This window comes from Serinus canaria, chromosome 24 (genome assembly GCF_022539315.1).
Source record: "Serinus canaria isolate serCan28SL12 chromosome 24, serCan2020, whole genome shotgun sequence".
NCBI classification, from domain to species: Eukaryota; Metazoa; Chordata; class Aves; order Passeriformes; family Fringillidae; genus Serinus; species Serinus canaria.
In genome coordinates this window covers 5,502,917-5,775,366 of record NC_066337.1, presented here as the reverse complement: position 1 = coordinate 5,775,366, position 272,450 = coordinate 5,502,917, and the positions used below count along the sequence as shown (strand labels likewise).

Below are 272,450 nucleotides of genomic sequence, written 5' to 3'. Positions count from 1 at the left end.
GAACCTCAATGAATTGAAATGGGGCTTTAAATCTGTATTTCTAGTGGAAATCTTGTTGTAGTATTACATTTACTCTGGTGGGAACTCATCTGACCAAGGCAAAAAACACCCTGGAAAAGACAGGAAAGCTGTAACTGGTTTTTTTTTTGTTTGTTTGTTTTGTTTTTAAACACTGAATGTTTGCTTAATACTGGAAATTAATCTTGGGATTAGAGAGTGCCTGTGTGAAGCAGCCCCAGTTACCTCCTGCCTGTGTGAAGCAGCCCCAGTTACCTCCTGAGGAACATCCTGTGCCTGGGGTTGATGAGTCTGCAGCAAACTCATGAGCTCTGTGTTCTCCTCCAGCTTCAGGCAGGGGGTGGAGGCTCCACACGAGTTCAGAACCTGCAGATGACAGCAAATCCTGGGCTTGCACAGGGACAGGGACACCTAAGCCAGGCTGGAGATCTGCTGGGCTTGATGCTGACCTGCAGCTGGGGCTTTGCTCCCATCTGGAGCAGGCACAGGATTCCCTCCAGGATCTGGGCTCTGCGCAGCCTCAGGAGCCTCCCGGTGCTGCTGTCCCTGGCAGAGCTCTGGGATTCTGCCACCAGCACGGTGTGGGCAAGGGCAGCACAGTGCAGGGGGGTCAGACCTGTGGGGGACAGCCAGGCAAAGTCAAAGCCAGGGCCTGAGCCCTGCCTGGAGCAAATGTCATTTTGGGCTTTGGGATCTGAGCCCAGCCTGTGCTTGGGCTGTCCCTCTCACCGTGGTGGTCAGGCAGATCCACCTCCACACACAGCCCGTGGCTCTTGCAGCTTTTCAGGACCTGAAATGAGGAATAGCCAGGTGATTCCTGACCTTTGGTGTCACCCACATGTGCCATGAAAAATCCTTTCCTCGGGATTTGTCCCTCCTGAGGAGCTGAGAGGGCTCAGGAACAAACTGCAAACAATTCTTCTCTGCTGCTGTGGGTGCAGCAGGTGGGGCTGGGATTGGTCTCTGGGGTTGTTTCTGATCAATGGCCAATCCCAGCCCAGCTGTCCAGACTGGCTGGGGCACAGACAAACCTTTGTCATTCATTCCTTTGCTATTCTCAGCCAGCCTTCTGCTGGAACCCTTCCTTCTGCTCTTTTAGTATAGTTTTAATATCATAGATATCATAAAATAATAAATCAAACCTTCTGGCCATGGAGTCACCTTTCTCCTCTCTTCCCTCATCCCTGCAAACACCACCCCACCCTGGCAGTGCCCAAAACACCCTTTCCTCCCCCAAATCCCCCTGTAACCACACCTAAAGATTCTTAAGAAATAGAAGTAAAATATCTTTAAAATGTAATTTGGGGAAAAAAAAATAAGAATAAAGCAACAATTGTAGAATACCTCTGGCTTTCTAAAAGGACAGGGTGTGAAAGGACATCCCAGAAAAGCCCTAGGTGGAGAAATATGAAGATGGACAGACAGAGGCTGGGGTAGGGAGAGTGAATTGGAGACTTTTCTTCTTCAACATCGTGTTAATTGTTCACCTAGACTCACCTTTTCACTAATACCCTTTAAAAAAAGAAGGTGAGCTTCTTGGCTCCATAAGCCCCGGGTTATTCCCAACTCCAGGAGGTGCAGGAGCTGCCTTTAGTCCACCTTGGCCCCCCCAAACCCCCAATTTACCTGCAGAACCCTCAGGTAGCCGTCCTCTGCACTCAGGTGCAGGGCAGTTTTCCCAAAATAACCCCAAATTTACCTGCAGAACTCTCAGGTAGCTGTGCTCTGCACTCAGGTGCAGGGCAGTTTTCCCAAAAAAAACCCCAAATTTACCTGCAGAACCCTCAGGTAGCCGTGCTCTGCACTCAGGTGCAGGGCAGTTTTCCCCCAAAAATCCCAATTTTACCTGCAGAACTCTCAGGTAGCCGTGCTCTGCACTCAGGTGCAGGGCAGTTTTCCCAAAAAAAACCCCAAATTTACCTGCAGAACCCTCAGGTAGCCGTGCTCTGCACTCAGGTGCAGGGCAGTTTTCCCAGAGCTGTCCTGCTGGTTGACGTTGGCTCCCAGGGAGATCAGGTCACTCACCATCAGGTGCTGGTTCTTTTCTGCAGCAAGATGTAAAGCAGTCTGAGAAGGGAAGAAGGGCACAGAGTTGCAGTGAAAGGCAAAAATAGTTTTAAAAACAACCCCAAGATTTTTTAGATAATGAAGGAGGGAGTTGGGATTTTGGGGTTCCGTTCCCACCTGTGCTCCATCACTCCCTCCCCATTCCCGTTTTCCCTTCTTTCCCAGGACAGTCAGAGGATTCTTGGGGCTTGGCTGGGGTTTCAAAGAGGGTTGCAGGTGATAAAAAATGATTTTTTTTTTTTTTTTTTTGTGGCAAATCAGCCTCCTACCCTTTTCTCTGCATCCTTCTCGTCGATCTTGTTGAGGGATGCAAACCTCTGGGCCAGGGCAAAAGTCAGAGCCCTCCTTCCCTGGGCAACAGCCTTGTGCAGCAGCCTGGAAGAGAACTCAGTTGGGAACACTCAGAAGGGAAAGAGAGAGGGTGAAAACCCCCCAAAAGAGAGGCTGAAACACCCCAAAGAAGTGGTGAAAACCCACCAAAGGAGGAGGTGAAAACACCCCAAAGAAGTGGTGAAAATACCCCAAAAGGAGGGATTAAAAACCCCCAAAGTGGTTAAAACATTCTAAAGGAGGGGTTTAAAACCCCCCCAAAGGAGGAGGTAAAGACACCCCAAAGGAGAGGCTGAAACCCCCCCAAAGGGAGGGGTAAAAACACTCTAAAAGAGGGGTTAAAAACCCCCCAAATGAGTGGTTAAAACACCCCAAAGGAGGAAGAAAAAAACCCCAAAGAAGTGGTTAAAACACTCTAAAGGAAGGGGTAAAAACACCCCAAAGGAGTGGAGAAAACACCCCAAAGGAGGAGGTAAAAACACTCTAAAGGAGGGATTAAAAACACCCCAAAAAAGTGGTGAAAACACCCCAAAGGGAGGTGTAAAAACACTCTAAAGGAGGGGTTAAAACCACCCCAAATAAGTGGTTAAAACACCCCAAAGGAGGAAGAAAAAACCCCCCAAGAAGTGGTTAAAAACCCCCCAAAGGATGAATTAAAATATCCCAAAGGAAGAGGGAGAGTGCATTTTGAAGCATGAAACAGTGGTGCAGGAAAATGCTGAAGTTTTGGGATGTTTGGGTTATTTCTCTCTGCAGTAACAGTTCTGATGCTGATTTTGTCTGCAGGATTTCCTGCTCCTCCCTCCTTGCTGTGCTCCCGTTCCTCCCCAGGAGCAATCCAGGGTCCCTGGCTGCCCACAGTCCCTGTTTCTGCAGGGAAGAGGGTGCAAGATCCCTCAAAACTGAGGGAAAGGAAAATCACTCGTAAAAGGAACAATTCCCATTTCCCAAAGAGAAATTCCCCCCTGGAATCGAGTCCTGGGGAGGAGCAGAGCTCCATTTCCTCTCTGTGCTCAGTCTCACTCCACTGCTGAAAACAAAACTTTCAAAGCTGTAATTCCATTTACAAAATTCACTTTTCTACTGAATTTTATCCAAAAAGACTCTTTGTTTATTGTTTTTTTTTTTTCCTTGTGAATTTGGGTGTGCCTTCCTTTCCCCAGGGAGGAAAAATTAATGCAGGCATTGATTGTATTTATTTATTTGTTGTAAATTTTACTTATTTATTTGTTCTTGTAGAAAAATATCCTTAAATATGGCAGAACTACTCTGACACTTCTTGCTGTATTTGGGGTTTTTTGGGGTGGTTTTTCCTTTGGTTTTGGGTTTTTTTAGGTTTTTAAATGGATTTTTGACCCTATTTTTCACCGTTCAGTAGAACTCAGAATGATTTTATTTATTGGAGTCTTCTTTTGAGTGTAGAATCTTTATAAAAGTGATTTTAGGAGCCAGGAAATTTTTGCTTGTGAATGATTATGGATTTCTTAATTGTGATCAATTTCGTTCCTGCGTGAGAAATTTTTGTGTATATTTTAAAAAATGTCAGGAAGTTCGTAAATAGGTGGATTATTTGTTATTTTCTGAGTGACATAACTGCTGAAAAGTGAAGTTTGATTTTATTCTGGCACTGGAAATCGTGGTTCTGAGTGGAATGTGGCACTGCAGGGAAGAGCCCAGGGCTGTGCTTGGTTTTCCCTGTGTGAAATTTTCAATATTTTCAGTCTGGGACAGGAATTTAACTCTTTCTCCCCAAGATAATGAATAAATCACACCATGCTTTCTGTCAATCTGATTTACTGCCAGCTATCCCAATTGACTTAAACTGCAGGGACATTAATTAGATAATTTAATTTTCTCTTTTCTCCAATGCTGGTTTTTACTGGAAAATCTTTGTTTTCCTTTCCAGCCACTCTCAGTTCTTTGGGAGTCTGTGCTCCACTTGGTGTTTTTGGCCAATCCTCCCATTATTAGCAGCTAATAATACAAATAATTACCCTGAGAGTGTTTTTGGCATATATTTTTTTCAATTTCCCCCAGTTTTTGGGTTTTTTTTTTTGCTTGATTTTAATTTTCCTGTGAATCCCCACCCACCCCTTCACCCTTAAATATTTGAACCCCCTGAATTTATGCTGCTCTCAGCTGTAGCTCAGGAACATCACTGCAGACATGGATTATTTCTATTTTTGATATCTGCCTCAAATTCCGTGTGTTGAGTCGAGCTTGAGCAGAGCAGCTTTAGGTCAGAGGTCAGAGCAAAGTGATGTCCCAGGGGACAGAAATCCAAGGATTTGGACAGGAAAACCAAGGACCTGTTGCCATTTTCATCAGGAGCCAGCAGCTTTTCCTCTGGGATGTTCCTCAGCAGATTTTCCTCCCTGCGCAGCTGGAACTGGAAGAAGGAGAGGGCAGAGAGGTCCTGCCTGGGGAAGGAGTTTGGGGTCAGCCTCGAGTGTCCCCCCACATCTGGAGAGCCCCTGGGAGCTCCCGGCAGCATCTCTGCCAGCCTGGGGAGTGCAGGTGTGTCCTGGGATGGAGAATTCCTCAGGGGACATTCCTGGGATGGAGAGTTCCTCAGGAGACATTCCTGGGATGGAGAATTCCTCAGGGGACATTCCTGGGATGGAGAATTCCTCAGGAGACATTCCTGGGATGGAGAGTTCCTCGGGAAATCTTTGTGGGGTGCAGAATTCCTCAGGGGATCTTCCTGTGGTGCAGAATTCCTCAGGAGGCATTCCTGGGGTGCAGAATTCCTCAAGAAACATTCCTTGGATGGAGAGTTCCTCAAGAAACCTTCCTGGAGTGCAGAATTCCTCAGGAGGCATTCCTGGGGTGCAGAATTCCTCAAGAAACATTCCTGGGGTGCAGAATTCCTCAGGAGACATTCCTGGGATGGAGAATTCCTCAGGGGACATTCCTGGGATGGAGAGTTCCTCAGCAAACCTTTGTGGGATGGAGAATTCCTCAGGAAACATCCCTGGGATGGAGAATTCCTCGGAAAACCTTCCTGTGGTGCAGAATTCCTCGAGGAGCCTTCCTGGGAGCTCAAGGGACCATCCTGCACCCACCAGCTGCTCCCTCCCTCGCCCGTGCTGGAGAACATTCCGGAGCTCTGGATGCTCTCCTGCCGGCCGTGGAAGGGAGGCTCTGCCTGTGCCCGCGGGATGGGGTGGAAATGTCTCCCCCAGGGCTGGGGCTGAGGCTCTGCTGGGCCCTGCAGGTCCCCAGCTGCCTCCTTGCTCTGCCAGCGGCAGCTCTGCAGCTCCCGGGAGAATCCCTGCCCAAACCCGTCTGGCCCGGGCTGCCGGGGCTCCTCCCCGAGCTGGCTCTGGTTCAGATCCTCCTGCAGCACCTCCACCAGGATGTCGAGGTCCTCCAAGCCTCTGGGGCTTTGCCCAGCGCTCTGCTTGCTCTGAAACAGCAGCAGGGAGGAGGGGAGGGGAGGGAGGGGAGGGAGGCAGACATGAAGTGTCCTGTTCTCCCTGGGTGATAGAACAGGAATTCTGCCCCAGGAGCCTGGCACAGAGGGGTTCAGGGTGTTCTGCATACCTGTCTAAGCTGTTTCTCTGTATAAGGGTGAGATCTCCTCTTCTCTGCTGGAAACAAAAAGGGAAGGAAAGGTTCAGGGCTGAGGAGGGGCACAGGCAGAGCAGAGATTCCCATCAGTCCTGCCCCAGAGAGGAGCCAGGTCAGCCAGGCAGGGCGGTGATGCCCAGCTGGCATGGAGGGGACCAGCAGGGAGCCCTGGCCATGGCCAGGAAGGGCTCTGGCTCTCTGGGAACCTCCCAGGGATGGTCCCACTGGAAAAGGAGGCTCTGTTACCAAGGGAGGCGTTTCCAAACCTGTTTTTCCTGAGGATCCTTTGGCTGCCATCTTCACTGACGAGGCTTCCTGAGGAGACAAAACCAGCCAGCTTCAGTGTGAGGCTCTCAGGGAGGAGAGGATGAGACAGTGGCAAGGATGGTGACCTGAGCAGAGAGCCAATGCCTCCTGGGCTGTGGGCTCTGCCCAGCAGGGGCTGCAGGCAGAGAGAACTCCATAGGTGGGGAATTCATGGCACCTTCATGAAGATCTTTCCAGCAGCCTGGGGGTTAATCAGCTCCTTGGGCTGTTTTTGCAGGTTCTGGAGCAATATTTTTACTGTTTATTGGGCCATCTTTGCCTTGATTGAAGGATGTACAGCCCCCTTGGCATGGAGGGGCTCCTGCTGTCCCTGCCTTGGAACTGTCCCTGCCTTGGAACTGTCCCCAGCCCAGCCCTCGCTCTGTTTGAAATTTGCTTTATTCTCCCCTTTGAAAAGCACTGATGGCTGGAAGAGGCAGCAGCTGCAGTGTGACCCCTCCAGGGTGTGGCTGTGTGCCCCAGGGTGCCCCAGGAGCCTTCCCAGCCCCGGGGGATTTCTCACCTTGCCTGGAGCTGGGTCCAAGCCTTTGGAAAGTCGGATTTTCCTCAGCAATTCCCGCACTGGCATCTTCACTCTCACGCCCATGTAGCGCTTCTGAGGGGGATCAGAGCTAAGTTCAGAGTCTGGAAAAGTCACAACACGGTGCTGAAAGTACCAGGATTGTCTGGGCTGTTGGGGAAGGGTGGGAGGGCGAGGTCAGCCTGGGGAGTGGGCTCTGATTCCCACCTTCATCATCACTTCTGGGAAATTTCCACATCTCCCATTTCCATTCATTCCCTTAATGAATCCCTGCTCAGTGTTCCTGGGTGCCACAGAGTGTGGATTTGCTTTTGGGGAATGTGTCAGCAGTGTTTAGGTCTCTGCCCCTCTCACACTCTGGTTTTTCTGTGATCAATCTGCCTTTGCACTTTCCTGTGCTGTGGTTTGTGAAATTGTTATCAGTGCAACAACAAGGAGCAGAATTTGTTCAAAATCAAGGCAGGGATGCTCTGTCCAGTGGCTCTCAGTGTGCCTGGGAGTTTTTGTGTGTTTCAAAGAGAAACAATGATTTTCTGGGCTGAAATGGAACAGTTATTTGAGAATATCCCTCGCTGTCCAAACAGGCTCTCTCTTTGTCAAAACAAGCTGCTCTGTGATTGTTTGTGTTAGTTCTCCTTGCATCCGTGCCTGCATCCCCAAACTTGAAAGACTTGCCCAGATTAGGAGCTTAAATCCAGTGGCTTTTGAAATAGCTTTTATGTAACTCTGGCACTCACCTCCTTGCTGTGTGGGTCCCCCTGCCTGGAGAAACCTCTATGGAAAATTCATTCAGCAACAGGTATTACATTAAAAATCACAAATTTCATGCACCAGACCAGGCTTTTCCCAATGAAACAGACCCTGGAGGGAGCCCCAGCTCCAAGGGAGGCAGAGAGAGCAGGGAGAAGCTCTCTGCTCCCACTGCAGCTCGTGGCAGGAGGAATGAAATATTCCTTGGGGATTAAACACAATTCAGGATTGAACAGCACAGCAGCCTGAAATGAAGGAGGTGCATTGGGCCAGCAGCTCCTGGGGCTGGGAAATGAACCAGGAGGGGGCTGAGCCAAATTCCTGACCAAAATCTGCGTGTGGGATCTGGCTGGGCCCAGGAGGGGAAGCAGGGGAGCTCAGCAGTGGGAATGGGGCAGCTCCTGGTGAGAGGAATGGGGGATTTGTCTGTACAAAGCAGCTCTGGGGGATCAAACCAGCACTGGGAGGGAAAAGGAACAGTGGGAAGGATTCCACTGAGTGATGAATGGAAAAAGAGATTTGCTGTTACAAACAAACTGTAGGTTTGCTGAGAAATGAAATGAGACATTGAGAGATGAAAGAAACAATGGGGAAGGAAAACCCCTAAATTCCATAAGAATTAAAAATGAAAAGGGAGGGTTGTACATTGGAGGGGAATCTCTGGGATCAGGTGTTCTGGGGAGTCTGAACCTCTCAGGTACCTCAGAAATGGGGAAGAAAAACCCCTAAATTCTGTAAGAATTTAAAATGAAAGAGGAGGGCTGTACATTAGAGGGGAATCTTTGGGATCAGGTGTTCTGAGTCTGAACCTCTCAAGTGCCTCAGAAATGGGGAAAGAGAGAAGGGAAATGTGGCTGGAAATTGGGATAAAAAGGAGGCTGCATCCTCCAGAAATGGGAGAGACCCCAGGGGATGCCCCATGGCCTCTGCCTTGATTGGAATAAACCAAAGGACTCCTCTGTCTCCTGTTTGGACACAAACCTCTGGTGTTTGTGGGTGAATTTTCCTGACTCTGGGATGGCTGAGAGCAGCAATCCTGGCAGGGGAACCAGCCCCACAAGATGTGGTTTCTTGTTGCGTGATTTTGTTTCCCAGCCCTCCAGCAGGAGGGAGCAGTCCCGAGCAGCAAATGGTGCCTTTGGAATGGAGATGGGGCTGTTGTTTTGTGCTGAGATTTCTGGCACCTCTCACTGAATAATCAAAACACTGAGCCCTCGAAAAGCAGAGTTTGTATCTCAGACTGTTCTAGAAATTATCCTTTTTTTCATAGATTGGTGTTTTGGCAAGGAGTTATTTACTGTTTGAGAGTATTTTAGGGGTTTCTTTGAGAAGCTTTATAGCGAGGCAGTGAGGTTGCTGATGTGTTGATATCTGGGAAGAGTTTCCAGTGGCAGATCAGGCATTTCCTAGGAACTGAAGGACTCTGAAAAGGCTGTGATTCACCAGCCACACTCTGCTGTGACTTTGAACTGCTCATAACCCAGAAGGTCACATCTGTTCCCCTGAAACTTGCCATTCAGAATGGAAACGAGCAGCAAAGCTGGAGATGGGCAGAAACGATGGGATCTTGGGCATCCTTTGGAAAGCAGGGGCAATTTCTGCCCTCAGCAGCAAAACCCAGCAAAACCCAGCCCAGCCTGAGAGGGGGAATGTGCTGAACATCCCTGGGATTGCTGGGCTTGGTGCTGCTCAGAGCCCCTGGGCTGCACCAGCGGGGCCAGGAGCACAAAGCAGGAAATGGGAATAAAGGTTTTTCTCTTACCAGCAGCAGCAGGCATCCCTGGAGGGTTGCAGGGAGGAGGAGGAGGGTGGTAGATCTTGGGACTCGCCACGTTCAGCTCGGTTAATCCAGAGTCTGGCAGAGAAGGGCTCTGCTGGAAGCAGCTCTTGGGGCTGGCAGTCTCTGCAGGCAGGGGAGATCCCTGGCCTGGGCTGTAGCCACAGATTTCACTCTCGCCCATGCTTTGGCTGACAAGCAGCTCGGGGCTCATGCAGACTGTTTGCAGCATCTCCCCTGTGCGTGTGTGCAGGAAAAGGTGAAAGGGGGGAGGAAAAAACCCTGTTCAGTTTGCTTAAAAAAAAAAAAAATTAAAAATCAATCCAGTATCACATGGAGACCGTGGCAATGTAATTAATCCTCCAGAGTAATTAGCTGAGTCCAGCTTCCCCCTTGTCTTTGGAGCAGCAAGTTCCAGCAGGGGAAGAACAAAACCAGAATGGAATCCCAGCAGGCACTGGAAGCAGCTTTTGAGAGTTTCTTGGCTGCAGTTCTGCTCTGCTCTTTATACTCAGGTATGGTTTGGAGGATGGCAGCCTGGGAAGGCTCCACCCTCTTTCCTTACAACCCTGAGCAGCTGATGAGGAAATGAGTTTTCCCAAGAAAAAGCTTCACTTCAAGTTGATTTTTTTTTTTCCCCTGCTGTGTGAAACAGGAAAAAAAAAAAAATCTGATTTACTGGGAAGGGAAAAGCAACCTCTGAGTCAGGGTTGTGCAAGTGAGTAAGGGAGCAGGAGATCCTTAATTAAACGTTTTGGGAATTCTCAGAAGTGCTTTTCTGGGAGAGGCTGAGTTGTGTTCCCAGGAGCTGGTGCAGTGCTGGGGTTTGGCTTTGGCAGGAGAATGCTTTTGATACTGAAGTGATGCTGCAGTGAGGGCTCAGCTGTGCTGCCCCAAATGAAGGGATTTTCCAGGCAGGAGGTGCAGAAGGAGCCCCGAGGGAGCAGGGCCAGGACAGCTGCCCGTGGCCACAGGGACATCCCATCCTGCAGGAAGATGTGCCCAGGATTTAAACTGAGAGGCACCAATTTCAGGGCAGCAGCTGGAGGGAGACCTCGTGTTTATAGTTTTAATTGGAGTTTATTTTTTTATCTCTCTCTCCTTTCATTCCATTATTTCCTTTATTGAGCTGTTCTTATCCCCACCATGGTGTTTTACCTGCTCCCAGCCCTGTCCCCATCCTAGCAGGGACTGGGGTGAGCTGCAGGCTGAGGGGGGTGTGGTGCCACAGGGGTTAAGCCGTGACAAATGGGGACACTTCCTAGAGGAAATCTATTTCCTTGTCACCAGATCTAACCTCCATTGCCGTGTCCCTGGGAAATGTATTTCAGCCTGTGGGCTGTGCCAATTCAACTGAACAAGCAGAGATTTCTCCTAAGCACCTCGATTGGAAAAAGGATTACGATGTTATCAGCGGCATCTCCTTCCCTGGCTGTGTCCTGGAAAGCATTTCAGATTTAATCCCAAACAATGCCATCTTTCCATCTTTGCCCTCAGCCTGGGCACAGAGCAGCCAGACTTTGTGGGGCAGGTTGGGGAGAACATGAGATTTGTGCTGTGGTTTGGAGTGGGCAGTGACTCCTCTCCCTGGCCTGAGCAATCCCAGCTCTCTCTGCCCCGGGAGCAGCAACCGCAGCTCAGGGATGTTGAAAGGATTATTCAGGTATTGATCAAAGGAGATTTGGTGCTTGTAGAACAAGCAGGGAATCAGGAGCTGATCTGCATTGCAGTGGCTCTGCCCTGGCTGCCTGCCCCACAGATTATTGCTGCCTTTAATTGGTGGAGCTGGGAGCAGGGATGGGTGAGGGAGAGGCACGGCTGGGACGGGCTCTGCCACCCTCATCTCCTCTGAAAAATCCTCTTTGCCCAGGATTCTTCTCCTGGGAAGCTGAGAAGGGTCAGAGAAAAAGAAAAACAATTTTATCTCATTGCTTCTCCTGTGTTTGGCTGCTTTGGGATGTGGTTTGGACTCTGCTTACCAACTGGTCGTTGATTGGTTTTGTGTTAATTGTTTTAACTTAATGGCTAATCAGGGTCAGGCTGTGTCAGACTCTGGAAGGAGTCACAAGTTTTTCATTATTATCTTTTAACCTTCTGTCTCTATCCTTTCTGTTTCTTTAGTATAGTTAATATCGCATTCTTTAATATAATAAAATATGAAATAATAAATCAGCCATTGAGCACAGGTTGATCACAAGGCTGCACCTCCAAGGGCAGCAATCCCTCAGCTCTCCCTGTGCCCCCAGGCAGCCAGCAGTGACATTCCTCCAGGGTTTGTCCCAGGGGAAGGGATTCCTCAGACAAACTTCCACTTTTGGGCTGTTTGTCTGTCTGACACAGAGCCAGCCCCAAGGTGTCTCTGAGGTGCTTCTCTGAGGGCACTGTGGGACATGACATAAAACAATGGGGGATGCTGCTGCTCTCGAGGTTAAAAGGGAAGTTTAATTTCTGACTCCAGCATTTATGGATTCCCAAAAGTGACAGTGCCACCTCTCCAATGACCCTGGACAATCCAACAGTCCAATTTCTCCTCCTCCAGAAAAGAATATAAAACAATCAGTTATTTACACCCCATGGACACGCAGCTCTCTCGAGGTAAAAAAGAGAGTTTTTAATTTCTGACTCCAGCATTTATAGATTTATAGGTAACATTTATAGATTTATAGATAACGTTTATAGATTTATAGATAACGTTTATAGATTTATAGATAACATTTATGGATTTCCAGAAGTGGCAGTGGATTGGAGGGTGACAGTGGACAAACCAACAGCCCATCCAATTTCTCCTCCTTCATAAAAGAATGCAAACCAATCAGTTATTTACAGAAAATGTGTGAGAAAGTTCCTTACAAGAATGCAAACATCAGAAGGCTCAGAAAAACTTTAAAAATCTGGGTGACAGGACACCTCCTGCTCTCTTTGGGGAAATATTTCCCTTCCATTTCCCCTGTTTTGTGCCAACTGCGTGAGTCCAGGGGGAGCTGGAGCCAGGATGCCACAAATCCCTGTGATATCCTGAAAACATTCTGAAAACATTCTGAAAACATTCTGAAAACATTCTGAAAACATTCTGAAAACATTCTGAAAACATTCTGAAAACATTCTGAAAATATTCTGAAAATACCCTGAAAATGTCCTGAAAATACTGTGAAAATATCCCGTGCAAGTCTCTGGGATGAGGCACCAGCTCAGGAGCTCCTCCAGCTCGCAGAGGGGGGAGAATTTGGCCTCCTGCAAACAGGAAATTGCTGCAGTGACTCACTGCATTTATTGGCCAGTAAATCACATCAGGGACTGCTCCTCTTTCTCTTCTCCTCCACGCTCCAGCCCTTGTGCTGGGTAGTTTTATCTTCTTTATAACTCGTGATTACATCCACAGTAAAGCAAGAATTGGCCTGGGTTTGGTGCAGGGGTTGGTGAGGAATTCGCCTTTCCATGGCACAGAAAGGGCCAAAAATGCAATTTTCAGCCATGAGAGGAGTGGATTTTCAAATCTAGTGAGGAATTCACTTTTCTATGGCACAGAAAGGGCCAAAAATGCAATTTTCAGCCATGAGAAGTAGATTTTCAAATCTGGTGAGGAATTGACCTTTCTATGGCACAGAAAGGGCCAAAATGCAATTTTCAGCCATCAGAGGAGAAGTGGATTTTCAAATCTACCAACAAAACCCCTTGGAATGTGGACACTGCAAGGTCTCCAAGGCTTTGTGTTTGTTTTCCTGGGAATTTTGTGGTTCTGCTCCCAACCTCAGCAGGCACCTGACACTTTCAGGGAATCCTTTGTTGCCCTAATTTCAAAGAGCTCTCGTGAGTCTCTCTCTGCCACCAGGCACTGCTGGCCATGAGCTGTCCACCTCCAGCCCCAGCCCTGGCTGGACAATGGCAATTTTCACTTTGGACCCTCTAATAATGCTGCAGAGTCCTCTTTTATCCTCTGAGGCAGGGCAGGCTCCAGCTTGCCCAGGGAGATCCCAAAAATGACTTTCTAGGATTTGGGGATGCTGTTTCAGTCTGGGCCTCCTGATTCCCACAGGAAGTTCCCTGTGGGCTGAACCATTTCATTTCTTACCCAGTGAAACCTGGGCAAAGTGCTTTTTACTCAAGAGTGCGTGGAATATTTTCATTTTCTTCCCCAGTTTTTGTGATTTCTGTGGTTTTTTTAACACTCTCTGTGCTTCTATTCTGAAAAATGGAGGGAATTTCAAGTTGAAGGTGTAAGAAAAGAGGATGTGGCTGGGGGAGTGCCAGGGGTGAGGGTCAGGCTGGGTTTGGGCAGACACAGAGCTGAGCTTTGAGCAAAGACAGGTTTGACCTGCAGGAAAAAAAAATCAATTCACTTTTGTTCTGGGGGGGGATTTTTTTTTTTTCTCCTCCTTTGTACATTCCTGATTAATTCGTGATTAATTCGTGATTAATTCCTGATCAATTCCTGATCAATTCGTGATCAATTCGTGATCAATTCCTGATTAATTCCTGATTAATTCCTGACATCCTGGTGCAGGGATTCAGGGTCCTGCTGTCACGTTTCCAGCACAAACAGCCAGCACCCTCTGGGGTGCCCAGTGAGAAATGAGAAGGCTGCAGAGCAGTGATGGGTGCTGGCAGCTCTGCCAGAGCTCCGTGCACCTTCAGGCCCCTGGGCTGAGCTCCTGCTCCACCTCTGGATGGAGGGAGAATCCTCTCCCTTCCCTCCTCCCTTGTCCCTGCACCTTCCCGGGCACACACCCGCTGGGACAGCCCCTGCTGGGGTGGCTGTTTGTCTGTCTGTCCCTCTGGATGCCAGCCCTGATCCCACCTGGCCCCTCTGGGGTGGCTGTTTGTCTGTCTGTCCCTCTGGATGCCAGCTCTGATCCCCCCTGGCCCCTCTGGGGTGGCTGTTTGTCTGTCTGTCCCTCTGGATGCCAGCCCTGATCCCACCTGGCCCCTCTGGGGTGGCTGTTTGTCTGTCTGTCCCTCTGGATGCCAGCCCTGATCCCACCTGGCCCCTCTGGGGTGGCTGTTTGTCTGTCTGTCCCTCTGGATGCCAGCCCTGATTCCCCCTGGCTGAAAAGCTTTCCTTGCACAAGGTTTCCTTGACCAAAATCCTCTTTTGCATATTTGGGTTTGGCTGGCGCTGATGGAGAAAGGCAGGAGGAGGCTTTGCAGAGCCTGGGCAGGTGACAAACAAAACATCAGCAGGGATTTTAAAGCTCCTCTTGGAGGAGAATTGTGCCTCTCCAGAGGTGAACAGGATCCCTGTGAATGTGTCCCGAGCCGAGCGGGTGGGGAGGGTTGGAAAGGATACAAAAATAAATAATGGGGATATTTGATATTTGCAATGAGGAGCTGGAGCGGGGCACGGGTGGATTTTCCCCTGGGAAGCAGCGCGGGGATCTGGAGGCTCCATTTGCATGGCAAGCTGCAACTGAGATGTGACAATTCCGGCGGTGGCGGTGCCAGGGGGTTGTGACATCGCTGCGGGGTTTGTCACACGCTTTCGGAGTAAACATCCACCCGATTAATTACCTGATTAATTAATTACCCACGCCGGGCCTGGCTCGGGGTCACCTGGGGTGGCTGGGAGCGGTGTCCTGAGCGGGGTGAGGCTTCCCAAAGCAGCAAAACCTGCACTGGGGGGGCTGAAAATCCCTGCTGGAGGCAGGAGGGCACAGGGGGGCACAGCTGGGACAAATCCCAGCATCACTGAGGCTGGAAAAACCCCCCGAGGTCACCGAGTCCAAGCTGTGACCCTTCCCCACCCGGAGCACTCAGTGCCACCTCCAGCCCTTCCTCGGCCACCTCCAGGAATTTTAAATATCTTCTTCTTCTAGATATTATATTTTATTCTATGCATTTGTATTTTAAATATAATCATTATATCTTCACTATTCGGCCTTTTAAACTCTCCTCATCCAGTCAGCTCGGGACACATTTACACAGATTCTGTTCACCTCCGGAGATGCACAATTCTCTTCAAAGACGAGCTTTAAAATCCCCCCTGATGTTTTGTTTGTCACCTCACCAGGTGACACCTCCTTGGGCAGCTCCTTCCAGTGCCTGACCGCCCTTTCCATGGGGAAATTCCTGCTGATGTCCACCCTGACCCTGCCCTGCTGGAATTTGGGGCTGCTCCCTCTCCCCCCTGTCCCTGGGATGAGACCCCAAATCCTCCTCTCCTGGCAGGGAGTTTGCAGAGCCACAAGGTCCCTCCTGAGCTTCCTTTGCTCCAGGTGAGCCAGGAGGTCCCTCCTGAGCTTCCTTTGCTCCAGGTGAGCCAGGAGGTCCCTCCTGAGCTTCCTTTCCTCCAGGTGAGCCAGGAGGTCCCTCCTGAGCTTCCTTTGCTCCAGGTGAGCCAGGAGGTCCCTCCTGAGCTTCCTTTCCTCCAGGTGAGCCAGGAGGTCCCTCCTGAGCTTCCTTTCCTCCAGGTGAGCCAGGAGGTCCCTCCTGAGCTTCCTTTGCTCCAGGTGAGCCAGGAGGTCCCTCCTGAGCCTCCTTTGATCCAGACTGAACCACAAGGTCCCTCCTGAGCCTCTTTTTCCCCAAGCAGAGCCACAAGGAACCTCCTGAACCTCCTTTGATCCAGACTGAACCTCAAGGTCCCTCCTGAGGCTCCTTCTCTCCAGCTGAGCCCCTTCCCAGCTCCCCAGGGCTTCTCCAGCCCCTCCACCCCCCAGGTGAGGCTGACCCTGGCCCTGTCCCCTCCTGTGTCATCCCCATTGTTTCATTTCCAAGAATTCCCTGCCCCTGACTCATCCTCCTGCTGCTCCATGGTTACCTCCAAATGTTTGCCTTGGATCCAGAGCTCCCTGGCCATGGCAGGGCTGGCGTGTTCAGACTGTTTTCACCTCCCTGAAATGTTGCACCGGGAGGGAATTCCTCCTCCGTGGGGCTGCTGGGCTGGCTCTGTCCCCCTCAGAGGGGGATCAGGACATTTTCCTGAGTTTTCACCTCTTCAGGACAAGCAGAGCTCTTCTCCCCTGGGCTGTAATTTCCCAATTTTAATGTGCTGATCAGATGCAGGTAATTGCTGATGACTTCTCAGCTCTGAGGTCTGGAGCTGCAGGTGATTAAAGGCGAAGGAATTATTTTAATCTGCCCGGTTTTGATGCCTTGAGGCAGCTGGGGATGGGATTCGGTGCAGCCCTGAGAATCACCGGTCTCCCTGGGAACGATGCAGCTGAGGGCTTGAATTTTGGTGGATTTCTGGGAAGGTGAGGAAGGGAAGGAGCCCTGAGCTGCTGCGGGAGGGGTTTGCTGTGTTCCACCCTGAAACTGCCCCGCCTGAGGCGATCAGTGCAGCAACAGTGACCTCCCCTGGGCAGGGGGAGCGGCCGGCCGGGGATCCTGGTCCGCTGACCCCGCTGAGCCAGGAGGGAACGGTCACCCCATCCCAAATGGAATTATCACCCCCTCCCAAATGGAATTGGTCACCCCATCCCAAATGGAATTATCACCCCCTCCCAAATGGAATTATCACCCCATCCCAAATGGAATTGGTCACCCCATCCCAAATGGAATTGGTCACCCCATCCCAAATGGAATTATCACCCCATCCCAAGTGGAATTATCACCCCTCCCAAGTGGAATTATCACCCCTCCCAAGTGGAATTGGTCTCTCCAAACCAGATGGAATTGGTCACCCCATCCCAAATGGAATTATCCTCCCTCCCAAGTGGAATTGGTCTCCCAATCCTAAATGGAGTTTGTCACCCAATCCCAAATGGAATTGGTCACTTAATCACCAATGGAATTGATCCCCTCATCCCAACTGGAATTAGTCCCCCCAGTCCCAACTGGAATTGATCCCCCAGTCCCAACTGGAATCGGTCACCCAATCCTAAGTGGAATTATGACTTCATCCCAACTGGAATCGTTCCCCCCAGTCCCAACTGGAATCGTTCCCCCCAGTCCCAACTGGAATCGTTCCCCCCAGTCCCAACTGGAATCGTTCCCCCCAGTCCCAACTGGAATCGTTCCCCCCAGTCCCAACTGGAATCGTTCCCCCCAGTCCCAACTGGAATCGTTCCCCCCAGTCCCAACTGGAATTGGTCCCCCCAGTCCCAACTGGAATCGTCCCCCCAGTCCCAACTGGAATTGGTCCCCCCAGTCCCAACTGGAATTGTTTCCCCAGTCCCAATTGGAATCGTTCCCCCCAGTCCCAACTGGAATCGTTCCCCCCAGTCCCAACTGGAATTGGTTTCCCCAATCCCAAGGAATTTGCAGCATTTCCCAGCTTTCCACATAACTCAGGATCAACTTTTTTATTCATCACTTTTCTGACAGAGATTTTCACTGGTCTGTACAGCACAAACATCCGGATAAAAGTTGGGATTTGGAGGCCTAGAAGGCGTGGAATGACAAAAGGAATTAATCTCATTATTACTGGAGCATTTTGATGGCTTTTCCTTCGGTTGCTCCTCATTTGATCCATTTTTCACTAAGGAAGTTTTTATTCAGACAACAAAAAGAATTCAGACGTTTCCCTGATTTTGGATTGGTTTTTTTTCTCCTCCTGATTTCCGTGCCAAGCAAACCTGTGGGAATCATCAGCTGTGGTTTCAAAGGCAGCCTGTGAGCGCTCCCTCAGCCTGTGAGCGCTCCCTCAGCCTGTGAGCGCTCCCTCAGCCTCTGAGCGCTCCCTCAGCCTGTGAGCGCTCCCTCAGCCTGTGAGCGCTCCCTCAGCCTCTGAGCGCTCCCTCAGCCTCTGAGCGCTCCCTCACCCTGTGAGAGCTCCCTCAGCCTCTGAGAGCTCCCTCAGCCTCTGAGCGCTCCCTCAGCCTGTGAGAGCTCCCTCAGCCTCTGAGAGCTCCCTCAGCCTGTGAGAGCTCCCTCAGCCTGTGAGCGCTCCCTCAGTCTGTGAGCGCTCCCTCAGCCTGTGAGCGCTCCCTCACCCTGTGAGCGCTCCCTCAGCCTGTGAGAGCTCCCTCACCCTGTGAGAGCTCCCTCAGCCTGTGAGAGCTCCCTCAGCCTGTGAGCGCTCCCTCAGTCTGTGAGCGCTCCCTCAGCCTGTGAGCGCTCCCTCACCCTGTGAGCGCTCCCTCAGTCTGTGAGTGCTCCCTCACCCTGTGAGAGCTCCCTCACCCTGTGAGCGCTCCCTCAGCCTGTGAGAGCTCCCTCAGCCTGTGAGCGCTCCCTCAGTCTGTGAGCGCTCCCTCAGCCTGTGAGCGCTCCCTCAGCCTCTGAGCGCTCCCTCAGCCTGTGAGCGCTCCCTCAGTCTGTGAGCGCTCCCTCACCCTGTGAGCGCTCCCTCAGCCTGTGAGCGCTCCCTCACCCTGTGAGCGCTCCCTCAGCCTGTGAGCGCTCCCTCAGCCTGTGAGCGCTCCCTCACCCTGTGAGCGCTCCCTCACCCTGTGAGAGCTCCCTCACCCTGTGAGAGCTCCCTCAGCCTCTGAGAGCTCCCTCAGCCTGTGAGAGCTCCCTCAGCCTGTGAGAGCTCCCTCAGCCTGTGAGAGCTCCCTCAGCCTGTGAGAGCTCCCTCAGCCTCTGAGCGCTCCCTCAGCCTGTGAGAGCTCCCTCAGCCTCTGAGCGCTCCCTCAGCCTGTGAGCGCTCCCTCACCCTGTGAGTGCTCCCTCACCCTGTGAGCGCTCCCTCAGTCTGTGAGAGCTCCCTCACCCTGTGAGAGCTCCCTCACCCTGTGAGTGCTCCCTCAGCCTCTGAGAGCTCCCTCACCCTGTGAGCGCTCCCTCAGCCTGTGAGCGCTCCCTCAGCTGATCAGGGCTGGGTTCTGCTCCCTAAAATGGGAGATGGAGAGAAAATTCAGAGGAAAATTCCTCCCTGAACCCACCCTGCTGTTGGTGATGAAGCCAAACCTGCTGGTGGCTGCGTGGGGACTCTGCTGAGCTCTGAGAGGAAAGATTTTGATTTTGTGGTGCTGCAGGGGCTGAGTGACAGGAATTGCTCTGCACTTGCAGCGTTGGGGGCTCAGAGAGTGGGTGGCTGGATCTGATGGGTTTGGATCAGGGAATCCTCTTTCATTTTTCTTGAGCTTTTCCTCCTTCCCCAGCTGAGTCCCCCTGGCTGCAGAGGGGAGATTTCCTGCTTCCTGCAGAGGCTGGGATGAGAATTCCACGATCCAAGTGCCCTTCCTGCAGGGCTGGAAATGGCACCGTCTGCCTCTCCACACCAGTTACCTCCCTGCCCCTTGGAAATCAGAGTATTTTTATTTTTAGCAGCCAAGGGAAGGAGCTGAGTGGTTTCAGATGTTTCACTCTGCCGAGTCCTGGGGCCTTGTTCCTGTTAAATTTTAATGGGAGTGCTCAGAGTTCCACCTCCCCAGGACAGGGCTCAGGGATCTTTGTTCTTGGCTTTATTTTCCATCCCTTCCTCCCGACGCCTCTGGGAACAAAGTGCACTCATCCCTGAGCTCAGGAATGAGAGGAGATGCAGGAACAGAGGTTCTGATCCTCAGGCTGCACTGGCTGCGCGGAGGCAGACAGAAAAAAAATGGGAATTAAACCCATGGGGCTTCCTGGGGTTTTGGACCTTGGTGCAGAGGAATTGGCCACATCCATTTGTGTGGGCACTGCAGAGATCTGAGATAAATGTTAATTTACAATTGCAAGCTCTGAAAGGCACTGATAGTTCATCCTGCAAACAAATAACCTTCAGCTGGGCAGTGCTGGCATCAGCTGCAGCTCCAGGGGGAAACATTTCCAAGCTCAGCACTTTCCTTTCCTTCTGAAATGCAGATTTTTTATTTTTTTTTTAGCCTACCTGAATGGTTTGGGAATTTCTGTGCTGTTATTTGGGTTGAGGGAGATTGGAGCAGAAAGCACAGGGAAAAATGGCAATAATTAGGTTTGGTTTTTGAGAGGTGTTGTGAAATATTTTTGTGCAAATGGAACTGGATTTTAATTTGCGATGGGTGAAAAGCAAAAGCAGGTCAAGAAAATTGAGAGGAAGATAAAATAGAAATGTAAAATGTTTTTCTATCCCGGGTTGTGTCACTAGGTGGTGCTGGGAATCAGACCAAAAAAAAAACCCTCGGCAGCAAAAAACCCTCATCAGATTCCAAACAAGGCCAGCAAAGAGGGAAACGGAGGGGAGGGAGTGGGAATTTAATGTTGGAACAAACCTGGTGTCTGAGGATGGTGTGAGAGGGCTTCCCTGGGGTTTAACAGGTGCAGAACACGGCAGAAATTCCATTTCCAGCGCTTTTCCCTCCTTGCAAAGCTGATGGCTCAAACACTGAGTTGGATTCTGGCGGCTCCACTGGGAGCTGGCACAGAGAGGGGCTGGAAGGACAGGGCAGAAGATGGAGCTGGGCTTAGCAAGGCTCAGGTGAGGGCTCAAGGGACTCACAGAAGGTGGGATTTAAATGAGAGAACTGCAGAACACCCCAGGGCCACAGGAAATGTCCCTCTGTGTCCCTGCAGCTCACTGGTTTGTTTAAATCTCATTCAATTTCCATCTACCCACACCAAAACCCAGTTTCAGCAAAGCTGAGGCCAATTCCTGGCCCAGCAGAAGACAAACTCAAATTTAGGATGCTCAGGGTTAACATTTTGGGAGCTGAAGCCACAAACCCACATCTTTTTTGGAGTCTGGGTGTTGGAGCTGCTCCATTTCCAGCTGGGTGTTTTGTAGGATCATTTCTGGGTGTTGGAGCTGCTCCATTTCCAGCTGGGTGTTTTTTACAGGATCATTTCTGGGTGTTGGAGCTGCCCCATTTCCAGCTGGGTGTTTTACAGGATCATTTCTGGGTGTTTGAGATGCTCCATTTCCAGCTGGGTGTTTTTTACAGGATCATTTCTGGGTGCTGGAGCTGCTCCATTTCCAGCTGGGTGTTTTTTACAGGATCATTTCTGGGTGCTGGAGCTGCTCCATTTCCAGCTGGGTGTTTTTTACAGGATCATTTCTGGGTGTTGGAGCTGCCCCATTTCCAGCTGGGTGTTTTACAGGATCATTTCTGGGTGTTGGAGCTGCTCCATTTCCAGCTGGGTGTTTTTTACAGGATCATTTCTGGGTGTTGGAGCTGCCCCATTTCCAGCTGGGTGTTTTACAGGATCATTTCTGGGTGTTGGAGCTGCTCCATTTCCAGCTGGGTGTTTTTTACAGGATCATTTCTGGGTGTTGGAGCTGCTCCATTTCCAGCTGGGTGTTTTTTACAGGATCATTTCTGGGTGTTGGAGCTGCCCCATTTCCAGCTGGGTGTTTTACAGGATCATTTCTGGGTGTTTGAGATGCTCCATTTCCAGCTGGGTGTTTTTTACAGGATCATTTCTGGGTGCTGGAGCTGCTCCATTTCCAGCTGGGTGTTTTTTACAGGATCATTTCTGGGTGCTGGAGCTGCTCCATTTCCAGCTGGGTGTTTTTTACAGGATCATTTCTGGGTGTTGGAGCTGCCCCATTTCCAGCTGGGTGTTTTACAGGATCATTTCTGGGTGTTGGAGCTGCTCCATTTCCAGCTGGGTGTTTTTTACAGGATCATTTCTGGGTGTTGGAGCTGCTCCATTTCCAGCTGGGTGTTTTGCAGGATCATTTCTCTGCTGCTACACAATGCCCAGGCCTGCAGCCAGGCCCTGCAGGCTCCTTCCAGCTCTTGCACAAGAATTGTCTCCCTCACCTGGCAATTCCTGCCCCTGGCAGCCTCCAGCTCTCGGGAGCTGCTCCTCTCTTCAGCCCCTCAAAGAGTTCTTCTTGCTTTAGCTGAGCTTTTGCACGTGGGCAAAACGGGGAGTTTGGGCCCTAAACTCCTGGATTTTCACACTATTATTATTATTATTATTGTTGTTGTTATTATTATTGTTATTATTATTATTGTTATTGTTTTTTGCAATGCCCTCCCTTCATTCATGTTGAGGTGGTGTTTGCCAGAAACTTTCTGTTTCTACAGCCAAACCCTCAGCAGAGCTCTCATCCCAAAGCAGAAATCCATGGAAGCAATGCTCCTAAAGCCCTGCAGTGCTCCTAAAACCCTGCCATGTTCTTAATTACCTGCCACACTCCTAAAGCCTTGCAGTGTCCCTAAAGCCCTGCAGTGTTCTTAATTACCTCCACGTTCCTAAAGCCCTGCAGTGTCCCTAAAGCCCTGCAGTGTCCCTAAAACCCTGAAGTGTCCCTAAAGCCCTGCAGTGTTCTTAATTACCTCCACGTTCCTAAAGCCCTGTAGTGTTCCTAAATGCCTGCCACGCTCCTAAAGCCCTGCCACATTCCCAAATACCTGCAGTGTCCCTAAATACCTGCAGTGCTCCCAAAGCCCTGCCACATTCCCAAACCCCTGCAGTGTCCCCAAACCCCTGCAGTGTTCCCAAACCCCTGCAGTGTCCCCAAACACCTACAGTGTCCCCAAACCCCTGCAGTGTCCCCAAACCCCTGCAGTGTTCCCAAACCCCTGCAGTGTCCCCAAACCCCTGCAGTGTCCCCAAACCCCTGCAGTGTCCCCAAACCCCTGCAGTGTCCCCAAACACCTACAGTGTCCCCAAACCCCTGCAGTGTCCCCAAACCCCTGCAGTGTCCCCAAACCCCTGCAGTGTCCCCAAACCCCTGCAGTGTCCCCAAACCCCTGCAGTGTCCCCAAACCCCTGCAGTGTCCCCAAACCCCTGCCTGTCAGGGGCTCTGGAGCCTGGTCCCCAGCCAGGGCAGCTGAATCAAACCAGAACCAAGAAGGGCCAAATTGCACCTGCAGCAGGAAAATTCGCTGATTTGGGGTTAATAATTAAAGCCATACCCAAGTGGGGAGAAGAAAATGAAGGCCCTAAATCCATTTTAGCCCTCTGAAAGTCACAAACAACAATGGGGTTTAATCTGGGGTCAGGTTTCAGAGCCCTTTCCCATCCACCCAGATTCTGTTTCACTGCCCGTGGCCTCCGTCCAAATTCCTTCAGCATCAGGGAAACAGCTCCCAGCGAGGTCACTCCATCCATGGCTGCAGAAAAATGGGGGAAATTGTTTGATTGAGGCATAAAAATGCTGCTTATTCTGGGTGGGGTTGGACAGAGGGACAGAAAAAAGCCACAGGAAAGAAGATTTGGAGATTTGTGGGGAAAAGCAGGTGAGGGCTCCCCAGAGCTGCTCCTGCAGGGATGGGAAAGGTCAGGGTTGTTGTCATTGCTTGGAAAGTTCTTGCACTTTGCCTGAAAAAGGAGTAAAAATATTGTTTATTTTTTATTTTATTCTTTATCCTCAACCTCAAAGAGTCGCTTGGAATGGAGAAATCATTTTGATTTCAAGGGAAACACAAAGCAAACCCCCCAAAAAATGTTCTGTAGAAATGGAATTTATTGGGATTCTGGCTGAGTCTGAGAGGATGCAGCGAAGAAAAGAAATCCCTGCTCTTATGGTCAATATTCAAATTATTGATACCCCAAATTAATTCTGAAATTTGATCTTTGCATAATAACTCTGAGAGCAGAGCCCTGCAAAGCAACCCTGTGACACTCCTGAGCTTGCTGAGCTCTTTGGTTGGTGGAATTCTGTGGATTTTAGTGCCTTTTTGGTTTTCTTTGGGAATTGTGACAGCTGATATTTCCCTCAAAATAAGGAAGTACATCCTGTTAATCAGCAGGGCTGAGAAATCCACTCAGAGGCATCCAATTCCTTCGGGGGGGGGATCCCAATCCCCAAAGTTCTGCTGGGACAGAACTTTGAGAGCCAGGCCTTTGTTCCATTGAGGCCCAAAATTTAAGGAGAAACCCCTCCCCAGAGCCAGACTGCTGCCCTTAACTCCATCTGTTCCTCAGAAATGTGGTGATTTCTGGAGAGGTTTCCTTGGGATTATTCTTGCTTTCATTTGCCTGAGCCATGAACAAATAAATGAAGGCTCTGCCAGAGGATCAGCCTCTCTGCCCAAACCAGTCCAGCCTGGGCATTGCTTGGGTTGGGTTCTTGCCACGTGTTTGTTTTTTTTATTATTATTATTATTATTATTGTTTTTATTCTTCTGGAGCACTCAGTTCCCATGAAAGTGCCAACAGCTTCCCCTCCTTGCTGGGAGTTAATATTTCATTTATTAATATTTCATTAGCATAAATCTTTCTGGGTCCTCTGCAGTCTGACCTAATTTCTCCTGGCTACAAAGCTGCATCTCATCCTTCCTTGCTGGGGAAATGCAGCACCACTTCCTCCTGCTAAATCCCTAAAATCCCTGCCTCTAACAGATTTAACTCTTTAACTTCAGAGATTTTACCTTTTTTTTTTAGCCAAATCCTTTTACCTGAGGCACAGGAAAATGGGAACAGGCTCCTGAAAACCTGAGGGGTTTTTGGGCTGTGCTGGCCAGAGGATGGAAATACTCATTTAAAAAAGTATGGATGGGAAAAGAGGGTGGAAATACCCATAAAAAATATCTCCCAAACAAAAGTTTCGTTCTCATAAAAACAAAAAGTTCCTAACTCTCCCTTCACACCCCAGGCTGAGCTGGTGAAATGAAGGAATCACTGATTCCAGCAGGGCTTTGCAAACGGAGCCTGAGCATGGACTGAGTGCTGAATTCCTGCAGGAAGCAGCTCCTTGCTCCCAAAAAATGGCATTTCTCACCCAGCTGAGGTGAGGGGGGATGCACTTCTCTGGGATGTGCAGCTGGCAGGGGCTGAGTTTGGGTAGGGAAATGAGAGAAATGCAAAAATGCAAAAATAGAGGTGTTGCTTGGAATTTGCTCCTCTCTGTTCAGGGTGAAGAGGCTGAAGGAAAACAAAGCTCACACGAGGGGGATCTTGGCTAAAAAAAAAAAAATAAATAAAATAATAAAGGCAAAGAATTCAATATTTACCCAGTGAGGGAAATGCCAATTGCCAGATTAAATATGCAGTTCTTTGTTATCATTCCTGTGATTCCAGGATAAAAAATCAGAGCTGAAGGAGGAGCAAATACCTGGGAGAGAGCCAGGAGGGATTTGCCCACCTGGAGAGCAGCGACCCCAGGAGCACTGGGCTTCTTTCACCAATTGTTAAGGATCAGATTGAGGATTTTTTAAATCATTCAGTTGCCTTGAATTGCCCATTTTGATTCCAATTATTGAATTTATTGGCAGGGATGGTCAGACGGAAAAATCCAAAAGCTCCTTCATTTTCTGAGCATTGAATGGCAGGATGGGATTTACTGCTGGGCAAAATCTGAAATGTTCCACTCGCTGTGGCTGCTGAGAAAACCCACCCAGGGCTGGGAGGGAAACTGAAAAACAACAATCCTCCTCAGATGCAAACACTCAGCTCGTTTGTCTGCTGGCTCCTGGAGTTTCATTTGCAAGCTGCAAAGCCAGAGGGAAGATCAGAATAAATGAGTCACAATATTTTTACAATATCGAGAGGTTTGGAGGGGAAATTCCACCTTTGCCTCTCCCACAGCAGCTGCTGGTTGGAGCAGCACAATCTGAGTCGGTTTGGGTTTGGTTTGTGTTGGTTTTTATTTCTTTTTTTTCCCTCTGATGTGATCAGAACTGAAAGCTCCATGCAGGTATCAGTGCCCTGACCCTGCACCTTCCAAAGCATGATTAATGAATTAATTACTGCTGAAAACTGGAAACAGGGGCAGTTCCTTTGGCTGCCTGTCAGGATTTCTGGGATTTTCCCCTTTTCCATGGGCTGCTCTGCCCCAGCCTCTCTGCAGGCATGGAAAATTGGTGTTCTTGGCAAATTCTCCCCCAAAAATCTGATTTTTTTACCTGGATTTATGCACTTGTGATGCACTGAGCTCCCTGCCTGCAACTGGGAGGGAATAAATGATTTTGACATTGTTCAAGGTGTGATCCAACCATGGAAAATCCTGCCCTTCTGTAAAGAGAAAAACACCTTAAAATGTAATTTTTAGAACTCACCTGGCTTTGTTTAATAGGAAAAGCAAAATACTCCAAAAACCAGCCACAAATATGGCTTAATATTTGGGTTTAGGTCTCCCAAAATGTGACATTTGCAGTTACAATCAGTGCTGGTGGGAAAGTGTTTAGGTCACAGCATCACCCACAGAGAATCCGGGTTCCAGGGGAAATCTGGGATTTTTATTGGCTGTTGACAATTTTCAGTGACTGAATTACAAGGAAAAAAAATCTCATTTTTAATGCCTGCAGAGTTTATTTCCCCTTTTGCCCAGGTGCTTTTTGATTTCCCCTCATTTTCTGGCATCCCTGTAAATCTGACACGTTCTAGAGCCTGGAAAAGCAGAAGGGATTCCTGCAATTTGGGGTTTTTTGGTTAGAAATGCTGTTTTCTAGTGAGGGGGAAAAAAAAAAGCAATCATTTCAACCAGTCTCGTTTAATTGGGTTCTAATTTAGTTCCAGTCTTGTTTAATTGGGTTTTTTCCTTATTCAGCATTTTGTGTGAAGGGAAATCCCCAAATTCTCCTTGCAGAACCAAAAATCCACCTGAGAGTGCAAAGGAGCCTTTAACCCTGACAGCCACAGTCCAGCCCTCATTTATGCCTCCCAATGAGTGCAATAATTGAATTTATTCTGGTTTTTTTTTGGAGATTTGGGTCAGCCAGGGTTGCAGGAAGGCAGAGCAGGAGCTGGGTGAATTCTGCAGCCCCAGCTCAGGTTGCAGGTGAGGATTCCCTGGCAGGGCAAACTTCCCTCATTAGCCTTTCCCTGGCTCAAAGCACCTTCAGAGGTGAAATTGTGTGGAAAATAAATACCTGCAGAGCGTGCAGAGCTGCTGACAGGTGAACAAAGGGGAGAATTAAATGGAAAATTAAATGCCTTCGTTGGTTCTCGCAGCAGAATCACCAAGTCCAGCTCTGGCTGGTTTCTCTACCTCGATTAAACACAATTAAAAGTCACCCAGTGAGAGCTCCAGACACTGAGAGAGGGGAATTTTCACAGCTGAGTCCTCCAGAGGGAAAACCTTTCTTTTTTTCCCTTTTATTTTTATCATTTTTGTGCATCTGGGGTAGAAGAAAACTCCTTTATCTCTGTCTGCACTGCAGGAGAGGAGGGAGATTATCCAAAAATCTCTGGGATGGTTAGGGAGCAATCAGAATTGGAAGTGGGAATGTGTGGTTTGAATGTTTTTTTCTCAAATCCATTCTTTGCTGCTGATGTTTCTGCCATGACAATGAAACTTTCAAACATCTGTGGTTTAGATCTTTCTTTTTTTTTTTTTTTTTTTTAAGAAAATTTGGGTTCAAGAAAAAGTTTGCAGGCAGATCTGGCTAACAGAAAATTCATCTGCAAATGGAATTTCTGCTTTATGGGGTGTTTTATACAAAGAGTGATAAATCTGTGAGTCCTGAGCAGGATTCTCTGCTTGCCCCAGGGTGCTGCTCTTCCATCACATCTTCCCCCTTCCTGCACTTTCCTTTTTTAAAACCGGGATTTGCTGGGTGGAATGAGAGGCAGCGAGGTTGGTTCTGATTTTTTTTTTTTTTTTTTTAGCTTTTTTCCCTGATTTTACCACTTGAAATCAGGGCGGGAGCAGGGAGGGCACCAGCAGGTGGCAGCTTCACCCCAGGAATGCACTTCTGGTCAGCTAAATAAATTTATCGATCGATAGAGAAATGCTGGCTGCAAAACTGCTGGTTTTAGCTAAATCTTGGCTTTTGCTTGAGCTTTGGGGTTTGGTATTTGTCGTTTGGAGTTTTTGTTGTTTGTGCTGGAGTTTGTTCTTAAATATTTCTATGTTCTTAAGCATTCTATGTTCTTAAATCTTTAGGAAGTGCTGGGGTGGTTCTGTGTCTGTCTGGATGTTTTTGGAGGGGGTGAAGCAGCCACCCTCTTAATATTTAAATATGCTTAAATATTTCCATGTTCTTAAATTTTTAGGAAGTGCTGGGGTGGTTCTGTGTGTGTCTGGGCTCTTTTGGAGGGGGTGAAGCAGCCACCCCCTTAATATTGAAATATTCTTAAATATTTTTATGTTCTTAAATCTCTAAGAAGTGCTGGGGTGGTTCTGTGTCCATCTGGGTTTTTTTGGAGGGGGTGAGCTGGTGGCATCTTGGAGCTCAGGGATGGACCAGACCATTCCCTAAGGATAAAAAATCCTGGGAAAAGCTCTTCTGGTTCTTGGGGTGTGTTAAAAACCCCTCAAGAACTTGCTGGTGGGAAATTCTCACCTCTCTAAGTGCAGACAAATATGGTTCAGTTGGATATTTTTTATTTTCTCTTTACTCCAAAACTCCAGAATTTTCTTGAGGAAAATCTCACTTCTCTTTACTCCAGAATTTTCTTGAGGATTAGAGATATCTTTCTTGAGGTTTAGAGATATCTTCACTCGGGCAGAGTTCTGAAGGGTTTCCCCCTTAAAAATTCATATTATTTCCTTTGTGCCTGATGTGAGGGATAATTAATTGTGTGAAAAGATCCCTGGATGTGGAATGGGCCAGGCTCAGCTCTGGTGGTTTATTCCACCCCAGGATTTCATCTCCAGGGCCGAGCACACCCCGGGGCTGCATCATTTGTTCCTTATCAGAGCTGAGGAATGAATCAGAGCTCCTTGCAGAGGGTGCAGTGGGAGGTGTGAGCCTGATATCGATATCAAAAAACGAAACAAGAAGAAGGGAAAAAAAACCCAACAAAATTGAGTTTGTTGCAGCATGCTGGTTTTGATGTTGATTGTGGGGCTGGGAAAAGGGTGAAGCTCCTCTTGGGAAGCTCAGGATCAGCAGGACCTGGCTCACAAGGCTCCTGGCCCTGGGACAGATTTCTGGGGTGACTTTGAGCACAGCAGTTTTGCTGTCTGATCTCCTCAGCTCCAGAGTGGTTCAGCCCCACTCTGAGTCCTGCCAGGAGAGCTGAGGGGTGGGATTTGGGTTTTGGGAATCCAGCAGGGCACAGGGATGTTCCTGAATCAGGGATTTACGTGGAGCACACCCAGCCTCTCTGAGCTCTGCCTCTGGCTGGCTCCCTGCAAGATTTTCCCTTTCAATATCAAGCTACAAAGTAAAGACACAGATTGTAGAATTTGTGATCTGAAATAACAAATCCTTCCCAGTCTCACGTCAGATTTGGTTGCCTTAAATGTGACTCAGATTTCCATTTCCTCCATTCTCTCTCTTGATTAGGAAGGGACTATGAGAACCTGCTCTAGGCATGGCTGTCCTCTAAACCCATCCAAAGATCAATTTAGCTTTTGTGCTCTCAAAGGTAAATGTTTGTGCGTGCAGACCACAAAGCTCTCTGAAATACCAAACTACTCCTCGTGTACTCCTACCTCTCAGGAGGATTGAAATGTTAATATTGACTTGCTCAAAAACAAAGGAGAATAAACCCCACGCCCCACAACAACAACAGAACCCAACACTTCTGTCAACAGCATTAATCCACCTTGGGGAGAAAATCACAGATTCCCTGGAGCTGGGCTGGTGAGACAGCATCAGAGAGGTGAATTAAAGCTCAGACTGACAGAAAATCACTGGGATATTTCTGTTTGTCACTCAAAATTCCTGCAGGGCCAGACCAGACCCAGCAGGGCCAGCTCTTGGTTTTAGTTCCCCTTCAGAGCAGCATCAGCTCAGAGAATAAACACGTTTTCTGCAGAGAGCCTGGCTGCAAGATCACCAGAAATCTGCTTTTTCTCCATGACTTCACCCTCCATCTGCACTGCTGTGCTGAGGAGAGAGAGGGGCAGGAGGGAGGGTTTGCCATGGAAAAAAGGGAAGGATGGATGGGCTGCAAGAGTTTTGAGGCTCCAGACTTATTTATAGACCTAAAGCTGGTAGTTTAGAATCATTCACCTTCACATTTACAAACCTGAATCATGAATTGCAGACTTTTCAGGGGAAGAGGCAAAAATGATGGTTTTGATCTTTCTCTCTGCTTTTGTCTCTTCCTTTGCACCTCGTCAATAAATGGTGCTTAACTAAATTGCATTTATAAAGTGCATTAGAGGAGGAAAAATTCCTGTTTTTCCTTTGCTTGGTATGAGGTGATGTGGCCCTTCATATCTTAATGCACAATTGAAGTTACTTTTGGGAGAGCGATTCTTTGTTAAGCACTTCAAAAGTTAATCTAGAAACCATGTGTAAAATATGGAAATGGAGGATTATCAGCCACCAAAACAGTTTTATCTGAGGAAAACATGCCCCTTTTCTGCAACTTCCTCATTTGAGGTGTTTATTACAATAAGACTTTATCTGCCTGGCTCTGGATTTTTAAAGTATCGATGTAAAGCTCTGAAAACCGGTTTAATCCTGAGTTATTGAATGTTAGCCACAGCTTTTCTAAGCTGAGTTAAAGCCCAGTTAAGGGCAGGATGATAAGCTGATATAGATTCTTTTGCTATGAGTCTGTGTATTTGCTCTGGGCTCTGAAGAGCCAGTTGTGCTGCACTCAGAGCCAGTGTGCAAAGCCCAGGTGTGCTGCTGCTGCTCTGCAGAGCCCAGGTGAGACTGAGGGGGGAAAACCAGCCCAGAGTCCTGCCCCAGCCCTGGAACTCAGGCTCTGGCCAGCCAGGAGGAAAAGAAAGGGATCTGGAAAATAGAAAAAGCAATAAATGGGCTGTGACAGTGTTCACTGGGGTCCCAGGGTGAGGGAAGAGATGAGAAAGGTCACTCCATGTTCAGAAGGTTTGATTTATTATTTTATGATATCTATGACATTAAAACTACACTAAAAGAGCAGAAGGAAGGGTTCCAGCAGAAGGCTGGCTGGGAATAGCAAAGGAATGAATGACAAAGGTTTGTCTGTGCCCCAGCCAGTCTGGACAGCTGGGCTGGGATTGGCCATTGATCAGAAACAACCCCAGAGACCAATCCCAGCCCCACCTGCTGCACCCACAGCAGCAGAGAAGAATTGTTTGCAGTTTGTTCCTGAGCCCTCTCAGCGTCCAGGAGGAACAAATCCCAAGGAAAGGATTGTTCATGGAACATGTGGGTGGCAGTGGAGCAGTGTGAGAGGGAGCAGTTCTGCCTGGCCAGACCCTGCTGGCTGGTGAGTGCCTTGTGCTCCTTGCAGTGAGTGTTGCAGGCACACAGAGCTCAGCACTGACAAACTCTGCCTCCGAGATCCTCCTCCCCACACAAGCCCTCCAACAAGCACAGAGGATTTCACTGAAATCTCTAATGCAGCCAGGGAACAGGAAAAGCAAAAGGAAAGGGGGACAAAGATGTTCTTGCATCTGTGCTAAGGCTTCCATCCTGGGCTTTGCTCTGTCCCAGTAGCTCTGGGCTGCCCGAATCCAGGGCTTTCCACAAGGAAATTCCAGCAGAGAACACTTCAAACCCCCCTAAGTTTTGCTCCAGCCAAGCTCCAGAAGTGCCCCCAGTGCTCCCTGGCACTGCCCTGCCCTTCAGGGCCCTGGCTTGCAGCTTGAATTTGCCAGGAGGGGAGGAGATTGTGCTGCTGCATTATCTTAATTTTACACGTGCAGGAGCTTTCTGGAACGGAGTTTCCTTAGGCTGGGGAGAAACACAACGTGGAAATCTCACAGGTAGGAGAGCCCACGGCTCCTCTGTGCCCTGGAGTGGCTGAAATGCCAGAGGAACCAAGCTCAAGGTTTTCCTGGCTGTGCTGGGAGCTGAGGCCCAGCCTGGCTGTCTGGTTTTGCAGTCTCAGCTGTTAGTAAGCACTTCAGCAGCAGGGAGGATGTCCCAGCCTGCCGGGGCTGGTGCTCAGCAATAATTCAGATATGCAAAACGTGCCTGAACAATGCCCTGGTGCCCGAGCAGCTCGGGGCTGCCTGGAGGGCAGACGTGCACATCCCTCCATTCTTTCCACTCCACTTGCTCTGGGGTTTGCTTCTTGGTTGGGTTTTGGACAAGACTTTGAAGTAGAGTGGGTGCAATTGAGTGTTCATCTGATTAATCTGTGTAAATGCAGTTTGGTGTGTGGTGGGGTGGTTCACAGAAGGGATCTGCTCCCCAGAGCTGCCTGAAACACCTGGAAACATCAAATTCCTTCAGCCAAAAACCCCACCAGACCCTGTCTTGCTCTTTTTATGGGAAGGGAAATTTGGGAGAGCAAATTTTTGGGAATGATTTAAAAACTGAACAGCAAGGTGGAAATGCCAAGAGCCTGACCTGACTGTGCAACTCCAACAAATATTTCTCTGGGAATGAAGCTCCAAAATCAATGTTAATTGTGAAATTGGTCCCAGGGAGCTGATTTTTAGGGAGAAGAGGGTTGTGTTCATGGTGTCATTAATGCCAAGAAGTTCTCCAGGCTCCCGTGGCCTTCCTCCAGCTTTGCAGGCTCTTTTGGAAGGGCTGCTTCTCCCTGGGTAGGAAGAGTTGTATTTTGATAAAAACAAAACAGGAAAAAAACAAAACAAAAAAAAGGGGGTTTCTTTTTTAAATGAAGGACGCCCTGGCTTAATGGGGCTTGAAGTGTTTACAGGTGTTTCCTCACAAGTTCAAATTTAGTGGCCCCAGGGAGTTGAGATTCTCACAAGGCAGGAGCAAACACTCCAGCTCTGGGGTTTAGAAGGGCTGCACATTTAAAGGGCCAGGCTGGCACGGCCTGGGGGCTGCTTTGGCTGGGTGAAAACCAGAGTTTGTGGCACCCAGAGCAGCAGAACGTGAGCAAAAACCATCCTCAGTGCCACGAGAGGTCAAAACCTTCCTGAAAGAGCCTTTGCTGCTGCCCAGCCTTTTGCCCCGAGTTTGTGGTGAAAATCCCAGGAGAGGCAGGTTCCACCTTTGGCCCTTCAAACCCATCTTGGTGACACCTTTTTGATGCAGAACATTCCTCAGAGGAGCTGCTGAGCGTGGGGAAGGAGGAGGAGGAGGAGAAGAAGAAGCAGAGAGCAAAGGGAAAATGTAGAAGTGGCTGTGGTCGGAGGGGTGATGATGTCACCGGGCTCAGCGGGAACTCTGAGCTTTTAAAAAGCTGAAAGAAACATCCTGACCCTCACTTGTCACATCCCCACCCAGGAGCCACACACACACACACACACAGAGCAGAGCCATCCTCAGCCAGGAAGGGGGAAAAGCTCCATCCCACCACAGAATGCACTGGCAAAAATGTAAGTGAGCTCTGGTTTGCTTCTCCTACCTCTGGTGGCAGCTGAGGGTGGTGAGGGATAAATCAGCAGAGAGGCAGGGGAGGGGATGCTCAGGAGTGGCTCCAGGGAGGCCAGAGCTGAGGTGTGATGCTCATTTTCCAGCAGGGACACGAGCTCAGGGCTGCTTTGTTGGCTTTCATCACTCTGAACCAAGTGGAAGACTATGATTCATAAAAACAATAACAGGATGCAGGTATTCTATCAAAGGTTGCGGTGGTTACGAAGCAGAAAATTTTCCTTTTGAAAAGTGAAACCTGTGAGAAATCTTATTTCTGTGCCTTTTTTTTTTTATTTTTGATACGTACTTCTTTCAGCTAATTAAAAAAGATAAGGAACAAAGCAGTTGAGGGCAATACAGTTATGACTTGACAGGAAATCAGTTTTCTTGTTTTCAAGATAATTTCACTCCTCTGGGCCCACCTTTGCTGGAGTAGTTTACTGATCCTGCTCCAGGTAGGTGTTTGCTTCTTGCAAGGTTTTCATTCTCACTCTTATCACCACCATATCTCCCTTGTCATCAGCAGGGGATGCTCATTTTGGCACCTGTGCTGCCACCCTTTGCCTCTCACCCTGCTGCTCCAGTGGCACAGAGTGGCACAGCACACCTGAGTGGAAAAATTAATTTCTCAGACCCTTCCAGTGACTTATCTGGCATTGCTCATCTCTTATCTCAGCTTGTAGGTTGTTGTGCTGCGTGGAGTAAACCAGCCATGTGCCTTTGTGGGCTTTGAAATCCGTTTCCTCTGGTTTTTTTCCTGCCTTCTTTCTTTTCAGCTGAACATTTTGGAAGCTCGAATGTGCATTTGAGAAGTTTTATTTGTATTTCCCCCTTCACCTTGAGCAGTTTTCAGGAGAGGACATGGAAAAAACAAGATGATCACATCCAAATCCTGATTCTAATCTTCCATCTCAATGGTTTATTTGGGCTGGTTTTTTTTTATTCCTGCAGTGATAAAGCAATGCTTTGGGTAGGAGGAAATTGGGAACTGAATTGGTGGTTTTATTTTGCTTTTTGCCTTTGACACTTGCAGGAATTACAAGTCAAATTGTGTCAGTCGTTCCCTGATGATAATTTGTACACAACTCCTGGCCAGTGTCCCCTGAGCTTCTTCATCCTTGGATCTCCCTCCTTTTGCAGTTTTGTCAGAATTCCCTTTTCTAACACGGAACTCTTGGAACTCTGATTGATGCTGCTGCTTTTCCATCTTGGAATCTTGCTTGGATCTCCCTCCTCTTGCAGTTTTGTCAGAATTCCCTTTTCCAGCATGGAACTGCTGGAACTCTGACTGATGCTGCTGCTTTTCCGTGCCCCTGCAGGGTGCTGGCTTGGAGGGCAGGCGGGGGGGAGACCCCTGGGTGCCCCCTGAGCCCAGGGCGGGTTCCCAGGTGCCAGGTCCCGCCGGTCTCAGTGGGAGCTGCAGTCCCCAGCAGCTCTGTGAGCCCCCCCAGAGGTGTCACCTCTGTTTCCTGGCAGTGGGACCAGCTGGCAGCTCACGTTTCCTGCCTCAGGCCACCTGTGACCCCAGGGATGTCCCCACCCCTGGCCTTGCTCTGGGACAGAAATGGAGGCAGAGGCAGCTCAGGTGACCTGGGAACTTTCCAGACTGAAACCCTGAGATTTGACTCATCTGGGGCTGACAGCACCGAGGTTTTGGGTTCAATCCCTGTGTGGGCCACTCACCTGAGAGTGGGGGATTGGCTGTGGGAATGTTCCTCACTCGGGGTCACCAAACGTGGTTGTGTTCCAGGGTCCCAGGACAAGGGAAGGGATGAGGATCCTGACTCCATGTTCCAGCAGGCTGATTTATTCTGTTATGATCTAGATTATATTAAAAGAAAATTATATGCTAAGACTAGACTAAAAGAATAGAAGAAAGGATTTGATCAGAAGGCTGGCAAGGAAAGAATGGAATGAGAATAAAATCTTGTGAGTGACCAGAGAGTCCCAGCCAGCCAGACTGGGATTGGCCATTAATTAAAAACAACCACAGAGACCAATCAAAGATTCACCTGCTGCATCCCACAGCAGCAGATCATCATTGCTTGCATTTCATTTCTGGGGCCTCTCAGCTTCTCAGGCAAAAAGATCCTAGCAGAAGGATTTTTCATAAATATGTCTGTGCCAGGTGACCCTGGAGGGTCCTTCCCAGCTGAGAACATTCTCTGAAATCCCAGGAGGGACACAAGAACTCCCTCCAGCAGCAGGTGACCTCACCTGAGGCCATTCTCAGGGCACCTCAGGGTGGTTTCCTGCTCCCTCAGGGTCATTTTGCAGGACCACAAGTCCAGCTGGGTCCCTTTGCTGGGCAGGGAGCCTGGCCAGGCTGGCCCTGCAGGCTGGGGACGTTCCCAGGACAGGGCACAGGGACTCCCCTGCAGGACTGGGGCCCTGGTTCTGCTCAGCTCCCCAGGGTGGCTCAGCCCGAAAGCCTCCCCTCCCACGGCCCTGGAGAAGTGACTGGTGGGGCTCCCCAGGATTCTGCTGCACAGGAGCAGCCCCAGCAGCCCCTCAGGGATGGGGAATTCAAGGGCAGCTCCAGCTTTTCCCTCTTGATTTGCTTTTGTTGTCACCTCTGCAGTGAATTTTTTAAACCCACCCGAACGTTCCTTCCATACAAATGATTTCTGTCCTGCAAAGTGTGGAACCAGCCTGGGCTTGGGGATCTCAAAGCTCCTTTCCAGCCTAATCAATTCCAATTCTGCAGGAATCTCCTGCTGAATTTGCCTGTGTCTGAGTTTTTGGGGTGCTCAGCTCCCGTTGCAGTCCCTGGCAGAGATGGAGCTGCTCAGATTCCCTTTCCCACCGAGAGATGTGAATTCCCACCTCTGCCAATCCCTTCCCAAACGCTTTTCAAGTGGATAAAAACCCTTTTCTGCCCACAACAGCTGTGGGGCTGCACAGAGCCACCCTGAAAGTATCAGCTAATGAGACTGAGAGGTGAAACTGCGACGTTCTGTCCCTTGTGAGTGCTAATTTTGGTCAAACCCAGCAGGAAAGAGGGATAGCACCAGAGCTGAGCCCATCCATGCTTGGCAGAGCAGGTGTCCAACTCTACGAATGACCACAGCAGCAATTCAATGGAAAGCTTGCATTACTAAAATGGAAAGAGCATTATGGGCTGGGAGGAATCAGGAGCTGAGGGTGAGATTTAAGGTTAAAGGCACTTTCTGTCTATCTCAGCTTCCCCTTTGCACCAGGGCTCCTCTTATTCTGAAACAGAGAAGTTTTAGTGGCCCTCACCACTGCATGGCCAAAGCATCCAACTCTCATTTGGCACTTGAAAGCTTTTAGGTTTTTTTTTTAATTAGAATAATCAGAGCAGCGGGGATTAGCCAGCATTTTGTGTCTCCCCTTGATTTTGGTTTCCATCCAAGGGGAAAAATCTGAAATCCACTCTCTGCTTGTTCATCTGCAATCCCTTCCTTGTGCAGGAGCACTCTGCACAGTGCCCTCCACTCACTTAGATCCTTTCAGGTGTGAAGGAAATGATTTTTAAAGGACTTTTTAAAGTTACCAAAAGCATTCCTCAGGAACAGCATGGGGAATGGATTTGCCTGAATCCAAGGCCACTTTGATTCCTGGAAAATCTTCCAACACCTGAGGATGAAGATATTGGGCATTAATATCTAAAATATTCTTCTGTCAAATGAAGAATGGACTGACCACAAAGATAAAGATCACCCTGGGGTTTTCTTGAGGGAAACTTTAATTAGCCAGGAAATAAGGACAGGATCATGACCAGTGTTGATTCCCTTGCAATGGGCTTGGAGGTAAAAAGGTTTTGGTTTGACTCTAAGCACACAAGCCCATGAAATGCAGCCTCTTTCTTCTTTTAATTAGCCAAAGTTCACCATGTCTGATAAAAAATGTGATTTGGTCTCCAATATCCAAGCCATTAACTCAGGGCTTTCCTAACTGAAATCTAAATCTCTCTCATTTGCAGTCAGTGATTGCTTTTTGGTGTTACTGCAAACAAGAGAAACTGTTGGGCTTCTTTTCAATTATTTATTACACTGGAGGGTGAGAGGAGGAAAACAAGGGAAAACTGTTTGCAGGGTTAGCACTGACCAATTGATTATTTCATCAGGTGGTTGTGAGCACAGAAATCTGTGAGAGGGAGCAGTGCTGTGGTGGTCACAGGCCCTCTGAACAGAGATTTCGTTTTCTCAGGATTCTCCTGAGAAAGGCTGGGAGAGAAGCAGAGAAAAGAGTGATCAGACCAATTCTTATCTCATTTGCTGCTGCTGTGCTTGTGCTCACGTGTGTGGTGGTGTTCACAGGGGTCCCAGGGTGAGGGAAGAGAGGGGAAAGGTGACTCCATGTTCAGAAGGTTTGGTTTATTATTTTATGCTAGATATGACATTAAAACTACACTAAAAGAACAGAAGGAAGGGTTCCAGCAGAAGGCTGGCTGAGAATAGCAAAGGAATGAATGACAAAGGTTTGTCTGTGCCCCAGCCAGTCTGGACAGCTGGGCTGGGATTGGCCATTGATCAGAAACAACCCCAGAGACCAATCCCAGCCCCACCTGCTGCACCCACAGCAGCAGAGAAGAATTGTTTGCAGTTTGTTCCTGAGCCCTCTCAGCTCCTCAGGAGGGACAAATCCCAAGGAAAGGATTTTTCATGGCACATGTGGGTGACAGATGTGGAATGAGTTCTGGGGATTGTTTACCTGAGGTGATTGATTGGATTTGGTGATGGGGGTTTGGATTCACTGACCAAAATTCGATCCACGTGTGTGTCAGGACTCTGGGGCGGGAGCCACGGGTTTTCTAGTGAGTTATGATAGCTCTTGTTGGTGTAATAGAGTTTAATAGAGTATAATCAAGTCATTAATTAGCTTTTTGATGTCATGGAGCTCTGCAGAGATGTCGGGTGTCACAGCACCGACCCAGCAGGACGCTGCTGCAGGCAGGGCTGGGGCAGGAGCAGTGGGGGCTTCCAAGGGAAATCTGCCTGCTGGGACAGGGCAGTGCTTGGCTGGGGGGCTGAGAGGGAGCTGCAGCTCCTCTGTGAGTGTGAGTGTGAGTGTGAGTGTGAGTGTGAGTGTGAGGGCAGTGCTGGGGGGAGGCTCAGTGATCTGGAACTCGCCGCGCTTCGCTGCCCGCACCCTTCCAGCAGCTGCTCTGCCTCCCTTCCCTCCCCTTTCTGCAATGCTTGAACCAAAATGCAGCAGAGAACAGAGCCTCAGGTTTTGGTGATGCCTTGGCATGATTTCCCTCCTGGCCTTCTGCTGAGATCTGTGCCAGTCCCAGATCCTCTGAACAGAGAGAGCCCTGCTTCTCCCAGGGTGTTCCTGGGGAGCTGTGAGGAAGCTCAGAGAAAGAATCCAAGGAATGCTCAGCTCTCTTTCTGTAACTGTTGGTTGTAGATGTGGTTCCCCAGAGTGTGCTGTTCATACCCACCCATGGTGAGAGAGGAGATTCCCACAGGGCAGTCAGGTCTGTGGTGCACCGTGGTTTCTGTAAGAATTGCAGATTTCCAAATAAAGTGCTTTTTGTGCCTTCTGATGATGGAGTCTCTGTCTCACCTTTGGCTGTCCCTGACACCCCTTTGGTGACACAGATCAATATTTTTGAGGTATTTATTCAGTCTGTACCTGCATAAATTGAATGTGGCAGATCCCATGGAACATTTTTTGGAGGCTTCCAGGCTGAGCTGCAGCGTGGTCTGGAATCCAGCATCTTCCTGCTGCTCTCACTTGGTGTTTTGAGCCATTTGGTGCCTTTCCAGCAGCTCTGGTGTTCAGCAGCAGCTTTTAAAGGTTGCCCACAAGAATTCAAGGCTTTTTGTGGACTTTTAGCAAATACATCAGGTGATAACATTGATGGAGGGAGCCTGGGGCTGAGCACACAGCAGGGCTGGGGCAGCCTGGCCAAAGCTTTGAAATGGGCCCCAGTGAAATGTGGGAACCATTGCAGAGGGCTTGGGCTGGGATTCCTTCTCTTCCTCCTCCACTGGAGACGTCTCAGACTGCCCCAGCTTCACAGAGCAGGTGAAAATCAAAATCTGCCCCCAGCATGTGAGTGTTCTGTGGTCCTGGAATTGCAGGAGCCAACCAGGACACTGCTGCTATTCCTCAATCTCCTCTAGTTCCATTTTATTGAATGGAACTTGGCATCTCATGACTAAAATTAAAATAAAATGGAAACTTGGTCCAAGACAGCTCCATGGTTTGTTAAAACCTTCAAATAAGGATGACTAAACCCAGGCTCTTCCTTTACAGAGGAAGAGTACAAAGATTATATCACAAAGATTATATCACAAAGATATTTTAATTGTCATTATTCCTCCGAATGCTGATATTTGTGACTGGCCAGGTGTCGATGAGGAATTGCACCCTGAAGCCCCAAAGCCCTTTTGCTGTGGTCTGGCTGTGATGCTCAGACCCCACAGGCCCCTGAGCAGTGGAAAAGCAGCTGTGCTCGCATTATTTTTATTTCTGGAGGTCAGCTTGGGGGAACCGAAATATCATCTGCAGACTTTGGTTTTTAAAAATTTTTTTTCTCTTAATTTTTTTTTTCTTTTTTGGTTACTCTGCTTACTTACACCGGAAACTCTGAATAGGTATATTTGTCAGCTTTTACAGTAAATTTCTTCTTTCCCATCCCCCAAACCTGGAGCCAGAAACCACCATCCTTCCCCACCCTAATTCTTCAGGGAGGCCCTTTATGAGCTGGGGATGAGAAACCCCCAAAATGTTCATTTCTGCCACTCCAGCAGCTCTGGCAGAGCTCAGATTGGTGGAGCTGATGTTTTCAGGCAGCACCAAGAACACCAGATCTCTTTATTATTTGCACTCAAATAAATTAATACCAACTAAATTGAAAAAGCAAAACCTGAATGGTGTTAAAAGCCCTTGTGGATGTTTGTATGGAGACTTGAAGGACCTTTATTCTCTTTTAAAATTTCATTTTGAAAGCCACAGGATCCAGGGTAGTGCAAGAAACCTGATTTAAAGAGCCACAAAAGATGTCCACAGAAAGCAAAGGCAGATCTGGCAAAGGCTGGAAAATCATCTTTGCTTCAACCACCGTTTAAAAGTAAAATATCTCCTTAATGTGCATAACAAAGGCAACGTTCAGTGCATAAATGGAGTTCTGGCTGGTCCTAAAAGGATTCACAGTGGCCAATCAAGATTTCATAATTAAATTATGTATAATGAGTTAATAGAAGAGCCAAGCTGAAGGGAAAAAAGCACTTTTGAAAAGAACTCAGAGCAGAAAGGTTTATTCTGTTGGGTAATTTTTGTGGTGGATTTGTGATCTCTTGTTCAGAACTCCATTTTTCTCCTCCCTGGAAGGTGCAACAGAAACATCTCAGTGTGCTCAGAATTCAGAGTAGCTGGGAGAGACATCTGAGGTGCAAGGATTCATTCCTGTAGGATGTGAATCTAAATAAATCCTCCTGGGCTGGAGCAAGAGTTAAAAATCCAGATTGGAGCTGGACACCCACCTGCACCTCAAGGCCAGTTCCAGTTGTTAAAAGTGGCAAACTTATCAATTTCTGTATTTGCACATCAAAGAGCAGGGGAAGGGGCAGGCAGCCACCTCTGCTATCGGTGCCTTTACAAACAGCAGCCTCTGATATCCCTGCTTTCCTTCTGCTATCAATTCCCTCCAACACCCCAGGAAAATATGGGCTGTTAATTCTGGCAGAAATGTGCTTCCCCTGCTTGTGCTGCTCACATGGCTTTGGGAGAGCCTTTTGGAGCTGTAAACTTAATTTTTCAAATTAATTCTGAATTAAATTCAAAACTTCATTCTTCCAAATGGAGCAGAATTTATGGGTGGGAGCTGGGAGGTTTTTGGGTGTGAGATCTGGGATGTGTTGTCTCCTGCTCATCAACTTCCTGGCCAGGCTATGAGCAACATTTGTCCAGAACTGGACTAAAACTCTGGTCCAGTTGGGATTTCAGCACCTGTCTGATCTCAAAATGAGAAATTTAATCCAATTAATGAAGTTTAAATATTTTTTCAAGTGAGGATGTTTTCCTGATTTGGGTTGTTTTGATACCTTCTACCTAAACAGTCAATCTAATTCTTTTAAAAATCTAATCTCTGCTTTTTCCTGTCCCTGCCTGACCAACAATTCTGGTGTGTCACCTTGGGGTGTATTTGGTCTGATTTTCCTTTTGGCAGTGTGTGAAGCTGCTCTGCAGGTCAGAGGCACCCAGGGACACAAAGGAAAGGAAGAAGAAAATAAATGTGTTCAGGCACAGCCCCCAGGCTGCCGTGGGGATTTGGGGTCCCTGAGAGGAAAATAAACATTACCTACATCTTTAATTCCTTTTTTTTCCCCCTCAGCTTCTGCCCCAGAGCAGCAGCCACAGCCTCGCCCCTACCAAGGCGTCCGAGTGAAGGAGCCAGTGAAGGAGCTGCTGAAGAGGAAAAGGGGGAACGTCCAGAATTCCAGTGCAACTGCAGCTACAACGGTAGGGAAACACCCAGGAGGGAAAATCCTGCCTCAGGAGCTCAGAGCTTGCCCAGCCCCAGCACTGCTGTGCCAATGGAAGAAACCTTTACCTTGCTGGAGCTTTCTGAAGGCCCTGCAGCCTGGGGCTACCTGAAAGGGCACTGAGATCTCCTCACCTGGGCTGCTCTCAGTGAGCTGAGCACCTTCCACCGCTCCCTGGAAGGGAAATGCTTTCACTTGGCAGGACCTGATTGCTGGGGAGGGAGGCAGCTTGTCCAGGAGCCATCCCTGGCTGCTTGTCCCCAGCCATCCCTGGCTGCTTGTCCAGGAGCCATCCCTGGCTGCTTGTCCCCAGCCATCCCTGGCTGCTTGTCCCCAGCCATCCCTGGCTGCTTGTCCCCAGCCAGCCCTGGCTGCTTGTCCAGGAGCCATCCCTGGCTGCTTGTCCCCAGCCAGCCCTGGCTGCTTGTCCCCAGCCATCCCTGGCTGCTTGTCCCCAGCCATCCCTGGCTGCTTGTCCCCAGCCAGCCCTGGCTGCTTGTCCAGGAGCCATCCCTGGCTGCTTGTCCCCAGCCAGCCCTGGCTGCTTGTCCCCAGCCAGCCCTGGCTGTTTGTCCCCAGCCAGCCCTGGCTGCTTGCTGCTTCTGTCCAGCCTGGATGTGCCCTCCCAGCAGGCTGCAGCTTGGCTGGCTCCTCTCTGGAGGAGAATTCTCTCTGCTGCAGGAAATCTAAACACACTTTAAGGTCCCCTTGAGCTGAGGGTGTTTGGGGTGGTGTTTGGTCCTGGCTGTTGGTTCAGCTGGCAGTGATAACCAGCTGATGATGCCTGGTCTGCCCTGTGCTTCTCTGGGGGGTTGAATTTAATGCTGATGGGCTTCACCTCTGATTTTTATTTTTTCTCTCTGCTACACGAGATTTAAACACGCTTTAAGGTCCCCTTGAGCTGAGAGGACATTGTGGGTGTTTGGTGTGTTGGTTCAGCTCTTCTGGCCCTGGTGTGGGCTGGGAGAGTTCAGACCCTGGCACTGATAACCAGCTGATGATGCCTGGTCTGCCCTGTGCTTCTCTGAGGGGTTGAATTTAATGCTGATGGGCTTCACCTCTGATTTTCAGTTTTTCTTCTCTCTTCCAGGTCGTTCTGCCCCATCAGCCAGTCCCTTCCTACTCACCCATGGGTAAGGTATCCCTGACTCCCAGGGCTCTCCAGAGAGGACTGTGCTGAGCTGGGCTTTAATCCTGTCCTGTTTTCCAGGCCAGCCTTGCCTTGACATGGACGCTGCTGCCCCTGCTCTGCCTGGCCCAGAGGAAGGAGCTGTGGCCTCTGGGTGGGTGCCCCAGGCCCCTGGCACCCCCCTGCAGCCCCTGGCTCAGTGGAGCCCTTACCCTGACTACGTGTCCCACGAGGCTGGCAGCTGTCCCTACTCAGCAGATATGTACGTCCAGCCCGTGTGTCCCAGCTACACCCTGGTGGGACCCTCCTCTGTCCTCACTTACACTTCCCAGCCTCTCATCACCAATTTTGCAGTAAGTCAAAAGCACCAAGCTGGAAATGATGTGAATTCTCACCTTCTAGCAAGGGCTGTGGGGTGGAGTCAGGCTAATTTATTTGATTGCTGTTGTGTTGGGTGACTTTGCATCCGTGCCACATATATTCCAGGACAGGAATGTGGTTGGAGCAGGGAAAAAGTTGTGGTTTTACTGGAATCAGGCAAAATTCACAACCTTTTCCCAGCTCTCTTCACTCTTCCAGACTGAGCAGGGATTTTCACTCTTTATTTCCAAGTTTAAGATAAATTTAAAAAAAAGTTGATAGTGTTCCAGGAAAGATATTGATCAGGTGAACAGGAAGGATGACTTGGCAATAAATTTAAAGGATAAAACAGCAAGGTCAAAATACATAAAGATAGCAAAATATTTGGCCTCAGGCCAGACCAAACCTGCTTGGCTGACACAAGATGAAGCGGTTCCCTTTAGAGGGGAGCAGGGAACTCTGTTCCAATGGACCTCAGGTAAAGAGGATGAGAGAGAGAGAGGATGAGAGGGTAAGAGGGTAAAAGGGTGAGGTTACAATACCCTAAATCTTCTTCTGTGCTGAATATTTCAATTCTCACCAACCAATCCAGTCCAAGATACAAATCCTGGAGCATTTACACACAGCCTGTAAGGATCATTCCATCACCATGCTGTGTTCCATTTTAAACCCTACAAACTCCTCTCTGGGCCCCTCTGCCAGGCCAGCAGGGTCTGCTCTGCCCCTGGAGCTGCCTGCAGGCACAGGGTGCTGTTCCATCCGAGGGGATTCCCTCCAGCCAGCCCTGCCATTGTTTCCAGCTGTGCAGTGACTGAGGGGTCTCAGAGCTGCTTCCATTTCCATCTCACCCATGGGTTCCATGCTCTCAGAACCCTCTGCCAGGCACTGACATTGCTCAGGCTCTGCTGTTCCATCTCCCCCAGCAGTGAGTCTCACCCTGCCTGTCTCCCTTTGCTGTGTTTCTGTGCCCTCCCCAGCCCCGCAGCAGCGCCCCGGCCGCGGTGCCACCGCTGGAGGTGACGGAGCAGCAGCCGCCCCTGCCCTACTTCCCGTGGGCACAGCCCCTGCCTGCCCTGCCAGCCTCCAGCCTGCAGTACCCTGCAGCCTCCTCCTCCTTCCCCGGGCCCCAGCTGGTGCCCGTGCCCATCTCCATGCCCGAGCCAGCCCCGCAGGAGCTGGAGGATGCCCGGCGAGCCATCGGCGCCCTGCCCGTGGAGAAGCTGCTGCTGGAGGATGAGGACAATGACACGTACGTGTTGAGCCATGCTCTCTCTGTTGAAGGGCTTTAGGTGGCACCTCTGCCTGCTCCTCAGCTGCTCCCCCCAGCAGCTCCGTGGGGTTCGAGGCAGGCAGGGTGGGGTGGGGGTTTTAGCGGGCTGTGATTTGTGGGGTGAGGGAAATTGGCTTTGTCCTGGTGCCCAGCACGAGGTTCCTCTGCTGTTCCAGCTCCTGCTGCCTGTCCCAGGCAGGTTTGGATGCTGCACACTTGTGCTCAGCACCAGCACAAGGTGATTTTCACCCCAATGGCCTCAAAATGACAGATTGCAGTGTAGCCACGGCCAGCTGTAGCGTTTGGTGAGGGCACAAGAGTCTCTAAATATTGGCAAACCCAATTCAGTAGGGTTGCTTTTGTGTAAATGCATTGTTTGTGTGTCTTTGAGCTGTGCAGGGAGGAGCTCAGCAGATTTAGAAAACATTGGGTTGGGCCTAAATTTGCATTTTTCTCTCCTAAATTTTACTATTCCTTTGGAAATCAGGAAAACATGAAGCTGTGTTCTGCTGGTGCAGGCAGGTGCAGCAGTGTGAACACAAAGCTGAGCTAAAGGCCAGAGCAGTCAGAGGTGCCTGTTTGCAGAGCAGGAATTCACACCAAGCTGTACCTGGAAGCTCTCTGCCCCTTGGCTGCCCCTGGGCCCAGCCCTGCAGAGCCTTGGGGTCGTGTTCTTCCAGCTGCAGAGGCTGTGGGGCTCTGGAATACCCAGATTGGAGCTGTGGGGCTGATTTGGTGGCTGCCTGGGAACGCTGCCAGTGGCAGATCCTGTCCCTGTGAAGTCTCTGGAGCTTTGTCTGAGTCAGGACTGAATTCATGGCCCAAATCAGGGGATCCTTGACAAGACAGGACCTTCCAAACCTGGACTGCAGCCCAACAAGGGCTCCATGGCATTGCTGTTGTCTGCCAATGTTTTTGCTTTTCTGTAGCTTTGGGTGCGATGTGCTGAGCCAGGGAACCTCAGTGACCTCTCCTTGGGAAGCTCCCCAGGCCCAGAGGTGCAGATGATTCCTTTATGGCTCGCTGATTCCCTTCCCTGGAGAATGAGTAGCTTCACTTTTCCCTCTGATGTGAGTGCCAATATTTTGGTTGAGGCTCAGGGGTGCCGGCACAGGCAAATACATTGATTTATTTCAGGAGATACATCCCCTTTGAACCCTGTTTATTCCTGGCAAACAAGAGGCTCTTGGCTGGTGAACACAATTTCTCTGGGTTTTTCTGCTTTCTAAAGCCCAGGATTGCTGGATGGTTTTATGATTTGCAAGACTAACTGCAAAATTATTTCTTGTGCTCTTTATTACCTGGAGTCCAGCTGCCACCCAGGCAATATTTCAGGTGGCCTTAGAGTTCATGCCTGAGTGAGGTTTGAAAACCCAGGCTGAAAGTCTTAAAGACTTTCCAAGAGTATTTTTTTATTGACCATTGACCAACGTGGAAGACACGAGCCCTAGATCATGTGAGTGATCATAAAGGTGTTGGAAAAGAGCAGCAGTTGAGGTTTGCACTGAAATTAGTGGCTTTTATTTGCAGAAAAACCCAGCAAAGAAATTCATTCAAAGGAGCTTAATTCACCACTGCTTCCTCCAGTTTTATGAAATTCAGAGATATTCCCTAGGTAAAACTGGGATAAAGCAGTTGTGGATCAAGCCTGTCGTTGCTCTCATTGCTTTTCAATTCCTTTCACTCCAGTGTATGTCAATTCTGTGTGTGGACATAAAACAAAGATGAAACTGTTTCATCATTTCTTTCTGGGTTGTTCTGGTTAGAAAAAAAAGACAATTTAATTTTTTTTTTTTCAATAAAGATCTACAGTAACTTTGCTCTGCCTAGAGTGTTTTATTTCCTATCCACAAGCGTTGGTTTAGCAATCAATTAGTCCAATAATATATGTACAGGCTAGAACCAGAGATTAGCTGTCAGAGTTTGTGCTGATTTTACACAGAAGGAATTCCTTGATCCAGCTGTGGCCTGGAGGCATTTCCTGCAGCAGTCCTGCTCCTGCAGCTCAGCTTCAATCACTTTTATCCTCTCCTGGCACCCTTGGGGATGTGTGGGTGTGCAGCCACAGCTAATGCTGAGCTTGACTGAAAATCAGATTAGCCAGAAAATTGTATTTCCACTTCCTGAGATCGTGAGGGTGGCTCTGGAGAGAAACTACCCGAGGAGAGAAACCACTGCCCACCACCTTCTGCCTGAAAAGCAGCAAATATTTCTGTCTGGTGTGACTGTGTGTGGGGTGGGCTCCTCCTGCTTTAGGGGGTCGGAATTTCCTTCAGGGAGGAGCTGGGGGAATGGGAGTGGCTCCAGCCAGAGCCAGCTGACCCAAGTGAAGCAGAGAAGTGTTCTCCCCATCACTAAGGGCCACTGGCCACTCCCTGGACTGGGCCAACTCTTTGTCTGGTGCAAAATAGAAGGACAGTAAATAAATAATAAATAAATAAATAAATAAAACTCCTTTCACCAGGAGTTTTGATAGAAATTAGAGTTTAACAGGTTGATATATTACAAATACATCAATAGAGAGTTTAACAGGTTGTTATATTACAAATACATCAATTAGGGAATTTAAGGGGTTGATTTATTACAAATGCATCAATTAGGGAATTTAAGAGGTTGATTTATTACAAATATATCAATAGAGAGTTTAACAGGTTGATATACTACAAATATATCAATAGAGAGTTTAACAGGTTGATATATTACAAATGTATCAATTAGGGAATTTAGTAGATTGATATATTACACATGCATCAATTAAGGAATTTAAGAGGTTGATTTATTACAAATGCATCAATTAAGGAATTTAAAGGGTTGATTTATTACAAATGCCTCAATTAGGGAGAGGTTGTTACCCCTGATGGTGATGTGTCACCCACACACCCAGGGCTGTATCACCCCAAAAAGGGATTTATACACCCAATTCCCCAAGCTGGGAATGGTGGAGGGCTTTGACAGCTCCCAGTGGTGAATCTCAGCTGCGAGAAGGTGCTGGAGTGGGAAGGAGGCAGCAGGCAAAGCTCAGGAGCACTGAGGGCTCCTGGACTCTGCAGCTGCTGGAGGTGCAAAGCCCTTCCCGTGAAAATGGGAATTTTTGGGGCTCATGGCAAGGATTTGTGAAACCCTGGGTGTAAAACCCCGAAAAGTGGCAGTGCTACCCTGTGAAAGTGTTTGCTCCCAGCGTGGTCTGTGGTCCATCAGTGATGGGTGTCTTTGTTTATTTGCTGTCTTAGAATTCTGCATATTTATGCAGCTAAAGGCCTGCGGGCGCACACGCTGGCAGCCGCAGAGCGCCTGAGAGCCCTGAGGAGACTCGATGCCAAGGAGCACAGAGGAAAGGTAAAAAGGGAAAAAAAGGGAAAAAAGGGGGCACTTTCTGCTGCAGACAGCAGGCTTTGGGATGGGAGCAGCCTTGGCATGACAGACAGCAAGGTACCCCCAAAATCCAGCTCTGCCCCTCTGCTTCCTGCTGCAAGGAAGGCTTGGCACTGATGGGCCTCACTCGGGGGCAGGGTTGGAAAATTTGGTGCCAGGATTGGAAAATTCAGGGGCAGGATTGGAAAATTCGGTGCCAGGATTGGAAAATTCAGTGGCGGGATTGGAAAGTTCGTGCCAGGATTGGAAAATTCAGTGCCAGGATTGGAAAATTCAGTGCCAGGATTGGAAAGTTCAGTGCCAGGATTGGAAAGTTGGGAGGCGGGATTGGAAAGTTCAGTGCCAGGATTGGAAAGTTCAGTGCCAGGATTGGAAAGTTCAGTGCCAGGATTGGAAAGTTCGGTGCCAGGATTGGAAAATTGGGAGGTGGGATTGGAAAATTCAGTGCCAGGATTGGAAAGTTCAGTGCCAGGATTGGAAAATTGGGAGGTGGGATTGGAAAGTTCAGTGCCAGGATTGGAAAATTCAGTGCCAGGATTGGAAAATTTGGGGGCACGATTGGAAAGTTCTGTGCCAGGATTGGAAAGTTCAGTGCCAGGATTGGTAAATTTGGTGGCAGGATTGGAAAATTCGGTGGCATGGTCATAAAACAGGTGGGGTGAGAATGAGCCCATTCCTTTTTCAGCCCATGGGTGATGTGAGAAAACCCTGGTCCAGTGAAATATTTGTGTGTTGGCATCAGTCCCCCAGGCTGAAGGGTTTGCAGCCAACCGACTTGTGCTGTACCTGAGGCAATTTCAAAAATGCTGTCAAATTTAAGGGCTGAGGAACAGCAGAGGGAGTCGAGCAAGAGCTGGAAATCCCCATCTCAAGTGGGATTCCAAAGCATCCTGTGAGCCGTGCTCATTCCTGGCACCACAGCCCTTGGGATTTCAGCCAGCACTTTCTCCACTCCTTGTTTTACACCAGCAGCTGCTTTCAGATTTTAGCTTTTATATCTTTCATATTTATAATCCTGCAATTCTTCAGTGTGTAACTCTAAAGCTCCATAGCCTGTCAGCTTCTGTTCTCACATTTTAGTCAGACAAAATAATTCCTCTCCAGGGTTGGAACTCAAGGACACTTCACTGTCTCAGCCCTAAAAAGTATAACAAAAGTGAGGTGGGGGGAGCAAATTGAGTGTAAATTACTTCATTACCTACAGCTGTAATTGGAGGATTAACCCCTGATGTGACCAAGCTTATAAATGTCTGAAAAACTCGTGGCCACCTTGGCTGTAGCCTCAGGGAGGCTTTGACTGCCCAGGCTGCACCTTTTGAGGGGCTTCACCAAAAACCCATTTTATTCTGGTGATCTTGTCCAGCCTCTGTTCCAGGCAGCCCCTCCAAGGTGTCCCTGGCAGGCTCTGGAGGCAGCCTGAGCTCTCACCGCTGTCTGTGCTGCTGTTGCAGACTCCCCTGCTGGTGGCTGTCACCGCCAGGCAGGCTGCCATCGTCCACGACCTCATCCAGGCGGGAGCAGATGTCAATGCTGTGGACAACAAGGGGCAGTCAGCCGCGCACCTGGCTGCCACCTACGGCTACAGCCACGTCCTCCAGGTAGGGGGGATGGTGGCTTCAGCTGCTGAGGAATAATATAATATAAATTGTATATATAATATATATGTACTTCTCCAGGTAGGGGGGCTGGGTGGTTTGAATTGCTGAGGAATAAAATAATATAAAGTGTATATATAATATATATGTAATTCTCCAAGTAAGGGGGCTGGGTAGTCTGAATTGCTGAGGAATAATATAATATAATATAATATAATATAATATAATATAATATAATATAATATAATATAATATAATATAATATAATATAATATAATATAATATAATATAATATAATATAATATAATATAATATAATATAATATAATTTTCTCCAGGTAGGAGGAGCTGGGTGGCTTGAATTGCTGATGAAAATATAATATAAAGTCTATATACAATATATATGTAATTCTCCAGGTAGGGGAAGCTAGGTGGTTTGAATTGCTGATGAATAATATAATATAATATAATATAATATAATATAATATAATATAATATAATATAATATAATATAATATAATATAATAATATAATCATTCTCCAGGTAGGGGAAGCTGGGTGGTTTGAATTGCTGAGGAATAATAACATAACAGGGATGAAGTGTCTAGAAAATGAAATTAATTTAAAAAATCCTGCCTTGAGCCATGCCAGGGCTGAGCACAGGCAGAGTTTGGTGGCTCTGCTGAGCTCCCCGAGGGCAGGGGACAGGGCTGAGGTGCCAGGGGACAGGGGTCAGGTGCCAGGGGGTGCCTGTGGTGCTGGCACCGGGTCCAGCATTCGTTGGCTGTGCCCAGGCTGAGCCCGGGGCAGGCAGTTAATGTGTAACACAGCCAGTTCTCTGGAAAACAGGTGTTTCCTTAAGTAGGAAAAAAGGGTTTCATCCAGATGATGCCAACAAAGCCTCTCAGAGTGCCTCGTGCTGTGGATTGCAAGGTTCCTTTGTTTGGCTTTTCTTTTGTGGGTTTCTTTGTTGGTTTTTTTTTGCCTTGACATGAAAAGGGACAGCGGGCAGAGACTCGCTCCTGGCTGTGGTCAGAGCCAGGAAAGGCTTCATGGTTTGTTTGTTTATTTGATTGGGTTTTTTCCCTAATGGATTAACTATCTAATCTCTAATAAGCACCTCAGTGCTAGGTGTCAATATTTGATCTGGAGATATTTTATTTTTGTTAGAAGATGATAAGTCGAGCCCTAACCGTTCTGGGGGATCTTTCAGTGGGAGGATTCTGTCCTGAGCCTTGTCTGGTTTGACAAAGATGAGTCACTGCAAAAATTCTCAGCCACTGATGTGAACAACTTGCTTTATTTAATCAAAAGAAATAAATAAATTATCTGTAATCACATAGACAAGGAGTTACTTAACTCCATCGTGTTAAATCTATCATTTTCTTATAGTAAAGAGTTTTAAAGCTTTGATTCTCTGCCAAATCCAAGAAATTCTCATCTCCAGATCACAATTCCTGCTGTTTCCGTGGCCTCATTGCCACAAGCTGGGGCTTTAACTTCTCACACTGCTGCACACTGAAAACAAAAAGCAAATCACTCCAGCCTGAGAACTGTCAGCGCTGGCAAACCTTTGGGCCATAAACCTTGGCTACACCTGTCAAGGAGAGATTTTTACATTTCCTTGTCAAGGATCACTCAGAATCAGCAGGTCCTGGGGTCACTGGTGGCTCTGCCTGACCCAGGGTGGCAGTGAGGAGTCTGGCACTCCTGAGCTGGGGCAGAGACTGAATTTGGCTGTCCTGAACTGAGAACTGAAAGGAAAATTAGGTGGGAGTTAGGAAACCAGGGAATGTGATCACCTTGGGAGCATTCACAGCACTGGAATCCAGTGGCAAATAATGGTTTGGTTTGTAATTAAATTCTCATTATCTGATGGTGTTTGGTTTCACGTTTTGTTGGTTTTGGCTGATTTGGGGTTGCCCAGTGTTCTGCAGAACTAAAATTCTGCATTTCCCTGTTGCCTCCAGGTTATCCTGTCACTGGGTTTCCCTCTGAACCTGGAAATGAAGGATTTTGAAGGTAAAACCTTTGTAGAAGTGGTGAGAAAACCTGAATTGGGTATTTCATTGCCTGGTGCTCGTTGGGCTTTGGGGCTGTGCTGGGAGACCAGAGCAGGCTCAGAAAATTCCTGGGGGAGAGAGAGATCTGTCTGTGCACCCAAATGCCACAAAAGTCAAAGGAGCTGATGGCCCTGGGGGGATTCAATGGGAGCTAGAAACGTGCTGGAATGCCCCAAAAAGTGTCCAGAGAGGCAGAGAAGAAACCTGAGAAGGGTTTGGGCCTCGACAACACCTGCACAGATTTGCAATGAATGGTTGGATAAATTATTGAATGAATGGTGGAATGAATTATTGGATAAATTATTGGACAAATTATTGAATGAATGGTGGAATGAATTATTGGATAAATTATTGAATTAATGATGGAATTAATGATGGAATTAATGATGGAATTAATGATGGAATTAATGATGGAATTAATGATGGAATTAATGATGGAATTAATGATGGAATTAATGATGGATAATTATTGGAAATTGGCAAATTGAATGATGGAATGAATGGTGGAATGAATGATTAGATAAATTATTGGATAAATTATTGGACAAATTATTGGACAAATTATTGAATGAATGGTGGAATGAATGATGGAATGAATGATTGGATAAATTATTGAATGAATGGTGGAATGAATGGTGGAATGAATGGTGGAATGAACGGTGGGATGAACGGTGGGATGAACGGTGGGATGAACGGTGGGATGAACGGTGGGATGAATGATGGGATGAATGCTTTCTGTGCCAGCCCTGCCCCCTCTCTGCACATCAGTGTTTTCCTGGCACTGTCCTCACCTCCATCCCACGCTGCTTTTCCAGGCCATACCCCTCTGCACTGTGCTGTCCTGGCCCACAACGCCCTGCTGAGGGAGCAGGGCAGCCAGGCAGGGCCAGAGGAGCAGCACAGGGAGCTGCAGCAGCAGAGCAGGGAGCTGGAATCCTGCATCCATCTCCTGGTGCAGACCGGAGCCTCCATCTACAGCCGGGTGAGGAGGGGCTCAGTTATCCCTGGGCTTGTCTGGGAATTCTCCCCCAGTTCTCCTGCAAAAACACAGCATTGGAGAAGGAATGAGCTGCTGGCATGAGGGCCAGGCCTGTTCTCCTTCCAAGGGACTGCTGGCAGGGTTAGGTGCTTGTTACGTGATTATTGTCACTATTATAATAGAATATTATAATTAAAATAATTAACTTCTAATTGTAATAACATAAATTGTAACATGTAAGTTAACTTCTAGTTACAATTAAAATAGTTACCTTCTAATTGTAATAACATACATTGTAACATCTGGGTTATCTCACCCTTCTCATAAGAATAAAAATCAAATCAAAGTTTTTAAAACACCTCTCAATTACCCCACCACTAAGTCAAGAAAAAACTGTGATCCAAGAGGTGCTGCCTTTTGGGTTCCTGAAGCAGACACTGGACACTCCGAGGGTCCCTGGAGGAGGGAGATCCTTGATGCAGTGTTCACTGGGGTCCCAGGATGAGGGAAGAGAGGAGAAAGGTCACTCCATGTTCAGAAAGTTTGATTTATTATTTTATGATATCTATTGTATTAAAACTACACTAAAAGAGCAGAAGGAAGGGTTCCAGCAGAAGGCTGGCTGAGAATAGCAAAGGAATGAATGACAAAGGTTTGTCTGTGCCCCAGCCAGTCTGGACAGCTGGGCTGGGATTGGCCATTGATCAGAAACAACCCCAGAGACCAATCCCAGCCCCACCTGCTGCACCCACAGCAGCAGAGAAGAATTGTTTGCAGTTTGTTCCTGAGCCCTCTCAGCTCCTCAGGAGGGACAAATCCCAAGGAAAGGATTTTTCATGGAACATGTGGGTGACAGATGCTCCCCATCAGCTGCAGAGCTGGCTGGGTTTCCTCTGATGGCTTTAAGGCATCTCCCCAGCTTGTCCTGCTGAACATTTCTTATTTGGTTTGGGTTTTTTATATTCTTTTTCTCTGTTTTGAAATAGGATGTGAAAAGCAACAAGACAGTTCTTCATTACACCGTGCAGGATGGGAACGTCTCCCTGCTCAGGTACTTCCTGGAGCTGAACGCTTTCAAGTGCAAGGATTTTGTCAACAACAAGGTGATTTTTATCAACAACTGGGCTTTTTTTTTACAGAGGGAAAGGGCAGGAGTTGTTAATCTGAACTTCTGCTCAACCCCAAACTGCATTTTCCAGTAAACAGGCAGCTCACAGGAAAACAGCACCTGGCTTGAACTCTGGGATGAAAAGCAGGAGAGGAGAGGATGAGGAGATAAGCAGGGAGGAGGAAGGACAGGGGAAGTGGTTGCTTGAGGAGGAACATGAACTTTAGGTTAGGCTGAGGATTGAGCAAACAGCCCTGCAGTGATGCAAGGTTTGATTTGACAGCAGCATGACACGGAGAGGTGGCACCTCAGGGCAGCCAGGTGTCAACCCATCTCTGCTGCCAGATGTGGCACCTCAGGAAGGACAAAGTCCCTGCTTCTGTCAAGGGACATGAGGATTCTTTCTGCCTGAAACCTTATTTGCAGATTTGCTGGCACAGCCATCCCTAGGTTGGGTAAAGCAAGCTGGAAACCTCCCCAGTGCTCACCTGGGAGCAGATCCCCAGCACTGATCATCTCAGCTCCTCCCTCCTCCCAGACAAAAATCCTGACATTCCTGGGAGCCTCAGCTGAGCCACCACTGCCCAGCAGGCAGAGTTTTGGGCTAATCCTTAGCAGGGCTGAGGGGTGATTCTGGCTGCTTCCCCTCTGTCCCTCTCCTTTGAGGAGTGGGACAAGGCTGGGGGTCCCTATTTCTTTTTGGGACAGGCAGGGACAGGGGTGATTCTGGCTGCTTCCCCTCTGTCCCTCTCCTTTGAGGAGGGGGACAAGGCTGGTGGTCCCTGTTTCATTTTGGGACAGGCTGTCCCTCTCAGCAGGGACAGGGGTGATTCTGGCTGCTTCCCCTCTGTCCCTCTCCTTTGAGGAGGGGGACAAACCTGGGGGTCTCTGTTTCATTGCAGCACCTGCAGTCTCAGCCTTGCTTGTGCTCCCCAGAGTTTGTGTCCCTCAGGAAGGAACTGAATTCCTCTGTCAATCCATTGCTCACTGAGGCTGACAAAGGGCAGCTCTGCTTTATTTACCCCTCCAGATTTCTGGAGAAAACCTGTTTGGGGCTGTGTTTGTGGGTAATGGCACCGAGCTGGTGTTTTTCTGTCCAGTGCAGGGCTTTTCACTGCATTCCTTCTGTATCTCCAGAGACCCTCAGGCAGGTGAGAGCCTGTCCAGGGCAGTGATGTTGTCTCTTGATCACAATCCTGGAGAGCTTCCTCCTGTGATAGGATCACTCAGAGCCTTCAGTCTTGTTGCTGAGCAGTCTGGGGCGGGGAGATATCCTGGATTTTTAGCTCTTCAAAGCATGGAGAAGCCAAGGAAACTGCCATGTTTAGGTTCCCCTGGCACACCCACTGCTTGTGCTTGTCTCACTCCAAGTCTGTCTCCATGGCATTTTCACAGTGAGGAGAATATTGAAGCCTTGGAGGTGTTTTTCATCTGGAGGATTCCTGGAGCCCACTTTGTCTCACATGAGACCTACCAGAGTCAGCCTGAGGCTTCAAGGTCAGGCCTTGTCAGGTTGCCTCATTATCTTAGCCCATGCCTGGATTTGGAATCTCTCAAATGCAGAACTTTCCATTTTAACAAGAAATCCTGTAAAGGCCTTGTAACCACCCCTTGATTTTCTGGGATAATAAACCTGACAAGGATCTGCTTGTTCAGGGCTTGTAAAACATTCTTGTCTGAGGAAAACTGCTAAAATGCTGCAAATTTATTTTCCATTTCAGTTCTCCCTGATGTCTCAGTGGTTAACAGGAGCTGAAAATCACATTTTTCATTTCCCATTTGAACAACTGGAATATTAACACAGGCTGCAGTTTGTGCCCCACCATTCCAATGCCATGGCAAACCCATGATTGTTTCTGAGAGGAAAAAAAACCCCAAACCCAAGCAGCTGCCTCAATGAGACTCTTACAGACTAAAAATACCTCACCTTGTGCTTTTGTTTATCAGCTTTTTCTCATTCACAACCGTTACCAGTCATACCTGACCAGACAGGGCACAGATTTCTTCATGGTCTGGTGGCACCAGAGCTTCTGCAGCCCCTCCATCCATGCCTGGCTTCACAGCCAGCTCTGTCCCTCCTGTGCCATGCCTGACCTCGGGAACTGGAATCTTCCTGGCACTTGGAGGTTTTGGGAAAGGGGGAATGTGTGGAGCAGGGATGGGGCTGGTGCTGTGGAGCTTTGTGTGGGGGGCAGCAGGGGGATGAGTTTGGTGTCTGTAATCCAATGTTATATTGCTACCATTTAATGCTTCCCTGTGAAATATTTCCATGCCTGTCACAGCCTTCTCTTTTTCCAGTAACTCCCAGGTTCTGTTTCCATGAGGGTGGCATTTAGGGGGTGATTTCAGAGCAGTTTTAGGGGGTGATTTCAGAGCAATCACACATGAGGCTGTGATTTTAGGGGTGATTTCAGAGCAGTTTTAGGGGGTGATTTCAGAGCAATCACACATGAGGCTGTGATTTTAGGGGTGATTTCAGAGCAGTTTTAGGGGGGTTTCAGTGCAATCACACATGAGGCTGTGATTTAGGGGTGATTTCAGGCAGTTTAGGGGGTTTCAGTGCAATCACACATGAGGCTGTGATTTAGGGGTGATTTCAAGCAGTTTAGGGGTTTCAGTGCAATCACACATGAGGCTGTGATTTAGGGGGTGATTTCAGAGCAGTTTTAAAGGGGGGATTTCAGAGCAATCACTCATGAGGCTGTGATTTAGGGGGTGGTTTCAGAGCAGTTTTAAGGGGTATTTCAGAACAACCAGGGTATGATTTAGGGGGAATTTCAGCAGTCAGGGAATGTTCCTGCTTCAGGGCTATTAATTACCTACACCCAAAGGATCAAAGCCCCCCCAGTTTGTGGTGCTCTGGCAAAGAACAAATTTCTGAATCCACAAACCTCCTGCCTGGAAGAAACAGAGCAGAGATCTTCCCTCAGATGACAAATCCCATGAGGATTCTTCTCTCATTTCACATCTCCCTTTTGAGAGATGTGGGGAGATGGCAAAGCTCACCAGGGAGATTATCTGGGTTTTTGACTCCTTTTTTTAGCCCTTCTCCCTGCTTTAGGCCCATGGCAACACAGCCCTGCACATGGCAGCTGCTTTGCCTGGGGACAAGAACCAGAAGGAAATCATCCAGCTGCTCCTGGAGCACGGGGCAGACCCCAGCATCAGGAATTTGGACAATGACCAGCCAATCCACATGGCCCCTGCTGGCAAAGCTGGGGAGCAGGTATGGGATCCACACTGCTGCTCTCCCCTAACTCACCTGCACGCTCCAGGGGGGGTGGGTTTGTGTTTGTGAACATAAAACTGTTCCTGATGTATTTGGGTGTTTATTTAGTTGCACATGTACACGTAAATAATCATGTGTGTGAGGGGTTTGGCTCAGATGGTGCTTCCTGAAATTCCACATTTTTTGGCAGGTCAGGAATTTGCTGAAGAGAGGGAAAGTCACACCTGCATTCAACTCCTGCCACAGAAGTGCCAGATCCTGATTTATCTGCAATTTATGGAACAGCTTCAACTCTGGCTTGTGCCTCCTATAAAAGCTGTGAGGGTGTTCTGCAGCACATCCCTGCTCCTGCAGGCTGGGCTGGGAGTGTTCCTCAACCTGTGGCCACCAGCAGCACACCAGACAGCAGAGCCTTCAAAGGGTTGAAAACTCAATTTTGGTAACAGAAAATGAGAATAAATCTCCAGCAAGGAGGTGAGCAAACCAAGGAGCTGCTGCATAAATAAGTAAATATTCTGAGTGAGTCAAAGCACAGCCAAGCTTTGAAACCCTTGGGGCTGACAGAGCACAAGGTGACAGTTTGGCTGTAAAAGGTTGAGCAATGCTGCTCTGAGACACCCCAAACTGGGCCTGTGCACTGGGACTGCTGGAAATGCTGCAGCCTCTGGGATGAGCAGCTCCCACTGCCCCTGCTCCCCTGGGAATGCAGGATCCTGAGGGGGGAAAGCCTGGATGGAGAACTGGAGACAGCCCTGGCTGGATTTCACCCCAGGGGATGGACATCCAAAGGCAGAGCCCCACAGGAGGGTCCTGCAAGCTGGAATTCCCATTCTCAGCACTCTGGGAAGGCTCTGGAGCAGCTCCCCATGGCCAGCCCAGGGGAGGAAATAGCTGCTGTGAGAACAAGGACACGGGGAGGGTTTGTGTGGCTGCTGAGGGGAGACTTCCAATGCAATGCAATCCAAATCCCATCCCATCCAAATCCCATCCCATCCAATCCAATCCAAATCCCATCCCATCCAATCCAATCCAATCCAAATCCCATCCAAATCCCATCCCATCCCACCCAAGTCCCAGCTCTGGTGACACAGAACAGCTCTGGAAGCCCCTCAGGTGGGAGCTCACCTCACCTGGATGGGAGACAGAGAATCCCTCTGGGTTTCCAAGAGCTTTTAGGGCACCAAACTCGTGTGGGTGTGTGCCAGGAGTGCTCCCCTGCTCCCTTTCCCACCTGGCAGGGGTCTGGCAGATTCTTTTGGGCCTTTCTGTGCAATGATTTGTGGATTGCTGTGCAATCAGTGGCTCTGCAAGGCTGGGTTTGGGCAGAGGCTGGCCTGTGCCAGGGCTCACTCTCAGCTGGATTTTGGATTTTGGATTTTGGATTTTGGATTTTGGATTTTGCTGGCTCCTCGCTGTGCACAGGTGCTGCTCTCCTGAGCAGAGAGATGAAGGGCAGAGCTCTAAAATCACTGCAGCCACTTCCTTGAGCACCCACTGGCTGTGGCCTTACTGGGATTTCCCGAGGCACTGGCAGGCCTGGAGTGTTTGAACAAGTGACAGGAACAAAAGCTCTTAAGAAATGCAGATATCTCGATTTTCCAGCCCTCCTCTCTGCTGTTGGGCCATTGCCTCTCACTACACGTACCTGCACTCTGCTGACAGAGAAGCAGACGTGGATTTGCATGTGTTTGCATAAATTTTCATGTATCTGAGCACAGGCCAGCAAGAACCAGTGCTGTCTCACTTGGAAGGATGTTACAAGGAGCCCTGAACGGAGTGAGAAGTGAATCAGGGGGGCAGTACTGTGTGCCAAGGCAAAATGATGGATAAAATATCAATTTCTGGAAGCTGCAGCAGCAGAACTGTCAAACTGTGAGCAGCACCTGGCAGGTGAAAACTTAAAAAGCTTTTTGCCACCTTGAAATGTCTGTGAGGTGACTGAAGTCCTTTGGCAGGATGAAAAAATACAGGAGCTTTCTTTCCTCGAGTGGCTTTTCTCCTTATTGTGTCATCTCTTGGGTGTTTCATGCAAAGCAGTGTCAGTGGGAGTCTGGAATCACCACCATCTGCAGATTATCAGGGAAAATATCCTTTCAGGGGAGGAATTAAAGCATCCCCCTGGCAGCTGGGAGCTGATGGATGAGGTTTGCAACCCCAGGATTCCTCCTTTCCATGCTCAGCTCCCCAAAGCTCAGCCAGCACAGGCCTGCTCTGAAAGCAGCCACAATCCACAAGCTGCTCCTCTGGACTGGAGCCACCAGACTGCTGGAAGCTGCTGCTTCCCCCTCTGGGTAACACCATTTCCCCTTTCCCTTTCCCAGTTCCTGGCCTGGCTGTGACGATAATCACTGTTCAATCTCAAACCTGAGTGTCTCCTCTACTTCTCTCGCTGATGTAAGCAGTTCACAGCTCACCCCTCAATTTTCTATTGCTCTTTCAGGGGAAATGTGACTTCTCAAAGCTCAGCCTTGCTGGCAGTGGGTGATAGCCCTTTATTTGCACAGTTTATCTCTTCCTACCTGTGGCTTTGGATAAGTTGCTAATAACAAAGGCTCCTTATCACCCAACAAACGTTCTGAAGTGGCACCATAGAAAAGCTGTCAGTCGGTTGGCAAGAGAAGCTTTTAGATCAAATTCTCAGGTAGAGGAGCTGAAAATAAGAACCTTTTCTTTTCTCTTTAACTGTGGGTGACTTCTGGAGTTATTCATGGCTTTGTAAGCACGAGATGATCCCTGGGTTTGTGTTTATAGAGCAGTCAAGGCTTCACCTGGCAGGGATGATGAAATGCCAGGCTTTCAGCAGAGCCAGCTCTGGTTTAGGTGCTTCCTTTAACTCCTTTTTACTTTTGGGAGGGATAAAGGAGGGAAATAATACATTTCTCACAGCCAGAAATCGCACAATCAACCTTTGAATGGCTCCTCTGTTGTGTTTTTCCCCTTTCTTGTGTCAACAAGGCCTTGTGTCAACAGCCAGCAAGCTTCTACTTGTCCTGAGTGTGTCCCTGGGGCTGTTGGCAGCGAGGTGGGGACAGCATCTCAAACTGTTTCCAGTCTGGCACAGGTGGGATTGCACAACCCCTGGAGAAGGAGCAGCAGGGACAGAGGAAGAGCTGCAGGGGATGGAAGTGGTGCTGCTGATGTGGTGGAAGCTGGCACAGCTGGGAGGTTTGGGTGTGTAGGAATGTTTTGCTGGAAATGCCTCGGTGTCCTCACTGAGGAGGGGTTTTTACCTGGATCAGCCATCATCCAAGGATCAGGAGGGGATTGAGGCTGGTTTTGGTGCTGGTGCTGATACCTGGCTGTGCCCAGCAGTGGGCACAAGCACAGCCCTTGCCCAGAGCAGTCCTGGGGAGGATCCACTCCACAGAGAGTGATAGGAGTGCAATCTGTGACCTGTCAGAATGGCACCCCCACCTCAGCTGGAGGTCAGAGACCTTGTCAGGCTCCAGCACTCGCCCTCCTTGCTGTGCACACTGAGGCTGCTGCTGTAAATGATAATTATTTATCATTTCATGGTGCCCTTTCACTCCCTGAGAGCGTCTCCCTGGCTCTGCTAAGCTCAGGCCAACCTGGCCAAGCCATGGGGAGGATGTGGGCACCCCATTTCCTCTAGAAGCCTCCAGTTTCTTGCCTCAGCCTTATTTTCTGGCTTTTTCTTGTTGCTGATAAGGGGTTCTGAGGTATGGCTCAGGTGTGCCTGCTCCTGAGGCAGCAGGCAGGAGTAGCTGGCACTGAGTGAGCTCTGGGGCAGAATTTCAGCCCTTCAGTGCCCCAAAAGATCACTCAGGGGCTGAAGCAGCTGCCAGCACTGCTGAAATGACACTTGCTGGGGTGTTCCTGCACAGGGGTGATCACACCTTTAACTGCTGCAAAGTTACAGCTCTCTAGAATTTATATCACAATAATAATTATATATAGATTTTTTTTTTTTGCTGTGACCTCATGAATTCATCACTTGGGCCAATGCTGAGGTTAATCAGGAGAGAAGGGGAGATATTACTTGAATATTTTTAGAACATGTTTGGGTAAAAAAAAACCCAGTACCTTACATAAGGTAAAGGAACTGGAAAGGTTTTCAGTGCAGCGTGGAAGTGTCTGGATGAGGTGAGCAAATGGATGGAAATCATATTTCTCTTCACAGGTGTAGTTATTTTCTCTTTTTTGGTAGAATTCAATATGGAGAGATGCTTCTTTCTTTTCTTTCTTTTCTTTCTGTCTTCTTTCTGTCTCTTCTGTCTTTCGTTCTGTCTTTCGTTTTCTGTCTTTCTCTTCTGTCTTTCGTTTCTTTCTTGCTTCTGCTTCTTCTGCTGTCTTTCTTCTGTCTCTTGGTCTTCTGTCTTTCTTTCTGTCTTTCTTTCTGTGTCTTTCTTCGTGCTTCTGTCTTTCTTTCTGTCTTTCTGTCTTTCTTTCCAGTTTGCCTCACCAAGAGGAGGCAAGACAAAATGTTGGGAAGCTCTGGGTTTATGCAAGAAGCAGGAAATCCTCAGGTATTACAATTTTCCTATGATCTACTTAAAAAAAATCATTTAGTTCCTGTTCAGCTGATTATGCTGAAAACCTTTTATCACCAGCCCAAACCTGACCAAGAGCTGCTGAGTAACATCAGCCTCTCCCTGAGCCTCTGCCTCCCCAGGGGAGCTGGTGCTGAGCAGCAGCCAGAGAAGTTTGGCTCTGGATTTTACCTCTGAGGGCTAAACCCTGGCGTGGCAAACAGCAGCTTTCCTTTTCTGCCAGAACCACTGGGAAAGGTCACCAGGACAGCCTGAGCTGCAGATCCAGCTCAGAGCTGGGTGAGGCACAGCGTTCTCTGGGAAAAGCTGGGTGCTGGATTAAATATGGACCTTTCATCTGCTGGAAGGGTGAGTGAGAGCTTTTGTGTCACTGAATAGGCTGCTCAAAAGCTCATCCTCACCTCTGTGAGGGCAGGGTCAGCAGCAGAAGAGAAAAGCATTGACCTTTAGCACATGAAAAATGACCAGGCTTCAGCATTTACACCAAATGATTTATTTGTATCAAAAAGAGCTGGTTTAAGAACAAGTGTTTGGATAAGGCAGCTTCAGATTTATTTTAAAAAACAGCAACAATGAAAAAAAAACAGGGAAAAAAACCCCACCAGACCACCAACAAAACCCCCCAATGTAGTGACAGCATCGTGTAAAAAAGGGTGAGTAGTGAAGAATAAACTGGGCTGTGTTAGGCAGCACAACTTTGCATAGTTCATGGGCAATTTAATCTGATTTGGATAGAGTGGATGTGTGAAACCACAGCCCCCATTAGCTGTAGCAAATGTCACAGCTCCTGTCCCTCCTGAAGAAGTCCTCGGCCAGGGCCAGGGGTGGCAGCAGCTCCAGGCAGTCCGTGCTGGGGCAGGGGCAGCACTGCAGGCCCCTGCTGTCCCTGCCCTGCGAGCCACAGGCCGGGCAGCAGCACACGGGGCTGGGCAAGGGACACGGCGGGTGGCAGGGCCACTCCTCCATGGGGCAGCTGTAGGGTGGGCTGGGGGTCAGCGGGGTGAGGGGAGAGAGCTGGGGGGGAGAGCAGCTGGAGCTCCACGGGCTGGGCAGGTCGGCTGAGCTGGGAGAGCTGGCAGCCTGGATATTGAGAGAGAGAGAAAAAGGGAAAAAAGGGGGAGAACATGAGATTTCAGGGGAATGTGGCCAGCAGCCAGAATTCCTGTGCTGTTGCCTTTCTCATCTGGCTGCCCAGGGAGGTCCTGGAGGTGCAAACCCAAAGGCAGATGTGTCAGTAGGGACAGACAATCCTGCCCAGGGAGGTCCTGGAGGTGCAAACCCAAAGGCAGATGTGTCAGTAGGGACAGACAATCCTGGAGTGCACCCAAGGCAGATGTGTCGGGAGACAATCCTCAGGAGGCCTGAGTGCAAACCCAAAGGCAGAGTGTCATAGGGATAGACAATCTGCCAGGGAGTCTGGAGGGTGCAAACCCAAGGCGTTTGTGCCAGTGGGAGCGGTGTGCTGCTGTTTGCACAAAATCTACAGGACCTCTAGAAGGGACATTCCCCATCCTGCAGCCTCTCCCAGTTTATCTGGGGCTCCCCATGGGAAAGCACTCAGAGCCCATGAGCACCCCAGGCTCCTGAAAGCAGCCAGATTCCCACACTGCTGCTGCTCTGCCCCAGCAGGTGACTCCCTCTGCCCCTGGGGACACCTCTGGCTGCTCCCCTGGGTCCCAAAGCTCACCAGGCCCTGGTTGAAGCAGAGCTGGAGTGGCTGGAAGGTGTCTGGGGTGTAGTGTGGGGATGGCTGGAAGGCACTGAAGGCTGGCTCAGAGGGTGCATCCGACTGCAGGCAGGAATCTATCAGCTGCTCCAGGTATCCAGGGCTTTCCTCACAGGACAGGCAGCTGGAAAACTGCCAGGAGGGGCAGCAGCTGGGCACAGGAGGGATGGCTTCTGCTTCAAAAGGCTCTAGGAGAGAAAGGAAAGCAGACAGCAGCAAATGAATCCGTGTCTGTCTTCTCCAAGGGCAGGTTTCAGTGCTCTCCCAGGCTCAGTAACCTTGTGAATTTAGACATTAAACAGGCCTCTCATGGGCAAGGTGGATTTTGTAGGAAAGCAGAAACTCCCACGAGGGAGATGCTCAAAAGCATGTGAATAACTCAGGGAAGGCGGCCCCCTCAGCTATAAAGCTCTTTAACTGCTGGAAACTCTTCTGCCCCCAGGCATTTTGGGCAGGGATCCAGCTGGACACTCCCTCAGACTCTGACCCTCTGGCCTCCCTTCTGTGCCCTGTCTGCAGCCCCAGAAGGTGCCAGGCAGTGATTTGTGCTTCCCAGATGTGCCTCTGCCTCATCTCCAGACCTGGGGTAGCTACACCTGCAGGAAAAAGGGGATAACAGGAGGATAATTTGCTTTTTTATCCTCCAAACAGCCAGACAGGAGCAGAAGAAATGGAGCAAGGCAGGGCTGCTGAGGCACTGTGACCACGTAGTGCTGCTGGCCCAAGGGTGAGTTCCTGGAAAGCTGACAGCAGATCTGGCTTTTCAGAATTATTATCTTTTCACACCAAGCTCAAACATGGTTTCAGCCCTGTCCACGTGAAGGGCACAGGTCTGGAATGCACATTGCAGGGTCAAGGGTGGCAGTGCTTAGCTGGCTGTGGGGAGTGAGAAACACCCAAAATACATAAACTGATGGAGGCCTTCCAGCCTGAAAAGGCTTTGGCATGCCAGCTTTGGCGTGTCTCACGTTTCTTTATTAACATAAGCAAATGGATTCCCAGCTATCGATGATTTAACAATTTCCTTGTCCCTGCAATGTGTGCTCTCACACCTGCCCAGCCTCTCCTCTGTGCTCTGGCTGGGGATAACTGAAGGATCTGTGAGCCCAAAGTGCCCCTCCCCTCACCCCTTCCCCCTTTTCCTTGGATATGCACAGGCAGGAGGAGGTAACTCTTGGTGGTGTTGAAAATCTGGCATTTCTCTCACTCCTGTGGATGCTGGCAGGAGAGGGAGGAGAGAACAGAACCCAGCCAGGGGCTCCAGGGCACTCTGACCCTCAGAGCCTGGGGAAGGTGATGCTGTTCCCTGGGGATGAGCATCCCTTCCCGAGGGGATGGAATTCCCTGCGGTGGGAAGGACAAGCTCGGAAAGGAGAGCACGGTGTGCTCTGAGCCCCTCACCCGCATCCCGCGGGCTCCCTGCAGGGGCTGATTGGCCGCACCCCGAGTGCTGCCGGCCCCAAACACGGGCTGGGAAGGCTCGGGGCTGTGGGGAAAATTGGGAATGGGGCGGGAAGGGCCGTGTGGATGGGCTTTGTACCAACCTGGGTGAGGCGGAGACACAGACTCTGCAAACTGGATGCTGCTGCTGCTGCTGCTGCTGCTGCTGTCCCAAGGAACCTGAGCAAGGAGAAGGGAAGAAGAGGAGCTGCGGCACAGAGCGAGGTGAGTCTGGATTTCAGAGAAAACTCTGGAAATAAACTTTATTTCCCTCCTAGCCGTGGCTGGGAAAGCCTCCCTGGCTCTGGCAGAACATTAGATGAATGGGCATAACAGGATTTCTGCTGGGCACAGCACCCACCCGGGGTGAAGCCCCTGGGTCAGCTCCGGGCTGAGGGGCTCTTTCTGCTGCATTCCCGATTCTACAGAGCCGTCTCTGAAACTGACGTGTTTTAATTTCCAGGAGAATGAATTCCACAGTGGAGGGAATCCCAAGGAATTCCTAGGGATGGATATTGCTGGGAATGGGTAATTAACTAAAGACCACTGCAAGTGTCCCGTCACACTGGATTGATGCTGTTTGAGAAGCAGCTCTGGCCGTGCTCCTTGAAAAGGGACAGCCTCGTTTTTTATGGAATTTTGGAAGCTGAAACAAGACAGACCAACCACTTCTAGGAACCTGACCTGCTGGAAGGCAGAAATCCACCCCAAAAGCAATGGGAGTTTTGCTGCTTGGGGGCCAGGATTTTACTCTGCAAGCACTGGTGGGGTTTCCCCCTCAGATTTAATTCATACAGCCCTCCACTTCATCTCCTTTATTCAAGATGCCCTCGAGTGAGCAGCTCATTTCCCTGGCAACAACTTCCTGGCACATGCCGTGCATTTAATTCCTGAAGCAGTGACTCTTCTGGGCTGAGGGTGCCTTTTGTCCCTGGTGCAGACGTGACAAGGCAGAGATGGAGTCCCCGCGTTGAGCTTTTCTCAGCGCACATCCTGCCAGCCCAAAGCCTCGGGGCTTTTGGGGCGGGCCATACCTTGTGCAGGTCACAGAGGTGACTTCCCTCACCGCCACTTTTCACTTTTTCCTGTGTGGGCACCACCGGGGTTGTGTGAAGTGCTGGTGGGAAGTGAAAACCGGTTCCACGCAGCCCTGGGACACCTGGCTGTGATGAAGAGGCTGCTGCTGCAGGGGAACAGTGACCCAGCGTTTCCAAAACCTGACAATTCTCTGCACCCAGAGCTCTCTGCCCTCTCTGGATCTCAGGCTGACTTTTGTGCACTCAGCTGCAACAAAGTGCAGAAGCTGAAATCTGAAAGGCTCCAAGAGCTGCAGTGTCATGAACCAGGAAGAAATAATGATTTGCCAAGCTCTTTATGCAAATCCCCTGAGTGGCTGGAGCTGGAGGAATCCTACAGAGGCTGGAAGAGGGAATGAGAGGGAATGTGCAGGTGTGTGTGTGCACATAGAGCTCCAGCCCCTCCTCCAGAAGGGATGGGGTTGCCCAGGTGTGCTTCCATCCTGGAGGGAGTGACTTTTCTGGAGCAGCAGCAGCTCTGCTTTCTCCCTGTACTCCTCAGATCCTCACTCCTTTAGGTCACTGCTGCAGCTACTCTGACTGAATGTTCCTTTTCCCCATCCTCACCAGCCTGTTACACTCAGATTTTAGTCCTGAGATTACAGTCCTGGCAAAAAAAACCATTAAAAGAGAAGGTACCAAGCCAACACCACAGCATTTTTACTCACTGCTGAACCAGCAGCTGCCTGCCGTGCTCTCCTCTGCTGCAGCAACTCCTTGACTGTCATCTTCACCCTCACACCTTGGTACACCTTGGGCTTTCCTGGAAGAATTTGGGGAAAAACACTTTGCAAGGAGGGAGAATCTCAGAACAAACAGCAAATCCAGCAGTTTTCAGGTGTGCTCTACGTGGAGAGCAGTTTTAGACTTAACATGACTATTTTTTTAGTGTCTCTTTGTAGCCACACTCACAGCCCTCTCTAACACCTGCTATTGCAGCTTGGGACAAGCAGGCACTCATGAAAATCTCGCTGTTGATAATATTTAAAAAGCACATGTTTATTATCTCTCTCCTTCTTCCCCTGCCCCTCGTCCAGCTTTCCCAATACCCAGCTCCATCTGGTGCTGCTGTTGGACTCATTTAAATTCCTGACATATTTGCCTCTCTCAGGACCTGAAAATAAATGTGGGAAGCGTTTCATCTGGCAGATGAAGCCCAGGAATAAAACAATGGAAATGTGTGGGTGGTTATTCAGAGAGCTCAACAAAACACCAATAAAATGACTGTTTTCTTGCAAAGCCTAGATTATCTCTTTATTCTGCTCATGTACAGCCCCTATTTATTTCAAACAAGAATTTAGGGTGTGTTTAATCCAGCCAAAACTAGCCAGCACTCACCAGTCACTACCTCATGAGGGATTTTTAGGACAGGAAATGATGAAGAATTTATTTCTTCTGAAAAACCACTTTCACTTGTTGCACTCTTGGTAAAACACTCAGCTCCTTGGCAGTCGTTCCTGTCCTTTCTGCTGGTGTTATAATTGAAATCACACAGTAGAAGGAAACACTCCCAGACTGGTCTCTACTCTCAAAAAATGCCAGAGCAGGGAGCAGACAGCCCTGAAGGAGGCAGCAAAAATAAACTCCCAGCAGGAGAGCAGCAGTGCCAGGGCTAAACCCCGCCTTCCAGTGCCACCTCTGGGCACGGAACACCTTCTCCAAGGCAGCTGCACGGTGCCAGGAGATCCTGGCACAGAAACAACGCTGGGCTTGCAGGTTCTGCCCACACAGCCAGGGAATCCTGCACTGCAGGCACTGTCCTCTTGTGCTGGAACCTCTGCCAGCCCTGCCAGCACCCCCAGGCTGCTCTGGGGGAGAACAAGCTGGGACAGGCACCTGGGGCCCTCCAGAGAGTGACAGGGCTGCCCTCAGGGTGGTTTACTGAGCTGGGCTCAGCTGGGGATTATTCAGCTCGTGTTCTGGTGTTTTGTGTCTATTCAACAAGCTAAAGCTGGGGAAAATGAGGGGAGGGAAGGGTGGGATTTAAGGAGAACTTGCCGGTTAGCAGAGCTCCCTGCAGCCAGGGAGGGCCCTGAGGTGGCAGGGCTAAGGGTGGGATGGTGAGGGTGGGCAGGGAGTAGAGTGATGGGGCTGGGGGCAAGGGCAGGGTGGCAAGGGTGGGCACAGGGTGGGGAATCAGGAGCAGGGTGACAAGGACAGGCTGGGGTGGGGTTGGGGTCGAGAAGCAGGGTGATGGATTTAGGAGGCAGGGGCAAAGTGATGGACTGGGGGTCAGGGAGGAGGGTGGCCAGGGTGGATTGGGGCTCAAGGGGCAGAGTGATGATTCTGGGGTGCAGAGAGCAGGGGGATGGGGCTGGGGGTCCAGGGGCACAGTGATGGTGCTGGGCATCGAGGGAAAGGCTGCTGAGGTTGGGCTGGGAGTAGGGTGACAAGGACGGGGAGTGCACTCGGGGTCGGGGAGCGGGGCTGGTATTTAGGGGTAGCGTGGCTGGGGTGGAGTGTGAGGGGAGAGCACAGAGAGATGCAGGGAGGGCACACAGGGATGCGGGGTGGGCACACAGAGAGAGGCAGGGAGGGCACACAGGGATGCGGGGTGGGCACACAGAGAGGCAGGGAGGGCACCCAGGGATGCGGGGTGGGCACACAGAGAGGCAGGGAGGGCACACAGGGATGCGGGGTGGGCACACAGAGAGGCAGGGAGGGCACCCAGGGATGCGGGGTGGGCACACAGAGAGGCAGGGAGGGCACACAGGGATGCGGGGTGGGCACAAAGGGATGGAGGGTGGGCACACAGAGATGCGGGGTGGGCACAGCTGCAGAGAGGGCACCCAGGGGTGCGGGGTGGGCACAGATGCAGAGAGGGCACACAGATGTGCGGGGTGGGCACAAAGAGATGCGGGGAGGGCACAGATGCAGAGAGGGCACACAGACGTGTGGGGTGGGCACAAAGGGATGCGGGGAGGGCACCCAGATATGCGGGGTCCCCTGTGCCCCCCCGGCCGGGGGTTGCAGCGCAGCCAGCCCGGCAGAAGCCCGGCTCGGTGCCCGCGGAGCCCCGTGCCGAGCCGGCCGCGCTGGCACCCGGCGGGCAGCAGCCGATCCTGCCGTGCCTCCTCCCTCCCTCCTCCCCGCCCTCCCCGCTCCCTCCTGCCTTGGCAGGCGGCATCGCCTCGCTGGCGGAGTGACCCCGGCGAACCCCGAAACGGCCCCAAAGCGGGGCGCGGGGGCGGGCGGGGGCACGGAGCGGGGCTTACCGGACATGCCGAGCCGGAGCGGGCAGCGCCTCGCCAGGTGCCCGGTGCAGCAGCAGAGGTGGCCCCGGCCCCGGCCCCACAAGCTGGCCAAGGGGGCAAGAGGAGTCAGGCTTGAAATTTGGGGGTGAAGGGACCTGCCTGCCCGGTGCCAATGGCAGGTGGATCCCGACAATATTATTGTTTTATCCCTACGGGTATAAGTTTGAGTTTTTCTCTCCTAATGCCAAGTATTTAAAACCTCTAGAAACCAATGATTTGACAATCAATGATTGCGCGATACTTTCAATTTGAATATTCAAAGGCTCCACAAAATGGGCTATCTTTTTGTGAAACCGAGCACATCCCCATCTAGCAGAGGGTCTGGGGGAATAGGATTTGGTGGGCTCACCCTCCCCACCCTTTGCTTTTGGGACATTTGCAGGGTTTTATCCATCTTTCCCTGAATGAAGCAGATGCCTCCAAAGCAGCTCAGTGTTTTCCCCTCAGATGCACAGGCTGGGCTCCAGCCCTCTCAGATTTCATTTGCTACCTGCACTGAGCACTCTGCAAGGGACCGACTTGCTTTTTGCACATTTATTCACTTTTTAGGGCTAAATTCTGAGGTTTTGGGGCCAAAATGGCAGCGGGCAGGCGTGGCCTAACAAAGAGGCTGCCCTGGGCACCTGGGTGGCTGAAGTTAGCTGAGCCCCACTTCTGCCCACAGCATTCCCTCCCTCTGCCTGGATGCTGGGCTCACACTGGAGTTTATTTGCACTTTCCCCAGTTCAGGCTGTTTTCCTGTGCTGCACAAATCAGCCTTTTCCTCACAAGGCTCAGTGCTGGGAGCTGCAGTGTGGGGTTCAGTGTGTGGCTCAGACTTTGGGGATGGCCATCCCTTCTAGCACTGCTGGAACTGGGTTTTTAGGCTGCCTTTAAGCTTTTTCCTGGGGACCACAGCCTGAGCCATGGGCAGGAGTGAGGCAGAGAGCAGGCCAGGCTGTTAATCATCTACCAGCAGCTCAGGCTGGCTGTCGTCACGGCCGAATCTTTTTTTTTTTTCCCTTTAAGTTGAACAAATAACACTTGATTTCTGTGGGGAGTGAGGCCATTCCTGGCTCTGAAATGTGCCCCTGCAGCTCCTGGTAGGCCAAGCCTTGCCTGGGACAGCTTTATAGGGACACATCCCACCGGGAGAGGAGCCCACCTGCCCTGAGCACAAAGGAACGTGCTCTGCAGGGAGGGGAGGGGGTGTCACTGAGGAATTTGGGATCTGAAACCCTTCCCTTAGTGGGGCTGCTCCCTCCTGGAGCTGCTGTGGGTGGGTGTAGGCTGCAGGGAGCTGGGGTGATGGTTGTTTACCTCTGTAAGCAGAGAGCAGAGCCTGCAGGCTGCCCAGCTCCTGCTGGGTGCCCTCAGGAACCAGGAGGCAGCAGAGTTCTGGCTGTTCCTGGGCTGCAGAGCCTTTCCAGGCTGAGGAAAACCCTGCCTGGCTTAGGACTGGGTCAAACCCCTTAAAGACAGCTCCAAACCCTGTCCCTGCTTCTCCCCCAGGGCCTGAGGGCAGCACAGCCCCCCTGGCCTGGTTCAGGGCCTGACCTTCAGCCCCTGGCAGAAGGAGCAGCTGAGATGGCCTCAGCCCAGCAGTGCCACCTCCACAGGTGCCTGATTCAACATTTTCCAGCCCAAGCTGAGAGCTGAAGCAGGATGGAAGGGCAGCTCTGGCTGCTCCTGGGCTGCAGAGCCTTTCCAGGCTGAGGAATCCCTGCTGAACGCTTGGGCCAAACCCATCAAAGACAGCTCCAAACCCTGTCCCTGCTGCTCAAACCCCCAGGAAACCCTGCCTGCCTTAGGAGGGAATGCCTGAGTGGGTCAAACCCCTTAAAGACAGCTCCAAACCCTGTCCCTGCTTCTCCCCAGGGCCTGAGGGCAGCACAGCCCCCCTGGCCTGGTGGCCCTGCTCGCCTGGCAGAAGGAGCAGCTCAGGTAGCCCTGGGGCTCAGCCCAGCAGTGCTATCAGCTGTGGGGTGGAAAAGGCTCAGACTGGGCTCAGGTTTGGGGCAGCAGGGCTGGTGTGGGGCCAGGAGAGCTGCACACACCTGAGGTGAGTGGGGAACAGGCCTGGCTGGGCAGGGCCACCCCTGGAGGCTCCGCAGCTGCCGCTGTGGGAGTGGAAGGGGCTGGGAAGGCTTCAAATGCCCCGGGATTAGAGGAGGAAAGGTAAGGAGGGACTGAAGGGCCGCATCCCTTCCCATTCCCTGGGGCTGGAATGTTCTAGAACCTCCTGCTGCTGCTGGGGGTGCCGGGCTCGGGGGCGAGCCGGGCCAAAGGGGGTGACCCCTCCGGGGACAGAGCAGGGTGCGCTGCTCTGGGAGGGCTGCACGGCGGTGTTCGTGGGTGCAGAGCTACCTCTAGTGGCCACGGGGCTGGCGACCGCTCCTGCTGGCACTGCCAGCCCACCTGGGTTCCCCCGGGGCTGGGTATAGGTGCCATTGGCACTGCCAGCCCACCTGGGTTCCCCCGGGGCTGGGTACCGGTGCCATTGGCACTGCCAGCCCACCTGGGTTCCCCTGGGGCTGGGTATAGGTGCCATGGGCACTGCCAGCCCACCTGGGTTCCCCTGGGGCTGGGTACCGGTGCCATTGGCACTGCCAGCCCACCTGGGTTCCCCTGGGGCTGGGTATAGGTGCCATGGGCACTGCCAGCCCACCTGGATGTCCCCGGGGCTGGGTACCGGTCCCATTGGCACTGCCAGCCCACCTGGATATCTCCTGGGCTGGCTACCAGTGCCATTGGCACTGCCAGCCCACCTGGATCTCCCCAAAGCTGGGTACCTGTCCCATTCTCACCTGGGTGCCCCCCGAGCAGCCCACCAGGTGGGTGAGGATCTGCTGTGGGCTCATTCAGGGTAAAAGGGGTGTCAGGGAGGGGTTTTTGGTGCCCTGCAGGTGCCAGGGGTGGTGTGGCTTCCTCGGGCACAGGGCGGCAGGCAAGGCAGTGCCCACACCCTGCAGAGCCCCCAGACCATTTAGGCTGGAAAAGCCCCCTGATCCTTGCTGGTAGGGAAATCCTGCAGAGCACAGAGGTGTTTCAGGCTGAGCATTTTACTTGTGGGGCTGGGAGGAATCCCTTTCTTGAGGCACCAGAAGGCAGCACCCTGAGCTAAGTGTGGTGTCCGGGGTTTGTGTTTCTAACCAGAGCACAAAGCATCTCGCCTGAAGGAGCAGATTTGGGAAGGTGTTACAGACATATTTTCTGAAATCTTTTCTTCTGAGAAGCTGGGAAGCTTCAGCTTCTCCATGTTTTGCTGCTTTGGAATGTGATTTGGAGAATTGTTTACTTAGCATGTGTAATGGTTTTTACTTGATGACCAATGACAGCCACCTGTGTCAAGGCTGTGAGCAGTCACAAGATTTTATCATTCTTTTCTAGCTTTTTGATGAGATATTTTCTTCTATTCTTTTAGTTTAGCTTTAATATATCATTTTCTTTTAATATAATCTATATCATAAAAGATAAATCAGCCTTCTGGAACGTGGAGTCAGGATTCTCATCTCTTCCCTCGTCCTGGGACCACTGCGAACACCACCACAGGAAGGAGCATAAAATTTGCTTTATAATGGTCAATTTCTCTTTCCTCCAGCTCTTCTCTCTCCTCAATAAGTTCTCCTGCCTTCGTAAGTCCCCCAGAGGGCACTTCCATCCTCTTTGGCCCAGGCAGAGTGCTCGGGAAGGTGTGGTGGCTCCAAGGGTGGCTCTGGGCACAGGTGGCTCATCCTGGAGGGCTCGCTGGCCACCAATGGGGACAGGCTGTAGGGCGAGGTGGCAGCGTAGCTGGGGGAGTAGTGGGTGTCTTCAAGGGGGTGCAGAGGGTAGGGCTGGGCTCCAGGGAGGGCTGGGGTCCAACCTGAGCCTCGGAATGGGGAAGCAGCTCCGGGTTCGGGCAGGGAGAGGCAGCTGGAGCTGGCAGGGAGCGCCTGCAGAGGCTCTGAGCAGGCACTGTCAGGCTGGCCAAGGCTCTCGGGTGAGGGCTGCTCCCAGGGCTCTCTCTGCAGGGAAACAGGGAGAGAAGGCAAGGAAAAGGCTTAGGAACAAAAGCCTGTCCTGGAGGTAATGGAATATCTATCCCTGGGAATGCCCAAAGGGTTTCTGTGGCTCTGGAGCAGAGTTTGGGGTTTGAACTGTGAAAGAGTGAACCCATCCTCTCAGCAGAGTTTGGGGTTTGAACTGTGAAAGGGAGCACCCATCCTCTCAGCAGAGTTTGGGGTTTGAACTGTGAAAGGGAGCACCCATCCTCTCAGCAGAGTTTGGGGTTTGAACTGTGAAAGGGTGAACCCATCCTCTCAGCAGAGTTTGGGGTTTGAACTGTGAAAGGGAGCACCCATCCTCTCAGCAGAGTTTGGGGTTTGAACTATGAAAGGGAGAACCCATCCTCTCAGCAGAGTTTGGGGTTTGAACTGTGAAAGGGAGAACCCATCCTCTCAGCAGAGTTTGGGGTTTGAACTGTGAAAGGGAACATCCATCCTCTCAGCAGAGTTTGGGGTTTGAACTGTGAAAGGGTGAACCCATCCTCTCAGCAGAGTTTGGGGTTTGAACTGTGAAAGGGAGAACCCATCCTCTCAGCAGAGTTTGGGGTTTGAACTGTGAAAGGGGACATCCATCCTCTCAGCAGAGTTTGGGGTTTGAACTGTGAAAGGGAATGTCCATCCTGGAGCAGGGCCTGGAGCAGGGTCCCAGTAGGACTGACCAGCCCTGGTCCTACAGGATCCAGGGGCTCTGTGGTGGGGCTGTGAGTGGAGCTGGGATAGGGAACCTGGAGTCACCAAGGGATGTTTCTAGAAACTCAGGGAGGGAGGTTTTCATAAAACCATAGAATCACAGAGTTATCCTGAGTTGGAAGGGACACAGCAGGGTCATCAAATCCTGCTCCTGGCCCTGCAGGGGCCACCCCAGCAATCCCACCCTGACCTGAGAGCAGAGCAGGAGTCTCCAGGGATGTCTCCAACAGGCACAGGGGACATTTAGATGGAACCAAAGAGTAAAAACCCTCCCCATAGAGCCCTGCCCCACCTGCCATGCCTGCTCCTGCAGCAGCCACATCCTTCCCCCACGAGCCCCCCTGACTGAACCCCACATTTAGAGGGGGTGAGCCTGCCCTGGGGACAGAGCCACGGAGAGGCACTCACGAGCAGGAAGTGCCCCGTGTCACTGGGGAAGGATGGCAGCAGAGGGGGCACGGCTGGGGCGCTGAAGAAGGAGCTGGTGGGAGCTGGCAGAGGAGGAGCAGCAGCACGGTGATCCCCAAACTCGCTGAGATAGGGCTCCAGGCGGGCTGGGTGGCCCTGGGGGACAGAGGAGTCACAGGAGAAGGGCCTGGAGCCCAGAGGGGAGGGGTAGGCATCGCTGACAAACTGCTTGGTGCCGTGGAAATCCAGCTCGGCCGGGAAGGATCTGCGGACGCCGTAGTACCCAGACATGGGGGGGGAGCCTGGGGACAGAAAAAAGGTGGGAAAGTGTAAAGAAAATTCTAACAGCTGCCACAGAACGATGGACACCTCTGTGGGTGCACAACAGAGCCCTCTTCTCTCCAGCATGGCCCAGGAACCCACCCTGCCTTGACACAGGTGTGTGAGCCCAGAGGTGCTTTGGTTCCACCTGGTGACTCCATCTGCAGCAAACCAAGAGTGCTGGGGAAGCTTTAAATAGGAGGGCAGGGAGATGAAGGTCAGCTCAGCCAGGCTGTGCTCCCTCCTCGCTCTGCTACAGCCCCTGGGAAGGAGGTTCCAGCCTCACTCGGCTTTCCCTGAGCCAAGGGATAAAACAGGTCAGCTCTTGGTTTTGTGCTTACTCTCTCCAGCTCCAGGGAAAATGGGAAAACACAGGAGGGAAAGGAGGGATTCTGTACAGCTCCTTTGCTAAAGGAGGTGGAAACTGCTTTAATTACTCAGTTTGAGGATTTTATACAAATTATTGATGTTCTTTTTTATTATTATTCTTTTAATTGCTTTCCTCCTGGGCTCCCTCTGAAGGGTGGCTCTGCTCTGGGGCTTGTTTCACATCCTCTGGAGGAGAGCAGAAGGGCTGTGCCAACCTTCCCACCTGCATGGAAGGTGTTTAGCAGTGCAGGGAAAACCTCACCTGGTATTTGGCCAAAGGGTGACTGTGCTGTGCTGGTGCTGCCCTGCAAAAGATAAAGAGATGTTTGAAAGAATGACTTTTCAAAGCAAGGCAGCTCACTGAGTGGAATTCACACATGTTATTTGAGCCTGGGAGCTGTGGGGGTTTAACTCCATGATTTCCTCACAGGAATTAACAGATGTAGGCTAAGCAGAGACTGTAAGGGTCTTGTGCAGGGCTGCTAAGAGGAGGAGTATCAAGATAACTGGCTTCTTCCTCCTGTCCCACAGGGTCCCTCAAGGCAGGCAGAATGCTGAGGAGTCCTTTGGGTGTTGGCACAAGCCAGGCAAGGTGAGATCTGAGCCCTTGAGTGGCCAAAAAGGGCAGAGCCAGCCCATGCTCCAGCTCAGCTGGGATGGCTCTGCTGCCCCAGGGCTGCTTTACCTGTCCCTTCCAGGCAGCACAAGCAGGCTGGGTGGAAAGAGAGTTCCTAAATCCTATTTGGGTCCTACAGCAATGGTTATGATAATAATAATGATATTAATCATCATCCTCTCCTCTTGGTCCCCAGGTAAAGGAGAACTACCCCTGGAGTGACCCTGGTGTTCCCAGTGCCTGATTCCTCACAAAGCACCCTGGCACAGGTATCTGCTCCTCTGGAACGCCCCTGAGCTCTGGTTTGGGGGGCTCCAGGCCCCCAGAGCAGGAACAGAGAGCCCCCAGCTGCCCTGCTGTCACTCTGCTGTCCCTGGCCGTGCTGGTGGCAGGCTCTGTCCAGTTTGCATAGTGCAAACAGGAGGTTCCTGCCTCAGCAGGCAACCAAATTTAGAGGTTTAGATTTGAATTAAATTTGCCAGCTCTGAGGACTTCCTTCTGCTGCAAGGGAAGGTTTGCAGCTGCTCCCTGCTCCACCATGGAAATGAGCTCTGAGCCTGCACAGGCCCCACGGGCTGCAGAGGTGGCAGGAGGTGGCAGGAAGGAGCCCCTGGGCTTGTGGACAGAGGAGTGTCCTTGTCACACGGGCAGGGCTTGCACCTGTCCCCAGCTGAAGCCATCACATGCAAATCCAGGTCCTCTCTCAGCATCCAGGTCACTTTTAGAGGAAAAAGCCAAGCTGGGAGGGTCAGGCAGCACAGGGGATGGGGGACTGCAGGAGTGGGAGCTGGGATGCTCTGCCCAGCTCCCTGGGCATGGCTGGCAGCCTCCAGCAGGGATCATTTCCAGTTACCAGAGCATTTAATCTTTGATCCTGTCTGTTCAACAGCCCCTGGAGCTGCCTGGCTGTGTGTACACACCTGTGGTGAGGAGCCCCAGAGGTGCCAGGAGCTACCAGGGCTTTGCCTGCCTGAATTCAGTGCAGGAGCCTCTGCTGCAGCCCATCCTTGGCCTCATCAGAGCAGAGCCCTGCATTTCATTCCCCTCCTTGCTCCTTATCAGCCTTAATTGAGAGCCATTAGTTCATTTCCTCCCTGCAGTGCTTCCTTTCCCTGCCATGGCCATGGGGAGCCTGGATCTCCTGCAGCTCTGCTCAGCCTCCCTGGGGTCCAGAGAGTGTCCAGCTGCTGATAAGCTGGGCTCAGCCTGCCCTGCCCATGGCCAGGCACAGATCCTGCCTGGGATTGCTCCAGAGAGCTCTGCTGCCTCACTGCCTGCTGACTCCCCTACAAATCTGCCTAAATTTGAGGATCCAGCTCCAAATGATGACCTGGCCCTGCCCTGTGGCGATGCTTTGGCATCAGGGCATCCCCTCTCTGGGCCCAGTCTGTAATGGAGCAGCTGAAGGAACAAAAATCCTCTTTCAGAGCAAAGGTGAGCCTGGGCAGGGCAGGGTTGGCAGTGTGTCCCTGCCCTGGGAGTGCTGCTGGGCAATCAGCAAGGAATCCTCTTAAACCACAGCACTGCACTGCTTCACCTGTGCAGGTGCCCCCTTCCACACCTCAGAGAAGACAGGAATCCTCTCACCCTGCAGAGGACACCTACAAAGGAAAAGCCAGAGCCTCCCCAAAGCCCAGCCCTGAGCCCTGGTTTTGGGTGGGTTTCCTCACAGCACAGCCTGATTTCCATCACTCTGTGTGTGCAGGGCCTGGCTGCCAGGAGATTGCTGAAACCTCATCCCAAAGCTCTGCTTTGCTCAGCCCTGACCTCCCCAGCTCAGCACAGCCTCTTCCAGAGGCCTGGCACCAACAACTGCCCAGGGCTGGTTTGTTTCTGGAGCAAAGATCACCCTCAAACAAAAGATGCAGCTAAATTACCCTGCATCACCAACAGCCAGAGGGGTGTTCAGTTATCTGCTCCTGGCTTTGGTTCTGGCTTGTTCTCTGGGTTATGTTCTGCCAGACAAACAGAGCTGCACTTCCAGCTGCTCTTTTCATGATATGTCCGAGCAAATACGGATGTTTGCCCTGCACAATCACTTTTTGTCTCTCGAGGGAATGAGCAGCAGGGCTGGTTTTGCATCAGGCAGACACACACACAACTGCTGGGCTCTGCAAAGCCCAGGGCAATAAAGTCAGGAGGGTTTTACAGTCCTGGGGCTGTTGAAGCTGCCGCCTCCACAGAGGGAGCGGGACACTGGTGATAGCACCAACAGGAGCTGTTTTCTCAGCTGCTCCCCAAGAACTCTTCCTAAATATCTGCCTGCTGGGAGTGTGCCCTCCCCAGGGACTCTCCATGGCTCAGGGGGCTTCTGCCTCCCTGCAGCAGCTGAAGCCTGTGGGGATGGATGAGTGCCTGGATTTTGCTGGGTTTGGGGATGCCCAATCCTCTTTTGTTTTGTTTTTATCTCCCTGCCTGTTTTGTTGCAGAGTTAATGGGCCTGAAAGTCACAAGTACGTCCCTGTGAGGCCTCTTCAGCATAAAAGAAAAGCTAGAGGTGAATGGTTTTTGGGGAAAATCCATCAGAACTCCCAGTTTCTGTGTTCTACTGTCAGTGACCCCAGTGATCCTTCTCTGTCCCTGCAGGACACAGCTCCTGCTCCCCTCCTCTGCCTGTGTCCCAGCTGGAGGTGAGGAGCTGCTGCCCAGCACAGGTGAGTCCAAGGAGCACCCAGGGAAGGGTTCCTCACACCACTGGATGCCACCGCATCCTGCCATCACAGCATTGTGTCCCCTTGTGGGGACACCTTCCCTTTCTGGCTGGCAATTGAGAACCAAAACCCAATGGAGTGCAGCAGGACTTGGGTTTCCTGTTGCCATAGGAGCCCTTTAAGAGGAAATCATCTCTTCCAAGCTGATGCTTGGCCTCTTTCCAGCCCATCACATCCCTGCAGCTCCCCTGGCACCCTGAGAGGAGCTGGAAGGAGCTCAGCATTCGGGGAGGAACAGATATTTTCGGGGCACTGACTTGTCCAAGTGCTGCTGCTGCAAAAGGAAGCTGACTTGGGAAGGTGGCACATGTAGGATGTGAAAGGAAAGAGGAATTTAACATCACTGCCATGCTTGAAAAAGGGGAAAAAAAGGGCTTTGAGGCATTTAAGGTTGAGAGATATGAAAAACAAGGAACCATCAGTGATGCTGAGGCATGCATTATAATAATTCTATTAATACTGGCAGTGCCCCAAAGTGTCTTTGAAGCAGAGGGTGGGATGAGGGACGTTATGGGGTTAAAAAGGGGGTGGAGGACGGGACGGGACGGGACTCACGCTGAAGCGGGAGCCGCTGCTCTGCCGGGATCGCTTTTCAGCCAGGAGATCCTTGACCGTGTGCTTCACTCGCACCCCTTGGTACACGCGTTTGCCAAAATCTGCAGGGACTGAGCGAATGCAGAGTTCAGGGAGAGCACAGAGCAGCTGGGAGAAGCAAATTCATCCTCTCTGTGCACCGGGTTGGGAGGGAAAAATACAGATCTGCAATTCTTAGATCTAGAAATATAGAAGTATTTGTAATCTAGAAATAGACATCTTTCTAAGTATATAAACTATTATTATTATATTATGTTATTTATATATATAATATATATAGAAATACATAGAGAGAAAAATATTTATTTAATATATAAATATATACAATATTAATAAGATATTGTGTGTTGATATTAATAGACTATTGTGTTGGGAAGGCACAAAGGGTCCCTGCCCTGGCACCTGCAAGGTCTGGCCCTGTTTTTTGCCTTGGAGCACAGCACAGCCTAAACCAGCTCTGGTGGCTTTGGCACGAGGCATCTGCCCTCCCCCCGAGCCTGGGGTGAATTTTGGGGTTTGCACAGAGGTGGTGGCACAGGTGACAGCTGAGGGACAATGCAGGGACAGCTCTTTTATCCTGCCTGAGCCCAGCTCGCACCTGTGGAGCCAGGGAGGAGCTTCCACGGGGGCTTTTATTGAATTATCCCGGAAAAAACCTCCCTGCCTTTGAAGCTAATCCCTTGGAAAACACACAGGCACGCTCTCCGGAGGGAGAGCAAACTGCCAGGGCACAGCTGAGGTGTTTGATCTCCAGGATTTATCATTTGGCTCTTCTGCCCCTCAGGATGTGTCCCTTGGCTCCGTTTCTGGTGGCATTGTGGCCCCAGGTGCACACACACACACCAGGGGAGGTGAGAGGGTTCCAACAACACTCTGCTGGCTTGGCTTTGCCCCAGATGGGTTTTTTTTAATTATTTTTGGGGTCGTAGCAGCTGCAAATTTGGGCAAGTGGAATTTTATGTTGGTGTTTGAGTGCTGGCCAGAGAGCTTTAGCCAAGGCCAGGCACAAAGCAAACACAGAGCAAGGGACAGATTCCCAAAAATGAGGTGAAGATGAGACTACAGAAAAAAAAAAAAAAAAAACCAAAACAAAACAGAAAAGTGTCCAGAAATGGACATGAGCTCTCACAGGTGGAGGAATTCCAGCAGGTCTGGTTCTCTGCAGGTTTCCTGACACCTTTGCTGTGCTCTGAAGGCATTAGGAAATCCCTGCCACACCCCTCTGCTGGTCTGGGCTGTTGAGGTCACTTCTCTCACATCCTCACTTATCCCTCTGCCCAAACTGTTTCCATTCAGCATCACCCAGCCCTCTGACCCAGGGCTGAACCTGTTGCTGCCACTGGATTATCCAGAGGGATCTGATGCTGAGCTGTCAAAACTTCAGATAACTCTGCCACTGGGGAAGAAAGTGCTAATTCAGGTCTGAGTTTAAATCATTTCCAAGCAAATTGAATCCAATTTCACATCACTTTGATCTAACTGCCTTTTGAAACAAAAATAATAAAGCACTCTGAAGGAATATAAACTCAAATTCAGTCTGGAGAAGGCAGAATGTTAATTGATTCTATTAAATTCTTGGGACATTTCAGATGCCACATGTCTATTCTAGACAAATTTCTGTGGTTTTTTTTTTCCAATAGGAGCCCAAGGACAGCACAGTTTGTTCCTTCCCTGATATTGCCATAAAGATGCCTCAGCTTGGGAAGATTTGAGCTGCTGGAACTCACCTGCTTCCATTGTTGGTGCTGCTGACGAGTCCCAGCTCCCAGATCCTGCAGGAATTTGGGGCAGATCTGTCCCTCATCAGCTTCCCAGAGCAGAGTGGAGCCTGTGCTCATCATTCCCTGGGAAGGTTCCAGCTGAGCCTGGCGGAAATGGGGTTTTGGAATTTAGGGATGTCTCCAGCACCATTCCGTGCTGGGGATTTGCTTAAATGCAAATCCCTGGATCTGTGTTTCACTCCACTTTGCATGGTCAGTGAGGGTCCTTCCCCAGGAGCCTCCTTCCTGCCTGAGCTGGCATTTCATGGGGGAAAAGGGGAAAGGGAAAAGGGGAAAGGGAAAAGGGGAAAGGGAAAAGGGGAAAGGGAAAAGGGGAAAGGGAAAAGGGGAAAGGGAAAAGGGGAAAGGAAAAGGGGAAAGGAAAAGGGAAAGGGAAAGGGAAAGGGAAAGGGGAAAGGGAAAAGGGAAGAAAGGGGAAAGGAAAGGAAAGGAAGGAAGGAAAGAAGGAAAGGAAAGGAAGGAAAGGGAAGAAAGGGAGGAAAGGGAAAGGAAAGGGGAAAGGAAAGGGGAAGGAAAGGAAAGGAAAGGAAGGAAAAAGGGGAAAGGACATTTTTATAACCATTTTATTACTATTAGACTTTTTAAATGTTGAAAACAAGTGAGTGGCGTTTCTCACAAGGTTAAATCCCCATCCTGTGGCTGCTCAGTGCAGGTGTTTTCTGTGCTGGCTGCAGTTCAATTCCATTGAAAACAGAGAGAGAACAAAAGCTCAGCCAGGCTTCTTTGAGATGGAAACCTCTAAGCTGGTGTTTTCTTTTCAAAAATCATCCCACCACATTTTCTGGGTACTTTGGTGGAGTTGGGCACATGTTTGCCATTCACATCAGGGCTGGGGGCTGTGGTGGGGTCTGCAGGAGCTGCTGTGACACTCTGGGTGTCACAGACAGATTTAATGAAAAACACTTTTGCTAGGATGATCTTTTCTCCTGAGAGGCTGAGAAGCCTCAGAAATGAAATGTAAAGAATAAAAAAAATGGGCATTTTATGATTGGCTTTTCACAAATATTCAATTGAATATTACATGTGTTGTGTTAGAGAGTCATGTGCTGTGTTAATTTTCTTAGGTAGTGTGTTAAATGTAGTTTTAGGCTATAACATAAGGTTAAAATAGAAACTGTGCTGTGTGAGATACTTTTTAAAAGACAGGACTCGAAGTGAGATAGCAGCCACAGGACACCTGAATCTTTGAGAGAAAAAGAATTGATTGCCCCATTATCAGAAGAATCGAACTCCTTCCTGCCTCGCTCAGGTAAGATGACGCTGTCAGGATTCAGAGGAAGAAGCTGACCCTGCCCAGACAGAGTCCCGTGTGTGACTGGAATTGATGCATCATGGATGAGAGGTATGAATATGCAACAGGCTGTTGCTTTTAAGGGTTAATCCTCTGTTTACGTGGGGCTTTTTGGGCTTGTTTTGCCCAGAAAAGGTACCTGGACTGTCTGTAACTCTTTGTTTTTATTGTCTCATATTGTCCTAATTCAAATTTTCCAAAATTATTATTACTCTAATTATATTTCTATTTTTATAACCATTTTATTACTATTAAACTTTTAACATTTTACAAACAAGTGATTGGCCTTTCTCACACTGCCGTTACCCACGGCCCTAAACAGCCTGGGAACCTTTATGTCACAGCTCTGCTTCCCGGCGGGGCCGCTCGGCCGCCGCGCGCAGTGAGCGCGTTCCTGCACGCTGATTGGCGGGCGGGCGGGCGGCGGCCGCTGTGATTGGCCGGCGGGCGCGCGGTGCGTCGCCTTGCGGGGCCCCCCACGGGGTAGAGGCGGGCGGCGGGCCGGCGGTGGCGGCGCCGCTCTGCCCGGAGCCCGCGGGTCCCGGGCGGTGTCGGCAGCCCCGGGCGGCCCTGAAGCAGCCCGGCCATGCCGCCCGGCCGTGCGGGCGGTAAGGCGGCCCTGGTGCTGCAGTGCGAGTGGCAGCAGTGCTCCTTCGTGGCCTCGGAGATGGAGGAGTTCTGCTCGCATGTGGCGCAGCACCTGCAGCAGCACCTGCGGCAGCGCCTGTCTGGCTCTGGCGAGCAGCACGCCGAGGTGGACCCGCTGGGTGAGGCACTGGGGAAAAGGGAGGCTCAGGGGGGCCCTTGTGGCTCTTCACAAGCCCCTGACAGGAGCGAGGGCCGGGCTGTGCTCGCAGGAACAACAGACAAGGGAAATGTCCTCGAGCTGTGCCCAGGGATGTTCAGCGTGGACATGAGGGGGAATTTCTGCGTGGAAAGGAGGGCCAGGCCTTGTAGGGCTGCCGAGGGAGGTTTGGAGTGCCCATCCCTGGAGGTGTCCCAGGAAGGGCTGGAGGTGGCACTGAGAGCTCTGGGCTGGGGACAAGGTGGGCATCGGGCACAGCTGGGACTCGATGGTCCTGGAGGGATTCTCCAGCCTAAAGAGCTCTGTGATTCTCTGAGCAGGGAAAGCTTCTGGCCTTTGTTCTCCTCTCCCTGAGCAGAGCAGGGCTGGCTGTCAGGAGAACACGTGGGCTGTTTGTGCAGCTGCACTTTGGGAGTGAAGTGATTTGGAGAGCAGATTTGCTTGGAGAGACCTTCGAGCTGTGCTTCTGGGGGCAGAGGGGAGGTTTGAGTTGCAGAGCAGCTGTCTGTCTGTCTGTCTGTCTGTCTGCTCCAGAGCAGTTCTCTTTCTGTGTTGCAGAGGAACAGTTTATTTGTTTGAGTTCCAGAGCAGTTGTCAGTCTGTCTTCCAGAGGAATTGTGTGTGTTCTAGAGGAGCAGTCGTCTGTGTTCCAAAGGAGCTGTCTGTCTGTCTGTCTGTGTTGCACAGGAATTGTGTGTGTTCAGAGCAGCAGTCTGTCTGTCTGTCTGTCCCAGAGCAGCAGTCTGTCTGTCTGTCTGTCTGTCTGTCTGTCCCAGAGCAGCAGTCTGTCTGTCTGTCTGTCTGTCTGTCCCAGAGCAGCAGTCTGTCTGTCTGTCTGTCTGTCTGTCTGTCTGTCCCAGAGCAGCAGTCTGTCTGTCTGTCTGTCTGTCTGTCTGTCCCAGAGCAGCAGTCTGTCTGTCTGTCTGTCTGTCCCAGAGCAGCAGTCAGTCTGTCTGTCTCTCTGTCTGTCTGTCCCAGAGCAGCAGTCAGTCTGTCTGTCTGTCTGTCGCAGAGCAGCAGTCAGTCTGTCAGTCTGTCTGTCCCAGAGCCGCAGTCAGTCTGTCTGTCTCTCTGTCTGTCTGTCTGTCCCAGAGCAGCAGTCAGTCAGTCTGTCTGTCTGTCCCAGAGCAGCAGTCAGTCTGTCTGTCTGTCTGTCCCAGAGCAGCAGTCAGTCTGTCAGTCTGTCTGTCCCAGAGCAGCAGTCAGTCAGTCTGTCTGTCTGTCTGTCCCAGAGCAGCAGTCTGTCTGTCTGTCTGTCTGTCCCAGAGCAGCAGTCTGTCTGTCTGTCTGTCTGTCTGTCTGTCCCAGAGCAGCAGTCAGTCTGTCTGTCTGTCTGTCCCAGAGCAGCAGTCAGTCTGTCTGTCTGTCTGTCCCAGAGCAGCAGTCTGTCTGTCTGTCTGTCTGTCCCAGAGCAGCAGTCTGTCTGTCTGTCTGTCTGTCTGTCTGTCTGTCTGTCTGTCCCAGAGCAGCAGTCTGTCTGTCTGTTGCAGAGGAGTACACCTGCCTGTGGCGGGACTGTGGCTTCTGCTCCCTGGCGAGCCCAGCCGAGCTGGTGCGCCACGTCTACTTCCACTGCTACCACACCAAGCTGAAGCAGTGGGGGCTGAGGGCCCTGCAGGGCCAGGCAGAGCTCAGCCCCTGCCAGCTGGACTTCCAGAGCCACAACATCATCCCTGAGATCCAGGAGAGCTTCCTGTGCCTCTGGGAGTACTGTGAGGTGAGAGCTCCCTGGGAAAGGGGAGCTGGGAGGTGAGAGAATCTGACTCCATCTTCCCAGAAGGCTGATTTACTATTCCATTCCATTCCATTCCATTCCAGAATGCTATTCTAAAACTATACTAAAGAAAGAGAAGGATACAGACAGAAGGCTTAACAAGAATGAATAATATAAAAAATTCGTGACTGACTCCTCAGAGTCCAACACAGCTGATGGAGATTGGCCAAAACAATTCACATGAAACCAATCAAACCATGACCAGTTGGTAAACAATCTCCAAACCACATTCCAAAGTAGCAGAACACAGGAGCAGCAATCAGATAATTCTTGTTTTCATTTTTCTCTGAGGCTTCTCAGCTTCCCAGGAGAAGAAATCCTGGCCAAAGGATTTTTCAGAAAATGTGACTGTGACATGTTACCACGTTTCTCTTCCCAGAGAAAAGCAAGGCACAGTTCTTCCCAAGAATACATCTGGGTTTCACATTCTCTGAACCTCAGAGAAGGATCAAAAAAACTCTTATCTCATTTGCTGTGCCTGTGTTTGTGCCAAAGCAGGATGCAATGTGGAGATTGTTCACCCACAGTGATGGGGTTTTGTTTCCTTGGCCTGGCAGGGCCAGGTGTGTGTGTTGGGACTGTGGGCTGGCAATCATGAGATTCTGGGCAGTTCTGTGCAGCTGAGTGCTTGGCAGATTCAGTTTAGTTGTAATGTAATATAGTATAGAATAATATAGTATAATAAAGTAATTATTTGGCCTTCTGATGAGGTGGACTCAGATGCATCATTCTCTCCCTTCATCAGGGCAAAAATATCATCTCTGCTGCTGTGCTGCACAGCTGCTGGCTCTGTCTGGAGCTCTGTGGGAGCATCTGGCCTTGTTCTGGTCTCTCTCACCCTGCCCTGTGTGTCCTTGTCCCCTCAGAGGTCGTTTGACAACCCCGAGTGGTTCTTCCGGCACGTGGAGGATCACAGCTTCTGCTCCGAGTACAAGGCAGCAGGGAAGGAGAACCACGTGCTGCTCTGTGGCTGGAAAGGTTTGTGGGAGCCTGCAGGGCCTCTCCTGGGAGCTTTGGGCTGGGTGACAAACATGGGAACAGATTTCAGAGAGCCCCTTGGCCTTCAAAAGTAGGTTTTCAAATTTCATGGGTCTGACCATGAAATATTCCTGCAGAAGTTCCCTCAGCTGAGTGCTCAGTACAGAGCTTCCCATTTATGTGTAATCAGTTCCTTGGAGAAAAGGCTACAGCTGATTTATTTTATTTTTATTGTTTTCATTCATTTCTCCTGTGTTTGTGCAATTGCCTTATCTGCTTGGGGGGGGGCACACTGGCTGTACTGTGCTAGACCCAGTACCACACTGGTGATCTCACTGTGCTGATCTCTCCCTGCTCTGCGGGGATTTTGGAGCCTTGCTGGCCAAAACAGGATGAGGAAGCTGCTGCTCAGTGAGGCGCTGTCCCTTGGGAGGGCTCTCAGCTGTGCTGTCCCTCCCCAGACTGCAACTGCAGCTTCAAGGGCCGCTGCAAGCTGCGGGAGCACCTGCGCAGCCACACGCAGGAGAAGGTGGTGGCCTGTCCCACCTGTGGGGGGATGTTTGCCAACAACACCAAGTTCTTCGACCACATCCGCCGCCAGACCGCCCTGGAGCGTAAGCCCTGGGCCAGCGAGGGGCTGGGGAGGGCTGGCCTGGGGGGTTGGGGTGGCTGGAGAGGCCTGCACCCTGTGAGCCAAGGGCAGGGAACAGCCTGGCTTGGCTGCTGAGTGATGGCAGCCACAGAATCCCAGAATCATTTTGATGGGAAAAGACCTCTGGGATTGAGTCCAGCCTGGGATTGAGCCTCACCTTGTCAGCCAGCCAGGGGTAGGGACTCTCCCACCTCTCTGGGCAGCCCCTTCCAGCATCTGATCACCCTTCCCATGAAGAAATTCCTCCTGAAGTCCCACCTGAACCTCCCCTGGCCCAGCTCGAGGCTGTATCCCCTGGGAAGTGTCTCCTGGCAGAGGCAGGATGGAGGCTGTTCCTCCTGTGGGGACCCAGGGCTGCACACCGGGGTTTCCAGCCCCCTGGAACACCTCTCCTCACTGCTGCCTGTGCTGTTCTCCTGCCCCATCTCTCCCCTGTGCCCTCCCTGCCCCCTGGTGCAGAGCAGAGGTTTCAGTGCTCCCACTGCTCCAAGAGGTTCGCCACGGAGAGGCTGCTCCGCGACCACATGAGGAACCACGGTGAGTGAGTGAGTGAGTGAGTGAGTGAGTGAGTGAGTGAGTGAGTGAGTGAGTGAGTGAGTGAGTGAGTGAGTGAGTGAGTGAGTGAGTGAGTGAGTGAGTGAGTGAGTGAGTGAAGGGCCCTGCTCCCAGCTCAGCCTCCTGGGTGTGCTCTGCCCTGCTCTGGGCTGACATCTCTCCCCATTTTTGGCCCAGTGAACCACTACAAGTGCCCCCTGTGTGACATGACCTGCCCGGTGCCCTCCTCGCTGCGCAGCCACATCCGCTTCCGGCACAGCGAGGAGCGCCCCTTCAAGTGTGACTACTGTGACTACAGGTGAGGGTCGGGGCTGGCCCCCTCCCCAGACCTCCCAGAGGCCTCTGTGTGTGTGTGTGTGTGTGTGTGTGTGTGCTGCAGCTCTGTTCCCTCACCTTGTGCTTCCAGCTGCAAGAACCTCATTGACCTGCGGAAGCACCTGGAGACGCACAGCGAGGTGCCGGCGTATCGCTGCGAGTTCGAGACCTGCAGCTTCTCTGCACGCTCCCTGTCCTCCATCAAACTGCACTACAGGAAGGTCCACGAGGTGGGAGGGCAGCAGAGCTTGCATTGCTCGTGATGCTCCATGTCAGTCTTCTCAGAGAGCTTTCTGTCTCCTTTCCTGCACCCTGGTGAGGTGCTGACGTCGCTCTCTGTGTCCCTCAGGGTGACTCCGAGCCCCGGTACAAGTGCCACGTGTGTGACAAGTGCTTCACACGGGGCAACAACCTCACTGTGCACCTCAGGAAGAAGCACCAGTTCAAATGGCCCTCAGGACATCCTCGCTTCAGGTACTGCTCACCTTCAGCTCCTCAGTGCCTCCTCTCCAGTGCATCCTGCGTTGTGCTGGCAGTGCCTGGGCTCTGATGTCTGTAAATGTGTTCAAGACCCTTTTCCCAGTGGGCAGTAAATGTTCAGTGGGATCTGAGCAGTGCTGGCTGGCAGCTCCAGGGCAGTGGTGCCATCACTGCAGCCTCTGCTGAGACACTTCTGGGCCAGGTCCAGGTGTCCCCCTCTAGAGATCAGTCTTGGGACAGATGCTTCTGCTTTCTTTGGAGGAAACTCCAGAGAATTTCCAGAGCCTGAAAGCTGGGAGGGGAAGAGGATGGACTTGAAATGGTCCCAGAGTGGTGGAAGGAGATGGGCTGGGAGGGGATTGAGCCTGGCCCAGAGCTCAGAAGCTGCCACACGGGTGTGCCTTTGGAGTAGAGGCTGAAACACCATCTGTGCAGCACGGGGATTGAACCTTGGCTGTTGCCCATCTCCTGGGAAGGGGAGTGTGCCTGGCTGACCCCTCCTGTCTGTGCCCAGGTACAGGGAGCACGAGGATGGCTACATGAGGCTGCAGCTGGTGCGCTACGAGAGCATGGAGCTCACAGAGCAGCTGCTCAAGGACAGGGAGAAGTGTGGGGAGGCTCTGGATGGCTCCAGCGAGTGCGTGGTGCTGCCTGAGGGCGAGGGCAGCCTGCAGGGCATCCTTCTGGAGCCCCCAGCCAACCCTGCCCCAGCAGAGAGCAGCACATCAGAGCTCCCTGTGCCGCCAGCCCTGTGCTCTGCTCCCAGCCCCTTCCCAGGAGCTGCCTCCTCCTCCTCCTCCTCACAGCAAGGAACCAGCAGCAGCAACGGCCCCATCATCCATGTGGTGAGCAGGACCAACGAGCAGGGCCAGAGTGAGACTGTCTATTACGTGCTGGCCACCTCAGCCTCAGAGCAGCAGGGCACAGCAGCCCCAGCCCTGGAGCTGGAGGAGAACGTCATGGACAGGCTGCAGAAAACAGCTGAGGAGCTGGGCATCCAGATCCTGTGAGGGGCTGCTGGGCATCCAGATCCTGTGAGGGGCTGCTGGGCATCCAGGTCCTGTGAGGGGCTGCTGGGCATCCAGGTTTTTGAGGAGCTGCCCCTGTGCAGCAGGAGGGCTTCAGCCTCCTGGGGATGTGCTGCTGGAGGAGCTTGGGGAGAGGCTGGGCCTGTCTTCTGCCCAGCCTGGCTGGCTGCTGCTTCTGGTCAGTGTGGGGAGAGGGGAGGGACAGATACCCCAGGTGTGAATTGAGTGATCTGAGCTGGAAGGAGCTGTCTGCCCCCTCCTTTTGGGGACTGGGGCCTGTCAAGCTTCTCCCACCCTGCTGGGAGGTCTGGCCTAGGCCTGGCAGGGTGGAGTGGTCACCAGCTGTGCCCTTCTGAGCCTGTTGCCAGGCAGGATGGTGTGTGGAGCTCACTCTGGTGCTGAAGCCTCTTCCCTGGGACATGTGTGGCCCTGCCCCATCCATGCCTTCTCCAGGGGGTATCATGCCTTCATCAGCATTCCTGCACACATTTCCTGTCTCACCTGCTGCTGCTGGTGGTGTTTGCCTCCTGATCCCATAACCAGCACTGCTCTCTGGGAGGACAGTGCTGGAGCTGCTGTCCCTTGCAGGCCAGTGCAGCACTGGGACAGTGGGAGCTTCTTGCTGCTTTTGGCATCCCCTGGGTGTCCTCCCCACATTGGGGTTTGGACTCCTGGTTGGGCAGAGTGTACTTTGGCAAGAGAAATAAACATCAGGCTGCCAGGCCCAGCAGTGTCTGGTGTTCTTCTGCTCAGCCCTACCCCTGCCAGGTGTGGGAGGATGGCACTGGGATGGTGCAGGGTGGGAGGTGGGCACTGAGGAGCTGCCAGGCTCTCCTGGCACTGTGCAGCTGGCACTGGAGTGTGCTGCTCCCCGGAGGTGGCACTGCAAGGCTGGGTTTAGCTCTGGCACTGGTGTTCCTGCTGTGGGGCTGAGTTCTGCTGCCTCCCCCAGGGCTGTCTGCTGCCTGCTCAGGCCTTGTTTGAATACAGGGAGTAGCCTGGGCTTGTGAGCAGAGCCAGCTCATCTTTTGTTGAGTGACTGGACTAGGACTGTGAATTTGGGGTCCTGGGAGTGCCCTCCCTGCCCTGTGTGTGGAGGTGATGTGCCATGGGGGACGCAGTGCTGCTCTTGGCTGGGCACTGACTTTCCCCCATTGCTCCCTCTCAAGCAGCTGAGCAAAAGCTGCTGGAATTCCGGGGTGTTGGGGGAAACCTTGATCCCAGCACCTCTGGGAGAGGCAGGAGCTGTCCCTGAGAGCACAGGCTGCTGGGGGATGCTTCTTGCTCCAGGCAGAGCATCCCTGCCCTGGGCACTTGCCTTGCCCAGCCTTCCTATCCCTGCCTTGGCAGGGCTGGGCTGAGCTGCCCTCGAGAGCAGGGCCCTGTGCCAGGTTTGCATTCACAGCACTTCCAGCCTGGCCCTGTTGGCAGGGCCCTGCTGCTGCTGCTGCCGCTGCTGCCACTGGGTTTGGGGCTGGGTGCTGCGAGTGTCCCTTTAAACACTGCCTCAGGCAGGGTCACCTGCCAGGGATTATCTGCTGGGGAGAGGATTGGCATTAAAGGCAATGTCTCCTCCCTTCCCCCCTGTCCTGCGGCATCCCCGGGCCTGGGGGTGTGTGCAAACCAAGTTCACTTTCTCCTGGGCGAGCAGAGAGGGCTCTGGGGTTGGAGGGGTGAGGGGAGGAGGCAGATGATGGCACTGGGCCTCCTCTTCCTCGCCGTGCTGGCCACGCTCACCTCCTGCCAGGACCCAGAAGGTACCAGGGGCTTGGGGGATGAGGGGGTTTATGGGGTGCCCCAGTCCTGGCACCGGTGCTGCCCAGTAAGGAGCAAGACCAGGGTTTGGCACAGGGGATGTGGGAGCTGAGTCTGGCTGCACTCACAGCAAGGGCTGGGGAGGGCTGGGCTGGGCTTTTCTGGGCTCCAGCACCTCCCTGAGGGGCTCTGAGGGCTGGGCAAGGGCTGGCAATGGTGTCCTTGTCCCCGGTGGCCCCAGGAGACCTGGACACGTACTGGTCTGGCACGGCCCCCATCTGCCTGGGGGGCTGCAAGGGGAGGCACAAGGAGCTGAAGAGGAGCCAGTGTGGGAACGGCAGCTGCTGCTGGCTGGGCTACAAATCCTTCTGCAGAGGTAAAGCCGGGGGAAGGCCGGGGGATCCCTGGGGCTGCTGCGGGGCTTTGTGCCACACTCGGTGTGAGCGCCTCCAGCAGCCTGGGGACACGCACAGCCCTGTGTGGTGACCCCTGCGGCCAGCAGCCTGCCAGCCCCGGCTGCATCCCTATCCGCAGTGAACTGCGGGCGGCCCGAGGCGGATTTTAACTCGGTGGTGCACGGGAACGATTGGTGGGTGGGCTCCGTGGTGCGCTACAGCTGCCGGCCCGGCTTCGTGCTGCTGGGGGACCCCGCCAGCGCCTGCCAGTCCGACGGCCGATGGAGCCCCAAGCCCTCCTGCCTCCGTGAGTAGCCCGGGCGGGAGCCAGCACGTCCCCAAGCCCTCATTGCCCCGGTGGGCTCCAGGTGAGCCCCCCGTGATGGGCTCTGCCCTGCAGGGATCTGCCTGCGGGGCCGCATCGAGATCAGCGAGCGGGACCTCACGGGCAGGTGCTCCTCGTCCTGCGGCAGCCCGGAGCACCTGGGAGCCTCCCCCAACCTCGGCTGCATCAAGATCTCGGGCTGTGTCACCAAGCTGTCGGGCTGGCCCCGCTGGTTCCAGCGCTGTGACATCTGCGAGTGCGACTGCCACGTGCCCTGCGGTGAGCCCTGGGGGTGGCACTGCCCGGCTGCGGGTCACTGCTCTGAGGGGAGGGCTGGCACTGGGAGATGGGAGCTGCAAGCAGCTCAAAACCTTCTGTCTTTGCTCTCCTCAGGTTCTTCCAGGTAGAGCTGGGCCACTCAGGGCTGTGGCCACTGGCCACGTGCTGAGGGAGGCTTCCACCCTGGCTCCTGCTTCCCTTCACCACTGTCTCCATTGCTGTGCTCCTTCCATGAGCTCTGTCTGTCCCGAGGCTGCCATCTGAGATGCTCTGGGCCCATTCTTGCAGGGTGGCTCATCCCAGACTCTCCAGGGCCAGGGGATGCTCTGGGAGCAGCAGGTGCTGGGATCTGGGAGTGTGATGATGGATCATCATCCATTTCCCTGGCTGCTTCCCAGAGGACGCTCAGAGCCCCTCTTAGCGGGGAGGCAGCACCTGTGCCTGGTGCAAAATACCTGTCCTTCAGTGCTGCAGGTTGTGATTTCTCCGTGTCAGGGAATTCCAGACCCTAAGCTGAGAGGTGGAGCTGCCCCCTGAGCTTGCTGGGGCCAGCAGGAGTGTGGCATCTGCCTCCTGTCCCCATGGCAGGGACAGAGCAGCCTGGCCAGGGCTGCAGCACCCACTGCTGAGGAATCAAACTGCCCTGCAGCCTCCCTGGCAGTGCAGAGTGGGCAAAGCTCTCATCTCCCAGGTGGAAAATCTTTCCTACAGGCTGCTCCATGCACTGCCTGCTGGTCCTGCTCCTTCCAGGGGGTCTGTGGTCCTGCCCTGAGAGCCCCTTTCCACAGGGGCTTCTCCTCCCAGCAGCTTGGGGCCCCAAAGGGGGAGATGTGGCTCCAGCCAGGAACAGCCTTGTGCCTCTTGAGGACATCTCTGGCTCCTCTGGAAGCAGCCATGGAAGCAGTTTTATTCCTCCAGGGATGGAGAGGGTGGTCAGGAGCACAAGTGATGGTGCAGCTGAGGGTGCTGGAGGCCCAGCCACGGGTCATTAAAATATATTTGCAGGGAATCCCACAGGTTTTCCTGTCATGCAAAGAGGTTCTGCTGCCTGCTCTGTCCCTGCAGCCCTGAACACAGGTGACAGAACCAGGACAGGCTCCTCTGCCACTGTCCTGAGTGGGGACACAGGTATGGACAAGGCCACTTTAGGAAGGTCCCAGCTGGGGATTAGAGGGATGTGAATGTCCCCATGGGGACATCCCTGCTTCCTCCCACCTTGAAATGACTCCCCAGCAGCTGCTGGGTGCTTCATGGCCACCAGCTTGGGCCCAGATGAGCAGAAAGGGGGTTAGGGGTTTAGGGGTTTCATTCCCAGGCTGTGGCACTGCCCAGAGCAGGCTTGGGCTGGGATCTGCACACAGGGAGTGCTCCAGGGCTGGGAGGCAGAGAGAACTGGGCGAGTCCCACGTGCCTTTTGCTCCAGGACTGGATGGCCTAAGACCTCCATAGGAGCCTGGCTCCATGGATAACTCCTCGTGCCCTCCCCTGGTCTCCCCTGCCTGGATCCTGCCCTGAGCTCTGTCCCAGCCCTAAGCTGGCAGGGGGTGGGGAAAGCTCTCCTTGGCTCAACAGATGGTTTTTTAATTAATACTCTTGCTGGTGCCACTCATTTCCATATGTCTCTGGTGTTTAAGTGCTGTGGTGGGTGAGAGGTGTGAGTAACAGCGAGGAGGGAGCCAGGCGTGGTGCTGGGGAGGTGCAGGGGGATCCTGCAGGATGAGCTGCACCAGGGAGGGTGTGCTGGGGGTAAAACCCCAGAGGGACACCCCCTGCCACCACCCTCTGTGAGCAGCTGTCACCCTGCTGGCTGTGCCAAGCCATGGCAGCCCTGGTGCCCACCGTGCCCGTGCTGGGGGGTCTCCACAGGGGTCTGTGCAGGGCTGAGCGGGGCAGGAGCAGCTTTAGGGTGTGTTGGGCTCCCTCAAGGGGTTTGGGCTCAGGGGGCAGTGCGGGGGCTGTGCCCCAGAGGCGGCCCTGGGGTGCAGGGGGTGCGGAGGCAGGGCTGTCAAACCCCGGCCGTGTGCTCAGGGATGCTCAGGGCCTGCTGGCAGGCGGCGAGAGGAAATAGGGCCGGTCCCTTTAAGAGGATTTTTCGCTGCCTGGCAGCGCTGCCCGCCCGGGCAGCCCATCCATCCATCCTGCCGCCCATCCTGCTCCCCGCCCGGCAGCACCGGCCACGGGGCTGGTGGAGAGGGGCGCCCCCGAGCAGACCGGCCCGGGGGGCTGCTGGCCACTGCGGAGCTACCGCTAGCCACTGCGGGGCTTCTGCTAGCCACTGCGGGGCCGGGGCCGGAGCGCCCTCCGCCCGCCCTGCCCATCCAGCCCCGCGGAGGGATGGGGAGGAGACCCGGGCCGGGCACCCGCGGGGGCAGAGCCCAGCCCGGCTCCCGCCGCTGAGCACCGGAACCGAGCCGAACCGAGCCGAACCGAGCCGCCCCCCGCCCGGCCGGGCCCCCCGGGCATCGCCCCTTTGTCTGCGGAGGAGGCGAGGCGGGGGCGCTGCGGGAGCGGAGCCAGCGCCCCGCACCCTGCCAGGTGAGCCTGCGGGAGAGCCGGGAGCCTCCCCGGGCCGGGAGGGGGGGCTGGGGATGGAGGGGGCCGGCGGGGAGCGGGGATGAAGGAAGAGCATCCTCGGGCAAAGCCTTCCCGTCCCCACCCCGCGCCTCGGGGCTGGGCTAAGCCGCGGAGAGCCGCTTGCGGGATTTAGCGCTCCGTGAACGCCCAGCCGGAGGAGTCAAGGTGAGCCCGAGGGCGCTTCGAGCCCGCTGCCCCCCACCAGCACCCCCGAACCCCCCGCTCCTGCACTCCGCTGATGTTGGGAGGGAACCCGCGGGCTGGGAACCCCCACCCCTCCTTCCCCGGGGCTGGGCTGGCTTCCTTCCAGCCCTGAGCGGGGTCTGCCTGCAGCAGGGCTGGGCTGGGGGGATCTCCCGCAGCTGCCGGCGCCCCTCGCAGGGGCCGCGTGTGTGCGCTGCAGCCGCAGCGAGCCGCTGCCCGCAGCCCCGCTGAATGTAGGTTAGCGAGGGACCCCGGGCTGGGAGGCGAGATGGGTGCTGGGCGCAGCCCGCTCCGGCATAGCCCGAGCTCCTTTTCCTGCAGCCGGGGGGATCCCCGACCCCCTGGCAGCCTCGGAGAGCCGCGCTGCCCACCCTGCTCGCTCAGCATCCCCCAGCACCGCAGAGCCGCCGAGGCGAGCGGAGACCCGCGGAGCTCGGCCGTGCTGCAGCCGGCTGTGGAGCACTGCGGGCAGGGGAGGGCTGGGGCAGGTGTATCGGCGTCATGGCCCCAGCTCGGTGCTGGCCTGGCCTCGGAGGCTGTGCTGGAAGAGCCCGAAAGGTGAAATGACGAGCCGAGGAAGGCAGAGAAGGAATGGCAGCAGGAGGGCCCCCTCCCTGTTCTGTTAAGGCTCTCCCAGCAAGCCCAGGGGACCCCAGGCACTGTCTGAGGGTCTGATGCACCCAGGAGGGCTCTGCCCCAGGAGCGTGGTGTGCTTTGTCCAGGAAACCAGCTGGAATCATCCTGTCCTGAACCAGCTGTTCAGGATTTCATACCTGTGCTCCCCAAGGCCAGGGAAGGGCCTGGTGAGTCCTTGGGGACATCCAGGCACAGGGCAGGACATCAGCTCTCCCACCTCCCATCCTGCACCCACGGGACAGGACCGGCGCAGGCCCCCCCCCGGGGCTGGGGGAGCAGCTCCAGCAGCAGAGCCGGACCGAGCTGCAGGAGGTGCATGAATTATTGACTGTGGAGCCGGACAAAATCCTGCTGCTCGTCGCCCTGAGCCCCTGGGCGCAGGCTCGGCCGGCTCCATCCTCGCAGCCAGATGTGGGTGCTGGCCCCAGCTGGGCGGAGGGGACAGCGAGGCCCGGAGCCAGCAGGAGCAGCGGGGACAGGACTCGCTGTGGGCTGGTCCCTGCAGTGCCTGGAAGAGGGAGCCCGCTGCGAGCCCATCCCCGTGCGCTCCCCACAGAGCGGCAGGATGGCGGAGAAGGGCATGGATCCCGCCTGCGTCTCCATCGCCCTGGAGGACACGGTGTGCCACGCCGGCCCTCCCGACGCCCCGCTGCTCACCACCCACTTGAAGAAGGTGGAGAACCACATCACAGAGGCCCAGAGGTTTTCCCACCTCCCGAAGCGCTCGGCTGTCAACATCGAGTTCATTGACCTGTCCTACTCCGTGCGGGAGGGCTCCTGGTGGAGGAAGAGAGGTAGGAGCTGGCGGGTGGGGAAGGGCAGGGAGGGGAGGGGACCTGCAGGGCTCTCCCACCCCGTTCCCGTCCTGCATGCCATGACCTCACCCTGCTCTGAGTGCCAGGGGCTCTTTGTGGCCGGGTGTTTGCTCTGGGTGCCCGTGGGAGGAGGAGGAGGAGGAGGAGGCAAAGGCTCGTGTCCCGCAGCGGCTGCTGCCTGCCTGTGCTGGGCAATGCCAGGGGAAGGCAGAGCGCATTCCAGGGAAACCTCTGGCCTGGGCAGACACCCTGGGCCAGCCCGGAGGGGTGGGATGCGATGGGATGGGGTGGGATGGGTTTCTCTAGCACTGCTGTTCGGGGTGTGATGGATGGGATGGGTTTCCCCAGCACTGCTTTTTGGGGTGTGATGGCTGTGTGGGATGCAGCAGGACACCCAGGAGTGGCTCAGCTCCGAGCCTGGCGAGGAGAAGGTGTGGTTTGTGGGGGATTTCCTCTCCCTGGGCAGCCCAGGCCGTGGCCCCCTTCCCTGGGAGCGACTCTGGCCGAGAGCTCAGGGAGGGGAGAGGGGAGGCAGATGGTGGCTGGTGGGTGGTAGTCTGCTTTAATTAGCGCTCTCAGTTAATGAGATGCCAATCAGGCAGCCTGATAAGATGGAGGGTGAGCTGATTTGGAGAAGCTGAAGGCAGGCGGGGGTCACAGGGCTTGGTGAGGGGCTCTGCCAGCCAGGAGAGCCCGAGGGGGCTCTGCCCCGTCCCCAGCAGCTCGGGAAGCCGAGGCTCTGAAACACCCCGGGAGCAGCCCTGACACCTGCCGGGATGATGCCTCCTTGTTTACCAGGGATGCTGAGGAAGCATCCCAGAAGGATCCATGGCACAGCCGCGAGCTCTCCAGGGCGGATTGTGCTGTAGCACCCAGGAGGGAACCGGCTGCTTGCCAGCGGGCCAGTGCCCTGCAGGGAGGGAGGGGGACAGGCTCGGGCAGCTGGGCCAGGTGGGAGCAAGCCCAGGGGTCGTGGGGTCTCTGGGATGGTGGTGCGAGGGGGGCTTTTCTCCCCTCGCTCAGGCAGGGCTGGCGGGGCTGGCGGGGGTCGCGGTGGCTTTGGCCACAGCCCCCAGCCCCGGCTGGCCCGCTGTGCCGAGCAGGAGGTTACTGGCAGTCAATGAACGTGAGTAACCGCTGCGCAAGCTGCAGTGGCGCCGACGTGAGCAGCATGCGCGGTGCGGAGCCGTGCGCGCTGCCGGGGGGGGGGGGCTGCTGGCCCTGCTCGCCCCTGGCCACCCTGAGCAGCCCCCCGCCCTCCCCTGGCAGCCCCTCTGCCCGCGGGACCCCCTCCTGCTGCGGGGTCCTGACCCTGAGGGGCGCAGAAGAGGAACGGGGGGCTGGATGACCTTCCCGGGGGATGGACAAGCCACAGGACTCCCAGCGAGGTGGGACTGTCACTGCTCTGTCCCTGGGCTTGCCCCAGCTTGGGTTTGTTGCCCTTGCCCCACAGCGGCTGTCCCCGTGGGGCACAGAGGGGACACAGTTCCGTCAGAGGGATGCTCAGCCTCGGTCCGTGGGGTTATCACCCCCAAAACCAATTCCTGTCCAGCCAGGGCTCCATTTCAGGGGCAGCTCCTGAGAGCCTGAGGCTGTGCTTGTTCCTTACTCCCGACACATCGACACATCGTGTTCCTTCTGCCAGAAAATGCTAATCAGCCGCCTTTAAAGCAGAGATAATTCCAGGTCTGATTAGCAGCGGCTGCTGCCTGGTGCCACAGCGTGAATGCCAATGAAGGCAACAGCCGGATCGGGAATTCTGCCTGCCCCCTGCTGCCCTGCTCCGCTCTGGCCCTCCCCCCTGGCCTTCGGGATCAGCCTCTGAAGACAGGCCCAGGAGCAGCCTGGTAATCTCCCTCAGCACTCTCTGGCCTGACCCGGGGATTTCCCTGCTCTTTGCTGCGATCCAGGTCAGGACCTTCTTCAGCGCTGGGAATCCGTGGGATCGGCCAAGGACTGGGGCAGGGATCGTGCTGGAGGTGGCAGCTGCTGTGGTCACGGCCCTGGGGGTGCTGATGGAGCACACGCAGCCCCTGGCCTGGCACATGGAGGTCCTGAGGTGCCCCAGGAGCTGGGCTGGCACGGCAGTGCCTGCAGCACCGCTGCCCTGGGAGGCCAAACCCCAGCTCCTCTCTCCCTGCAGGGTACAAGACTCTCCTCAAATGCCTGTCAGGGAAGTTCTGCCAGCGGGAGCTCATTGGCATCATGGGCCCCTCGGGAGCTGGGAAATCCACACTAATGAACATCCTGGCTGGCTACAGGTGAGCCTGGGGGGGCCCAGAGGGGCTGGGGGTGCAGGGCTGTGCTGCATCCCCCAGCCCTCCTTCCTGCAGGGAGACTGGAATGAAGGGGCAGATCCTGGTGAACGGGCGGCCGCGGGACCTGCGCACCTTCCGCAAGATGTCCTGCTACATCATGCAGGATGACATGCTGCTGCCACACCTCACCGTGCTCGAGGCCATGATGGTGAGCTCTGGGGACATCCCGTGGGCTGTCCTTGGGGGCACCGAGCCCACACTGCCATCGGGCATTTCCAAGGGCTCTGGGATGTGGGAACAAAATCCTGCTGCCCGTGCTCCCTCCGTGCTGAGCAGACAGGGCTGGAGCCATGGTGCAGCCAGCTCTGTTCCCTACATCTGACAGTCCTGTCTCCATGGCCATCCTCTCCCTGTCTCCATGGCCATCCTCTCCCTGTCTCCATGGCCATCCTCTCCCTGTCTCCATGGCCATCCTCTCCCTGCAGGTCTCTGCTAACCTGAAGCTGAGCGAGAAGCAGGAGGTGAAGAAGGAGCTGGTAAGGGCTGAGGAGGGTGGGTCCAGACCCCCTCAGCTCTCCCCAAGATGGGGACAAGGGGAGCAGGGGATGGCAAGGGTGAAGGGAGGAGGTGGGGGTGGGTTGAAAGTCCATGGAAACCCTTGGCTGTGTGCAGGTGAACGAGATCCTGACGGCCCTGGGGCTGCTGGAGTGCTCCTACACCCGCACCAGCTCCCTGTCGGGGGGGCAGCGCAAGCGCCTGGCCATCGCCCTGGAGCTGGTCAACAACCCGCCCGTCATGTTCTTCGATGAGCCCACCAGGTGAGCCCACAGGGGCTCCCAGCCCTGCCTGCCCAGCTGGGCTGCCCCTGCTGGCATGGCCAGTGCCCTCTGGTGCCCACCTGAGCGTGGGATGGGGCCGTGCCCCTGGGGCTGAGGGAAGGCCCCATGGATCTGAGGGGAGGGTGCCCACAAGGGGTGGCATCTTTAGGATGTTCTTGTCCCCCTCTCAACTCTCCCCTTCTCTCTCTGCTGTCTCTCTCTCCTCCACCCCCTCCTGCGTGGCCACAGCGGGCTGGACAGTGCCTCCTGCTTCCAGGTGGTGTCCCTGATGCGCTCCCTGGCTCAGGGTGGGCGCACCATCATCTGCACCATCCACCAGCCCAGCGCCAAGCTCTTCGAGATGTTTGACAAGGTTTGGCCTGGGACAGCGTCCCTCTGGCCCCAGGAGCCAGGAGAGAGGCCTTGGGAGGGGTGGGCTGCAGGCATTTGTCCTGGGGCTTCTGTGACAGGGGTCTGGCAAGGATGGCCTGTGTCACCCTGGGCCAGGGAGGTGGGCAGGGCGGGTGACAGTGCCCTGGCTGCCCTGCACCTGCCACATCCTGGTTTATTCTTGCAGCTCTACATCCTGAGCCAGGGCCAGTGCATCTTCAAGGGCGTCGTGACCAACCTCATCCCCTACCTGAAGGGCCTTGGCCTCCACTGCCCCACGTACCACAACCCCGCTGACTTCAGTGAGTGCCCCCACCCCAGCAGAGGGTGGCGAGCTCCAAACCAGTGCCCAAGCCCTGGGGGTTGCCCAGGTTGCCCAAGGGAGATGCCTGTGCCCTTCCTGCTGGGTGCTGGTTGGCTCAGCACCTCTCAGGGGTCCTGTCCTCCTCCACAGTCATCGAGGTGGCCTCAGGGGAGTACGGGGACCTCAACCCCGTCCTGTTCCGTGCTGTCCAGAACGGGATGTGCACCATGGCTGAGAAGAAGAGCAGCCCTGACAAGGCAGATTCATCGTGCCCAACGTGTGGGACGGTGAGAGGGGCTCAGAGGAGCCTCCTGTGCCAGCAGGGGCCCCTCGGTGTGAAGCTGACCCACGTCCCTGTGCTCTTGCAGGATGTGGATCACATCGAGAGCCACACATTTGCCACCAGCACCTCAACTCAGTTCTGCATCCTCTTCAAGAGAACCTTCATCTGCATCCTAAGGGACACGGTGAGGCCGGGCCAGGGCTCGGGGTTGGGCTCTTTGGGGGCTGGCAGCTGACAGGGAGCTCCATGGGCTGTCCTCTGCTCCCTTGGGATGTTTTTGGGGTGCAGCCCTGCCTTGCTGAGCCCCCCTGTGCCCGCAGGTGCTGACCCACCTGCGCTTCATGTCCCACATCTGCATCGGGGTGCTCATCGGGCTGCTCTACCTGCACATCGGCAACGACGCGGGCAAGGTCTTCAACAACACCGGCTTCCTCTTCTTCTCCATGCTCTTCCTCATGTTCGCTGCCCTCATGCCCACCATCCTCACCTGTAAGGAGCTCCCTGCCCCAAAATCCCCTCGCTGCTCCCAGCTGCTGGGGTGCTCCAGCTGCCTGGCAGTGTGGGTATGGGGAGTCAGAGGGATCGGGCAAAAGGGGGAAAATAAGAGAGGAGAGAAAAAAATTAAACAGGGGAAAGCCTTCTGTTTGCCTGTATTGCAGTTTTGCTCTTTATTTGGCTATAATCTGGATATTTGACCCCTGCTGGCTCAAAGCAGAATGCTGGAGTTTTAATATTTTTTTTAATCTGAGAAAAGGTTTGTAAATCTGTAAAAAGCCCCACCCAAGCTGATTTTCCACGTTGAAATTCCCCCTATCAGCCACTGATAGTTGGGTTTTTTCCCCCAATGAATGCTTGGGCACCCTCTCGTGATGCAAGCAGAGGGTTACCTGTTGCATCCCACCTGCAGGGCGGGTGTGAGAGGGGCTGGAGCACCCCAGAGCAGGAATTGCTGGCTGCTCACTCCCTGTTTCCCTGCAGTCCCCCAGGAGATGACCGTATTCCTGAGGGAACACCTCAACTACTGGTACAGCCTCAAAGCCTATTACCTGGCAAAGACCACGGCAGACGTGCCCTTCCAGGTGAGCTCTCCGTGCATTCCGTCACCACCCCGATGCTGATGTGCCCCCCTTGGCACAGCCAGTCTGTCCCCATGCCCCAGTGGGGTGGGGGTGGCAGCGGGGCCCAGCAGGGCTGTGTCTGTCCCCGTGCAGGTGATCTGCCCCATCGCCTACTGCAGCATCGTCTACTGGATGACGGGCCAGCCCCCCGAGGCCACGCGCTTCCTGCTCTTCTCCGCCCTGGCCACCGCCACCGCCCTGGTGGCCCAGTCCCTCGGGCTGCTCATCGGAGCTGCTTCCACCTCCCTGCAGGTCTGCAGGGGCTTTGCTTCTTCCTCGGAATATTGCGAGGGGCCCCGTGACGGTTTGGGGTGAAGTGCTGCCCACTGTGGGTGGGCAGGGCCGTGACCCCCAGTGGCCTCTGCTCCCCAGGTGGCCACCTTTGTGGGACCCGTCACTGCCATCCCTGTGCTGCTCTTCTCGGGCTTCTTCGTCAGCTTCAAAACCATCCCCACCTACCTGCAGTGGAGCTCCTACGTCTCCTACGTCAGGTGGGGCCCCAGCTCTGGCCAGAGCTCCCTGTCCTGGGCTCCCCTGGGGCCCCTGGTGACCCTCAGGTGTGCTCTGCCCTAGGTATGGCTTCGAGGGGGTCATCCTCACCATCTACGCCATGGAGCGCGAGGACCTGGAGTGCCTCGAGGACTTCTGCCCTTTCCAAAAGCCCATCAAGATCCTGCAGGAGCTGGACGTGGAGGAGGCCAAGCTCTACCTGGACTTCCTCATCCTGGGCATCTTCTTCGTCATCCTGCGGCTCCTGGCTTACCTGGTGCTCAGGTACAAGGTCAAATCTGAGAGATAAAGGGGCCGTGGGGCCCCGGTGCCGTTCCTGGGCCTGGCCTGCTGTGAGAGATGTTCTGCAGATGGACACGGTGCTCCTGCAGGTCCCGGACCGTGGCGGAGGCACTGGGAGGTGCCAGCCAGGCCTGGCTCAGTCGAGAAGGGTTTTGAGACATCTCGGAACTGTTTTAACCTTTCCACACACTTCATTGCAAAACGTTTTGTACAGCCCTGGCATGTGCCACTCTCCCCCCCAGGACTGAGCCACGCAGAGCTTGGGTCCCCTCTTGTTGTCCCTGCCTGGCGCTGCCCTGGGGACAGCAGGGACAGTCCAGCCCAGGTGGTTTGTGCCCAGCACGGCTGGGAGGAGCCTGCTCTGTACAGGGGGAGCAGCAGCTGGGGCTGGGCTGGGAGGAGAGAGCTGCAGAGTTGGAAGCGCAGCCATGGCCCCGTTCCTCGTCCTGGCCAGCAGCGTGTGAGTCAGTGCTGAGAAGAGCCCAGAGATGCCACATGTGGAGTTGCACAAGGCTTGAGTTTCCTGTCGCTGTAGCCACAGAGATTGCTGCATCCCCCTTTCCTTTCTGTGCAAACCCTCCTTCTTTTTTTTCCTTTTTCTTTATTTTTTTCCCCCACAAGCCCCACTGCATCCCAGTCCTCAGCAAAGGGAGCAAACAGGCAGAGAAGGACTTGGGGCTCTGTCTCAGGCTCCTGCTGGGACATCACCCTCAGAGATGGGATCATCAAACCAGGGTTTGTGGGAGCAGGACAGTGCTCTCAGACCTTAGGGAGTCTCACATCCAGTCCCTGTTGTCCCTGGGGTCTGAGACAGGAGGGTCTGAACCAATTCAACATGGAGAGAAGTGACTGGTCCCTTGCATGGAGCAAGGAGGATTTGGGGTCCCACACCCTGCCCGTGCCAGGAGGCTGAAAAACAGGGCTGGGCTCAGCTGTGTCATCACTGGAGGCTCTGCTGCAGGAGGAGAGCTGGCCCTGGGCCCTTCCCCTGCAACCTCTCTCCCCCAGCTCCACCGGGGCTGTCTCAGCAGGACAGGGTGGACGAGCCTCACTCAGCACCGACTGTGCAGGGAGGGGACACCAAGGACACCCAGCCTGTCACAGTGCCAACCCCCAGGGTGACACTGTGCAGAAGGGGGTCCCAGCAGGGCCTGAACTGGAAACCAGGTGAGATCCCAGACTGGTTTGTTTGCAGTTGGTGACACGGACACTGGAAAGGCCTTTGCACTTAGTGACTGGTACCGGAAGGTCCCTTTTGGTGTCTCTGGTGGCTGCTCCAAACTCACACACCTTGCAGAGGGAAGGCAGTTCAGCACCTTGCTGGCTCTCCAGAGGAACTGAGCTGAGCCCAGAGCTGGTGGGACATCTGCACATGCTGCTGTGCTGGGAACACAGCACCCTGCTCACCTGCACAGCACAGGCTCCGTGGGTGTGCTGGCACTGCTGGCACCGGGCTGCACGTGGCACCCACAGCTGTGGGAACCCAGGGGTTTTGGCAAGCATGGACGTGGGGGAGGCAGCCCTGCCCCACCCTGGCAGGCTGGGCCTGGTTCAGGTCAGCCTGGGGATCCTGCTCCTGGCACTCTGAGCAGCCAGGCACTGCAGGGCAAATGCCAGATTCCAGCAGAATCCTGGAGACTGATCTTTGGTTTTGCTGGCTTGGGCTGGGGCTGCACAGCAGAGTCTGGCTGGCCTGACACTGATGCTGGCACTCAGCTAAGCTGAGTTTCCCCTGCCTGGAGGGCATCGAGGAATGTTTGGCCATGGGGCTCTCCTGCACAAAGGGTCTGGAAGCAGGACCCAGCCTGCTGTCCTTTCCATGCTGAGCTTGGAGTTATCCCCAGGGGCTGTGGTCTGACTTTTCACTGTCCCTCACAAAATTCCCTTCTGTTCCTGGATCTTCCTGCAGTGCTGTGCTCTGCAGTGGAGCTGTGCCAGCTGGAGGGCTGCAGTGCTGCCAACACAGCCACAGGGGCACGGAGGAGTGGGGGACAGTCCCTGTGCCTGCTCTGTCTCAAGGTGCACGGATGAGCAGGGAGCTGGGGGATGTGGGGCTGTCACCCTTGTCCATCTCCCTGTCCCTGGAGCTGATGGGGCTGATGCCCTGCTCCTGTCCTGCTCTTGGGCTGGGACTAGTCCGTGCTCTGCTGGGCTGAGGCTTTTCCCTGGTGGATCCCGAGGTGCAGGAGGTGTCAGTGGGGCAGCTTTGCACGGCTCCTGCTTCCCCCCTGGTGTTTGGGGCTCTCGTGGTGGGTCTTTCTTCTGCACCGTGGGGGTGCTGCTGTCCCCAGCACACCTGGACAGCCCTGTGCCATCACAGCCAGGGCCACCACCACTCCCAGGAGGACCAGGACAAGGTGGACTAGTGTGTGGTGCAAAGGGGCTACCAGCAGGCACCAGTGACTGCCCCTGGCTGTGTCCCCCGTACACAGGGAGGGCTTTGCTGACCAGGCTCTGCTGCTTGGAGAGAAGCCCCATGGCACAGGCATCCCCAGCTTGGGGCAGTCCTGCCAGGGCAGGTGGCTCCCACTGCTGGGCCCAGCCTGCCTGGGATGGGGCAGCTGGCAGCACCCCGGGGTGTCCAGGAGGGCTCAGCACAGCCTGTGTCCCCTGTGCCCATGAGCTGCAGTGTCCCAGCTCACCAGGTGTGTGGCCACTGCGGGGCAGAGGGCCAGGACAAAGCCTGGAGCTGCAGGATGGCTGTTCCCGAGCTGGGCAAGGGCTCTGGGGAGGGGGGGTGATGGGGCAGGCCCCGGGGCAGCAGGGCACAAGTGAATGTGTGGGTATGAAGGGACTGATGGGTGAGGATGTGGCACAGGGTAAAGGCACCCTCGGTGCTGCCTGAGGAGCTCAGCCAAGGTGCCACCGTCCTTTCCTTGTCTTCAAGGACAGCCCCAGAGGTGGTGGAAGGTGCAGGGAAAGGTGAGGAGGAGGAGAACGTTTGGACTGCACCCCCAGGCTGGCGGGGCTGGGCTGAGCACCCCGGGTTTATTGCCTGGGTGGTCTCTACCCTGCAGGAGCAGGGCAGGAGGGGTTTTCTCTGCCCAGGCACGGCAGGGGGATGGGGTGCAGCCATCCTGCTCCAGGGGGCCCCTAGGGAAGCAGCAAGGATGCACTTTATCAGAGCAGGGAAGCGGAGCCGTGGGTGCTCCTGGCTGCAGGAATGCCGCGAGAGAACACGTCTGGATAATCACGAGGAGTGTGATGGAGGAGAGCAGGCTTCTTCCCCCACACCTCCTCTCCTCTCCTGCCCCTGCCTTCCCTTGTGATGCACTTTGAGTGGATGAGGGTGGGGTTCAAGCTGTGGCTCTGGCTCCTTGGGAACACCAGCTGAGCCTCAACCCACCAAAAACTGCTTCAGCCCCTTTGGCCCATGGCTGTGTCAGGTTCTGCCTCTCACGGGTGCTCTGATGGCAGGCAGGCAGGCAGGGGCATGGCCACTCACCTCCATGCATGTCCAGGCCACCTTTGTCACACGCACAAGAAGAGCAAATGCTTCATCACCTGGCTGGGGTTTGCTGGAGGGGAGACTGGGCTAGAACAGGGAGGGGATGGGGCTTCTCCCAGGGTTTCACCCCTCTCCCAAATCAGGCAATAAAACAGTGTTTCCTTCTCTCGGTGTGTGGACACCATTCGTCCTGTCCCTCTGCCACGGGCAGCCCGTGTGTCCCTGCCATGCTGGACCCTGGGCTTTTCCAGCTCTGCCGTGTCAGGACACGAGGCTGGGCAGTGAGGGGCACGTGTGATCCAGGGGGGCACCACACAGAGAAGTGCAGGCGTTGAAACTCACATTTCCACACCACCACAGGTGTGAGCTGCTTCCCTCCTGGGACAGCTTGCCAAAATAAGGTGCAGGTACCAGCTCAAAGGCCGAGAGAGGCTGCTGGCACAGCTCTGTTGTGGCAGCTGCTCCGGGGGTATTTGCCCAGGTCTTTCTGCTTGCTGGGAGGAGGCTGTGAAGCAGGAGCAGGGCACTGCTGCCCACAGCTGCAGCCTGGCAGGAACCAGGCAGGGTGGAGGTGAGGCCCTGGGCTCTCCAGGCTGGGCTGCACACGCAGGTAAGTGCCCCGCAGGGACGGGGTGCCAGGTGCCAGCTTGCTGCTCACCAGTGCCCAGAGGGTCCCGGGAGCTGTTGGGCAGGAGGAGATGCTTTGGTTTGTGTCGGTGTTTCCGAGATGCCAGCTGTACTTGTTGGATTTCACACATCAATAAAACTTATATTTATAGTGTACTGCCTGGATATCTCCCTTTCCTGAGAGCCTCGAGGGCACGCCTGGGATGTGGGGTGTTGAATTTGGGGTGCAAATATGCAGATGTGACCCCTCAGTCCCAGCACCCCTGGGTGGGCTGGCACTTCCCGGGACAGCCTCCAGGAACTGAGAAGAGTGTGTGTGGCCCCAGTGACACAGCTGTCACTTGTTGGGTGGTCAGAGCCGCTCTGCCGGCAGCGAGAGGGCAGGTACAGGTGTGGGTGTTTGTGTGCGTTAAACAGGCACAGCCAGCCCCCAGCTCCTTCCCCCGCTGGGGAGGGATCCTCTCCGCAGCAGAACGCGTCCTTGCAGGCTCCGGTTGCACAGCCGGGCAGCAGCTGGGGAGGCAGAGCCGCCAGATGTGTCGGGAGGACATCCTCGCCTCGCAGCACATCTGGTAAGAGCGCGACTCCGGCAGTCCTCGGCGTGTTTGGGAGCCCGTGGGGGGTGCGGGTGTTCCTGCCAGGCTCCAGCCGCTCTCCAATCGTGCTCGGGGAGCTGGCAGCGCCGGAGCGGGGCGGGACAGGGCAGGATGGCGTTGCAGGAAGTTCTGCCTGCGAAGCAGCCGCCTCCGCAGCGGAGCCGTACCCGGGACAGGCACGGCAGGAGGCGGATGGGCAGCTCCGGGCTGCGCTCCGTGACCCCGGCAGATCGAGCACGGGCAGTTCCCGGCTGGAATCCTGCAGGACGAGGTAAGCCCGGCGCCGCTGCCGCCTCGCTCGGTGCCAGCCCCGGGCTCCGGTCCCTGCACCGCCACGGCCTCGCCATGGAGCGGGGAGCCGGGAGGGCACAGGGGCGAGGACACGTCTGCCACCAGGACACGGGGGTCCCGAGAGGGGTCTCTGGAAGGGCTCAGCAGCAGGACGGCAGCTCAGGGCCCTCGGCTCAGCAGAGGTGCTGGGAACCGGGTATGGGACAGGGTGGGTTTGTGTCCTGCAGAGGCACCGAGGTCGGGACACCTGTGCTCAAGGTCAGCTCCTCTGCCCCCGCCCCTGTGCCTCAGTTTCTCCACCTGGATCACATAAAAAGGGACTGTAAACAGCGTGGGTTGTGCGAGGAGTGAGTGAGTGAGTGAGTGAGTGAGTGAGTGAGTGAGTGAGTGAGTGAGTGAGTGAGTGAGTGAGTTGTCACTCTGCTCGTCCCTTCTCTCGCCTGGGGTTTGCTTATATTTTTCTCCCCCGTGCCTCAGTTTCCCAGGATGTTGGCTGTGAGCACCGCCCGGGCTCCTGAAGGATCACCCTGCTGAGCCCTGCTGGGGCGGGAGCCTGAGTCAGCACCAGCACAGCCGGTTCTGCCGGGCTGGACCACGCTGGGGCAGGTAAGGCTGGGCAGGGCTCTGCAGCACCGCATCCCACAGCCCCCCGTGCTCTGCTGAGCCCACTCACCCACCTCACACACCCCTGTGTTTCAGGTGGAGGATGTCCCGGGCCATGCAGTGCCAGAGCTCTCTGCCCTGGGGCAGCTGGGCACGGCTGCCGCGGTCCCTGCCAGGGACGAGGGGGACCCGCAGCGTGTCCGTGTGCGCTGCTGCCGTGCCAGGTGAGCTGGGCTCTGTGCCTCTGGCACTCAGCCCTGTCCCCCCTGGACATGCCTCCCCAGCTGTGCAGGGTTGTGGGGCACCCTAGCGAGGTGTGAAGCGGGGTGGGGTTACCCTGCTGGGCTGGAGAGGGCCGTCCCTGACCATGTGCATTCCTCCTCCCCACCAGGTGGTGCAGGCAGGCGGTTCCTCAGGAGGATCCTTCGCACAAGCAGCATTTCCCTCCCCAGGTACAGTGTCACACGGCTGGGGCTCTTTGTCACAACACCCGGGTGGCTGAGCTGGCTGCCTTGGCGCTAGGGACACTGCTTTGCTTCCACCTAGACCAACACCCAGACCCACCTCCCTGCCTGCTCTGACTCCAGCCCACCTCCTCTGCCTCTCCACGGGCTTTCTGGGAATGCACAGCCCGTGGCTTGCTGACCTGCCTTCACCTCCCAGCCGTGCCCCTGTGCTCTCCCGTGGTGTGGGGGAAGGAAGGGGTGAGCTGGCTCCTCTCAGCACTTCCCAGAGCCTTGCTGGTGATCTGTCCCCCCTGCCCCAGGTGGGGTTTGGAGCTGCTCCCTGTGACACTCTCCCTCCTCCTGCAGGGGCTGTGCTCACTACCAGGGAGACTCCCAGGAGAAATCTGCCCAGCCCAGCTCCTCTCGCCATGGTCAGTCCCAGCTGAGGAACGTGGCCTTTTCTGGTGAGTTTGCAGCACTGATTTGGAGGGAGGGTCTTACACAGCAGGGTTTGGCAGCTGAGGGTGAGTGTGAGGGTTCCCCATAACTGGGTGCTGTCCCCTCTCTGCAGTGGCTTGGGGCAGGCAACTTCCCCAGTGCCCTGCCAGGGCGCAGCCCTTGTCATGTCCAGCACCTTCCTCCTTGCAGGTGCCATCAAGAAGCACCAGAAGAGCCTGTCTGCATGGTTCAGCCACCAGCCCAATGAGGAGAGACAGTTTGGCCCTTCCTTCTCCCTGGATGCCGTCCACGTGGACCCAGTGATCCGGGAGAGCTCCCTGGAGGAGGTTCTGAAGCCTTCTCCTGATTTAACCATCCAGAACCAGCTCCAGCAGCCCTCTAGAAAGGTTATCAGCCTCCACAACCTCTTCGACGTGGACGCCTGTGGGCGGCAGGTGAAGAACGTGGTGCTCTACGGCACCGTGGGCACGGGCAAGAGCACCCTCATCAAGAAGATGGTGGTGGACTGGTGCCACGGCCGCCTGCCCCGCTTCCAGCTGGTCATCCCCTTCTCCTGCGAGGACCTGTCCCACAGCCACGCCCACGTGTCCCTGCGGCGCCTCATCACCAAGAAGTACCAGCACCTCCGGGATGTGGTGCCAGTTCTGGAAGCTTCCAACCTCAGCGTGCTCTTCATCCTCAATGGCCTGGAGCGCCTCAGCCTGGACTTCCGCCTGGCTGGCACGGAGCTGTGCTGTGACCCCAACGAGCCCGTGCCTCCCTCTGCCATCGTGGTCAACCTGCTGCGGAAATACCTCCTGCCTGAGGTCGGTGTTGCCCTGCTTTGTGCTGGGAGAAGGTTGGGGGTGAGCCCTGAGGCGTCCCAGGGCCGTAGTGATCATTATTTGCAGTCCAGCTTGGCTGGGAGCAAGCAGGCAGCCTCTGTTCCTGGAGGGGCTTGCTAAGGTGGCCTCATGTCACTGGTGGGATCTTTAGGGGGTCTGGCAAGGTAATGAAGGCTGTGATCTTCCAGATTTTAGGAGCCCTGGTAAGGTAATGAAGGCTGTGATCTTCCAGATTTTAGGAGCCCTGGTAAGGTAATGAAGGCTGTGATCTTCCAGATTTTATGTCTAGGAAGGAATGGGGAAAGTTCTTCTGTCCCCTCTGCCTGGGCCAGGTTTGATCCAGCGCCTTTGTGAACCCCACCCTGTGGACAGGGTGATCCTTGTGCACCTCTCGGTGGGTTACACCCTGCTACAGCCCCAGACTCATCCAGCCCTGTGTCCCCAGGCCAGCATCATCGTCACCACGCGCCCGTCGGCCGTGCGCCGCATCCCCGGCAAGTACGTGGGGCGCTACGCCGAGATCTGCGGCTTCTCCGACACCAACCTGCAGAAGCTCTACTTCCAGATGCGCCTCAGCCAGCCTGGCTGCTCCGGAGAGGAAATCCAGGACCGCCGCTCAGCGGAGCAGGAGAACCTGGTGGAGATGCTGTCGAGGAACTTGGAGCGCCACAACCAAATAACGGCTGCCTGCTTCTTGCCGTCCTACTGCTGGCTGGTGTGCACCACCCTGCACTTCCTCTACTTCACCAGGATGGTTCCTCCCAGCCAGACCCTCACTGGTATCTACACCAGCTTCCTGAGGCTCAACTTCAGCGGGGAGGTGCTGGACAGCACCGACCCCACCCACATCTCCATGATGAAGTACGTGGCCAAGACAGTGGGCAAGCTGGCCTACAAGGGGGTGATGTCCCGCAAGACCTGCTTCTCAGAGGAAGACCTGCGGCAGTGCTTCGAGGTGGAGATGAAGACTGAAAGCGAGCTCAACCTCCTGGAGGTTTTCCGCAGTGACGTCTTCCGCTTCTTCCTCAGCCCGTGCGTGCAGCCGGGCAAGGAGCACACCTTTGTCTTCACCATCCCCGCCATGCAGGAGTACCTGGCAGCCCTGTACGTGGTGCTGGGTGAGAAGAAGACCCTGGTGCAGAGAGTGGGGAAGGAGATGTCAGAGGTCCTCGGGAAGGTGAGCGAAGACGTGGCTGTGGTTGTGAACATCGTCTCCAAGGTGCTGCCGCTGCGTTTCCTCCCCGTGCTCTTCAACCTGCTCAAGATCTTCCCTCGTTACTTCTCCCGGGTGGGCGGCAAGGACAGGGATACCATTGCCCACACCATGGCAGAGGAGCTGTTCAAAGAGGAGGATTACTACAACGACGATGTCTTGGACCAGATCAACTCCAGCATCCTGGGCGTGGAGGGCCCCATGCGCCACCCCGATGAGATCCCGGATGATGAGGTCTTTGAGCTCTTCCCCATTTTCATGGGCGGGATCCTGTCCCGCCGCAACCGCGCCATCCTGGAGCAGCTGGGCTGCTCCATCAAGAACCTGGCAGCCTTCGAGATCGCCAAGGCCATGAAGAAGACGGTGATCAGGAAGGGCCGCAGGGGCCTGCCCCCCTCAGAGCTCATGGACTACCTGTTCTTCCTGCATGAGTTCCAGAACGAGCGCTTCACGGCCGAGGCCATCCTCTCCCTCCATGCTGTCAACCTCTCCTCCGTCAAGATGACCCCTCTCAAGTGCTCTGTGCTGGCGTCTGTCATGAGCACCACGAGTCACGAGGTGGAGGAGCTGAACCTGACCTCCTGCAACCTGGACAGCAGCAGCTTGAGGACCCTCTTCCCTGTCCTGCTGCGATGCAAAGCTCTCCAGTGAGTACCAGCTCCTCCTGCCCTTGGGCACTGCTCAGAAATTGGGGGTTTTCTCACCTCTGCCCATCAAGGGATGCTTTAGGAACCCAGGTATGGAAAACTTAGGAAAGGGCGTGTTTATCCTCAGTGCATTCCTAGGGAACTACAGCTTCCGACATGCAACACTCCTCGAGCAGCCTTTCTAGGGCACTGCATGCTGGGATTTGCAGTCCCAGCTCACCCTCCCGCAGGAATTTTTGGGAAGTTCCTTGCAGCTGGTACAGTCTGGGCGAGCTGCCAGCTGTCCTGGCAGACCCGAGTCCCTATGGAAGCTACCCGGCATCCCCGTGTCGTTAGCTCTGTGAGGAGTTTGCGGTCCCAGAGGTGGGAGTCTGGGCTGTGCAGATGTTCCACAAACATTCCAGAACATTTGTGGAGCTGCAGGTCTTCCTGCTGCCCAGGTGGTGGCGAGACGTGCTCAGCACAGATGGATCGGGCTGTGCAGCTGGGCTGTGCCGCACTTCCTTCCTCCAGATGCTCAGGAGGGCTTGATGGAGCCCTGATCCCTCCTCTGACCTTCACCCACCTCCTGAAGACTCCGCCATCCCCTTCCCCTTGCCCTGCTCCTGCTGGCACTGGCTCTGCTGGCTCATGCTGGGGTGCGGTGTCACTGTGCTCCCTTTGGGAGAGAAAACCTGGAGTGGCCTAGTTTGGGGAGCTCAGGGAGGATGGTGATGGGCAAAATGGAGCGGGCAGGGCTGCCAGGCTACCAGGTAACAGCCATTTTGTTCCTGTCACCCCCGTGTCTTGCTCTGCACCAGTCTGCAGCTCAACAGCCTTGGCTCCGACGCCTGCAAGGAAATTCGTGACCTGCTCCTGCATGACAAGTGTGTGGTGAGCAGCCTGCGGTGAGTACGGCCCCCGCCCTGCATGACACTGCCACCGCTGTCCCCCACGTGCCCAGGCACTCCCTGAGCTCCCGTGTCCCACAGGCTGGCCAATAACCCTGTGGGCGAGCAGGGCGCTCGCTACCTGGCCGAGGCGCTGGCTGGCAACCGCTCGCTGCAGCAGCTGTCCCTGCTGCACACCGCACTGGGGGACCCCGGCGCCGAGGCCATCGCCCAGCACCTGGCCCAGAACCAGCACCTGCAGGAGCTCAACCTGGGCTACAACTCCCTGACGGACACGGCGGCCCTGCGCGTGGTGGAGGTGGCCAAGAGGCACGAGACGCTGGACAAAGTGCAGTGAGTCCGCTCTGCCGCGTCCCTGCCCCCTTGCCCACGAGGTGTCCCTGCCCTGTGTGCCCCTGTCCTTCCCCTCAGCCCTCACCGGTGTCTCCTGCTGCTTTCCCAGTCTCTACTTCAATGACATCAGCGAGGATGGCAAGAGGGCTCTCGACAGCCTGCGCATGGACCGGGATGGTGTCAGGGCTCTGGTTTTCCTCACGGCGGGCACCGACGTCTCCGATTACTGGTCCCACATCCTGAACGTGGTGCAGAGGAACCTGCCCTTCTGGGACCGTGAGCGCGTCCGGCAGCACCTCGCCCTCCTCCTGCAGGACCTGGAGAGCAGCCGCAGCCAGACTGCCAATCCCTGGAGGAAGGCCAAATTCCTGCGAGTCGAGAGCGAGGTCAAGAAAATGCTGGGGAAACTGCAGGATGGGAGCCTCTAACCTGCTGCCCATCCACCAGCCAGGGTGGGGCAGTGGAGTGTGCCCAGCAGCACATTCCCTGTGCCCTTCCCCACCTGGAGATGCTGGGTGGATGGTGCTGTCAAAGGTGCTGGGTGTGTGGGGCTCAGCCTCATCTGCAGGTGAGGCTGAAGTGTGGGAATGGGACAGAAACCAGGCCAGGAGCAAATGGGACTTGTTCTTCTGGGCTTGTGGAAAGCCAGCCCTGCACCCCAGCCAGAGCACGGGCAGGGAGCAGGACTGGGGCTTGTCTGTGAATCTTTTGGGAGCATTAAAGTGCACCTCTCTATTTCCACTGAAGCGCACTAGTACCAAGACTTGATCTCCTCCTCGGGCCCTTCCTGGGGAGGAATGTGGAGCAGCTGGAGTGGAGGGTTCTCCCTTTCCCCATCTCCCAGCGCTGGCAGGGAGCAGCCCACCTCTGCTCCAGGGCTGAACCAGTCATTCCCCCCCACTGCGTGTCCCCCTGGAAGCCACCAGGAGCTGTCCCCAAGCTGGGTGTCCCGGGGTGCTGGTCCCTGCTCCCAGCTCTGGCTGGCAGTGCCAGGGGCTGGGAGGGCAGGCGAGACTCGGGGCTGTTTAACCATTAAACCTGGGGCGTCTTGGGAGAGGCGGGGACACTTCCCTGCCACTTCACCCTGTACCTTGCTCCCTCTGGCAATCCCTGCAGCCATGAAGCAAACAAAAGGTATGTGCCGGGGAATCCTCTGGAGACCCTTCCCCACACACGCAGGCCCTGCTGCCAGGTGGAGCAAGGCAATGTCAGAGCCCAGGCAGTCCGTGAAAGGAGCCAGAGGCATGCAGGAAAATGTCTCCTTGTGGGGATGCTGGGGAGGCATCCCCTCTCCCTGGGTTTGGGGTTCCTTGTGCCCAAAGAGGTGTGGAGGGGTTTTATGGGGGGGGTGTGTGCCAGGGAAGGTCTCTGTTTCATTCTCCTGGCTCCAGCAGCGCTCTGGGGTCCTGGTGAACCTTCTCACTCCCCACTGAAGAGCCCTGTAAACCCCCAGGACTGAGCCCATCTGCTTGGCCCTGCTTTACCCCCACAGTGAGTGCCCATGGGACCTGAGCAGCAGGTCCTGCTCTGGGGAATGCAGGAGGACAGGTGTGACAGGGCCAAGGAACAACCTGTTCTGAGAGACAGAGGGGCTTGGGGGCTGTGTGGGCTTGGCAAACCCCCTCACCTGGATGGCAGGCTCAGCCTGCGAGTGGACAAACCCTGTGCTCAAGAGTGTGGGGTCTGCTCCCAGCCCACCCCCTCCTGTGCTGACCTCTCCTCTCCCTCTGCAGGGCTCGAGGGAGACAAGATGTCCATCATGTAAGTGCTGATCTCCCCTTGACCAGGGGCTTTCTGGAGCTCAGGAGAGATGTGGGGAATGGTCCAAGAGGAAAATCCCCTCTGGTTTTCCCCAAGGAGAAGGAGGCACAGGCCTCAATTGGCCCTTTCTGGGAGGAACAACTCCCCAAGGCTGGGGGAGGCAGGGGTAAAGCCACCCTGCACTAACGTGGCCTCTCCTGCCCTTTATCATTTCAGAAAATTTGAATTTAACCCCAAAGTTGGGATCGACAACCCAGCCTTGACACTGACTGAGGACACGGGTAAATAACACCCTCATCTCCCAGGGTGTCCTTGTGTCTGCAGGGGGCTGTGGCACCTGGGTGTCCTTGTGTCTATACAGGGCTGTGGCACCTGGGTGTCCTTGTGTCTATACAGGGCTGTGGCACCCGGGCACTGCTGGGATCCTGAGCTCTCTGTCACCCTGGGGACCTGTGGGAGGTGACCACAGAAGGGATGAGCAGATCCCCAGCCCAGGATGGGGTGCAGAATTTGTGTGAGGATCCCTGCAGGGCTCTGCTCACAGGCTGTGCCCCCACACAGATGCTGAGGGCTTGGGGGAGCCCCGCTTCTACCTCCTGACCAAGGACAGCACAGAGACCTTCGGCTTCTGCCTGCACGAGGAGCTGGGCTGCCAGGGCCACATCATCCGGCAGATTGAGCTGGGGGGGGTGGCCCAGCGCAGGGGGCTGCAGGATGGGGACCGCCTGCTCCAGGTCAATGGCCACTTTGTGGACCACATGGACCACCTCAGGGTAAGCTGGGAGCGTCCCATGGGAACGCCTGGGTCCCTGGGATCCCTGACTCCTGATCCCTGACTCCCATGGGAATGGCTGGGTCCTCCCCAGCCAGGGGCACAGAGGATAAATGAGCCCTGCTGATCCCAGGGACCCCAATCCCACCCCATCAGAGGGTGCCTGCCCAGGGTTCACAGCCTGGGTCCTTCCAGGTGGTGCAGAAGATCAAGGCCAGTGGGAACCAGGTCCTGCTGGCAGTGCTGGATGGTGACTCCTACGAAGCAGCCAAATCCCTGGGCAGGGACCTGTCCCAGATGCTGCCGGATGACATCCGCCCGCGCCTCTGCCACGTCACCAGGGACAAAAGCGGCTTTGGCTTCAGCGTGTCGTGTCCAGAAGGTAAAGCAGGATGCTGCCACCACGAGCCTCCCCTTTGTAGCACCTCACTCACCCCAAAGTGCCCCTTCTGCTCCTCCTGCAGGAACCAAGGGCACCTTCCAGCTGTCGGTGCTGCAGGACGGGCCAGCGGACAGAGCAGGGGTGCCACCAGGCTGCTGGCTGCTGGAGCTGAATGGGGACAGTGTCAAGAGCTACTCCCACACCCAGCTCACCAGAAAGGTGCCTGCTCCTGGCATGGGGGGCGAGAGATGGGGCTGAGAATGTCACTGAGCACCTGTGCTTCCCATCCAGCTTAAGCAGAGCGGCAACAAGGTGACACTGCTGGTGGCATCCAGCGCCGTGGAGGAGTTCTATCGCCTGCGGGGCCTGCGGGTCACGGCTGCCTTGGCAGACACCTCCAGGCTCCCCTTCAAGGTCCGGGAGCTGCACCTGGTGAAGGGTCCTGCTGGCTACGGGTTCCTGCTCAAGGAGGATGACTGCAGCACGGGAGGAGTAGGTGAGAGGGCTGAGAGGGGCAGTTTGTACCTGAGCAAGGCATTTCTGAGGGTTGGGAAGAGCTGACAGCTCTGCCTACAATGGGACCTGTCCCCACCTGCTCATGGGGGTCAGCAGAGCCAGTTCCCCTCTGTGAGCCTCTGCCCCCTCCCTGTGCTGTGGCAGGCCAGTTCCTGTGGGATGTGGATGTGGGGCTGCCAGCAGAGCAGGCAGGGATGAGGGAAGGGGACCGTGTGCTGGCTGTGAACGGGGAGAGCATCGAGGGGCTGGACCATGAGCAGACGGTGCGCAGGATCCGCGCCCGGGAGGATCAGGTGACACTGCTGGTCATCGACCCCGCTGGGGACGAGTTCTACCACTCGGTAGGTCCTGGGGGCACACTCCTGCTCTGGCTGGGGAGCCCTGGGGTGCTGTGAGGCTGCACGGTGGGATGGGTGTCCTCCACAGGGGTTGTGTGTCCATCCCTCTTCTGCTCTTCCAGATCGGGCTGTCCCCCCTGCAGTTCTTTGAGGACAGTGACCCTGCCTCAGGCTCCTGCACGCCCTCCCTGCCCTCTCGAAGTGGCTCCCCTGTGCTCTGTGATGTTGAGGTGGCACCCAAGGGACCTGTGTCCTGGCTGATGGCTGCTGCCAACAGTATAGAGATCATACAGGTAACTCCTCAGGACAGTGCTCACAGCCTGGCAGTGCTCTGAGTGCTGCCACCCTCCTATTCTGCCCATCCTAACATTTTCTGGCACCTGTGGTGCTGCCAGGAGGAGGCTGTGTGGTCCCCTGGCCACAGGGGCCAGGCAGAATGACTCCTCCAACCTGTATCCCCACAGAGCCAGCGCCAGGAGGAGCACACTAAGCTGTACCAGGCATTCTAACAGCCCAAGAGCCTCTGGACAGGCTCTCCCACACAGCATCTCCACCCAGGCCACGTCCAGCCCCTCGGGGCTCAGCACTGCTCAGCACGGACCCTGCACACGCAGCTCCTGTGTCTCCATGCCTGGCTCACAGCATGACACTCCCAGGGACTCGTCTCTGCTCACTCAGGCTGGCTCAGAGCTTTTATCGACCACAGTGGCAGCTCCTCCTAACCTGACCACACACCTGTGTCTTCGCCTGCCCAGCTACCTCCAGGGATTCCTCAGGACATTGCACTGAAGCCCTTGCCCAGCTCCAGGCTCTGGGAGTTCCCAGGAAAGCTGGGGTGCTGCCCTCTGCACCATGAGCCAGGGGACTTGAGGGCTGGCTCAGATCTGCACCTGCATGGACATCTCTCCTGTGCTTCTCCTCTCCCTGAACCTGTGGGCAGTGAGTGTCCACCACCCAGCACCACCCTGTTCCTGCACCACCCTTTTGGGGTGATTAAAGGACAAATCCATGCTGCTGTTTGTGTGGGTGATGTTATGGACAGCACTGCGACTTGGCAGCACATCCCAGGGCCAGATTCATCCTCTCTTCCCAAGCCTGGAGTTGGGCAGTGGATGTAGGAAGCTCTCCAGGTGTGCTGCTGGGAGGGTGGGGGCTGAGAGCCATCCTGAGAGCCCCTGGGCACTGCACCTGCAGGAATCTGAGAGCAAACTCCTGCGGGCATCCCCTGTGCTCCACAGCAAGGGTTGCTCCTGAGGGTTCCCCTTGCAGGTGACACATCCGTTCCTGCCCTGCCAGGGCTGTGACAGTGCTGGGGGAGGGGGACAGGGGGGGATCCCAGTGGGGAAATTTCACCTCTCTGCCGAGCGTGGGAGAGTGAAAACGAGCACAGAGTTTTGCATGTGGCCAAGAACCACAAACCTCTGGCTGAGGTTTTACCTCGACCCCTTCTCGAGCGTGAACGGAAACGCCACATTGGAGTCCCTGCCTCTGTGTCCTCTGAGCTCAGTGCAGGCAGCTGGGGTGCAAGAAGTCCTTGTCCAGAAACTCTGGGAGCTGACAGCTCGGGAGGGACCATGGCTGGCCAGCTGCAGGCTGGTTTGGGGGTGATCAGTCAAGGGCGAGGTGGGAAAACTCGGCTGGGAGTCCCCAGCAGCACCAAGGTGTGGGGTCCCTGCATCTGTCCCAGGAGTCCCAAGTGAGACAGTCACAACAGTCCCAAGCAAAATCACCCTTTGCTTGAAGCCTCACAGCGCCAGCTTGGGGTGAATCATGCCCAGAGAAGCAGATAGTCAGGAATGCAATTACTCAAGCGTGTTCCCTGATCTCTTTGGATCAGAGCCATGGTGATTTTTGTACTTGGCTCTCACACAGGCAGTGTTGCCCTCCCCAGTTCTCTCCCCAGGTACTTGTGGTAGCGTGGAGCTGGCCAGGGCACCTGCTGGTGGTCAATCCAGCTTGACTATTAGCCAGAATCCATTAGCACCTAATGGGAAAAGCCTCAGGAACACGGCCTCAATAAACGTTGACATATTTGAGGTCAATATAATCCTTAGGAAAATTTGCCCAGGTAATTAAAGCCAGACAAGGAGTTGCCTGTCCCAGAAATATTTACCAAGCTTTACCAAAGGCAATAAAATGAAGGCAGAGTTTTATAACCAATCCATGCTGGGCTGCACTGTTGTGTTTAGTGCTGCTTCCTGCTGCGCTGTCCATTTGGCTCCTCAGCAAGGGGGTGCCACAGGGGAAGCAAAGCTCCCTGGAGGAGGCTGGATCCAGAGGTTGAGGCTGGGCTGTCCAACCTCCAGGCCCGAGTTTGGGGTGCTCATGTTCCCCAAACTGATGTGGGCAAACCCAGTTTGCCTTCGCCTGGTTTCCTGTCGCAGCCCCTGTGGTTCCAGCCACAGCTGGTTTTAGCCAAAGGATGTGTTCTTCTGCCTGGAGAGGAGATGAAAAGAGGATCTGAAGGCAGCAAACGAACAGAACTCAACTGCCTTTCAAGCCCATGTTGTAATTTTTTAAAAAGTTTGGTGGTGTCAGCTCTGACAAACTCACTGCTTGGTTCCCTTTAGATTCCCTGCTCCCCTCTTCTCTCCCCAGTCCCTTTTCACTCCCTGGTTCCCTTTTCTCTCCCTTGTCTCCTTTTGACCCCCTGGTTCCCTTCCCTCCCCGATCTCTTTTTCTCTCCCTGGTTCCTTTTTTCATTTCTCTGACCCCCTTTTCTCTCCCAGGTCCTCCTTTCACTGCCTCATCCCCTTTTCTCTCCTGGGCCCTCTTTTCTCTCCCTGCTGCTCTCACTGCCCGGCTCCTGCTCCTTCTCCCGCTGGAGCCGGGATGCCGGGAACAGGGACTCAACCCCCATGGGCTCTGCCACCCGCTGCCTTTGCGGGAAGAGGCCTCAGGTACCTGCCAGGTGCACCGGACGCTCTCCGGTTCCCATCCCCTCCCTGCCGTGGGGACGCCGGTGCCGCTCCTGCCTCGAGCACATCCCTCAGCGGGAGAGGGGGCGTGCAGCGCCGCTTCCCCGCGTCGAGGCCGTTCTTAGAAAAGGGAACGCGTCTCCAGGAAAGGGGAAGCGATCCGGTTTCGCAAGCCGGGCGCGGGGCACGGGAAGGGCCGCGAAGGCCGTGGGTCCCTGCCGGGGGCGGCGGGGCGAGCGCGGCCCCCGTGTTCCCATGGCGACCGCGCCCCGCCCCGCCCCGCCCGCACCAAGTATGGCCGCTGCTCCGCCCTCATGCCCCGAGCTGCGCATGCGTGTTAATTTCCGACCAATCAGCGCGGCCTCCACCCCGGAGGAGGGGGCGTGGCAGGGCGCTCGGGGGGGCGAACGACCAATCAGCGCCGGCGAGGAGGGCGGGGCCTCGCTGGAACCGGGCGCCGCCGCCGCCGCCACCGCCCACGGCCGCCGCCGCCGCCCTGCCCGGCCCGGCCCGGCCCGGAGCGCCCTCAGCCCGGTCCCCTGCAGGGCCGCGGCCCCGGTGCCGGACGGGCCCCACTGGCCGGGTGTGGGCGCCCCCATGTCGGCGCCGCTGAAGAAGGGCCCCGGCGGGCTCATCGGGCTGATGAAGGACGCGTTCCAGCCGCACCACCACCACCTCGGGCCGCACCAGCCCGGCGCCGTGGACAAGAAGATGGTGGAGAAGTGCTGGAAGCTCATGGATAAGGTGGGGAGGGCGCTGGGGTGGGAGCGGCCGCGGGGGGCTGAGGTGGGGCGGGGTGGCTGTAGCATTGGGCTGGCCTGGGGGGCTCTGGGATCAGGGGGGATCTGGGATGAGCCTGGAGCTCTGGGGCTGGCTGGGAGAGGGGGTCTGTGGCTCGAGGGGGCGTATCTGGGGGGCTCAGAGGTGTGTGGGCACAGAATGGGGTGCAAAGCTTTGGGGGAAGGATGTGGTGAGCGTGGAGTGACAGGACAAGGGGGAATGGCTTCGCACTGATGGAAGGCAGGCTTAGGTGGGATATTGGGAATTAGGAATTGTGCCCTGGGAGGGTGGGCAGGCCTTGGCACAGGGTGCTCAGAGCAGCTGGGGCTGCCCCTGGATGTGCCCAAGGCCAGGCTGGACAGGGCTTGGAGCAACCTGGGATAGTGGAAGGTGTCCCTGCCAGGGACTGGGACAAGATGGGCTTTAAGGTCCTTTCAAGCCCAACCATGCTGTGATTCCATGTGGAACCTGGTGGAGAGGTGAGCCGTGGAGGAGAGGCCAGAGGCAGCATGGGAATGGGATGCCAGAGTGGGAAGGCATGAAGGGAGATCAGCAGCTCTGCAGAGAACAGGGGGAGGAAGAGGGGGCAGCATGGAATGGAGGATTTGGAACTGCCTGAGAGGATCTGGGATGCTTCCCCATGGCAGTGGTCACAGCCCTAAGGCTGCCAGAGCTCAGCATCTGGGCACAGGGTGGGATGGTTGTGCAAGGCCAGGAGTTGCACTGGATGATCCTCGTGGGTCCCTTCCAAGCCTGGATATTCTGTGATATCTGTATTAATCATATACATGTGTAGAAAATGCCAATCCTGTAGGGGCTGGGGTGGGCACTGGTGGTGCTGGGAATGAGTAGGGGCTGGTGGGGAGCTGCAGGTGGTGACAGCAGCAGGACAAGGGAGAAATCTAGGATTTGCTCCTTGGAAGCAAATAGAGCCTGGTGTGTGGGTAGTGGATGGTGAAGCTTTGTGGCAGGCCAGGTTATTCCTTTTGGAATGAACAGGAATGCGTTGCTGCACTCAGGACAAAACCTTTTCCTTAAAACTGAGAAAAAACTGTAAAAGCCTGAATAAACTCTTTTGCAATAAGTACATGTAGTTAGATAAAGTATCAAGTGATGTTTAACAAGAAAAACTTGTGGCGTGGGAGCTGGAAAGGCCTTCTTCCAGCCCCACACCTTTAGGAGGGGCTCTCTGGGGTCATTAAGGCTCTCCACTCCTCCTCCTCCTCCTTTTCAAATGCCAGGAAATGGCTCTTGCCGGGACACCAGACCTTTTGGCCTGTTGCTGTGATGGGATATTTGATTTACTGGCCTGGCTAGGTGTGCTGGTCAGTCCAGGGTTTTCAGGAATCCTGGGGGGCTGGCAGGAAATTATCAAATGAGTGAAAGCAGGCACACAGAAATAGGCACAAAATAAAGATTAAACATATTTGTGGAATTTTCATTGATAATTACTGTTCAGCTCTGAAATCAAGGCTAGGCTTGGCAGGTTGCAGTCTGAAATGTGCAGTGCATTTCATAGCACCAAGTTCAGGGCCCTACAAGTAGTGTAGAGGAAGAGCATCACCCAAGTTGCCCCCAGGCCTTGGGGACTGTCACCTGGCCACCTCCTTCCCCTTGGGAGCAGAGCAGGCAGGGATTTTGGGCATCCCTCATCCAATGGCCCCTCAGGCTTGTGCATTTTCCTTCTCTTTCCCCTGCATTGTTTATCCATGCAGTGTCTGAACCTCCTGCAGTAAGTGCTAAAAGCAGGCAGAGCAAATGACTTCTTTAAAGGCATATTAAATTCTGTTCCTGCCAAGAAATCACTCTGTGTTGGCTGGCTCAACAAAAGGCAGGGTTTAGAGTTGTGCCTTGCTGTGCCTGTGATGAGCTTTGATCACCTACAGAGACTGGGGCAGAGGAAAAAACCCTTTTGAGAGGTGCCATTGGCTCTGTTACAGACTCTGAGGGCCAAGCACAAGTGCTGATGTAGGAAAGGCAGCTTGGGCATGGAGACAGGACCCTAAATAAGTGTAACCTGTAAGAGTGCACATCTTCATCTATAGAATATATAGATATAGATGGCAACTTGTGTTTGAGCTCATAACCTGCTCTGCTCGAAGGAAAAGACTAGCATGAAAAAAAGCTGATTATTGTGGCATTTTAAAATGCAGCAGGATGGTTTTTTGAGGGGAATTTTCACAGCTTTAGGACTTTGTAGCAGGTTGGATGTGTTCTCTCTCCACTGGCAGAAAAGCCAGGGCTGCTGCTGTATTTGTCACAAGTTACATCAACCTCTTTTGACTCCAGGTTTACTCACAGGCAGCATCCAGAGGCTCTCAGGCTTGAAGTCTTGTTCAGTCTGATTTGTACAAAAGGAGAGATCTGGCTCTGAAAAGCCTTTCAGATTTCAGTTAGATTTCAGCTGTACTTATGCACGCTCAAAGAACACATCTGAATTCAAATCTCTTTAGTGGTGTAGCAAAAACCCAGAGAAGCTCGTGGTGAGAAGTGCTAAATGAATGGAAGGTGTTGAGAATGGGGTAGATTTCTGGGCCAAGAATATGAAATTCCAGGTGCAGATAAAAAACCTGCTTGTGTGCATGTTTAATAGATGATGTTTTTGCCTCTCAGAGCTGCGTGCTGTGTCTGTGTGGGTACACTACACTCACGACCTCATTTGTTAGTCTGCATAATTAGCTGGTGTTGTCAAAGCATTCGTGCATCTCTGCTTTGGGAAGTGACTGATGAATTTCCTATGCAAGTTGATTCTTGTCCAAATATTTTCCCTGTAATGCTCTCCATAAGCTGCCTGACATATTTATGTCTTTCAGATTCTTTCATTTGAAGCCCTAATTTTTTGTCAGTACCATTCCTCCCACAGCTACACGTGGTCACACAGAGCATGGCCATAAAATAGCCCTTTCCATCCCTGGTGGATGTTCCCCTTCAGCTGAACAAGGTGACATTTATGCATTTCTCTGCAGAACAGAGATTAAATGCAGCCCCCTGGAGTTCACTGCTGTGGGTGGTATTTGAGGAATAGGTGGGTTAGTCATGAGCTGCTTGGGATGGAGCAGAGTGGAATAAATGTGGGAAAGCACAGGGGAGGAAGAGGAGCTTTGAGATAAAGCTTCTCTGAAGAGTTTCCTGATACCATTCAGTTCCTAGAACTGATAGAGAGAAGTGCCACTGCAGGTCACCTTCATTGTGAGAGGAAAGGCCAAACACAAATCTAGCAAGAGATAAGAGATGTTTGAGTAGGTTTTGTTTTGCTGTTGGCTTGCACTGGAATGAGGTGTGATCTCAGTGCAGTTAGCTGTTCAGCTGCTAAAGGAAAGAAAAAATGAGTTTTCAGAACTGCCCTGGGAGGGAAAATCTTACCTGGAAGTAGGCCCTGGATGCTTGTCAGGACTGGGACTTCTAAATCCAGAATTAGTCAAGGCAAGCTGCAGATTGTTGAGGGGAAAGATTCAATTCCAGGCCTCGAAGATGTAGATGAGATTATTTTTCCTAGAATGAGTACATAACAGATTCTTTCCTCAAAACTCAGTTGGAGAAACTCGTTTTTGACTTGCATTTGGAAAATGGAAATGGGTAAAGTCAATTTTCAGGTTCTTCCTAGGCCCACCTCTCTTCATGCTGAGCTTTACTGGTGTGTCTGAAAACCCAAAAATATCTCCCTAAATGGTTTGTTCCTCAGAGAACACAACATCAGCCAGGCAAACTTTGGATGATAATTTAAAACCGTGGATTTCTTCTGTTCGTTGCCATCACACCTAAACAAAAAAATATTTTTCTGCTTTTTGCTCAATTTCCTTCCACGTTGCTGGTCCCTGTGGAAGGCTGCTGAGGGGCAGCTGTTCCCAGGGCTGGGAACATTCCTTTGGATGTTGTCATGATGCTGCAAGTGCACACGTAGAGAAACAAGGAAAATGCCACCACTTTTGTTGCTGCTGTGTTATAAAAGCCCCAAGTTTGCTCTTGGGAGGAGGCAGCAGTTCTTAGTTATGCACTTTTGTTTAACTGCTCATCTTAGCTAATTTTGGTCTGCTTGTTAAATAAAGAAGCTGATTTGATAATAAAATACCAGCAGTTCTGACCTTTCTGTTAACTGAGGTATCTACTTCTTGGGAAGCATTTTGCAGGAGCTCTGGGAGTGAGCAGTTTGCAGAATTCTCTGCTGCTGTGGGGGAATTGTTTTAATTGATATCAAAGTCTGAAATGCAGCAGGTCTGCTGCTCCCATAGCTGGGTATTTTCAAAGTGTAACAGCCAAATTGTTCTCTATTTCCAGCAGGCTGAGGGAAGTGCAGGCTCTGCTTTCTTCATGTGGCTTCCTCCTCAGAGCTGACCGTGTTTGTTAGGGTTTTCAACCCACTGTATAATAAACAATTTCTGCTGAAAAGGTTTTGCTGCCCAGAGCACAGCTCAGCTGGGTCTGAGGAGCATATTTAGAAACTATTCATGCTCAAAGTGAAACTAATTTTTTTCAGGGGACAAATGTGTTGACTCAATTTGTTGATATGGTTCAGTGTACAATGTTCACAGGCTCCAAGGAAGCAGCAGTTGAGGCATCAGCATCAATTGACTAAATCAGCTGTCTGGCCATCCATCTCTTTATCTTAAGGCCTTGGCAGCCTCCTCAAAATGGAGGGAAAGTTTTGGTAGTTTGTTTTTCCCATGTATTCTTGCAGAGGCTTTTTTAGGTGTTTGTTTTTTTTACCAGCAGTCTGATTTTTCTGGTTGGAGTTTTGATACACTGTGTGCCTTTTTCTTGGCTGAAATTGAACTTTTCTCAGGTCAGCTCTTGGTACAGGCACTGCTGTAAGTCAGATAAAATTGGAGGTGTCACTTCACAAGGTTGCTTTTTGCACATACCCTAAATGGCAAAGTGAAGTGCTGAAGCAGTGTTTCAGAAGGAATGACTCTGTTTACCATCTATATTTAAAGGAAGTAGGTATTTCAGCCTGCACTGTAGGGAACTGCTCAATTCCTCTTGAAGGTTTCACAAGGTTTTGTGGAAATGAAGTGCTGCAAAAGGCTGTTAAACTGTTCTTTTTGCTTTTTCTTATCCACTTTACTCAAGTTTTGCATTCGGCACTGTTTGATATCTGTAATTCCCTCAGTGTCATGAGTTTAGACCTCATTTATATGCTGGGTGTTAAGCAGCCAGATAATATTCATTATAGGGGAGAACTTTAGGAAAGTGTCTCTGCTTTTTGTGCTCAGGTTTGCTGGAAATCACAGAATATAGAAGTGTTAGACTGCTGCTTCTTACCTTGTAAACTTGATACAAAATTGACCTCACAACTTTAATTCCAGCTCTTTCTAGAACTGGAAGCTCACTACTAAATTTTTTCAATGGCTGCTTTGCCATCAACTCTCCCTTTAATTCTCTGAGTTTAGATAATGGAAACATTTGGCCATGGCGGATGGTGAAGTGGCTTCCTTTCCCCTCCCCTGTCACATAAATTTATTATCATGAGTTTCATCAGTCCGCATGCACTTCAGCCCAGAAATTGCATTCTTTTATGGTGGCTGGGCTCAGCATCTGGAGAAAAGGAGGCTCAGGGGAGACCTGACCACTCTAAAACTCCCTGGAAGTTTTTAGTGAGCCGGGGATGGGCTCTGCTCCCAGGCAAGCAGGGACAGGACAAGAGGAAAGGACCTCAAGCTGCACCAGGGAAGGTTCAGGTGGGGCATCAGGAGGAATTTTTCCATGGAAAGGAAGGTCAGGCTTTGGAAGGGACTGCCCAAGGAGTTGGTATCCAAGGAATGCCTGGATATGGGTGCTCTGGTTGGATTGGTGAGGTGGGGACCAGGTTGGACTCGATCTCAGAGGTCGATCTGTGAGGTGGGGACCAGGTTGGACTCGATCTCAGAGGTCTTTTCCAGCCTCAGTGATTCTGGGATTCTGTGATTCCATCTGGACTTGCCCCACAAATGGGATTTGTTGCAGCAAATGTGTTTGCGACAGCGAGCTGCGTTTAACCCCTGGTCGTGCTCCTCTCCTGGAGTTTTCACAGAGCTGCTTTCTCCATTCCCACAGGTGGTACGTCTGTGCCAAAACCCCAAGCTGGCCCTGAAGAACAGCCCTCCCTACATCCTGGACCTGCTGCCTGACACCTACCAGCACCTGCGCACCATCCTGTCCCGCTACGAGGGCAAGATGGAGACCCTGGGTGAGAACGAGTATTTCAGGGTCTTCATGGAGAACCTGATGAAAAAAACCAAGCAGACCATCAGCCTCTTCAAGGAGGGCAAGGAAAGGATGTACGAGGAGAACTCCCAGCCTAGGTAACGGGGAGAAATGGTTTCAGGTGTTTGTTGGAGGAATTGAATGCGTTGGAAGCTTTGTGTTTAAGGTAGATCTGTCTTTCATTTTGTACAAAGGCATAGCTGAGGTCAAGGGGCATCTTCATGGTGAACAGCACTTCAAAAAGGGGTAGGTGGAGGTAGAAACTGCACTTGCTGAATATAAAGCTCTCTCGAGCAAAATAGTATGAGTTTAGTACCTGAGAAGGTGTTTCCTCATTCAGCTTGAAGAGAAGGAAAGACAAGGTGAGAGCAGAGTGAAGCTCTGGGAAAGATGAATCTTACACATTTGTGCAAGGTCTAACAGGCAGAGATATACATTTGTAACACTAAACTCATTTCAGGTTTTTGGAGTAGATGTTGAATTAAAAAAAAAAAAAAAAAGGTGGAAAAATGTGAAAACCACCCAGTGGCTGAACATAATTGCCCTGGGGAGAATGTGGTTAACAGCCTGGCAACAGCTTGGAATTACTGGAAGGGGGAAAAGTGTTGGCACATGTTTCTGGTTTAATATTGAACTCTGTGTAGCATATTCCATGATATTGAGCTCCAACCAAAGGCTGTGACAGTGGCTCCAGAAGGCATTGCTGGTGCTGCTTGGATTGCTACTGCCTGTGTTGAAGAATGGATTAAGAAATGGAAGTTTCTTTCTGGAGTGCTGTTAACTGTGTGTGTGTTGTGAGATCTGTCATAAATCTGGAGCATCTGATGAGTAAATGGTGGCTGTGTCAGTCATGAATCCAAAATCCCACCTCCAGTGCCTTGGTTTTTCAGAGAGGAGCAAAGAGAAGTAATTCCAGGGGGTTAATCATCCTAGTTGGTTTGTAATCCAGCTAATTGACTGGAGGGAGCAGGGGAAATCCAGATTGATAGATGGCAATGTCAGGAGTGCAGCAGAGGCTGCAGTTCTCACAGCAGGCATGGCAATCCTGGGGGAATTGCTAATTGTCCCATTTATGAATAAACAGCTTGAGCAGGGAAGGAACTGTGGGGAGACTTGTGTTAAACACAGGCATTAAACCAGCATCACATCCTGGCCACACTGATGGCATCTTCCTCTGCTTCTGCACAGCCCAGGAAGCAGCAGGGGCTGTTTGGTCCTAGAGGGGTAACACCAGAGAGCCTTTCCTGGTGCTGGTGCTGAGCTTGGGAGCATTCTCAATTCTTTAATTTGTCACAAAAAAGGACAAGAGTAGAGCAGCCAGTGCCTGTGATTTGTGTACCAGTTCAAGAGACACCTACACAAAGAATGAGGGGTTTGGATTTGGGGATTCTCTTAAATCCTGCACTGCCAGTGCCAGATTTCATGGTTGTGGGAGCTCTTGGAACCCAATACTTCAGTGCTATTTGTTAATTAAATTAATTTCTGCTATAAATTCACCCATAGATATAAAATATGTATTCTAATCTAAGGTGGAGAAACTGACATTTTCTCACCTTGCTAGGAGCTGAAGAAAAATACTAATATTTTTAGTAAGAATTACTAAATTCAAAATAAATAATAATTTATGAATACATTAATAAATTCAAATGCTCCAAGTGTGGGAGAAGCTTTCTGGAAGGTGGTCAGCAGTCTGTAAAGCAAACAAACAGAACCTGAATCTGGTATTCACTGGGAATGTACTCATGGCAGTGGGTATATGTGTGTGTAAATATAAATATAAATATATGTAGATAGATATAATCTAGTTTGCTCTTGATCTCATGCAGGTTTGTGCCCATTAGTCTGCAGTGTTTTAAAAGCAGGACTTTAAAATTTGATAAATGTGTTGTTTTGACTTTTCTGACTTTTTTGTCTCTGCTGTTCTTGAAGCTTTTTTCCTCCTCTCTTCCAGACTTTGCATTCATTTTGCTGCCTGCTGTGTATGACCTTATTTTCTCCCCCAAATGGCTCTTGGTGTAAAGCAAAAGGCACAATTGTGACATTTGCATGAGCACTGTGAAAGGTGTTTGCTCCTCCAGCCCAGTCATGAGAAGTGACTGCAGTAGGATCACTCGAGCACCACCCTTCCATTCCTGTTATTTCCAACCTCCTCTTTGTGTATTTCCTCTCAGACATTTGGGAGGTCTCTGTGGCTCCGTGGTTTTGGTGTGCAGTGCTTCAGACTATAAATATATCAATTAACCATGGTTGTACCTCTCCTGCCTTAAACTCACGCTGTGATTTTTGTGAGGAGAGCTCACTTGTTTTGTTAGGAGAGCTTTCAAGATGCTATTTAAATTCTGCTTTAGCTCACTTCCATGTCTGTTTAAAAATTCATGCTGCTGAGGGTGCTTTTAAAGCTCTGGGTGCATTTCCTCACTGATAGGTAGGAGCAGTAACTTCTGGCTACTGTTTAAAACTGAATTTTAGGGAGTAGATCAAATGCAACTTGGTAACTTGGGGGTTTAATTGGAGATACTGTGTTGCTCCTCTGAGTTTTGATAGCTGAAAGTAACATCTGCAGGCTTGGGAACAAGTAGTGTTTCTAGTTAGTAATTTTGGATATTTTGTTGTCTGCTTGTAACAGGGTAAAGGCAAATGATCCAATGATTTGTTGGCTGTGTGCAGTAATTAGGAATTCTTGAGGCTGAGCTCATTTCCAGAGGTGCTGCTTCCTTTTCTTTATAGATCCAGGGGTAAACATGTGACTTCTCTATTGGGAACTCCTTGAGTTTCCTTTTTAACATCAACAAAAAGATGAAATAAACCTATTTTCCCCTGCAATGTGATGGTTGCATTGCTTGACAGTGCCATTCTTACTCTGAGCAGGCTGAACCTGCCTCAGGTCTCAATTTCAGTTTCATTTAGAAGCTTGGTGGTTTTGCTGGACTATTTTTTTTTTTTCCTGTTTCCATTGCAGGAAGCTTTTACTTCTCAGTCCTCTTGCTTGCACAGAGGAGCTGTAATTTGTCAGCTTTCCACACTACATAAATTACTTCTTGCAGCAGTGGTTTTGCAGTTGTGTAAATAGATTATACTTGACATGGCAGAAGTGAAAAATAGCTTGTTGGTCAGGAGACAGGTAGAGGAATTGTCTGTTCCTTGGGAAAGGATTAATTAGGCTGAAGAGTCCATTTTTCACCAAAGAATCAAATTTACTAATTGTGTTAAACCAGTCTATAAGGAGGGAAAATTCAGAGAGGTTATTTTCTAAATAAAATCAGAGCCCTGCAAATGTTTCCACATTAGAGCACAGCTATGGAAGCTGCAGGGTGAGCGAGGAGAAATAATTTTTCAGGATGTGGACTGGATGTTTAAGGAGTGGCACAAGATATTTTTCTAGTTCAGCTGTGGGAAACAAACTGTTAACAAATCCAGTTAAAAAAATAAATATATCTGTAGAGAAAACGGGGTTAAGCAGGGAGTAAAGGAAACTTTTTCCATAGAGCATGGAGGTGAAAAAAAAAGCTTTGGGAAGCTGGTCCATGTTTAATTGTTCTTCTGACAACAGCTATGGGGATGCTGGCTCAGCAGGATTTCATATTCTTCTCCAGCTCAATGTTAAGACTCACTAATTGACACAGGAAAAAGTTTAATGTCTCCTGGAAATGACCATGCATATCTCTGAAGGGGAAGGAAGTACATGAAGAATGACTTGGAGGAGGAAAAAAAAAAAAAGAAAAAAAAGGTTGGAATTTAAAGAGGAAAAAGTTGGAAAACACTTGTGTTAAACCCTGAACCAGAAAACCCACTGGGAGGAGGGGGGCTGGTGCTCTCATCTCATCTTTGAGCCCTCTTGCACACATTCCTGCCCAGGGAAAAGGAGATAGTGCAAAATGTGGAACTCCAAATGATGTGTGTGAGTCCTCTTTCTGTCACTTCCTTCTAATACAGCAGCACTTTTTTTTTTTTTTTTTTAAACAAAACCCACTAGTGTGAAGTCTACATCTGCATTTAAATTAGAACATCTTAAAGAAAAGAACAGGCTCCAAAGCTGCCCACAAGAAAGGTTTCCTTGCCAGGCTCCAGCATATGAACACTAACTAACTGCTTATTACCCAAGAAGAAATTCATTATCATGTAAATGTTGTTGGAGGGGAGGAATGTGAATTATTTCTTTCTAATTTGGTTTTAAATTGCAGTTTAGGTGATAGTTTTGGAACTTAAGTAACACTTAGCATAATTGGCTTAAGCTTGCATTCATTATCGTTTTCTTTCTGTCTAAAATTGGACCACCGTCTTGAAAATCAATTTGTGGACAAATGCAAGATTTCAGAGGATTGCATAATAAGGAAGGAAGATTTTTATTCTTCTTTCCTCTCAGAGCCTATAAAACTGTAGAGTTTTATGGGAGGCTGTGGACTTGCTGTTGTGGGTGGAATTACAAGCACGTCGGTTCATTTGTAGTAATTATCTTTGGAAATGTGATGGATTTCTCCACGCTGGCAAAAATCTGCTGCTGCTACTTGGCAACTGTGCCTGTCTCTTGGGTGCTTGGCTGGGCTGTTTGGGGCTGGCATGCCACATTTGGGGTTTCTGGGGTTGGATTTTAGCCCATCCCATGCCCTGTCACACCTCCCACTGTCCCAGGTTGTTCTTTGGGCACTCCCAGGGATGGCAGCTGTGCCAGGGCCTGCCCACCCTAAAATAAAGAATATTTTTCCTTAGAATAGAGATATTTTTAATGTCTACCCCAGCTCCTTGTCAATCCCACTTGGTATCCACTTTTGAGATGGTGAAGATGAATCATGAAATATGGGATCTCCCTTGATTTGGAGTCAGGGCTTTTGTGCTCTGTTTTTCTCTTTAACTACTGCAAATAGCTCCTGAAATACAAATTTTTATTCCAGTGCACAGAGCACAAAATGAGGCATAATGAGAAGTGTCCTGAGCAGTATGTTTGCTGTGTAATCCCCTGAATCTGGTAAAATAAATGAATTTGTTACCTAAGTGAGAGTTTTATCCTTTACCTTGTCAGTCCTCTGAATATGTGTTGAGCTCTTTAAAGGCCATTAATAATACCAAATGTATTCCTCTCTTTAAAGCATAATCTCTAAAATTTAAATTTTAGAAGTGGATTTTTAGCTTCTTAACGGTGAAAAAATAATGTAACACCAACACTTGTGCCAAAAATCATAATTCCAGGTCCTTTAAAGGTCAGTTGGTTTGGTCCTTGTGGTCAGCACAGTGGCCTGATGTCCTCTCTGCTTCCCATCAGCCACAGCCATTTGCATACTGATAGAAATATATAATGGTTTTGGGTGATTTATGTGTTATCTTTGAAGTGATGGGCAGGCTCTGCTCTCAGAACTCAAGGTGTTAAAATATATTTATGTGACCTGAAAAGTGCCAGGGTCCAGCAGAGCATAAGGAAACTGTCCTGTAATACCTAAAGCACTGAAAAAGGAGGAGCTGATGGTGAAAAATTCTATAGACCAAGCAGTAAATGTAATGTGAATCCATTCTTGTAGTCACTCTGAGGGATTCCTGTGAATGTTACAGAGCCTGGCTGTGTAAGGTGCCTTCTGTTGAGCCAGCAATAGTTAAGTGGAATTTCATTCACTTCCTGTGTTGCAAGTTTTGTTGAAAGTAGTTCCGCTGTTTCTATTTTTAACCTGATCAGAGGAGCCTGAGCTGCCTCAGGGTTACAAAGACAGCTTGGGATCACCTCGAGCACTTCCACTCCCTGCTTCTGTGATCACCAGCACACAGAAAACTCCTGGCTGGGGTGGGAGAACAGCATCAGACTGTTCTTCTTTTTGAAGCCAGGCATATCAAACTCTCTGCTGAAATCAAACTGCTCATGCCTGGTGCATCTGAAAGCCCCTGTGACATGAGAGCCTCACATCTTTGTGGTTTCTGAAAGGTGCAGTTTACTTGTTGGAGTCGTTAAAAGACTGTTTGGGGTTTGGGGTTTTTTTTTTTTTTTTTTAATTTTTTTTTTTTTTAGATCTTTAATTATAAAATTGTAAGATGTAGTTATAGGAAAAAACCTGTGGGTTTGTGGTTGATGTTTTCATAAGTAGTGGAGCTTGCACCTTATCCTGTGGATGCTATCTGTGCCACCTAAACAGAATCTGATGGCAAGAGTGTCAGAATAAGAAATAAGGACAGTAATTACAGAGGAGTGAAGCATTTTGAGGTTGGTTTCTTGTGCTACAGCTCATAATTCCTCTGTGTTTGCAACATGCCTTCAGCAGAATGAGCTTTACAGACACGACAGTCAATGATGGCATGTGAGCACAATATTGTGACTAAATCAGCCTGTGGAACTGATCCTTGCTACATGTGAGGAACTAAATTATATTGTGTCAGCTGGGTGGCTCTGAAGGAGGTGAGAAATACTGGAAGAAAATGAAAAAAATCATAGCTGGCAGTGGCAGAAATGGTTGTGCCACGTTAACTTTGCCTTGAGGGGAAAAGGCATTTAGTCACAAAGCACATTAATTTAACTAATTGTGTCAACGTGGCTGAGAGACACAGCCCTGATTAAACCAAACCTTTAATGGCTTTCCAAGATGCAGCCCATACAGTGGAAGAACTTCTGTCCAGGAAATTGGGAAAGAAAAATCTGCTGAGGGTCTGGGGGAGGGAGACAACACCACCAGAACCCCCAGCTGGGGCTGGCAGTGGGGGCTGCACCTGGAAGTTTCTGCTCCTGAACCCCACAGAAATGTGTGGAGCAAACCCAAACCCCTCCTGGGGCAGGGAGGAAGAGCAGAACCTCAGCAGAGGGGGCTCAGGGCAGGAAGGAGGGGGTGACTGAAGGATCACTCTTACTTCATGCTGGTTTTGGTTCCCCAAAGGTCTGAGCCCGGTGGGTGCTGGGGGTTGGCAGAGGGGCTGAGCTGAGCAGCTCTGGAGCTCTGGATGCTTCCAGAACCAATTCTCAGCTCCCTGTGTGTGCACAAGCACTGATCCCTCCATGCTCCAGCTGCAGGTGTTCCTCACCATGTGTGAAACACTTGGCTGCTGCACACAGTGGAAAGAATATTTACCTTTTGACATTTTCACATGTTGGTTTGTTATTTCCAACCATAACAAACCGAAGGCTTTGCACGTATGTGTGAAAGCACTGGGGGCTGTGAAATCCCACCTCGGCTGGGGCTGTGAGCACAGAACAGAACCAGGCTGTGGCTCTTTGAAGCTGGCCCAGGTGTTCCTGCAGCTGCCTGCACACTCTGGGGACAGCTCTGAGCTGGCCTGAGCTCCCTGGGTAACGTTTTCAGCTCTGCTTGGCTGGCAGGTGTTTAAATTCCCCAGCAGCAGGATTTAGGTGCTGCACTCAGCTCTTCCCAAACTGGGCTTGGAATTTCAGTCTTTAACTTGTAAGATATAATTTTAACTAATTCTTGTGATATTTAATTTTAACTTGTAAGATTCAGTTCTTTAACTTGTCTCTGGTGGAGCCCTCGGTGACAGATTTGTGTGCATTACTGTGTTTAGGTAAAATTTAAAAAAATGGAACATTGCTGGAGGTTTGTGGTCAAAACTGTTTGGGCATCTTCAGTCTAAGAGCCATAAATGTTTTTTGAATGTGTGCCCCTTTTTCTGAGAGTACATTCACATCTGCTTAGTTGAAGCAATAGCAATAAGGACAGTTCTGATGTTACTAAAAATAAAACAGAATCATCAGCAAGCTTTGACATGGCAATAAAAATATTCTTTAGAATTGCAAGTGTTTATTTGGTCTGTGTAAATTTACAAATATGTAAATTGTTAAAGTAAAGAAAATATTTGTCCTTTTAGCATAGGATTGGTAACTATTTGCTGTATGTAAAAGCCAGTAACACAAACTATTTTGCAATTTGCTGCTCTTTATGTTCACTTCCTGTGGGTTTTGCTGTTATTTACTTACAATATGGCTGGATATTTGTAAAGAAAATATGATAACCTTGAGAATTTAAAATGTTCAGCTGGTTTTGGAAACCAAGTCCTTCAACGTGTGTCTGTAAAATCATTTGTTTATCCATCCTTAAGCCTGAGGAAGTTCTTATTTCTCTCACTAACTGATGTGCTCAGCTGAGTGCAAGCACTTCCTGGAGCTCAGCTGAGGCAGGAGATAAACAACTGGGCCCAGGAATATTCCCTGGCTTCTTGCAGTGTTTTGTTTGAAGCATGCACTTGTTCAGGGTCAGAAACCCATCAAAGTGCTTTTCTGTCATACACAGATTTCCCCACATTGTGCTGGGCAGCAATAGGAGAGTACAAAATCATTAGCAGGTTTGTTAAAGCCTTTATTTTTATAAACTCAGTTATAAAAAGCCCATAATTTTTTGCTTGGGTTGTAGATTAAATGATTGATAACAGCCTGGTGTTGGCTTTTTTTTCTTGCACTAATACAAACTGTCCTCTTAATTTTTTTGCCTTTTTATGAGAGTGAGTGCTTTCAGAATTCCACACCTCTGATTTGCAATTTTTCTAATGTTTGTCAGAAAAAGGCATTGCAGGGACATGGTGGGAATCTCCATGGGAGGGATCTGCTGTGGGAATTTACAGTCAAATTATTTTCCCTGTACCACCAGCTCAGAATCTGAGCCTTCCCCTCGGAAATGCAAAGAGAAATGAACAGCTTTGGATTACTTAACATGCCAAACCCAGACTGTGGAACTGCTTCAAAATACCCAGTTTGAGTGTGTGACACATCCAGAGACAGCTGGGGAATGGGACAGCTCGGGGAGCAGCAGCTGGGGGCTTTTCCTTCTGTTAATCCCAAGCACCTGCTGTTGTTGGACACGTATGAAGTGACAAAAACCAGAGTTCTTTGTGTAGCTGGTGTTTTCCATAAACACTTTGAGCAGCTTTCATTGCTGCACACAAATGAAAATGTAGCTGAATAAAGAAGGGGGAGGAAAGAACTGCTGTTAGAGAAAATTTAGAGTTTTGGGCCCTTCTGATCTACCCAGACTGTCAGGGTGTGGAGAAAGGGCTCATGAGGGGCTGAGGAAATACTAGAATCTATGTCAAGCAATATGGTCACTTCCAGTTGAGTCTAGACCCTGTGAAAATGTGGGAAATGTCCCAAATGCCCAGGGAATTTTTGGGGGAAGGCTGGAGGTCAGTCCTGCAATCAGGCCCATGAATGGGATAAGTCCTTCCAGTGGCAATATCATGTTTGGAGCAAGTGAAAAACATCCAAGATCAAGTGAACAGGAACCAATCCAGCCAGAACACCAGGAACTGGTGAAAGGCTGGAGCCTGGGGCAGTGGAGTTTGCTGCCAGACACAAGAGTCTTCTGTAACAGCAGCAAACTCAGGGAGAGAGATGGGAAAAGAAAAAAATCCAATGTGGCCAGGGATGTTCCCTCCCTCTGTGGTTCAACATTTAAATAATCAGTGCCACAAGGGAGTCTGTGCCATGCCTGGGTGGTTTCTGAGCAGCTCTGGTGTGTTGGGCACTGCTCACAAGTTGTTCTTCCCCACATGATGCCAGTTCCTTCTTTTACCTACAAGCACATGATGTGGGGGTGAAAAAAACCCCTCTGGCCTAGAAAGATCCCTGTCTCTTTTCAGGAACTTTTCCTATCGGTGGAGTGGAGGAGAATATTTGGAATATTTCTTTGGATAAAGGAGTGAGAGAGAGGTGTCTCTGGTGAATAGAATAATAGAAAATATCTATTCTCTTCTCCAGCTTCAAAAAGGGAACAGAGCACTCCTGATGTCTCAGTGGCACCAGGCAGAGAAGGGACTTGAGGTCCCAGCTGTAATTGAAATTGGATAATTAAACACAATGTTTGGGAGCTTTTGTGTGTAAGTTGTGACCATTTTAGGAAAAACCTGCAGGTGTTTTTGCATTCGCTTGAGAGCTTGGGTCTGTTAGGATCAGCTAGAGATTCCCTGAGCAAATCTTTTGTGTTGGGAGCCTCTGGGGACCTGCAAAGACATTCAGCTCCCATTGTCTGGGCCAGGAGTAGTTTTATGTGCTCTCAAAAGGAATTTTTAGACCCAAACCTGATGAGTTTTTGTCTTCACTACTCAGTAGGTGAGGTCTGAGTATTGGTTTTGCACATTTTCTGTGAGTGTGTTTTTCCATGGGAGGATTTTTGCCTCCCCCCCTTAAAGAGATGATGCAGAGTTTGTCATTGTGGAATATTGTCATTGTGAACTATGTCCTGGCAAACACAGACCTTGCTGGTAGTTCCCATGTTTTGGATGTTCTAAATGCTGGGGGAACACTTGAAAGAGAGCCCCAAATCAGGGGTTTGCATGCTGGGGTCATTCTTGATTTGCAATAAGTGCTGGTTCTGCTTTGTTTGGAATGCTCAACTCTTTTTTTTTTATCTAAAAGAAACAATTTTTGTGGTCCTTTGCAGGAGGAACCTGACCAAACTGTCCCTGATATTCAGCCACATGCTGGCAGAACTCAAAGGGATTTTCCCCAGTGGCCTCTTCCAGGGGGACACGTTCCGGATCACCAAGGCAGATGCTGCAGAATTTTGGAGAAAAGCTTTTGGTGAAAAGTAAGTTTCTAACTGTGCTTAAAAATTGAGGTGTGGGAGCAAATTGCACCCAGTGTTTTGAAGAATTCTGTTTGGCCCTTCAAGAAGGGCTTTGTCAGGTTAAAATAAATGATGGGAGAGACCTGCTGGTCACTTGGTCCATCTCTGGGCTGAGGTGAGGAATTATTCCTGCATTAAATTTCCCAGTTTTTGTCCTGTCTGGTTTTAAATGTGTCAAGTGATGAATCTTTCCCCAGTTTCCCCAGGAGACTCTTGTATGGTCACAGTGTTTTCCTTGATTTTCAGCTTAAATTTGCCTCTCCTTAATTTAATTCTTTAACTTTTAAGTAAGCTCTACAAGCTATGCAAAATAATCCTTTCTTCTTCCAAAGGTTACCATGCCCCCAACATGGGCTGTTCTTTAGCTAAGCCATAATATTATATTCTTTTCATCTTCCCTCCAATTAGTCTTGCCAATCATTTACTCACCTCTCTTCTTCTCTGAATTTCTGTTTGCAAAATGGCTTTTTCTAAGAGTGAAGGGGAAAGGGAAATGCAGCAGCCTTTGTGTGCAGACTGCTGAAATGTCAGGTTTAATTTCTGTATCTAATGAAACACTGACCAAATGAACCATGGAGGTGTTCACAGCAATGTTTGGGGATTAAAGTTAATGGATTGGGTACTGCTTTCAAACTGGGGGAGCTGAGGTATTTCACCTAAAGAGTTTAATTAGTAGCTGTCAGAAGAAAAAGCCATAATGTATTTACTCATGAATAGCACAGTTGTCTGAAGTGAGGCATTTTCTCTCTGTGTTTCTATGCCACTTGATTTATTAAAAGAAGGAAAATATTCCTTTAAGCAGGAGCCTGTGTTTTGGCTTCTGATTATCTTCCTTCTCCAGTTAATCCTTCTTTAGAGAGTTGGTTGCAGGATTTTTTTAAACCATCTAGACTTAACTTCTTCTCTGCCAGCTGCAGCCCTGTGAAATTATTATCAAGTGATGCTGTGGTAGGACTGCAGAGAAAAGAAAAAGAGAAACCAGAGGGGGGCTTCTAATTCCAAAATTTTGCATGTGCAGAGAAAATTGCCATAATTCCATTTAGCTGCTGATTTCCTGCAGTACCAAGAAATCTGTTTTTTTTTGTGTGACATGAATAAACCTCGTGTGGCTGTTTTTGATTTTCCTCTGTCTGTTATCACAACATGGATGCTGACAAAGAGAAGGTGTGGCTGTGTGCATGGTGCTGGTGGTGCTCAGACATTTGCCATTCCCTGCTTTCCCCAGGACCATTGTTCCTTGGAAGAGTTTTCGCCAGGCCCTGCACGAGGTGCATCCCATCAGCTCTGGCCTGGAGGCCATGGCCCTCAAGTCAACCATTGACCTGACCTGCAATGACTACATCTCTGTGTTTGAGTTTGACATCTTCACACGACTCTTCCAGGTGGGAACTGAGCAATGGGAATCACTTGAAGTGTCTCAGTGTTATACTCTTCTTTATCCAGGGCAATATTTTACACTCATTATTTGTGCTGTATGGGATTTTATGGGATTTGCTTGTCTTGCCCTCCATCCCTTAAAGAGTAATACTTAAGACCCCAGATTGCAGTAAAAGTGCTTGATATTTCTGGCTGTAGAATAAAAAAAAATCCCTAAATATACACTGCAACTCCCAGGCACATTCAGCATCCTGCCATGAATCAGGTTTTCTCTTTCAAAGGTCACTTTGAGATTGGAGCTCTGACACAGCTTCTGCAAGCCAGGAAATGTGAAGCTTAGTTCATCACTCTGTCTTCCCTCATCCCTTTCTTTATTGTCAGATTTATTTTCCATGGAGGGGGGTTGTTCAGGATGGAGTTCAAGCATGGAAATTTGGGCTTCCTATCTTTTGAACTGCCCCAGCCAGGATGTTGTGATCATGTCTGTGTGTGTGAGAAATCTCTGTATCACTGAAGGGATATTAACAATAGGTAAAATTCTTCCCCACAGTCTTTAATAGTGCTAAATTCAAAAACACAGCTTCTGATTGTACAGTTGGGTATTTACAAGAACAATCACTTACTTCTTTGGCTCTGACTTGCCTTTTCCCATGTGATGGGGTGGGTTGTAATTAAGATATGTCTAGATGAAAAATTCCCATGTTTGGTGTTGCAATGTAGCTGATCTCATTCAGCACTTTTTTCCAAGTGTTGTACATAAAGAACAAGTCAAGAGTTGCTGCAAATTCCAGGACTTGCAGAGTTCTTAGGGAGTGCTGGTACCTTCCTGTAGATGAGTTTAAAAGCTTGGAAAAATCAGGTGAGAATTACACACCCAAGCCCTTCTCAGGACTGAGGGGTTTCAAATGGTTGTTGTGACTTTTGGGGCATCATTTTAAGCAATATTTGAGAAGTGTGTGCTGCTTTCTTCATTCAGATCTGAGACCAGCCACAGTCCTTGCCACACCCACTGAGGTTGGGTTGGTGAGGAGCAGTCACAAGTTACAGACAGTGGGGAGGTCCTCAGGACCTCAGACACAGAGGGGAGGTCACTGTCCCCAGGCCATGCAGGAAGTCGGTGTTGGAGAGCAGAGCAGTCATGGTTCCTGGGCTCTGCATAATCTCATTAAACTCCTGCCTTTATCCCTGTCTGGGGAATGAGTCATTCTCTCTGCAGAAGCAGCACAATTGATGGCTATTCTTAAGCTGTGACCTCAGTGACTTCTCCTTTTGTATTTATTAAAGGAGTTTTGATTAAGGTCTGTCTTAGGTGATAATTTTATCCCAAACAAGCAACAAACTCAACTGCCAAGTGCTGCATGGGAATGAATATTTTGGTTTCTCTGCTGGATTTGTGGTGGAACAGAAACATGTTTCTCTAACTGCAGAACCCTTTGATTCAGGAGTATTAACCCTTTCTAGGAGCGTGTGGTTAATTTGTGTCTTTGGTGCTTCCCCAGCCCTGGTCATCTTTGCTGAGGAACTGGAACAGCCTGGCAGTGACTCACCCTGGCTATATGGCATTCCTCACCTATGACGAGGTGAAGGCCAGGCTGCAGAAATTCATTCACAAACCTGGCAGGTGAGACAGAGCTCAGCCAGCAGGGAGGGTCTGGCTGCCACCACTGACTGCAGCAGGGCTGACAGATTATCTGTGTTCCTTTCTGCAGCCTGTGTGGTTACTTCTGGGCTGCTTTGAAACATGGAAACCTCCTGTAGTCTGTTTGTTTGTTGGCTTTTTCAAAGCTGATTTGAAACAAATGGTTTTAAGGATGTTAACTCCTCTTGCTTTGGATTCTGGGTTTAATTTCACCTGGAGGCCAGTTGGATTCTTTTCTCATTTTGTATCATATTGCAAAGTTCCCCTTTGAACTGCCTGGGCCTCAGTTGAGGAAAGCTGCTACAAATCATCAAGTTATTCCTACTAATTTTATTTACTGTCTTGATATGGCCAGACAAAGGCTGCCTACTTGTCATTGAATCTTTTCAGTCTGTTCCAAGCTGAGGTTTCTTTTCCTTTGTGTGTTTTTAGTTACATTTTCCGACTGAGCTGTACCCGCCTGGGTCAGTGGGCCATTGGCTACGTCACTGCAGATGGGAACATTCTCCAGACAATCCCCCACAACAAACCTCTTTTCCAAGCACTGATTGATGGCTTCAGGGAAGGCTTGTAAGTAACTTTATAAAAATTAGGACAACAAAGCAGTGAAGATTTGAATGCCCCATTGCTGTCGGTGGAATAAGTCATTGCTGAAATATTTTGGCACTCAGGAGTTACTGACAGCTGTCTTTGCCCTGCAGAGCTGTGTAGGAGCAGATGATGAATGTGCACCAGTGTTTCCCTTCTCATAAATCCCTTTTTTTCTCCCTTAATTTGAACCAATACTTTTAAGAATAACCTGTTCAATTTTGGTCCAATCATAAAATTCCTCCAAAACTTTAGAATTCAGAATACCTTGACATCTCACCCCTTGCTTCTCACCTTCGTTGTTTCTTCCCTTCCCACCTCCAAAAGAAACCTTAGATCTGTGTGTGCACATGTGTGTACAGGCACATTCAGAGAGATTTTTTCTCCCAACTTCTTCCAGTTATTTATTTCCTGATGGCCGGAATCAGAATCCTGACTTGACTGGCTTGTGTGAGCCCACACCTCAGGACCACATTAAAGTGACACAGGTGAGTAAAATATTCCATTCCATCTAGCTCTCTGCCTTTCTCCCTGATTTCCACCCTCCTTAGCTATTCACCCAGTTCTGTCACACTTGTTTTTAGTGCTGCAGTATTCCACAGGAATTCAGAAATCTGTGTGATAGGGATGGGCAGGTGAGATTGCAATGACAGATTTTAAGGGTTTATTTCTAGAATGTTCTGCCAACATTGATGCTTTTTTTGCCATTCAACATCAACATGTCTTGAACCCTGCTTTTCTTGGGATGCTTAAATGAAAATTAGTGGATAATTTGAATTCCACTTTTTCCAGAGCTTGACAGATGCATCTAGCATGTAAAATGGTGGTGAAATCTTTGCATTTATGCTGTGATTTATGCTGTCTTTTCCTCAGGAACAATATGAGCTGTACTGTGAGATGGGCTCCACATTCCAGCTGTGTAAAATCTGTGCTGAGAACGACAAGGATGTGAAGATTGAACCTTGTGGGCACCTGATGTGCACCTCCTGTCTCACAGCCTGGCAGGTGAGCCTTGGCCTCTTCTTTATCCCTCTGAGGGCAGCTGCTGGGTCTTTTACAGCTATTCTCTTCTTTTACAGATACTCTTATACAGAATGTATTTTGCAGATATTCTCTTCTCAGAACTGTTCAGGTGTGGAGAGAATATAGCAGAAACATTGTCTCATTATGTCACAGCATCAGAAGCTGTTTAGATGCCTGATCTCTTAATATAGAATAAAGACAAACTGTCCATACTTCCTTAAGTGCTGTTTTTCTACTTCAAGTAGAGAATATTCCATATTTCTAGCCCAGTTTGCCTTTGTGTTCCTCTCAGTTGAAAGCTGCCTGCCAAAAAGCAGGTTAAAAGCTGATTGTTTGTGGAGCAGGTGACAAGTGTGCCCCCAAGGGCTGCTGTGACAGATCTCTTGTGTCCCCTGCAGGAATCTGAAGGCCAAGGCTGTCCCTTCTGCCGCTGTGAGATCAAAGGCACCGAGCCAATCGTGGTGGATCCATTTGATCCCAGGGGAGGAGGAGGATTGTCCAGGCAAGGGGCAGAAGGAACCCCCTCTCCCAATTATGATGATGATGATGATGACAAAGCTGATGATTCCCTCTTCATGATGAAAGAACTCGCTGGTACCAAAGTAAGGTCATAAATAAGAAATGAGAAATGTGGCAGTGCCTTTTCTGCAGCAGTTTTCTCTTAGTGATTTGTGCCTGGGAGGTTTGTCAGGCTGTGTAACAGTAAACAGCCTGCTCCCTGTGGAAAGCAGGGGTTTGGGTCCAGTTTTGTGAGCTCATTTCACACTGCCAGTTTGGGATCACACTTTGAAGCCTTTGATCTTTTGTGTGTTGTCTTGGAGGAATCCCCAGAGGGGTGAAAAAGCTGGCCTGACCTGTTGGAATGGAAGGTCTGGGTTTGGAACACTCCTCTGTGTGTTAGATTTTGATTTCCTAGCCAGAATTCACCCAGATCAGCAGAAATTCATCCCTTTTTCCCCACTGATGGAGACAACCTTCCCAAGGTCCTGATAAATAACAGGCCAGAGGGCAGGCTGTTCTGCTGAGGAACTCAATTTGGCTGTCAGCTTTTTATATGGTGGCTGATAAATCTGTCTAATAAAGGTGTGATAACTCTGCTTCCCTCCAGGAGCTGTGCACAGGCATTCTTTGTGGATCCCTGCACGTCTTTTTCATTTCATTTCCATTTCTCATTTCAAAATCTGATTGCTGCTCTTGCTTTTTTTTTTTTTTTACTGCATAGGGAAGTGGGTTTGAATTTGGCTAATTTGTAATAGCTGAATCAACTAAAATAAGCTGCATTTCCTAGTCAGAAAGAATCTTCACCTCTGGTTTACCTGGAGTCTTATTTCCCTTTACCTTCCATCCGGTGAAATAATGTACTAATCAGTCAGTAAACACTGTTCCTGGAGGGCTTTTTTTACATATTTTGGGGAAGCAAAGCAATTTTCTTCCTGTGACATCTTGTCAGTGTTGGTATTTGCTGGCTTTAGTGAGCTCAAACATCTGTGAAGCTTTTCAAAATTTAACAGCACTAACTTTGATTGTAAAAAAAGAGAAAATAAAGAGAATAACAGGCACTGTGCTGCTCTGTTAAGTGAAAAACCAGCTTTCCAGAGACAAAAATGGAGGGTTTGGTGCACACCAGTGCTGTGTGGTGAAAGCAGTTTGCACAGGGACAGGAGGCTTTGCAGCAGATTGTGCCCTCTGGTGTTGAAAAGCAGCTCGTCCCTGCTCAGGGCCCACTGAGGCAGGTTTGTTACTCCGTCAGAGCAGCTGGGTTTGTGTGTCTAAATTGCATTTTTGTTACTCCGTCAGGACCCCTTGATTCATGTTACTAAGTTGCATTTTTGTTATTCCATCAGGACACCTCGGGTTGTGTTTCTAAGTTGCATTTTTGTTACTCCATCAGAACACCTTGTTTCAGGTTTCTAAGTTGCATTTTTGTTACTCCATCAGAACACCTTGTTTCATGTTTCTAAGTTGCATTTTTGTTACTCCATCAGAACACCTTGTTTCAGGTTTCTAAGTTGCATTTTTGTTATTCCATCAGAACACCTTGTTTCATGTTACTAAGTTGCATTTTTGTTACTCCATCAGGACACCTTTGTGTTTCTAAGTTGCATTTTTGTTATTCCATCAGAACACCTTGTTTCAGGTTTCTAAGTTGCATTTTTGTTACTCCATCAGAACACCTTGTTTCATGTTACTAAGTTGCATTTTTGTTACTCCATCAGGACACCTCGGGTTGTGTTTCTAAGTTGCATTTTTGTTACTCCATCAGAACACCTTGTTTCATGTTTCTAAGTTGCATTTTTGTTACTCCATCAGGACACCTTTGTGTTTCTAAGTGTGCCTTTCAGTGGTGTCTCACTGCTGAGCTTGGCTTGCTCCAAGTGCTGTCCTCCATTCCTGGAGGACAGTTGTTACTCACAGAGCAGTTTGTAGCTGGAGAGGCTCTCCAGAGGACAGGAATTCCTTGTGCTGATGTCCCACTCTCCTCTCCCAGGTGGAACGCCCTCCCTCGCCCTTCTCCGTGGCTCCTCAGGCCGCCCTGCCCCCCGTGCCACCCCGCCTGGACCTGCTGCAGCAGCGAGTGGCCAATGCCCCCGGGGCCTCCAGCCCTGGCACCACTTCCAAGGTCAGACACACCTCTTCCTTTCCCCTTCAGAGTGATTTGAACAATCTGGGGAGCCCAACATGCTCTCCCTGACATCCCCAAGTACTTTCTTCTTTTTCTGTCTGGCATCCTGAGCTACCAAATTATTATTACTGCTGTCACATTCTCTGTTTTCAGCCTCAGCCCCTGCTCCCTGCACCCTTTGGATTTTCCTCATATTTTGCTCTAGCTGATATAGAAGGTATCATATTTCTCTCCCCCAACTTTTCTGCACTCATTTTTACATCGAGCATTTTTTATATAGAAAATGAAGGAAGGAATTCCATGTGTGTGACAGGGAGAAGTGAACTGGCTTTCTGATTGATCAGCAGAAGGCAGGAGGATGATCTTGGTGGCATTAAGTTAATGGTTCTTGAGATGCAGCAGGAGTTCTTCATCTGATTCAGATGAAATAATGAAATTAGGAAAGTTCAGGCAGAAGAAAATACCTATTTCTGTGGATACTCATCACTGACTGATGAATGTTAACTTGTACAAATAAACCACAATAGAATCATTTTTTAAAATAATGGGGAGGCTCTGTTTGGATTCCAATCTAAGGCTGCTGTAAGCTCATGTTTTCTTTCAAGAAGAGGAATCTGGGGTGTTCAGAGCCTGGCTGAAGTGCACGTAGTTCCTGTGTTATCTCCTCAAGCTTGTGCAGAAGGTGCGGAGATATCTCCACATTCTCGGAGATAATTCCTTGTAAAAACAGATAAAACCACCCCAAAACTCTCCCTCCCGTTTATCTCTTCTGGCTGGGCTGCCTGTGCTAAGCACTGCTTTGCTCCCTCCTCCCCGCAGGCTGCTCCAGGTGCTCTGCACAAGGACAAACCTCTGCCGATCCCCCCCACGCTCCGGGACCTGCCCCCGCCGCCGCCCCCGGACCGCCCGCACGCCCTGGGCCCCGAGAGCCGCCCGCAGCGCCGGCCCCTGCCCTGCACCCCGGGCGACTGTCCCAGCAGGGACAAGCCACCCCCGCTGCCCTCCAACCGCCAGGGCGAGCCCTGGCCAGGCAGGCCCATGCCCAAGGCGCCGGCGGAGCCCTGGGCTGGCAGGGAGCTGTCCAACCGGCACTCGCTGCCCTTCTCGCTGCCCTCGCAGGGGGAGGCCCGGGCTGAGAGCCTCCGGCTGGGCAGCACGCTCAGCCTGGACAGCCCCGCGGTGAGTAGCTCTGGGGCAACCTGGCAGGGGTCATCTGGGAGAAAAGGAACCTTCTTCTCATACTGAGGAGTGGGGTTTTGTCATGGGAGAGATGGAAAGATGTGGGAACTCAGCACATCACTCCTGATGTCCAGAGCCACCGAGAGAACCCCTGGGGGGCTCAGGGGCCTTGGAATGTTGCCAAAAGCACTTGGTGGATGGATTTTGATCCATCTGGGGATGTGCCACCGATGTATGAGGAGATGGAACCTGTGGGAATCACTCAGGTGTGAATGGTGAAGGGAAAACATAATTATAGGGTAAATTACAGATTTTGGGGTTTTTGTACAGGGGGGTTATGGAGACAAGATGGAGGAAACAAAGCATGTCACAAGACTCTTCTTTCTTCTCCTTGTCGTCCATCTTCTAGTGTGGTGTTGGTACTTGGGGATTGGTCTGGGGGGAGAGTGTATCCGGTGAGGGGAGTGATAGGTATTGGGGATAAAAAGTAAATCTGATATCCGTAGTTTTTGTTATAAAAGATGTGCCCGCCTTGGGGGTGGCCAGAGTGCCTTTGACTGCTGTGCTGGTCAGATCCCAGTCGGGCAGAGAAGGGACTTTATAGATAAGAAACAATAAACAATTCTAAAGACTGAAAAACCCAGAGTCCAGACTCATCTTTTAAGACACAGCCTGCCAGAACCATCCTAAGCGTGTGTGAGAGCAGAGACAAACAGCCGAACCCCATAGGAAGAAGCTGGTGTATTCCAGGCAAGGGAGGTGCTTTAATTCCTTTTGGGAATAAAGTTGAAATCCCAATTGCCTGATCATTGATCACCTTTCATTGTTCACCCTCCAGTGCTGAAAAGCTGAGAATGTTTTCTGTTGTTCTCTTGTCAAGGACATATTTTATGAAAAATCTTTTTGCTAAGATCTTGTCTAAGATGAGAGTCCTCAGAAATAAAATGTAAACAATAATTATCTGCTGCTGTGGAATGCAACAGGTGTATCTTTGATTAGTCTCATGTGGTTGTTTTTAATTAATAGCTAATCACAGTCCAGCTGTCTCAGGCTCTCCAGTCAGTCACAAGATTTTATTATCATTTTATTCTTTTCTTTGCTAGCTGTCTGATGAAATTCTTTCTTCTATTCTTTAGTATAGTTTTAATATATCAATGTTTTAAAATATAATGTATATCATAAAATAAGAAGTCAACCTTCTGGAATATGGAGTCAAGATTCTCATCTTTCCCTAGTCCTGAGACCCCTGCAGACACCACATTCTCTGAAAAATTCTGATTTACTCTGCTGGCTTTTCAGCCCTGAGAAAACCACCACATCAGCTGTGTGACGTTTGACTGGATAAAATCTGAGTTCAGTTTGGGTCTGTTCACCTGCAGGACACTGTTACCAACTTTGTAAAAGAAATTGCAGGCAGTTTTGTTTTCCTCGATTCTATTTCCTTAATTTTTCCTTCTAGTGCTTCCAGCTTTCTAAAATTGAAAGCAGCACATTTTTAGCCAGATTTTCTAAGAAAATGGCACGTGCACAGTTGTCATCCTGTCTCCAGTTGTGTGTGCTTGTCTGCATCCTTTTCCTCCTGGCTCCCATTTTGGCCTTTTCAGCTGAATTGAAACCTCAGAACGTGAAGTTCTTCCTGCAGGAAAGCCCCTGCAGTGTCCCCACTGAGGGAAAGCTGTCAGAGAATTCCTAAATTTCTGAGGTGTCAGTAAATTCTGTGGAAGAAATGAGGATGCTTCATTCCCACAGAGGCTGTTGAAGGAGTGGCTTTGCAGCCACACTGGGCCTTGCATTGTTTCTGATGCCTGGTTTGGAATTTTGTCTTCCAGAGCTCCAACAGTGGTCCAGCAGCAACCTCAGAGTGTGAACACCCCAAAATCAAACCCTCCTCATCTGCCAATGCCATCTACTCCTTAGCTGCCAGGTCTGTTGGGATTTTTTATGCCTTACAGAGTGGGAATTGCAGGGTGCCAGGAACAGAACTGGCACAACTCTTCCAGTCTGAATTTAAACTCTGGTAGGTTCAAAACACAATTTAGAGAAAGCGGCTGAAATCAAAGAGCTGTGGGGAGTGCTGGGAGTTCCCCTGGGCTGTGGCAATAGGAATCAGGCTCCAGTTGCCATCAGCTCTGTAATAAATTCACTTTTGAGTGGGGCTTTGTGTGATATAAATGTGTATGATATTGTCATTCCTTTTTGCATCATGACCTTGTGGGCTGCAAACTGAAAACCAAATTATTTCTTTAGACAGACTTGCTGTGAGGTGACTGTGGATTTTAAAGGACACCTTGGTATTAATTAGATTTGGTGTAAATGTTTTATATCTTGTTTCTCCTGCCTCCAGACCACTGCCTGTACCAAAACTGCCTCCTGGGGAGCAGTCTGAGAGTGATGAGGACACTGAATACATGTCACCATCCTCTCTGCCTGTGGTGCCTCCAGGTCCTGCTGTGCAAAAACCAGAGCTCAAAATGCCTTTGGAAATGACTCAGAGTTTACGGTGAGATTCTGGCTGGTTTTGCACTTCCTCCTCCCAGCTCTGGGACAGCACATTTGGGACATCAGGGTGGGAATTTTGCTTGCTCAGATTTCTGAATTCCCCTGGTGATATTCACCAGATCTTGACTAAAATAGCAATAAAGGAAATGTGACCACTGCTCTTTGCAGAGTCCTTGCACAGTATTAAAGGACTCAGATATCCCCTTCCTTCCCACTCTCTCTGCCAAGAACCTTTTGAGAGCAGAAACCATTGAAATTCAAAACTCTTACTAAAATCTAATTTTTGGTGGTATCAGTTTTGGTGGTATCATTTTAACTCTTTTAAGCTGAGCTGCTGTACAGCAATAAACATTAGTAGAGTATTTTCTAGAACAAATATTTCACAGAGCAGTAGTGATTTCACCTTTAAACAAGAAGCTGTGCACAAACTCTGTCACAGAGACAGGGTGGAGGTGGTGGCCACTGTCACCTGTGTGATGGGGAATGTCTTCTCTCCCTCAGAGTTTTGGACTGTGACCAGCAGCCCGAGGGCTCCATGTATGAAGCAATGTACAACATTCACTCCCAAGCAGAATCCTCTGCTTTCGAGGCTGTCAGCACTTCTGGTGAGTGGGTGTGCTAAAGAACAGCTGAGGAACTGGGCTACAATGAATTGCTCCCAGTGGAACAGCATTTTAGGCTGAATTCAAGGAATTACATTTGGTTTTGTTGTTAAAATAGCTGGGATGCATGTGGAAATAGGAGTCTGTGCATGCACACTGAATCTATCAAGTATTTTTAACCTAATCACAGAGTCACAGAATGATGAGGTTGGAAGAGACCTCTAAGGCCATCCAGTCCAAGCTGTGTCCTGACACCTCAACCAGACTGTAGCACCAAGGGCCATGTCCAGTCTTTGTTTAAACACATCCAGAGATGGTGACTCCACCACCTCCCTGGGAAGAACATTCCAGTGCTTTGATTTTCCCTTCTGGAAAGAGCTGCCATTAATTGTGAGGTTTTAACAGCAAAACTTTAGTTCTGTGTCCTGTCAGTGTTTGGCAAATGGGGGAGTGGAGTCTGCCTTGAGACACAGCTCAGCCCCAGAGCTCAGAAGGTGCCTCCTCTTGCAGATGAAGGGAGCCTGGCAGCAGCCAGTGCCAGCAATGGCCCTGAGGAGTCAGAGAATGAAGAGGATGGCTACGATGTCCCCAAGGCACCGCTGCCCGTGGCCATCGCCCGCCGCACGCTGTCTGATATCTCCAATGCCACCCCTGCCTTCAGCCGAATGTCCTTGGAAAATGACCCTGTCACAGGTCAGAGAGCTCTCCTCCCTCTTCTTGGGGCTGCTGCCTGGCTCTGCATCTTTGAAACTTGTGTGACTCACTGAAGATTTCGGGTGTAAGGTGTAAAATCTGGTTTATGAGGCAGAATTGGTTCTTAAGTATTTTGTTTGATTTGTTTTAGCTTTTGTTTGATTTGTAATTTGGAATGTGCTGCCTTGGTCATTTAATCCCCGAGCTTGCAAATCACACTGGAATCTCAGTTACGAAAAGCTTTTTTTCAGCTTTAAGTATATTCCTTAAAGCACTGTTTCCTACAGAGCACAGACTGTGTTTGTACCATGGTGAACTGGGGTGTGAAACAGGATTTCCCATCCCTGGAAGTGCCCAAAGCCAGGCTGGATTTGGGGTTGAAGCCCCCTGAGATGGTGGAAGGTGTCCCTGCCCATGGCAGGGGGTGAAGGAACTTTGAGGTCCCTTCCAACCCAGCCCATTCAGGGGTTGTGTCCCTGTGCCAAGGGGAAGTTGCAGGGCTGGCCTGGCAGGGTTTGTGGCACTGCCAGTGCCTGCAGATGGCACAAGAGTTCTGCACACAGCTCCTGATGCTCTGAGCTCCTCTGAGCAGGGACCAGTGGCTCAGCAAGGTCAGCTTTTTATCCCTTGGGAATAGAGGACAGTGTGTCCTTCTGGCTGCAAGGCACATTCTCTGAGGGAAAAACTAAAGCCTCCAAGAGCCTTTCTGAATAATGATTGACTTATTCCCTGCTCTGCAGCTCTTAAGGAAGCTCTGAAACTCTTCCTGTTGGGGGTTTTCAGTCTGAATGTGCTGGTGATTTGCCAAGGAGGAGGAATGAGTTTCTTGTTCCTTCTGGAAGCAGGACCTCCTGTACCCAGGACCCCTTCCCCCAGGGAGTCTTCTCTTTTCCTGCTTCACCATTCCACTTCCCTGACCCTCTTTAGCACAGAGAAGAGTTTCCTAGTGCAGAAAAGTTATTTTTGCCCCCACTCCCTTTTTCACTTTTTAAATCTGTCCCTGTGTCTGTAGAATTTGGCTGAAAGGGATAAAAAAGAAACAGAACAAATCCCAGCCCCCCTCCCAGATGAAGTACTGAGTTTAATCATTGACACTGTTTCTACAGCCCTGAAATAACACTGCTGTTGTCCTGCTGTAGGGCTAGGAAAATGGAAAATGTGGAAAATGCTGATTGTTACTGCTGTGGGAAGCAAGGCACTGGTGCAGGCAAGCCTGACTGCTGTGGGATTCTTCTTGGCAGATTTATACTCTCAGGAGCTGGACCCTGCAGTTTTAATTAATGATTTACCAAAATAACTGTCTTAGCAGTTGTCCTTTCAGACTGACCCATGGTCTCTGAAACTTGATCCAGCTCAAGCTGAAACAGCAATTCCAGAAGGCAGTTTGGAGCAGAGGAGGGGGCAGGCCTTCTTCTCACATGCACAAAAAGCTTTTTATGTGTGAGAAACTTGAATTCTGAGGATGAGGGAGCTGGACTGAGCTGTGGTCGGTGAGGAAGCTTCAGGGAATCTGGTTCCTGAAGAGCCTTCTCTGTCTCGGGGCTTTTGGTGCAAGTTTTTCAGAAAGGCCCCACAATGCTGCTTCTCTGAGCAAGCTGCAGTGCTCACTCTTAGAAAGGGATTGTGTGGACGTGATTTGTCTGTTGTACTCCAGTTCTGCTGCCAGAAAACACTGTGGAGTGCCCTGAGGACTTTTTCCAGGAGACAAATAAATCTTTCTTTAAGGTGATGTCAAACATTCGTGTAGAAGAGTTTCCTGTGATTGGCAAGAAATGCTTTCTGCAGTGCTACAGGAGGTTAAAACTCAGAAATAGTCAGATGCTGGATGAGCACTTCAAACAATGTGTTTTTTCCTTGGAGAGTTTGGTGACTTGTTTGGTTTATTGGCTGTTATTTCCTCTTCCCAGCAGTGCATGGTGTGGCTGCAGGGCAGTGTCACATCAGAATGACTCAGGGAAAAGCAGAGCAGGCTGAGCTTTATTGATCTGCCATTAGGCAGGGAGAGCTTCAGCAGAGGAAGAGGAGAACGTAATTCAGTTGCTGACCCTTCAGAGAGCATAATTCAGTTGCTGAAGCAATTGTGGTGGCTGAGTTGGGACTGAGTTTGTGCCCACAGAGATGAGGGAGCAGCCTCTGGACAGTCTGACTCTGGAAGGAAATGGGATGCCTGGTGCATTGAATATTCACTCTGTCATTTTTTCTGATTCTAAGGCTGATATCTCAGCTCTGCTTACACACATAGATCCTGTGCCATTTTTTATGTGGTTTTATCTTACTAAATGAGCCTGATGAGCCTTGCTAATTAAAAAAAACCTCCCCAGCTGTTTTTGCACACAGGTGGGGAAGCTGAGCAGCTTGGGAAGGAGAATAAAAGGGCTGGAGAAAGCAGCAGAGCTCAGTGACAGCTTTTTGAAGTGCCATTTATCTCCCTGCTGTCATCTCAGCTCCGTTCCAAACAAAATTTCCACATCTTTCTGTTGAAGTGATGCACTTGTTTCTCCTCACAGGTTTTTCAGACGGCTCCCAGGTCCCCGAGCGGCCGCCAAAGCCGCTGCCCCGGAGGATGAACTCGGAGCGGAAAGCCGGGAGCTGCCAAGCAGGAGGAGCCAGCAGCGGGGCCAGCTCCTCCCTGCACCTCTCCAGTGAGATTGAGAACCTCATGAGCCAAGGCTACTCATATCAGGACATTCAGAAAGCTCTGGTCATTGCACATAACAATATTGAGATGGCCAAGAATATTCTGCGGGAGTTCGTGTCCATCTCCTCCCCGGCGCACGTGGCCACATAGCACACGCCACCTCCACACCTGAGCTGCTGTGGACCAACTGCCTGGGCAGCTGCTGCCCAGCTGTGCACCAAAGGGGAAGGGGGTTCCTTTAGAGACTTCGTGCTGAGGTCAGTCCTGCCTCTTTAAGAGAATCAGTTATCAGGTTTTCGTGGTTCCAGATTTCAAAGCAGTGGGATGGAGCGGAGCGGTGTTTTATACAGTGTATGTCTTGGAGTCCTTTACCCCTACCTCTTGTCTGAGAGAACAGATTTATTTCCAGGGTGTTGGTAGAGAAAGGTGTTGTGACAAGGGATCCCCGAGCCGATGCCCTGGAGGCTGGGGGGGAGTTGTTTTGTGCTGTGAATTTTAAGTGGATGCTCAGAGAAACAAAGTCTCGAGGTCGGTGTGGTGTGTCCTGTGGTTCATGGTACTAGGTTTGGATCTGTTCGCTGCTGTGTGTCTGGCTCAGGCTTTTTAGAGATGCTGGGAGGTCACTTTCTGCTGGGAATTTATAGGAGACCTTGGAAGAATCCTTTGATTGCTTCCTGTTGGCCGTGGTGTGTCCCTCTTTCCTGTAATAATAGCAGTTATTGCTTCTGATTCCAGTCCTCCCTTGCTGCCTGGAGATAGCAGGGTGAGCTTCTGTCAGGGATTTGGATCCTGGCAGTTGGATTTCTCTTGTGTGTGTGTGCTCTTGCACTGGCAGCACCAGATTCCAGCAGCTGGAGGAGTTTGGAGTGGCTTTGAGGGGTGGGAGAGGGGACAAAGAATTTGAGCAAGAGCAAAGAGCAGGGGCTGCTGCTTCTCCTCTCTTGGCCTTGGAGCATTTTGTGCTTCAGTGCTCAGACTTGATTTGTGGCCCTGCTGGACTGGAGCAGCCGTCACTGGACACTCCCATTGCTCTTCCCTAGGAATGTTGCACCTGGTGAATAAGATGTTTTATTTATCTTCATTGCATGGTGGCTGTTGCAGACTAGTGGCCTTCACACACATTCCTCCAGAGAGCTTTTGCAGGAGCCATCGTCGTGCCAGGGTGTTTTGTGGAATTGGTAGATGCAGCTGATGTGTTTGTTGGAATTTCACCTGCTTTGCAGTCCCAGAAGTGCAGCAGTTCTCTGCATGGCTGTCCAAACAACATGGGGACTCCTTTCCATTTCCATTTCTCTAAGGTATTGCCAGGTCTAGTGTTAAAACAGACCTGGGGGAAAAAAAATCTGTATTTGTGAAGTGATCACATGGTTTTAAAGGTCAGAACTCAGCTGTTGCATTGGAAAAACCTGACTTGCCTACTCAGCTACTTAACTCTGTTCATATTAGAGGAGTGGATGGTTCCTTTGGAGAAGATTTAGATCCAGGAGGCACAGACAGATCACAGCCTGTCAGCCTGAGAGGCTCTTGGCCTTTGGAGCATGTCCAGCATTATTTGCATCTCCCTGAGGTCAGCAGAGGTCACTGGGCTAAGGGCTGCAGCTTGGAATATTGCTGGAGTGATTCTGGCACTCGGGTGCAGTCTGGCCTTTTGAGGAATCCAGGGGCTGGGCCAGATGGCTGCAGTGGCAGAGAGGCCTTCCTGAGTGTTAGCAGAGCAGAAAGTGGATTTTAATTCAAGTTGAGGTTTCTCTCTAGCCCTACAGCCTTGTGAATTGCTGCAGTGGCTTCCAGGCAGGCTGAAGTGTCTCTTCTCTCCTCTCTGTAGTGGAGAAAACTCTCAGACAGCTTGGGGAGATCTCCTGCCACGCTCCCTGAGCCCAGCCTTGGCTGGTTTGGGGTCAGGGCTGGCACTTGCCAGGTCAGGCAGTGGGCAGGGTGCTCTGCAGGGCACAGGGCTCAGTGCCTGGGGGAAGAAGGAGGGGAGGAAGAGCTGCTCTTCCTCCTGTGTCCCCAGTGCAGCTGCCAGGGGTGCAGCCCTGCTCCCTGTGGGATGGGTGGGAGCTCTGCAGGAGCAAGGCCAGCACTGGTGCTGCTGAGGCAGGAGCAGGGCACAGCTCTGGCTGTTGTGTCACACTGGGGAGCCTGAGCAGCCAAACAGTCCCTTGTCCTGGAGATCCGGGTGCAAACCCTTTAGTGAGGGCTCTGTTTCCCTCTTTTCCACACTCCCACTGGGCTCTGTGTTGGTTTGGAGCCGTTTGGTGTCTGTCCTGCTGTGTGAGCTCACTGAGTCTCCTGCTGTGGCTGAGCCAGGCTGACCCCAGCCAGCTCCAAAGCCTTAACTCTTGTCCTGCCCAGCGTGTGTGGCACCAGTGATTCCCTGTCCCCTTCAAGCCCCTCAGGGCAGGCTGGCTGTAGTTTCCATGAAATCCTGCTTGGCAGAGCTGTTCCAGGCCTGTCTTTGGGGTCTGTGTGCCAAGAGATGTTCCTGTGGGTGTTGTTCTGGGTATTAGAGATTAGAGAGAGCAATCTTTGTGGCATGTATCGCTGATTTCTCTGCATGTGTCCTTTCTGTGCACTTGTTTATGTCTCAAACTGATTTAAGAAACTTAAGTCTTGCCTTTTCTTCCTTAGACACGTTAAGAATTTGCTGATTCCACTGAGAGCAGCAGAGTCCTGGCCATGTCTTGTGGCTGTGTTCTGCCAGCTTGATCCAGGCACTGCCCAGTGGATTTTTCTTGTTCTTTCTAAGCCCAAGATTGATTGCTCTTCTTTCCCTTCACCTCCCTCTTCTTTATTCTTAAGAAAATTACCTTTCTGATGCTACTTTAAAAAGGAAAAACAACCCAGATGTCTAGTGCCTTTCTTAAGGGGATGCTGCGTGGCCAGGCTGGATCTGAGAATCCACCCCCCTCGGGGGAAACGAGCAGAGCTGGACAAGCAGCCCCCAACTGCTTTGGGGAGGGTGAAAAGGAGGAGCAGGAGAGACAGGCAGTGCTCACTTGGACTCTGACACTGTGGTTTGTAGCATTTCAGCCGTGGAGCTTCTGTGTCTGGACTGGTGCTGTGCCGAGCTCGGGGCCAGGTCAGGATCGTGGGATGGGGTAAAAAGTGCTGGAGCTGTCCTGGAGCTGTCCCCAAAAGGAGCAGGAAACACTCCCAAAGGAGTGGGGATCACTCCCAGAGGAGTGGGGATCACTCCCAGCAGGAGTGGGGATCACTCCCAAAGAGTGGGGATCACTCCCAGCAGGAGTGGGGATCACTCCCAGCAGGAGCAGGAGCTGTGGGAAGCAGGAGCTGCCCTCCTGAGCAGGATCCAGGTGTGATTTCCTGTGTCCAGAGCCGAGCAGGAATCCCAAACCTTCCCCTTTTTTTGTGCATGTCCTTGCCCCAGCCCTCCCCAGGACCTCCTGTACCAGACTGGTGACATTTCTGTAGCTCCTCCTGAGGCAGGCTCCTTGCTGTAAATGTGGTTTGATTGGTTGCTTTGTTGGGTTTTTGTTTGTTTTATTTTTTTTTTCAGTTAAGCAAGAAAAAATGCAACTCCCAGGGCGCCTTCTCCGAGGTGCCACTTTAAAGATTAGTGGGGAATAAGGACATTTATTTTTAAAGTTCCTCCTAAAAATCTTTTTTGTTTGAAATTCCCAGTGGAGGAAGAACTGCTGTTACTTTTGTTCTTTCTCACGGATGACAAATACCAATTTGTAAAATATCAGTGTTAAAAAATGTTGAGATTTTCACGAGATATTTTAAAAAAAAAAAGTATAATAGTGTCATTAATATAAAATTATAATAGCAGTATTTAATCCTTTCAGATCTGTAAAGAATAAGGAAAAACAGAAGGTAAATATTCTTACAGAGAGTAGCTGAGCTTTAAGGTTCACTTGGTTTAAAGTCCTCATTTTGTTTGCAGATGCATTGTTAATGTTTAGAGGTTATACTAATGTTATTTATTAATTGTTTCCATCCTTGTATGCTGCCCACTAAGAGCTTCTTTGTTTGGGATTTCATTCACCTGTGTCAGTAAGAAAGAAAACAAAACAAAGTTTTATTTTTAAATAAAATTTCCTTTGTTGTAGCAGATGGTGTGTGTGTGGTGGTGCTTCTGTAAGTGCAGAAAAAAGAAAATTTTAGGATTTCAATCTCCTGGATCCTTTGCAGACTGACTTGGGAGTTATTTTATAATTATCACCACGATTATCTGTTAAATTCAAATTTATATTCTGGGCACCGACAGAGGCCAGGAAAGATTTATATGAAGTTTATAGTAATTAAATATACTCTGAGAGAATCAAGGAATAAAGGCTCCAATCCATCAGGACCAAGAAGAACATGAAGTTACCACCCAGGAGGAGAATCCAAGGGAATATTCTGCAGACTTTTAAAGTTATTGCATGGAAATTATAGAAATAAATAAATATCTCACACAACTCTAGAGTTACATGTATATGAATGACAATTCTAGATTAGAGTTATTAGAATGTATTATTAGTAAATACAGGAGAATAATGATCTATATTTGACTCCATTAATTGAATAGTCACTGATATCCACTCCTATCTATCAATATATGAATATTTGACATATAAAGTAGATATCATAAACCCAGGTTCTGCCACACTCCAGCTGGTCCAGGGGACACCAGCTGGGGACACAGGGGGACACTCAGACAGGTCAGGGAGTGCCTGGGGCCGTGGGGCACAACTGGACTTGGGAAAATCCTCTCACAGAGCCCAGTGAGGGGTGAAGTGTAGAGATGAGATTACCTGAGGTCATTTGAGGCTCTGTTCGGGGTTACTTGAGGTCATTGGGGTCGTCTGAGGTCATTTGAGGTCCTGATCGGGGTTACTTTAGGTCATTGGGGTCAACCGAGGTCACGATCGGTGTTACTTCAGGTCATAGGGGTCATTTGAGGTCACAGGGGTTACTTGAGGTCATTTGAGCATTTTTGGATTTTCCAGGGGTTACTTTAGGTCATTCCAGACCCTGCTCGGGGTTACTTTAGGTCATTTGAGGACCCTGATCGGGGTTACTTGAGGTCATTGGGGTCGTCTGAGGTCACGATCGGGGTTACTTGAGGTCATTGGGGTCGTTCGAGGTCATTTGAGGTCCTGTTTGGGGTTACTTTAGGTCATAGGGGTTACTTTGGGTCGTTTGAGTCCCCAGTAATTATTCAAGGGCTCAGATGAGGACACAGGAATTAATTCTTATGAGTTGGGGGCAAAGGAGAAGGGACACTTTGGTGTCACCTATCACTTGCCCTCTGCCCTCTCAGGGTAATGACACGGGGTGATTTTATTAGCTTTATTAATATTTTTTTATTAATTAGCAGTGTTAGTTTATTAGTGTTTGTTATCATCTCCTATATGCATTAGTATCTACAGTATTGGTATTAGCTATTAATTAAACTATCAATAAATTCTAATAGTAAATTCTATTTACAATGTTATTTTTGAGAGCCAGTGCTATAATCACCTATTGCAGCCTAAAACTAGGATTATTTATTATTTTTTATGTTTTTATTATTATTAGAATGGAGAGATTTATCAGCATTGATAGCAATGAGTGTATTTTTAGCAGCCACAGGGGCAGAAATGGATCCTGTTGAAGCCTCCATGGGATTATGGAATTCCCTTCCCACCCTTCTGCCTGTGGGAACAAACTCCACCACTCAGCTTTCAATCCGTACTTTATTTTCACATATATAAAAAAAAACCTTGCAAGTATCAGACAACCAAAAAAAAAAAAAAAAAGAGAAATAAAACTCCTGGAAATGTACACACAATCCAACAAAAATATATATATAAACCAAAGCTTTTGCTCGGACACCACGGGTAGCAGTGGGGACATGGGGACAGCTCCCCTCAGTCAGGGCTGGGACAGCCAGGGGACGGAGCCTTGTGGCCAGCAGAGCTCAGAGGAGGGGGGTGAGAGGCAGGAGGGGCTGATCCCTCTGGGATGAGGCAGGGGAGGCTGGCACAGAAGCTCGTGGAAGGTTCTTGCCCTTCTCCTCTCCTCCCCGTGGGGCAGAGGTGGCAGCGAAGCACAGAGAGGAGTTTGACCTGGGGCTGGCAATGGCTGAGCACAAAAAAACCCTGAGACGTCACTGACTGGCCCTGTCCAATGTTGAATTGAAGCCTGTGGGACCTCTGGGTCCAAACCAAATTCAGAGGGGAGAGAGAGCCCTGCCCCTCGGATCAGCACAGCTCCAAACCAGACACCCTCCAGCCTTTTTGGGATTGTCACCCCTTCCTTGCTCTGCCAGGTCCTCTCCTCCTGGGGGGTCACAGCACCGCTGGGATAAACTGACCCAGGAACACTTCAAAGACAAAGCAAAGCACTCAAACCCTCTTAGAAGCTGCCAACACCTCTCTAACAAACCCCCCTTCCCCTCCTCTCTCCTCCAACCTGCACCACCACAGTAAGGTGCCTCAGACATCCCAAAAACTGAATTTCACCAGCCTCTCTGAGCAAGGTCAGGGTAAAAAAGAATGGATCAAAACCTTCCCACAACATGTACAGAACAGATTACCTGAAAGAGCCTCACATCCTTCCACCAAGTAGGGATTAATGGGGTACAATTCTTCCTAATATTGCTGTGGCTTCTCTGGAGTAGTAAAGCGAGTCCAGCTTTGCTGCTAAGGCAACACCTGCGAGCCCAGGGCTGAGGTAATGGCCAGGTGAGTCAGGGAGGTGTCCCCAGCACGGTGACACTCGGCTGGTCGCTGGCCGTGCTCCCCAGGGGCTGGAGCAGGGGTGGGAGAAGGCAATCCAAGAGCAGGAAAGGTTTGAAGGAAGAAAGCACTTAGTAGGTTTCCTCTCTAGTTCCTCAGATCGATGTATTTCTCGCTCTTCAGTTCCACCAGAACGAAAGGGAGAGAGAAAACACACGGTTAGGGAGGAACACAAACCCAGCCCTCTGCTGCAGGGCTGGCAGTGGCACACACAGGGGGTTGGGGACAGCTGGGGCACCCCAGGGTGGCGCTCACCCCGAGGGGAGGGGAGTGTCAGCTGTGCAGAGCCAGGCAGGGGCTCTCTCCTGGCCCAAGGCAAATAAAGCCACAGTGGGCTCAGGGCTGCATGTTGTGGCTGGCATGGACAGTGGTGCCCAGCAGTGACACTGTGAAAAGCTGCTCCATCCCAGGTGAGGGGAGCACACATGTCCCAAAAGACTCAACCCAAGATCTCTGGCTTAGAGGAATCATCCCTGCAGCCTCTGCTCTGACTTCTGGCCAGACATCTTTCTATTTTAGCTCCTCCTCCCCTGGGGAGCCTGGCTGCTGCTCCACAGAAGGAGGCAGAGCCAAGCAGGGCACTGCCACGAGCAGAGCTTTGTCACCTCCCAGAACTGTCCCCTCCCCTCCCTCCCACAGCCCCCCCAGCGCTGCTGATGGACGATGGAGGCCCGTGCAGGGTGGGCAGTGCCGGAGGAGGGGAGCAAAGCTTTACCTGGGTGCAGCCCCGTCCCCGAGCTGCGCCCGCAGCCCCGCAGCGGCCCCGGGCGGTGCCGAGCTCGCTCCTACCTGGTCAGCTGAAGCTCTCTTCTCGCCGTTGGCGCCCTGCAGGAGCCCCGCCTCTTCGGAAAGTTTATCTGACTTAACTTCAACTACAATCTTGTCTTTACGAGCCTCTGGCTTTGTGCTAGGGGAGGGAGGTGACAGTTTTTGAGACGCGTTGGCGATACCCAGGAGGGCGCGTGGCTGGCCGAGCCCTGGGGCTCCATCTCAGGGGACCAGAGCACTGGGTCAAAGAGATTCCAGCTCACAGAAAGCTTTGGACTGCCCAGGGAGGGGGCCCTTGGCTGCTCTACCACTCTGCTGTCTCCTCCCTGCACAGCAGTGCCCTGTGGGAAGCTGGAAAAGCCGCCAAGCCCCCGAGGCCGCGCTCCTGCCCGAGCAGGGAGAGCTGGAGCGGTGGGATGGGATGGGATGGGAAGCATGAGTGATATCAGGCACCCCCAGCCCCACAGGCCCCTGGGGGATAGGTGGCAGTGCTTACATGTCCTGCTTCCCAGCACGGCCACATGGGATCTTGCCTTTCTTGTGCAGGAAGTAGATGACAGCGCCCAGCACAGCCACCACCAGGATGGCCACGATGATGGCCACGATGATCACCCCTTGGCTCTCTGCTGTTGACTTTTGATCTAAACAAAACAGGGAGAGGAAGAAATTAATGCCTGTCCCACTGTGACCCCCTCCAGCTTCCCCTCTGTGTCAGGAAAGGGCCCCTCCTCCCAAAACAGCTCCAGTGCTTCCCCAGCTGCCCACAGGATGCAGATTTCAGTACAGAAATGCTCCACTGGGGCAGTTTCTGTAGGAACACAGAAATTCTGCTCTGGTCTGCCATGCCCCATGTGCCACAGGAGGGTGGATAACAGGAATTCCTGCAAGGCACCAGGCCAATCCACTCTGCTTCCTTGCCCAGCAGGTTTGGGCTGCAAGAAGCTGCACTTGGTGGCCTTGCTGAGGACAAGCAGGAGGCTTTCCCTGGCTGGAGACAGAGCCTCAGCCTCCTGCCTGGCCTGGCAGGGAGAGGAGCAGCAAGAGAAGCAGTGCAGAGCCAGCAGCCAAGCTCCCTCCCCAGGCTAGAGGTGAGCATAACCCATGTCCTGATGGACACCAGCAGCAGACTGACCTTTCCTGATGGAATCATCTGGAAGAGCAGGAAGGGAGGGAAAGACACCGAGCTCAGCCCCCCCAGGGCAGCACGGCACAGCCGGTGCCTGGGGCAGGGGGGACTGACACTGCTGGGGGGCTCTGGGACAGAAAGCAGGGCCTGACACTCACCCACCACCAGCTGGATGTGCTTCTCACTGACACCCAGACTGTTGGACACCCGGCACATGGCTCCTGCCCGCAGCAGGTCGTGGCTCACCCGCACCGTCAGGTTGCTGGCGATGTGCTGGTTGTCCACGTACTCGTGAGCCTGGGCAGGGCAGGCAGGGCAGGGTTCAGTGCCTGGGCAGCCCCTCAGACATGCCAGGCTGGCCCCTCTGAGCTCTCACCGTGCCGTTGATGCTCCACTGGACCGTGGGCGGGGGGAAGGCGATGGCCTTGCAGGTCAGGTTGATCACCTCGTCATGGCGCACGTACAGCGGGGAGCTGATGGCCACAATCCGTGGCTTCCCTGGGGGCAGGCAGGGGACATCAGCACCCACAGCTCCCAGGGGATGGGTACAGGACAGGCAGGGGTCACCCAGCACCCACAGCTCCCAGGGGACGGGTACAGGGCAGGCAGGGGTCACCCAGCACCCACAGCTCCCAGGGGATGGGTACAGGACAGGCAGGGGTCACCCAGCACCCACAGCTCCCAGGGGACGGCTACAGGGCAGGCAGGGGTCACTCTGCACCCAGGGGTCACTCTGCACCCAGGCCAGGTCTTACCCTCGACAGCCACGGACACCTTCTTGCTCTGCTCCAGCCCTGGCACGCTCGGGGCCATCACCTTGCAGCTGAAGGTGTTGGACTTTTCGAAGGTGAGGTTGCTCAGGAAGAGCTGGTTCCCTTCCACCAGTTTCTTGCCCTGTTGGGAAGGAATGTCCCCAGCAATGAGCCCTCTGTGCCCACGTCCCAGAGGGGTTCAGCCCTCCCACACACAGCGAGGGAGCCTGCAAGCACAGGACCTCCCTGCAGTCCTGGCCAGGAGGTGACAATATTGGGGTGGACAATGCAGGTCCATGAAAGAGGGAATCCTTCCCCTGGCATCTCAGGAGAGATGGAGCTAGATCCTGACTCTGCCTGATCTGCTGCAAAGCCCAGGCTGAGCCTGAGCACGACAGAACTGGGATCATAACTGACCTTGTCATCCTTCCACTGGTATTTCAGGCCCACAGGGCTGTGGGCATCGCAGCTCAGCGTCACACTGTCCCCTTCACGAAGAGTCGAGGACGGCTCCATCTTCACATGGACCCCTTCAATGTCTAGGAGAGGGATGGAGACCAGGGCAGGGTGAACAGGAGGGACAAAACACCCACCACGAGGTCCACAGGGTCCATTCCCCTCTCTCTTACAGTTCACAACAAGATCCACATCCTCCTCGATCTGTGACATATCGTCCAGGTCCAGGGACTGGCACCTGTAGGTGCCATTGTTGGTCTTGTTCACATCGTGCAGCCTCAGGACCCCGCTGTCATCTGCCAGCGATGTCAGATCCTGCCACTCGTCCAGCTGCAGACAGTGGGCACAAAGCAGAGTCCTTAGCCCCACACAGGCCCCCTCCCACCCAGCCACTGCGTCCCCTCCAGGCAGGGGACAAGGAGCAACCAGGAGATGTTTGCCAAGGGAGAGATGCCCTGGTCCCCTCCAGCCTCACATTTTTCTTAAAGAAGCTGAAGACAGGTTGTGGGTTCCCATCAGCCTCGCAGACCAGTGTCACATTGTCCCCTTCCTTCACCAGCATCGAGGATGGCATCACCTTCAGCTTCAAGTTCTCAGAGGGGTCTGGGGGCAGGGATGGGCAGAGTCAGTGCCCAGCCCCTTTGCAGGGCACCAGAGCAGCCCCCCCCAGCCCCAGACTCACAGAAGACGTTGACCTTGACCGCCTGCGAGTCCAGGGCCCGCAGGTGTCCCCCCTGCCAGTAGTGCACGGTGCAGTGGAACTGGGACTGGCTGTCCTGGCGCGTGACCAGCGCGTACAGTGTGCTGCTCACCGTGAACAGCCCGCTCGACTCGCGCGTCAGCGTCGACGGCATCATCACCTCTGCGGGGACACGGCCACACGGGAGGGCTCGTCACAGACAGAGCTTAGAGAACATCTCTTTCGTTAGGATGTTTTTTCTCTTGGGAAGCTGAGGAGTTTCAGCTTCTCTATGTTTTGCTGCTTTGAAATCTGGAGAATTGTTTACCCAGCACGTGAAATTGTTCTTACTTGATGACCAATGACAGCCATCTGTGTCGAGGCTGTGAGCAGCCACAAGATTTTATTATCATTCTTATCTTTTCCTTGCTAGTTTTCTAATGAAATCTTTTATTCTTTTAGAATAGTTTTAATATATCATTTCCTTATAATATATATCACAAAATAATAAATCATAGAGTCAAGATTCTCATCTCTTCCCTCATCCAAGGACCCCTGTGAACACCACCACATTGACTCCCTGGGGTTCTCTGGCTGCCAGCCAGCCCTCAGCCCCTCTGCCGAGCTGGCTGCCCATCCCCACCCGACTCACGGTTGTCCTGGGCGTACAGCTGCTTCCCGTTCTTGTGCCACGTGATGTTGGGAGATGGGAAACTGTTTTTGCTCACGCACTTGGCAATCTGTGGTGGCAGAGACAGTCGTGAGCACAGGTCAGGGTTAGCAGGCAGCCTCCCCGTCCCCTGGGTGCAGCCTCTCCTCACCTCTGGGATTTCAGTGCTGTGCACAGAGATGCCTCCTGAGTAGGGCTCAATCTCAGGGGTCGTGGGGACCTCTGGAAAGAGAAGCCACCCCACAAATGTTAGGAGGGATGGGTCAGGATGGGATTCCTCTAGCCCCCAGAGCAGCTGCCCAAGGGTGCTGCCCTCCCGTGTCACTCACTGTAGACACGGAGCTCGGTGCTGTTCTCGCCCACGCCGTAGCTGCCAGCTCCAACCTGGCACACGAAGGTCTTGGGGTCCTGCAGTGTCACTGCACTGATGGACAGGGCCTTGTCCTCCCCCAGTGACAGACGCTTCTTGTAGTCCGTGTCGTCCTCCAGGACCCCGCTGGCCGTGACGTGGTACAGCCTCACCTGCTTGTTGCTGCGGTCCACCTGCAAGGTGAGGGGCCAGGCTGGGCTGGGCAGCCCGGCAGGAAGCCCTGGGCTGGTGGTCACCCCAGCCCAGCAGCCAGAGCTGCTCTCCCAGGGCAGCACTCACGTAGAACCAGTCGATGTAGGTGTAGGAAGCATTCTCAGGGATGTAGAAGTTGCACTCGATCCTGGCTGTGCCTCCCACCTCCACTTCCACCACGGGTGGCATGGAGATCTCCAGCTTGCTGGCTGCAGCTGTGGGACAGAATTTGCTGTTAGGAGCAGGAAGAATGGGGAATAATGGGCTGTCCAAGCACAGCCTGTCCCCATCTCCATCCCCCAAAAGTTGTGGGGCAGAGCCATGCCTTGTGCTCTATACACTGTGTGCAAGCCAGCAGGAGTGACAGCCAGGCCCTCACTGCCACACTGCCTCCAGCATCCACAGTGCCCACGGGCTCAGGCCAGCGATCCTGTACCCAAAGGGGGGACATGGCATGTCGTGCCCCCACCAGCTGTGTCCCCAGGACACCATTGGGAGGCAGCACATCCCCAGCCACCACAGCCTTGGCATTCCCAGGTCCCTCCACAAGCTCGGACCCTGCCAGCCTGGCAGGAACACAGCAGTCAAAGCATCCATCCCTGCAGCATTCCCAAGGCTTCACCTGGCTGCTGCTCTTCTCCCTGCCCAGCTCTGCCCACCCATGGCATGGGGCCCCTCCCTGTACCCCACCTTCCTCCCAGCCCAGCCGCCCACAGCAGTAATGGAGCTGCTGGCCCTGCTCCAGGGAGGATGGGAAAGGTAATGGCTATTGATCCAGGACAGGGCACGGAGCAGCTTCCCAAGGGATTGGGAGCAGAGCAGCCCCAGCCGGGCGGAGCAGAGACAAGGGCGGCACCGCAGCAGGGCTGGGAGCGTGCTGCCACCATCCCTGCCAAAGCAAAGGGGGGTCTGCACGCCCTGGGCTGGCACATGGCCCTGCAGGGGGGACAACAGCCTGTCCCCAAGCAACAGAGCCAGCCCAGGTATGGGAGCTGGGGACAAGAGGCTTGGAGGAAGCAGCTGTGTCAACATCTCCCTTGATAGCGCCCGCTCTGTAACAGCCACCGCTGGGGCGACTTCAAAGGGCAGCGCCGTGCCCACAAAATGCTCTTTGTTTGGAGTGGGTATGTGGTGGCACAAAGCCAAAACACAGCCAGGAGCCCTTGTGCCACAGCAAAGGCCCCAACTCGCAGGACCAGCCCCCTCAGAACTCCCCAGCACACAGGGTTTGGCCCATCCCCGGGATGAGAAATCACGGCACAGCAAAGAAGGTGCTGGAAAAACAGGTGAAAGTCCCAGAGATAAGCACGCAGCAGGGACAGGAAACTGGCTGAGAATACAAAGGAAAAGATAACTTTGCACAGGAGGCAGCTGCCCACCTGTACAGCCACGACCTGGCTGCCTGCTGCAGGAGGGCACCTGCACAACTGGGCAAGCCTGGGGCTGGGGTGTGTGCCCGCTGACCCCACGCTGCCTCCCCTGAGCCCTGGCACTCTGGATTGCAGGCAGCCAGGCCAGACTTTGCCTCTCCATCATTTTCAGCCCTTCGGCAAGGGCCTCAGGCAGAGCCAGCCCCTGGGAGAGGAGCTGGCCCTCCCCCTGACCCGCTCGGCATGAGAGCCCTCAACCAGGCAGCGGAGCAACCGAAACCATGAGCTCAGAGCTGGAGAATGGCTGGCATCCGGGGCTGGCATGAGGATCGCAGCCCTCCCAGCCATCCACTGCCCTTGAGGAGGCTGACACGGTCGCTGCAGCCCCCACCCCGCCTGGAAGGAGGGCTCACTGCTCCCCACCTCCTCCAGGACAGGCTGGAAGAGGGACACAAGGGGACACTCACAAGGTCCCCCACAACCCTGGCGACACAAGGCTCGTTTCTACAGCTCCAAGACCTTTTGCTATGTGCGTGGGCAGGCTAAAGAGGCGCTGGGCACAGCCAGCCTGGCACAGCAGGCTCCCGGGGCTTGGCGATCCTCCCTTGTGCCCAGCGCAGCTGCAGGTTCGGTGATGGAACCTGGGCACATCCATCAGCCACGCGTGGAGCAGCCCAGCTGCAGCACCGAGCTCCATCCAGCCCAAGTGCCTGGCACAGCTCCAGCCGGAGACCTCGAGATCTGGGGAGGGCGTCTGCAGGGAGCGAGCAGGGAAGGAAGGAGAGCCCCCGTGCCTTTTCCATCTGGCTGGCGGACAGCCGGCCGGCAGCCAGAGCTCCACAAGAACAAAGATTTGCTTTTAGAGCTGGGGAAGGGGGTGGGGAGCAGCACAGTCCCTCGCCAGCCTCCTGCAGAGCCGAGGTGTGCGGCGAGAAGGCGAGAAGTGCGGCTGCGTTGGCGGCACGCAGCCCCCGGCCCGGAGCAAGAGAAGAGAGAGGCACCGCAGGGCTCTGGAGCCGCACATGGGATGCCTGAGGCTTCCGTGGGTTTCTGTTCCCCTCTCAGGAAAACCAGCTGCGGCCAGATCCTGCCTGATGCAGGCACAGCCACACATGCTACCCTCCTATTCCTTCAGAAAGCTGCACAGATCCACCAGCCAGGGTGCCCCAAAAAAAGCATCACCCACACCCTGTCTTCTTCTCAGAAAGAAGAAAGACGGTGCAGAGTCCCAGCCCCGCAGGAAGCAGCACCACCAGCAGCGCCCAACACCTCCTCACACCAACAGCCTCCGCCCAGCCCGCACCCTGCCCGGGATGGGGACGGAGCCAGGGCTCTGCTGCAGCGGGGACCAGCCCCTGGCACCCCAAAACAATCCCACCACCCTGTCAGGACCCTGTCATGTGCACCTGGAGAGGCAAAGCTCTCAACCCCACCCCGCAGCTGGGTGACAGCATGCAGACACTTCTCTAACAGCCAGACCGCGGGGCACAAAGGGATGGGATGGCTCAGGCAGCCCCGGGGTGGGCTCAGCCCCCCGTTCCAGCAGCGCTGGCTGGCCTGGAAAAGTCTTGGCCGTGGCCCCTTGTGCTTCTGGGAAGCATCAAGCCTTTCACGTGTCTGGGCTTCCAAATACACCGACGCCGCCAACCATTGAGAGACTCCTGGCTCGGCACACGGGCTGTGGGAAGGGGATCCCGGCACGGGACGGGGGTGGGAGCAGCCTGCTCTAGACTCCGCTCTGAGCCTGACTTTGGCTCCAACACCTCGGCCTGCGCAGGTTCCCAGCGCCGGGGCCACCTCCGCAGCTCAGCGGGGCAGGGAGCAGCCAGCGCACCGGGACCGCTCCCGGGTCCCGGAGAGCGGGGCAGGGCAGAGCAGGAAGCGCAGCCACCCCCCGAGGGTGAAAATGGACTGGAAAGTGGATAAAAAAAGAAAGGACGAAAAAAGCCAAGAGAAACAAAGAGCTCAGGGGAAAACTCCTTAGAAGGAAAGGGGTGGATGCTTCCTAACAACAACCAGCTCACCCCGGTGCGCGCTGAACGCACGTGGGTCACCCCTCAACCTGCGCTGCGCTGGGGGGGCTGCAGAGGGGCCCCGAGAGCGGGACGGGACACGCAGACCCGCCCCACCGCGGATCGTGGGGCCGTCCGGGCGGGGACACACGCTGGGAAGGGCCGATCCCACCTGGGCTGCCCCGACCCCGCGATCCGAGCATTCCCGGAGCCGCGCCAGGCACCGCCCGAGGGGCGCAGCGCTCCCGGCTGCCGGCGCCGGCCCCGCCGCGGCTCTGCAGGGACACCCCTCCGGCTGCCACCTCGGGGAGCTACACAGCGGCAAAGTCCAGCCCTGCACCCCCGCTGCAGCCCGGTGTCCCTCGGGGCAAAGGACATCCCCGCCAGGGCTCCGAGGGACGCCGCGCCCCGGGGCGCTCCGCAGGTGCGCGCGTCCGCCCGCCCCGCAGCGCCCGCCCCGGCCCCGCAGCGCCCGGCCCTTCCCGCAGCCACTCACCGCAGCAGAGCAGGAGGCAGAAGCCCCAGCCCAGGGCGAGCCCCGCAGGCCGACTCCCCCCAGCCATGCCAGCCGCCGGCCGCCCGAGACTGAGCGGGGCCGCGGGCTGACGTCAGGAGGAGGAGGAGGAGAGGAGGAGGAGGAGGAAGGCGCGGTGCCTGCCCACAGCCCGCAGCCGCTTATCACCCCCAGCAGCAGCCGGGCGGGCGCCGTCGCCTCCCAGCCCCGCAGCGCGATGTCCGGTCCCGCACGGCCGCGGGCAGCGCTCGGGCCGGCCCCCAGCCCAGCCCAGCCCGGCTCGGCTCGGCCCGGCTCAGGCCCCGCCCCGCTCGGACCTGCCCCAGCTGCGCCGGAGGGGCTCGCAGACCTGCCAGCTCCTGCCTGTCCGGGCGTGCACGGGCTGAGCAGGCAGACAGCCGGGCGCTGGAGGTGGAATCACTCACAGACCCAGAGGAGGGGGCTGAGGCGTGGGATGTGTTTTTCTGAGTGTTTGTGGAATGCCGGCGACGAGACAGTCCCTGAGAGTCCGATGTGCAGGTAGCAGCGGCGATAATCAGAAGTGACCTAGTGCCCTGCTCAGCCCCAGCCCCACACTGCCCTAAATCCCGGCCACAGCCCGGGGATCACCTTTAAACACACGCCAAACAAGGGCAGGCTCAAAACAGGGAGGCAAAACACTGTTTGTCATTGTCTGGGCTCCAAAGGACGCCTGGGGGCAGTTTGGGCTGGGGGGCGGAGCAGACTCCTGTCCAGGAGGGTCACCAGGGTCTGCAGGGTTCGCACCCCAGCCCCTGCTGAGCCTCGGTGTCCCCCAGCCCCGCTGGGAGCCCCGTCCTGTCCCCGAGGCGGGGCCCCAGGGCATCCCAGCGATCCGCGGCCCGAGCCCCCGCGCAGCTGTTGCTGAATGGGGCGGCTGTGGAGAAGCTGTTCCCTGCGGTGGCCGGGGCAGCAGCCTGGCCAGGGGCCGGCCCGGGGGCGGGGGTGCTCGCCGAGCTGCACAAGGCTCCCATTATCCAGGGGTAATCACCCAGCCCGGCCCCTCCGGCAGCCCGGGGCAGAGCCGGGAGGAGCACAACAAACCCCGCCAGGTGCTGCGAGTTGCCCGCAGCCAGCCACGCAGCACACTCGGCCCCAGCGCCCCTGCCCTGTCACAGCCTGGCTCCGTGCCTCAGTTTCTCCGGGTCAATTAGAGCCAGGGGGGCTGTTGGAGGACAAAGGTTTTCTTCACCTTCAAAGCCGTTTCGCTTCCCCATTCACAGGACAGCCGAAACTCACTGATTGAGATTCATCACACATGGGGACAGACCCAGGGCTGTGACAGTGCCCTCCTCCCGCTCTCAGCCCAGAGGCTCTGAACTTTTACACATCCTTTTCTCTCCTCCACTTGCTTTCCCTGCAGCATTCCCGTCCCCTGGCAGCAGGGGCTGCATCCCTCGGACCCGCCCTGAGCCGCTCCAGGGCTGGGCTGCAGGTTCCCCCGAGGCACAACATTCCTCCTGGGAATGCCCAGGCACCTCTCCCACCGCCAGTTCCCTGTGCTGGCCCCCAGCCCCGGCTGGTGCCATGCAGGGGCCCTTCCCATGCCCTCCTCCTCCTCCTCCTCCTCCTCCTCCTCTGCATGGCTGACCAGCACCCCCCCACAAGACTTTCCCAGCCAAACACACTCAGTGATTCATCGGAAATGATTAAGTTTTTTCCCCAGGAGATCAGTTGCTTAAAATGGCAATGCTGGGCAGCGATAAGGCTGAGAGCCCTCGAGCTGCTGCTGGTCAGGGGAGGCCTCCTCCCTTTGCTGGGAAGAACAAGTGCAAGGGAGCTGTGCCATCATCCACGGGATGCTCAGGAGCTGCTGTCCGGCCTCACAGCCTCAGTTTTGGGATGCTCTCACACCTCATGGCAGGAGCTCCCTGTCTGTGGGGTGGAAATCCGCCCTGAGTGGGTACCCCAGGCTCAGGGACTCCCTGACAATATTCTCACTCTTCCCTCCCTCCAAAGGGCAGGATGCAGCACCGGAGGAGCCTCAGGCTCTGCTCTCCTTGGAGCAGGAAAAGGGATTTTCCACTTGGCACAAAACACCCCTCAAATGCCACCCCTCAAATGCCACCCTGAGAAGGAAGGAGGCCCACAGGAAAGCATCCACCAAAGTCAAACAAACAAAGTGGGAGATCTCGGCTGACACGCCCCTGGTGCATTTTGTTCTGGGGCTAACTTTTATTCTGTGTTAAAAATAAAGCAGAACGTTGCTAAGAAAACCTCTGCAGAAAATTCCCAGCAGTTGGAAAGGGCACTGCCACTCCCTGGGGAAAGCAGGCTGGGGAGCATGCCACTCTCAGGCAGCCCCCTGCTCTCACTGCACGGCTCTGCCTCCAGCTGGTCGGGCTGCAGCCTGCTTAACTTTGAAGAAAACTCCTGCTTTTCTCCCCCAACAAATGCATAATTTTGGGGAAGAGGGGCAGGACTGGAAATCAAGGCATGAACAGATGGCATGAAATCACCCTGCCACGCTGTGTGTGGCACCCGGCGGGCTCGGGGACTCTGCGTGGGGAGCGTGGCAGGCTGGCCACCTTCATCTTCCCTCCCTGCTGCCTGATCTCACGCCTCCTTGTTTATCTGCTCGCTTAATGGATTTGGCTGCAGTCCCCACTCACAGTGATGCACACACACGGTGGATGAGGCTCCTGTGTCGCAGTCCCACGCACACAGCTGGGGTGGGAAAGCCAGGGAGCAGAGTTCTGGCCCCACCTGAGGCACAGAGCAGCTCCCACAGCTCCCACTCCCTGGCACTGGAGGGATTTTGGTGCCTGGGCCCTCGCAGCTCCCAGCACTCTCCTCCTCCATCCCTCCTGCCACCTCTCAGATGAGGCTGTGCCTGGGCAGGCAGTTCTGCCCCTGGCAGAGGTGAGGCTTTGCCAGTCCCTGGCACAGCTGCTGGAAATCTGGGATCCACAGGAACCTGCCCAGGGCAGGGCTGATTTCCCGGCCTTATCTGAGCATCGCAGGTTGCAGGAATGATCTGGAAGTGTGCAATTGCATTTGCCTCCCTCCTCTGGCTCCTGCTGGGCCTGGCTCTCTGCAGCCAGAGGGGACTGATGGCCAGCACAGAGCCAGGCCTGGGGCTGTGCATCCCAGCACACACCGCAGCCCCTTCCACATTTTCCTGCCCTCCCAGACAGATCCCTGCTGATCTGGGGACCTTGGGATGCTGCCAGAGGGAGCTGGCCCAGCGTGGGCTGTGCCTGTCCTGACGTGCAGCTCGTGTGTCCCAGGTGGGACGGAGGCCCTGTGCCTTCCCCAAGCCCTGCAGCCAAGCCCAGAGAAGCTGGGGTGGGCTCTGGGGGGTGCTTGGGGTGCTCTGTGCCAGCTGCCCCCAGTGAACCCTCCCCAGTGCCCCTGGGCTGGGGGCTGGCCTGGCTCCCTGCAGGTCTCCAGGGTGGATGGAGGGCAGCTGTGCAGAGTGGAAGCCTCTGGCTGTGTCCAGCCAAGCCTGCACCTCTTCACACAACACTGTCAGGGCCACCAGGGGCCCCTCTCTCCGGGGATGGGATGGGAGGCAGGCCAGCACCGAGCATTCCCACACCGCCCAGGAGCTCCGGCTGCTCCCCTGCCCCTGCTCCCCTCACCCTCGGGGCACCTTCTGCCAGTCCCTGCTGCATTTTTGGTGGCTCTGGGGCTTACACAGGGCTTTGCACTCTGGGCTGAGTACAGAAACCCTCCTGGGCTGACCAGCCTTTGGTTTTCTGCTCCCTGGGTGCCATGCAGTCACTTTGGGGCACCCCTGTCCCACCTCTGTTCACCTCTAGGAGCCCTCTTCGAGTTCTGCGTCCTCCAGCTGAGGAAAACGCCTCCTTCCAGCCCCCTTCCTCGGCTTGGCTCCCAGCGGCTCCTTTGTGTCTCCTCTCTCCTTCCTCTCTTGTGCAGGGCCTTTCTGAGAGGATTATTAACCATGGCTACGGGGCCTTTGTTCAGGAGGGGCCAGAGCGGGAGCCTGGAGGAGCCGGGAGGGTGGAGAGAGGAAGGACAGGAGCGGAAGAGGGGAAGGAAGGTGGGGGGGGGAAGGAAGGTGACATCTGGATGTCTGTCACAAAGGAGAACGATTTTTGGAGCAGCTGTGCGGGGGTGGCCGGGGCTTGGCGGATGCAGGGCAGTGGCAAAGCCCCAAAAAGGAGCTGAGCTGGCAAGGGTCACCCAGTCCAGTGCAGAGAGCTCAGCATCCTGCCCTGGTGATGGTGCTGCTGACAGAGGACACAAGCAGCACCCCGGGGCTCCAGGACTGGTTTTGGGGACTGGTTTGTGGCTCACAGGGGTGGCAGGGAAGGCTGTGGAGCTTCCCTTGCTCCCTGCCTCGGGAGCTGCGTGCGGGGTGGATGGACAAGGACAGCTGGAGCACGCCTGGGAGAACCTTATCCAGCTGAGAGCCACTGCCAAGGCATGGGGAGAAGGAGCCCTCTGCCCAGGGCTCTCCCTGGACATCCTGGGGGTGCAGGAGCCCCAAGGCCCGGAGCAGGTGCAGCCCTGGGACAGGGTGTGACAGCCACGTCCTGCCCTAGGCTGGTCACGTCCGTGTCCCAGGCTGCTCTCCCAGCCCAGGAGCACTGTGGGCATGGAGCAAGGGGCAGGATTTGGGGATGGGCTCTGATGGAGCAGCCGGGGAAAGCCAGGAGCTATTTATAAACCGTCCTTTTCCTTGGGAGCATTTCCGAGTGCATCTCCCCCAGCGCACCCGGCCGGAAAATGGCCCCATTGTGCTGGCGCCAGCCGGGACGGGGCTGGGCACTCACCCTCACAATGGGGCAGAGGATGGGTCCAGGGCTGGGCACTCACCCTCACAATGGGGCAGAGGATGGGTCCAGGGCTGGGCACTCACCCACACAGTGGGGCAGAGGATGGGTCCAGGGCTGGGCACTCACCCACACAATGGGGCAGAGGATGGGTCCAGGGCTGGGCACTCACCCTCACAATGGGGCAGAGGATGGGTCCAGGGCTGTGGGGTCTGGCTGTGGCTGCCCAGGGGACAGTGAGGGGTCCTGGCCATGCTCATCCAGCATTGCCAACGCCACGGCTGCCCAGAGGAGCGGGCAGGAGGAGCAGCCCTGCCCTGTGCTCCCTGTCACCCGGCTTTTCCGGCTCCCTGCTGCCAAGGAAGGGAGGAGAAGCCGGGATGGGGACTCAGCATCACTCTCTGGGCTTGCCTGCAGGGATCTCTTCCTCCTGGCTGAGTCTGCAGGGCTCCTCCGGGTGGGCTCATTAGGATCATCTGCAAGAAAACCTCATGAGAGATTAGCCCCGGGCTAAAGGCCCAGCTTTGGGGGAGCCCCTCTTGCAGGGGATCCCTTTGGAGGCCTTTTGGAAGGTTCCCTGTGGAGAGGGGTGGGGGTAACTGGGGGCTGACTGGGACAAGGCAGCAAGCAGGGCACAGTCCCACCAGGGCCCTGGGGAACAGTGGGGCTGGGCTGGCCAAAGAGGAATTTCTTCTTGCAGGATTTTCCCATGGAAGAGGACTTGCCTTTCCCAGGGCTGTCTGGCCAGGCTCCAGGAGGAGATAGATATCCCAGCTCCCGTCGTGGGGAGACACAGAGCCCTCCAGAAACACGGCGAGCAGCCCTCGTGCTCCTGCTCTGGCACAGGGCTGCAGGGTGAGCAAAGGCAGGGAAGGCTGTGGCTGCTGGGGACAGGGCTGGGCTCCCTGCAGCTCCAGATCCTTCCTGAGGGCTCTCCCCAGCAGCCTCGGGGTGTTCCCTGCCCGCGGGGTTCGTGCCGTGGGAGATCCTTCAGCTGCCCCTCCAAGGCCAGAGGAAGAGTGAGCCGCAGCATCCTGGAGCGAAGCCCGAGAGGGGCCGGGGGATTTTCCGGAGCGGATGCAGCGAAATGAGCCATTGTTCCTGCCTGGGCTGCGAGCACGGGGCTGCAGGAGCCCGCCCCGGGCTGTGAGTGCTGGGCAGGGCTGGCCTGGGGGGACCCGAGGTGAGGCAGGGCCTAGCAGGACCGTGCTGCCTGCCCCAGCCTCTCGGGGCTGCCACACGCCCTGCATCTGCAGGGGAGGGCACCCTGGGCATGGTCCCCACTGCTCAGACAGCTGGGAGCACACTGGGAGTGCTGGGAGCACACTGGGAGCACACTGGGAGTGCTGGGAGCACTGGAGTGATGCCAGCAGGACCCACACTCCAGAAATTCCCCCGGGATGTGCCCAAGGATAAGGGGAGGCAGGGAGAGATGCTGGGGCTGGGGAATCCCCGCAGGCACGCTGCGCTCCAGAGCATCCCTCAAGCCCTGGCACACACAGCCCTGGAGTTGTTCCCTGTCTCCCTCTGCTTCCAGATCAGTCCAGAAGGGCTGGGGCTGAGGCAGCCCTGGAGCTGGCGTCCCCTGGCTGCTGTTTTTCTGGAATGCGGGGTGAGCTCAGCGATGGAGCCGTGATGCAGCAGCCCCGGGGCCGGGCTCGGTGCCAGCTCCGCCCGTGTTGCACAGCAGCCCCCGGGCAGGGCAGGGCTGCAGGAGCCACACTCGTGCCAGGCTCTGAGCAATCAGGGTGGGCGCTGGGGGCCCCGATGGCAGCAGAGCTCCGTGCCCAGTGAGGATGAGGAGGGGAGGGAGCTCACAAGGGGGGTGCACCCCGCGTGCTGCCAGCAGCTCCACGGGCACGGCTGGGAGCGCATCCCAGACCTCCAGCGAGTGCACCAACAGCCGAGGACTGTCCTTGACAGGAGGGGTCCCAACCCCAGCTTGGCTGCCAGGCACCTCGGTGGGGAGCTCTGTGTCCCCGCAGAGCCCCGGGAAGGGATTCCATCCAAAGCCCCACTCTGCTCCAGCTGAATCACTGTCCCAGCCCCTGTGCCCCTCTCCTGCAGGTCTGGACGCCCTGGGGCTGAACATCCTACCGGAATGAGAACGGGCAGAGCTCCCCTGCATCCCACGGAGCACGGAGAAGCCCTGCTCTGGAGCCACGACCCCTGAACGCTGCAGCCGCTGCCCCCCCAGCACGGTGGTGGGGGCCCACCAGGGTGCCCCGGGCACGGCAGGGCACGGGCGGGCACCGGGAGCGGAGAGGGCGAGGCAGGTGCACAGCCAGAGGCAGGGAATGAGTGGAGCACGCCCAGCCCTTGGCTCAGCTCTCTTTTCCCTTCTCCTGTTTGGGAGAGCTATGAGAAATCCAAACATTACCATAAATGCTGAAAGCATCCTGACTCCGTCACTGGCGCGCGCTCCCTGGGGATGCAGGCACCGCTGCCTCGGAGCCACAGCGACAGCGCTGGGGCCAGACAGCACGACAGAGCCCAGGCATGGACAGACAGACACGGATGTGCCCCCCCAGCCCCTGCCCTGCTCAGGGAGCCACCTGCAGGAAGGTGACCCCAGCTCCCTCGGGGCTGCTGCCTCGCTGCCCAGGGCGTGGTGCTTCCCTCCTTAGCCCCACGCTGGCCGGAGCCTCCTGGGCTGCACGTGGCTTTCCCGTGGGTCATCAGGCACTGCACTCACCCTCTCCTTCCTTAAAAAGCCTTGGGCTTCAGGTCTGGCTTTTCCTGAACTTGTCATCACTTCAGGGCAGCAGGGCTGGACCATCCCCTGGGGCACAGCAGAGCCAAGGCTTTGACAGCCCCACGCCCTGGCTGGGGTCCAGCAGGGAGGGCAGGACCTGCTCCAGGGCTGTAACCTTGGTCTGAGCCGTGGCCGTGGCTTTATGCTCAAACCTCCTGCAGGAAACTGCTTGGCCGGGTGACCCTGGGCTGACTCTGTCCCACACAGCCCCAGGGGATCCTGCTGGCAAGTGCAGACCTTCCCTGTGCCAGGGCTCAGGTTGGCACAAACCCCTCTCATGCATGGCCACTGTGGGCGGTGCGTTCCCCCTGTGCTGTTTGGAACCAGGGGGAGAGGGCTGGTTTCAAGCCCTGCCCATCCTGTGCACTGTGCCTGCTCTGTCCTGGCTCCTGAACCCCATCCCATCACTCCATCCCTTGTGCAAGCTCCCTCTTCAGCTCTCCTGGAGCTCCTTTAGGCACTGGAAGGGTCTCCAAGGTCTCCTCCTCCTTCTCTTCTCCAAGCTGGACACCCCAGCTCTCCCAGCCTGTCTCCAGAGCAGAGCTGCTGCATCCCCTGAGCATCCCTGCACACCCCTCTGGGACTGGTGGGACAAGGGGGAATGGCTTCCCACTAACAGGGGGCAGGGTTACACGGGATATTGGGAAGAAATTCTTCCCTTTGAGCATGGGGAGGCTCTGGCACAGGTTGCCCAGGGAAGCTGTGGCTGCCCCATCCCTGGGAGGGTCCAAGACCAGGTTGGACTGGGCTTGGATCAATCCAGGATATTGGAAAGCGCCCCTGCGCCATCAGCTTTTCCTCTTTATATAGTGATCGGGCAGATCCACTTCCACAAAGAGATCAGGAATTGCATGGACAGTCTTCGTTCTGCAGTTAAAACACTGCAAAAGCCGATCTGGCGCGCGGAGAAGCGAACGGTCCGGGTTAACGAGTGCTGCTGGCCCTTTAAATTATCGTAGTGGGCGTGGCCTCTGCTGGAAGCCACGCCCCTGACGCGCCCCTGCCGCATCCTGCGAACCGACCAATGAGCGGCGAGTCCGGGCGGAGCCCCCGCCGCTGATTGGCCGCGCCCCGCACGGCGGCCGGTGCCAAGATGGCTGCGCCCATGGCGGAGGGGCCCCGCGGCTGAGCTGCCGTACAGTCCCGCGGGGACCATGGACGTGCTGTTCGCTCTGCTCCGCGGGCTGCGCCTGCTGCTCGACCTGCTCCTGCTGGTGCTCGACCTCAACTTCTTCCTGGTGTCCTCGCTGGTGTCCGCGCTGCTGTGGCTGCTGGCCGCGGCCTCCAGCCTGCCCGCGGCCGCGGCCGCCGCGGCGGTGGCGTGCTGGGATGCGCTGGTGCTGGTGCGCGGCTGCTGCGGGGCCATGGAGGGCATGCGGGCGGCCGGGCACCTGCTGTCACACCTGGCGTCGCACCTGGCGCTGCGGGGCCGGGAGCTGGCGCAGCGCGGGCTGGGCGCCGTGCTGGGCTGCGGGCAGGCGCTGGGCCGGCAGCTGTGCGAGGCGCTGGCCATCGGCACCAGCCTGCTGATGTACCTGGTCAACAGCCTGGTGAACGTGTGTCTCATCGGCACGCAGAACCTCTTCACGCTGCTCGCCGCCCTCTGGGACTCGCTGGCCGGGCCCGTCGTTAGGGTGGCCGAGCTGCTGGCCGCCTTCCTGGCGCACGTGTCCAGCGGCGCCATCGCCGTGTCCATCCTGCTGTGGTCGCCCTGCCAGATGGCCTTCGAGCTGCTCTGCTCGGCCACCGAGCTCTTCATCAGCGTCTTCTTCGTCAACGTCTACGGCCTGGGCTTGCTCCTGCTCATCGTGGTGGTCAGCGCCTTCGCCTTCAACCCCGGGCTGCTGTGGACGCTGACGGGATACCTGCTGGGCTACTTGCACACGCTGCCCTCCCTGCGCCGCCTGCAGAGGGACGTCTGGCGGCTCTACCAGGTGGCCGTGCTGAGCCTGGGAGTGGCCGTGACCTCCCAGCCCTGGCGCAGGCTGGTGGACTGGATCCAGCAGGTGACCAACTGGAGCCAGGGAGGCAGGATGGTGAACCAGGGCAGCGACCAGCGACGCGCCGTGGGTGCCCCCAGAGCCCCGGCCGCTGACAGGGTGACCCTGGGCCAGCTGCTGGCTGAGCTGGAGGAACAGCTGGATGCAGAGCAGGGGCCGCAGCCACGACCTGCTCTGAGCCGTGCTGGGGCAGGGCAGCGTCCCCAGACATCCAGGGAGGAGCCGGGCACGTCCTGGTGGAAAGCCCCGAGGAAGCAGCGGCTGAACGCCGCAGCTGGGAACGCTGAGGGAGCCCCTGACAACGACCCCTGGGTGCTGCTGAAAGAGCAAGAGGAGCGTAAGAAATGTGTCATCTGCCAGGACCAGACCAAGACAGTCCTGCTGCTGCCCTGCAGGCACCTGTGCCTGTGCCAGGAGTGCACAGAGGTGCTCCTGCAGCAGGACATCTACCAGCGCAACTGCCCCCTGTGCCGCCAGGTGATCCTGCAGACCCTCAACGTGTACCTGTGAGCCCACGGGGGGGCTTGGGCTGTTTTCCCAGGAGGTCAAGGGCACCCCTGTCTGCACTTCCCAGGGCTGCCTTGAGCAGCTTCCAAAGAACTGTGGATGGTGCTGGAAGGGCAGGACGCTGTGGGTGTCTGCTGGTCACATTTGCTGCCTAACTAGGTTGTAGCTCTTGCTAGCAAGCACAATACTGATCTCTGCAGCGGGCTGGAAGAGTTACCTGGTTTTTTGTTGACAACTTTTGCTGTTTCAGGGCCTTGAGCCTGCAGCCTGAGATCCAAAGCAGAGTGCAGAAAAATGCTCTTGTTCCTCCTAGCCAAAGCTGTTGGACGGTGACAGGCTGTGCCCTCCTGGCAATCACAGGGGCTGGTGCAAGGCAAGGGAGGTTTTTTTCCCAAGGTCTCACAAGAAAATTACCTGGCAGGCTGCATCCAGGCCTGGAGGAACTCCATGGGAAAAGGGATGAGTGCCCTGTTTGCAAGGCCCAGGGAGAGCCAGGAGTACACTCGAGTTTTTTAGTGTTTGCTGAACCTGGCTCTCAGCTGGAGAACAGGCTCTTTGGGGCACTTCAAAACCCCAGGGCTTTGCTTTTTGAGGGATCTCTCTTGCCAGGACAGCGTGGAGCTGAGATGGACTCGGGCTCCCTGCAGAGCTCAGTGCTGCTGCTGCTTCCACGCATCACCTATGCAAGACAAGCAAGCACACGTCAGGTTACCTGCACGGGGAGGCTGCAGGGATCACTCCCACTCCTTCTGCAGGGCTGGTGGTGCTGCCTGGGGAACTGAGGAGTGGCCCCCCAGGCAGTGCTCCCAGCCCTGGCAACAGCAGCAGCCCAGATTTGAGCCAAGGCTGGAGAATCCTCTCCAAAACCCACACATTTGCAGGCTAAGAGTGCCATGGAGCAGGGAGGGTCACTCCAGAGCTTGCTGGCTCCTTCCCAGGCTAGGCAGGCTAGAGAGAGGAACTCTTTGGGAGGAGAGGGAGCATCCCAGAACTCCTGGGAGCTCACAGACATTCCAGCTCCAGGCACAGTTTCTGCACATCCGTGCTGTGGATCTGCAGTTGTGTGCATGGAGCAGTACCAGGACCACGGATACCTTGGGTTAGGGCAGGGCTGTACCTTTGTTTTGTCTTGTTGTCTGTCACCAATGTAGCTTCTTCCATTCAGAAGTGTCCCCTGGAGTCCAAGGACTGCATCCCATCCTGGCTGGGGCAGGCCTGAGATGGCTCACCCCAGCTTGGGCAACCAGCACCATTCCAAGAAATTGCTGGGCTGCAGGAGGGCCTTGCATTAAAAAGCTTTTCCTTTCCCAGCTGCTTGCCTGAGGTCAGCCACACGCCATAGCCAATTTTGGCTGGAGCCAGACCGGAGAGAGTCTTGACTCTGGACTGCAAGCCAAGAGCCTGAGGGCAGCTGGCATGCTTCTCCTTCTATTTTCCTTCTTGATTAGCAATTTAAGCCAAAACAGAGGCAGCAGAGAGGCCAGGCTGTGCTGGGAGATGCCTCTGAGCTGTAAAGCTGAGCTCTAGCAAGGAACTATCTTCTTGCTGAGTGGCTTTGCTCAGAAAGGCACTGCCAGGGCTGGTTGCTCCCACATTTCCTGGGAGCTGGAAGGATTCCTGGCCAGGCCAGGCTCCTGAGCTCTAATGGGTGTTAGAAGGGCTCTCAGCTGCTTCCACTCCACTCCAAAGAGATTCAAAGCTCCCCATTGCTCAAACTCTTGTCCCTGTGCCTCCTCACACACCTCCTTTGTTCAGCTGGCTCTCTCCAGCCACCAACACTTGGGAGCAGCCAAACCCTCCCCAGAGGAGTGTGAACCCAGGCTCTGGCTTGTCCCAGGCACTTGCAGGGGAGTCAGGGACCTGCAGCTGGAGTCACTCAGGAGTGGGATTGTGGCCCTGCTCCTGGCCACAGGCAGCAGCATTCCCTTGGGACCAGCTCATGGGGTGCAATGTTCCCTACATGAGTTACAGGCTGGGGGGGAAAGGACACCTCCCCAAAAGTGCAGTTTGTTCCCTTAACCCCTTTTTTTATTATTATTGTTATAGCAGTCACGCTTGTTTGTTTAGGGCCTGTTTGCTGTTTATAAGAGAAGGCTTTGCCTTAAGTTTAACTCTTTGCACTATGGACTAGATACTGAGCAGATTAAAATCTCCTTTACCAAAAGCTGGGCTCTGCCTCATTCTTGGGAAGGGTTTTTTGGGTGTGTTTGTGTCTCCTTTATCCACTCCTGGGCTCCATGGAAAGCCCATCACTCCCCACAAAAGGTCAATGTCACCTGCAGGCTCGGGGGTGTTTGCCCCCAGAAAAGCAGTGCTGTGGGATATCCTGGAGCCAGGGAAAATCCAGCACCCAGGAGATGAATTCACACCCAAACCCACCCTGGGTGGGCTTCTCAGAGCTGGCAGCCCCCAGCTCCTGCTCTGCCAACCCACAGCAAGGGGAGATGGTTGTGAATACGCCTCACCAGGGGACAGGGAAGAGGGGCTGGGGTCTCCCAGCATGTTCCAGGCTGGCAGGAAGGTCCTGGGACATGTCCATTCCTGTTCCTGCACGTATCTGATGCCTCAGACTGTCCCTGGATGGAGGCAGCAGTTGCATTTGCTGCACAAGGAGCTGCTCCCTGGCTCGGATCTGAGCTCCTGGCAGGTTGCTTTGTGCTTTTAAGCACTCTCTGCTTCCCCAGCATCCTCCTAAATTGTTTGGGAAAATGGCTCAGGACGCTGATGGGCAGAGACTCCAGCAGTCCTGGCTTGCCCTGCCCTGGCAGGGCCATGCCAGCAGAATGGCTCATTTCAATCAGGATGGAAACCAAGAGAGGGGAGATGGGAGCTGCTGGGAGGCCAGAAAGAGGCAGATATCTGCTCAGGCACAGGGAGGAGGGCAGTGCTGGCAGATGCCTGATAACTGGGCAAACTGAGGCACTTCTCGTGCTCCTAGGGTGTGACCCGAGGCGGGCTGGGCACCTGGGGAGGCTGCAGAGGGGACAGGAGGGTGGGATCAGCAGGGGAATGTCTGCCCTGCCCAGGCAGGCTCTCCCAGCCTGTCAGGGGATGGGGAGGGTGCTCGGCCACCTCAGGCCAGTGCAGCCCAGCTTTCCCAGAGAGGACAGGATGTGCAGGACACAGCCCTCCCCCGGGAGCCATCCTGCACACACTTGGCTCAATCTCTGCTCGAGCAGCCAGCAATTGAAGGAGGAAAATGCAAACCACCTCTGTGCTAATGGACAAGCTCCGTGAGCTCTGCCTGCCCTGCCACTTCGGGTTTTGGTGCAGGGCTGCACAGCCTGGGCCACTCCAGGACAGAAGATTTGGAGTCCTCGGGGTATTCCCTGCTCCTGAACGTGCTTGGGAGGCTCCCACACGAGCCAAGCAGGCTGCTCTCAGCTCATCAAAGCGCCCAGACCCTTCCCCAAGGAGGGAGGAGCGTGATGCTGCCGGGTGACCCCAGTTCAGGAGCACGGGGGTGGTCGGCTCTGGCAGCCCGCTGAAAGCAGGAGCCCCCAGGCGCTGGGAAAAATCCCATTGTCAGCCCAGCTGCAGCTGCCCCTCCCTAAGGAGCGGCTCGGCACAGCCTGGGGACAAGAGGCACGGTCCGCCTGCCAGTAGGGAGCGGGCGGGACAGCCGGGAGCGCAGATGCGGCACAGCAGGAGCGGGGAGCGATACCCGGCCGGCAGGGAGGGAGCAGGTGAGGAGCAGCAGCAGAACCACGGGGGGCCTTTGGGCTGCTGCCGGCACCAGCCTGGGCTCTCATTAGTGAGCCAGCACAGCCTCATCAGCTCCCCGGACACAGCAGCGACCCCGGTGCCTCGCAGGGGACACGGAGGGGCTGAGGCTGGCGAGGACACCAAGGGCACCCAGCCCAGAGCAGCGTGCTTGGCTCTGGGGACAGCAGGGGTCCGGATGTCTCGGTGAGGGGACACTCTCCTGCTCCTCTGAGCAGCCCGTGGCAGGGTTTGATCAGCACCTCTCACCCCTGCTCGTAGGGATGGGCCTGAGTTTGGAGGAGCTGGTCTTTCATCCTCCTGGACACCTCTCCAGGACATGGGATTCTCCCAAGGACATCCCTGAAGGAGCCGGTGTCTGCTCTCCTGAGCCTTTTTTTTGGTCCTTTTCTTGCCCAGCCCACCCCGCCTTGAGCAAGGATTGTCCCCTCCCCTGCCATCCCCAGGTTAAAGGTCTCCTTACCAGCTCAGCAGTCCTGAAGATGTCTGGGAGTGTTCCCTGCACCTCGGCAGTGATGGGGCCTCTGAACCTGGGCCATAACCAAATTTTGGGGGGAGCAGGAACCATCCTGCTGCTGCCAGGAGTCACCAGGCCACCACTGGAGCATTTCCATGCGCTGACACCATGTGCAGCTGTAGGGGCCCAGACATGATCCAGTTGATCTCTTTAATCTCTGGTGCCTGCTGACCCCCTCAGGTGACCTTGGAGCACCAAGGAGATGAGTGCTGCTCTGAAAAGAGGTGCTGACATTTATTTTTGTTTCTAAAAACCCACAAAGCAACCACAAAAACCTCAAAAGAAACAACAAAACAACCCCACTGCTGCCTCTGTAAGCTGCACTCAGCACCTGGGGGCTCATCCTGGCTCTTATATAGGCTCCTCACTTGCCCTGGCTGGGGGATGCTGGCCCCTCCCTAGCCTGGGCTCTGCTGGAGCAGGGTCTCCAATCTCATCTAACTCAGGGAAGCTGGCAGAGCTCAGCAAAAGCACCTGGAGCTTGCTAGGAACTTGTCAAAGTCTCCTGTGGCTCTCCTTCCCTCTTCTTGCCCTATTCCTCATCCTCCCTAAGCAGCAGCAGACCCCCTCAGGTTCTCACAGGGGGTCCCCCTGATCCCAGACAAAGTGTCCACACAGCCAAGAGCATCCCAAAGGAAGCAGAGCCCAGGAAATGCTGTGGCTGCCTGTGCTGAGCCTGCTCCCCCACATCGTGACAGGGACCAGGGAATGCTCCCAGCCCCCACACCCCTCCTCCAGAAAATTCCCTTTCCTCCTCCCAGAACAGCCATCGATCCGCTCTGCGGCGTTGTTTGCCCCCTGAGCAGCTCTGCTTACAGAAAAAGCCATCTCCAACCCAAACAGAGGCTTCTGCTGCAACCCGACCCCGGGGCTGCCCCAAGGGCCTGCGGGGTGGCTGCAGCAGAGCCCCTCTGCCCCCCAAAAGGGGCACGAGGTGTCACCCAGTGCCTCCAAAGGTCCCCACGGGCCGGGGGTGGCCGGGGTAGGCTGCAGTGATGTGCCCATGATCCTCAGTGCTGGAGCAGGGGTGCCCTTGGGGTGGCACTGGCCCTGTAGAGGGGCACACGGTGTCCCCACGGCTGGTGCCAGCTTGCTGCAGCCCCTGGTGAGCAGGGACACGAGGTTTGCTCATCCCGACGGGCACAGCTCTGCTCCTGAGGGTCTGTCCGGCACAGATGGGGGCACTGGGGGATCCGGGGCAGGGGAGGGATGGCTGTCAGGCTGTATTCCGGGATCCTGGGCGGGGGAACGCTGCAAGGTCCCGCTGGCACGGCCAGGAGGAGAGCCGGTCCCAGCTGGCACCCTGCAGCCGGGCAGGGCAGCGTCCCAAGCCCATTAAGGGGTTCGGCCGCTGGCCAAGAGCCCCCTCCCCGGCTGGTCCCCTCAGGGACCTATTTTGGGCAAGGAATGAGGAAGCTCTTCATTCCCCTGCTAAAAATAGCGACCTTTGCCAGCGGCGGGTCACCGCTTTCACACTGGGGCGGGGGGCGGGCGCGGGGGGCTCCTCCAGCCCAGCTCGGGGACCTACGGGCCACCCCCGTGGCTCTGCTCGCCTCGGGCAATCCGCTCCCCCCGGGGTGGTCCTGACAGCACGGGGACCCTCCCATCCGCCGGGACTCGGTCCTGGGGGGGGCCCCGGGGGCGCTCCCGAGCCTCGGGGAGGTGCCGGGGGCGGTCGCAGCGCCGCGCTCATGACTCAAGGACGCCGATGCCACCATCTAGCGGCTCTGGCTGGCTCTGCGGGGACATCCCGACACGGTGGCCCCGGCCCGGAACCCCCGGGCAGGGCTGCGCAGCCCCCTCCGCCCTCGGGGGTCCCGCGGCGCACAGGGGCGCGCAGGCAGGCGGCACACGCGGAGCTGAGCAGCCCTTTATTGAGGGGAGGGATGGGGCAGGACCCGCGGGACGGGCTCCTGGCCACTCTGCCCGGCTTGCCCTGCCCTGGGGGTGCCCGAAATAACAGCGAGCTCTGACCCAGCGCTGCTCCAGGGGTGTTCCACCGCCCCCACGATAGCACAGGGAACGTTTCTGAGCCCCGAGCAGGGCGGGGGTCCCTCTGCCCCGGCTCCCACCGCGCTGGGGGCTGGGAAGGGGCTCCTGCCCGGCCCCACTGGCAGCCGAAGGCGGGCTCAGGCGAACACGGCGGAGTTTTGCCAGTAGGAGTAGACGAGGAAGCCGGTGAAGGTGCTGTCCGTCTTGACGCTGGCGTAGAAGCCGATGTAGTCCCCCACTCCCACCTGCACCCACACCTCGTCCTCGGGCTCCAGACGGACCAGGGTGCCCCCCGAGAGCGAGGTGGGCTTGGGCCAGTTGCCGTAGTACTGGAAGAAGGAGGCGATGGAGTGGCCGTTCTTCATGATGTCGAACTGCAGGCTGGTGCGGTACACGGTGGCGTGCACGGCGAAGTAGTACAGGCCGGGCACCTCGCAGGTGAACTTGCCCGTGGCTGGGTCGTAGTGGCCCTGCTCGTTGATGAGCACCACGTCAAAGAGGATGGGCTGGTCGGCCAGGGGAGGGCTGCGGGACTCGGAGCGCTTGGCGCTGAAGGCGGAGCGAGGAGCCACGGCGCACTCGCCCTGAGCTCCCTTCTCACCGTGCAGCCCGTCCACGCCGGGGCTGCCCACCTCCCCGCGGGGACCGGGCACTCCTGGGGCAGGCAGGAGGGGACACTGTCACCTCTAAGTCACCAACACAGCTCCTCCACCCCTCCTGCCCAGTCCCAATTCCACCAGGGAGTGCCTGTCACAGCAGGGCACTGCGTGGGGAAGCAGCACGAGTGGGGAGGGCTGGGTGTGTAATTTAGCTCAGCATCAACAAATCGTTGGAGAAACCCTCACAGGCTGGGGGAAAGCCCAGCCCAGGAGCCAGGGCAGGGATGATGCAATTCCTGGTGGTCCCTCCTAAAGCAGGGCTGGAAGAGAGGGATGGCATCTGGGATGGGGACAAATGCAGCTTCACCAGTGACAGGGAGCTGCTGCCTTTTACAGAGCACAGGCACCACAGGCAGGGCCAGAGGGGTGGTGGCATGGGAGGGACACTTCTGCAGGATTGATTCTCCATTTGGCAATTTGTGCCAGCATGCAGCACTCACCCCCTGGCATGAGGGTGCTCCCCATGGGCAGGGAATGGCAAATCCCTCTCCCCAGCTGCAATCTCTGCTTTCTTACCAGGAGGGCCCATGTCGCCCTTCTCCCCTGGCATCCCCATGGCTCCATCCCGGCCATCTCGTCCGTCTCTGCCTGGCAAACCCTGCCCCCCGTGCAGGCCAGGGGTCCCTGGGATGCCTGGCTGCCCTGAGCACAGCCCAGGGATCTTGTTGTCTTCGATCTGCAAGGACCTGCTGATGAGCCCGAGGAGGAAGAGGAGGAAGAGCTGCTTCATCTTGTCCTAGAGGGGCTGGAGGGGAACAGAGAAGGATCACAGCTCATGGGACCACAATGAGGAGGGGTGGGAGTGCTTGGCAGGGGGTGCAGGGGATCAGCAGGGGACATTCCCTCCCTTCTTTTCCCTTTACCTTTTGGGCTGCTCCCCTCAGCGAGGCCCCAGTGCTGCCTGCACCTGCCACAACATCCCCACGGCCCGTGTGCCACCACAGCATCCTGCAACCCTGGGACAGCTCAGGACGTGTGTGAGGTGTGGCTGCAGGGCCAGGGGCTGTGCCAGTGGCTTTGTGTGTGTGGCTGCGGGTTCTTCGGGGTGGGCACTGCCCCACCATGCCCAGCTACGGGGGAACGGGCAGGGGGATTTAGGGCTGGCAGCTGGTGAGCTGTGACCGTGCCTGGGGTGGGGTTGTTGCCTCTGAGGGGTGCGTGGTAGGACGGGAGCTCGGGGAACGCGGGGCTGTCGCGGCCCTGCCCTTGGCAGCATCCCGGCTGCCGGCGGCTCGGCTCCACCCCCGGCCGGCTGCAGCATCCCCGGCCGTGCCGGGACCATCCCCCTGCCGGGAGCACCCCCCTGCCCGGGCTGCCCCCAGCCCTTCCAACAGCAGCACAACGAGGGCTGAGCCCCAGGACCAGCGCTGGCCCCCTTCCCGTGGCCTTGACCCAGAAAAGCTGCTCTCTTCCCCCTCCACGATGGCAACAAAGAGGAAAAGGAGGAGAAAAGTGTCTCTCCTCCGCCCAGGCGGTGGAGGCAGGAAGCCAGGGAGTCCCAGCTGTCCCCGGCTGGGTGTCCCCACTCACTGTGATCCCTCGGCTGCTGTCCGGGACCTCACCTCGCTGCTCGCCGCTGCTGTGGAAGGGCTGAGGCTCTTCCTGGCCACTTGGCTCTGACGAAGGCCCTAAGAGAGGCAGCCTCTCCACCCCCCCTCCTCCCCACGTCTCTCCTCCCAAACTCCAAAGGAAATCAAGGGCCTTGGGAGCCAAAAGCTACAAGACAAGGGGAAAAAGAAAAATAATCCCATGCTGTCGGAAGTGCTGTAAGCAGGGGGAAGGGAGAGCACTGCAAACAGCCCGGCCTAAGGAGAGGAGGCACAGGCTGGGAAGAACCTCAGCTGGGCACCCGGGGAGCAGGGTGGAGGGGAGGAAAACAGGGAGAACGGGCAGCAGAGGGAAAGGAAACAAGATAAAGGCTGAAGGGGGGAGAAATCCAGCAAGACAGAGAGAGATGCTATAGCAGAAAGTGGGAGCTCTCAGGGTGTGCGGGTGCCCCGACTGACAGGAGAACTGAGGCCAAGGGGATGGCAGAACACCCAGTGCCTGGCAGTGCCAGCCCTGGGAGCATGCAGGGGAAGCTGCAGGATCCGTCTGGGCAGTCCCAGCACGTTGGGCTGAGCGTGCAGGGCAGGTGGAAGGGCGGGCAGAGCAGTGCTGTGCCTGTGCCAGGAGGCAGGGCTGGCCCTGGGGACTGCAGAGCAGCTTTCGAGGCTCTCCCAGCTTGGCTTTAACTCGTTCCAGCGCCGAGTGCGTCCAAGGGACACAGTCACACGCTGGCCAGAGGGGTGGGCCTGCGGCTGGGGATGTCCCTGTGCCCAGCAGCAGCTGGGACATGCAGGGAGAGAAGGAGCTGGGTGGGCTCTGAGGTGGGTGGGGGTGGCAGGTCCGTGCTGGGTACAGGGGCAGAGCGGTGCTGGCACAAGAGGGTCCTGAGCCCAGTGACCCCAGCCCAGCTGGGGATTTCTCCACATGCTCAGGGCAGTGGGAAACACGATGGCACTGCTGGATCTCTCCTCCCCGTGCCAGAGCCTGCGGTAGAGCTGGGGATGTTGCCAAATGTTCATTCCAGACCTGGATACCCACGGGCAGGCTGGGTGGTGGCAGGGAGCCACCTCTCTCCTCTCTCCCAAGGTGTGAAGGGACTGTTGTTTTTGGCCGGCTGGACACTGGTTTGTGGCCAGGGGTGTTGCCAGGCTTGTGGCCACCAGGGTGGCCTTCAGCCAGCACTGCCAGCTCAGCCAGCACAGCAAGCAGGGCCACCACTCTTGGTGGTGCAGGATCCCTTCCCTGCACCAGCTGGATCCCTCTGAGACCCATCCATCTCCCTGGGACCCTGCAAGCCCCCAGCGCAGTGAGGGCACAGCCACTCTCCCCTGCAGTCTCCCCTGTGCCCCCCTCCATCCCTGCTCAGATCCCCTGCCCCATCCCTGCCTTCCCTCCCTCCACACATTCCTCAGTTTCCCTAGGATCTGGCAGCACCCACACACAGACCCCAAATCAGTCACCTGCTCCCTTGGGTTTGGCAGCTGCTCACGCTGTTTATTCTCCTGGCTCTGGGGCTGTGGGCACCTTGGGCTCCCATCCCTGCAGCCTGGCTCACCTCTGCCCAGCCTTGCTCCCTTTGGGGATCATTAGCCCCTTTCCCTCGTGCCCCTCCAGCACAAGCCTTTCCCTGTGGGATACGTCACCTGCTCTCTAGGGAAATGGAACTGTGGGCAAGCCCGTGGCATCCAGGCACCAAGCCAAGCACTGGGCACAGGGGCTGACCCCAGGGCAGCTGAGGGGCCACCCCAACAGCTGGGTATTACTCAGGAAGAGCACAGGAGGGACATTTGGGATGGGGAGGGTGGCTTCAGCCCCTGCTGCTCTCCTCTGGCCGGCTCAGGGCTGGAAGCACTCTACGGGGTCGCTGGAGTCGGGCAGGATGTTGCAGTTGATGGGCCAGAGGATGCCGAGGAGGCCGAGGGACTGCTGGCAGCGCAGCTCCGCCGCCAGGCACACGGCGCGGCAGGGCTGCAGCACGCCCCCGTCCGGGGTGCACTTGGGCACGAAGAGGCTGCAGATGAGCAGGCGGAGGTGCTGGTAACATGCCAGCTCCATCAGCGTCTGCGGGACAGTGGGGACAGCGGGGACAGCGGGGACAGCGGTGTGAGCCCAGTGCACCAGGTGAGGGCAGCCCTCGGGTAGCCCCTGGCCAGCTCACCTGGTAGTCCTGCAGCACCTCGGCAGCTCCCTCCTGGTCCGGGATGGCCAGCCAGATGTTGGGGAAGGATGTGGCGTTGTAGCCCAGCCCCAGGCACATTTCCACCTCCACGGGCTCGCAGACAGACCCTGCCAAAAGGAGAGGGGTTGTGCCAGCAGCTGGCTGTGCCAGCTGGGCTCGGGGGGCGCTGGGTGCTGGGTGGGGATCCCAGGGGTGGTGGCACTCACCGAAGGCGGGGTAGGACACCCCGGTGCAGTTCAGCTCATCAGTGCCATCGGGGCAGTCATGCCAGCCGTCACACACAGACTCCAGCGCCTGGCACTCGCCATTCCCACAGGAAAACTCGGCGGGGCTGCAGGTCTCTGGAAGGGGAGAGGGCAGGGCATGGCTGGGAGCCAGCGTGTTCCCTGCTGACCACCCCGGTCTTGCTCCCTGGCCATGGGATCTGGCAGATCCAGCTTAGGGAATCCCGAATTCCTTGGGTTATTTGGGGCAGCCCTCGGGTCATGGATCACACCTCTGTGCAGGTGAGCCCTTCCAGGTCCCATCCCCATGGCTGTAAGGTTATAGGGTAAACCAGGTGAGAAGGGGCCCCAGGGACCTTTTGCTCCAAGCAGGGCCAGCTGTGGAACAAAAGCTGATTTTCCCAGGTTTTTATCCTGCCTGGCTTTGAAGCCCCCCAAGGATGTGGCACAACCCACCCTGGGCAGCCTGTGCCCCCTCTTGGCTACCTACTCTCTGTGGCATTGCGGGCTTGGTAGGTGGCAAAGAATCCATCATCTGCAACTCCCTCGTCTGCCACAAAGAGCACGGTCATGACGTGCCGTGAGGAGGTCAGGGGTGGTGGCAACTGGTGGCCACAGAACCTGCCGAGGTCATGGCACAAGAGATGGGGTCAGGGGGCTGACCAGCACCTCCCCAAACCCTGCCTTCTGGTGGCTCCTCCCCACCAGCCAGCCCCGTGCCTCAGTTTCCCCAGGTGAGGCATGGTCCCCGTGTGGCGCAGCAGATCTGGGGGTGTCGGGTACCTGCCCATGAGGCTGGCAGTGCCCGTGCCCGCGCTGTCGTGCACCTCCACAAAGTCGAAGCTGCAATCCTCGTGCGACTCCAGGCTGAAGTTGTGGAAGTGCAGGTCGATGACGTGGCCCAGGGGCACCGAGATCTGCCAGAGGCACAGCTGCGGGGCGGGGGGGCAGCCGGCAACACCCGTGAAGCGGGGTAGGGGCATCCCCTAGCTCTCCCCGGGGCTGGGGTTGCCTTCCTCCCTGCCCACCCTCACCCTCACCGTGCTCCCACAGCGCCCCTTCTCTCACCTGCTGGTGCGGGTATGGCTGCGGGTGGTTCGGGGTGGACAAGTGCCCCTCCAAGGCGGTCAGCGGCCCCCCACATTCTGGAGAGACACCCAGATTTACCCCTGCCCCTCTCCCTTCCCTCCATCTCCCCGCTCCCGCCCATCCCCGCTGCCGCGGGGGCTGGGGGCTGCGGGTGGGGGTCTGTCCCGCCCACCTTTGTGTTTCAGGCTGCAGTTGGCCTCGTCGCTCCTGTCCGTGCAGTCGTGGAAGCCGTCGCACACGAAGCCCAGCTGGAGGCAGAGCCCCCGGTCACACAAGTGCTCGTCCCAGGCGCAGCTCTCTGCACGCAGCCACAGACACCCAGGCTGGAGGGGGGGGTTCCGCCTGGCACCGTCCCCTCCCTGCTGGCTCTCCCCGCTCCCTGCCAGCAGGGAGGGACCCTGGCAGTGCCCTGGGTCGGGGCACTCACTCTCGGCGGGGGCCACGGCGCGGTAGCGGGCGCTGAAGCCCTGGGCACCCACGCTGCTGTCGGACACGAAGGTGACCCGCAGGCGGTTCGAGCCGGTGTTGAAGGTCGGCGGAGGCACGTTGCCACAAAACCTGGGGGCACAGCAAGGGCTGGCACCGCTCGCTGCCCCCACACTGCCACGCTCCCCAGGTGTGAGGAGCCCTACCTGGTTGGGCTCCCCCGGGCTGGGGCAGGGGCAGCGCCACCGGTGCCCTGCTCTTCGTAGAGCTCCAGGCGGTCGAAGAGGCAGGAGGCCGTGCCCTCCACGCTGAACGTCTCCATCCTCAGCTGGATGGCAAGGCCGGCGCCCACCTCGATGTGCCAGATGCAGAGGGCATTGGGGGGGTAGGGGCCGGGGTAGTTGGGGGAGCTGAAGGAGCCCTCGGGGCCGCGCAGGGTCCCTCCGCAGGCTGAACGAGGCAACGGCATGGGCATGAGCTGGAGCAGGGCACCCCCATCCCAAAACGCTGCCCCGCTCGGCACTTACCCGGTGCTGCTGGGCGGGCCGTGGGCAGCCAGCTCTCGGTTGGGGTGGCAGCTGTTCTGGGGGCCGGAGGGTCCCTTCGGATGGGTGCTGTGGCCGTGGTGGCAGTGCCACGGGCAGGCAGGGCCGTGGCACCGCCACCGGGTGGATGTGGGGACGTCAGCTCTGTGGCCAGGGAAGAGCAGGGATTGCTCAGCCCCAGCGGGGAGGGATGGCTGCGGTGCAGGGAAGGGGCTCAGGAAGGGGCCCAGCCCTGTGCTCCCACCTTACCCACAGGTGTGCAGCTCCCAGGGGATCCCACACTGATGGGACACATCCCACAGACACCCCTTGCGGGCAGACCCGGGGTGTGCTCTGGGTGCCCTCTCCCACTCTGAGCCGGTTCCGTGTCCCCCACCCCAGTCACAGCCACCTCCCGGCTCGGCACTCACGGTGGATGACGATGCCGAGCAGGAGGGCGATGAGGAAGAGCAGGATAGTGCTCATCAGAGCCACGCAGAGCCAGGTGAACTTGCAGTCGGCGCCGTACCTCCAGCCCACCTGTGCCCAGAGCTGCTGGCCTAGAGGCGAGGACAGCGGGCAGAGCGCTGCTGAGCCATTCCCCCACCTCCCTGCACTGCTGGCTCAGCCCTCGCTGGGCACGTCCCCGCGGTGCCGATGTGTCCCCAAGCAGCCCCAGCGCCCCGCTCCTGCAGCCCCATGGACAGGGCTGTGTACAAACCCCCAGGCTGGTACCGAGGCCGTCCCTGTGCGGTGCGGGGCCGGTCCCATCCTTGTCTGGCGGGTGCTCCGCGCTCGGTGCCGCCCGGGGTTCCTCGCCCTCAAAAACGGGGTTGCAGAACTCTGTCTGTGGGACAGCGAGAGCGGGTGGCACCCTGGGGACCGGCGGAGGAGACCCGCGGGGACCATCAGTGGCACCCTGGGGACCCGCGGGGACCATCAGCAGCACCCACACCCCCAGCCCTACCTTGCTGCCATCCAGAGCCTCGGGGCAAAGGGTGATTTCGGTGAAGTCTTTCATGGCAGCAGGCGGTTCCCGGCACAGCCTGGCTAAAATCCTGCCCAGTGCCCTGTGCCCCCCAGCCCCACCGCCCGCTCCTCCCCAGCTGCCCCCATGAGCCCCAGGGCGGCGTGGGGACCCCTACTCCAGGCTCCGGGGCGGGGGTGGTGGCAGTGCCAGCTCTACACGTGGCAGCCCAGCGCCGGAGCCCACCCGAGGGCCATGCCTGCCTCGCCGGGAGTGCGGGGAGCCCCGGGAGGCAGCAGCAGCCCCAGTCCCCTCCGCAGGCCCCTTCCCCCTCGCCCCGTTAATCCAGCTCAGCTGAGGATGCCGAGGTCAGGCTCTGGCAGGGAGAAACAGTGTCTTAAAGGGGAACGAGTGCTCGCAGCCATCCCCCTGGGAGCCCATCCCCAAGGGACCCTGCTGTGGGGTCCCCACATGGCACCTTGGCTTTCCAGCTGCCTGCAGCTCCTCTCTGCTCAGGGCAGTGCTGAAAGGGCCATGTTGGGGACCCCAGGCTGAACTTGTCCCTCCTGCCCTCGCTGGGTGCCTGGGCCCTGCCACCTGCATTCCTGCTGCCCCTTAATGCCCGTCTCCATCCCTAAGCAGGGGAGAAAGGGGCCATTGTTCAGGGGTTTTGAGGGAAGAGTGTGGGCACCAGAGCTCTGTGGGGTTGGAAAGGCTCCTTCTGCCACCTGCAGCCACATCTCCCTTGCTCCAGGCGAGCCCAGAGTGGTTCTGTTCCATGGGTGCTCCTGGGGCTCCACCAGTGGCAGCTGCCCACCCTCTGCCAGACCACCCAGAGACAAAACACACGCACCCAACGCCCTGTTCAAGCTCAAATTTATTCCTGCACGAGTCTCCCTTGTATGAGACACTTCCCACCCGTCTTGCTTACACAGTAAACAAGCCACCTGCCAAGCAGCATCGCTGCCCCAGCCCAGCTCTGCCGTGGGCAGCCCCCTCCCCGTTCCCATCCTGCCCCCCCGAGCCCCGCTGGGATGCCCCAGGCTGGGCAGGATGCTGGTGCCAGCGCTCAGCCCGTGCCCGCAGGGCAGAGAGGGCGAAGCCGGCCGGGTGTGGGTTGGATGGAGCTGCCTCGAGGGCTGGGATGGTGCCCGTGTCTCCTCCCGCTGCACCTCAGGCAAGGCAGGACGGGGAGGAGAATAAATTAACGGCTAAAAAGGCCACTGGCATTTGCTAGCTGGAGGACAGAGCAGCAGGGCGGGTCCCCGGGCACCCAGGAGGGCTCCTGATCACAGGGAGAAAAAAGCCCCGATTGCAGATGGTCCCGGAAAGCCACCGTCCTCCCCTCCCTCTCTGTGTGACCCCCGCGGCCCCCCCGCTCCCCTAAATGGTTTAAGGCACCGTCGTATGAGGAGGCAGGTAAAAACCTACCCGGAGCAGCCCCGGCACGAGTCCCTGGAGAGGCAGGAAGCAGCGGGGGGCTCCAGGTTGAAGCAAAGTCCATTATAAATACATAGAAATTCCACAAAATGTTTTCCTCCCTCCTGTCCATGAGTCTGGGCTCAGGCTGCTTTGAGGAGTGTGTGGGGCAGCTGCAGGGGATGTGCTGCCTGGGCCAGCATGGAGGCCACCAGAGGGCTGGAGTCCTTTGCCAGGAGGTTTGGAAGTGCTGGGAGGAGATCGGGAGCAGTTCACAAATCCTCTGGGATGGCCAAGCAGATACAGGAGTGGCAAGAGGTCAGGAGGGATGTGTGAGGCTCTCCTGGGTGCTGTCCCGGGGGAGAAGAGGTCCTGGTTGAGTCAATGGGACAGGTGGCCCCATTCCTGTAGAGTCCCTTGCTCAGGATTTTTATTACACACCAAAAAAAAAGAAAAAAAAAAAGAAAAAAAAGAAAAACAAAAGGAAAAAAAAAAAGAAACAAAAAAAAAAAAAAAGAAAAAAAGAGGGGAAAAAAAAAAGAAAAAGAGGAAAAAAATAAAAGAAACTAAAACCCCGAGGTGAAAACCAAATGCCAGCAATCAGAAGGTGCCTGAGCTGCCTGAGCCCTGTCCTGTCACGAGTCCCTCCTCAGTTCGGAGCTGAGATGTCCTTGCCCGGGCTCTGCTCCTGGCTGTCCCCAGCCTCCCTCTGCAGCCACCTCGGGGGTGTCTCCTCTTCACCTCCCCCTTGCTCTGGGGGTTGAACGCCTGAACCCTGGCGGAGCCGGCTCTGAGGGGTGGCCCAGGGCTTCCCCAGGGAGGCAGGGCTGGCTACATGCGGGAGGACGGGCTGGCCAGCTCGTAGAAGAGCAGGTAGGCATCGCTGCTGCGCACGTGGCTCGAGGACATCGGGGTGACGCTGCGGAGAGGGGAAGGGGACAGCTGTGAGCAGCAGGGATGGGATGCCCTGAGCAGGGGGGTCCCTGCTCGCTCGTCCCACCCCAGGCTCACCGGGAGTCGTTGAAGGTGTGCCACTCGCTGGACACAGGGCTCTTGCAGTAGGCTGTGTAGTGTCCCCCCATGGTGGTGCCCGAGTGGTTGGAGACGGCGTAGAGATTGTAAACGGCGTGGTCTGTGGGGAGCAGGGGGGCTGCTCAGCCCTGCTGCCCCACAAAGGGCCAGCACAGAGCCCCCCACCATGCCAGCAGCTCCGGCAGTCTGGATTCCACGCCTCCCACCCCTCACACCTCTGCCCAGCTGGGGACATGAGGAGCCCAGCAGTGCTCAGGAGCTCAGGGCTGGGGTTAGAGGCCAGCAGGGGCTGGGACTCACTGCAGCTCTGCGAAGCGAATTCCCGCAGGTCCAGGTCCTTCAGCGGGAAGTTGACGAAGGTGGTGAGTTTGCTGCTTCGTATCCTGGACTCAGAGAAGCGCTTCAGGTCTGGAGGGTCACATCAAGGAGCCAAAGGGACAAAGGGGAGCCTGCAATAACCCATCTCTGCCCCCCACAACAGTCCCTGTCCCCATCCCTCTGCCCGAAGGATACGAAGCACCAGGATCTTGGGGAACTTCTGGATGCTGAATTTTTTTGTGCACCTTGTCCTGGCTTTACAGCGACAACACGTCTGTGGGAGAAAACAGCACAAACAAGAGGGTGAGGGCACTGCCCACAGTCCTGGCAACACAAGCACAGAGGGGAAGGGGCCCAGCCTGCCACGGGAGCCCCTCTGCCCTGTACCGGTTTCTCATCCCCATCCAGCACGTCCTCTTTGGTGAAGAGCCGGAGGCAATCCATGAGCGTCACCTCCCCGTAGCCTTTCTGTGGGAGTACAGAGATGGTTAGGGACAGGCAGTGTGGGACAGGCAGTGTGGGACAGGCAGTGGGGGACAGGGATCACTGGGGCTCCCTCACCTTGGGGATGGGCAGGGACAGGTCCCAGAAGGGGTCGAAGGCTGTGGAGCAGTAGCCGCACTCGCTGCAGGTCAGAGAGCTCTTCAGCTGCCCAACAAAGAGGTCTGGTGGGGTGGGACAGAGCAGGGTGAGAGCCCTGGATCCCCCTCGCTCCCAGCCCAGCCCTGTCCTCCCTTCCCCCAGGCCTGCTCACCGCTGATGCGGCTGTCCTCCCTCTCCTGGTACCTCCTCCACATCTGTCGGCTCTTCTCGTCGTCACTGCAAGGATGGGGACACAGCAGGGCACTGAGCACAACCTGGGGACACCAGCCCCACCGCCCAGCCCAGAGGGACCTGTGAGGTCACTGTCCCCGGGCTGGCCTTGCGGGCAGTGAACTCTTCCGGGGCTTGTGCAGTGCCAACACTTACGGGAGGTGATCCAGGGTGTCTGTGCTGGCCCGGGGCCGCACCAGCACACGGTTCACCTCACTGTGCAGCCCGTCCAGCAGGAACCGCAGGAATTCCTGTGCATCCTGCTGGCTGCAAGACACAGGGCATGGCCAGTGAGAGGCTGCAGGGGGCTCAGCTCCCCCCACCCCCCTGCAGCCACCCCCCTCACTTGTAGCCGACGAAGCGTGGGGCGTATCTCTGGATCTGCGTCTTGAACTCGGAGGGGCTCACGCTCTCGTTGGGGGACGAGGTCCAGAGCAGCTGAATCAGCTTTGCAAACTCTGCAGGCAGAGAGGTGGGTCAGCAGAGGAGGTGGCACAGCCATGTCCCCATGGGGACAGCTCAGGGCCACACTCTGTGGTCTCACAGCCTGATCCTCCACTGGCTGGGCAGCCCAAGGGGGAGCATGGGGCTCTGGGCAGGGGTCCCGCAGGATGTGGGGTGTCGCAGGGATGTGCTGCAGGAATTGCTGCAGGAATTGCTGCAGGGAAGCCCCCGCAGTCCCCGGGGGCCAGGCTGGGCAGTTACCTGACATGAGCGCTGTGCGCATGCGGCTGTTGTTGTTGAGGTCCCGCAGGTACTGGTTCTGCAGGCAGTAATCCCGCAGCTCCTTGGTGTTGCTCAGGCACTGCAGGATGGAGTTCATGAAGCACTGGGGGAGGCAGAAGAGAAAACCATGGCAACGGGAAGCAGAGGGAGGCAGGCCATGGCAGGGGGACACCTGGGCCAGGCACAGGACAGGGGAAGCTTCTCCTCAGGCAGCGCTGATGGGAGAGGGGTGCAGGGAGCTGCCAGGGTGAGGGTGGGGTGTTTGGGGGTGAGGTGAAGGGACAGGGCTCTCCCTGCCCCACAGATGTGCCCGGTGTGAGCCGCAGCCCTGGGGACACACTCACCGTGTTGCCGAGGTTCCGCAGGCCGGTCAGCCCCTGCACGGCCTTGGAGCTCTGCAGAGAGAGGGAACAGTGCTGGGAGGGTGGAGAGCTGGCCATGCCTGTGGGCAGCCCAGCGAGGCCATGGTGTCACAGACCTGCCTGTGGAGCAGACCCTCAGGTGCAAGGAGAGGCCCCATCCCGCTGTGACATCATGGGCAGAGCCAGCACCGAGCAGCTCTCTGGGTCAAGGACCTGGTGACAAACCATGGCTAGCCTGCCCCATCCTGCTCGCCCAGGACTATGCACAGGGCTCAAAGTTCTCCCTGCCTGGCAATGCTTTTGCCCCATGCCCTGGATTGCAGGTCAGGCTGGCAGCACAGGCTGCCTCCCCTGGGCACACCAGGGCATGGCAGTGCCCTGTGCCTGCCCCACGCTGCAGGAGGAGCACAGCGCCCTGTCACCGCATGCTTGCCTCATGCCAGGTGTCCATCCCCTCCAGGACACCCTGCACAAGCACAGCCCAGACTTTGGCACGGCTGTCTTGCAGGATAAAGTCCACCTGGGAAAGTGCAAGCCCAGCCCTGTGACAGCCAGCCCAGGGAACAGGGCTCTGTGCCCAGTGGTGCCTCCCCAGCCCTGGCTGTGCTGCACCTGTGCCATGGGGTGGCAATTCCAGGTACTCCAGGTGCTCCCTGAGCCAGGAAAAGCAAAGATGGGCATGGGCAACTGGATGCTGGGGCTGGGAACCATCATCACTCTTTGCTGGACAGACCAAGAGCACAGAGGGGTTTAGGGTGCCACCACCCCTCTGCCAGCATGCAGGACAGGATGCTGGTGGGGGGCACTGGTGGGAGCCCGGGGGTCCTGCTCCCAGCCCTGCAGAGGGGAGCAGCAGGATGAGCAGGAACAGGGTTGGGGTCTGACAGGGCCTGCAGGGGCAGACTGCTGATGGTGCTCCTCCAGATGCCCAGGATTTAAGGATCCTGAGGCAAACACCCCAGCTGCCCACCTGAGGCTTGAGGAGGAGGAGAGGAGGCGAGAGGAGGGGAGGGGGCCCAGCAGCTCCGAAATAGCAGCAGCTGGTGTGTGTGTGGGAGGTGCTGAGCACCCAGCCCTGACAGCAGCCCAAAATAACCCAGATCCAGTTACATGTGCTCCTTAGCGACGGTGCAGGCATCACCCACCGCGGCAGAGACCGGCTCCAGCGGGGACCCGGCCACCCTGCGTGGGCACACTTGGCACTGCTGGACTGACCAACTGCCCTCTATGCCATCGGATGCCCCTGCAGTGCCCAGAGCACAGACTTGTGCCCAGATGTGGCTGCCCATGGCTGTCAGTGCCAGGGGGCTGTCCAAAAGTGCCAGGCAACTCCTTGGTGCCTTCTTGGGCTGGGGGCAGGCTCAGTTGGGCACACGGTGTCCCAGCAGGATGTGACAGGTCAGTGCCACCCCACGGCTGGAGGAGCTGGCCTGGCTCTGGTCCCTGAGCAGATGGCAGCAGGAGAGGTGGGCCTGTGTCCCAACAGCCTACATCCATCCCCTGGAGGATCTGAGCCCCAAGACCCTGCTCGTGTCCCCACCACTACCCCAGGGAAGGTCACGGTGCCAAGGGTGAGCAGCAATCCCTGGGAGCTGCCCCAGTGTGCCCCAGCCCTCCCCACCAGGACATGCTTGTCCAGTTGCCCTGGTTGGGCAGCTCTTGCCGTGTGCCAGGAGGGACTGGCCAGTCCTGCCCATGTGGGTGCAAACCTCCCCACAGATCCTGCATTCCCCCACAGCCAGGTCCCAGGCTGTGCTCCCAGAGCCTGGAACAACCCCAGGGGAGGGCTGGGGCTGAGGAGGGGGTATCAGGTTCTCCCCTAGCGTGGCACAAGCCCTGTGTGCACCGAGGTGTTATTTCCCCCTCTGGATTTCCCTCCCCTGGGTGACTCAACTCCAGCTAATCCCCCTCTCCCGTACAGGGCTTTATCTAGGACACGACATGCTCAGAGGCGGTGAAGGAGAGCTGGCTCACGCGGCGCGGCTGGGGACTCCCCGAGGCTGCACCGCAGGACGGGGACAAGGGACAGGCGGTGGGGACAAGGGACAAGATCCCGACCGTCCTGCCCCATCCAGGTCCACATGCCAGGAGCCTGTTGGGGCAGCAGGAGAACCAGAGCAGCCAGACTTACATAAGTGCTCAGACCTTGCCCTCCTTGCCCCTTGCTCTGCCATCCCTGCAGGAGAGATCTGTCCCGGCACTGTGGCCCCGGGGACAGCCACGTTCACTGATGGCACGGCCAAGGGGCTCAGCGTGGCCAGTAAACCCTTCCTTGTGGTGGGACACGGGGATCTGGCCAAGGTCACCGCAAGGGCAGGGCCGGGAGAGAAACCCAGGTGTCCTGACACGTGCAGTTCACCTGCTCCCTGCCACCCTGTGGGACACCGGGACACGCCGTCCCCACGGGCAGCTGGGAAGGCACCCACCCCCAGGCACCCCATCCTCGGGCACGGGGGATGGCACAGGGCACTCCATGCTCCCCAGGGCGGGCAGGGGGTGCCCCTTTCTCTGCCCCCAAGCCGGGGGACGGGGGCTGCGGGCATCTCGTACCTTGGTCTTGTTGAGGACGAGCCCGACGAAGGTGGAGACCAGCAGGGACCCCGGCATGGAGGTGCGGGGCCGCAGGTCCTTGTGAAGGTCGGGGAGCGCGGGGGGCTCCTCGGGCAGCGTCACCGTGTAGGAGTCCCTCATTGTGGCCCCGGCGGGCACCGCAGGACGGCGGGGAGCAGCCGCGGGCAGCGGGGTGCCAGGGGACACCGGCCGGGCTGCCCTCTCCCGGGGCCGGCTGCAGCCGGGGCCGCGGGGTCAGGTGCGGAGCCCCCCGTGCTGGGCGTGCGGGGCCGGAGCCGGTGCCGGCTGCGGGGCTGACGGCACCTGAGCGGCTCTGACATCAAATGGGTGGAGAGGCGGCAGCCGGGCTCGGTGACGGCTCGGTGACGGCTCGGTGACGGCCAGCCCCCGCGCACCGCGTGGTACAGAGCGCCGGGAGCCAGGGGGGCCCGCGAGGGGCGGCTCTGCCCCGGGGACACGCTCCGGAACGGGGCGGCGACACCGCCCCGGCTCCGGGGGGCTGCGGGGGGCCGCGGTGCACCCTCGGCATCTCTCTCAGCGGGGCTCCCCCCGCTCCGGTACCCCGACACCGGCACCGTGAGCACACCGCGGGAGCAACGGGGAACTGGGGAGAGGCGGCAGCCGGAGCAGCGCCTGCCCCCCCCCAGTGCTCCCCCCGTGCTCGCAGCTCTGCGTGCCCAGGGCTGGTGGCACCGGCGGTCTGGGACCGGGCACGTTGTGCTCTGGGCAGGCACCGGGCAGGGAGTGGGGCTCCCCAGCTGGGGGTAACTTGCCAAAATTGCCTTGGTAAAAGTGGCACAATCCCACAGCATGTGGGTGCAGGGGGTGCCTGTGTCCAGAGAGGAGCTGCGGGCTGCCAGACAGGGTTCTGGGGCTCCTGGGCATGTGCCTTTCCTGCAGTGCCAATGCCAGGTTTCCAGGCAGTGACATTTTGGGGGCACTCCCCTCTTTGGGGGATGCATTAGAGCTGATCTCAGATGATATTTCAGTGCCTTGCGCTGGGGAAAAACTCCCCGCTATTTCTACGTGGAGCAAAGACCCCACCTGGTGTCTCCCCTCGGTAAACTGAGGCAAGGCACGGGCAGGGCTCCAGCTCTTCTCCTGCAGCAAGGGCAGATGCGGAGACTGGCAGGGAGCCCGGGTGTCCTGCGTCCTAGTCCTGCGTCTCCCGCTGCTTCACCCCTCTGACCGCGGCAGGACGAGCTCCGGAGCCCTGCGCCTGCTGTGCGTGCCCAGGTGTTTCTCTGCCTGCTCAGGGAAATTTCCATGGGCAAGCAGGGCAGGGAGTGTAATTGGGCTGCTCTGACAGAGCCACAGCCTCCAGCCTCACCGAGAGGGCTCTAAGCAGAGCCTCCTTTCCTCTTCTGGAGCCCCCAAAACACTCCCATCCAGAGGCAGGGGCTGCTGAACCCTGCTGGCTGCAGATGCAGCCTCTCTGTCAAGCAGAGCTCGGCACAGCCAGCGGAGGGGCTGGCTGGGGACGGAGGGAGGGGAGGGAGGAAGGGAGGGAGACTATTTTTGGCACCAGCAAAAATATCTGAGGAGGCATCTTGCAGCGTTATTCATCTGCAGGGCTCTTTTGCATCACAACGGGAGGGCTGTCGTAACCGGGGCCTGCGCGTGCTCACACGTGTGTACATGTACACACCCCGTGCTGTGTACGGCGTACACACACGGGGACACAGTGTGCACGCTGTGGCACACACCCTACTGCCCTTCCTGGGTGCCCTGCCTTGCCCAGGGGCACAGACTGAGCCTCCAGACTGTGGCACAGCTCCCCAAAATCCCGGGCTCCTGCCACCCTGCCTGGCAGTGCAGGTGGTACTACAGGGTCAGGATGGGCACAGCCAGCCCCGAGTGCTGTGCAGGGAGCTGGGGCAGCTCACCCCGTGGGGATGCACCGTGCTGGCTGAGCCGGTTCCCTGGCAAGAGGGCGGTTCAGCCACATCCCGTGTTGAACCTCGTGCCCTGGTGACATTGAGAGCCCCAGGCCAAGGACCAAATTCCCCTCCAGCCAGAGAGCAGCACTCAGGTTCTGTGGGTGAGGCTGGAGCGAGAGAGAGAAGGGGAGACCTGGTGGGATGGCATCACCCAGAGCAGGTCCCTGCCCTCGGCTGGCCCCCTGCAGCGGTGACCTTCTGCCGCGGGCAGAGGTTGCCACAGGCCCGGTTGGCACCGCGGCAGCAGGCAGGGCCAGCCAGCACTGGCAGCAGTCCAGGGACGTCAGCTGCTCAGGATGGGACTGCGGAGAGCTGCTGGCGGTTTTGTGGGTGGCCCTGGCCTTCTGACCCTATGTACACCCGGGGTGGTTAATGGGCCAGGACAGCTCCAGCCCTGCCCCTCACCAGACTGCCCTTCCCAGGAGCCAGCATGGCCCTGCAGCTCTGCAGGCACAGCCCCTCATGGAACCGCACCTTTGCACAGCTCCCTTAGCCCACGGGGTAAACTGAAGCACCAAGTGATGGTGAGGGAGGGACACATGGAGACACCCTCACTCTGGCTGCAAACCCCTCTGGATGGCTGTGTCTGTGGCGCAGAGGCAGGAGGCGGCGGTGGAAAAAGGGATGGGAGGAGGCATGGGGCCAGCCCTGCTGTGGCCTGGCTGCGTCAGGAGCTGGTGCTGCTGACACTGCCCTCGGGGCTGGGCAATGGGGCAGAACGGATGGCAGCTCTGGGGCTGCAGCCTTCGCTTGTTTCCGGCACCTGGCACGGCTGCAGGCAGCCAACTCTGGTTTACGACCGGGACATTTGCGTCCTGGCTTGGGAAAGGGAGGGAATAAACCACAGCAGTGGAAAATAGCAGGTGTGCCCATCAAAGCACCAAGGAAACCTAAACCAGTGTCACTGACCCGGCCTGCCCTGGCATGGGTGTCTGTCCCAGCGCCCTTTGCCACCTTTGCCACCCATCAGCCCAGGCTGTATTCACATGCAGACTGTGGGTTGGGCTTTCACAGTCCCTGCTGCCCCACAGGCACCCCATGGGAGCAGGCTGGCACCCCACACAGCAGTGTGTGGGAACATGGGGTGGGAACCCTGCAGTGGCAGTGCTGGCTTTAGCAAGAGCCAGTGGCTGCAGCAGCTGCTGGATCCCCCCTTGGTGCCCCCCAGCAGGGCCTGGTGTGGGAGGGGGAGGCAGGAATTCCCTGATCCTCCACTCCCCTGACTCACCAGCCCGCTCCCTCACCCCAGGACTGGGGGCCAGGCATGAGGCGGGTGGGCACAGGGGGTCCCACACCACAGCAGGGCACTGCTGAAGGTGGTTCTGTGGGGGAAGGGGCACAGGGAAGGGTGTGGGGGCACTGGCTTCAAAGAGAAAAATTGCTGGGGGATTCTTTTCTGCTTCCCTGCGAGCAGGACAGGATTTCTCGTGGTTCGGCGGATGGCGGCGGGACAGAGATGCAGGGAAGCAAAGGGGAGGTCAGACCATGGGGGAATGGAGGGTGACGGAAAAGACAGCGGGAGACAATGCAGGCAGAGCCTGGCCAGATCTTGGAAGGAAACCTGAGTGGAAAATTACCAGGCTGCTCCCCTGCACGGGCTGTGTGTGTGGTGCCTGCTCCCGGCCCAGGTTGGGGCTCTGGGGAAGCTGCAGCACTGATGGGGACGTGGGGCACCGAGTACCTGCCACCATGTGTGGTGCTGCCCAGAGCAGCACTGCCATGGGGAACACCCTGCTGCCACACAGGCTGGGGCATAGGGCCCCAAACTGGCAGCTGTGGATGGTGCCAGGGAACTGGCATTGCTGGGCACCGAGTCACTGTGGCAGAGCCAGCACCAGCCAAACCAGCTGTCCCAGCAGGATGAGTGCCCAGCCTGCTCATGTCACCCTCCCTATCTGGGATGAGGCAGCAGGAAATCCTCGTCAGCCCCACATGGGACCCATCACCTGCTGTCACATGCATGCAGAAAGTGCAGCGGGCACAATTCTGGGCACAGGCTGATCCTGCCTCCTTGGGGAATGTACCCTGCAGCACAGCCCCTCAGAGGACACCCGCTTGCCCGCACATGGCTGCCTCAGCAGCTCCAGCAGCGACTGCTGCGCCAGCAAGGGCATCCCAGAGGGTCACACACAAAAACTGAGGCACAGAGCAGCACACCCAGGTTCCCAGGCAGAGCACAGGTGCCTCGGGCTCCTCAGCTCACCCCAAGCACAGCCCACATCCCCCCCATCACAGCTGTGTCCCCCACCCCCAGGCAGCCCCACGTACCGTGGGGTCCTGGGCGGACACATCGCAGCGCTCATCGCTCCTCTCACAGGGCTGGCTGGCACAGCGGGTACCTGACGGTGGCAGGGTGGCCTCAGAGGGGCTGAGGTGGCCGGTGGAGAAGCTGCCATGGTGGCTTTTCCTCCCGTAGTTCTCCAGGTAGCCACGGACATAGTCAGAGTGAGTGGCAGCCTGGTAGAGACCCTGCAGGTTGCCGGGCTCCAGCCGGGCGCGGGTGCTGAGCGTGCCAGCCACGGGCAGGTAGGCACTGTCCGAGGTGTGCAGCCCAGAGAACTCCCGCGCCAGGTCCGAGTGGCTGATGGATTTGTGGCGGCTGAGGGGCGCTGCGGAGGGCAGGTAGCCCGTGGGGCTGCCGGGGGTGCCGGTGAAGGTGTAGCAGGCACCCCCGCTGAGCCCAGCGCCGGGTGGCCGCGGCTGCGTGCGGAGGTAGGAGGGGCTCAGGCGGATGCTGGGGTCGGGGTACAGCCGGCCGCTGTCATAGCCACTGGTGGGGGACAGCCCCCCGGCGTGGTGGTAGCGGGGGGAGGGCAGGTAGCTGGCTTTGAAGCCGATTTTGTCGCTGTCTGCGTAGGCGGTGGACAGGGTGGATCCATAGGAGCTGTAGGAGCTGTAGCCGCTGGGCACTTTGCTGTAGGTGCTCTCGGCGTAGCGGGAGGAGTCCACGTATCGCTTCAGGGTGGAGGAGAGCTGGGACATGCTGTAGGCTGGGGCTCAGCAGGCTGTCCTGGAGGCATCGGCTGCAAGGGAAGAGCCCAGGGATCAGTTCCACAGGCCCTGGTCAGCACAACAGGGCACCCACCAGCTCCCACCCAGCAGCTCCTGCCTCCCCAGGAGATCCTGGGAGACAGAGGGCATCCAGGGGCTGATGGTGACAGTGTGGCCATGGCTCCTGCCACCTGTCAGCCTTCCTGGAGAGCCTGGGACAGGAGGACCTGGCTGGCACTGCCACCTCCATGTCCCCAGGCACCTCAAACCACAGAAGAGAGCCCCAGGGCACAGCCAGACACATCCAGCATCCCCATAGACACCTCTGCCCCAGCCCTGGCATCCCTGCCACACCATCCCGTGGCTGTCCCACTCTTGGGTCTGGAGAGATATCCCCAGTGCCTCCTCCAGGTGGGAGGCAGTGCTCTGGTCACAGGATGATGCTCAGGCCCAGCTCTGGCTGAGACAGGCAGCTGGGATGGGCTGATCCAGCCAGCACCTTCCCCTGGTTACTCACAGGGAGTGCTGGGGCTTGGCAAGGCGCTGGCATTTCAGTGAGAGGGAAACTGAGGCAAGGTCAGCATCTGAGCAGGTTTCCTGTCTCCCTGCCATGGCTGTGCCCCGGGTGCCCCCATCAGTAACTCAAGCCGAGAGTCCTGGTGAGGCGGCAGCCGTGCCCCTGCCAGCCGGGCAGAGCCAGCAGTCGGTCCCCACACAGGGCAGGAGGGGAGCACACAGAGACAGGGACAGAGGCCCCCAGAGCACACACAGAGCCAACCCAGAGCAGGGACAGGGCAGTGTGGCAGCCAGCAGTCCCCAAACATGGGCCATCAGGAGCTGGAGGAGAGTATGCCCTCAGCATCCCGGCTGGCAGGCTGATGGCTGGATCCCTACCTGTGCTGGGGCTGTGGGGTGGCACTGGGGCAGGCAGGACCCAGCTGAGCTCCTCTGCCCTGGTGCTGCTGGTGCTCAGCTCCCGGGGTGACTGGTGTCCCTTCCCTGGCAGGACAGTGGCTCATGTGGCTCCGAGAGTCTCCAGTCACCCGGGAGATGACCCTGATTCAAAGGCTTTTCCCAGCCCAGCCGGGGCGGGCTCTGGCCCGGCTCCAAGCCAGAAGGTGCCGGAGTCTGCGCCTGGCCCGTCCCTTGCTGCACCGAAAGTGCACCCGGGCTTGGGGACAGGCGCTGGATCGCGGCACGAGGAGCCACCGCGGGTCACTGCCAGCCTGGCCCTGGGGGGACACAGCCTCCTGCTCAGAGCCCCGCAGGCTCAGCGTGGAAACGCCCCGGGAATGCTTCTAGCAGGGGGTGGTGAGAGACAGCAGCCAGCCCCTGTGGGCTCCAGGCGGGCAGTCTGGCTCTGCATCCCGGGCGCTGTTTTAACTGCCCAGGGAGCAGCCATCCCACCGCGGAGAGGGAAATATTTACAAGCAGCAGCGAGGTGGAGCGCACAGACCTGTTTGGGGACGGAGGCTGAAGGGTGAATAATCTGCTCCAGGGCAAGGGAGCCACGAAACACCCAGCTCGGCTCTTCCCAGCCTGGCTGCGGCCGCCCTCACCAGGATCAGGGCTCTGCCAGTCAGGATTTGACATGGACAGTTGGGAATTTCGCTCAAAGGGAGTGGGACCCCAGCCAAGAGACTGGCACTCGAGTGCCAGGATGGGAATGACGGAGCCCCTGGGCTCCCAGGGAGCAGCACATGCCTGGCTGCCTGCCCTGCTGGGGCACGGAGCAGCCTGGCACAGCGACTGCCCCTGCTCCCCCATCCTCCTCGCCAGCAGAGATGATCTTGGACTGGGACAGTGCCAGGACAGCCCCATGCCATCATCCCCTGCCAGGTGCCCTCGCTCTCTCCTGGCACCAGCAGCATCAGGAGAGCACCAGTTTGGGAACAGGAGGGCAGCAGAAGCTCCTGGCAGCAGGACGGGGCAACACCTGCCCTGGGGATGCGGAGCAGCCGCTGGAGGGATGCAGGGGCAGGAGCCGGCACCGGCCCCAGACATGGGAGCTATCCCATTCCTTGGGAAGAGAGGCCTTACCATGGAGGAATGTCACATCTGCCAGGCTTGCCTGTGCTTCCAAGTCCCCATGTCACATCCGAACAGACTCCAGGGCGGCAGGAGAGCAGAGCGTACCAGGAGCCAGAGGAGCTGAGGGGGTGTGAGAAAACCCCGGTTCCTCCCAGCGCTTCCTGGGCTGCCTGGCCCCTCCCTACCCGTCATTGTGCTGAGCTTTCCTGCTGCCTGGCAAAGCCTTGGGGCCGGCGCGGCTGAGTCAGGCCTCCTGCACCCTCATCATCCTCCCGGGGTGTCAGGGGAAGCTGAGGCACAGGAATGTCCGGTCTGCACTCACGGGGCCAGGCAGGAGCGGTGCCACCACATGGGAGAGGGACACCACGGGGCTGCTCTGGGCACTCGGGAGTCCTGCCCCGGCCTTCCCTGGGAATCTCAGCTCAAAGTGAGGAGACAAAACCTTTATGCTGAAGGCAGAGAAGCAGACCCCTGATCTGTCCCCAGTGGCTGTCCTGCCCGTGCCCAGTGGCAGGTGTCTCCTCTGTCCTGCCCATGCCTGGTGGCAGCTGTCCCCCTCGGTGGCCACAGAGCCCCAGAGCAGGCTCAGCTCAGCTTACACAGCGCTGGCTTCATCCAAGGTGTCACAGCACAGCTGCTTCTCGCTTACGCAGGCTCGGAGCTGTGTCCCCTGTCCCCTGAGACACAATGTCCCAGCCTGGAGGTTACGTGGGAGCTCCCAGGACTCTGCTATGGTGGAGGCAGAGAGGGGACCCTGTGTGAGGCACTTTGCACGCTTCAGGGTACAAATGCTTTGGGGTTGAGTGGCTCTGTGTCCAGCTGAGTGTGCCAGTGGGGTGGGACAGCCTCCTGCCCATTCCCCAAGACACAGAATCCCTCCTGGTGTCCATTTCCCACTAGGAAGGATGACCCCAAGCAGCCCTGGGGGGAATGTGCCACAAAATGTTTGTTCTCTGGAAGGGACTGGAGTGACCCTTGTTGACAGATCGGGACTGCAGTGCCTCAGTCACAGCCCAGCTCCTGTGTTGCCCCGCATGACTCCCACCCCCCAAAGTGACAGGCCCTGCCCAAGGTGACTCACCCAGCTGGGTCCAGCCTGGCCAGGGCCCTTCCTCTGCCAGCCCTGGGCCTGAGAACCCCCCAAGCTCACCCCACAGTGCCGGGAGTCACCGCCCTGGCCCCGCTCCGTGCTGCTGACACATCCCCACCCTGCTGCAGAACCTGCTGCTCACTGCTCCCAGGCCACCCCCCGGGCAGCAAAACCCCAAACCCACCGGGGACCCTGATGTAAGACCAGGGGCATGAGATCCTGCTTTGAGGTCTGTGGGGGGCAAAAAAAAGAAGGGACCCTCGGGCAGGTGCTCTACCCACACCGGGGGATGAGGAGGGTGCCGGGGAGGGCTCGAAGCCAGGATTATGTGTGTGAACTCAGAACCTTCTCCCTGAAGAGAAAGCTCTCCCCCGTGGTGTTATCCAGCTAAAGGAAGAGGGGGACAGCTTTTTCTGTCTCCGTGTCCCCCTCCCCGGGGCGGTGTCCCCACCTGCACTCACCTGCATGTGGCGCGGGTGGCCGATGGCTGCTCAGGGCACGGCGAGGGGAGACCAGCCAGCCATTTGGTGATGCCCTCGGGGCTGATCCTGCCTCCCTGGGGAGCTTCCCCCGGCACCGGAGATGGGAGATGTGGAGATGGGCAGCAGCCGAGCCCTTCGCAGGGGACAGGACCCCCAGCTCAGCCCCTCCACCCTGGGAGGGAGCGCAGCGGCCGGAGGGGGCCGAGCCCGAGGGCTGTGGGGCCACGTAAAAACAGCACCGCAGAAATTCAGGGCTCAGGTTACCAGCCAGATAAATATAGTGTCTTTATCTGACCTCACAGGGCGCTGAAATGCTCCTCTCGCATTCCAGCCTGGGGAGGCTTAAAGGGGACGCGAACCCGGGGGGGCCGGTGGCCCACGGCAAGGGGGTGCCGCGAGGGGAGGCTGCGGGGGCAGCGTGGGTTGTGCCAATGGAGAAGGAGGACAGGGTAAGCGTGAGGAAGGGAGAGATTTGGGGAGGGAGGTCGAGGTCCAGGAGGGAAAGATAGAGGGAGGGTTAAGGGAGGGAGCCGGCGGGGGGGACATGACTCGGTTTGTAGGGGACAAGGAGGCACAAAAAAGGGGTGGTCGTGGCTGCCAGCAAGGTTTGGAGTGGAGCATCACGGTGAGGGGAGGAGCTGAACTGGGTTTTGCCCCCCTTGGGGTGAGCTGTAGGGAGAAGAGCCCCCTAAACCTTCAGCAAAGGTGGGCAGGGGGCAGCTGGCGTGGCCTGGCCACCCATCGTGGATCCATGGGGACACCGGGGCACCGCTGCGGGACGCCTGACCCGCCCAGCCTACGGCACCTGCGTGGCCGTGACTCAGCGAGCACCTGCCGGGGATAATGGGAGGGATGTAATTAGGATGGCATCTTCCTCCCTCCCTCCCTCCCATCTGGCTCCAGCCCTTAAACAGGGAGGGACGCGTCGGGGCGTCGCTCTGGGAGGTGGCACAGGGTCACCAATGGTGTTAGGGGGTGGTGGCAGTCTCCTGCTCGTGACTCCTGGTGCCAGGGCAGCACCTTGACCCTGGGCAGGGCAGTGTGTGGCTGTTCCAGAGGACACGGGAGCCCTTGGCAGCCCCCTGGCAGCGTGTGGGCACGGGGGCTCCAGCAGAGCCCCCGTGGTGTGATGGGCACAGGAGCTTTGGGACACATGCACACGCAGGCCCCCTCCCATGGCCACCTCCATCCCTGGCGATTCTCTCCCCAGAGGATGGATGGGCCAGGACCAGATCTTGTCCTCTGCTTTGCCTTCCTGCCACCACCGTGGGCAGTAGGTAGCCTCTGGGATGAGCCAGGGGTTTAGGGACAGGGATGGGGACAAAGGGTCTGGGTGCAGGGGGCCACGCTCCAGGTGGGTAGGAGGGGGTTGCTCTGCCCAGGAAAGTCAAGTCTTGCCCCTCTGTCTCTCTCCCGCAGGTATTGGGGTGCTGGAGGCACAGGGGGTTGCCTGGGGGGCTGTACCCCTTGGCAGGGTCCTGATGCCCAGCCCCACACAGCCCCTGTCCCCACCGCCACACACACAGGCGCCCGTGGCTCCAACACACAACCTAGGTAGGGTTTTATTGTGCAGACAGAGGAACACTCCTGGATGGTAGGGTGTTTTCTTTTTTGTGTTGTTGTTGTTGTTGCTTTTCATAGGGTTCTCTTTTTTTCCATTTTTTTTCCTTTTCCCTTAACAGAATTTCTTTGATGACAAGCTGTGGAAACAACTACAAATGTTCACAAAAAAATGAGACTCGAGCCGCGTCCGCGCTCTGCCGCTGGGCTCTGCGCCTGCCCCGGCGCTCACCAGCACGCCCAGGGAGCTGGGCACAGCCAGGCCTCAGCTGGGCACGGCCTCAGCAGCACTAGACAGCAAGCAAGCAGGCAGGGATGGGCAGGGGACGGGCACGGGGGTCGGAAGCAGCTCTGGAGAGGAGCAAGGAGTGGGGAGCAGCTGCTGTGTATTGCTCTCAGCCGTGGTGGCACAGCCTGGGCTGCACGGGTCGCACAGCTGGGGTTCACCCCATGCACCTGGATGCTCCTGCCTGCCTCTTCCTTTCCCTGTGCCCTCCCCTGGGTGAGGCTCCTCGAGGTCCCGTGGGCATCTGGGCAGCCCTGGGCTGGCAGATCTGAGCTGTGCTGGCCATCCCTGTCCCTGCTCTCGCCAACCCCTGGCACCATCCTGGCCTTGCCGAGGTTGTGGGCTGCCCTTCGGTCCTTTGCTGCTCTTAAAGGGAGACAGGGAAATGCTGAAAGGGGGGAGGGAGAAGGGAGGGGGCACACAGGCTTCTTCCAGGAACACGGTGGGGTTGGAGGAAGACTGCTTTGCTTCTCCATGAGGAAGGACTGGGCTCCCCAGATGTTTCCTTCAGGAAGACAAGGTGCCAGCGCAGGGAAATCCCTATGGAGACCCTGGGGTCACACTCCCAGAGGGGAACCCCCTCCCCACCAGCCAGCCTGGGTGCAGCTCTGTGGGCCCTGGGGAGGGCAATGGGGCTGTGGCTAGCTCAGAGAGGCTCTGCTTGCCTCCACTGGTGCTGGCAGCAATTCTCTCGTCACAGCTAAGGGCTGGTCCCTGGGGAGAGTGAGTGGTGCCTGGCTCGGGCAGCCCAAAGGTACCAGATGGTGTCTGGAGGAGGCCTCACTTCCAGCTCAGCTGTAAGAAACAGATTAGGAAAAACTTGTTGCCGAAGCACATTTGCACTGAGCCCATTCCCAGGGCCCCAGAGGAGACCTAATGAGGCAGGGGGGGTTCATGGTGTCTCCTAGACCTGCTCCTCTCTCTCCTCCCAGCCTGCCAGGCCCAGTAGCATCCCATGGCTCCCCTGCTCACTGGGACAGGAGTTATTTTGTGCCCTCTCCCAGCCGTGGCAGCTCAGGCTGAGAGGAGCAGGGTGAGGAATCCGTCACCTGGGTGGCAGGCAGGGCAGGTGGGGACACCAAGAGCCCTGTCACCTCCAGGGGCCACAGGCACAGCACCCACCACGGGCACAGCACCCACCACGGGCACCCCCTGCATGCTCTCACATCACCCCTCTCTCTTACCTGCCAATCCAGCTGTCTTTCCCCAGTTGAGAACAGGCAAACCCCAAGAGTTAAAGGGATGGGACAAGCGAGGCTGAGGCCTCCAGTGCTCCCAGCACAAGCAAACCAGCCAGCCTACGGAGCGGGGAGGCGCGATGGGAGAAGCAACGCTGCCTAGCAGAGCCACCATGCTTCGGAGCGGGGCGTGTGCGCGTGGGATGGTGGGCCTCGGCTGGGACGGTGGTTAGCGTTAATATACGGCTAAATAGAGATAACACAGAGAGGTTCACGGCTTCCAGACGCTTCAGCTTCTCTTTCCAGGGGCTGCGAGGAAGGCGGGGTGGCTGGGGTGCTCGGTGTGTGCGTGCGTGTGTGTGCGAGCGCTGTGAGTGTGTGTGTTTCGCCTTTCACAGGGACACGAAGTCCATGGCTTGCAGGAGAGGCAGGGAAAGGAGCAGCAGCAGGAGCCACGAGGTGTTCTGGATCAAGAGGCTGAAGCCGGCGCATTTCTCCAGCTTGTCTGTGAGGAGAAGGAATGGGGAGGGAGAGAAGAGAGGCAATGAAATCCCTTGGGAACGGGGCTCAGGCCAGGAGTTCAAATGGTGCTGGAACACAGCTTCTTGCATTTGCTCTGTCACAGAAATGCAGCACGCCCCATCCTGGCTTGTTTCCCTCCCAATGTGTAATAGCAAAGATTTTTTGGGACCCTGAGAAGGATAACCCTGCCTGTGCCTGACTGTGGTGACAAGTGGGTGGGCACCAGGTGAGACAAAAGTCTCTGCATCTGTCAGACTGCTCCTGTGTGCTGTAGGTGTGAAGGATCACCACTGTCCTCTCCATGGGAGGATATCTAAGCAATGTGCCTGAGGTGGGACCCAAGAGGGGCAGGAAAAGTGCTGTGAGATGGGGTAGAGTGACTCCATCTGTGGGATGAAACCCATCTGAAGGGCATGTAAGGGTCGGGACACATTTATGGAGCTCAGAGAGTTGTGGTGCTCTCTGCTGGCCCTGCCAAGCCAATGAGCAGATGGGAAGGGCTGAAGCCAGGTGCACTGCCTGTCTCACCTTTGATAACAGTGATGTTCTTTATCTGGTTGCCAGTGTAGTCGTTGGTGGCCCTCAGCTCGCACATGTAGATGCCCTCATCGCTGGTGGTGAAGCTCTGCAGGTGGAGGCACACCAGGTTCTTGTGCATGGTGACGTTGGCTCGGCTCCGGTAGATGTTCTCAGAGACGCTGATGGTGCTGTGGATGACGTGCTTCCTGTTGTCCTTGGTGATGCTGAACTCGTAGGTCAGGGGGTTGTCGGTTTTGTTCTCATAGCGACAGTCCACGCGCAGGTTCTGGCCCAGCAGGCAGGCACTCAGGTCCTTGATCATCTGGCAGTGGGCAGCCTGGAGGACTGGGAGAGGCAGGAGGGGGTTGGGCAGGGAACAGCGAGCTCTGGGGAGGCCCATGCAGCCTCCAGGCTGCTGTGAACCGAGCAGGGAGCAGGGAGGAATGTACCTGTCAGGATGACAGCGATGCCCACGGTGGGGTTCATCTTGCTGCTGAGGTGCCCGGTGGGGGCTGTCTCTGAGAGGGGAACCTGGGCAGAGGGAGAGAGAGGCAGTTAGCCAGGCCACTGCCCCATGGGTGTGGGCACTCGGTGGTGCAGGCTGCCCTTCTTGCACAGACGATGCTCTAAAATCTGCTCCCCCTCACCAGTGTCTGATTCACTGCACAGAGCTGGCACTGCACCCAGCTGGGGAATCCGGCACTGTGTGTCTGCCCAGCATCACCTTTGCACATCCCCAGGCAATGCCCCATCCACACTTTGTTTTTCCTGTCCAGATCCCCCAGCAGACATTAAATGAGCATGGCCAGACCTGCAGCAAGGCTTGCATGTCCGGCCTCCTCCCCCTTTTGCCCCATGGCCAGCCAAGGTTTGGACAGGTGAAATCAGGCTGCATCCCAGTGCCTGCACGCCTTGATCAGGGGTCTGTGGCTCACGGTGAGGGGGCTGCCAGCTGAGGGACCCTCTCTGGGGACCAGTGGGTGCCTGCCCTGCCAGTCCTCCAGCAGCTCCAGTGGGTGAGCTCAGCAAGGATGAGTCACTGCGATGCAGCGAGGGAAAGGGGCCAAGAGCAGTGAGGAAGAGGGACACAGCAGCTGGACAGCGAGCCAAGACCGCTGAAAGATGGCATGAAGCCTCCAGGAGCTGAGTTCAGCTTGCCTGGCCACGGGGTGGAAGGGGTTTGGGTGGCACCATCCACAGTCTGGGTCCCTGCCCGGTGCTTGTCTTTCTCCGGGCCGTGTGTGTGAGTAAGGCGCCCGTGATGTGCCATCCAAACACCAGGGCTGCTGATTCCAGTTGGCCCAATGCTGCCACAAGGAATCAATTAAAGGTTTGCAGCCTGGCCAAGTGGCCGCGTGGGGAATCCAGCCGCAGACATGCGGAATGGAGGGACAGCATGGGGGAGCAGCGAGGCAGCCAGGCTGAAGGACATACCAAGCATCCTGCAGTCAGCCTTCCAGGCTGGCCATGTAGGGCCAGGTCCAAGAGGGGGAGCTGATAAACCAGCCCTGCATGAATCCAGGCTGGCAGAGGGGACAACAGACCCTCAGTTTGCTGCCTCTGAATCTGGCAAAGCATCCAGGGAAGAGCTAGGAATTGCCTGTACCACAGCCAGCTGCATTTTTCAATTTCGCAATTTTTGTGTGTTTCATATAACGTTCTAAGAGGAAATACCAAACCCATTTGCTCACCCTGAAGCTCTAAAAAATCTCTTTATCCAGAACCCTAACCCTTGGCCAGGAAGAAAAATTCTTGACAACCAAGAGTTTGCCAATGGGGCAAATGCTTGAACCTCTGGATTCGTAGAAACTGTCCCTCTGTCCCTTGCTTTGTAATTTCCCAGCACCAATCTGGTCCCTTTTGAATGTTCTGGGACACTATCTAGGTCATAGCCTGGCTTTCCTCCAGAAAATCCATGCAAAGAAGCTCCCAGAGAGCAGGTTTTCCTCCCATCTATGTGCCCAAACACCCAGATTTTATAGGTTTTAGGTTGATAGCCCTTGGACCCCTCTTCTACCAGCAGTGATGGGAGCAGAGCAAGCCAGGTAACTCTCACCCCTGCATGATCCCATGGGTTTCAGGTGAGGGACAGGGCTCAGAGGGACAGCGGCGTTCGAGGGGTTCCAGCTCTTAGAGGGCAAAGTCCAACCTGCTTGGGGTCACACCATGGGCGTACCTACCCCCTTTGCCCACCAGCGTGACAGGCTCAGGGTGACAAACGAGCTGCAGGGATGGGGACGGGGGCGTGCAGAGGCAGGCTGGTGAGCTGACGGAACGCAGAGCCGCAGGAGCCTGGCTGTGCCGGGGGGCGGCTGCCAGCAAAGGGGGTGCAGGGGTGCAAGGGGACGCGGTGCGCAGGGAAGAGCGACGGGCGACCCTCGAGAGGGGCAGGAGGGCTCGGGGTGGGCGAACTCCCCCCTGCAGCAGCGCGGAGCGGGAGCGCGGCTGCGGTGCGGGCGTGCGCGCGGGCGCGCCCACCGGGAATGCCGCAGTCCCGAGCCCAGGGTGGGGGGCACCGACACCGGGGCGAGAAGCTGAGCCCGTCCCCTCTTCCAAAGCGCTCCCTCCGGCCGAGCATCCCCCGGGCGAGGGGCTAGATGCCCCCGTGCCACCGCCGCGCCCGGCGGCTGCGGACCCTCCCCCGCCCGCAGCCCCTCTCTGTGCCCCGAGCCCAGCGGCTGCCCCCGGCCCGGCAGCGTGCGGGGCGCTGCGGGGCTCTCGGTGCCTACCTGCGGGCGCTGTCCGGTGCTGCCCGCTGCCTGCGGGGCTGCCGGCGCTGTCCGGGGCTGCCCAGCGGGCTGTGGGCGCGGCGCTCCCGCAGTCTGGGCAGGGCTGGGCGGGCGGACCCAGCGAATGGGGGACCAGGAGGCGTCACTGAGGTTCGGCCCCCGGCCCTGCGGCGGGGGGCGGTGCGGGGGGGCCCTGTCTCTGCGGGACTCGGACACCCCCGCCCCGGACAAGGGGCGCGCACTGATGCGGAAGGTGCCGTTCGCCCCCCTTATGTTCCCCAGGAAGGGCGAAGCATCCCCATCGCCATGGGAACATCATTTTACGGAAGAGCTGCCAACCTTCATTTTCCCCGGCAGCGTGGGAGGTGTTTTGCTGGGAAAGGAGGATGGTTGGGAAGGGGAAAAGGAGCTTGGTGTGGGCTTTGCTGAGGAGGAGACAGGTACCATCCTCTGCCACCAAATGAGTGCAGCTCAGGTGCTCCAAGAGGCCACTCTGCACCAGGTCACCACAGGTCTCCTCCATGTGGGGAATCATCGTGAATCAATGATTCACAATGCTGAATCAAAGAATCACACAATCATTTAATTTGGGAAGGATCTTTAACACCATTGAGTCCAACTGCTAACCCAACACTGCCAAATCCACTGCTAAGCCATGGCCCCAAGTGTCACATCTACAGGCTCTGTCTGTGATGGCACTGGACACAGACTTTCAGTTTTCAGGCCAGTCTGGTGACAATGAGGACACAACAGGCTCCCCACAGGCTCCCATCAGCATGTTTGGGAAGGGGATAAGCTGCTTCTGCCCAGGCAAAATGGCTTTGGATCCAGAAAGCAGCCTGGGACAAGACCTCTTCCCTGCTCTTTGGCAAGGTCATGACAGCAGAGGAAGGCAGCAGCAGGGAGCTGTTTTCCCTGGGAGTGTGGGTCCAGAGGTATCCCAGGAAGGCACAGAGACACACAGGATGGCCTGCCCCCTGCTCTCACCTCCTCCCACAGCCCTGGCTGGGCCCTGCTAAAAGGGCTGACACTGGGAAAGTTGATATAAAAGTCATGTTCTCCTCCAGCAGAACCTGATCCCAGGTGACACCAGAGTGCTGAGGTTTTGCAAGCTGGTTGTGCAGGGGGTTTTGCTAATTCTACAGAAGCTTGGCTCTGGCTGCTTGCTCACTACATGGGCTGCAGGTGTGCTGGTCCAAACAGGCTCAGCCCCCCAAGCTGGCCAGGGGGCCTGTGGTGCCCTGGGAGTGTTCAGCAGGGTCACAGTGTGCTGCCACGAGGAGGGCAAAGAGATGACCTTTGTGGCACTAGGGTACTGAAGGCACTGTGGCAGCATGACACACCACACTGCTGGCTCAGGCTGGCAGGGCTGGCTATGGATGGGAAGAGAGGCATGGCAAAACAACAGGGAAAGATACCGAGACTGGGAGCAGATGGATGCAAGGCAAAGAGACAGACCCAAGGCATGCTGCAATGTTGTTGGGGGGAAAAGTTGCTAGCACAAGGTCCACATCCAAACACAGCTGTGATGTGGGGCAGCACATGTAACCACACACACACACATGGGTCCTTTTCATATTTATCCTCACAACTCCACAACTGTGTCTCCTCCTCATCCCCACCCTCAACCACAGCTAGTGCACAGCGAACCAGAGATTTCAAGCTCCAAGAGGCTTCTAGAGGCATGCAAGGGCCCAGAGTCCCACTGTGAGAGATTTGGGCTTCCTTCAGTCTCTGGTTGTGGGGGCAGGCATGAGTGTGCAATATCTGAGCAGTGCTGGCAGCCGCTGTCCTGCCTAGGTATTTGCAGGAGGCTCCTTGCAGAGGTTTTCCCTTTTGCTGCAGATTGCAGCCTGGCTGCTGTCCCTAAACCAGAGAAAAGCACCTAAATCACACCTAATGCAGAGGCCTCCAGATAGCAGCCAAAGGAAAGGGGAGGAGAAAACCTAATGGAGAGGGGGGCAGGCAGTGTTTGCAGTGGCAGGTGTCAGTCAGGGAGACAGCCAGCCAGAGGGACAAGGAGGCAGCCAAACAGGCACAGTGCAGCACAGCAGTGCAGACACCAGCAGGAGCGAGTGGATGCGGCAGGACAGACAGACCAGCAGGCAGAAGCAGGACACAGACAGCTCCCCTGGGAGTTCAGAGCAGCCAAACTGCCCCTGGATCCTCTCTGGAGAGAAATCCAAGGCATGTGGGGGTCCCTGGGGGGAAATTCACTGCTCCCAATAGCTCAGTAGCTGCAGGAGGCAGGCTGGGAGCAGAAGCTCTGAGGGGGACCATGACTCGGGTGTCTGGTGATGCTGCAGCAATTAAAACCTGGCCTTGCCCAAGGACATCCTGCTGCAGGAGACACCCTTCTAGGAGAAAGGTGGATGCACATCCTTCCCAAGAGGAACATCTCTGCCCTGCCCTCAGCCTATCCCAAACACAGGAATTGGAGAGTCTTTCCCTTTTCCTCCTGCTCATGAATCACAGCACAGCAGCACACCCTGGGTCCTGCTCAAAACAATGCCCACACAGCAACCATTTGCTCCCACACTGCCAGTTCCTGGGGAGAGGTGATGTAAGGACATGTACAACAGGATCTGGGGGCAGCCGTGCTGTGGAGAGACCCCTGACACCCTCCCCAAGGCCATTAGAGCTGGGGAGTTGCAACATGGAGGAGGTAAGGGAGGGCATCTGGGGCTCGGTGGTGGAACTGCAGAGATCACGGCCCAAGGAGTGACTGATGCTCACCTGCCTCAGGGCTCAGCCCCTGCCCCAGAGACAGCAGAGCTGCAAAGGGTTTTCTCCTCACTGCACTAAGCCAAACCCAGGCCCTTCCCACCCCATCTGTGAGGGACAAGGAAGGGAGGCTGCAGAAGAGCTGTGCCCTGGATTGGAGGGACAGAATGGCCCTCGGGAGCCCAGTGAGGCCCCACAGATGCTAAATGTAGCACGGCCCAGATATGAAGCCCCTGGGCTTTGTGGCAGTGCTGCACAGAGCAGGGGTGGAGGAGACTGTGCTCCCCTGCTTCCTGCAGGCAGCCCAGAGCCAGGGAAAACAGGGGCAGGCAGGATTCCTGCTGCAGCACTGCTTGGGGTCACATCAGCTGGCAAAGGAGATGGCTGGCACAGAGCCCCAGCCTTGGTAGCCTGTACCTGCTTCGTGCCTGTGTCTTGCATAAAGAGAAGCCCCTGAGAGTGAAAATCTCTAACAGTGATCAGGGCTAGGGAGTGCCTGTGAGCAATCAGCTCCAGCCCTGCACTGACACACTTGCCAGCAGGAACAACCCTCCCTTCCCCCTGTTTGCTGCACACTGTATCCTGGAGCTGCCGCGTAGCTCCCGGCTCTGTGCTCACAACCAGTCACATGAGTGCCCCAAAGTGGGAATGTTGTCAAGGGGCTTCTCTGGGAGGCTGCCAGCATTCACTGAGCATTCACTACAGTGTAGGATCCTCCCCAGCAAACCCTGCTTCACCTGCACTGCTGCCTTCCCAGCCTACTGGGATCCACCAGACAAGACCCAGCAGTGGAGCTATCCTGCCAAAGCAGAGCCATTGTCCCTGCAGCGTGATATCCATCTGGAGGAGGGGGTGACTATCTCTGTCTGCCTTCAGCCAAAGGCCACTAAAATCTCTTTGCAAGTCTTAGGAATCCTTGTGGGAGCCAGCCAGCACACGAGGATCCAGCTCATCCTGGAAGAGGAGGTTGACTGAGGTAGAGAGCTCTTAGTTTGCTCCATCTGCTCTCCAGACTGAGTGGGAAGGGTGCTTGGCTGCCTGCTCCAGCCTCCTCCTCACCGCCTCCCATCACATCCTGTTAGTTCTCGGCAGGGGCTGGGTTTTTTTGGGAGAGCTGCTTTCTGCACCATGCCCTGCAAACCTGATCTCTGCTGAGCTGTGAGGGAGACTCATCCCTGCAGGCAACAGAGGCATTTCTGAGCTGGGCATTTCTGCCAGCTGAGCCAGGCAGGTCTGGCAGGTAACTCCTGGCTCAGTTTGCAGACCTTACCTGCAGGGTCCATGGCCACAGGGCCTGTATTCCAAGCTCTCTGCAAGGTGCCACATCCCAAGGGCTCTTTGGAGGGGAGTGAACATGGACAGGGCTAGAATTGGGAAAAGCTGCCACTTCAGATGGTGAAACTCCCCTGTGCCACCTGCTGAACACCTGTGACACCACCACCCCTCACTCCTTTAAAATGGGGAGTACATGTGGGACTGATACAGGATATGCAGCACTGGAAGCCCCAAGAGGGAACTGATTCCCAGATAAACCTTAAGACCCTTTGTTTTAGGGAAACTTACTCATGTTGGAAAGGAGAAACTGCTGGGGGCCTCCAGGAGGAGCTGGACAGAAAGAGAAGTGTAGAGCACAGCACCATTCCTGCTGCCCATCCCCAGCCACGCTTTCCCCTCTGTCTCAGGAGAGATGACTAATGCAAGTTACAGAAAGTGGAAATAGCTTCCTTGATTATTCTCTTCCTATCTGCTGGGCCTTAAGGAATAGAAAGTATTTATTAACATTCCTTATTTATGAGGGAACCATTAGGCCAGGGTGGTTAACTCTCACCACACAGGTTCCTAGGGATAGCACCACACAAGGACCACAGGAAGCAGCTGCCTGCAGGTGAAATCCAGTCCAGTTAAATACAGTCTACAGCTTCCTCCTGAGGGGCAGCACAAATCTCTCTGCTCTTTGATGACCAGGGACAGGAGGTGCAGGAATGGCTGGAGCTGTGCCAGTGGAGATTTAGGTTGGATGTTAGGAAAGGATGGTGGTGGGGCACCACCCAGGCTCCCCAGGGAATGGTCAGGGCCTCAAGGCTGCCAGAGCTCCAGGAGTGTTTGGACACTGTTCTCAGGGATGCACAGGGTGGGACTGTTGGAGCCATGCTGAGGGAACTCCATGACCCTCCCAACTCAGGATATTCCATGATTGCACAAACAAAGGCAGTTTTTGCCCCTTTCTAGCACTGCACAGAGCTCAGTCCTACCCTGAGGCTGTCGGGAGCCCTGGCTGTGACCCGGGCAGTGCTGGCAGGGCAGCGGCTGTGGCTGCACACACAGAGCTTCCCTTGAGCAGCCACCAGCTGCTCCCGCCCTGGGCTTTGTGTCACCAGCTCCAGCGCTCCCTCCTCTCCCCATTGTTAGCAGGGACAATGGCACATGTGCAGGGCTGAGGGAGAAGGGGCTTCCCCTGCTCTGAGGAGCCCTCCTGCCACAGCCACAGCCGAGGGCCGGGAGGAGGAGGAGGAGGAGGAGGAGGAGGAGGAGGAGGCAGCTCTTCCTGCCCTCACCCTGGGCTGTGGCTCCTCCAGGCACTCAGCCAGCCCTGCTGTTCCCCTGCTCAGCATCACAGCCCAAACACCAGCAGCCCTCCAGCCTCATCAACCTCTTCTGCTGTACAAGATCACTCAGGGATTCCTCCCAGTCCATAATGACAAATTGTTTGGAGCAGAGGGGGGTGTTCAAGTGCTTCCCAGGCAGCTCAACACCCCTTTGTTGTCTACTCTTGCTTAGGCTGGAGAACCCACAAGTGTCTGGGCTCTCACAGCAGAGCTGGGAGCCCCAGTCCCCCATCCCTTCTACAGTCACCTTCAGGGACAGCAAGTGGGTCACTCCACATCCTTGGGGAGCAGTTTTGCCACAGAAAAAAACAGCCTTTAAGAAATTCTTTCCTTTTTTTTAAAAGTCCAGGCCAATCCCTCTGCTTTGAAATATTAGCGTAGGAGAGACTGTGCTACAGACAGCACTGTCATGAAGAGACACTGAGCTTTAGAAAGGAGAATCCTAATGTTAGAAAAAAGTTAGAAATGAAAAAGGAAAAAAAATTCAAGATTGTAGCAGTGAGAATTTACCCAGGCACACAAAGACTGTGCTGGTGAGTGCTCACCTCTCTGAGCTATTACTTATTCTCCATTATCATTAATTATTTATTATCTATTGTTTTTATCAATTACTTACCTTTTTATTAGTTATTATTATCTACAGAAGCTAAAACTCAGCAAGTGGAGGTTCTACCACGTGGAGACTTCTTTAAGTTTGGCCAAGAAGCACAACAAACATGAGTAAAACCAGGTTTTGCTGAGTTTGCTCTCCTATTGCTGAGGAATTCACAGCTGGGAACACTAGGAATAAACAAGAAAAGGCAACACCTGCTTAATAAATCTCCCTTAAATGTTGAGATCTTCATTGCAAAGAGCAAACACCTCCTGTCTGTATTTTATGGAAGAAATGTCTCCCTGTGGCTGAGGGAGCTCGAGCATGTTCCAAAGCAGAAGCTACACAGCATCTGCTGAAACATTTATGCCTAAGGGGTTTGAGATCCTGCCAGTCAGCACTTGATTACAACCCACTCTCATATTGTTTTCAGGTAATTCACAGAAATCTGCCCATAAGATGCCAGCTGTAACAGGGTAATGGCACCTTCCTGGACACCAAAGCACGGTAACAAACCTGCATTTAGGAATGCCAAGGATGGATAAACACCTCACAACACCACAATCTGCACCAGCAGGGGAAAACCTTAAAGAAATACAGGACAAGTGCAAAATCATGAGAGAAGGAGGTGTACGAAGAGGCTGAAAAAGCATTTTATGGAGGGAAAAGAGGAGGGAGGAAGAGAAAAAAAGAAAGTCACAGCTGCTGCTCCTGGGGAGAAAAAAACAAAAAAAGGATTTTGTGAATGCTGAGATAAAGAGGTTTTCTTGACACTAAAACTGCTGCAAAAAAAACAAAAAGCGGGTTGAGAGACAAGACCAGCAGAGCTTTTCTAAAGATGGGCTTTTCTCGAGCCGCTCGGAGCCTTTGGCCCGCGCACCCCTCACGGCCCGCGGCGCTGAGGGCAATGAGGGCTCTGAGGGCTCTGAGGGCTCTGAGGGGAGCAGCGGGAGGCGCCCCCTTGCGGCGCGGGAAAAGCGGCGCAGCCGCCCCGCCCCATCGATCTCTCGAGCTAAATAACTATTGATCTAACTATCGATCTAACTATCGAACTAACTAACTAGCTATCGATCTAACTATCGATCTAACTAACTATCCATCTAACTATCTAGCTAGCTAACTATCTAGCTAACTAACTATCCATCTATCAATCTATCTAACTATTGATCTAAGTATCCATCTAACTAACTACCGATCTAACTAACTACCTATCGATCTAACTATCCATCTAACTAACTATCGATATAACTAACTAACTATGGATCTAACTATGGATCTAACTATGGATCTAACTATGGATCTAACTATGGATCTAACTATCCCTCTAACTATCCCTCTAACTAACTACCCATCTATCTATCCATCTAACTAACTACAGATCTAACTAACTATTGATTTAACTAACTACCCATCTATCGATCCAACTAACTATTGATCTAACTATCCATCTAACTATTGATCTAACTATCCATCTAACAAGTCATTGTTAGATGTAACCAGCATTAGACCTGTAACATTATAAAACAAACTAAAAATTTCTTCTTGTTATTTATACTTATGAATGTCAAAATCTTAAAAGCATGCGTTGTATGAGTTTATTAAAATACAGTGAATTTATTTATAAAAGTATTACAAATGTAAAAGAGAAACTTAATTGCTTACAAATAGATAACAAATAGAAATAATTAAATAATTTTTTCAAAAGTTAAAACATTATTAAATAATTTAAAGTTTTGTTGAAAACCAAATTGTTAATTTTGTTAGTAATTGTAATTATTATTTTGCTGTTTTTTATTTGCTTGGATTTTTGTACTAAGCTTTGATAAAACCCTTTGGAATAAGTATGTGTCTCAGCTTTTTGTCCAAGGATTGACTTATTTACTATGCTTATTTACACATGAACATAAACTATATTTATGTAGTTCTTTACTGTTGGAAGAGTGGAAGGTGTTTGTGTGAGTCAGTTATGACATGATTTTTCATTTTATTCTTTCTATGGAATAGAATTTTTTATGCCATGGTTTGGGTTTTTTTTTTAATATCATGAATCTGTTTTGAAGAGATTCAGATTTCAGTTAAAAAGCGTTGGGTAAGATACCCAAAAGGTTGGGTAAGATACTCCAGATTCAGATTTCAGTTAAAAAACATTGGGTAAGACACTCCAAAAAGCAATTTTTTTTTTAACTTGAAGGACAAACTGATAGTACTTCCTTATTTCTGAGGTTACACATTAGTAAGTTGGAAAAAAAAAAAACCCTTAAAGCAAGTTTTTTTGTAACCACAGGAAAACCAGAAAATTCTGTTGGTGTAAATCAGACACAGGGATAAAAAGAAATAATAATAATAATAATAATAATAATAATAATAATAATAATAATAATAATAATAATAATAATAATAATAATAATAATGGCAGGGGATGAATTAGATGAAAACCAGAGGAAAACATTGCTGTTATAATCCTGCTACACACACACACGGGGGAAGGCTCTTCTTGCAAAACACACACTTAAGAAAGCAGGGATTTACTCAGCACCACTTCTGTTTACTACAAGAAGAGTAAACAAACACTGGGAACCAACCCACCGCTTCTTTTCGTGCAATTCCTCTCTGTGCTGGCAGGCCAGGGCTGCATTTCTGAAAATATGTTGGAAATAAATCACAAGAAGCTCCTTTCAGATGAAGCAAAGCGTTGTAAATATGAATTAATGGAGCGTGAAGGGCCAACAAAGACAGCCCGCGTGTCCTCCTCATGCAAAGCAAGGATTTGATGGAGCCAGCCTCCTCCTCTTAATAATACACGGATTGCTTCTGCCTGGGAGAGACACGAGGGAATCAGAGTCTCAGAATGGTTGGAGTTGGAAGGGACATCGCCTCCATGCAGGGAATTTGGAGGGAAGGCAAAGGCAGGGTGTGGATGCTGCTGGGAACCACGAGAGCGCAGCATTGCCCTTCGCTAGGCTGGTGCTCACACTGCGGGACACAGGGCGAGCGCTGATTCCTCCTAGGGGAGCACAAATTTCACCATCCACAAAGTGGGAACTGGAAAGTCCTGTGCTTTCTCGGCAGAAAACAGCCCGCTGGTAGGGCGGGTTTTGGTTTATTTTTTTATGGTTTAATGCTTTTTGCTTTTCAGAGCTCAGCCTGGTGTTCCCTGGTGGGGTGGATGGAGGGGTGAAAGCGAGCTTTATGAGCTGCACAGATCTGTTTGTGCACATCCTCTTAGGCCTGGCTTACTGACACAGGGCTTCAGTGGAGATTTCAGTGGGGAGGAGCACTCCCAGCTGAATGGAAGGTGGATGGCAATAAAAAAAAAAGAAGTTAAAATCTGCTGATTTCTCAGCAGCTTCGTAGATGAAATGATGAAAACAGGTTCTGAATTCTGGCAGTAGTGTGCATGGAGTGTGCCATGGGCTCCTCCAAGTTTCATGGTTGCATAAAGGATGTAGGGGAGACTGCAGTGGAGAATGCTGGCAGGGAAAGAGAACAGAATCACTGGGAAGCCCGACTGGTAGAGTCATTAAATAACATATAAGTCTTCTTGCTCTGTGCCAGGCTTTTCAGAGTCAGCAATATTGCTGGCACATCTGTGTGTGGTGGTGAAGGAGTGAGTGGCTTAGAGCTGGGAGCTCTCCTGGATTGTTTTTCCAATCCTAATCTGTCCATCTTCTGCCGGTGTGGATGTCTGACCCTGTCTGGATGGCTGTAGACCTTTGTGCTGTTCTTCCTCAGTGCTTCCTGCCTGGCTGTAGCTCAAACTACCTTGACCTACAAAACAGTTCCCAGCCCCTTGCTAAACACAACAAAGAGCTGTCCATTGATCACTTAAATGTTTTCCAGTTCCCCATCTAGCCAAACTCTCCTTGGCACCACTTACCACTCAGTAAACCTCAGCCAGCAGGGAAAAAAAAAAGTTTCCTTGTTTACAAAATAAAAAGAATGATCTCTGCTTCAAAGGCCTGGGGACCTTGTTTACCCTCCAGCCTGGAGTGAGTTTTTATGGGCAGGTTTATAATCCCCTGCACAGCCAGCTCTGTAGTGCTGACAGACCTTTCAGTGCAGCTGCTTTAACACCTCTGCTCTGACAGGAGCACCACTGTGGATCTCGGGGACAGCAGCAGAACAGACAGGCATTTTTGGCTATTGGCAGGCTCTGTGTACTGCAGAGACCTTCATCTTGCTGAGGCAGTGGAGCCCTTTTAGTGTCTTGATGGGGAGGGGGCAGGAATTCGACATGAACAAAGCAAACCCACTCCAGCCCTACCAAATCTGCTGTTTTGCCCTAAGATTTTGAGGCAGAAACTTGGTACAGTGTGTAAGGGGAAAGTGTTGGGATGAACCTTGTTCTAGAGCTGTCACCAGCAGTGTTCTGTCACCAGTGTCACAACACAGGACCTGCAAACCCCTCAATGTTCCCTGTGCCCCTCTGGCATGTGCTCTTGTGCAGCCTTTGGTTCTTCCTTATCATAAATCCTGTAGGATTTAACTTCTAGCTACTGATCCTTTTGACAGTAATGGACCATTAACTAACTAGACATAAAATTGAAAGTGTAAATCCCTCTGCCTTGGGGAATTAGAGAGCAGGTTTAGGATGCAGGCCATGAAATGCAGGAGTTCATTGTAATGGTAAATGAGGCCTGATTAACTCTGCCTGCCTGGCACCCTGATCTGTGCCAGCTGATGAACACAGACCAGGAGCTGAGGCTGGTGCTACAGAACATTTGCAAGTGCCAGGGGAAAGCCTTGAGACTTGGTGCTTGAGCTTCTTTATCCCACTGCCAGGGCCTTCCCTGTAAGACAGGGAGGGAGTCTGGGCTGCTGAGGTGTTACCTCCAGACACTGATGCTGCTCTGATGGGAAGCTTGGTGTGTTTTCCTTTGTTGGGATAAGGAGAGAAGGGAAGGCCAGAGGTGAAGGTGCCTCTGCCCCTGGGGAACAGCATCAGGGAGAAGGATGAGGTGATGGAGCAGCTCTGCAGGTTGGTGTGTACCAAGCCCAGCTCCCAGCCCTTCCTGGGCCTCCAGTGATGTCCCAGGGCTCTGCTCTGAGTCTGTGGGAGTGAGTTTGCTTCTCTCTCTCTTTTCACTACACCTTCAGATCAGTGCCCACTGATTAAAAAAGTTAATTACCTTCCTCTTGCAGAAATGACTCTGCTTCCAAGGTCTCCCAGGCCCTTAATTGAGCATCTTTCTTTGACAGAACTTTTGATTGAATTGCAGTGAGTCACCATCAGAGGCAGGATGGCCAGGTCAGATGAGAATCTCTTCAGGGAGCCAAGGGGGCTCTGCATGTGCTGAATGGAGGGATCCCAAACTCCTCAGGAATAAGCGACTGCATCAGAGAGAAGAGAGAAAATCAGGTTCAAAAGCAGGGCTGGGTGGAGGCTGCATTTCTGTGACCTCCTGGGAAGGGAAGAGCCTGGTGGCCAGTGGTCCCTGCAGACCAGAGCCAGCCCCACCACCTCTGTGTGCTTCAGCATTTCCCTCCTTACCCTGGATGCCATGGCCACGCTCCTGAGCTGAGTGCCTGTGCCATTCATCATGCCAGCAGCACAAGAGCAACTGGAAAAAAGTGTCTGGAATTTATCACCGATGGCAGGAGCTTTTGTCTGCAATAAAAAACATTATCTCCCTCCTCTCTTCTAGAGCTTTTCTCCTTCCCTTCTCTCATTATTATTATTATTAAGAAGCTTAATGCCATATGTCTTGCTGTTTCATAAATAACCCCTGTAATCAAACAGCACTGGGTAAATGGGCAGTCCAGCTTGTGCAATTTGTTTGACAAAATGAATCCAGAAGAATATGAGTCTGTGGAGGAAAGACAAATAGAGCAGCTTGGATGAATGTGTTAACCAAGAGAAAAACGGCTTGGCAGTGCAGCTGATGCTATTTTTATCCATGCAAATTAAGTTTGGGGCTAATTTATTAAAAATACAGTACAGAACTTGCCAGAATGGTCAGTGTCTCCTGGGAGGGAGAGCAAGAAAGGTTCTCTGCCTCCTGAAGGCATGGGGGATGCAGCTAAGGAGGGAATGAAGTGCAGCCTGGAGTGGGCTTAAGCTACCAGGAGGAGAGGAGGGCCTGGAGCATCACCCAGGTGGCAGGAAGAGGGGAGAAACTGCCCTGTGCTGGTGGTCCTGGCATCCATCCATCCATCCATCCATCCATCCATCCATCCCAATCACAGGGAAATCCCAGAGCTACCTGAGGCTCAGGAGAGCCAGCTCTGGGCTGGGTGTGACCGTGATAAATCCCAGACAGCCAGGGTTAGATCTGTGCCTTCCTGAACAACTGGGCTGCTGCTCCCTGTACCCTTCTCAAGGTGTACCTGAGTATCCATGTGAAATCCTTTGGGCAGGAAAAGCTGCAGGCAGCTCCTTCCATGGGAAATCCATCCCAGAAGACAGTGAGAGCCTGTCTCAGCCTGGGAGGTGCTGCAGCCTAGAGGAGAAATCCCTTCCTTCTGCAGCAGGGCCCTGCCTCTTCCTCACCATCAGGCGGCAATACAGGCTCTGGTGCCTGGCCGGGCTCGGAAGTGCAGATGAAGGGGAGCATTTTTCATTGAGAAGTATCTCGGCCACTGCTCCCTGCAACTCACCTTTTGTGGATCTGCCCCGCGGCCAAGGCAGCTGAAAAGCTGAATTTTTAATCAAAGCAATGAATTTGTTTCTAAGAAAGTAGGGATTGTGTAGAGGGGGATGTTTCCCTCCCCCCTCACTTCCCTCAGAATTGCTGAGATATCCTTGCTCTTTGCAAGCACAACATTGTCCTGTGGGCTCGAAGGGAAGCCTGTGGGATGATGTGCACACCGGGATGCAGGAGGCAAAAGCAGAGGCTGGGCCTGAGCTGAGTGCTGGAGGCAGGCAAAGCTGCAGTGCAGGTAACTCACATGTTGGACTGCACATCCACAGCCAGGGATGCTGGCTCATTAGATGAGGAATCACCTCTCTCCTTTCCTGGCTGCTTCCCTCCCCCTCCTCCAAGTGGGAATGCAGCCCCCATCCTTTTTCCCCATTCCTGGTGTGTACAAGTATTCTTTTTTAAGTGGCAAGCTGAATATTTTAAACAAACACTGCTTAAAATCTATAATTTATGGGCAAGGCTTCAGAAGAGGAGATCAGTCATTTCTTGGTGCTGAGGGTGTCTCCATCTGCAGCAGCCCCCACTACTCTGTTCCCAGTTAACTGGTGCAGCATAAGGGATTAGGCTTGGGCATGGCAGCACTGAGCAGCACTCAGAAAATTCCCAGCTCTGAATGAAGGAAAACCTGATTGTTTTCTCTTGCAGGCAGGAACAGCTCCGAGCCCTCCACCAGTGGACAGCCCTCCTGCTAGCCTGTCTGGGAGCAGCTGGCTGGGCCCCACATTTGGCCCAGAGCTGGGCTACCTGGCACAGCTCTTGGAAAGGGTGTTAGGAATCTGCAGCTCCCCTTCAGCTCCCAGCTCACCCCTCACCTAAAACCTGGGGGAGCCAGGGTACAGGTGAGCAGTCTGAGCTGGCAGAGGCTGAGCTCCCGAGGCTGGCAGGTCAGGCATGATGAGAAGCTGAATCAGGATCTGAACTGGAGGTTACAGGCACTGCTGGGCAGTGGGGGACCCCAGGTCACTGGGAGAAGACCCTCCCTCTGCTGTCCTTCTACTCTCTGTGCCCCTGCACATTCCCCAAGCTGAGCTGCTTGAAGGAGAATTCCAGACTTGTTCGTTAATGGGAGCAGAGAGACTTTTGCTTCAATTAATTAATTTGCTGCTCTTCCCCATTTTCAGGACCATCTTTTATTCATGGCCAAGTAGCTCAGACACCGCTGCTTGCTGCCTGTTCAGGATGCTGGCATTAATATTTCATCCCAGAGCCTGCTTGTGCTGAACAGAGCTCATGTCCCACGTTCCTGCCTGTTCCCAATGTTCTCCTGCTCTGGCCCAGTTCATATTCCCCCCTTCCAGCCCCAGGCTGGGTCTCTTCACCATTGCATGGATTCTCCAAGGATCATATTCCCTGGGAATTAAATGTGGCACACTCGGAGCTGGGGCTTGGAGCTCAGTGCCTTTGTCTCCTGTGGCTCTGGGCAATCAGCCCTGCACAGAGGGTGCTGTGCTCGCTGTGGGAATTATGGGTTCTGGGAGCAATTGTGATAACAAGCAGCAGGGAGAGGGGAGTGACTCTCATCCTGCTGTCCCCTCTCAGGAAAGCAGGGTACCTATTTCAGTTGCCAGAGGAGGAGTGTGGTGCTCTGGCTGCAACCTGGGAGAAAAGAAGGCTGCTGAAGAAGAAAACATGGGCTGTACCTGTCAGGGCAGCAGCAGAAGTAAGGAAATGACACTCTCCTGCTTCTTCACCTCTCTCCTGGTTCCTGTGTATGCACTTTCCAGCATTCCTCGGTTCTGCAGAGCTCCAAGGCCAGGAGCAGCTTTGCCTACAGCTCTGCAGCCCCAGCGAGGCACCGTGTCTGAACGAGGGCAGGCCACAGTGCAGCTGCTTGGAGTGGCACTTCATTTACTGAATGGCAGCTCCATAATCCTCTTCAAATAAAAAGACTGTGGAGTCTCTGTACTGGGAGCTGATGGAAGGCTTTGCTCTCAGGCAGGTGGCACAAAGGGAGTATCTCCTTGCTGCATGGAGGAGTTCCTGGGTTTTGCTTGGGCTTTGTTATTTGATTATTTGTTCTCTCATTTGTCACTGGGGCTAGCGGATATTATTCATTCTCCCTGATGAAGGCACTTGTTTTGGCAGGGAAGCATTTCCCAGGTCTCATGGGATGGGATGAGAAGCCTTGCAAGCCACAATCTGTGCCCTTCCCTCTTCATCCCAGAGCTGATTCCTGCTACATCTTCTACCTCTTCAAGAACAAAACAGCACGGCAGCTGATGAAATGTCTGCCCCCAGCCCCCTGGCTCAGGCTGCAGAGCCACCAAACCAAAGCATCACCTTAAAAGAGGTCTCCAGACTGGATTTGGAAAAATGTGGAGTTGGGAGGAAAGGGTGGAATTGCTGGAGAACACATGCACTCACCTGTGCATCCAGAGGTGCAGTAGGGACACATTCGATTGAAGGAATGCAGCTGCAGGTTGCAGGATGTGGGGCTGCAAGTGGCAGAATCTCCACAGTCTCATTAAACTCACATGTCCAAATTAAATGACAGATTTGCATATTGGTTCTGTGTTTTCAGGCCCGTTATGCAGCAGCTGGGAGGAAGCTGATCATGGTTGGGGTGCTGTGGGTATCCAGACTGCAGCCTCACTCCTGAGAGCCCTGCAAAGACAAGCACCTGAAATTTTAGGGGGAACTCAGGATTAAACTTGGTTTTGCAAGAGTCAGGGCTCTGTGCCTCAATTCCTGCAGGCAGAACAGAGAACTGCATGTGGTGGGCAGTGTTGCGTTGTCCAGGTTCCCAAAGCACCTTTGGTGGGTTTTTCACTACCCCCTTTCCTTCAGAAGACACAGGAAGGGCAAAGCACTGCCTGAACTCTGGTTGTAGAGTTTCACCTCTGGGAAGCCCTTTACAATTTTCCTCAGGCTAGATTCCAGTCAGATCATATTCTAATCCAGGTTTAATTACCTGTGAGGACAGACAAGCCTCTTTCTTGCCTCTTGGGAAGCCCAACCAGCAGGCTAGCACTGGGAATTGGGACAAAGCCAAACTACAGCCCAGGTTGGTGAGCCTCTGATGTGCACAGGAATGTCCACAGTGGCTAGAGACAGATAGGGACTGAACTAAGCAGCACTGGGAAGCAGTGATCCAGCACCTGAGAGAGGCACATCCCTGCATGTGGGTAGTGAGAGTTTTCCCTGGCTTTGTAGTGGAGTGCTCATTATCCATGGAGAACCCTGCCAGTGTTTTGGCTGCAGATCCATGGGTGGCAGCAGCAGGAAGGTGCTTCCCACCAGCATACTGGAGAAGCTAAAAGCAGGAAAAGATTCCTCATCATCTGGGTACACTGTTGGGTTCTGCTCTAATATCCCTGCTGGGACCTGAAGGAGACACACAGCCCATATGTTCAGTCCCTGGAAAGAGATGGGAAGCAAGGAGGAAGAATGAGGTCTCTGTTGCTCTGGGAAGCCTGTGCCTGCTGCCCTGCACAGCTGTGAAGCATGTCACAACCCTGATGGGCCAGATGCTGAAAGATGCTGAACATCCTTAGAAGGTCAAACTCAGAAGGCAGAAAACCCTCCTGGCTGATTCTGAGACACAGCAGTGACGGGGTCTGCACGACAGGAGACACCCTGGAGGCAGAGCAGCTCTGAGTCAGCTGTCTCCAGAGAAAGATTTGTCAATGGCTGGGCCAGTTTTCACCAGCTCCACAGCTGGTGGCAGTTTCTGCTCTTCATTCAACAAGCATCTTGTGTGGCAGACATGCTGCTCCCTGGAGGGGAGCCAGGGGATGAGACCCTCCTTTCTCACTGGGGCTCGGTGCCTGTGGCCTTCATCCAAACACTCTTTGCACTGCAGCTCCATTTCCACAGGAGGAAAAGGGGCCCAGCATCAGGGGAGAGCCTGCAGGCCTGGGCTGGGGAAGTGGAGGGTCTGAAGCATCTTCTCTGGCCGCCTTCCCAAGTGCTGCCTGCCTGGGAGCCCTGGCTCCGAGTGCAGCCCACAGCCCAGCACCTTATGGCAGGCTCTGGGCAGGTAAGGACAGAATAATTCCAGGGGAGTTGCTCCAGATTTACATGATTGTAAAGAGAAAGGATGCAGGCACAATTCAACTTCTGAGTCCTAGGAAGGGCTGGAATAAAACTCTGAGATCTGCCACAGGCTGCCTGTATGTCTGTTGTATAATTCCTCCAGGTCCCAATTCTCCTAATCCATAAAAGCTGGAGAACATCCTGCTGTGGTGAATGACTCTGGAGGGCTTTATTGGCAGGACAGTGCTCTGGAGAGGAGGCTGGCTGGCTTGTTACCCATGGGATCCTTCACCTGTGGAGACAGCCTTGGTGATAAGGTGCTGAACAGTGGTGGATACTCCAGGAACCCAAAGTTGGCTACAGGCTTTACTCTCCCTTCTGTACCCATGGGCAAATCCCTGGTACACACTTTGTTTCTGTAAGAGTTGCCTGTCTGTAACACACAGTGAAGTGTCACTCTCTCCATGGATGGCAATGCAGGAGTCTCCTCTTCCCTGGTGTTTCAGGCCCAGAGCTATTTGGATATCTATAAATAAGCAGGCAGGTATGTTGTGAAAAGGACACCACCACAGAGTGCTTGCTCAGCCAGTGCTTTCTGTCACTGCAGAGATGGTGCAGACAATTCCTCAGCTCCTGTGGCTGCATTCCCCTGGGGCTGTTGTTAATGCTGCTTTCCCAGCTCTTCCACTGAGCTGTCTCTGCCTGCTGCACTCACATAATCAGGAGCTGTAAAACCACTGACAACTCCAGAGACCAGAATGGAGATTACAGGCAACATTAAAATTAAAAATGGGCCAGAGTCACCAAGCTGTCTTCATTAGGCAGCTCTGTTTTATTTGTGGCTTTTACTGCCAAATAAATAACCTTTCAGGTGAGTTAGTTAAGCTGCCCTCAGGAGCAAGACAAGATGGGTGAGGAGAGGCAGCTCAGCACAGCCTCTGGGATTCCTGCCACAAATCAGCCAGTCTGGAAATGGCAGAACTGGTGTCAAACCAGGAGGAAAACCTTAAAATCCCACCAACACTCAGTGCAGAACGACACAGAACAGTCCTCTCCCCTGAGCCAATGCAGAGCTGGCTTCAGTGCTGACAGTGAATTCAGCCATTCGAGGCTCTGCCTCCCTCCCTCTCAGCCACTCTGTCATCTGCATTTGGTCCCTCAGGTTGTTTCCTCTCCCTCTTCTAGCAGAAGAAGTCTTTCCTTTCCTGAGAAAAGCATTAGGGGGAGGCAGCACTATGGGCAATTTTAAAAGGCAGATCATGCTTGCCCCAGAATATTCCAGGAGTTTCTATGGAAAACATGCACTGGTCATACACTCACCAGGTGTCAGTGCTTGTGGATTGTTGATAGAAACTGCAGGGCATGGATGGTTTGGTTTGACTCTGCATCAGAACCAGATGAAGTCTGGTCTTTGCTTGGTTTCCTCTTTGTGCTTCTGGACCTTCTCAAGCCACAGGTTTGAAGGGCACGACAGTTATTCCCCCAGGGATCAAAAAGTCTCTTGCAAACCAGTGCAAAATCGTAGCAGTGATGCTGCTGACACTGCAGACAGAGGAGAGGCAGGGAAAGGGGCTAAAATTCTCTCTTGCTTCCTTCCTGGTCTGGCCTAGGGTCCTGCATCCCCAATTACTCCTTGAGTCCTGGCCAGAACCACGGCAAAGACAGGACTCCAGCCCTGCCACTGTGTCAGGAAAGCTCCTCAGTGCTAACAAACAAGGGAAGACGAGACTCACTAGGTAAGGTCAGGTATGCTCTGATTATCTGCTTTGTCATCAGAAAACTGCTTTAATAAAACTGAAATTCTTTGCAGGAAATGCTTCCATAAATAAGTCAATTTTTACAAGAAATGCGATAGCAAACATATCTGTAGGAAAGAATGAAAGATACTGGTGAATCATCCCATTTCAACACTTTAAAATACAAAAAAAGCCACTTTATATTTTCTTCAGAAAAGAAAGTTAACTGATACTGAAAAAAAAAAAAAAAAAAAAAAACCAAAAAACCACACAAAGGCTGAACTTGTGTGGGTGCAGATAGTGAAAGAGCTCTCATCCTCCTGCTCAAGGAGTCCAGACTGAGCTCAGCTGAATGAGCTTCATCCTTTTAATACAAAACACATCTTTTCCCAACCACCTTTGCCTTTTAAATACCCTTTGCTGCAGAGCCAGAGCTGTGAGCAGGCACCTTGCACAGTTTGACATCACAGCTGCTATAGTGGGAAAAATAAAAAAACAGCATGGAAAATGATTAGAGTCTTTGTCATGTGTCCCCAGCAGTTTGGGGACCTTTCCCTTGGTGTGGAACATGGTTTTGTTGGGAGTCATGCCCTTACAGGCCACCAATTGTTGGGGTCAGTGCTTGGCACCCACCAGCAGTGGATGGAACCTGGCTATCATCACCAATTTATCATCTTACTGTAAGACTTTCATACCTTCTCTCTGTGAGCTCCCACAGACAGCTCCTCACAACACCAACTCCTTTTCTCTTTCTTCTGCTTGGCCAGCTGGCTCCTTCCATCTCTGGCACAGCCACCCAACCCTTACTGTCCCTCACAGCACAGACTGACCATTACTTCCCTTGCACGACCACCCAACCCTTCCTCCTCACAGCACAGCCAACAACCAGCAGCTCTCCTCTCAGCCAGCTCAACTCTTTTATAGCACCCATCCCTACTGGACACTGCTGAGGGCAGGGCTGTTCCTGCTCTTTGGTAATTAGTACAGCTGCAGCTCCTCAGGGCTGAGATTGCCTTCAGCACCAGCTCTGTTCTACAATCCATCCCCCCACATGGTTCTGCTCACGTGGTTGCCTTTGGGTAAGGGAGACTGTCAGGGGGCTGTCATGGACCATCAGGAAGAATTTCTTCATGAAAATGATTGTCAGGCATTGCAAGGGTCTGCCCAGGCAGGTTGGGAGTCCCCATCCCCAGAAGTGTCCAAGGAGCACCTGGATGTGGATCTGTCACAGGCTGGGTGGTCTTGGAGGCCTTTTCCAACCTCAATGATTCTGTGATCAGATCTGGATGCTGAGTGGCACTGGTGCAGATCTGCTTCCTGGCCCCAGCTTTGGCATTCACATTTCTCTGTGCTTCTCATCTCACTGTCTGGGAAAAAAAAAACCAAACCAAAAACATGAGAAAAGAGAAAAGCAGCTCCCAACTCCATTCCCTAAGGATGTGTGAAGCTGGTGAGGAGGAGGTCCTGCACAATACCAAGAGAGGTTATTCAAGCCTTGGAGATGGGTCTGGTTTCACTGGAATGGATGTTAGACCATAATAAATCCTCCCTGCTGGGCTCCTGCACGTCACAAGTGACAGAGGGACAGAGGGACAGAGCCCACGGCCACGCTGGCAGTGCCTGAGTGTCCCCTCCCTGCTGCAAACCTTGTGAGCACGAAGGGAACTCCCTGTCCCTCAGCGGGAGCAGTGGCTGAGAGCTCCTCTGCTCCCCAGAGAGACAGCAGGAGAGCGTTCCTGCTGCTGCCTCTGTGTGTCTGTGTGTGTTTTTTCCCCTGGTAAAATCAAATTAAATCTTCCTTGGCTCATCTGCCAGGGCGTGAAGGAGCTCCCTCCCTCCTGTGCCATGAAAGACGTGTCACCCTGTGACTCAGGAGGGACACAGCAGGAATGGCTGTGCTTGTCCCCTGCTGTGCTTTGAAGGAGGTGGCTCTCAGTCCTGTTGTGAGGGGATTTCATTAGCTGTGGTTTGTTCGCTCAGCAGACACAAATGAGGTTTTAATTTTTCGTGTACAGGCGTGAGGTGAGTTTTGTTCATGGCATCGGGAGCTCTCGCAGGCCTCCCACGTCAGAGGCTGCCTCTGAGAGGATGGAGAGGGCCAGACAAAACAGGGATGATATTCCAGGAGTGGCAGGATAGGCTGCAGCTTTAATATGAACTGTTTTTTTTTTGTCACAAACACATGGCACTGCAGTGTGCCCTTCCTCTGCACTTGCAGTGCTCCTGTCTCCAGCAGAAAGCCCCAAATCCCAGCAAAAGGAGAGTGTGTAGATGCTGAGAGGGCTTGGGAACAAACCTAAGCCTCTCTAAATCTTTCCAGAGCCTCATTTCCTTCTACTTTCCATTGTCTCTCTCTTCTCTTCCAGCACCCAGAAGCACAATGGCATTTGCTTTCTTGCTTAATGTCAATATTTGCTTTGCTTTGGAACTGTCTGTTTAATAATAATAATTCCTGAGCACAGAGGAGAGGTGAGGCCTCTGTAACTTCAGACTGGGAAGAGTGGTCTCAACACTCTCATTTTCTCTACTTTCTCCTGGGGTTGGAGCAGCAAAGGGAACACTCCCAGGCTTCAGGATCCTCAGCCACAGACAGCTGGTTTCGGTGGAATGCCAATGCATCAGGTTCTTACTCCTGCATGTTTTCCTTCCCTCCCTTCCTTCTGTGATGAATGCTGTCTCTGAGACAGGCAGCTGCAGAGGGAGATGCAATTTTTCTTAGCTTGCCAGCCATCAATCTCCTGAACAATACCCTGCTAATGAAATGGCAATGTTATCACACACCTGTCACCAGCAGCAGTGGGGCGGCCGCTCCAAACTCCGACCAGGCAGAGGAAGAGCAAGGAGAGCTCTGGAGTTTGTCTTCAAGCTGTGATTCCTCCTGAAGGCTTTGGACAAACTCTGAGCATCTTTCAGTGCAGAACTGAGATCCCCCCAGTGAGGTTTGCTGGCCACCTCCTCCCATTTTACAAGGACAGAAGTGTCCACGCATGGTCGGCCACTGTCCTGTAGGACCATGCTGAGTTTTCATCTGAATTCACCATGTGGGCACCTGTGGTCATGCAGGGAGCCAGTTCAACATCTGACATCACCAAGTGGGCAAGAAAGGCCTTGGTCCTTGTTCCTTTGAAAATCAAATGGTTTTTAAGTGGAGAGACTCTTCCCTGACCTGCTCCTATTCCACCTCCTGCTTTTCCCCTCTTGGAGCCCTTCAGACCAGACAGCAGAGAGCTCCTTGAGTGGAATTTTGTCCCCGAGGCCCTTCTGTCCATGATTTCAGTGAATCCCAAGGCACAAAGCAGGATGACAAGGCTTTCTGCTCTGCATGGCTGGTTTTTGTGCTGAGAGATTCCCTGCAGCCTGCTGAGGTGACGGGGACACACCTGGAACTTGCAGGGGGCGTTGATCAAAGCAGAGGTGTTACCTGGGCTCTGTGTCATGGGGCAGGCTCTCCTTGAGTGCTGAAGGACTTCCACTTGAAATAAAACCCCTGGATGTGTGAACAGATGGCAGCAGCTACTGGGAGGGAATGAGAGATGAGGGGAAGTTATCAGAGGGACAATCTTTCTAACACTTAGGGCTGCCTCCAGACAGGAAAGGTGAGCTGCCCTGTAGGTCTCACCCTGCTTTGGGTTATGCTGAGAAAACACCGGTGCTTTCTGTGGGATCAGCAGGAGAAAGCCCAGCTCGTCCCCAGGGTACCCACAGCCAGATGAGGCTCTGGGAGGCTGAGCAAAACCTGAGCCCTCCTTTTTTCTGAGGCTGATCCCTGCTCAGCATCCTGCAGCAGCATCCTCCTGCTGCCTGGATGAACACTGGGCAGCTGGGTGACACCTAACTGTGACAAGTGCCAGAAATAAGGTGTGTGGAGCACTTCCTTCTGTGGCTGGCAGGAGCAAGTGAAGCTGAGGGTGCCAGGGGGTGCAGAACTTGAAAAACTTCTGCAAATCTCAGTGCATCCAAGGTCACTGAGGTTCCCTGGGTTTTTCTGACAGGGGGATGCAGCCTGATTGTTTCACCCTTTAGAAATCATAGTTTACATTCTAGGTCCTGGCTTGAAAAATTGTTCTTTTTTAGTAATAATTGTCACTGAACACTGAAAAACAACCATGAGAAATGACCAGAATATAACCTCTTGAGAGTGCTGTAAAAATTTTTGTTGTTTATTTACTTTAGCAAAAAAAAAAAAAAAAAAAAAAAAAAGGAAAATCAAAGAGAAGAGCAAGAAATCTAAGGCTCTGTGACCAGAGAAAAATGCAATTTACTTTTTAAAGCTCTTTCTGATTTTAAAGTGATATACGGAAAAATATAAATGGTTCTAGAAAACTTCACCAAATAATAGAGAGAAGAGAAAATAACTGCAGTGAAGGGCAGTATATTGAGGGTCATATCTGCCTCCATCTCCAGTAAAACAATATTTGCTGCAACAAAACAGGGGTATTTTAGTTATTTATTGTCCTGTCAGCTACAAAATATTAAAGAAGTAAAAAAATTTTAATTTATCCTGGATGAAGTCTGGCGGCCATGAAACTGCCCAGGAGCATCAGACTTGAATGCACAAGCAAGGAGGGATGAGGAGAGCAGGAAAAGCCTCTGCATTGGGAAGTGGGACTGGTTCCTTTCCTTGAGTTGAAGCCGGTCCAGGGAGTGCAAGGAGAAAAGGTGAAATGTCAGACAGCACCTGCTGGGGGAGGGCTGGGCTCCCTCAGACCCCATCACACCATAATAAGCAAGATTTAAGTGCCAGAAATCCATCACCTTTTAGAAAAAGAGTGGTGTCAGCTCTTCCTCAGCCCAGTCTGTGCACTGAGGGTTCAGAGCCTTTTACAATCCAGCCCACGAATCATCTTGTCCCTTTTATGTCTCCTCTTCACACAGCTGGTATTTGTCATTAGCACATTTTATTAGTCTTTGTTCCCCACCCCCAGAAAAAAAAAAAATCTTAATAAAATGCCAGAACACATACTGAGCAGAAGAACAAATTGTTAATGCAGTCATTGAACAAATACACCTTTCCTCCGGTCTTTGGATGGAAATTAATTACCCTGCTGGAACTGAAACCTGGATGTGTGCTTTGACTGACAGCTGGGGCTGTGTCTGGAGCCTTTTTGAGAGGCTGGAATGAGAACTGGCCCCTTTTCCACTCATGAGGAAGGTGGTGGCAGGAGTCTAAAGGACTCTGAGGAGGGGTGAGATGGCAGATCATGGGAGTGGGGTTCACTGTCCAAGGGCAGCAACAAGAGCTGCATTAGCCCCACATGCAACATGTGGGATTTCTCCTTGGCTGGAGGCAAAACCCTGGGCTGGCTGAGGATTCTGCCATAATTCACAGCAGTTTCCTCTTCCTGCCTGCCCCTGCTCATGGGAGGGCAGGATTCCACCTTGTCTGGAAATGAAAAAAGTCCCAGCCAGGTGCATCATCCCATGAGGAAACAGAGCCCCACAGGGCCAGAGGTGCCTGCTGCCACCAGCTGGGTGGCTTGGGGACATTGGCAGGACGTGTAATTGCTCTGTCCCATGATCTGGGTGCATGACTAGTCCAGGAGCACGAGATAATGAACCTTTTAGCTGGGAGTAAAGAGAGAGAAAGGAAGAGAATGAATGAGCTGGGCAAGAGAGAATGACTGAGGATTCAGTTAGTTAATAAAGGGATTGCAGAAAGCAAGGTGAAGAGACAGTGGTAATTTTATGCACTGCCAGTCAGGCCCATTTGTCCTGGGAGCAGCTCCAATTTCTCTCTGAGCTGTTCTTTTTTCTTTAGAAATGGAGCTGTGAAAGGAGAAGGAAAAAAACCCTCCCTGATTAAAATCAGCACCCAAAGTGACAAGGAAAAAAGCCATTTTAATCTCCACATCCATAGATGGATCTTCTCCCAAATAAGTGAAACAAAAGGGAACTCAGAATATTGGCCAGTCTTACACAGCACAGGCTGAAATCATCCAGACTCTGATGGCAGTCTTGTCATATCCCAGCCCTAACCACAAAACAAAGCCAAATTTCATCTTTACAACTGTTAATTCCCACTCATACACGAATCTCTCTGCTCCTCCCTCATCCACTCCCCATTCATTCATGACCATTTAAGAGTAAACCTCCCTCAAACCCCTAATTAGCTCTGCAATTTCCATGTTTTAGCTCTACAACTGGTTCAAATCTTCCTCTTGTTATTAAATATTCCTACTCCTGCATCATAACTCCCTCCTAACCCCTGAGCCGAGGCCAGAGAAAGACACAACTGGGTATCTACTGCTTTTAAACTCAGCTTTTATCAGATCCTTGAGTGAGATCTATTTGTCCCATTGAACTTCAATTTCTGATCCAGGAGAAAAGAAAGTTATTGGGGGAAGGCAGCAGGGAAGGGCATTCCTGTGTTTAAAACCAGGCATGGATTATCTCTTGCAGTCAATGGGAACTCGTGAAAAGGTTGGTTTGATTTCAAGACCCCAGGATGGGGACATAAACAGGAGAGTGTGAGTGTTCAATTCTGCCTGAGCTGTCCTTGGATGGGACACCAGGATCTTTGCACCAGGTCTCTGGGCAGGTGAGTGTGTTCACCTGTAAATTCCACTTCCCTGCAGGCTGGCCCAGTGTCAGGGCTCCTGAGCTGTGTGTGCACATCCAGATGAGGCTTCTGATCTCAGCAGAAATGCCCTGACCAGCCATGGCAGTGCAAGGATGAGTGCCATTGAGCACACAAATCACAATTTGTGTCTGCAGGCAGGTGCAAGCTGCTAACCCAGGAGTTTTTCCCCTGCAGGAGCCCATTGCCTTGTTTTATCTTCCCTGTCCATCCCCAGCTTGGCCACTGGTCAGAGTGGATGGCAGCTGAGGCAGAAATGAGAGCACTCAGGGCTCTTAGAGAAGCTTCCAGGGCTTGTCTCCAAGGGAACAAACAGAAAGGTCCAGGGGCAAAGCCAGAGCAGCTCTTAAAGAGGATTTAATCTGATGTGGGCTGCCCCTAAGCACAGGGGGGGGTGCACAAAAGGCTGAGAGTGTTCCTAAATCTGTTTAACCTCTCTCAACTTCCCTGCCTTTCCCCCTTTGACTGGATGAGCACCACTGCCTTGTGCTGGTCCCGATGGCTTGAGTGCAAAAAGAGGGGTGGGATTTTCCTCCAGGAAGGCACCAGCAGTGTGTGCCTTTCCTCAGGGCCACTGAGGGTATCAAGCACTCACCAGCAAGCCAAAGGCTGCTATTTTTGCACCAATATTCTTGCAGATGAGATGTGTGGAGCTTGGGAAATGCAGGCAAGCAGGATTTTGTCCACCAGGAGGATGTCGGTGTGAGGAGCAGCAAAATCAGGGGGTTTGTGTGATGTGGCTCAAGTTCCACATCACTCTGAGGTCCCTTTTATCAGCAGTGGTGTCCTTGAGTGGAGGCTGTAGCTCAGCTCAGTCCTGGCACTGGGGCCCTGTGATTGCATTACAGGGAATTATCAGGTGGCTGCACCTGGCTCAGAGAGCTCCAAGAAGGCACAGGGGTGCAAAAGGGAAGGCAAAGCACCGGTGGTTTATGAAATTAAAAAGTTCACGAGTGCCAAATCCACATGCTAGAGTGGAACAGAGAAATGGAAGAGGTCTCAGCAGCACCTTATCAGGAGGTAGGACAAGGAAATTGGAGTTGAAAGCGCTGCAGTGCCTGATTTGCTATCTCTCCTCTGCACCTTGGCTGCAGGTTCTGCCTTTAGGGGTTTGTTAGGCAACTTGGGGAGAAATATTTTGTGTGTATTCAGTGGGTTCTGCTTGCAGAGACCTTTGTGTGCATGAGGTGGAAAACCTGTCTGGAGAGATGGGATCCAGCATCCCTTGTACCCTACAACAAACACAAACACAGGAGAGAAAAGGATGAAAACTGCTACATGGGCTTCACACAGCTTTTTTTGGAGGTGGAGGATAAATTCTTCCCTGTGCTTCCCCCTGAGCCTGTGTGCCTGTAAACAGAACTGGAATTTGCATTGGAAATGTTATTGAGGAGAAGAGTTTGTGTTTGAAGGAGCCTTGGCAGCACCTCCGTGGGACAGGGGCTGGGCAGGGGGGTCAGGAGGGGTTTTCTTGGCTGTGGGGAAGGGAAGGAGAGGCCAGCATCCCTCTGGAACACAAGATCCTGCTCTTCCTGGGAGAAGAGGAGACAGCTTGGCCAGACCTGAGAAAGGAGCTGACAGAACCCAAGAGATCCAAGTGCCTGTGGAAGGTACCAGCTGATGGGGAGAGCTGCTGGGCCAGAGCTCAGATGCTGCTAATGCAGGAAAATCTGAGCAGGTCCAAATCCTTCACTGATGCTGCCAGAGAAACTGAGATTTCTCTTCCTGTACCATAAACATGGCCCAGTTTCCTGCTTTTACCTCGAGACCGTGCTGCCTGTTGGGTCAGGGAAGCAGATCAGGTTCTCCTTTGCTTTCCTCTATCCATCCCCACTCTTTCCTCAAAGGAAAATCCTGGAAAACCTTGACCTTGCTGTGCTGTCAGCCTGGTTGCAAGCACGGCGTGGGCCTGCTGCTGTAGCTGCTGGTGCAGCTTGGAGATGCTCAGCAATCATATCAGGACTCGCTGGCAATGGCACAACAGGAAATTGGAGTAGTAAAATATTTCCCTGCCATTTCCATGCTCATAATGGAGGTTTTTAAGGCCCTAATGACAAGGAATGCTCATTGCTGGGAGAGGGTGATTGCAGGCAGTGAGGAAGAGATGTTAATTACATCAAGGGAAGCAGGAGGGCAGCACAGCTGGCGTGGCTGCTGTGATGGGAGCTGTCCTTGCCCCTGCTCCTGGCACAGATGTGCTCACCCACCCTCTCCAGACCTCAGCGAGAAGGAAAAAGCGAAGGAAATAAAACCCAAACAAACCAAAATCTCCTTCCAGCTGCAGCCTGCAACAGGAGGGAGCTGAATTTGTGCTTGGAAAACTGCTGGAGAACGGAGCAGGGCTCAGAGCAAGAACAAAGATGCTCAGGAGAGGCAAAACGAGGGGAAGAGCCCTGGAGACCTGGCTGAGGGCTCAGCCCACTCGAGGAGTGAACCGATGTGGTGCAGATTAAGGAGCTTCTGTTGGGTGCATATGAATGAGAGGCAGCCTTTGAAGCCCTGCAGAGGATGCTGTGGTTGTTTCATCTCTGGCAGCCAAGTTGTCTCCAAATTCTGCTTTCTGCCACCTCAATGCCCCGGGGAGCTTTCTCCTTGGATGGAAATCTCCATCTGCATTCCTGGGAGATTACAGGGCAGGGCACTGCTACAGAAGAGGTGTTTGAGGAGTTGTGAACTTGGTGACAAAAGAGAGAAAGAGATAAAGGAGGGCCCATGAATGTAATTCAGCATAACAAAAACTAGCAGCGAAAAGAGTTAATGGGAGGATGCATAAAAGAACAAATGAGAAAGGAAGTCCTCAGCAGTCTCACAGAGCTTAATTTAAGCAGAGTATTCCCGATATTTCCTCTTTAAATAAATAAAACAGCAGAGCCCAAAGTGTTTGAGTTTTTCCCAGTCAAAGCTTGGGTATCAAACTTTCATCTATTCTTGACAGAGCAATTAAAGGGAGGGATACAGGCTCTGAAATGTAGCCAAAAGGAGTAGACTGAATATTTAATACAGTTCCAGGCTTTGAAGGTCCCAACAAACCAGTGGAATGGGGAAGCTGGTGACAGTTTAATCTTAATAAGGAAAGGGAGGAAAAAAAAAACCAAACCCTTTATTCCTGCCAGCAAGGATGGCAGGGAAACACAAACTGGATGAGAAACAGGCAGCACCTTTCCAGATTGTCTTCTTGGATGTCATAATAGCATTTCTCAAATGGTGTTTGATGGAGAGGGAAGTGGATCTGCCCTCCTGTTTTATTCCAGCTCGTGCTGCTGGAGAGACAAAAGTGTGGGGCTCTCTGAGGCACCCTCTAAAGGAATTAAAAATTATTTTAGGGCTGAGGACAATCTCTTGTTCTGCAGCTTCTGCTCAGCAGCTGGGAGGGGGTGGAGGGAGAGCTGGGAGTTGAACATGGAGTTAAACAGGCAGGTTAGCTCAGCTGCCAGGGCTAAACCAACTCATTAGAGGGATTAGCCAGCAGCCCTGACTGGATTGAGGAGGGTGGCTGCTGCTATCAATAAGTAATCCTGCCTCCAATCCTCTCTGGTGGCTTGGGGAAGACAGGGAGCAGAGGAAGGTTGGGAGGGACATGAAGGAATGAGAGGGATAATTGAAGGGAAATGCTGGAGGCACGGAAAAAGTCCTCCCTGAGAGGGCATGGCTTGCTGAGGAGTGAAATATTCCTTGTGCCCGTGCTCTGGTGAGGATCGTGGAGCTCTGGAATGGGAATCCAGCTCCTCACTCTGTACAACCCCCCAAGGCAGAGCTGCTGGAGCAGGATTGTGCTGTTTGGTGACAGGGAGATTGAATTTTGATTAGCTCTGACACAGTCTCTTATAACCTTTTCATTAGAAAATTACCTTTAATAGAAATTGTTCTGACACCTCAGCAGCGTTTCCCCTAATACATTACAGACTCTCGTGGTGGGAAGGGAGGGCAGGGGAATGGAAAGGTGCCTCTGTTTTTTCTACTTGCATATTTATTAATCCATTTACAGCATAATCCATCCCCTGTTTACCTACTGACCTACTTGCTGGCTTGTCTGTTCCTCTGCCTGCAGTATCCATCCCAACAGGGCATGTCAGCTTTCTTACTCTGGATTAAAATCTACTTCTCCTTTTCCCTCTGAAATGCAATTTTTTGGAAGAAACATTGTTTTGGGGCGACTGCAATATTTCTTTCCAGTTTTGCCTTGAGAAGATAATAGTATAAAAGTCATGTTGTGACTTGAAATGAAAAATGAAGGTGTTCCTTTCTAACAGTGTTTCAAAACTGTGTTTCTGCTTTATCCAAAGGCATCTCTGCCTAATTTTTAATCAGAATTTCCACCCAGCTGATGGATGGATTGATGGTGGAGGCAAAAGAAGCAGAGCAGGGATGGAAAATGTCTCCATGTTCTCATCTAGTATCAAAAACCAGCTGATACCTTGTACAACACAGAGCAAATCGTGTCAGCTCAGCCTCTTCCCAGATCTGTCTGATGGAAAGGAAGACCCGGGGTGGGAACATGAGGAATAATAGTTATTTGCAGAGCTCTTTGAGCTCCTAAAAGGGAAAACCCTGGAGAGATGTAAAGTATTATTAAAAGGGCTGCAAGTTCTTTTCCGTTTAAGGGATAATAAAATCATTGCCCAGGAGATGTGGTAGTCAAAGTTCTGTGCAGAACGTGGTAAAAAGGAAAGACTTGGGGAGACTTTTGGGCACTGAGCAGGAGGACAGTAAAGCCAGGCTTATCAAGTTAAGTCTTACCTCGGTTCTGGGTTAAGATCAGTTTTGTTGTTTCAGCAACCACTTCGTAAAGCACTAAATGTGTTTGGAGCTTGAGAATTTGAGCAGGTTTTGGTATTTAATCACATTTCAGTCAGGCATTTGGGCCTAATTTCTCATTTGAATTTCTTTGGCTTCATCTTGCAGTCATTGGGCTGTCTCTCTCTCTTTTTTTCCTTTTTTTTTTTAATCCTTCCCAGATTAACGAGGCCTTCAGCACCTGCTATTGTCTCCCCACAAAGGCTTTTATCTGCTCTAGTCAAGTCACTCCTCAATCTCGGATCAACTGAAAGGATGGAGCTCTCTCTGCCACTCTCCGGGGAGGATGGATCAGCACTCTCAGCCTGCTCTGCATCTGCCTTTGGTCTTTTCCAGGGAAAGCCCTGTCCACACACCAGCCCCACTCCAGTGAATTCCTGTTCTCTCCCCCTTTTTTGCCATATTCCTTCCCTTAGATCTTCGGGCTTCCTGCAAACTTCATTAGGATTAATTTAATTCTTCATATCAAGATCGTTGAGGGGAGCTGAGTCCAAGGCTGGAAATGTGTTATTAAAGCTCCACTTGTGCCTCTCTCTCTCTCTCCAGTGTTCTCTCCTCCATGGACAGCCCCTTCCATCAGAAATAGGATTCTTAATCCATTTACCACGTGCTCCACCGATATCATATAACACTAATTTTTTAATCAGAAAGTTGTGAGATACAGAGTCAAACGTCTTACAACAGCTAAATATATTATATCTTTGCAGTTCCCCTTATCAACCAAACTTGTAATCTCATCAAAGAATGAAATCAGATTTGACTGACAAGACCTATTTTCCATAAAACCATGTTGACTGATGTTAATTATATTTCTGCCCTTTAATTCTTTATCAATTGAATCCAATATCAGCTTTTCTGATTGCTTTGCCAGGGACAGATGTTGGCTGGCCTAGATTCCCTGCTCCAGCTAGGAAATCCAGGCACCAGCTTGGCTGTTCCTGCTGCAGTTCCCTCCCTTTCCCAGGGAGGTGGGAAGGTGTGAGCTCTCACTGATGGACCATTCCCAGCCCATTTTCACTCTGCAAAGAGCACCAGGGCTGGAATTTGTGACGGGAGGGTTTGTGTCAGGTTGTGAGTCCCTTCCCTGGGAGCAGGCACGTCCCTGGAATGCTCCGGTGCTGCCGCAGCCTCTCCCGTGGGTTTGCAGGCAGCAGAAGCAATCAGCTCTCTCCTGCTGCCTGACACTGTCGGATTTTCTTACATCTCCTGATAAGAACTAACCTAGCATTTTACAACTGTATATCTGAAATTAGTAGCGGCTTAATCTCCCTCTGCTGGATCACTCAGAGGTGTAATTGTGCAGAAAAAAGGGTATTAAAATGCAAAACGCTCTCCTATACTTCTTCATGTTAAATCCTTTCTTCCTTCTATTCTTTTTTCTTTTTTTTTTCATTTTACAAGAGGGCTTTTACTTTTTGCCTTCCCCCCATGTGTGTATCTGTGTGTCTTCATAAAGAAAATGAGCTGGGCACGCAGGGAGAATAATTTCTATTTCTACATAAATCTCAGAAATGAATACTTAAATTCAAGCAAAAAATACATTCTTACACCTTTAATTTCCTCTCTATGAAGTATAATGAAAAAGCCTGATTATTTTTAATTCTTCCCTTTAATAATTCAGCAGTGGAGTGATTTAAAGCTGGGGACGATAATTACCTTTTCACTTTCCTGGTAAATGGAGTTTTAATAGAAATGGAAGCTCAAATGCTGGAATTAATTCAAACAGGTCAGCATTGGGTCATCCATAGCATCTTCTGTATAAATCATTTATCTGAAAAATGGCCTGCTTCTCAATTTCCCAGGAATCCCTACCCAGAGGCAACCTTTAAACAGAAGACTCGATGTTTATATCTTGTAAAGCATGAAGGGGGGAAAAAAATGTGCAATCCACATCATCTTGGAAGGATTTTATTTATTTTTTTAATGCAAACGAAGCTGCTGTTTGAAGGACAGGGAAGCAGGGGCTTGTCTAGATTAGGGAAATTCAGCTGTAGCTACAATGATAGTTGGCTGTGGAAGCTTTCCCAGATCCCATTATCTGAGCAGTTTGTGCTGCTCACTCTATTTATCTTCATGCTACACCTGCTACATCTGTTTTAGAGGTGAGGGATGGAGGTGAGCAGTGTCATCTCCAGCTGAGAGCAGAGCCCCGAAATAAGGAGTGGGCTCTAACTGCTGCCTTGTGAGCCAGCCAGGTCTGTCAGGGAGAGAGGAAAATAAAGAAAAATATCTTTTCAGCCCCATCCGTGGAGGGGGTTTTGTAAAAACCAACCAAGGCAGGTTTGGCCAAAGCTGCTCCTGCCCTGGGGAGGGTGGTGCCACCCCTGGGCTGATGTCCCAAGGATTTTCCTGGCACAGGGAGAAGGGGAAAGGCTTCACTGAGATCCCCCCACACTGCACCAAGGTCCTGCTGCGATGGAATCAACCCCAAACCATCCCTGTGGGGTCTGAAAGTGCTGAAACACCTCCCCTGAGCATTCCTGGGGCTGCTTCCGGCTGGGGTTGATGTTCCTGGGCTGGGGGTGAGCCCTGCAGCCTGCTGGAGTGGAAGGGGCTGGGCCAGCAGCAGGGTTTGGCTGGAAGCAGGCAAAGCATCCGGGGGTTAAATCTTTCATGAGAGCTAAACAGAAACTGCCTCGTCTCTAATGAAGCACTGGGACATGGAACTTTAAAGCACTCCAGCTCTGATTCGCCACAAGTGTGTGGTAATGATTTCTTTTCAAATGTCAAGCAGTTTTGTTTCTATTTCCTTTTCATAAATAATTGGTGCTGAGCCGGTGGCAACACCGGCATCCAGCTGGCAGCAGGAGCCTCGTGATGCACTCCTTGCATCCAGCCAGGCATGGGGCACTTCCAGCAGATCCCAGCTGGGGAGGGAGGGAAACCATCCCCATTTCCTTGAGGTTTCTGAACTCATTCTGTCAGGTGTTTTGTTTCCATTCACATTGACCCAGCGTTCAGAGTGTGCTGGGGGCAGGCAGAGGTGGCTGCAAGGGTGGAGGGTGGCACAAAGTGATTTTCTGCAGGAATGAGGGGGGATTTAATGCCTGAGGGCCAAGAGAATCCTGGCTGGGATGCACCTATAAAAGTGCACGGGCAGATGTGCAGTTCTAGTGAGGGATCCAGGTGAGCCCTCCCCTTCCTGCAGCCCCCCCCGGGTGTTTTCTCTGCACCTCACCAATATTTCTCCATCCATTTCTGTTTACAGCCACAGATTATCCACCCTTGCCTGGGGAACTCGAGCAAATGATTGCATTGCTGGGATCCCCAGCCCTGTCTGTAAATACAAACACAGCTTCCAGCAGGCACCCCCCTGGCATCAATTCAAGGGGGTCAAACTGATGGCTTTTTTTGGGGGTGCTGCTTAAAATGCTGCAGGGGTGCTGCATGTCATGAAAGTGCTCGTGGCAGGTCCATATTTACTGTCAGATGCCCTAATGAGCAGTTAAATATTATCCTTTTTGCTTTTCCTCCTTTCTGCTGTGTTGGCAGTGCTATAGGTGGGTACAGTGAAAAAAAAAAAAAAAAAAAAAGTGTTTCAGAAATGTATAAACTTTGGGGATCAGATCTCCTTGGAGAAACGTGACCTGCTAAGGGACATGGCTGCAGTGATGGAATTGATCTCCTGTTTGTCTTTCAAAGGAGTTTTTCAGATTTCCCAGACCCATCCAGCCAAGGAAGGCAGATGTTTAAACCTGATTTTACTTGCCTCTTGCTGCATTCCATATTTAGCCCCAGAAATATCTGAAGTGGTCATGCTGCCTATCTCAAGAGGGAAGGAAGAAAATAAATCAGACAAAATAGAAGCTGGGTTGTTTGCTCCAGGCATGTTAAAGAAGTGTGTGTGTGTGTGTGGCCTTCTGCCTCAGCTGTGGGGCAGTGCCAGGGCTGATCCCTGTGTCACATGGCCCTTGGGGACAGCCAGCTTGTACTCCCTGAGGTCACCAAAGACAGAGCCCTGTGTCACAGGAGTCTCACTCACATTTGCACTGCATAGAGATTGAAATAGAGCTATAAATATGGATACACTCATGTGTGGAAGCCTCTGCATGCCCTGTTGTGGCTCTGTCCCTCCCCTGCACATGTGCCTGTCCCATCCCATCCACCCCTTCCTGACAGGAGCCATGCAGGGATGTTCCTCTTTCCCAGAGCCTTTCCCTGTGCTCTGGGTTCCCTCCTCCCTGGCTCCCAGCTGCCCCTTGCACAAGCAGCCTTTCAGGAGTGATGTTTGTGCAGTCTCACACTCAGCCACTCTCCTGCATTTTTCATGGAGCTGCTCTCTGGGGGCAGCACAGGCTGATAATCAACAGCCCCCGAGCAGAGATTGCTGCAGCTCCCTGCACTGCTGCTAGTTACCCTGCTGTCCCTGCAGCAGCCCTGACAGTGCCACCCCTGGTCCCAGATTTAATGGAGCTGTGCTCTTCTGGGGTGGTCACACCAGCTCTGGGTGTGCCCGCCTGCCTCTGAGCAAAGGTGAGTCCGAGCTGTGTGCAGCACCCAGGGATGTGCCCGAGCTGTGTGCAGCACCCAGGGATGTGCCCGAGCTGTGTGCAGCACCCAGGGATGTGCCTGAGCTGTGTGCAGCACCCAGGGATGTGCCTGAGCTGTGTGCAGCACCCAGGGATGTGTCCGAGCTGTGTGCAGCACCCAGGGATGTGCCTGAGCTGTGTGCAGCACCCAGGGATGTGCCCGAGCTGTGTGCAGCACCCAGGGATGTGCCCGAGCTGTGTGCAGCACCCAGGGTTTTTGGGTCTTTAGAATTGTTTATTATATCTTATCTATAAAGTCTTTTCTCTGCCCGACCTGGATCTGACCAGCAGGGCAGCCAAAGGCACTCTGACCACCCCCAAGGCGGGCACATCTTTTATAACAAAAACTACGAACATCAGATTTACTTTTTATCCCCAATACCTGTCACCCTTGTCACCAAGTGCACCCTCACCCCAGACCAATCCCCAAGTACCAACACCACACTAGAAGATGGACGACAAGGAGAAGAAAGAAGAGTCTTGTGACATGCTTTGTTTCCTCCATCTTGTCTCCATAACCCCCCTGTACAGAAACCCCAAAATCTGTAATTTACCCTATAACCATGTTTTCCCTTCACCATTCACACCCAGGTAATTCCCACAGGTTCCATCTCCTCACACACAGGTGGCACATCCCTAGATGGATCAAAATCCATCCACCAAGTGCTTCTGGCAACATTCCAAGGCCCCCGAGCCCCCCAAGGGTTCTCTCGGTAGTTCTGGACATCAGGAGGGATGTGCTGGGTTCCCACAATGAACCAGTGCTGCAGACACCTCAGTGCTTGTGTTCCATCCTCCTCTTCCTCTGTCACCCCAGAGCCTGGGGTTTTATGGCTGATCTCAGACAGAGGTGGAGCAATAGAAATAGAAACAAGACAGTGGTGCCTTAGGGCTGCCAGGGCCTTGCAGGGCAGAGCTGATGGTTATTTCTGGGTGTGTTTTCCTAGATCAAGGCAAAGCTGGCTCCAAGAACTTCTCACTGTCCCACTCTCTCTAAAACCACCTTTCCCAGTCCTTGCTGTACTGACACGGAGCATCCCATGGCCTCTGTGCCAGGAGAGCTGCTCCTGGCTGTAGGGTAGGAGAACAGCTGCTGGAACTCCTTCATTCCATGGGATGAAGTCTCTGGAATGCTGAGGGAGACCCCTGGGGCTGTGGGACTTTGTGGTGTGAAGGAAGAGAGGAGGAGGCTGTGAGCCCTGAGAGGAACAAGAGCATCTGTTTGTCCCACCCTTTGCTAGAGAGTTGCCCTTTGTTTTTTACTTTATTTTTTGATGAATTGAATTCTCTGGATGAGAAGAAATGAGCTCAATTCTATGGAAAAGTGGTGAAGACTGAAAATTTGTATTCTTGGTTCTCTCCCTGCCTGAACAAGGCATGGACCTGCACACCATCAGGGCTCCTGGTCCTACCCCATCCCCTCATCCCTCCCCTGAAATAAAACAGGCAGTGACAAAGAGAGGTAATTTATGAGCACTGAATAATTCAAGCGACTTCCATGCCCTGCTCCTTTTTTTTGCTGCTGTCCCTTGGGAGAATCCACCCCCTGCCACACACATGGGGCCTGGGAGAGCCTCTCCTGGGACACACAAACATTGCACATTTCCTTTCATCCATCCTTCCCCTGCCATCTCTCCCTCTGTACAAACATCTCCCTTCCCAGCAGCTTTGTTTTCCCTGCCTTGCACACACACCTCAGCCTTCCTGTGCCATCCTCCAGCCTCCCTCAAGAGCACTCCATTTCAATGGGAGATGGGACCTGGGAATTTGGCTTTAATATTTCATAAGCTTCCTTCTAAAATGTAAAGCATATTTATGTTATTTGCATCAGCCACCAAGAAAAATACTGCCTTCCATTTCGCAGGCAGATCCTAACCTGTGCCCACTTTTCCAGGGCAGAGCATAAAAACCACAATTTATTCAAAGGAAGCCTTCCTCCTATTTACATTTATATTGAATAATTTAAAACAACTTTCTCCACTTCCATAAATTCTTCCTTGTAGGATGGGAGAACCTGTCCATGTCTAAGGAAAATGTTCCTAAGGGAACCTCAGAGCACAGCACACAGAGATTCCTGCAGACCTGATGGCATCTCAGGGATCATCATGCTGGGCTGAAAATCACCTGTCTCTCCAAATTCTGTCCTTGACTCTTTTGCTGTGTCTGAAGAAGGGGTAGAAAGAGACCAGCACAAGCTGATGGGGAAACAAACCCAGTTTCAACCATCTGAACTCTGGAAAAAGCTGGCAGGGCTGGAGGAGAGCTGGAGCTGAGCTCAAGGGGGAGGCAGCTCATCAGTGGTGCCACTCTGTGATAATCAGGGAGTGCATTTAAACCCACTGAACACCACTTCCCCACTTCCATTTCCTCTCTCCCCGGGCGTGTTTAGGCTCTTTGTCTCTTACCTCTTTCTAATCATTCATATTTTCATCACTTTCCCTTCCTCGGGGTTTATTTGGCGGCATTTTCAGGAGTTTGGTTTTTTTGCAGGATCCAGAGTTAGTGTTGGTTTTCTACACTGGTGTCCAGGTGCATTGTCCATCGCTTAGGCATGACAGCAGGAACTGAGCCAAAAATCAATCGAGCTCTCACACCCCAGTGGATGGGTGAGCATCCCTTGGAAGCCCAGACAGGAACAACCAGAGAGGAATTCACTGGATTCATCTCCAGTGAATCTCAGAATAGCAAAGAATCCAGATTAATCACCAACAGAGAGAGTGGAAGCTTAAATAAAGGCTAATTTCCTAATTTCAGAGCTGTCTCTCTCCCTCTCAAGGCTCCAAGTTCTTTCCCAGCACAGAGAATGACTCAAATCTTACCATGTGTCTGGGACAGCTGATTTTTTTTTTTTTTTACCCTATTTTAACAGATTATTATTCTCATTTTTAAATCTGTGCCAATCTCAGGCTCTCAGTGCAGCAGACACAGGCTGTGGAGCAGTACCTGGATCTTCTGTGGCTGGAAAAACCTCCTGATGCTGAGTGGGGATTGTTAATTTGCCCAGGAGAAGCCAAAGGAGTGGAGGAAAGTTCTTGAAGCAGCCAAAAAGGGGAGGTAACTCAGCCAAGCACAATCCCCAGCTCCTCCGTGGCAGGAACCTGCAAGTTTCAGGCAATATTCCGAGTTCTATATATTCCATAATCCAAACAAACTGCGGGGAATGCCGTCCTCAAATTGCTGCGAATTAGGAGCCATTCAAATGCAGCCCAAAGCACTCGTGAACTATTTGGGTAAATACTCTTTGAATCTGGTGCTGACTTCATTAGAAACACAAGAACCTAATTTCTGCTTGCAGTAAAACCAGAGCAAGATGTTGGCAAATCAAAAGCTGATGGAGTAACAGAAGTGTTGGTGTTTTAATTGAATGTGGAATAAATCCACCTGTATTTAATGCCTCCCCAGAACATTCCCCCTCAAACATTGCTTCAGTTTCTATTTTTTTTTTCAGTCATTAATAGAATTTCAAGGTTAGGGATTAATTATAATGGTAATATTGCCATTTATTTTACTGCCAGCTGTAGTGGGAGAATAAATCTAGCTTGAAAATAATTTGTGAGCACTGTCCACACTTAAAAAGCTTGTGATACTGTCTCTGTTTTAATGAAACATTATTGACTGATTCTATTGAATTTGGCAAAAACCCCTCCCTTGCTGCTTCTACTGCACTGAGGCACAAATCTTGGAAAAACAAGACCTTGTTTAAACAAGAGTTCAGCTCCTGGCATCTAAGAAAATGAACACCAATCCTTCCTTTATCTTAATCCAAAAATGTTCCCATTCTTCTTTATTTTTTTCTGGCCTCCTTTATTTCTGTGAAATCCAAGGAATGCTGCAGGTACCTCCTGGCTGTGTTTTATGTGGAAGGGCACAGACACCCATTTAATTAACTCCAGAACTGGGTGGTTAATGCTGGCCTTGGGATTGCACAGTAAGCAGCAGAGATAGATTAAGGCAGTAATTTCATGGCTATTTCTGTCTTCCCCCACTGCTGGTCTCTTGGGGACAGATTTAGATGTCCTTTAGGAAGTTTAAAATTAGGGAAAAACTCTTTTTTTGGATCAAGGAGAGATCCATCAGCAGTTCTGATGGAGGAGCAGAGGATGGAAGGTGCCTGGTGCTCCCACAGGGACAGGGATGGAGGGATATGATCAGAGAAAGTGGGGAGGAAAGTTCCCCCAGCAATCCAGGCCTAGGGAAAGGAGAAATGACCTCTTTATTCCCTGTCCTAGCACCACTTTTCCTTCTTTCAGGATCCCTGAAAGAATAATTGCATAATTTCCTGCTCACAACAGCTTGGGTGGAATTATCTTCATCTGAAGCCACTCTCAGAACTAGAAAGAAACATTTACTGTGAGCTGCTGGCATTTGGAGCTGGGGTCTAAGGCAAGCTCAGCCTTTCTGCAGTGAGCAAATCCCACCCAGAAGGGCTGCAGAGCATGAAGCTCTCGGCTTTATTCACTCTAACTGCTGACATGTGATGCCCACAGAACAAACTGCCCATTAACGGGGTAAATTGTGCTGGGAAATGACAACTTCTCCTCTCCCAGCTCTCCTGGTCCACCTCAGCTGCTGCAGCAGGACCTTGCTTGAAGTTTGAGTGGGGCCAGGACTTAAAAGATAAAAGGTAGGAGCAAAATGAAAAGCTGGGATGACTTGGCAAGCCCTGCTCTTTGGATGAGCCTGGAGCAAACCCAGGATGAGATTCAAAGCTGAGACCCACTGGTGGCTTCCACTGGCTCTTCACTTGTGAGAACATCTGGGATCCATATGGCACCAATGGCACTTGCCACAGCACTGGAAATTCTGTTTCACCATCCAACATCAACTCTTCTTTCTGGATACTCCTCCCAAAGACCCAAACTGTGAAATCCTTCAAGCACCAAAGAGGGGTCCATTAGAGCACTTGTGTTTGAGCTTTTGAAGCAATTATTCATGTTCACCCAGCTCCAAACAGCTACCAAACACCATGTGTTTTTCCTCAGTGTTAATAAAATCCTAAATGATTCTTCATTAAGAAGCCCATTAAGACAACTGCAGTTTCCTCCAAGCTCATTAGAGGATATTCTCACCACTAAATTATCACGCTGGAGCTTTATAGGAGGCTGAGGAAAGATGCCCTATTGTGATTAATTCATGATAGATTTTCCTCTCCTCTGCTTGCAGTCTGCTCCCCAGGCCCAGCTTTGCTGGTTTCCCAGCTTTGGGAGGATAAAACTGATCCTTGAGCTTGGCTTGGTGGGAGAAACAATCCAGAGCTGAGCTTGCCATCCCTATTTGTGCAACTTTCCTTCATCTCGTGGCCTGTCCTCTGCACAGAGAGCTCCTGCCACTCTGAGCTAGGATTAGGATCAAGGGCAGAAAATCTCAGGGCAAAGTGGTGAAAACAACAGCAGAAAAGAGAATCATTAAGGCCATGCTGGATCAGTGCTCTCCCCACTCCAGGTCCTCCTGAACCCAGTGGGAAGCTCCAAGAGCTGGGGATCACTCAAGTGTGGGACCAGAGGCTGCTGTGACAAAACAGAGCTGCTCACATTTCCCACTGAGCATTAAAATCTCATTTTATGGTACATTATACACTTGGCCTTTTGAACAATCAGTGGCCATAGACGGTGTTTGCATCCTGAAGCCAAATCTGGGGAAAGAACAAGAGATAATCCTGGCTGGGAGGATGGAGTGGGAAGGGCCAGCAGTGCCCAATTATTTATGTCCACTCAGAGACACAGGGAAATGAAATGCATTCAGAAGGCTGCCAGGCCCTCCTCAGAATGGGGCTTTAAATGATATTGATGTGGTGCTAATGGGTGCACGGTTTGTCTTCTCTGAGAACAGCTCAGGGCTGGAGCTGGCACTTGGAGAGCCAGCCTGGGCACAGCTGGTCTCTTCAGGAGGATTTATTGCTGGGGATTTGGAGCCTCAAAGAGCTGCAGAACCTGTCTGACCCAACAAGAGGATCAGGGAGGTGTCAGGGGCACCCAGCCACTGCTTTCACTCACAGCTCATTCACCAGCCAGGGGTCAGGAATCCTTAAATCGGGATTTTTTCCTGAATAAGAAATGAAGAATGAATCTGAATAATATCCCTGTCTGAGGATGACCCTTGGCCAGGGGCTTTGAGGCTGGCAGGGTGTCACACACTGCCCCAGAATGTCCCACACTGCCCCAGCAAGGCTTAAAATCCCCAAGGTTTTGAGGCAGAATTCCTTAAGGAAGCCTCATTTTTCAGGTGACAGAGGAAACTTTGTCCACTCCTCCAGCCTGTGTGGCTGCCTTGGAAATCTCCCACCTCCAGATAAAAACTCCTCATATGTGGCCTATTCCTTTCAGCTTTAATCTCCTCTGGAATCAGCTATTAAATCCAGAGTGTGTGTGATTATCTTTGGAGGGAAAGGTGCAGGGAGCAGGGTTTGAAGGCAAGAGCTGTTTATTCATTCCTCCTGCAGCTCCTGGCGTGGAATTAAGGGAGGAAGGGCAGAGCTGCGATTTGTTGGCTTGATCTGACAGCCAATTTTCAGATCTGGATCAGAAAGTTATAAAGGAAGTTTTAAAAGTGCCTGCATTTGGGTTTAGCTCTGTGGAGGAGAGTGTTATTTTTCACTCTGCTTTCAAAGAAGAGTTTTTAATGTGTCAGGGCAGTTCTTAAGGATTCAGTTCATTGTGGCACTGACTAAAGCCAGCTGAGAGCAGAGAAATGTGCTGTGCCAACACAGCCCTTCCCCCAGAGGGCTCCGAGATTCTGATTAATTATTAAGAATAACTGAGGAAATCACAGAATCCCAGGATGCAAACCTGGCCTTGCACACTCCCAGGGATGGGGCAGCCACAGCCTCTCTGGGTAACCAGTGCCAGGGCCTCAGCACCCTCCCAGGGAAGAATTTCTTCCCAACATCTGATGTAAATCTCTCCTCTTCTGGTTTAAAACTGCTCCCTCTGATGGATCACAGCAATGGATGTGTGGAATGCTGTTCTTTCCCAGTTCTCTCCCTTCTGGTGCAAAGCCACCCCTGAGATCAGCCCAGTGGAGCTGCTGAGTTGCCAGAGGAGTTGTTGGGTGAAGGAACCACTCCACCTGTGCCTGGGGGAGATTCCAGCCTCTGTTTCCTCAGGGAAAACCTTCTCCAGGTGTCCTGGGCAAAACACAGCCAAGACTCTGGGGTGGGAGCTCAGAAATGCAGGCAGGGGGCAGCCAGGCCATCTGAGTCTGGGGTATCCCCCCAGTCTCTCTCCCCCTACAGCAGAGATAATTATTTCTCCAAAGTGAACATCCCTGGTAGGAGCTTTGCCTCTGATCACGAGGCAGCTGCAGAATTGCTTTCAAATTGTTCCACAGTTGGGTTTTGTGGAGTAAGACATGGGAAAAACATTTGGGGAGGAGGGAGCAGAGAGGAGGCCAAGGGGTTGGGACTGGGAGAATGAAGGGGAAGGGTGGGGTGAAATATCCTATTTTCAGCAGGAGCTCAGGGGTCACAGCAGAACAGGAGGGTGCTTTGGCCTTCCAGAGGGAGAAACAGGGCCTGGCTCTACAGGAAGGCCAAAACCTTTCCCATTCATGGTTAAAATCAGATTTGTTTTGGGGGGCACACCCAGCCAGGTGGCTTTTCTCCAGCAGTGAGAGCAAAAGAGGCATCACAGCCACTGTGCAAGTGTGGAATGGAGAAAGAAATGAAACCCTCCAGGTGAAATTGTGTCCTCTGAGAAGTGAAAAGTAATTTTTCTACTGACTGCATCTGACCACAGCTCTACTCTCCCCATCAGCTGCCAGGCCTTGGTTCACTCTGTGTCTCCTTACAATGCAATACAAATAAAATACTCTCTGATCCAGCTTTCCTCAGAGCAGTGACTTTATTTAAGCAACTTTGTAATGAACCCCAGCTCTCCTCCCAATAGGTGCCTTTGCTATAATTTCCTAGAGTAACAACGGACTAAAATAAATCAGCTTTTGCAAACTCATAAACACAAAGAAGGGAATGTGAGCCAATTTCTGATCTAGTTGAGGTGCACTGAGATTTCACACAGTGGCACAAGGCTTGAGTGGATTCTGAAATTGCTCTTGAGCCTCAGAATTCCTCTCTCCTTTCTCTGCTCTGCCAGCAGAGATGTTGCTCTTAACCCCTTGAAGGCTGGCCTTGAATTCACCTTTTTTTTGGTGTCTACAATTCATTGGTGTATTTGTTCTTGAGACATGGAGAATTCAAGGTGCTGAATGCTCTGAGCCCTTCACTGACCAAAAATTTAACAGTGAGAAAGGGGCACCTGGAACAGAGCCATTGTCCCTGGTGTGAAACACCTCACCCACTGTGGGTGTGAGCCACCTGGACACCCAGGGCTGGGGACACTGCAACACTTGGGGAAAAACCATTGGAAAATCAGAATTATTGCAAACATCAGAATTGTTGCAAAATCTGGTGGCACTGCCTGGAAAATACTGCAGGTTCCTGAGCCCTGCTGGGAAAAAGAGACCCCTCCTCAGCATCCTCCCTGCAACAAATGCCCATCCACGGTGTAATTAACCCAGTTAGCAGAGACACTGATGCATGCTAACTCCATGAAACCAGCTCATTATCTGCACTGCTAATTAGCCATGGGAAAACAGGCACGGGGTTTATGACTATCTGTTTAAGCAGGGGGAGGAGGAAAGGAAAACCTGTTGAAATGGGGTTTTTAACCCTGTTATTGCTTTGCTTTTTAAAGAGGGATGAAAGCAGGAACAAATAAAGTGCAGAGGTTGAGGAGGGATTGGTTTGGCAGGCTGGAGCAGGGGACAGGATGGAGGGGGAGAGTGGTTTTGGGAGTTCAGGGTGAAAAACTGTGGGGAAATTGGTTTTACCATCCATTCCTGGACACATCTGGGTCAGGGTGACCTCTCTGCCTGCCTGGCTGTGTTAATCAGCTGTGAGATCTGCTGAGATTGTCACCTCACCTGGCTGGAGTGGGGCTGGGAAGGGCCCTGAGCAGGGACTGGGGAGAGCAGCAGCAGGAATGTGCATCCAGTGCTGGCTCACCAAGCAGAGCTGTCACTCTCACAGGAAGCTCCTTCTGGAGTTTGCTGCTGCATTTGGTATTCGGAGAAGAGCCCAATTCCCTGATTGTGCTGATGGGATATGAAAGGCAGGATGGAGTTTTATTGCAGAGCAGTTGACCTTGCTCCAGAGATATTACTGATCCACAGCTGCTATTCAGCGTGGCAAAACACTGTAGTCATTATGTGAATCTGGCTGCTAAGAGAAGCAATTAGACCTTCAGAGCTTTAGGATTTGCTTGAAAAAATAAAATAAAATAAAATTCAGGCGTGTTTAGGTGGGAGGATGGGGCAGCTCCCTCTCTGTGTTGGGTGGTGGGATTGCTGTGGAGGAACTCAGGGGTGCCTTGTGTCCATCGAGGGTCCCAGCAATGACCTTCACTGAAGACAGGTGAGAGTGTGGTTCTGTAGCTGCTCAGTGGGATTAGTGAGGCTTTTCTCAAAGGCTGAGGTTGGAAAAACCTCCAGCATCCCTGAGCCCGAGCTGTGACTGATCCCACATCCGGTAATTCCTTGGACACCTCCAGGGACTGAGACTCCAAACCCCTTTGGGCAGCCTTTCCATGAAGAAATCCCTCCAGAAATCCAACCTGAACCTCCCCTGGTGCAGCTTGAGGCCGTTTCCTCTGGCTGAGGCCAGGATTTATAAAGCACAGGCCAGCCCAGGCGAGGCAGGGAAGGTTTCTGTGCTCCTGTTGAGCCGTAATTATGCTCAGAGCCTGTGTCAGTGATTACACTTGTTCCACTTGTACAGCACGGGGCTGGAGCCTTGTTTAACAATGCACAGCTCATTGTTCTCGCCGCAGCCCTCAACGCCACCAGGCTGATGTTGCATCTGCACGGGCAGGAGATAAGGGACGTGCTGGGCACGGCGTGGGAGCCGCGACAGCATCGGGAAACACAAACCCGCCAGGGGTGGCACAGCCCTGCCTCCTGCAGGGGAGGGGGGAATTCCCAGAGTCGGGAAAAAACACCCACAGACACCAGAAGTTTCTGTCCAAAAAGGAGACAGAGGAGTCCTTTGACTTATTCCACTCAAGGCAGAGGCCATGGGGCATCCCCTGGGGTCTCTCCCATTTCTGGAGGGTGCAGCCTCCTTTTTATCCCAATTTCCAGCCACGTTTCCCTTCTCTCTTTCCCCATTTCTGAGGGACTGGAGAGGTTCAGACTCCCCAGAACACCTGATCCCAGAGATTCCCCTCTAATGTACAACCCTCCCTTTTCACTTTTAATTCTTATGGAATTTAGGGGTTTTTCTTCCCCGTTGTTTCTTTCACCTTTCAATGTCTAATTTCATTTCTCAGCAAACCTAAAGTTTATTTGTAAAAGCAAATCTCTCTTTCCATTCATCAATCAGTACAATCCTTCCTGTTGTTTCTTTTCTCTCCCAGTGCTGGTTTGATCCACCAGCAGACCCAGAGCTTGTCTGGAAAGACAAATCTGCTATTCCTTTCACCAGGGAGGCAGGAAGAGGAATTTTGCCCATGAAGGGGAAAATTTCTGAATTTTCTGAGTTTGTCATCTCTTCAGAGCGGCCAGGGCTTTTATTGTTTAATATTGCTCTTTTTTTTTTTTTTGTGCTGGTAAATGCTTTGCCTGTTAAATAAACAGGTTTTAAGAACATTCTGCTGACAAGGAAGGGGCTGGAGGACAGATCTGTGCCCTTCATGAAGCTCAGTGACCCCAGGGTTTGCTTCACCGTGCTCTCCTGGGAAGGTACGGGGCAGGGATGGATTTCCAGGGGCAAAATCCAGGTTATTTTTCCCCTCCTTTCCCTAATAATTCCCTTAGGTTGTGGCCAGAGCTCTTTTCAGAGCATTCCTAACTTTTCCTACCCGAATTTTCCCAATACTTGGCATTTTAATACGGGAATTCCACCTGGTTTGGTCCCCAAGCTGCTGTCAGGGATGATCCCACCCCACTCCAGTGCCTGGGATGCTTTTCCCAGGTCACAGCCCCCTGTGACCTGTCACAGCTCACTCTGAGATGTCACACAGCCTCCCATGCATCCTCCAGCCTCAGCTGGAATTACACTGAGAGGGAAGTGGAGAAAGGAGGAAATCCTTCTGGATGGGGTGGGAGATGAGGAAAAGCACTGGAAACACAACTGCAGCGAGGCTGAAGTCACACCTGAGGTTCTGCCTGTAAATTCAGGACTTAAAATGTAAATTTAAACCTTTAAAACAACAAGGTTTTAATGGCCTTCCCATGCTAAAAACCCCCTGCCTTCAGCTGGGTCACAGGGAAGGGTCGTTTCTATGGCAGAGGGTGGGAATCTGTCCTAAATCTGTCCCAAATCTCTCCCGTGTTGCATTTGGGAATGTGGGGAGATTAAAAAGCAGGAGAGAACTGGAAGGAGAATGGTGAGCATGAGATTGCCTCTGACAGGCAGACACAGTGGCAATTTTTTCCCCGAGATGCATTTTTGTCCTTCACTGAAAAGTGCTCATTTGTTGTAGCAGAACTATTCAAGATTTGGAAGCGTTCACGAGGAATTTTCTGAGTTGGAAAAACACGGTTTGAAATTATCAAGGCACCCCAGTCTCATGCAATCAGGACACAAAGTCTGGGAAAGTCTGAGTCCAAATTTACCCTTTCACTTGAAGTTTAAACTTGAATGCTTTAAAATACCCTAAAGCTTCAAATCAAAATGGAACAATCTAAAGTTATTGGAGGAAAGGAATAACCCAATCTAAAGTGTATTTCTACTGGTCATCTGGGGAAAATTGGCAACACATCGACATTTTGCTTCAATTTGAGACAGATTTCTGTCAGTCAGAAAAAATTGTTTTCTGCCCCATGCTTTTTCCTCTCCCTGTTTGGTGCAACGTGAGCAGGCTGGGGGATGTCTGCAGGACCTGGGTGTGGGGGATCTCTGCACCCAGAACCTCTCAGGGGACTCTCTGCCTGTGCCAGGCTGGGCAGCAGCTCTGCTGCTGGGCACTGCTCACCCCAAGGGGAAGAAACGATCATTTTCTCTTGCCTCATCTCCAGAGAATATAAGTTTTCTCCTCTTTTGAATTAAATTTACCCTTTTTTTTTTTTTTTTTGCACCTCTAGCTTTCCCCCAGCCTGGAGGAGCTCTGGGAGGGCAGTGGGGAGGGGAATCTCCAGCATGGGAATGTGGGATGCTGTCCTGGCTGGACCCAGGGCCTTCCTCTGCTCAACCCAAGCCACTTGGAGAAGACAAGCAGTTTTCCAGAGCTTCTGCTTTCTGCCAGTAACGACCCTCTGGAGTATTCCCATTTCCATAGATTTACTGGCTTAATGCTTTGTTAGAATGATAAAAGCCAGTTAATTATCCCTTATGAGATTTGCCTCCCCACCTGCCTTCCTGGGCCCCCCCAGCCCGGCTGTGTATATTTATTTCTCTTTTGTTCATCCATTGGATTTGGAGGGGAATAAATTGGGGAAGCTGGAGTGATTCATGTACTGAGGATTGCATATTGATCTGGCACACTCTCCTCCTCAAAGCCCCCATTAGTCACGGGAATCAATGGCTCCTTCTGCATGGGAATCCGAGCTTGAGGAGCCAGGATGGCAAGTGTGAGCTGCTGCAAGGTCCCTGCCCTTCACAGCCCCTGCCCAGCCCCTTTTATCATCCTTTTTGTTGCTGTTCTTGCCAGAAATTCGGATTCTTTCAAGTTGGCAGAGGCAGGATGGCTCTGCTGCTCTCCCAAGCCCTAAGACCCTTCCTGAAGCAGTTTCTGAACACTTCCAGGAGCTGCTGGTGATTGTTTCTCTGCCAGTGAACTTTTTCTGATGGGTATCAGAAGCCAGCAGGTGAGGCAACACGTTGTTTTGCAGGCTGCTGGAGAAATATTTCCTCCCAGGTGGAACAAACCCAGGGTTTTCCATCAAGAGCAGGGTGCTACCAACTCAGGGTGGATCCACACAAGCCTGGCATGAGCTGATCTTCCAGCAGAGCTCATAAAACACTCCATGGAGGCACAGCAGCATCACCTTCATGGAATGAGACACAGCCAACACCTCCACAGCTGAGCCACCAGCACCACCAAACCCTCCTGGCTCCCTGCTTGTTTCCTTTCCTTACTCACTTTCACATGGACTGGGAAATTCCATGCAGGAATGTGCATCCCTGGTTTGGAATGTGCATCCCTGGTTTGGAATGTGCATCCCTGGTTTGAAATGTGCATCCCTGGTTTGGAATGTGCATCCCTGGCGTTTTGCCTCTGGATTTTAGTTGGATTTTGGCAGGAGAGGCCCCCAGGAATGGATTGCCTGGGAGTGACTGAGGGGGCTCAATCCAGGGTGTGTCCCAGGACTCTGCTGGGGTCTGAGAGAAATGGATTTGTAAAGAATTCTTAAAATTTGACAGGAAGCTTATACAGTTCTGTATATTATTATTATTATTATTTTGTATATTTATATGGAAATACTGAGGTAAGGTGTGTTGACTTTAGAAAGTTATCAAATAGAGATGATATTGTTGAGAGAGAGACTGAACTAGAAATAAGCTTTAATAAGTTTTAAAATATGGTTTTATAAAAAGATGAAATATTTTAGAAAATTAGAAAGGTGAAAGATGTATTATAGCAAGACTCTGTAGAGAAAAAATATAAGTGGTTAGTAGTAAGAGTAGTATTGTTATTGTAACTGTATTATTACAAGTTAATAAGCTGAAGAACATTTATAAAGTATTATAACTAAGAACTAGGTTAGTTTCTGATAGAATGGTGTTGAGGTTGACATTTCTTGTATCTCAGCATTTATCAAGATGAATAATAGAATAAAATCTTTTCAAACACCTCTCAGTCACCCCATCTCTATAAAAACCAAGAACACCAACAGCAACCCACCCCCAGCGAGGAAGAGGAGTGCAGATGTTCTACCCAGTATCTGATTGGTGCTGGTAGAACCCAGAGCCAGCTCCAAATCCAGCACCATTTCCCTCTGCTCCCCGGATTTTGGGTTCCTCTCCCAGTCCCCATCTGCATCCTCACCTGGTGCAGATTTTTGGCTCTCTGCTCTCCCCAGCAGTGGCTGCTTTTCAGGGCAGCTGATCAACAGCAATGTTGTACAAAATCTCAGATGCTTTTTTCTCCCCCTTCCTTCCTTTGTTTGTAATTCCCATTTTGTCTTTCAGGAAAGCTCATGTCAGTGAAATATGTCTCCTCTGTGAGATTTCGCCAAGCTGAGGGTTTTCCCTGCTGAAAATATCTGAAACTGCAAGTGTGAGAGGTTTTGGTACAGATCTGCCTTCATGAGACTCAGCACCTGGAACGGATTCAAGATTTCCTTCATGGCCACATGATCTTTCACATAGGCTAGATTTGAAAACAAACTCCTTTGCTCTGCCAAAAAGGGAGGAATCCTTTCATGAAAGCAGGATGAGTTCCAATTCAGCAATGATCCATGTAAACACAAAAATATAGGGTGCCATCTTTCATAAATCCTCGGCATTAAAAGATCAGCTAACAGAAAATGGCATGATTGCTTTGAAACCCACATCATTTGTGCTGCTGGGTGGAAAAACATGGACACAGGAAATAAAACCAGCAGGACACAAATGTTAATTGCTGGAGAAACAGTCCTTTACTAAATTGTGTTTGTGTCTCTCTGCCTCTCACTCTCTGCTGCCTGGAGGACTCCAGCCCCACAGGGATTGGGAAGAGGAGACACAACCCAAGCTGCAGCTCCAGACCTTTGTGCAGTCCCTGCTTGTGAGCACCCCAAAGTCCTGTGCTGCCCCTGGGGGGCTGAGGAACCCCCTCCCTGCTCAGGGGAGAACATCCCCCATGACCCAGGAGATGGGTGTGAAAGGAAGCCCTGCCAGTTCCTCCAGCCCCAGCAGCTTTTTTACAGAAGAGGTTTGAGCAGGGCCAGCAGCCCGTGGTGTGAAGCAGCCCGTGGTGTGAGGCTGAGCTCCAGTGCTCACCCCCAAGCCCCTGCAGGCTGCAGAGCCTTCTGTCAGCAGGGAGAATGTCCCTGCTGTCCCCTCCTTTCCTGCTCAGGGAGCAGCACTGACCTCTCCCTGTCCCCATCTCCCCAGCCTGGAGTCCCCTCCAGAACCCAGAAACACTTTGACAGCTGCAGCCAGACTCTGAGGGCTCTGTGGCCTGATGGCTCCATCCTTCTGCTTTTCTAAGAGTCACCTCAGTAATTTTGGGAGTGCTGGGAGTCCCAGATAAATCCCGGTGTTAGAAACCTCCTTGTGCATTTCATGCCCTTTTCACTCAGGTCCCTCCTGTGGCACCAAGCTCCCACCTCGCTCAGGGATCTCCATCCTCCAGGAAAAATTCCTTAGGGACAAGAGCTGATGCTTTAATCTGTGGGTGAAGCTTTTCCTCCACTGTTTTCCCCCAGATATATTTTATTAGAGTGGAAATGAAAGTGTCTGTTCATTCCCAACTCAGCTTTTCATGTGGTGGAATTGCTGGAAGGGGAGAGGAGAGAAAAATTCTGTTTGAAAAGGAAGAAGAGAAAAATTCTGTTTGAAAAGGAAGAAGGAGAGAAAAATTTGTTTGAAAGGAGGCTGAAGGACGGAGGAACGGAAGGAGGAAGGAACGAAGGCAGGAAGGAAGAGCGGAAGGAACGTAAGGCAGTAAGGAAGGCCGGACTGCAGGGAGGAAGGTATATGAAGGAATTGAGGAATGCATGAAGGCATGAATGAAGCAGGATGCAGTGACTTCAGGAATGTCATGAGGAGTGAATGCAGGCGGCATAGACCGGACTTATGATATGAGTCCTGTACCTTAACTGTACGTCATCATTCCTCGTGCCGTAAGTCGCTGGTCATCCTGACAGTCATGCATGACATTCTCCGGAGCTAAGGATGAAAGGAAGTCATTATTAATCTTTGATCCCACTCTCTGTGTACTGGCTCTGCATGAACACCTCCTCTTTTTCCATGGTCTCATTTACCAACCTACTTAACCTTCTCTGGTGAAAATAGCTTGGAAGAGATGAGAGCAGAGGGACAAAGAAATAAGGTTACACGTTTACCAGCCTGTTAATATTTATGAGGGCTATGAACCAGATTAATCTCCATGCACCATTTCACCTGCAGTGCTTCCCTTCCATATTTATGTGAGGGGAAAATAAATAAACAAACAAAAAGAAATCCAAATATCTGCCAGCTTTTAAGTAGTGCGTGAGCCACCTGTCATTCAACCAGGATAAAAGAGTTTCCCTCTGCATCTTTTTGGGCAGTGGGATCATTTTCCAAGTTTCAGGCCAAGGGATGGGGTCAGTGCTCTGCAGGAGTTCAGGGGTTTAGGATCTGGGGATGGTGCTGTGCAGGGGGGTGGGACACTCAGGAATGGGTGGGAAAGGGGCACAGAGATGCCCAAACCAGGGCTGGGGTGGGATCCAGGCACAGCCAGGGTTCATCCACCTGCTCTGAATCCCAGGTGCCTCCAGGTCTGCTACTCTCAAACGCAGCTGCTGCTGCCTGGGTACTCCCAATCCCCCAGGGAAACATCTCTGCCTTGTCTCCAGCAGAAACACAGTCAAGCTGTTTATGAAACTAGTTATGGGGATGAATTAACATTTAAAACCTTGCACAGTTTACATTTCCATTTATAAATTCTCCTGTTAGGATTATTTGATAATGCAAATTTTCATCTACTGTCTTAATAGACCCTTCAGTGTTAGGGTGGGTTTGGATTTCAATTGCTTTTTTTTTTTCCTCCTCCTAGTAATAGGATCTGCCTCGCACATGACAGATTTGTCAGTGAAATTTTAACAAATAATATTAAATGAACTTTAAATGCCATTTGTATCATCAGTTTTTAATTTCAAAAGTGTCATCCCATTGTATTTGGGGAATATGTAAATGAACAGTTCACCTAGCAGATTTTATGGCAGCCCAACGTGTCTGGAATACTTTCTGCTGATATTTCTGTTTATTTAATCCTTGCAATATAAGGGAGAGATTAGCTCTGCATATTTTGTATATTTGCTTTATAATGACTTGGTTGGTTTTTTTTTTCTTTTTCATTAATGAAATGATTTACAGTGATGCAAAACAAGGTACAAATGACATTGGAAGTTGACTATGAAATAAACAGCTCTGGGGGGAGAAAAGCACCTGGATTAAGGAAAAAGAAGGACAGTCCTGTGCCACTGCATGTGATGAAAATATTTAACCCCCTGTGTTCACCTGGATTTACACTGAGATAGGAAAGAGAAATGTTACATCTGAAGTGGAAAAAGGAGCTAATTTGGGCCCTCAGACTCTGCTCCACTGCAGAGCTTTAAATCCTGGGCAGCCACTGCTCCCCCTTGAGAAAGAGAAATTCTCACATGGTCAGGGCTTAACTCCCTTTTTATGGGTGTTGGAGGACATTAAAATGGTGTTGTAGAGATTAAAACCACTTTTTGGTGGGAAACGACATTTTTTATTAGAATTAGAAAAAGGGGATGGGAAGAAGGTCCTTCCAGGTGACAGGAATGAGACAGGACTTTGACAAAGCTCTGAAGGGGGAGCTGAGGGGAGGATGGAAGACTTTGAGGTCTGAAAAGTGGGTGAAGTCTGCAGGAGCACAGCCCCTTTACAGCAGCACCAGCAGCTGCCTCGGGATCATTTTCCTGCACCATTTCACACCAGTGGCTGGGCTCCAACAGAGACAGGGCTGAGGTGCTAATTGCAATCCCCTCGTTAGGCAAATGTCCTGTGCCACCCCATGCCAGGGAGGCCAGGATGGGCCAGAGGGTGCCTGGGCAAGGCTCAGAGCTCGTGTTGTGGCTGGGGTTGGTGCCTCTGGCTGGGCCAGTGTCCATGATGAGGGAGAACAAAACATTCTCCTGCAAAACCTCCTTTGCTGCTCGTTCACCAAATCTCAGTTTCCTCCTCTCCCACTGGTGCCTCCTGAGCCCATAAATTCCTCATCCTGCCCACTGCCACCCTTGGAAGTTTTCAGGACCAGACTGGACCAAACCTTACAATCCCAGGATGGTTTGGGTTGGGAGGAACCTTCAACTCCCCCCTTCCCACTCCTGCCAGGGACAGGGACACCTCCCACTGTCCCAGGTGCTCCAACCCAGCCCTGGGCACTGCCAGGGATCCAGGAGCAGCCACAGCTCCTCTGGGCACCCTGTGCCAGGGCCTGCCCACCCTCTCAGGGGAGAATTTATTCCAGATATCCAACCTAAACTCCTCCTCCTGGGTGAGCTCCTCTGACCCCACCAAGCTTCCAGCAGAAGATTGGGTAGAGCAGCCCTGGGGTCCCTTCCCACTTGAACTCCTTTCAGCACAGCCACTCCTCCAGGCTGGAGATTGCTGAAAAGAGCCCCACCAAAGCTGCTGGCAAAAACACCCATTTTTGTGGGGTGTTTATTTTCTGTTGTTGTTTATCTCAAAGGAACTGGAGGGTTTATTCCAGTAGGAACACCCGGGTGGGATGAATTACACTTGTCTGTGGTGTTCTCCCACCCCAGCACTGGTTTCTGAGGGGGGTGGCATTCCCAGGAGGAGGATTTGACTCCTGCAGGCAGCTTTTGATGTGTTGTGCTGGAAGGAGGAGGAGGAGGAGGAGGAGGATGGAGCCCAAGCAGCCGCCTGTGACTGAGGGAAGCTCAGGCTCTGCTCTGCACTGCTGAGCTCATTCATTCCGGGGCTCTGGGAGTGACACTGATATTAAGTAAGCAAAGTGCTCTGCTTAATCACAGCCTGTGTGTGCTCCTGAGAGAGATGGAGGCAGCAGAATTCCCCCTCACACTCAGTACTGAGCATCCAGAGCAAGACAACTCCATCAGGATCCTGGGCACAGCTTGTCTGAAGAGGACAAGGAGAGGCCTTGCTCCCAGAGCTGCCCTAAAATGGAGGTAAATTTGGAAGAGAATACCTCTTGTTAGCTCAGAACAGCCTCTCCCAGCCCCTTGTCTCTAAGTGACTCAGCCGAGCCCTCTGTGGTACCTGCTGTCACCTCTCATGAGGAATTGGCACTGCAAGAGCACTCTGAGAGAAAATAATACAGATTATTTGTCCAGAGAGGTGCCCCACTCCTGATTTCGGGCAGGATGGTGCTCAGATGAGCTCTCTGGGTTTCAGCCAGAAGCTCTGGTCAAAACACTGCCTGTGGCACACTGCCAAGTGTCACAATTGCTGGGGAAGTGGCAGGGCCAGCTCAGCAAGGCTGCATGCAGTGCTCTCCTCATCTCTCAGCTCTCCAAAACTGGGGGCATCCCAGAGGGATGCAGGAGAGAGACAATTCCCTCCCTCCCTTGGTCCTCCCCTCCTCTCCCTGCTCATTTCCACCTGCATTTCTTTGTCTCTCCTTCCCTCTGAACCTCCCTCCTGCTTTGTCTTTAAGCCCCCGTGGCAGCAGTTGGGTTGTGGGAGCCTTCAATTTCCTATTCAGTTCAGCATGGAGCAGTCATTTGCTGCACTTCCATAATTAGGGGAATTTGAAGCAAACTACCCTGTGGATGATTACAAGCCGGATTCAATCTGGGTTGCTTTGATCACCGAGAGGATGAAGACACTGCTGGAATATTTGGGGCTGTGCTCTGCCTGAAGAACCTCGTGCCAGCTGCTTCCTCCCTGCCTTCCCCTCTCCCTCTCACCACCCCTCCCTGCCAATCCAGGGATTGTCTTTTCAGCTCAAGTGGAAGGAATAAATGCTCCTTCCTGGGAGATGAAGCTTTGTTAAAATCAGTTTTCCCAGTGTGGCCTGATTGTTGGAGCAGGGCCTGAGGAAGGCAGAGTCAGGAATGAAATTTCCAAGCCTGTGCCTCGGTTTCCTCACCTGTAAAATGATGGAATAAGGGGCAGGGCATTCATTTGCTGTTTTGCTTTGTAGAAGTTCCTCTAAGCAACATTCCAAGGGCAAATTCCTTGGGTCTCCAGGATGGCTGGGGAAGATCTGTGATACAATCACAGGTGGGAAGGAACTTTAAAGCCCATCCAGGGCCACCCCAGCCATGGCAGGGACACCTTCCCCTGTCCCAGGCTGCTCCCAGCCCTGTTCAACCTTCCTTGGGCACTGCCAGGCCTTGGATATCTCGGTGCCTCTGGAGTGATAATTGCTTTTCCCAGCTTTTATCAGCTTTAACACCCAGCCCTGAACAGGAGACCTTTGGCCATCACCTTTCTGCTTGGCTGTGCTTCAGCTATCTCCCTGATTATCTCCCTTCTGCTCCAGGGCTGGGGATGCATCCAGCAGGGAATGGCCCCTTGCAGCTTCAATGCTCCTGGTTCCAGAGAGGGGACAGTGCCAGCAGGGCTGAAGGGACACCCTGAGCCTGCAGGAATGTCTGCTGAGGGCTGCAGGGAGCAGGAGATGAATTTCAGCCCTGAGGAAGAGGACAGAGCAAAGGTTTGGATGCTTTAGGACTGCAGCAGCTTTATTCCAACAGATTCCCAAAGATTGTGGCAGGAGCAGCTCCAGCTGAGGGAGAGGGCAGGATTTACCTGCCCCAGGAATCTCTGCTCAATGGGAGGTCACGGGAGGAGGTTCCTGCTCCCAAATGTGAGCAGGATGGGCTGTCAGCCCCGCTGTATTAATAGACTGTTAATGCTTCCAAGTTTCCTGAGCCACGTGCAGGGGTTTTCGATAGGTTAATTAGGCCATATTTCAGGATAATTACAGCTGTATATTTCTACACTAATTAAGTGGCTTTAAAACATACCCACAATGTGGCTCAGTGAATCATAATTAAACTTCCTCTGCCTCCTGCTATACACTATGGAACTAATACCCATAAAAGACCCGAGCTCTGCTCCTTGCCAGCAGCAAATTGGAGCTTGAAAAAAAAAAACAAAAAAACAAAAAACCAAAAACCAAAACAAAAAACCCCAAAAAATCTTATGGAATGTCTGCCTTTTTTTTTTTTTTTTAATAGAATCGTGTACAAACTTATTCGAAATGAATATTACATGAGTCATCAAAATGCTGCACTTCCCTCTCTTTATTTATATTTGTCCTCCCACGTGAGCTGTCACCTGGAGGAGACGGCGGCGCTCCAGGGTGAGGGGAGGGTGATTCATTCCTGCACAGTCTCTGACAGAGATGGGCTTTGCTTTTCCCTCCCTTCCTGCTGGGCAGGGCTTAAAATCCATGGAGAACGATGTTGGGATCTCCCACTTCTGGCTAGTGGGGAAAAGGAGAATTCCTGGCTGCTGCCTCCCTGTCACTGCCCCCTCCTTGGTCCTGTTTAGCCTGAGGGCTGAAATTCCTTTTTCCTCTGCTTTTTCTTCCTCCCTTTTCCTTTCCTTTTCCCTCCTCCATTTCCCTCTCCTTTTCCCTCCTCCTCTTTCCTCTCCTTTTCCCTCTGCTCCTTTGGCACCTGAAGCCCTTTCAGTCTCCTCCTGACAAAAATGCCAGTGCCTTGTCTTGTAATTTTGTCATTCCCTGAATGATCCCAGCAATCCTTTCCCTGCCCAAGTTCCCTGCCTCCTTCTCAGGATGATTTATCTCTTTTTCCAGTGCCTTCTCCCCAGGTCTTATCACACCTCCTGCCTCCTCAGTTGAGCTGTTCCACTCTTTTTTCCCTGGCTGCTTCAGCTTTAGTGCCCTGACATTCGTCTGGGGGCTCACAAACTCTCCTACAATAAAAATAATCACCAAATTCTTCTCCTTTCCATCAGATTTTGCCATTTCTAGTGGAATTTTGTCTGGGTGAACTTAAATGTTGGTTTATCTTCACTCCCCTGCCTCCCAGCCCTTCCTGGAGGTGTGAATGTTGTTGAAAAGTTTAAAAGGGCTTGGAAAACTGGGATTAAATGTAGGGAAATTCAGACCATATCTGGGTTTTTTTCCATTTTTCAACTGATTTACTCCAGTTGTATCTCCAAGCTTCTGATGGGAGCTTGCAGCAAGCAATCCAGTGGAGGAATTAATAATTAGATGAGGAAGATTAGATTGAGGAAGAGTGAGCACTGATGGGTGCTGTGGAAATAAAATGATACAGATGGACACAGAGATAGATCAGCCTGACTGAGAGAAACGAATTTTAAGCAATGTTTTAGCACATTTATGGAAATCCAGTGTGATATTCACCCGGGAAACTCATTCCAGGGGTTGAGTTCAGCTGCTCAGGAGACAGCCAGAGCCGTGTGAGCAGCATAACCAACACCAAAACCCTCTCATTCCCCTGCTGGAATTGTCCCAGCTCATTCCTGATGCAAAGCAAAGCAAATTCTAAACTTCCACTCGGAGCAGGGCTTCCCACCCGGGCTCCCTCTGCCATTTCTATGAGTTACCTCACCTAATGAACAGATTCTGGGAGAGACAGAGCTCCCAGACAGGCAGGGAAGCCAAATTTGAGGATTATTGATGAATTATTCAGCCCTCTCTGCCCTAACACTGGCATGTGAGCAGGAGCTTCATGCCCTCAGGCACCATTTCATTGTGGGAGGACAGATCCAGGTTTATAATCAACATCTTGCATTAAAGCCCCTTATTTACATTTTTAATCTCAAGTGTCTCCTGATTGGGAACAAAAAATGAAGTTCTGGGTGAGGTTCATTTCCTATGGACCATGTCAAAAGCTCTGATGGAGCAAAGGAGGCAGGAAAACTGCTTGGCTCATCACTTATTTATTTCTAATGAATGGGAGAGGGAAAATGCAGCAAGACAATCCAGGTGAAGTCAAAGGGAAAGGTTTTTAATGAGAGGAGTGAGGAACAAGTTATCCAGGGGAGTCATTGAATCCCCTCCATCAGAGGCTGGCAGGAGTCTGTGATTCTGCTCCAGTGAAAGGCAGAGGGATGCAACTGCACAGGTCTAAGACAGAAAGGAAGAAAATTAAATTACAGGTCAGCTGAGACAGTTGTGATGAAGACATTTCAGAGGCATTGCTGATGTGGGAGCCTTGGCAATGTGCAGATTCCCCAGGATGGATAAAACCTGATTTAATTCCAGCCACAGGCACCTTGTCCTGCCCCAGCCATCAGTGCTGAAGGTGACTTTCTGTTGGAAGGCAGCAGGGAGAGGAGGGGGTCCAGCACATCTTGGGAGGCTTTCTCCTCTCTCCTGTCCTTGGAGTTCAAGTTGCAGGTCCAGCAATTGCTTTAGGGGCTGCTTCTCCCCTCAGCTAAATTAAATCTGCCCCAAGCCTCCTCCAAAGCATCCAGGAATTACAGCAGCAATGCCTTAAATAAAAAACAAACAAACAAAAAAAAAAAACAAAAAAACAAAGCAAAAAAAAAAAAGCAAAAAAAAAAAAAAAAAAACCAAAGCAAAGCACTGAATTTATGTCACTTTTAGACCTGCAATTGAGTTTTTTAGAGCTGTTTGAAGTGCCCTGTTCCAGCTCAGAAGGAAGGGAGTCAACCTTCCCCTCTGCTTGCCCTCCCAGGTCCTGGCCCAAGCTCCCACATGCCACCAATCCAGCTCAGGTTGCCCGGGGGACTCTTTTCCTGTCTCTGGAGGGACCCTGGGGCTGTGTTTGGATGCAGCCCTCTAAGTGCCACACTTAGACTGGAAGGCTCTGAATAAAACCTTAACCACGGCCATGAATCGCTCTGCTCTGCTGCTGCTGACTTTTATGTGGCAGGAACTGCAGCCTGAAACAAGCTGCTGCCACTGGAAAAACATCTCTGGGCAGGGAAAATATCCCTGCTGGGGCTGGGCTGGAGGGCAGAGCAGAAGGAAAATCTGGGTGTGGAGCTGAGAGGGATGAAGGGGGTGCTTGAAGGGGAGAGTCAAGGCTGGATGAATCCTCGGGGCTGGGATGCACCAGGCTGGGCTGGATTTGCTGCAATAACTCCATCCCTGAGTGCAAACACGGGAGGGCTGGCTCTGAATGCTGATGGGATTCCTGGCTGAGAAAAACCAGCCCCACCTTCACCTGCAGGAGTCACCTCAGTCCCCAGCAGGCACCACAGGCACTTGTGGTGACGTCCAGCTAAACTCTGGGCAAAAAGGTCAAAGCAGCTGTGAGATCCTTGGGTTTGAGGGCTGAAGGAATGGGAGGGAGAGAGCAGGGTCCCCTTTTCTAGGGGAGATATGGAACAGGAGCAGGGGGTGAAGAAATGAGGTGCAGGAGCCCTTTGGGGTGCAGAAGGCAGAGGGTCCCTGCCAGGCAGGCTGAAACAGAGAGTTTCAGGGAGTCACCACAGGCTGCCAAAGAGCTCTTCAGGGTGCAGGTGAGCTGAGCAAATGGAAATTGAGTGTGTCCAAGGCTGAGGAGAGTGTGACAGCTACAGCTGCTGCTTTTGGGGACAGCCCTTCCTGGCAGGCAGCTCCTCTGACACTGGCTGGCTGCATCCCTGTACTCCCACCTCCTCAGGAGAAGGGGGAATGATCCCCCCAAAAAGCCACAGCCACTCCTGTTTGTCTTGCCTACAGAGCTGGGAACAGATTAAAGGATTTGTTGGAGGAGAAACGCTCTCACCCCTGGCAGTTTTAATAAACCAATAATCAAATAAAGGAGCGACTACAATAAATTAACATCTTTTACCAGAAGCCAGGCAAGACTATCCTTTTAAAACCATTGTCAGAGCTGTAACTGGTGAGACAAGGGAGGGAGGGGAGAAGAAGGAGCAGCAGAGGGGAAAAGCAGGGGAAAAAAAGGGAAAAAAAGGCGTTTAACCCTGGTTGTTAGACATGCGAATGCCACGTCTCATTTCCAGCGGCCTTACAGCGTGTGTGAGTGCTGATAAGGCCTGTGTGAAATTGCCAGCTCGGGCCCAGGCGTGGAGGTGCCATAAAGCATTTCTTTATTGAGCAGATAAAGGAGCGAGGCCGCCTGAGCATGACTGAGCCATTAAACTCTGCAGCCCAGCAGCAGGGGTGAAGAAAGACACCCATTCCTATTAGGAACACCATTAGTTAATGAGGATTTGTGTCTGTGTGTGATCAGAGAGGGTTTCCACACCCACACCTGGCCCCAGGTTCTGGGTGGGTGGAGCAGGGTGTGGGGGGGACACTGTGGGACCCCTGGGAGAGGTGTGCAAGGAGCTGAAGGTGAGGAGCAGGTAAACAGGGAGAAATCCAGGTGAGAAGCACATTCCAGTGAGTCTGTGAGGAGCCAGAGCACTGGGCTGTGCAGTGCTGCTGCTGCTGCCTGGTGGAGTGTCCAGCTGAGCTGGGCTGTGCTTTGGGTACTGACATCTTTTCAGCTCTGCTGGATGTTTTTCCAATGCCTGGCATGTTCCCTGCTTCTGTTATCCCTGCAGTTTTCATCACAGAATTGTAGAATTGTGGTATAGATTGGGATTGGATTGGATTGGATTGGATTGGATTGGATTGGATTGGATTGGATTGGAAGGGACCTTAAAGCCCATCTCCTTCCACCACATGGGACAGCTTCCACTAGACCAGCTTGCTCCAAGCCCCATCCACCCTGGCCCTGGACACTTCCACGGATGGGGCAATGCCTGGCCACCCTCACAAGAAAGAATTTCCCCCCAGTATCTCATCCAAACCTGCTGTCTCTCAGTTTGCTGCTGCTTTACACTCAACTCCACCCCCGGTGCCCTCACTGGTGATCAGCAGGGCGAGCAAAGGAGTGAGATGTGCAGCCCTCAGGCTCTTCCAGATAGAATTCCCACCCTTTCCCCAGGCAGGGAAGGTCCCATCCCAGCTCCTGGCAGTGTCTAACGTGGTGGCACCATGTGGCAGACAGCTCCTGGCCCTGTCCTCGCTGCTGATGGGAGCAGCACAGCGGGGAGCGGGCAATGAGCGGCCGCAGGGCTCGGGAGCACTTGGGCTGGAGCAGACCAGTCAG

At 53.4% G+C, this 272,450-nt stretch overlaps 14 protein-coding genes and 2 long non-coding RNA genes across 29 annotated transcripts in view; 6 read left to right on the top strand and 10 right to left on the bottom strand.

The window, feature by feature from the left end:
• The window catches only part of LOC108963271 (NF-kappa-B inhibitor zeta-like), a 10,431-nt gene extending 593 nt beyond the window's left edge, over window positions 1–9,838 (bottom strand). The window contains exons 1-10 of one of the 5 annotated variants that reach the window (XM_050983619.1): window positions 9,348–9,838; window positions 6,818–6,939; window positions 6,255–6,303; window positions 5,962–6,008; window positions 4,725–5,824; window positions 2,355–2,460; window positions 1,939–2,085; window positions 748–808; window positions 468–634; window positions 244–384 (exon numbers count right to left, since the gene is read on the bottom strand). In XM_050983619.1, the coding sequence (XP_050839576.1) occupies window positions 244–384; window positions 468–634; window positions 748–808; window positions 1,939–2,085; window positions 2,355–2,460; window positions 4,725–5,824; window positions 5,962–6,008; window positions 6,255–6,303; window positions 6,818–6,939; window positions 9,348–9,594 (2,187 nt within the window). In that variant the 5' untranslated portion in view covers window positions 9,595–9,838. Of the gene's footprint in view, window positions 1–243; window positions 385–467; window positions 635–747; window positions 809–1,691; window positions 2,086–2,354; window positions 2,461–4,724; window positions 5,825–5,961; window positions 6,009–6,254; window positions 6,304–6,817; window positions 6,940–9,347 lie in introns of those variants that run through there. The other 4 variants (XM_030233501.2, XM_050983620.1, XR_007779487.1 and 1 more) reach the window with 4 other exon arrangements.
• Window positions 9,839–33,042: 23,204 nt separating this feature from the next.
• On the top strand, window positions 33,043–57,752 carry POU2AF1 (POU class 2 homeobox associating factor 1). Of its 2 annotated transcripts, XM_050983653.1 has the most exons (12): window positions 33,043–33,172; window positions 41,521–41,648; window positions 42,762–42,804; window positions 42,882–43,153; window positions 44,138–44,409; window positions 47,661–47,766; window positions 49,254–49,400; window positions 51,367–51,418; window positions 52,275–52,441; window positions 53,425–53,541; window positions 56,608–56,772; window positions 56,966–57,752. In XM_050983653.1, exons 1-12 carry the CDS (start codon window positions 33,157–33,159, stop codon window positions 57,035–57,037), a joined length of 1,557 nt encoding a protein of 518 aa, XP_050839610.1. In that variant the 5' UTR covers window positions 33,043–33,156; the 3' UTR covers window positions 57,038–57,752. The 2 variants fall into 2 exon arrangements, with proteins under 2 accessions (XP_050839610.1, XP_009096278.1); XM_009098030.4 differs by lacking the exons at window positions 47,661–47,766; window positions 49,254–49,400; window positions 51,367–51,418; ... (2 more) ...; window positions 56,608–56,772; window positions 56,966–57,752 and having other exon boundaries at window positions 44,138–46,249.
• Window positions 57,753–61,488: 3,736 nt separating this feature from the next.
• Window positions 61,489–66,558, bottom strand: POU2AF3 (POU class 2 homeobox associating factor 3). The gene is made up of 4 exons (XM_050983519.1): window positions 66,197–66,558; window positions 64,557–64,632; window positions 62,974–63,200; window positions 61,489–62,366 (listed from the first exon to the last, which is right to left on the bottom strand). Exons 1-4 carry the CDS (start codon window positions 66,254–66,256, stop codon window positions 62,049–62,051), a joined length of 681 nt encoding a protein of 226 aa, XP_050839476.1. The 5' UTR covers window positions 66,257–66,558; the 3' UTR covers window positions 61,489–62,048.
• Window positions 66,559–72,375: 5,817 nt separating this feature from the next.
• POU2AF2 (POU class 2 homeobox associating factor 2) lies at window positions 72,376–82,176 on the bottom strand. Its single transcript, XM_050983462.1, has 6 exons — window positions 82,069–82,176; window positions 78,478–78,624; window positions 74,858–74,900; window positions 73,831–74,207; window positions 72,627–72,768; window positions 72,376–72,572 (listed from the first exon to the last, which is right to left on the bottom strand). Exons 1-6 carry the CDS (start codon window positions 82,174–82,176, stop codon window positions 72,376–72,378), a joined length of 1,014 nt encoding a protein of 337 aa, XP_050839419.1.
• Window positions 82,051–88,902, top strand: HINFP (histone H4 transcription factor). The gene is made up of 9 exons (XM_030233368.2): window positions 82,051–82,355; window positions 83,884–84,110; window positions 85,034–85,145; window positions 85,607–85,759; window positions 86,257–86,334; window positions 86,530–86,650; window positions 86,759–86,897; window positions 87,017–87,141; window positions 87,662–88,902. Exons 1-9 carry the CDS (start codon window positions 82,175–82,177, stop codon window positions 88,155–88,157), a joined length of 1,632 nt encoding a protein of 543 aa, XP_030089228.2. The 5' UTR covers window positions 82,051–82,174; the 3' UTR covers window positions 88,158–88,902.
• A 6,006-nt stretch (window positions 88,903–94,908) lies between these two features.
• On the top strand, window positions 94,909–105,276 carry ABCG4 (ATP binding cassette subfamily G member 4). The gene is made up of 14 exons (XM_009098031.4): window positions 94,909–95,137; window positions 97,302–97,419; window positions 97,492–97,624; window positions 97,902–97,952; window positions 98,089–98,234; window positions 98,484–98,607; window positions 98,812–98,926; window positions 99,079–99,215; window positions 99,297–99,395; window positions 99,532–99,700; window positions 100,190–100,290; window positions 100,423–100,581; window positions 100,702–100,820; window positions 100,903–105,276. The coding sequence occupies exons 1-14, from the start codon at window positions 94,909–94,911 to the stop codon at window positions 101,126–101,128; spliced, it is 1,926 nt and encodes a 641-aa protein (XP_009096279.1). The 3' UTR covers window positions 101,129–105,276.
• A 289-nt stretch (window positions 105,277–105,565) lies between these two features.
• On the top strand, window positions 105,566–116,280 carry NLRX1 (NLR family member X1). Of its 4 annotated transcripts, none has more exons than XM_050983547.1 (18): window positions 105,566–105,768; window positions 106,561–106,689; window positions 106,783–106,910; window positions 107,078–107,138; window positions 107,499–107,596; window positions 107,781–108,397; window positions 108,861–110,275; window positions 111,076–111,162; window positions 111,247–111,498; window positions 111,608–111,884; window positions 113,232–113,259; window positions 113,821–114,032; window positions 114,227–114,413; window positions 114,496–114,632; window positions 114,705–114,909; window positions 115,074–115,270; window positions 115,390–115,560; window positions 115,732–116,280. In XM_050983547.1, exons 3-18 carry the CDS (start codon window positions 106,790–106,792, stop codon window positions 115,774–115,776), a joined length of 4,110 nt encoding a protein of 1,369 aa, XP_050839504.1. In that variant the 5' UTR covers window positions 105,566–105,768; window positions 106,561–106,689; window positions 106,783–106,789; the 3' UTR covers window positions 115,777–116,280. The 4 variants fall into 4 exon arrangements, 2 of the variants coding, with proteins under 2 accessions (XP_050839504.1, XP_050839503.1); XM_050983546.1 differs by lacking the exon at window positions 105,566–105,768 and adding an exon at window positions 105,814–106,063; XR_007779472.1 differs by lacking the exons at window positions 105,566–105,768; window positions 114,227–114,413; window positions 114,496–114,632; ... (2 more) ...; window positions 115,390–115,560; window positions 115,732–116,280 and adding exons at window positions 105,817–106,063; window positions 113,476–113,540 and having other exon boundaries at window positions 113,821–113,896.
• A 1,077-nt stretch (window positions 116,281–117,357) lies between these two features.
• Window positions 117,358–118,454, bottom strand: LOC108963272 (uncharacterized). The gene is made up of 2 exons (XR_001991965.3): window positions 118,172–118,454; window positions 117,358–117,703 (listed from the first exon to the last, which is right to left on the bottom strand). It is a non-coding gene; the product is annotated as an uncharacterized LOC108963272 (long non-coding RNA).
• Window positions 118,455–118,634: 180 nt separating this feature from the next.
• CBL (Cbl proto-oncogene) lies at window positions 118,635–154,624 on the top strand. Its single transcript, XM_050983463.1, has 16 exons — window positions 118,635–118,929; window positions 124,996–125,243; window positions 135,498–135,644; window positions 136,909–137,065; window positions 138,560–138,681; window positions 139,132–139,269; window positions 139,688–139,775; window positions 140,161–140,292; window positions 140,709–140,912; window positions 142,799–142,930; window positions 143,753–144,112; window positions 145,942–146,036; window positions 146,457–146,612; window positions 147,113–147,216; window positions 147,724–147,906; window positions 150,414–154,624. The coding sequence occupies exons 1-16, from the start codon at window positions 118,783–118,785 to the stop codon at window positions 150,692–150,694; spliced, it is 2,694 nt and encodes an 897-aa protein (XP_050839420.1). The 5' UTR covers window positions 118,635–118,782; the 3' UTR covers window positions 150,695–154,624.
• Window positions 141,765–142,623, bottom strand: LOC127060416 (uncharacterized). Its single transcript, XR_007779442.1, has 3 exons — window positions 142,579–142,623; window positions 142,254–142,347; window positions 141,765–142,112 (listed from the first exon to the last, which is right to left on the bottom strand). It is a non-coding gene; the product is annotated as an uncharacterized LOC127060416 (long non-coding RNA).
• Window positions 154,625–156,212: 1,588 nt separating the features above from the next.
• On the bottom strand, window positions 156,213–166,412 carry MCAM (melanoma cell adhesion molecule). Of its 4 annotated transcripts, XM_030232955.2 has the most exons (16): window positions 166,167–166,409; window positions 162,376–162,503; window positions 162,056–162,269; window positions 161,878–161,948; window positions 161,709–161,796; window positions 161,060–161,239; window positions 160,853–160,980; window positions 160,551–160,707; window positions 160,339–160,460; window positions 159,925–160,063; window positions 159,546–159,667; window positions 159,328–159,466; window positions 159,176–159,193; window positions 158,540–158,684; window positions 158,065–158,182; window positions 156,213–157,392 (listed from the first exon to the last, which is right to left on the bottom strand). In XM_030232955.2, exons 1-16 carry the CDS (start codon window positions 166,231–166,233, stop codon window positions 157,363–157,365), a joined length of 1,866 nt encoding a protein of 621 aa, XP_030088815.2. In that variant the 5' UTR covers window positions 166,234–166,409; the 3' UTR covers window positions 156,213–157,362. The 4 variants fall into 4 exon arrangements, with proteins under 4 accessions (XP_030088815.2, XP_030088817.2, XP_030088816.2 ...); XM_030232957.2 differs by lacking the exon at window positions 158,065–158,182 and having other exon boundaries at window positions 166,167–166,412; XM_030232956.2 differs by lacking the exon at window positions 159,176–159,193 and having other exon boundaries at window positions 166,167–166,405.
• Window positions 166,413–174,773: 8,361 nt separating this feature from the next.
• Window positions 174,774–178,364, top strand: RNF26 (ring finger protein 26). Its single transcript, XM_030233597.2, has one exon. The coding sequence runs from the start codon at window positions 174,854–174,856 to the stop codon at window positions 176,207–176,209; it is 1,356 nt and encodes a 451-aa protein (XP_030089457.1). The 5' UTR covers window positions 174,774–174,853; the 3' UTR covers window positions 176,210–178,364.
• A 3,940-nt stretch (window positions 178,365–182,304) lies between these two features.
• Window positions 182,305–184,799, bottom strand: C1QTNF5 (C1q and TNF related 5). Of its 2 annotated transcripts, none has more exons than XM_030230206.2 (3): window positions 184,660–184,799; window positions 183,614–183,842; window positions 182,305–183,093 (listed from the first exon to the last, which is right to left on the bottom strand). In XM_030230206.2, exons 2-3 carry the CDS (start codon window positions 183,825–183,827, stop codon window positions 182,576–182,578), a joined length of 732 nt encoding a protein of 243 aa, XP_030086066.2. In that variant the 5' UTR covers window positions 183,828–183,842; window positions 184,660–184,799; the 3' UTR covers window positions 182,305–182,575. The 2 variants fall into 2 exon arrangements, with proteins under 2 accessions (XP_030086066.2, XP_050839475.1); XM_050983518.1 differs by having other exon boundaries at window positions 184,628–184,795.
• Window positions 184,800–186,481: 1,682 nt separating this feature from the next.
• MFRP (membrane frizzled-related protein) lies at window positions 186,482–190,108 on the bottom strand. The gene is made up of 13 exons (XM_030232855.2): window positions 190,055–190,108; window positions 189,823–189,934; window positions 189,519–189,647; window positions 189,091–189,252; window positions 188,770–189,013; window positions 188,565–188,695; window positions 188,310–188,435; window positions 188,117–188,193; window positions 187,832–187,980; window positions 187,539–187,669; window positions 187,031–187,165; window positions 186,804–186,931; window positions 186,482–186,706 (listed from the first exon to the last, which is right to left on the bottom strand). Exons 1-13 carry the CDS (start codon window positions 190,106–190,108, stop codon window positions 186,482–186,484), a joined length of 1,803 nt encoding a protein of 600 aa, XP_030088715.2.
• An 805-nt stretch (window positions 190,109–190,913) lies between these two features.
• USP2 (ubiquitin specific peptidase 2) lies at window positions 190,914–204,438 on the bottom strand. Of its 2 annotated transcripts, XM_030232854.2 has the most exons (13): window positions 204,267–204,438; window positions 201,504–202,258; window positions 194,707–194,757; window positions 194,342–194,465; window positions 193,983–194,094; window positions 193,793–193,903; window positions 193,578–193,642; window positions 193,385–193,488; window positions 193,211–193,291; window positions 193,019–193,097; window positions 192,806–192,913; window positions 192,485–192,605; window positions 190,914–192,392 (listed from the first exon to the last, which is right to left on the bottom strand). In XM_030232854.2, the coding sequence occupies exons 2-13, from the start codon at window positions 202,215–202,217 to the stop codon at window positions 192,305–192,307; spliced, it is 1,758 nt and encodes a 585-aa protein (XP_030088714.1). In that variant the 5' UTR covers window positions 202,218–202,258; window positions 204,267–204,438; the 3' UTR covers window positions 190,914–192,304. The 2 variants fall into 2 exon arrangements, with proteins under 2 accessions (XP_030088714.1, XP_050839580.1); XM_050983623.1 differs by lacking the exons at window positions 201,504–202,258; window positions 204,267–204,438 and adding an exon at window positions 197,275–197,498.
• A 3,970-nt stretch (window positions 204,439–208,408) lies between these two features.
• Window positions 208,409–212,713, bottom strand: THY1 (Thy-1 cell surface antigen). Its single transcript, XM_009098035.4, has 4 exons — window positions 212,624–212,713; window positions 210,344–210,425; window positions 209,904–210,239; window positions 208,409–209,358 (listed from the first exon to the last, which is right to left on the bottom strand). The coding sequence occupies exons 2-4, from the start codon at window positions 210,378–210,380 to the stop codon at window positions 209,246–209,248; spliced, it is 486 nt and encodes a 161-aa protein (XP_009096283.1). The 5' UTR covers window positions 210,381–210,425; window positions 212,624–212,713; the 3' UTR covers window positions 208,409–209,245.
• Window positions 212,714–272,450: the final 59,737 nt, after the last annotated feature.

Excerpts from the sequence above, each read along its gene's own strand:
- POU2AF1 (XM_050983653.1), top strand. Across the intron at positions 49,401-51,366 it reads GCTACAGCCACGTCCTCCAG|GTTATCCTGTCACTGGGTTT; the intron begins GTAGGGGGGATG and ends TGTTGCCTCCAG. Across the intron at positions 53,542-56,607 it reads AGGATTTTGTCAACAACAAG|GCCCATGGCAACACAGCCCT; the intron begins GTGATTTTTATC and ends TCCCTGCTTTAG.
- POU2AF3 (XM_050983519.1), bottom strand. The coding sequence starts at position 66,256 with ATGACAGTCAAGGAGTTGCTGCAGCAGAGGAGAGCACGGCAGGCAGCT. Across the intron at positions 64,633-66,196 it reads AGGCAGCTGCTGGTTCAGCA|GTTCCTTGGGACAGCAGCAG; the intron begins GTGAGTAAAAAT and ends CTCCTTGCTCAG. Across the intron at positions 62,367-62,973 it reads TCTGCTTCAACCAGGGCCTG|GCTGCCAGCTCTCCCAGCTC; the intron begins GTGAGCTTTGGG and ends CTCAATATCCAG.
- HINFP (XM_030233368.2), top strand. The coding sequence starts at position 82,175 with ATGCCGCCCGGCCGTGCGGGCGGTAAGGCGGCCCTGGTGCTGCAGTGC. Across the intron at positions 85,146-85,606 it reads GCTGCTCTGTGGCTGGAAAG|ACTGCAACTGCAGCTTCAAG; the intron begins GTTTGTGGGAGC and ends GTCCCTCCCCAG. Across the intron at positions 86,898-87,016 it reads ACTACAGGAAGGTCCACGAG|GGTGACTCCGAGCCCCGGTA; the intron begins GTGGGAGGGCAG and ends TGTGTCCCTCAG.
- POU2AF2 (XM_050983462.1), bottom strand. The coding sequence starts at position 82,176 with ATGGCCGGGCTGCTTCAGGGCCGCCCGGGGCTGCCGACACCGCCCGGG. Across the intron at positions 74,901-78,477 it reads GCAGCGGCTCCCGCTTCAGC|GGCAGCACCAGCACAGCACA; the intron begins GTGAGTCCCGTC and ends TATCTTTTGCAG. Across the intron at positions 72,769-73,830 it reads GGGTTCAGTCAGGGGGGCTC|AGAGAGCCCTGGGAGCAGCC; the intron begins GTGGGGGAAGGA and ends GTTTCCCTGCAG.
- ABCG4 (XM_009098031.4), top strand. The coding sequence starts at position 94,909 with ATGGCGGAGAAGGGCATGGATCCCGCCTGCGTCTCCATCGCCCTGGAG. Across the intron at positions 98,235-98,483 it reads TTCTTCGATGAGCCCACCAG|CGGGCTGGACAGTGCCTCCT; the intron begins GTGAGCCCACAG and ends GCGTGGCCACAG. Across the intron at positions 98,927-99,078 it reads CCACAACCCCGCTGACTTCA|TCATCGAGGTGGCCTCAGGG; the intron begins GTGAGTGCCCCC and ends CCTCCTCCACAG.
- NLRX1 (XM_050983547.1), top strand. The coding sequence starts at position 106,790 with ATGTCCCGGGCCATGCAGTGCCAGAGCTCTCTGCCCTGGGGCAGCTGG. Across the intron at positions 110,276-111,075 it reads CTGCGATGCAAAGCTCTCCA|TCTGCAGCTCAACAGCCTTG; the intron begins GTGAGTACCAGC and ends GCTCTGCACCAG. Across the intron at positions 115,561-115,731 it reads ACAGTATAGAGATCATACAG|AGCCAGCGCCAGGAGGAGCA; the intron begins GTAACTCCTCAG and ends GTATCCCCACAG.
- CBL (XM_050983463.1), top strand. The coding sequence starts at position 118,783 with ATGTCGGCGCCGCTGAAGAAGGGCCCCGGCGGGCTCATCGGGCTGATG. Across the intron at positions 140,913-142,798 it reads AAGAACTCGCTGGTACCAAA|GTGGAACGCCCTCCCTCGCC; the intron begins GTAAGGTCATAA and ends CTCCTCTCCCAG. Across the intron at positions 147,217-147,723 it reads CGAGGCTGTCAGCACTTCTG|ATGAAGGGAGCCTGGCAGCA; the intron begins GTGAGTGGGTGT and ends CTCCTCTTGCAG.
- MCAM (XM_030232955.2), bottom strand. The coding sequence starts at position 166,233 with ATGGCTGGGGGGAGTCGGCCTGCGGGGCTCGCCCTGGGCTGGGGCTTC. Across the intron at positions 160,708-160,852 it reads TCAGCTTCTTTAAGAAAAAT|CTGGACGAGTGGCAGGATCT; the intron begins GTGAGGCTGGAG and ends CACTGTCTGCAG. Across the intron at positions 158,183-158,539 it reads CGTGCTGGGAAGCAGGACAT|CACAAAGCCAGAGGCTCGTA; the intron begins GTAAGCACTGCC and ends TCCCTCCCCTAG.
- RNF26 (XM_030233597.2), top strand. The coding sequence starts at position 174,854 with ATGGACGTGCTGTTCGCTCTGCTCCGCGGGCTGCGCCTGCTGCTCGAC.
- C1QTNF5 (XM_030230206.2), bottom strand. The coding sequence starts at position 183,827 with ATGAAGCAGCTCTTCCTCCTCTTCCTCCTCGGGCTCATCAGCAGGTCC. Across the intron at positions 183,094-183,613 it reads GGGCGACATGGGCCCTCCTG|GAGTGCCCGGTCCCCGCGGG; the intron begins GTAAGAAAGCAG and ends TGCCTGCCCCAG.
- MFRP (XM_030232855.2), bottom strand. The coding sequence starts at position 190,108 with ATGAAAGACTTCACCGAAATCACCCTTTGCCCCGAGGCTCTGGATGGC. Across the intron at positions 189,648-189,822 it reads ACCGCACAGGGACGGCCTCG|GCCAGCAGCTCTGGGCACAG; the intron begins GTACCAGCCTGG and ends CCTCGCCTCTAG. Across the intron at positions 189,014-189,090 it reads GGCCCGCCCAGCAGCACCGG|CCTGCGGAGGGACCCTGCGC; the intron begins GTAAGTGCCGAG and ends TGCCTCGTTCAG.
- USP2 (XM_030232854.2), bottom strand. The coding sequence starts at position 202,217 with ATGTCCCAGCTCTCCTCCACCCTGAAGCGATACGTGGACTCCTCCCGC. Across the intron at positions 194,466-194,706 it reads TGCGGAACCTCGGCAACACG|TGCTTCATGAACTCCATCCT; the intron begins GTGAGTGTGTCC and ends TGCCTCCCCCAG. Across the intron at positions 192,393-192,484 it reads CACACCTTCAACGACTCCCG|CGTCACCCCGATGTCCTCGA; the intron begins GTGAGCCTGGGG and ends CCCTCTCCGCAG.
- THY1 (XM_009098035.4), bottom strand. The coding sequence starts at position 210,380 with ATGAACCCCACCGTGGGCATCGCTGTCATCCTGACAG. Across the intron at positions 210,240-210,343 it reads CATCGCTGTCATCCTGACAG|TCCTCCAGGCTGCCCACTGC; the intron begins GTACATTCCTCC and ends TGCCTCTCCCAG. Across the intron at positions 209,359-209,903 it reads GAACATCACTGTTATCAAAG|ACAAGCTGGAGAAATGCGCC; the intron begins GTGAGACAGGCA and ends TTCTCCTCACAG.